Source organism: Melozone crissalis, unplaced genomic scaffold (assembly GCF_028551555.1).
Source record: "Melozone crissalis strain CALT ecotype California unplaced genomic scaffold, PUWL_Pcris_2 ptg000081l_1, whole genome shotgun sequence".
Lineage (NCBI taxonomy): Eukaryota > Metazoa > Chordata > Aves > Passeriformes > Passerellidae > Melozone > Melozone crissalis.
This window is the reverse complement of record NW_026535858.1, coordinates 16,730,461-17,018,818: the sequence shown is the minus strand read 5'-3', so window position 1 is coordinate 17,018,818 and position 288,358 is coordinate 16,730,461. Positions and strand designations below refer to the sequence as shown.

The 288,358-nt window shown below is 41.2% G+C and overlaps 3 long non-coding RNA genes across 3 annotated transcripts in view; all 3 read right to left on the bottom strand.

Annotated features, from left to right (window-relative positions):
* The window catches only part of LOC128946613 (uncharacterized), a 130,902-nt gene extending 101,323 nt beyond the window's left edge, over positions 1-29,579 (bottom strand). Inside the window, exon 1 of the long non-coding RNA XR_008483976.1 lies at positions 29,510-29,579. This is a non-coding gene — a long non-coding RNA (uncharacterized LOC128946613). The remainder of the gene's footprint in view (positions 1-29,509) is intronic.
* Positions 29,580-103,018: 73,439 nt separating this feature from the next.
* On the bottom strand, positions 103,019-158,734 carry LOC128946611 (uncharacterized). The gene is made up of 4 exons (XR_008483974.1): positions 158,683-158,734; positions 156,848-156,907; positions 104,946-105,476; positions 103,019-103,101 (listed from the first exon to the last, which is right to left on the bottom strand). It is a non-coding gene; the product is annotated as an uncharacterized LOC128946611 (long non-coding RNA).
* A 5,316-nt stretch (positions 158,735-164,050) lies between these two features.
* LOC128946612 (uncharacterized) lies at positions 164,051-261,217 on the bottom strand. Its single transcript, XR_008483975.1, has 3 exons — positions 260,979-261,217; positions 207,789-207,871; positions 164,051-164,111 (listed from the first exon to the last, which is right to left on the bottom strand). It is a non-coding gene; the product is annotated as an uncharacterized LOC128946612 (long non-coding RNA).
* Positions 261,218-288,358: the final 27,141 nt, after the last annotated feature.

Genomic DNA, 288,358 nt, shown 5'->3' with positions numbered 1-288,358 from the left:
AATAAGCTTTTTATTCTACTGTAATTAACAGCCAGGCACCAGCCACTCTGCTTAAAATCACAAACAGCCCTGCACTTACTATTTTGTGCTGCTTTTGCATTACCTGCTAATAACCCCTTCCCCTCCCTGAATTGCTTTCATATATTCACTGTCCAGTCACTACATGCTGAATTCGAACTCCCTAATTGCTCAGTTAAGTATTTTTTACTTATATGCTGTATATTTCATACCATAAGATTGATTCTACGCCTGTGAAATCAAGGAATACTTTCTGTAAACCAGATATACATATTCTGGGGAGATGGACCACTGGGGTAAATACAAACTCTTAGTCATATCCTCAAGTTGCTCCTGAATGTTTTGCAGGTCCTCTTATTTCATACTTCTAAATTTTATAGCAATATTTTGTCATGCAATGTCAACACATGCAATTTTATTCCTCCAGAAGACAGGTGATTTCCAGTGGTCCCAAATAAGCTAGACACTTATATGTTCCCTACTTGTATATGAAATTATGACTCTCAGCTTCATTGAAGAACTAATGAAAACAAGGTAAAATTAGGAATTTTAACCTGGTTCATGTAGACCATTTACAATATTTAATGGGGTTTATCATCAAATGTAGGTGGCACATAGGACACCCTTGCTTGAATTTATGTCAACTTAAACAGAAAATATGTTCAACAGCAACGGTTCAGGTTACTAATAATTATTGGCAATTTTAAAGGATAAAAAAATGTAGTGTTCACACAGGAATAGGATCCAAACCCCTCCTGCAGTTCGTGGACTTCCCATTTAATATGACAGGCATTAGATCAGGCTGATTATATCGACTGACGTGGGGACAGAAACCAACTCCTTTGGCTTCATAAAAGCAAATGTCTTTTTATCTGAATAATTATTATTATCATTGAAACAAAATGTATATTTTCTCAGCTTTTATTTACAATGTAAAGTGCTTTCCACAGTAAATCAACAAATATGAGTATTCATGTCACCAAAAGCTGATGATTAAAAATAATTACTTTAATGGTAGCTGGCCTGGTGCCAAACATGATTAGCTTTCACATTTCAAGCATGATAGTAGATAATTTACATCTCCTTTCACACCAATACCAAACTACTCCTAATGGATTCTATTTTAGTTTTTAGGAATTAATAGAAATTTAGTGTCCAATTCACTATGTTATAGACACCATTTGCTTTCAAAACCAAAGAATTGTTTCAAAAAAGGGCAGAAAGGAACCGAATCACAGGATAGGAAGCCAATAAAGTCGGCTTCCCTGCTGACAGCGTCCTTGCATGTGCCCTTAGAGCTGTCAGAGGCAGAGTGAGAAGAAAACTTTTTCCAACAGGCCAGAAAACCTTCTCAAGGGGGAAAATCCAAAGAAGTACTTAGACTGTCTCTAGCAGGACAGATGCAGATTGATGCCCTTCTCTCCTAAAGACCAAAGAAGACCTCCCACCCACCCCAGTGGACAGGATTTTGCTCTCGGGACAGTGAAGGAAATTGGACATTTGCCTTTTGAAAACATCGCAAGCTGCTCAAGGACCTGATGGGTCAAAACAGAAAATATATTTACATTCTTCTAAAGGACTTTTAAAACTAGTTGCCTTTTGCCTACCCATTAGACCTGAGAACAGAGCCCTGAGCATATCCTGTGGAGATAAACACTGACTTACACTCGCAGGATGGCCCTCACCCACCTAGGTTCAGGCTCAGGGTGTCAAAAGCACCCAAACGCTCTTTTTAGGAGGAAAAGGAAGAGCAAAGAAGTTCCACCTCCATCTGATTTGGAAGTTTGTTCCCATAGGAAATGTGGAAATTCAAAACACAGAGAGAAGACAGTGGGAAGGTCAAAAGGACAACCTTAGCTTTCAAATATGGGATTATTGCCTCTTGGCTGGAAAGACGCGTACAGGAACACCAAAGCAAAAAATATCAGGGGTATGGGGGCTCACTGGGCATATGAAGCAGGAATGATAGGTAAGCTAACGTCCTCCATACAGAAGATAATAACCTTTCATTAAGACAATAACCTTCAGCAGGCTGGACGAGGATGGTTTAAACTACCACAAAGAGTAGACCACCTTGGTGATTTGGTTTCCCTTTATTTTCAGACCTCCATCTCCAACAGGCTCAGCAAAGCTCCAGGCTTTGCCTGACTTCCACTAAGACCAGGGTCTGAAAACTGTAACTATTTTGGCAGCTACAGGAAGCCAGAACCACTGTTTTCAAAGAAAAAATTTGGTAACAGAATCAAAAAAACGCATAGCCATAAAGAAGCAAAGAGAAGCACCTTCCCTTCACCAGCCTATCCCACCTCCCTCAGTTCTACAGGAAAAAATTTCTGATGCCTGTGATTCCCTTACACTTCTCAGGGCTGCAATAATGAACCCAGCCCAAGCTAATGTGTTTCACAGGACCTGTAAACATCCATTTTCTTTTGCTGGTCACTGATTAAAAGAAAATACATTAGTCAGGTTTAAGCCTTCACCTTTCAGCCTACTGCTGGCACAGCACATAAACACTTCTTGTGAAACCCTTGTAATTTACATTTCAATGGACCACAGCCCTCATCTACACTGGCATTAAAATGTCCAGCACTGGCAGCCTCAAACATGCAGAATGGTGCATCCCCCCTGCTTCTTCTGACCTTTTATAGACTCCTATAGGGGGTGACAGGAAACCAGAGCTTCACATCACATCAATGCTTGCTTTCTGTGGAGAGTCTCAGCTCCAGCAGCAGTTAATGCTGCTGGTAAAGCTGTTTTTTGCTGGACAACCAGTGCAATTTTCCCACAAAGGTCACTCACATCAATTCCCAGAGGTTACAGAGCAAATCTACCTGGAGGAGAGAAGGTGCAGGGAAGAGCAGACAAAACTGGTGAGCTCTCCTAGTTGGAGCAAATTTGGAACTGCTTACTTAGAGATAAAATTCAGTATCACAACAGGAAATCCCAAGGCCTGTTCCTGTCCCCTAGGCTAATTGCTGTTGGTCTGGCAGTGCACCCCTGTTGCTGAGCCATCCCTTCTCACTAGAAAGAGCTCCCAACACCTCCCCCCTCCTTTTGCCTTGGCAGAAATCCGAGTGTATCCTCCGCACTCGGATCTAAAGTAAACCGCCATGTCATCGCCCTAGCAGAAAAACACACAAATACCCTCCCACCTTCGGAAAGCAGCAAAACATTAAGCTTTATGGGTACAACAACTAATATAAAAAAAAAGCCTGACTATTTAATGCAATGTTGTGGTTGAGAATTTAACCACACAAAAGGCAGAAAATTCAAACGTACAATTCCCACAGAAACCATAACTTGGCCACGTTTCACATACACACGTCAAGGCAGAAACTTTAACAGCGCATTCCCCCGTCTGAATTATTGCATTTGCAGAAGAGGTACAGCTCTCCTCCTCCTCCTCCCTTCGCTTTTTTCACCTCGTTTTTTTCTCATATACGAATCCCCAGTGGCAACATTTATGAAAAATTAGGGAAAGGGGACTCCAGTGGGGAGGAAGGGGGAGGGAAGCATGACTTTGGGTAAACACACATGCACTGGACAGGGTTGGAAAACAGACCTTAGTCTCCAAACTGCTTCCAGCTTCAGCTGGTTTGTGTCCAGGCCCCTGGGTTTAAGTTCTTTTCTGGGGCAATTGCTGAAGTCTGCACCATAACTTAGCCTGATCACACAGCACCCAACCCTATATACAATGCCCTGAGACTTGACCCTGGAGGGTGCTGCCCCACAGAAAACCTGCAGAATCTCAGCTCCTTTCTTAGCTCTTCAACATGAATTTCAATTCTTAAATCCACTTTGGCCAACACTCCTGTTTCCGAAGGCAATGTCACACAGGCAAATGAGGTGATTTTAACTCACCCCTTAGTGCAAACAAGCCCCATTACAAGGGCAGGCTGAGTGAGATCAGCTTTTGTACTAGTCTGGAGCAAGGACTTAAGTCACAGCTCTGGATCTACAGCTGATTACTTTCACTCCTCTACCACTCCAGATTAAACAATGCCAATACTGCACAAATCCCACCAATTCCAAGACTCTCTGCCCAGCTTTTAGAATAGTAACCACTCGTATTGTATATGCAGGCAGCAAACCTTCCTCCATCTGCCAACCCTGCTGCTTAATCCTTTCCTACCTGCTCCAGAGAAGGAAGTACAGCAAGCAATATGCTTTTTTCTTCCTCAGTTTCCATCCCCAAGTTTGTAGTCGACTTTGCTTGAGTATCTTTACTCATATAAGCAAATAGGCATTTGTACCCAGAGGGAAGATGTGGTTCTAGCCATTGATCTGGGATGCCTTCCTCACTTGGCCCCGGGCAGTCACAGAGGCCAGTATGGAATATGTTTTCCTTAATGTGCTGTGCTGCATCCTTTCTGGCTCTGAGGAGCCTGTCCTAAGTGGTCCAAGCAGTTGGAAATCTGAATTTCCTGGCACTAGTGAATTTCAGCTTGTAGAGAGGAGAAAAATGAGGTAACTTGCCTATTCATTTGACAACAATTAAGAACATAAAACTAGATGAGCCATTCTGAGTCACTGATGGCCCATCCAACCCAGTATCTCGCTTTCCCCAGCGGGGAGCGCTGGGTGCTTCAGAAGCAAATATAAGCAGCATGGCAATTACAGTGATCCCTCCTCTGGTATAACCTCTCAGATTCCAGCAATCAGCAGTCTGGGGACTTCCTGAGCCAGAGGTTGCATCTGGACCATCATGTTTAATAGCTCCCAGTAGACTTCTCCTCCATGAATTCGTCTAATCCCTTCTTGAACCCGTTTATACCATTGGCTTCTTACAACATCCTGTGACAAGGAGTTTCACACTACAATTGCACACTGAGGGTGTTGGGGAAGGGGGGGGAGGAAGACTTCCTTTTCATTGATTTCAACTTGCTGACTAATTATTTCAGGGAGTGCCCTCCAGATCCAGTAGTACGAACAGCAGTAAATCCATTGCTTGGGAACTTGCTTCCCACCATTCAGACCATTATCAGGTTCATCCAAGCTTCACTTTTATGGGCTAATCAGTATCTCATACAGTCTATTTACTGCTTCTCATAACAAAGTAATTCCACATTTTTGCCACCTTTCTCAGTGCTTTTGTTTTCACTGTAACCCTTCTGATACAAGAAATTTTTCTTTGGTAATGGATGGCCCTGATAACTAACATGAGTGTATTTACCAGAAGAGTTTTGAAACCAAATTATTTACCCTGAAAATGCAGACACAGTTATAGAAAAAGAAAAGAGAATATTAATTTTGTACTTTGCTGGCTTTATTGACTTCAATTCAGCAACTGAACTTTACTCACATTTATGTTTAACCTTCTCTCAGCCACACAAGATATCTCCTGAGCTCCTACATACACCTATATAAAATAATACAATCATATTATAGCTTAATGATATATTATTTTTTCAATAATTACTATAATTGAATTATGTAATAACTCATAATTATATAGTGAAATGCTATGATGATAGAAGCATAACACACATATATATATTTAACTTTTTATACTATGCATACGCTCCTGTTCTACATAACACATAAACAATACAAGTTATAACTAAACAGAACTTTCTTTCACTCATTTAATTAATTCATTCCCTAATTTAAGGGAATGTGTCTTAGTTAGGAGTTTACTGGCATATATCCCTTTCAGGATCAGAATGCAGGTTAGAGGGGGAAAAAGTCCCATAACATCACCCACACCGGCCTTGCACTCTGCTTCTCTGGTGGCTCCTTTTGCCTTTTCCCTCCTCCCTCTACTTCTGCCCCTCTTTGACCTGACTTCTGCTGTCCTTCAGATAAAGAAGGATTTCACTCTGTCAGGCATGATCCCATCTTTTGCAAGGCTTCTGTGACTACAAGCAAAACACAGACTAAGACACAATTCCTTTAGAGAGGAGAAAAACCCATCAGACCTGAGTGTGTCAGGTCTCAGGACAGGGAGTGTAGCAGCCAGTATGCAAAAAAACAGCTTCTGTCTCAGGTGCTGACTATTCCCTCCTCCTCTCTTTCCCCCTTCACATGCATTTGCTTGGTCCTGAGAGAAGCCTTGAACATCAGCTGCAGCAACGTAGCAACTCCAGACTCTCTCAACTGTGTTTGTTTTTCTCCCCCCAAAAAACATCAATCTTACTTATTTAAGGTAATTTTATGAGAATTTAAAGCTAAAATAGAATTTATAAAAATTTCTTGCAGTGAGAAAGAAAGAAAATCATATTAAATTGAAAGCAATACTTTATATTTACTACAGCTAATGCTTTAAGATCTCTTTTTCCCCATCCAGATTTTTAACAAATTTTAACAAATATAAATGAAAGTATGCCATGAAGCCAAAATCAGATACTTATTTTGGTAAAGAAGAGAAGGAGTAATAGTTCAATCTTGGCCAACAGAAGTTTTGAGAACCAGTTACTACCTGCCAGTAATTAAAGATATACTTAACCAAATACCACATCAAATGACAACCCCATACACCCATGTTACCATGGACATACCTTCATGCAAGTGTAGAAATAAACATTTAAGAGCAATTAAATCTTAGTCAGATGCCTAGGCATAAAGAAACGTGATTTGCTTTGCTGTTGCCATGGAAAGCATCTGACCAAAAGTTAGGGAGTCTGATGCCTGGTGAGGTTCTGAGGCTTGTTTCACTCTGTTGGTTTGTTACTCCTTTCTTTGGGGCAGATACATACATGTAGACCTCTCTAAATATATTGATGTGTGTGTATCAAATAAAAACATCCATTCTGCATGAAAAGATTTTATGAGGGCTATTTAATGTCTGCACGTCATAAAGAAGACTGAAAGGCAGTCTGCATACACGCTGTATCACTGTTACTGCACCTAAGAGTCACTCACAGGGTATCAGACCAGGGAGAAGTGAAAAGGGAAAACTCCACTTGGTGAAAGGTAAAAGCACAGAGGAAAAAACCTGTGCCAGGCAGCAAAGAACTTGTCTGCTGGCACCTGGCCCCTCGCTGTCCCCTTACAAACAAAGCAAAGCAGTGCTAAGAACATTATTAATCTGTGCCAAATACAAAAGTCAGCTTGTGTTCTTGCATGGGCTGCAAGATCTGGACATTCACAGGAAGAAATTCTGCCTGCTTTGCTCTGGGAGGGAAAACACTCCACAGAGAGGGTGCTGGGCAATGAAGCAGCACTACCTCGTCATGTGGATTTTTTTAAAAAGGGATTGCAAGCAAAACCTCAACACCTCTGTGGGGAGTTTTCCTGCTGGACCAGAAACACCTGTACATTTTAGAATCATAAAGTCATAAAGGTCAGAAAAGACCTTTAGGATCATCAAGTCCAACCATCAACCCAGCACCATTACCATGTTCACCACTAAACCGTGTCTTCAGACTCCATATTCACACGTTTTTAAGCACTTCCAAGGGTGGTGACTCCACCACTTCCCTGAGCAGTGTGTTCCAATGCTTTAAAACCCTTTCCATGCCTTGCATGTTCAGCTTATGGGCATTTCAACCTACATGGACAGCATCAAACTGACGGACTGAGGAAGGCAGCCTGTCCCATATCCCACGTCTTGGAGGGACTTCCAGTAACCACCAGACACACACACATGGTCCTTTCAGGCAGGACTAGCCACACGTCTGTCCTCCCTGGCACAGGTTTGTCTCTCCTGCTCCTCAGGATGCCCAGTAGCAGACACGTACTGGGCTGCCCAGGCAACCCAGTCCAGGGTTCCACCAAACTGCATCATTAAGTGGGTCCTTCCTAGTGTCTGACACCATCTTCTGTCACAGAGAAAGGGACAGGGAAGAAAAATGAAGAGAAAATAGTCTATCCAGCCTCCATTAGCAGAAACCTTCTGCAGTGTCTTCTTGGTTGACCTTGTCTACTCAGACATACTGAGAGATGATAATAATAATAATTAGCACTTACATAGCACTTAATCCTCAAAGCACTTTACAAACATTAGCTAATTAACTAAAAGGCAGATTATATATGTTTCTGTACACATAAATAAATAAATATAAAAGATCTGGGAAGCCTGCCACATTCACCCTTGCAGAAGAGAGGCCTTGCAAACTGCCTGCCCTGCACAAATCCCTCAGTAACACGTCATGCCAGCTTGGTTCAAAGCCCACAGATCAGCTTATGAGTGTGCACTCTGTCATCCATGTAGACCTGCAGGTAGGAAAATTTCTTCAGGACAACCATAAGATGGTATTAATTAAGTAGTCTGACTTAATTTAATACTCAATAAGCTTATTTTTCAACATGAGGAGTTGCTAATGACTGTAAATACTTGCATTATAGTTGCTAGCCACTTTAAATAATTGTTAGATACCAATTAAACTCACAGGAAAAGAAGCAAGGTCAGGAAAATGGCAGTATTTTAATCTCCCACTACCTTGCATAATCCCTGTGTATTTCTTTTCCTTTCAACTCAAATTACACACAATCTTATGGGAGAGCTCATTTTAGGAAAAGTTTCTCCTTAAACTAAGCTGCTTCACATGACAAGCAGGGGACTTTTTTATGACTTTTGTCATATCATGAAAATAGTGGTGATGGGTCCGTAGGTTGTGTCAAAGGTTGTGTCAAGACCCTGTGGGCTGATGTGGGGACAGGAAGGCTGGGATCTGCCTGAAGGACAGGGTGTATGGAATGCTCCATTCAGCTTCTCCTCATGTTCCATCCACTTAGCCGCATTTCTGTACTTTGGCACACTTGTGGGGCTGCTCTGGAGACATGAAAGTCAGCAGCAGTGGGCAATGTTCTCCTTGCTGGCACTTCTGGTTCTGGCTGCTCTCGCCTACCTCATGGAGTTTTTGTACTTGCCTCCACTCTTCCCTTCACCTCTCCCTGTTTTGCATCTTCCAACATTGTGACTGAGCTTGAAACTCTGATGCATTCCAGACTAGTAGCCTGTGGCTGCTGGTGATGAAACAAAAGCCAAAAAAAAGAAAAAAAAATAGCAGCAAATTAAAGAATGAGACTGTATGAAACGTAAAAGGAAAGCCACCCTGCCGATTTGTGGGCAAGGTGGTTGTCATAAAGTGAGATCAAATTCATGCTGCACATGCCTCCCTTAGAGAAAAAGAAAAAAAATCAAATTTCAATTGCTATTCTCCTTGCTGTTAAAATGTAACAAATGTTGCATTTGTTGGCTGTGAAATCCCTCCCTGCTCTCAGGTTTTGCTTTTCCCAGCACACGCATACATGGGTACATGCAGCAGACGCAAGGTGCCACACAAGATCCATATCAAATCAAGAGGATTTAAACATCTGTGAGAAGAAAAAAAATGTAGACATCTAACTCTACAGATCCTCTTGTGCAGTGGCATGGGCCAGGCCCAGTTTTCTTAGAGTTAGAGCAACATCTCTTTCAACATCCTGGATCCCTTCCTCAGACAGAAGATCTCTGCCTTACAAACCATTTCTTACTCTAAATTTTCTTAAAAGCTGTAAAAAACCCCCAAACAAACAAACAAAAAACAACCCCAAAAACACAAACAAAATAAAACAAAAAAAATCAAATCAAACCAAAACAAACAAACAAGAAGTCAAAGAGGGAAAAGCTGAACACTGCCTATTTTCAAGCAAACTACAGCTCCTTCTGCAATAGGGCATGGATAAGACAAGGTTGCACCACTGCCAAGCCATACTCACTCCCAGGTTCAGATCATTGTACTTGACAGCAGTAATAGGACTTGTTAAATTGAAAGGGGGAACAAGAACCTGTTTCCTGCTGCTCAGGTATAATGTCCACAGAAGGCAACAGGAATCATACCAGGCAGATGGGAAGAGAATTTAAAGCTTTAAATTATCATTTATTATCTTTTAAGAAAGAAATCAGACTTGAACACCAGCCTGAAATGTGCTTGCCTAACATCTTAAATATTCCCACCACAAAAAACAAAAGCAGCAGGTATGTTGCTTTTTATTTTATTGTATTTATTTTTCCTAGTTTCAGTGGAGTCCCTCCTTCTCTGGATACAGCTGGACCATCTCTGCCAGAGGACATCCCTGGGGCTCAGAAAAACACTTCTAAAGAGGCTTTCTTGGTTGTTTTTTTTTTTTTGCATTTGGAATGCAGTAGATTATATCAAGTGTCAGATATTTTCAAAACATTTCCCAAGGGACAGTACTCCTATAAATTCTTCACACATACACTTAACTTTCCACACTCTGAGTGCTGTGCTGTCCACAGACCTGCTGGTGTTGCCACAGGAATCAGGGTAAAGATTTGCACTGGCTGCAAATTGGACAAGGCTCCCAGTGCCTTTCAGGATTATGCACAAGAGAAGAGAAAGCAGGCTGTATTTAAATATACAAATCTATAGGATAGCAACTTTTTCACTTCTGTGAATGCATAAGATAAAAGAATTTTATAGTTGTTGAAATTACTAATTTAGAGGCTGACAGATCTTTAAAAAAAAAAAAAACTGAGAAAATCTGAGAAAGTAATAACTTTCCTTCTGGCTTGGTGATCACATAATATAGTTTTGATATCTGCACATTTTCTGAGAATTAACACACTCAACAGATGTCCAGACAGAAAAGAAATAATCTTGTTCACAAAGAGGCACACTGTACAAATGGTGAACCAACATTAGAAAACTAAATCCACCTACATGTACTCAATATGGTGTATGCACATATTTGAAAACATCTGTGTGTAAGTTTAATTGTATTACAGAAAACCCTGGAGAAGATTCTGGTATGTCCCCAGGGTCTTCAGATGAATTTTTTTCTATCCAGAAAGCCCATGAAATGAACTTGTAGATCCACTGGCCTTGTCAAGCAGCATTTCCTATATCTAAAGTGCCTCCATGGAATTGAGGCCAACATGGGACTTCAGCAGGCTGAGAAGAGCTGGAAAAGGAAGTGCTCAGAGCACACTTGTTTCGTCTTGTTTGGTTTTTCTCTCCAAGAGAGTGGAGTCATGCTCTCACTTTATGGGGCGCAAATAGTGACAGAATCACAGAAAATGCTGAGTTGGAAGGGACCCATGGGGATCATCAAGCCCAGCTCCTGGTCCTGCACAGGGCACCCCACGAGTGACACCCTGTGCCTGAGAGCACTGTCCAAACACTCCTTGAGCTCTGTCAGGCTTGGTGCTGTGACATCTTCCTGGGGATCCTGTTCCAGTGCCCAGCCGCCTTCTGGTGAAAAACCCTTTCCTAATATCCAACGTAAGCCTCCAGACCCAACTTTATGCCATTCCCTCAGGTCCTGTCACTGGTGACCACATCTTTCTCCATTAATCTGGAAATGAGGTGAAGAGGTAGTTGAGGAGAAAAGGAGAGTAAAGGGAAGGCAAAATGTTTGAAGACACTGCACAGATATGCCAACATCATATTGCTTACTTGCTCCGTGCCCTGTTGGAGGAGTGGCCCAGCCATGGCAGGGAGCCAGGAGGAGCCCTTCCTTGCCCTGGGGCAGTGCAGGAACAGGAACGGTGCAGACTCAGAGTCAGGGCAGGGAGGCACGGAGGGCTCACAATGGAGGGAGTCACTTCTGCAACCAGGAAGAGGAAGGAGAGCTGAAGAGGACTCACCATCGCCCTAAACTCCTGCTTTGCGTGTTCCCACAAGCCAGAGAAACACCCACCTGCCCCTGGCAGGGAGATGATGCGTTCAGAGAGAAATACTCACCCTGCCCACAGGCCTTCCAACACCCACAGCTACTGAGCTCTGCCCACATCTAATCCTCCCCTTCTGTAATTCCCTTGAAATCAGGCATTAACTAACTTTCTTTACACCTGTCGCAACCCACAGGGAAATCCCAGGCCAGATTCAGCCCACCCAGCCAGCTGTGACATGAAAAGGTTGCAAGTACACGGCAGCCTCATCAGAACCAGCCCTCATAAAATACTTGAAAAGGGAACATGCAGAAGGGCTTCTCCCAAAAGGTACAAGTCTTCCTTTACTGACTGTATGAACTACTCTATGAAACCAGTGCTATTTATGTCTAAAAATGTGCTATTTATGTCTAAAAATGAAAGGCAATAAAAAAAAAAGAACTGTTTTATGTTGCTCAGCAAGCAATAGCACTCCTACATAACCCAACTCTTTAGAGTAAGGGTCTTTGCACACCAATCTAACATTCCTTTGACTCCAACAAAGTGGAATAAAATCTATTTCAAATATATTATTTGATGAAAGCAGATGTCAGCAGATACTGCCTATGTAATTGATATTTGATTTATTCAAGATTTATGCATGCTGTGCCTTAGATTTATTAATGATAATCCCCTGCTCTTGTGTTTAATATAGTGGAACCAAAACATAATTTGCTGGGATCAGTCAGAAATGCATCAAAGTGATTAACTCTACATGCAAACCATTATCCAGTGACATCCCTACTGTGCATAGTGCAAAAGGAGGCAATAATACAGTAATTGGCTTCACTTAAGCAAGTCAGATATTTGCTGTGATTGCTGGTAAAACTTGGTCCCTTTAATCTCAATGGTGTTACTTCTTCACATCCATCCTTCATCTTCCCTTGATACATTCCTGTTTGCAAAAGAGTCAGAAACTTAAAACAATAATTTAAAAAATGAAAAAGCAGCACAGCCAAAATTCCTCCAAACACCTGGCAATTTAACATGAGGAAATCATCAGAATCACAGTCAGCACAGCAGTGAAACTCAGCTCGGCTCCTGAAAGCAACTAAGAGGGTCTCTCCCTCCTCCAGAGCCATGTTATTTGCAGGTTGTTCGTGGCATCCCTCTCACTGCAGGAATGGAGTAGGGAGTAGCACGGCAGGAATAGCTTGAAAAGACCTCAAAGGAGGGATTAAGTTCAATGGGGAGGTGAAACTGTGACTCTGTGAGTAATCACAGAGGTTGGAAAGGCCCGTCCTTGACTTCAGCTCCTCCTCACCACTGGGTGCTGGTCCTTTATCCAGGGAAGAGCAAATCCCTAGCTCTGGGGGCTGCAGGACAGAGGCTTGAATGAAGAGGCAGAGAGTAAAAAAGGCACAGAAAATTCCAGTCCACACAGGCAGAAGCAGAAAAGCTGTTGGAAAAAGGAAGCCTGTGAATTCTCTCACTGGAGTCATGACAGCCAAAGTCTCCATTTAGCCTAATTAATTTGTTCCACTCTTGAACAATACAATTTCAGTTACATGTCTTACGAGTTGTTACATTTCCAGGCAGATCCATTGCCATTGCAAGAGCAGCCATGTGTTTCCGTGTTGTGGAACTAATTTTTTATCTCCTGGACCTGCCCAGTCATTCTGCTCCCGATGACTGGCTGACCTACAGGACTGGCTGGATTCCTTTTCACAAAAGCCAGAAAGCACCTTTACCTCCGAGTCCCATAAGCACAACTCCTGAAGCTGTCTGGGGGTAGTACTGCCCTAACAAACAGTAAATGTGGTGTTCTGACATTCAGTCTAATCAGAAAGGAGGTGTCTTGAGAGAGAAGTTTTTAAATGAGATGTTAAAATCCACCATCATTATCACTTATGGAAAGAACATGTGCTTGGCATGATTTTCTTTCTTTCCACCTGAAATGACAAAATGTAACAAAAAACACAAAGTTTTGTTTCTCCTAGATACAAGGGTGATGTGCTATGACACAGAATTTCCTCACTAAACAAAGTTCATCTTGCATTGAGGGTGCTGGCTGAAGAGCACGGTGCATGCAAGCCCAGACAAATTTGACAGAAAATGCAGAATTGCAGCAGCTAGAAGAGGACACTGGGCCTGCCTTGCCACAGAGAAGCTTTGTGACCTGCCAGATTGAAAATAAGAACCCACTGGATAGCTTGTTAGAGCAGATGCTGAAGGAAGAACAAGAGAGAGCTGGGCAGTTCTTATTCCCTCATCTTCTCATCTCCCAAGACAGAGCTAGGAGGCACCAAAATCAAGCAAGTACCAGCCACATGAAAGAATAAGAAAGGGAAGTAAGAGATAGTCTATTTTATTAGAAGGGAAAAGGAATTCTAGATTTCAGGTAATCACCCTTGTTCTTTTTTTGTCCCCTCCTACCAAAACAGGCCAGCCTCCTTCCTGTGGCTTCCTCTGCCTTGATGCCAGGAGAGGAGAGTCTCTGCTTGTCCAGCATGTGCCTCAGTACACCAGTATTCATGGCTTTCACTTTCCTGCAACTATTTCTACACAGTACAAAAGAGTCTTCTTCTCATGGAAGACTGTCTGATTCTCCCAGCATGGAGTTTGTGCTCTGACCAACTTCAGCGAGTCTTTCTCTTTTCTACCTGGATATTTAAAGAAAAAAAATTGCCCTGCATTTCCAAATGAAGCAGCTAACAAGCTGAGATTATGACATCTATCCTCTCTGGTAGGAAGGGTCTACAATTCCCTAGTGAATTTATTGTTGAACAAAATGAAAAAAAAAGGATTGTTTCAATTATAAGAAAGTTCATATCACATGAAATTTAAAAACCCAAATTCTTCATTAATATACTTTTTCCAGATTGAGAATAATTACAGCCATCTGGAGATCAAATTATAAAATGGAGACTTGTGCTGTAAGAAGGAATCTTGTCACTCAAACCTTCTACAATTTTGTCTTTTAAAAAGATTGCTAACACTGATTTTATAATGTTCTGCTTCATCCTTCTTCCAGACTGCTTTATCCTTAAAGTTGTTCCAGAACACTCCTGGAGTATCCATGGAGTACCTGAGCTCATGATCAAGTCATTTCACTGCCGAGACACTAACGAAGGAAAGGAGAAGAATTACCAGGAGCAGAGGAAATATACATTAGGAAAGTGAATACCAAAAGCCAGACAAACAGCCTAATTGTCCCCACAGCTTCGGAGGAGTCCCAGAGACAGCCGCTGCTTTCCAAGCCCCACAAGCTCCAGATGGGGCCCCTCTCCTCCAGAAGGATAATTCCAGGGAAGAAACCTCAGACACCAACTGTAGACACTGCCAAGAGAGAGGCTTCTGGGCACAAGAAGCATCCTCTGAATACTCCTTACCCCTCCAGAGTTGTTTGACCGCAGCCTATCTTCACCTCCACCTTATGCCTTCATCTCTTCTGCCCTCTCCCCTGCTGTCTTTTCCTTTGTAGACAAACTGACCTCTTTTTCAAGAAATCCAGCACGTTCCCCCACAATGGGGAATTGAAAGGGCCTCACACAGCTCCTTGAGGGCATCTTCCACCCACTCTGACTATGCTCCCTTTCCTGTTTCCACTGGAATATCTCTGAAGGCAAGAGACACCTATGGCTCCAGTTCATGCAGTGAAGGAGGTTTGTGTGGACCTCAAATGCCCGACAGTAACAAACACAATTCATGACAGCTCCCACTTTCAAAGCTCAGTGAAACAACCCTTTGCATTTTAATGACACTGATTAAGCTCCTTTAGAATACAGAACTAGAAAACTTCAAACCATTTGTGCTTAAGCCCATTCAAAATAATCAGTACTTTAGGTTTCACTGTCCATTCCCTAATGCACACACACAAGAAACAAGCTTGCAGCCTCTTGCATCTCAGAATCATAGGACAGTCACCCAGAAGTCATAGGATAAGCTGAGAATGAGTGATATACTGAAAATATTCTACTTTAAAATTCATTTTTTATGCCTTCATGGATATGATACTCTCTAATGGCCACATCTTCATGGTCTTTTCCATAGACAGAAGGCCTGGGTATTTAAGGGAAAACTGAGGATTGCCTTTGAACGCATGCCTTCAGGAATTGCAAGATCAAGGGAAAAATGAAAGCAAATGCAAAACATCAAGTATCAGAAGAGTCATGGTTAGAGAAGAAGGATGAGCTGACAATGAGGACAGAAGGTCAGTTCATTAGGGAAGCTCTGATATAAAACACAGGAATTCCTTTCTCAAGAAAACCAGGAAAATAGCAGCTTCAATTGAACTACATATTATTTTGGGTGTTTAAAAAGATATGCCCATATTTAAGATGGTTAAAGTATATAAATGACTAATCACACAAGCAGCATTATTCCCTGCCACCTCTTCTGCTCTGTAATATTGTTGCTTTGCCAAATATCCCCCTAGTAAAAACTCTTTCCATCACTGCATACCACAAGAGGCTTGGACACACAGAAGTGTTTCTCGTCTCTGCTGCCACCCAGAACCCTGACCTTTGAAAAGCTCAGTGAAGACCCAAAGGTCTGGCAGAACTCGCACTCCACCACATAGCCAGCTTTGAAATCAGCTGAAATTTCCATGCCCTTCAAGCCTTTTAGATGAGCTGCTGGAGGACAGTGGCAGTGGGAAAGAATGACAAGTTGATAAATATTAATCTGTTTAAACTCACTGCTGAGCTAAAACTAAAATGCCTGGAAAGTTGTCCCATATTCTGTACACACAGGGAGGAAATATGAAACATTTTCAGCACTGACATAATTCAGCTTCAACAATCCTCTAAACAGGGTTTCCCAGGGAAAACCATTGCTCTGGCTCCCTCCTCTCGTGAGCTGTGTCTGTGTCCGTGTCATTTGCACCACTCATTTCCTTGGTGGTTTCCAAGTCACCACTACCCACATCCCTGAGCCCAAGAGGAGCTGGGCAGCTCTTCTCTTAGAGGGACACCCTGCAAACCCTTTGTACAGAACAGGAAGAAATGGTGGATCTGAAACCCTACTCGCATCTTTCCCTGTGAACAGTGCCCTAGGAAAAGGACTACTTGGCCTGACCATGAGCTACCTGGGGAAGGAAAAGGGCCACAAGGCACTGCATGGATTGGTGCTAATGAGCAGGACTAATCCCTGCAATAAATCCACATCTAAAGACTGCACCTCTGAATAAGGACATTTTAGGGATATGAGGATGTTAACAGGATATGGCACCAGTGATTTAAGACAGTGAGTGTCTCCTTTGAGCTAAGTGTCCCTGCCTTGGCAGAGAGATGATGGTATGCTGGAAATATTAAACTAGCAACCTCCGTGGAGATACATAGCTGCAAGTAAGAACAGAATTTGAAACCCTGTCGTCAGGATAAGTCATCAAACAGATCCTGCTAAACAGCAGCCAAATATATATCCGCATCTACTGTTGTAGGTGTTAATGGAACAGCTCCCAAATATGAATGCTGAAATAACATCCTGATCTCCTGTAACCAGAGCTAAGAGGATTTGCCATTGATATACCAGCTCTGAGCTGGATTTACTTCAAAATTTTCAAAAGCCCCTCCAACGGTATAAAGCACGTTTTTGTGTCAAAGGAATCTGGAGGAGTGCTTCACATGGAGCACTGGGCAATATGTAATGAATTCCACATTCTAGCTTTGTCCCCAGAGAAGGCTTGCACAGATTCCACAATGGAACAAGAGGTTTATTGAACGGGACAATGTGAGAGGAAATCTATTTTACAACTTCAAGCAAGCTTCTGTCCACAGAGGATGAACAAAATTTGTTGCTGAAAAGAAAACTAATACTAAGCAGAAGAGCCTAGATAAAAAAGCAACAAAATGTCACCTTTTGTAGTTCTTCACCCATGTATTTGTTGTATGTGTGCACCTTGCCCTACACGTCTCTATGTAGCATGAACACGCAGATGCTACACAGAAGCACTCTTCAAACACAAAGAAGCCAGAAACAGCATAATCCTGTCCTCTGGAAGTTCTTGGTACGGGAACAGTAATTAGATAATTCTACATTTGAATGTAGTACAGTTAATCAGAGCTTTCCCAGAGGCATTTTAGAATTAGGAGGAATGCTATTAAGGAATACAAATGTTTTATTTCCTAAACTGCCAATAAAAGGAGACAATCAGCCTAAAAAAAAAAAAAAGACAAAAATAGTAATGGAACTAGGTTGCTTTTAAAAAAAAAATCCGACCAATTCATTTCAATGTCATGAACCTAAACAGTATGTCATTATGCTAGGGAATTAATTGGATTGTAAATAAAAGTGAAACTGATCAGTAAGTTTCTATTGCTTGCGATGAGTGAAGTGCAAGGATTGTATGAAAAGCATAAATGATGAAAGTTGAATTTGTTCTGAAAAATTATTTCAGTTTGAATAATCTGCAGGGTATTAATGACACTGGTAAGAATTTTTATTATAAACATATGAGGACAGCGTGAATCAGGAATAAGTCTATTTAAACCAATAGATTGCACCGACGAAACATTTTTGAGGGCTGCAGAATGGAAACTAACTGAGATCAACATACCCTTTTGATGAGAGCAGAATGGGGACCACAGTTCTTTTTCTTTGTTGTTTTTTCTCCTTGCTCCACACTTGCTTATGTACTCTTATGGAAAACTCTTTTCTTGAACTGCCAGCCCTCCAGATAAGCGAGGTCTGGGTGCTCGTGTGGTGACAATATCCGACTCTGTGGTGACAACATCCCTCTGACCTAAAACAAAGACAGCTACCAGCAAAGCCAGCCGGCTGGAATGAAGGACCCACTGAAGTGAAGGCTGTCAAAAAATGCAAAATGCAAAAATGCAATCCCAAACCCTTCCAAGAGGCAACCTGGGTGAGACAGAGGCATTGAGATGGTGAGGAACTGGGGGCAATGGCTCGAAGAGGAAGACACATGAAGTCAAGGACCACAAAATAGGAGAATTAGAGTGAGAAGGCGTAGCCCCACTTTGCATTTTTGCTAGGATCTTGTGCCCATTTTTCAAGGAGCGGAAAAGAGTAGATGCTCAGGAGGTCTGTGCGAGCAGACTGCTTGTTGGAGGTCACACCTGATGAATGGAGGTGGAGAACAAGGACTGTCCTTACTGTGAGAGGGAGAAAGTCCTGCCAGCTTCAGATGCTAAAGAATGGAGGGAGAAGCCCTGAGGGATTACAGTCCTAACTGAGCCACACGAGTTAGAAGATGTAAATACAGATTCTCCTCTCATCTTGCATCTCCCCATTATCTAGAGACTTTAAAAGGCTCATGAAACCTGCATGTAATATTATTAATACCCAAGGCAGATCAATTTAAATTAACTCGAGTAGAGCTACATACTGTCATCACACAGTAGAAGTGTGATTGCTATCTGAAACCCATGGGGGTAGAAGCCTAAGGAAAGAGAACACCTTCTCATATTAACAGATAACCATGGCACAAAGCTATGAGTTTATTTAGGCTTAGAACAAGCACCAAACCCATAACTAGAAGAGCACTTAAATCTTGGGATTATCACCTTAGAGGAGCCACAGCAGTGCCCAATGGCTCAGGTCTCCTGAGGACTGCTTTCATGAAAAACTGCATTACTTGACTTTCTTGCTGCAGATCTGGGTTTCTGCATGGGACAGCTGCACACAGTATCTTATTAGTCTTTTCCTCACAGCCTTAAAGGGTTTTAGGAGATCTGTAATAAGGGTTTCAGGAACTAAAACTCAATTTGTTTATGCTATCTCTTAGGGAAACAGCTCAAGGAAAAGCAAAACAGGGACAGAGGAAGAGCACATGCGCAAAGGAGATGGACTCCCGTAGAACAACATAGCATATTAATTCATTCTGATCTTGCTATTTAGTACCTGCAAAGTCTACCATTATGCATTATTAAATTCATGTATTATTGAATCACAATCCTTGTTGCCTGGTAAGAAATGTGGATGATTTCTTAACTTAAATTAAAGCACTGCTTTCCTTATTTGAATAAAACTGCATTACTGGCTGCCTCTCATGGTAATCAGAAAACTGCATTAGGCAGGTAGTACTGTATGAATTAAAAAATAATGAAACAAGACTTTTCAGTCAGACATTGTTCCCTCGCCTGCTTTTCATGACAGCAGATTCCCTACTCTGAGTTGATAAGACAACAGCAAATGAAGATAACAACATGAGAGCAAAATCATTCACTCTAATAGGTTCCACCTGTGCAGGCTCCAGCTCATTTACATGACTGCAGAAAAATTAGAAATCATGCAGCAATTAGTCTCTTCTAGATTATGCACTGTGTCAACTGATACCACTCTGGAGAGCACTAGTGCTAAAATGGTTTCAAAAGATAAATCTACTAGCCTATGCAAACATTTTTAATTACCTGGAAAACTGGATTGCCTGTTTAGAAAACTGCTGTAAAGGAGGCTGCCCACACAGCCCTGGAATCAAATGTCACCAGCTTCAAATGTTTATATAAATGACTTTTATAATGTTTGATGGCTTGGTGAAACAGAACCACATATCTGCTTTTGCTGCTGTGTAGCTGAAGGAACATCTCTTTAGAGGGAGGTAATGGAATTGAGGTAAAAGGAATTTTTCTTTCTCTTTTTTGTGTTAGCAGGTATCGATTCCTTTAGTCTCAGATCTCATCATCCACTCTCATCCATTGCAAAACGATGATCATTCACAGCACTGAGCAAACCCAGCAGCTATTTATGGGATAAAAATTAAGGGCTGCATTGTGAACCCTGCACTCTCCCCAGTAAGGAGCTCTTCACTTAAGAGGCCCAGTGAAGTCAATTTAGCTGCTTACGAGTAGCTGTTCCTCCTTGTGAGGAAGCAGTTCACAATCTGGGCTTCAATTCTCTGCCAGGGTTAGCATATGTGCTGGTGGAAAGGCAAGTCTGCCTGTCCAGCTGGTGCAAATCTGCAGCGCTCCCAAGCTCACAGAAGCTCTGCAGATTTGCGCTGAGCAGCGATCCGCACCCCGCGCATGAAGCATGTGCTCTCCACATCCTGGCTGCTGCTAATGAGGTCTTGAAATCACCTATTGGAATTTGAAAATGGTGCTTCTTTGGTATATTTAAATCTTTCCCAAGGCAAAAAAAAAAAACCAACCCAAACTCTTACAGTAATTACAAAGGAAGAGAGAAATGAAAGCACCATAATTTTGAGAGCTGCAGAGTTTAATTCAGAGCCAGGTCCTTTCTGTTTATCTGACTCATTCTCTTAAGAATTCCAGAGCAAGGAAATACCTAACTGTGAAGACTGAAACCTCTAGGACTGGTCTTGAGTTTCTATTCTGTATCTGATATTTCCACAGAGTATAATAATGTGGCTTTATAATTAGTACTGGATGAACTCATGAGGGGCCACCTTAATGGCATAGTCACAGCTTTGGTTGTATAAACTGTTCCTGCAGGCTGAGTTTAAGTGCAGGCTCCAACCCTTGAAATTTTTCTTTGCCTCCTAAAAATACTGCCCATGTCTTTTTGTGTCACACAGAATAAATCCTACAGATCATACAAGCAGATTTGGTGAGGGACACCCCCATCCCCACAAGGAATTTACACAGCTCATTTCTGATGTAGCATCATGTTTGTATTACTCTCAATTCAGGACCACTGAATTATCCCTCTTTAGTTATCAAGACTTCTTGTCACAGATTTTTAGTTTTGAGACCCTTAGCTGAGCGTCTTCAGCACTTCTAGTTTCAAATTAAAGACCTTATCTTTTTCTCAAGGCTGGGTCCTTATAACTTGGGCCATTTCCCTTGGTCACACCTGGGAAATGTAGGTGTTCCAGAAGCACAGCCCTCCCAAAAAGCCAGAGATGTAGGTGACTAAAGCTGTCAGGTGTATCTGGAGCTGCAGTGCTGTGACAAGGCTTAGCTGAACTGGAGAATGCCTTACCACAGGAGAATTTGAAGATTAAAATGTTAGTGTGGAACCAAAAATGCAGACTGGAAAGGATGAGGGGGCTGAGTACAGATGTCCTGATATAAATCTTAAAAGATATCTTATTTTTCCCCTAAGCAGCCCACAAGCTGTGTGGGCTGATACCCGTGAGGGGGACATCACTCTCATTATCCTTGTACTTCTGTTTCCTTCTTGTTAAACATACTAGGATGTTTCTGTGCAATTTATAAACAATTGAGAGGTAAAAGAGAGGTTGAATTTGTCCTTCTATCCAACACACAGCTCATGCAGAGAAGGACCCATCATCCAGGTAAATGGCCTGCAGAACAGGGCAATTCTGCTCTGTTCATCTTTTATGCATGATTACGTGTCCTCATAGTTCTGTGATCACAACCTTCATGGAGGCAGCAGCCCAGGATCCTCTGGCACAAATCACATGGACAGCTTTTTCACCCCTGAAGCCTTTCCTCTGGTCTCTGCACTGGACAGACTCCCACTGGCTGCTCTCATGCTCTGGTTTTGGGTCGTCACTGGGTGCTCCTTCAGGAAGACTCATCACGCACAGCTCTGCTGCTGCTGTTTTTATTTTAACAGAAACCAAATGCAATTTAACCATTTTGAGGTTAATGCATACATGCTGTGGACAGCACTATAATCAGCCACACTATAGCATTGTACAGGAAAATGATGGGAGGACAGGGCCCTTCAAATGTGTGGAGACAGCTGGACCAACAGAATGCAACAAGCCCCCTTGAAATATGGCCAGAATGCAAGAGAGAGGTTCTGAACATACTGCACGGAGATGTGCATATGAGCACCTATCCTACTGCAAACCAGTTCATCTGAGCTTTAATAGGAAGCCCTGGCAAGGAGAGCCTTAATTTATTCCTTGATGATGCCACAGTTGGTGGTACTGACTAGGATTCAAATATAAAATGGAATTTATGGAGAAATTTATGAGTTTAATGGAGAAATCTGTTAAGAGCCTTGAAAGCCCTTGTATAGCTAACGAGGTGTTTCAAGTCCCCCAGCAAATTCTGTGCTTGCCTGATGAGGTTCAAGTTTCATAGTTTAACCAGACAGCAAGGGGAAAGAATGACAGTATATGTGGCAGAGCCATAACGCTGACATGGGGCTGCTCATTTGGAAGCATCTTGGAAGACAGGGTATGAGCAATGTTCATCTGTCATTATTAATGACTGAAGGTAAGTAATTAACTGGGTAAGCCTGATCTAAGATTGTTGTGTCTTATCTAAGAATTGTGGACATAGCAACGTGCACAGAAACTACAAAATAATGCATCAGATTTGCAAATATAGAGTATCTTAAAAGCATCAAGGATAAACAGTGAGAGAAACGGAGGGTTCATACTTGCCTCACTTATTGGGATTGCCTTAAAGATACATGGGCAAGTTGAACACTGTAGAATGCAGGAGTTGCCACAAGATGGGACATTCAGCTCACAAATGTGAAAGTTGCTGGCAGAATACTGAACTTTACATCTAATGAGTAAAGCTGGATTTATAAATTGTCACTTAAAGGAGATAATCCTTTGCTCTCTGTGAAACACCTGCCAACAGGCTCCCAATGAAAACCCTCTCCTTCTAGTGGGGGGAATTTTGACATTGGTGACAGAGTTACTGTTCAATTCTGGCTTATTTGTAAGCAACTGGTGAAAACTGAGAACTGGAAATTTCATCCTGCAGAAGGTGTCCTAAATATCTGTTGTCTGTATTCCTTCAATTACATTAATGGAGACATATCTATGGCTGCAAAGTAAACCAGCCAAGTGATGTCTTTACTGGGAAAACCTCACAACCTCTGCAGCTTCCTCCTTCAAAGGACTCCTCTCTTCTTCCACAAGTTAATATGTATTTTCAAATGCTGTGGCCATGCTTCCCACATTCAAGCCACGCAGTGAACAAACAAGCAAGCAGATTGAGCAAAATGAGTCTCTGCTGCAGACAGTAAGTAGACTCAGTGGTGGCAGAACAGAAAGAGTAAGGAGAGCAAACTTGGTTTTAGAAGTCAAAATAATAACATTCAAATAGTTGCTTTCCTCTCTGCTCTTTGGCCAGCTTTTGGGGAGTTTGGGGGTTTTTGTTTGATTGTTTTGTTTTGGTTTGGTTTTGCTTTCTTGGGGGGGTGTGGTTTGGGGTTTTAGGGGCTTTTTTTGTTGGGGTTTTGTTGCTTGGTTGTTTGGGTTTTCTGGTGGTGGTAGTTGGAGTTCAAGTCCTAAAGGCAATGCAAACTTCTGGATAAAAGGTGATGGATGGAAACATAGCTCCTATGATGTGTGCCACAATGAAGGGGAGAAAATTAGTTCAATAACTTGCCTAATGCACCACATGGAGATAGAAGCAAGAAAAGCGTGGCTGCTAGAGGTTAATGTAAAAAACACTAACCACAAATCTAGGATAGGGCCAGGCTCCAAAATGTAAGTGGAAGTGGCATAGAAAACCCACTAAGGCCAGTCATTTACAAGCAAAAGGTTCTGTGCTTCTGGAAAAAGAGGGCGAGAATAAAAACTGCCTGTGCTAGTAATCTAGGATCTGGAGCAGAGTAACTAAATCTATTGGGTTTAGACTGCCTGAAGGCATAACATTAAACTGGGGAGAGACTTTTAGTTTAATCTGCAGCATGACTGATGTCCTTAAGGGGATTCCATGTAAATATTCAGTGCATTGTTTTTCAGTGCCTTCTTAAAAAGCTGGAGGAGTTGAACCACCACTCTCCTATCTGATGGGATGGATATTTTTCCCTGACTTGAACAAGACATGGTTAAGTTTAAGAGCTTCCTCATGATTCCAGTTCACCTCTTCCCCTGGGCCAATGTAAATCAGCTGCATTACAGGGATGTTTTAAATAACCCTCAGCATGATGTGCTGAATGTATTCTGTCTATGCACATGCCTGCACCCCAGGAACAACTGATGTGGTCTTAACAGCAGCATCTCTGACTCCTCAGCTGCATATAGAAAAAAAAATAATGGTGGGTTATAACAGGCAAAGAGAGAGGAGAGAAAAGACAAAATATTGCCTTGGGATCACAGAATACAGGGGCCCATATTACATTCCCTGCACCAGATAATAAACCAATTTTTGAGGAGCTAATCTGGAGAAAAAATCTTATCTTTTGGAAGATTTCAAACTGCAGCATAACTAGACAACAGTATCCAATGTCTCACAATATTCATATTCCTACCTGATTTCACAGAATTAGACTTGAATGGCTTAAACTCAAGGACAGGCTATGGGGCCAAATGGGTCTGGTAAGAATTATTTTTAAAACCTCTGCTTTCAAAATAAATAATGCAGCAAATCACTTAGGGAGAAGTCTGAGAATTTTCCAAAGCAGCCACTGAAGCAGATGAACATACAGATTCACCTGAAAGACAGGAAAGAAATTTGCGTGTGTGCCTGCAACTTCACAAACATGTGGTGCATGCAACCTCCAGAGTGACTGAAATGCTGAAAGCTCCTCTAATCCAAAACTAAGCTGATTTTACACTACAACCACAATTATTTTCTTTCTTAAATCAAGCATGCCACTGCCAGCTCTGTAGCAGGTGCAAATCAGCACAGGCTTCAAGGGAGTAGTCTGATCTACAGCAGCTGAGGATCTGGTGTAAAATGAGATCATCTGCTGAAAAATTAAGAGAAAGGCATTTCTATTTGTCATCTGCCACCTCTTATAATTGCTCAGTAATTTCTATCTTGCCCCTCTAGAAATCCAAGTGATTGACTTGGTTAGTGCTCTGGTTGTTCCCCAACATCAGCAAGCTCAGAGTACTAATGCCTTGTGTCCAGGGATCAATCCCCATAAGACACTAATTCCCAAAGGCTTTTGGCTGGCTTTTTTTCCAGATAGAAACCATAAGACCATTTCCTAGCTTTACTTACTCTGAAAAAACCACTGCATAGCCTGCACCACCATATCCCAGACGGAAAACGGCTAAGAAAGATACTCCTTGTTTCACTAGCAAGGATCGCATCCTAAAAAAACAACCAGAGTAGCAGATCTGAGAGAAGCCCTTCCACTGAGGCAGGTTGTTACCCAGAGCAAAAACTGTACTCCAGACATAAAACTGGCCCTGTGATCTCCGCTGATCGCCTGGTGCTGCGCCGTCTGCCCGCGCTCCAATAAAGGCTTGGAGTTAGCACCGGGAGGAAATGGAGCACCAAGGCAACAACATCAACAAGAGTGTTTAAAACACCATGGAGGTTTAAACTGCTCTAACTGGGTGGATGCCCAGCATGAGGGAGCTTTATGGATTAGTTAATGCTGGCATCTTTCTTCTGTAGAAAAAAAGACTGGCAGGAACCATCTGTGTCACGGTGTATGGCCGACTGCCATGTGACACACGGCCCAGAGGGTTTACAGAGCATCTATTCTGAGCAGCTCTGTAAACCCTAAGCAAGATGATCCCAAGAGCATAGAACAAACCTAAATAGCATTAGTTTTTCCACATTTAATGCATCCAAGTGTGCCAAAGGAAGAGAGCAGAACAGAACAAGGGAATCACCAAAACCTAGTTAAGATAAAATGTCTAGATGGATGTGATAGTTGCCATTCCACAGCCCAAGAATGTATGGAGGATGTAAGAACACAGCTGCTGCTTTTCTTAGCTCCCTAATTTTGAGCTTATGAGTGAGACATATGAACGACCATTCTCAGTTCACTATCTGCATTAGAATTACTTGTGTCCATTCCTTTAGAAGAGAAGGAAACACCCCAGAGATCAAATTATATTTATAGGAGAGACAGAAAAAATATTTCCTAGCCTGCTCATTGCACACAGCGCAAAATCCCAATCCCAGCAGCAGTGATTAACCCTTTTGATCTCCATTTATCAAACTTGCCTTTCACAACACATCAGTTGTAACTCCTACCTTGCTTACAAAAACTATGACAGTCAGAAGTTCATTGGTTTCTACTACCAGCAGAAAAATTCTTGCCAAACTTTCTCAAGATCCACACAGTCCAAGATCTCCAGGACCTGCTGTGGCTGAATTTGACCTACCATCTTCCAGCAAAGACTTTATTCACTGTTGTAAGTGGCAGCTCATGTCACATTCAAAATGTCATTTTACAACCACCTTGTTATATACCATGCAACTGCTCCAGATTCTTAAAAGTGAATACAATGTTTGGGTCCAGTTGGCAAAGATGCCCCCTCTTCATTTGCATAATGATAGGCTGCATTTTAATACTACTTATGGTTAAGGGTGCCTGACACTTTCCATTAAGAAATTCAGCTTTCATTTACTAAAGACATTGCCAAACTCTCTGTGCTTGGTACTATATTTTCCTAGCCAATGTCTCTGTCTTGGGCTGAGTTATTTGGGAAAGTTTCAGTTAAAACAGTTTGGCTGTCTCCCAGAATGAAGTGAGGAGGGAAAACCAATTTGTCTGTATAGGAAAAAAAAGCAATAACCATTTAATGGAGAGGTTCTCATAACCATATGCTCTGAAGCAAGGACTTATAGCATTGGGGAAGGATTGTCTGTATCAAGCCTGTTGCTGCCCTCCCTTTCCCTTTTGGCCAGTTTTTCCTTTTGGTGGACTTCTAATTCTGTAGAAGATCCTCAGCTCAGGCATATTTTCCAGGCATATATTCGAGCAAAATTCTCTCAAGATAAGTCTGCTCAGAATATGCTCTAGATTCACAGAGCTCTCACAGATAACTTCCAGGACCATCTCTGCCAGGTAAGATGCTGCCTATCCCAGGGACAAGAGTCATTTTCCAGAAGTCCAATTTATTTCCTTTCTTCTTCACCAAATCATGCTAAAATCCAGGAGATCAGAAGAGAGGCAGAGACATGAGGACTCCTCCCCTTTCCTGCCATATAGTTTTTTCTATCTGTTCCTTGCCACTTCAGAGACAGAGAAGACTAGCTGACATGCTGAGTTTTGGGATGGCAAGATCGTAGCCTTCCCCTGGAGAGCAGAAACTGCTCTTCTCTTCGGCACAAGGACGTCCTAAACCAGGCTGGGCAGTTGCACTCTCTGGCTCGGAAGCCCTAAAGTCATCCATTAACTCAGCAAAAGGAGCTATGCTAGGGAGCTCTCTTCCAAAGGGCACTAACCAAGAAAGGGATGAATTGAGAAAATAAAACATTCCTTCTTCAACAGCAATCAAAAAGGTCCAATGCAAGAATCTCAAATTCCATATATTCTCATTCATCACTAAAAATCATTTTCCCTCTGGAAGTATCATGCTTGTTCTCCATATGAATAAGCACAGGATACAGTGTACTGAGAAGAAGAAATGCTGCCTAGGAGTTAAACCACAAAGTCAAAGGATTCCAATTCTATTCCTGGCAAATACCCAACACCAGCATTTGCAAACCAAGCGCCTGAAGCAAGGCACCAACATCCATATTCAGGCACTTAAACACAGAGTCTTGTATGCAACAGCCTTGCAAGGCCAGTATCAGTTACCCATGCTCCAAAAATCTCTGCCTTAACTGTTTGGTGTCTTGGTGTCTAGTCAACAGTGTTCAACTTGTGGAAATATGTAGGGAGGAAAAAACTGGACAAAACCACAATTAGTCTCTCCATGTCTTCCTACTGGCCAAAGGTTTCCTCCCCACTTTCCACTTGACCATGGAAAGAGCCAATTCCCTATTTAGCAGCTGTGGTGGGGCAGAAACCTGCCAGTGTGTAGCACATACACACTTAAGGGTTAAGAGTCCTCAGACACATATCCCCACCTTGATGGCACAGACAGTGATTGCTAGAGGAGGAATCAGATGTTTCAGGTGTTGTAAGGCTTGGTTAGACACAGCTCCACACAGATGCACTCCTCCTTCAGCATCGCACTGGGAGTCCCACCGATCACAGTGGGATTAAAAGCAGGAGAAATTACTATGTCATGATCTGGGAATCCTTGGCTGCTCTCTCCTATTTAATTATCAGATTGAAACTTCTTGTAGTTTTATGTTCCCAAAGGAAAGATTTCAGCAAAAATAATCTGCAATTAAACTCTTGTCCTAAATGTTCAGAAATAACTTCAGTCTTCTCAAAGAATCATAGCATCACGAAGATTGGAAAATACCTCCAAGGTCATCAAGTTCAATCTTTGTCTGATCACCGTGTCAACAAGACCATGACACTAATTCAAGTCATTGCTTCAACACTTCCAGGGATGGTGACTCCACTACCTCCCTGGGCAGTCTGATCCAATGCTTGACAAGAGTTTCAATGAAGAAACTCTTCCTGATATTCAACCTGAACCTTCCTTACTGCAGTTCCTTGAGGCCATTTCCTCTAGTCCCGTGGCTGTTTACCTAGGAGAAGAGGTCAATCTCCACTTGGCTCCACCATCCCACCAGAGAGTTGCAGAAAGTGAAAAGATCTCACCTGAGCCTCTTTTCTCCAGGCTGAGCCCCCCCAGCTCCCTCAGCTGCTCCTCATCAGACTTGTGCTCCAGACTCTTCCCCAGATTCTCTCTGTTGCCTTTCTCTGGACATGCTCCAGCACCTCAATGTCTTTCTGGAAGTAAAAGGCCCCAAACTGGACACCAGATATGAGGTGGTACAGTTTCACCACTGTTGAGTACAGGGGGACAATAATTTCCCTAAAGAAGGACAATCACTTCCCTAACTTTTCCCTTTTCTTAAAGCATTAGTGATTTCACCTGGGTTTAACAATGTATGTCAACTGTGAGCCTCTGCCTTGTGAGAAAAACAAGAAACAGATCCCCCAGGTAGAGCTTTTTCTAGATGCACAGAACTGTTCATAAGTATCAGATTTATATATTTATAATAAATATCTCAATATATAAATAAAGGCAGGTTATCTGCTGATAACAGAATAATGAACTCTGCTCTCAAATTCCTTTGAAACAAACAGATGCTGAAGTCAGCCAGTGCCTGACACTCATGAGGTGAGGGTTACCAGAAAACATAACCTTGCAATCCTTCCAGCAGATGCTGCTTCCCAAACAGGAGCTGAAGGGTTCCCTTCATAGTCTGGTGAGTACAGTACCTGTAAGAGGGGAGGAAGATAGGGGTCTGCTTTGGAAAAGCTATTACTTACCAAAATAGGCTGTGTCCTGACACAAAATTCTTCATTTTAATGCATTACTTGCCAGTCCCAACCACTGCTAGTACCACAGACCAAGGCTATTTCTCTATTTCTTCATTAAAGCTGTGCTATCACCCCAGTGAGAGCAGGAACCCAGCCCAGCTGGCAGCACCACCCCCACGCAGCAGGCAATGATGACTGAGGGAGGTCATGTTGCTAGGAAAGCTTGGAGCAAGGTGGCAAAAGACAAGCCCTAGTGAGTTATGCCCATATGTGAATACAGCTTTAAATTTTGACTTCTTTCATAAATGCTTGATCCTATTTGCTAACTCGTCGTTAGATGCAGCTTCATTCCTTTGCATCTTACCAGAGAGAATTCCTTTTTTTCCTGAAGAATTAAATAAAGTGAATGCATACCAAATGCCTAACAGATGAAGCCATAACAAGCTCTTGCAAAGCACATAACTTGTAGATATTGTTAAAACAATGTGTGTACCTGTTAAACACTGACATTTTTAGTGTTGTTATTATTAGGCATGTTTTAAAATCCACCTTAATTTAATAAATAATATTTAATTAAAGTATTTATAGATGGACCATTCTTTGCTAAGCAACTGGTTACTACTGTAACAAACATGCAATGCCAAATCTAGGCTTTTTAACTTCCCTGAAGTGTTTTTCCCCTCCTATGAAAAAGCAGATGTTCTAAAGCAACTGCAACTGTAAACTTTGAACATGCACTCAAAGGCTGAAATCTAATATTTAAAATGAGCTGTTCTGGTACAAAATGTCTCCATGGTGACCCTTGGTAGCTGCGTGGGAACTAGATTTGGCAGTGAGTCCAAGCGGATGCAGCTCCTGTTGGTGGTATGCACTGACCAAGGATCCATTTCATCTGGGCTCCAAACCATGCCAAGGTGTAAAGTACTGCTCCACACTCTCACCAAAAGGAGCCAAATAAGGTTTTCAGCAGACTGTTTCCACCAAGCAAACAGGTAACATGCTCAGCTAATTGTGAATTAGTAATTTATGTAATGAGGTCAGGCTTTATAACGAGATTTAACCCTAAGAGTAAATCTCCCAGCAACTAGTAAATAACCAGTTTTTCTAGTGAAGTGCCCACAGAGGTAAGAATATGAAATTCTTAATTGCTTAAATATCCATATACCTGTGCACTGTTAAAATGAAATTAAAGGTTTGCTTTGCTTTTAAATTAGGCACTTCAGATAACTCAAGCCTCAAAAAAGTACACAAGAGCTCACCAACTAAACACAGTACCAACAATTTTAACAAAATATTTAAGCTTCACATACTATGTTAGAATTGGAAGAAAACAAATTCTCTGCTTCATACAAAAAACCCAAATCCTATAGTTCTCCAAAACTGTCCTGTTTTTTAGTTTTAACTGTAGAGGAACAAAAGCACTAGGATACAAATTCAGTCCTCCTTCTCAATCCAGAATCTCTCTTCTGATGAAAGCTGGATTAATGCCAGCAGAGCTGACAGCAGTCCTGGCCTCCTGATGGGGAACACCAGAAAATTATTGTTACTGAAAATCCAAAACCCTACATAATCTGGTTAAGATTTAAGAACAAGTAATGTTTTCTCTAATAACAGTTTTCATAACAGAGCCTTTCTCTCATGATGTATTTCTCTTACAAGCAGGATGACATTGGCCAGGGACTGGGGATGGTTGCCAGTCAACTTGAAGTGCTTAACACCCTCCAGGAGATGGTGAGTGCACATGACTGATCCTTATATTTTATATAACCTAGAGAGAAACATGGAGCTTGAATGAAATTCAGCTGTGGGGCTGAACTCTAAAGCTGAAGGAGTTTATTAAAGCCCACCTGGGAGGGGAAGCAGGTTGTATAAAGCAAATTCTCAACCTTCTGAAGGTCCATAAGCCCAGGTGGTTTGAAGGAAGTAAACACAGTTTTAAAAGCAAGTCCTTTGTTCTGCTTCCTTTACAGACTTTAGCAAATCTCAGTAAGGTGAGAAGCCCTAAAGAATATACTGTATTTAGCCAAAAGAGTCAGGCAAAATCTTTCCTGGGACTATCTGCAACAATATTTTGATTTCAGATACAAGGCAACAGATCTGTACAAACCCTGCTGATTTCAGATGGGGGGTGTGATAGATTTATCCTCAGGGATCAGACCCAGGAAAGGAAAATTTCTGTTGCTGAAGTTTTACTTCTTTCTGGGACGTTCCCTCCTATTCCCTTGCAGCACACACACACACCAAGGAAAAAAAAAATCTTTTTTCAAGCAAGGCATGCTGTAGTGATCTCACCATGAGGTTTCATTTCAGCAGAAATTTTTTATTTCAGACTTCTGAAAAAAACCATGGTAATTGGGAGCAGTTGAATGTTTTAGTCACCAACATCCCAAGTCTTGGGACGTTGGTGACTAAAACATTCATGTAAAACTGAGAATATCTTCATGTGACTAAAACATTCATATAAAACTGAGAATATTTTCATGAGGGAGCCAAGGAGCTCAGTCCCACTACTGGTCAGGATGTGCACATCTCACACTACAGTTTGGACAGCAATGATCTTGGCCTGAGCAGACAAAGAGGCAGCTCCAAGACAACAATCTGCCAACTAAAACAGACATCCCAGGCTCAAATTCCTATCCCCACCATACACAAGTTCCGTCCTAGCCCCCATCCCTATCATCACCTTGAAAAGAGATGGCTCAGATCCAGAAACTATTCCAGGACCAGGGAGCAAATGAAAGCTGGAGCAGCAGCTCTTGCTTGTGAAGTCTCAAAGGACAAATGAGGCAGCATCTTTCAAAGCAGGAGGCAAGTCCTGTTCCATTTATGGCTAAGATTATGACTGGAAGAATTTAAAAGAAAAAAAAGTTTCGGAGATCAGCCAGTACAGGAGCTTTGGCTGCAAGCACTCAAGGAAGAGACCAGACCTAATAACAACCTGCCACATCCTGGACCAGATCCGCTTCCAAGTGGATTGTAAGACATAGCCCTGTATTTATTTCTGCCAAGATCAATCTTATGTGTATTTATATTGCCTGGACAAAGAAGGCTGACCAGAAATGAGCAAACAAAACCCACCTTCCTATGCTGCCTGTGGCTCCAGTGGTCCCATTGACACGACCATCTCTCAGCTGAAAGTGCAGACACAAGGTGCCAGGAGTTTGTCTGATACTCGTAAAGGACATTGCTCAGGCTTGCCTGGGCAAAAGCATTTGCTACCCCAGAGCTCTGTTAGGTGATCCCAGTCTATTCTTGTTTCTTTTTGCTACAGAACAGTAACGTTGGCCCAGTGAAACATGTACAGTGAAGGAAACACTGTACTGGACAGGCACAACCTCAGTGCTTCAGTCTGCACTGAGGCCACTTCAGGCCTCCCAAGGTGGGTTTTCTCCAGGTAACTCAAAAATACCTCCTGCATCCTCACGATGTCAGGAAGTACAGAGCCAGACACAGATGGCCAGCATGATGATATCTGGTGTAAGAGTGACAAGCAGAGAAGAGTGAGCTACAAAAAAAAGTTCTAAGACAAAACCAGTCTGTTTCAATAGACCAACACACACTTGGACAAGCACCCTGTCAGGTACACACATTCCTCTGCAGATTACAGAAAACACCTCTGGGTGCTGGTGGCTCAGAGATAAGTCTGTGCACCTGAAAGCTGAAAAGCTGATAAAGACATTATTGTTACCTACAAACTTTTGTCATGGATGCAAAAACATTTGCACTTCAGTATAAAGAAGAAGACTCTGGAAAGTATTTCATTATAAAGCTGAAGAGCTGCTTGAACTTGCTCTTCCAGTCCAGATAACTCGTGGTTGACTTTGCTCCTTGGCTCTTTTCACCCTTCCCAATGTAGAAGCTCTCCTGTCCTGCTGCTCCAGAACTGATCCCAGCACTTATCATTTCAGTCAGGTCAGTTCAGTTTGCTGCACCTTAGGTTTCAAACTTTGGTAATGAACTTTCCATGATTTCAGACTTCAAAAGGTCCCCAGCCTGCCAGAGTCGCAAGTCAGGACACCCTATTCTAGAGTAAACAAACATGCAGATCTTTATTTTTAGTCTTCATGAAAAAATATCTGAGAATAGATTCAATGTCAAAGAATTAATTAAATGCCAGAACACATTCCCCTCTCCAAGTCCTTCCTTCCTTCCTTCCTTCCTTCCTTCCTTCCTTCCTTCCTTCCTTCCTTCCTTCCTTCCCTCCCTCCCTCCCTTCCTTCCTTCCCTTCCTTCCTTCCCTCCCTCCCTCCCTGTTGGTTAATCTCCATAATATTTGGATATGTTAAACTGCACCCTCAGTAATAAGCATGAAAATGAAATGGTGCGATGCAATTCAGAAAAAGGGAAAAGGTGAACAGTGAGGGCTCAGACACAGCTGTGTCCGGGCAGCTTAAAAACTTATCCAAGATCCTTCACACACATACACGCACCACTGTGATGAAATGCTACTTTACCCCAAACTGGTGAAAAAGGAAGCTTCACTAGCAAAGTCTGCCCTGTAGCAGCCACTGAGAACAAAATTAACTCTATCCCAGCTGAAACCAGCACATGTGGCTTCAACTTCATGAGCCTTGCAAGGGATGAGTAGCACTTCCAGGAATGATAAAAATTTGTGCCTCTCTTGGTCTATTTTTCCTCTTTTTCTGAGACAAACAAATCCAGAAAAACAGGGAGAAGCCAAACAGGTAGTTAAGTATTCAGCAGTTCTAGATCTATCACAAAAGAAAGTAATATTTAGTGTATAGAGGAAAGTGATTAGAGCGCATTCATCATTTCAGAATAACAGTATCTGGAAAAAGTTAAAAATATGTGCTACACATTAACTTTTAGGATTGGTTTGGGTTATTTTTCCCTTGGGATATAATAAAGGAGGGGGGAAAAAGGAAAAGACAATATTGAAAAAACATCACTGATTTTGACATGTAAATCAAAATGAAATCTTCAGTATAAAATTTAGCTTATGAAGAAATAGTGACTATTTCAGATACAAAATAAAGTAGTGTTTCAGGAGAACAATTAACTTGCTATTTCTGTGTATATGCTAATTATAACTTCACTAACACAATATTAAGGACTAAAAATAAAGTTCGGCTTATAACAGATAGGAATTGTAATTGCCAAATGCTGTAAATTTTGACAAAATAGCTTCATTCAAAGTTTATTTGTAAGCTCAGACAGAAATACTGAAGTATGGCAGTAATAGTATCACCTTATATAATATTCTAAGGGGCTTTTTACTGTTCCCAGAGAATGAAAACCAGTTTGCATACAAGTTTTTCTTCCATATTTTTCCCATTTTTTTTCTCTTTAGGCTTCTGGAAAGAAAAAAAAAAAAAGGAAAAAGAAAAAGAAAACAGTACTACAAAGTTAAGAGAAAAAAACACACTGTTTTTGTGTTTGCCCACTGTTTTTGTGTTTGACTCATTGCTGTTGCCCAATGCAGTATCAAAGTCAGTGGAGAAAATACCCTTGAAATCAGTGCAACTACTTGTAAGGAGTCAAGACAAGCACAGGCTCAATTTTTGGAGATGCTATTCTGATTCAGTTATTGTAGCTAAATGAAAGGGCATGATTGGAAGGCATGAAAGGATTCAGTTTTGCTGCCTTATTCACATTCAGGGAACTGCTGAGCCTTTCATGTTAAACTGTATCCTCATAAGGGCAGGCTTTGGCCCAAAAAGACGTTTCAAAACAATTCTAACAGATGGTAGCACTTAATACATCCACGAGAAGTGTTTCGCACTCCCATGCAAGCTTTCTGAGCTCTCAGCTGGGCAAAATAGGGAAATCTCTCTTTCAAGTCATGTTTGTTTTTTTTCATCAGCATATAGAGTTCTATAATGGGGGGAAAATTGGTGAAAACTATCAGTATCACTCTGCAACAGGTCAAAGTGAAGAGAGAGAAGGAGTCGTGGAAGACTCTGAGTGCATGTCCATGTGCATGACTTTCCTTGAAGGCAATTTTAACTGTGCAGTTCCCATTAAGTCAAATCCTCATATTTTGCTGCAGCTATTTATTACACCGTGAAACAAATGTGCTTTGTTCAGGGAATTTAATTCCTAATGATGAATATGAAATAGTTTTGTCAAGTGACTCTTTTCTCAAATAACAATTTGTAATTGAATGTTAAAATCCCATTTTATCCTTATTCTCACACAGGCTACACATATGATGAACTTCAAAGTGAGTATTCCTTTAATCAACAATTCTGCAGGAGGATTTTCAAAGGGTTTTCTTTGTTTGAGGTCTCAAGGGAACTGCTATCTTTCTTAAAGCACAAAATCCCGGATTTATGCAGATTATGAGATTATTTAATCTGCAAGGCAGTTTCTAGTAAAAATGGCCATCAGAAAAATTAAGAAAATAAGATTTAAAGGTAACATGCACAACAAGAACTGAAACTCCTCTTCTGAAGCTCACTAGTAGCATGATATCTAGGGCCGGACTCCAAAGTAATGACTTTTTTGAATCATTAGCCTTTTACCTATAAACTATACAAATTAGACAATTTCTGCAACTTCACTGAAGTTCTTTTTTGTATAAAACACACTCCTGGCCTAAAACTCTTTCCCTAGGAAATGTTTTCCTCTGAAGCAAGAGACGGCTAAGGGACCCTTCAAAGCTTTAAAGAGATCCTTGCAGTTATAAAAAGACCAAAATAGAGTTTAAAGCCAAGAACCAGTTAACTTTTTTTAAGCAGTATAAAGATTTAATGTATGTGGAATCTGAAGAGGAAAGTGCATTAATATCCTTTGCAGTCGTTATCTCAATGGGTGCTCTGCCTTCATTCATGGAATGAAAGTCTCACTAGATACTGTCTCATTTCAGAAGATGGGCAGTTCTTCATATTTATTTCAGATTATTTATCAGATTATTTTACCTGGATAAATAAGAGAAAGGTCACCTGCTGCTGTGATATGTTTCTAGCCTCCTGGTTGTCTCCTTTTTTCACAGGTAATGCTTCAAAAGTTATTTTAATTGTTATCTTCTATCTTTTTTTTTGTAATAAAAACATTGCTTCTCAGGCTGAAATCTCAATTCCCTGAAGTCAGTGAGTTTTACCCCTAATTTAATAGAGGCAAGATTCTACCAATTGCCAGATTTCTCTTTTCCAGACTTCAAACAAACAGAGGAATTGGTTAGAATGTCTCCTCTAATTCTGACATTGGTAGGAGAAAATGAATTACTGAAATTAATGCAAAGCTACATGAATTTGTGTATTTATCATATATACCAATTACATATAATCCTGATTTTGTATATATTCCTTTCCACTTTGTGTTTAACAAGATTTTCCTTTAAGCCAGAGGGTTAAAAGGTACCTTTCTCTGAACCAAAATTATGAGATTATAAGTCTTGACTGTAAGAAAACAAAAAAAAAAAAAAAGGAAAACCTTAAGAAGTTAATCTCTTGTCCTTGACATAGCTCCTTTCCTGGGGAGAGTGAACCCACAGTCCTTCAAGGGCATAAGGACCACACACTATTTTCCCACTGCCCGATGGGTTTCTTTTGGCTATTTTTTTAATGTTTCCAGTCCTTCATCTCCATACACCACTAGACATCATGCCCCAAGCAGCCTGGGAACGTGGCCATTTGCTAAATCTCACTGGCGTCAGCTCCAAATTGCACCAGCTTGAGCCTTAATTTTTATTCAAGTGTAACTATTAGCTCTAATGCTAATAAAAAGTCTTTGAGGAACCACATCCTTTATTTGTATTCTCTGCTGAATTGAACAACAACAGCAATGTGCACCCAACCTCACACCTGGTGGAGACAGTCAACAAACCTGACTGTTGCGACACTTCTATTTCAGAGTTTGAACCATTTTCCTGAATTCTACTGTTGTAGAGAAAACTTAGTATTAAAAAACAAACAAACAAAACAAGCAGCTAAACTCACCTGCCTGGATTATATGAAGTTCATTAACTTCCCATCTCTAAATCAGATTTTGTATTGGGTCACAAGCCAGTCTGAAAGCAGTGCTTCGATCCAAGGGCCAAGGTTTAATCAGCTGTTTCATATCATCCATCTACACATTCCATATAGGAGAAAATATCCTTTCAACTAATTGCAGTCCTGAGGAAAAGCCAATGGCTACTTTCCCCTGTCCCCCTAGCACCTCCTTTTGGTTAATTTGAGTCTTCGGATCTGCTTCAGCATTCAGAGAGCTGCAATTATTAGGTTATTTGGCTGATGCTGAGAGGCTGGCTCTTTCTCCCCTACAAGATCAGAGCATTGTGCCCAGGGCTCCAGGCACAGACCTGAATACAGACAGATTTTCCAAACACAGAGTTAATGCAACCATGTCATCTCATAACCACTCAAGTGCTTATTTACCCCTTCAAGTGTTTCTCGCTCAGCTGCTAAGAATGAGTTCAAAAGGGAGGAAAAGTCCAAACTGAATATGAAAATTTTACCCACCTCTTTTTGGGGCATAGTCTAAACCACATTGATTTAATGGAAAGGCTCCAGCTGGCTGCAAATCAAATCCAGTATGGAGGTCCTTAAGTGTTACTGAGTTCTCGTACCATTAACTGTGGAACAATTATTATAATTTTCATATCAGTTCGTCAAAATATGAGAGGGCCTTTTGTATTATTTATGTCTTGTGCTAGGGGTTGGTAAAGTTTATTGTAGCAAGGATATTAGTCACTGATTTTAATCTTTGCCAGTTGTGATAGTGCTTGGGATTTCTTTATGCGGGTTGAAAGAACAATATAATGAATAAATAAAAACACAGAATAGAAGGGAGAAACGACAAGACTTTCCCTCCTTGCTCAAATATATAGGAAGCCAAATGAGCTCTTTACCCTGCCAAAACATATGTGGGAATAAAAGCAAAATGTGTATGTTTGGGATAGTTATCATCCGTGTATTTTGGACAAGCTGCATTTGTTTCTTGAGTGCTCTATAAGACAAGGGAGGAAACCAATGCCAACATTGCAAAAACACACACAAAAGCCTGGGGAAAGCCAGCCCCACTGTGCACTTTTGGTGCTAAATTAGGGATAAAATGTTGGAAACCAGCCCTAGCATAGCAAAAAAGAAACAAACTACCCAGTGATGGAGAAACTGCAAACAGCTTGGTTCAGAGACTCTCAACTTCTTCCCTGTTCAGGCCCCATAAGGTTCTCTCACTAAATAATTCTGTAAATTCTGAAAACATGAGAAAGCAAGGGTGCAAAAAAGAAATTAATTTCCCTTTCCTAACAGAGAAATTCCTCTTTTAGAATTCAGTAAATACATAAATACCTTCTCTAATGATTTGCTTATCATCACGAACCACTGGTTTTTTAAACATGGAATTAATTAGCCCATAGGAAGTACTACTAATAAATAGATAGAGATTAAGCCAGTGAGTGAAAATTCTTTACTGTGCAATAATGACAAACATATCAAGACATGAAGAAAGAAACATGAGGCCATGCACAAGGTCTTTCTTTTTTTTTTTTTTTGGCCAGCTGACAGCTCTCCAAAACAGGAGGGAAAAACAATGAAAAGAGAAACCATCAATAGCATTGATTTGTGAAGAGGTAAAAAAGCTTATAGTGTTATGTTTAGAAAGCGTACATAAACAGAGACACAGTAGTATGCAAACACAGAAGAAACTCATTATTCTAAAGAAAATGCTCAGAAAAATCAACCTGACATGCCTATATATTTTCAATACCATGTTGTTAATGGAGAACATGAGAATCAATCTGCCTTTGGCACGTGGTACACGGGAAGCTTCATTGCAGAATCCTGTAAGTTTGGGGGAAAAAAAATCCAGTGGAATATCTATCAGCTGGAGAAAGCAATGTGAAGGACTAAAAGCCAGCAGGAATGGTCTTAGTTTTAACACTGCTCTGAAATGTTTCACACCATTTCTTCCTTTTTCTCAGATTCCCCCCCACTACTATGTTGTTCTTGAAGTTTGTCATGGTGTTCTAGACTTCTGATTTCTTTATCCAGACCCTCAAAGCCCTTTTTAGAGGGACAAGTTAAGACCATCCATCAAATGTGTAGTTGCATATTTCCTTCCCTGAATTTAGCCATCAGACTTCCTCATCATCCTTATTCAGCTGAATTTATCTCATCCTGCATAGATGGGTACAATTGGTCCTTGGATCCCTTTCAGAATATCCTATATGTTAATTCTGTAATTCTGCCTCAAAAAGTACAGCTAAAGGTAAGTAACTGATGAGAGAAGCAGAAAAAGAGCATTAGGAGCCGTGAGGAAAGACACTGTGTTTCCAAATGGCATTTCTATTGGAGAAGGAGGTGAAGGACACAGACAAATACGTGAAAAATGCTTCAAATGACAAAATAAGAGAGATGATGCTTCTGTGTCAAGAATTGCTCTGAGGAGATAGAGTTTAGGCCAATACTGAAAATAAGATAGAATCTTATCTCTGTTGTTTGCATGTAAATCTACACTAGATAAATCAGTCTTACTTCAAATGTAACTCCATAAGCTAAGACCAGAATATAATACAATATGTTCAGGATTGTAAGGAAATTTCTCCACATAGGCAGTTTTCAGCCAGTATATAATGTCTGTATAATCAGACTTGAGCTGTCATTTAAAACTTTACTGACTATAAAACTTGATACGCAAACTGTTTCATTTATTTTGATCGTATCCAAACTCTTTGTTTGTTATAAATCCTGGTTTAATTCCAGCCCTAGATCTCACAGCTTTTTCTGCACATTAAAATTCAACTTAGATTGTTTGACTTTTTAATGCAAATCATTCCCAAAACAACCTTTATCAGCTCTGGGAAGACACACCTTCACCTATCCCTCCAGATGAAGGAGGAAAAGTGAGAAATGAAGACGCAGACCCACCCAACTCTGGCAGCAGTGCATGCTAAGTAGCTTTTATAAACTTGGTAAGTCCTATGAATTCTTGGATCTCTTCCAAAGTCTGGACCATTACTGAAAGACAGAGGACCACAAACACCTATAGTATCACCAGGTACAAATCAACTTACTTCAGTGACCACTTGTGGTCAATTCTGACAAAACTGTGTAGACTTCCACCTGGATTTCAAACAGGTACCATGGAATTCATTCAAACAGAATGAACTCAAGCGTTTTTTGTTGCCATTGCAGATAACAGGAAACTGATTGTTTTTCATACCTTTAACAATACCCATGCTACATTTCTATGAAATATTCTTCTTCTTCATTAAATAACTTATTTAGGATGGATGCCTCATTTAATCAAAGTTTTGAATCAACACCTCTATGAAATTGATTGATCCTTCCCAAATTCTCTGGTGTTTTTAATAAAGGGAAAGGAAACAATTTGTGCCTTTTCTAGTTTGTTATCCCCTCATTCAATTTCAAACTATAGCTGATGCCTTCCTGCTGTCTGCCTAACCCCACCAATACCTTCCAAATCTGTTGTCCAGCTTCAACCAGATTTGCTAGAGGGCTACAAACTTCAGGGATTAGGAAGTTCTTATAAATTTCATGAAAAAAAGTTGGATTGATAAGAAAGGTCTGAATCAGTGCCTGTCTCCTGAGAGAACAGCAGGCTCAGCTGCTGGGAGCAGCCACCCTCTCCTGCTGGTTTGTGTGTGTACAGAGCTCCAGGTAGACCACACACCCAACAGCAACCAGAGGTACAGCCACACAGGCTGGTGTCATTGCAGCATAACTGCATGGCAGATGTGGATAAAGAGAAAATCCAGTTTTATTCATTCTGCCACTCATGGCACAAAGCATCCCCTCCTAAAGGGCAAGCACAGCTTGGGCAGGTCATCCAAACTAAGAACACCAGACTAAATTATTTGTTTGTTTTAGCAGAATTTACTAATGACTAGATGAAAACAGAGACAAAATTTCTATTCTCCAGATAGTGGCTGGACATCTCCTTTAGCAAACAAGAGCCAGAGGCGCCCCTTCCCAGGCCCTGAAGTTGAAAACCTTTGCTTCATTTTAGCCAGGCACACCACTCCCACTGACTTCAAACAGACTAGGAATTCATTCCAAGCCTTTAGAGCTATTCAACTTGTGCTGACAGTTCAGGAGAATTACGGCTCTACAATTCAGAATAAAGGGATGTTTGAAATGTCTTACCCTTCACTAAGAAATAACCAAGATCAGGTGGCCATGTGATTCCATTATTTATGTAATGCCTCAAAATGTCATTTGTCTTTTAATAAGAGATGACAGGTTTTGCATGTACAAGTTTTCTATAAGAGTAGCGTGCTCATTTTGATCCACTCAATACACACACTGCTAATTTCAGATAAAAAATTAAACACACAGATCCTGTAGTTAATTTTCTGCAGTAGCCCCTTTTTTCTCATTACTATGTAGATTTATTTGGAATTTCTTTGTACATGTGCCAGTTTTCAAAACTGATGTGTTTGGACCACAAGCTTCTTTTGGGAAGGATTTTGTTTTCACTTTCTGTACCTCAGTACCTCACAGTATGTGCTCCTGATGCCTACTTGAGACTCCCATGTGTTCCTGCATGCTCACTCAAACAGAATAAAAGAGCATTTGATATAGAATTCATTGTTCTTTTTAAGCACCAATAGGAATTGGTGCTTAAAACCAATAAACCAAAAATAACCAATTGTTATTTTTAGTTATCAAATTACACTTGACATATAAAAAGCAGTCTGTGAATTACACTCTTGTACTGAAACAAAGATATATTTGATCTTTGAAATTACAAAACAGGACAATCTAACAGCAACACTTTTCTTCTTTCACCTCAAGGAAGCAGCATCCATCAATATTTGTCATTAACTTGATACTTGTCATTTGGTGCTTGATAGCAGGAGATAGTAGAAAAGAACTGTACCTGTGACATGGAAAATGTCTCCTCTCCTGAGAGCAAAGTCCCGGCTGAGCTTCACAGGAGTTTGGTTTCTCTTCTCTCTGGCACACGTGTGTTTGAAAGTCCTCTCCCTTCACCTGTTCTAGAAAACGCTGGGGTTTTAGTATGGTAGATTCTTCTTCTGTCCATGATTTCTAGAAGACCAGCTGTCACATTGGACAATCAAAATCTGTCCTCTCTGCAAAGGTGTTAGGTAGAAGGTCAAGGATATCACCTGACTGTAGTTTGTAAAAAGAGAAAGAGAAAATAAAAGTTCAACTCGCAAAATGTAAAAAAACACATGGTCAACTTAAACTGACCCTTTTACCAATTTCTTTACCTCAGAAGTAAAAGAAGTCAGGCACAGAGACAACACATTACTATGGTGCTGAACTGCCAGAGTTGTGTAGAAAATAATGTCCTTTAGGCACAACTGCAGAAGTTCCATCAACAACCAGAAAATAAATAGTTGGACCAAGGCCTGGTCCAACCTGAAGCAGCACTGCAGGTCATCGCTGACTTTGTTTTCTGACCTCAGACCTCAGGCTTTGAAAGGATAGAGACAATGGCAACACTTTCTTTCTGTCTTAGTGATACAGTCTCACTTTATTCAGGCCACACATGTGTGTTTCTTCACACCTGTGAAAAAACACACAGGTGTGGCCTGAATAAAGCCACCTGAAAAGTGCAATGACAAATAGCAGAAGCAGACTTCGAACGGCCACTGCCCTGACACCATGAACTGCTTTGTTTCCTGCGAGACTGTTTGCTTTCTATGGCCTTTATTAATGTCCTTCTCCAAATTCCTTCACCTCCTGCATTTGTCCTCACTCTCACAGATATGAAGCAAAGCCACAACATCATTTCAGATGGGAAGTCCTCCCTTCTTCCCAGACTGAGGGACAAGGAGGGTGGCTGACGCTGCATCCATTGGACTCCTTGGATCATCTATATATTGAGGAATCTCTAGCTGGATTCAACAAGAACCTCTCATTTGAGGTTTGGAGGGCTTGATTTGGGCTAGTTTTGGCTGAAAGTAATCTAGCACAGGCTATGCTTATTGGAACAATACTCCAATCTCAGTTCCAGAGTGGGTAAATCTCCTGTAGATGCACAGAAGAGAAAAAACTCAACATTGATATGAACAGAATGTCAGAGGTGATCCTACACAGAATCACTTTTCTAAGACTGAGTTTTCAAAATTTGGCAACTAGAGTGAAGTGAATATGACCTTTCCCCAGAGGGGCAGATACAAGAACGAAAATTGAGTCTTGGAAAAGACACAGACTCCTAACATTATGATAAAAAGAAGCCACCCTTCCTGGAAAAGAAACACCAAAGGGCCTGAGGCCAGCATTTGATCTGTGCTAGGAACATTTGGATATTTTTATGAGCAGCAAGTTCATCAAGAATCTTGCCTGAGGTTAAACCTCACAAAAAAGACAAAATAAGGTTAGTAAGGACTGTTCATGTGAGAAGAGATGTACAGGAAGAGGCCAATGTGTTGATCTTGCATTATGGAAATCAATTAAGCATTAATTATAAATGTTCCTGAAGGTTAAGTGAAGTGTGCCTTGAACAGAGCCAGCAGGCTGATGGACCCATTGGGCTTCCTGACGCAAGCAGCTGTGAGCTCCTTGGGCAGAGGGAAGTGCTGAGCTCCACTGGCCCTCCATGGCTGGGCACCCCATCCTGTAGGCATGGCAGGGATTTGCCACGGACAACAGAGGGGTCCTGAGGAACAGCTCTCTGAGACCTGCACCAAGCACTGGGGCAGCCTTGAACAGAGGGGAGACCAAGAGCAATCACCAATGCTCCTGGGCATTGCTCATTTCCTAAATACTCTCACTCCTAGTCATACTGGACTAAAATAGCAAGCCCCTTCCATCAGTGAAACTTTTGCCTCAGCAAGACCTCAGAGTGAAGACAACAAGCTTTGAAATATTCCCTCCCCTGACAGCATTCCCGGGAGGAAGGCTGCAAGAAAAGGCCCCAGTGGAGCTTTTGTTTGCTGAGGACATGGTGCAAATAATGTCGATCAAGCAGTTTCTGCCTTCCCTCCCTTCCTTGTCATGCAGTTGCTAAAAAAGAGCTTCTCCTGCTCTGCTACATCTGTGGAATAAGGTGGTTTGTCTCCACTACTCTGATTATGTACAGCTTAATTATCTACTGACTAATTGCACTTGCCTTCTTGAATGTCTCCAGGTAACAGGAGTACTGCTTTCTTTTTGCTCATTGGGCCATGAAGGCAACCAGTTTGTCTCATCTTTTCTGGTACTTCCAGACAAAGGGCCTTTCAAAAGAAAATATCCTGAACAGATAATCTAAGTAATCTCTCTTTCCACGCCCCAAATAAGACAAATATATGTGTGTGCATGTGTCCATCCAAGAGTCAACTCTCAATGCAGTAACTTGACTGTACCACCCTGAGAGCTTTACCTGTTCGCAGAGGGAGGAGCACCCTGCCCACAGCCACTTTCCAAGTGACTTATTTAAAGGAATTTTCTGGAATGCAGGGTTAATCCTGACAGCCATACCTGCTAACCGCTTGAAGCAGCAGCACAAACGAGGGTATTGTCACTGTTGCACTGGGACGCCCAGGTCAGCATTCCTGCCTCTTACCCAGGGATGGCCAGCTCTCATCCAGAAGAGGTGCCTGCCTATTCCCCTGTCACAAACCAAGCATAGCTAAGTGGATGACACTTAAACTAGAGCCAGAGATCTGTGCTGCAGTAAAACAAGAATGGGGGATAGATCAGTAAATGGTCCACAGCACACCTGTGTGATCAGCCCTTGTACAGGGGTCAGCACACATCCCTTGGGACATTCCCTTTTCAACACTCATCTAAAATGGGAACCAGTCAAGAAAATGAATTTCCAAGCAGAGGTAATGGAGCCAACAGCAGTGCAGGTCTCAGCTACACATCTTCATGTGGAATACTTGGAGAGCTGGGGCTCTTCCAAGTGCATCTGGCTTCAGCAGACTCCAATGTCTTCAGAGAGACTCTTCTTGAGTTCACTGCAGCTGGGAAGAACAAGTGGATAACAACAGGAAGAAAAATACCTGCTCCAAGGAGTCAAATGGATTGTGAACCCAAGAGAGACTCAAATCCTGCTGGGAAAATTGGCAGGAAAAACAGGCTGTATGTGTGTCAGTAAGTGAATGGGTAGATTGGCACTCTTGCATATTTTCTGTCACCATTAGGTATCAAAGCCTGGTGCAGAGGCTTTCATGCTGTGTCTATCCAACAAGAAACACATACAGCCAAAGCAACAGAAAAAGGCTGAGGCTGTGGTAGAGAACTTTGCCTTTTTGGAATACCAGCAGATAACACCTGCCTGCCACAGAAAATTTGCCTTTCTGAAACCTGCATTGACCAACTTCTTGAATGGTGCAGTATAGGCTGGTTCTGAAAACAAGCTTCTGACCAGGCATGCAGGGCATCAGACATTGATGTTTCTACTTTTACAGCTATTGCAGCTAAACACAGAGTTTTAGAATCTATGTAAAAAGAAGTGTTTTGGTCAGTAGATATGAAAGATGATACAAAGATTTTCTTCAACTGAAATGATATCATAATTGTGCTCCTAAAAATAGAAGAATACCCTCCAAATGATGCATATTCTCCCACTTCCCCTGCTCAAATCTCTTTTTGAAAATTGATTCTGGAAAACAAAAATTTGCATAAACCTGCACTAGAAAGTATCTGAGCATAATCCAAATCTGGACACCCTGGGATGGTGGGATGAGATGGTTATTGACTAAAATGTCAATAGAACTTTGATTTTATGGCAACTATCAGCCTGATACTCCCTGGAAGCCAATTTAACTGCAATTTAAATTTTGTAATTTTGGGGTTATCAGAGTTTCTCTTTCCTGTGCTGTTTTTTGGGGGATTCCTTCCAACCCCCACCAGTCAGATATATTAAGTTAATACATTTTAATCCCCTTGATTTCTGCCTCCTGAGAGCCTTCACCATCCTCCCTTTGCTACGAGTCAAACTCAGCCCATTACTAATAAATGAAAAATGTTGTCTTTTTCCACTCTCAGGATTTTATTAGCCCAAGAAGCACAAAGAAGACTCCTTCAAATTTTGTCAATCCCCACACCACTCTTACATCCTTTCATTGGGTCTTTTCTTGTGTTGCTTTGGGCCATGGAGCTCAATCCTGTTCAACACAAGTGAAATCTTCTGAGCACGTCTTTGAAACAGGATTCCTCCTTTGCTAAGAGAAGAGGGCACTACTGCCTGTCTGTGGTTCAGTTTTAGACCAAAACCCCCACAACTGAGGTTTTTTTAGGCCACCAAAGACAGTATGGAAAAAAATCGTACAAAAAGAATCAGCATGTTTTCCTGAGTCTCACCAACAATTATGGGGGAAGCAGGGAACAAACTGCTCGGTGTGGGGCAATAGTGGGCACAGAGACATCTCCAGGCTGCTGAGGAACACAGAGCCCAAAATAATGAGAACTGAAGACCATACACATTAAAAGAGTGGCTGCTGTTGCAGAGCCACCAATCTACCCAGAGAGGAAAAAGCCCCTCCATAGGTCTTCAGCACAAAACTGGGGCACCAAAATCTTTTCCTGCAGATTTCATCTGCAACAACACAAACAGAGAGCGAAAGCTTTTGATTAGACAGTACCTGCCAGGGAATTTACCCCTGTGAGGGATAAAAACTGAGCCGTAACATCTCTCTTTCATTTATACCATTGAAAGAGAAAACATTTAATTGAGCAACAAATGCCTTATTTGCTGTCATGTCTGGATTTGACCAGAGCTACTCTCAAGAACAGCCACCGCTGCAGATAATAGAAATTACCAGGGAAAAAATATTATGGCACACGTGAGAAAAATATGTGAAGTAGCCCAAAGAAATGGGTAAATAAAGGCAATTATCAAATGGCATATGAAAAGACAAAAATTTCCCTTTGATACTCTGCTTTTACATTAGTCTTATCTAGACACATCATATGTTGGCACTCAGTGAAGTTAGATAAGATGCTCAGCTCTACTCAGCACATGGGCACCGATATTTATTTCAGAAATAAAACGGCCTTGTAATTAATTGGTAAGCCTGTACATGGTTAATTTTTGATGCCTTGTAAATGCTAATTATGACAGCAGATGTTAAAGGGTTCCTTAGGAAATCAATACTTTATTATACAATAATTGCATCTGCAAGTTTAATGTTCTTCATAAGACCTTGAAAGAATGGAAGAGGTTGGGAGGCCAGATGATGCAAAGGTGGCTGCATGACCTGGAAAGTTATCAAGAATTTGAGGCCTAGTAAAATGCCCAGATGTCATTAAAATTTTTTTCAAAAATCCAACACTTATTATGGCAAGCAAACTGTGAATATATCTGTCTAGATGACACTTGGGCCCGATACAATCCTGGGCACATATAATTAAAATGGCTATTTCATTATCCATCGAAGAGGTTTGATTATGCCTTTGCCTTAATGATTTGTTTGTCTCAGGAGAAGCATCTCAGCCCTTCATCTTGCCCTGGCTCACTCCCCAGTTGTTCTAGCTTTCTACATAGGAGTCAGCAAGGAGCTCCTGTTAGGGTTGTTAGCCCTGGAGACAGGATACAGCTGAAAAATCATTCTTCCAAGAATTTCTGGGTCACTGTCTAATTGATACTAGCATTAGCATGCTTCGTATTCATGTTCCAAATCCACAGGCAGTGCTTACTCTGACCCAGCCATGTGGGACTGCTCTAGGCGGTGAGTGGGAACCCAAAACAATGCTGCTGTATCAGCCTAAGAACACACCAGCCCCGAGAGTTTTAGCACAACAAAACAGAGAAAAAGAGTCTTTCTTCCACTGTGGTCATCCGTGCAGCAGCACATTCCTCTGGTCTTTATTATACACTTTTAATAAGAAATATACAATGTTTCGTAGACCTTATTAATTTGTAAAGAAAACACCAGTTATTTCCTTACATCATAGGGCTTTAATTTTTTTAATCCTTACAGATTATGAAAATCCAGGGACTTCAAATGAAATGAGTTTAAGACTCAGTATTTTATAAAAGGAGTCCCGATCACATTAACAAATATTATACCTTTTGCTAAAAGCAAAGTGTTTCACGGGTTGTATTGCAGCTTATACTTTGCTGAGAAACTGAATGAGAAGTGAGTAGTGACTCATAAAACAATCTGTACATTTAACGCATGATAAAATAAGATAGTATCACACAGCTTTCTTAGAGAGGCAGAAGGCGGTGCCTTGTGATCAGCAAACTACTCAAATAAAAAACCCAGCAGGAGGGGATGTAATGCTGGCTTGCTGCAGCCACTCCTAGTGATTCATATATCTCCAGCAACTCACCCAGTCAGCACATCCAAAATGCAATAAGAGAATTTGATGCATGCCCCTGCCCACTCTCCCCAAAGGGATGAAAAAAGGACAATATGTGCATCTGCCCACAGGTGTGCTGCCCATGAGGCACTTTTCTGTGAAAGGATGTTCACTTCTGTGCTATGGGAAGAATTTCAGTTTGGCTGCCTACAGACAGGTTGGAGGCAATCTGCCTCAATACATCAGCTATATGGTGACAGAAGTTGTTCCAGGAATTTTGTTTTCCAGGAGAAAGCATGGTCTTTGCTGAACACAGCAAACACCCCAACAAATCTTCAAAAGTAGGAATCTTGACACGCTGAAATATCCTCTCTTCCCTTTTTGCCCAATGATATAATTTTGTGGCATTTGTCCATGACCAGCAAGATGTAATATACATTAATTTATGAAAGGAGTGACACATCACCGCTCAACATCCATAAGGAAAACATGCAAAAGAAGTAGCCTCGTGTATACTGGAGAACTGGCAACATCAAAAAGGAATTTCTTTTTCCAGCATGTCCAACATGACCTCACTCAAAACTATGAAGGATAAAGAGCTCTACCTGTATATTCCATAATCCCTAGCTCACCTGGTGATTTGCTCAGTGCTTTGTAACCTGCAGATGTAGTCAGCACAGGGAACACAAGTGAACCCATCAAGCTATTTCCAAACATTTCTGAGGGTATTACCAATATCTGGGACATGGTTTTTGGAGACAAATCAGCACCCAGATAGTCACCAAGCTAAGCATCCTGGTGGGCTGAGTCCTGTTGAAAACCCACCCATCAGTGCTTTGGAAATCTTGGTCTTGTTGTGAAACCTATTGAAAACCTATCCTGAAAAACTATGCAGGAACAGCTTCTTCAGATTTAAAAGCAACATAAATGTCACTTTACAAGTCCAGGCAAGGGAATGAAATGCTTAGTTCTAAATAGAAACTCAAACAAAAAACCAACACAACCACTCCCCCCAAAAAAGCCACCCAAAAGCAAAAACCAACAAAAACACTCCACCAAGACAAAAAACCAACCCATAACAGAGGGACAGCATCCACTGGCATTACCCAATATCTTCACAGCTGCCTGGAAGTCTGAGGACTCAGTCCAGACTCATCCATCCCTGTCACAGGCACAACTCTCCTGCTGAAAAGCCCCATTAGCTGGGGTGACCCAAAATTTAGGCCTGAAAATGGGTCCTTCTGACAGTATACACCTGTAGTTCAGTCAGGCACAGAACTATGTGTACACATTTGGTGGGGAGCACAAGAACTCTGCCATTCAGTCAGTTCCAGAGTAGAAAGAAAGCTTATCTCTGAACTGGTCTGTAATATGTAACCAGCATCCCTGCCTGAAGAAACGAAATGGCAAGGTAAACACCTGAATGGGCTTCTATTCTTCTGCACAACGAAAACCACAAAGGTATCTTATTGTCCGCACAAGGTGTGGAAGGAAATGAGATTAGCTTTATAAATACAGTGTCCATAGGGAAGACTTCACTAGGCACATTACTTCCTGCTCCCAAAACACTAGGCCAATTTCAGACTATGGAATAACTAGAGACATTTCAAGGATGCAGGCAAAATAGATTTGGCCATGAGGTGTTGTGTCTCAACAGCAAGATTAAGGTGGGAAGAGGATGGAGACAGCTGCTGCTGGAAGGGCTGCCCAAGCCCTACCAAAACCAGCCATGTCTTCACAAGCTGCTTGTTGAATAAATTCTACAGATGCAGCTTGAGATGCAGCCATCCTATGGATCAATTATAACAACAGTGTTGCTTCCCAAATGGTCTTATGGATTTCAGGATGTGATCTTTTACTATATTTCTCAGGCATGCACATTTTCACATCCCCAGACACTGAAGAAGTGTCTCCAGTCCCTTCCAGGAGGATGATGAAGCATCACCAGCTACCACCATAATCTTGGGCATGCTTTGGTTCTGGAAAAGCTGCTGTAAGGGCATCTACTGGACACAGCAGTTTGGCAAGGAGGGATGCTACAAGCAACAGGAGGAAGGAATAGAGCTGAAAGGAGACAGCCCCCAAAGATATTCTGACAGTATGTAGGATTTTATCCTGACATCCCCAGGCAAGGCAGCTCACATCATCTCCCTGAGACAATAAGAATCTCCCTAACAGACAACTATACTGCTCCTCAAGCTTTTGCCAAGAGTATTGTCTGAGAGAGTAACTCAGCAGTGCTTTCTCTAGGGGAGCTGACTATCTGCTGCGGGCAGCCTAGACATGCTGAAAGTCCAAATAGAAGAAACAGTCCAAATTGAAGAAATAGTTCACTGACTTTTATGTGGTTTCCCACAGCACCTGACATTGCCACTCTGGGATGGTGTTCCACAATAGTGATAGTGATCTTGCACTATGCCACCTCAAGGGGTACTTTGAAGTAGAAAAGCAGCAGAAGAGCAGTTCTCACTAGAGCCAAGTGCTAGTCAGCACTCGTAGGGATGAGTTACAGTTTTTCCAGAAGAAACAGAAGCTCCCCATGAGACTGAGTTGGAATGGGGATGCTGAGAGAGATCATTCCTGCTACTGACATGTGGAGACGCACATCTCAGTGAGAAAACACATACCCACCACCCTTAGCAGAGTAGGACATAGAGAAAAGTAAGGAGGGAAGAGAGAAAATAATTTATTTCAATGGGATGACACATACACACACACAAATTCCCAAACAGACTGCCTCGAGTGTTAAAAATAACCCTTTGGGATTCTTAATAGTTCAAAAAGTTCCTTATTAAAACATATCATTTAAATGAGGGGAAAAAAACCAATGTTTTTTCTGACTTTTTTGGTGGGGTTTTTGAATCTCTGGGCTTCATATTTTCAAGTCATCTCCAAAGTCCTAGGACCTCAGGATTTAATGAAAAATAAGATTTTCACACAACATCTTGGCTTAAAAAGCTTGAATTTTAAGAAAGCATAACCACAGCCAAGCTAATGAGAGGCTAATGATACTTGGCCCTTCTCAAGCACCACCTGTTGAGGCATCAGCAGATGCCTCAGATTGGAATTTGGGCAACATTACTTGGCTATGAAGTCTTTTATATGCCATTCTGAATAAGAGAATATCTACTTCAGCTTTGAATTGTCTGGTTTCTGTCGAGTTTTTTGTCACAGCTTTACCACCAGTGCTGTCATCTCAAGTTTGGCTGAAATTATAGATTTTTGCCAAATAAGCTTTCCCAGCATGCTGCAAGAGCCACCACATTCCTATGACTTTAAAACAAAAATTCCAGAGCAAAGAATAAATAGAGACTTCTGCAGTGCTGAGAACTTGGAGGTTGAACCGTTTATAGACAAAAGCAAAACCCACTTCAACACCATGTTGAAAATAAAACACCGGGGGGTGGGGGGAAGAAAAGAGGAGGAAAAAAAAGTTAAGAGCATTTTAATTTTTCCCTGTTGTCTCAATTTAAAGATTTTTATAAATAACACATTTTTGAAGATTCACTTTCCTCCACTGACTTTAGGTCTCCAGAAATTTTTCTGCTACACTAAAGATTTGTTCTTTGTATGAAAGCAGTAGTTCAACAATATCTTGCCCTGATGCAATTTTTTAAAGCAGATTTTAGAGTATCATTATCCTCATTCCATAGGTGAGGAAATAACTTATGTAAATTGCTGAAGGTCACTAACCAGTCAACAGTGCAGGCTCAAGGCTCTCTCCCCCCTCCACCACACTTTACAGGAAATGGAATTAAAGAAAATTTCCAAATGAAAAATGTTATTTTTTCTTTTAAGTCCTGTCCTTAATAATTGACACAGAGACCACCAATTCTATGGTCTGAGAAAGGGGAGAGATATCCAAACTGATTTAGCTAATAGGAGCTCATATCAGTAAATGAGTGAAAAAGAACATACAAACACACCTTCCTTCTGGAAGTGTGGGTGCTGAGGCCCTACTTGATTTTTTCTGCTTCATATAGTTGGGTATGCGTCAACCCATAAACATCCAGGCAGCCCCTGTGCATTTTTGCCAAGCAGAAATTTCCAGTCACCAGGTTTCCCCTTTGCAGAGCTGCAAAAAATCAGAGAGGGGATTCTCTGTTCTTTGTCTTCACCAGAGGTAAAAGGGATCTCACACCCAAGAGATTCTCCTGCTCCAGCATGCCCCTTTAGCTTGAGGATTAGCATAACAGGACACATTAAGTTCATGAAAACTTGACACCACATGTGTTTTGCAGAGTCTTCATCTACTCTCAGCAGCTTTCCAGCTCAAACACAATGAAAGACCAGGGTGAGTGGTAATAAGGAAAAGTTTGCTGCTACCAGTGATGCTACTGACCCGCTTGTGAATACTGCGTTCTTCCAGCAGCTTGGGTTTCCTTGCCAATTAGTTATTCTTCTTTCTCCAAAATATTTAGTCTTTTGCTCTTGTCTTTATAGATTTTTGCACCAGATGCTCCTCTATGCTTTTGAACAGTATGTGGAGAAACTCACAGTATTTACACAGCAGAGCTTGGTGGCATGAGGCAGTCACACTGGTTTGTGTCAAACCTATCTACTTAGGATATCACCTACTCCATGCAAAGCAAGTTATTGGATTCAAGTGTTACAGCTGGTCCCTAAAGAAAAGTGATTTTCATAAAGCTTGCTCTTCCCCTGAAAGGTGAAACACTTTAACCTGCCAACCACGTCTCATGCCAAATCTTGGCAAATACAGATTTATATGCCATTAGGTGTTGACTGGTCATCAGAAAAATGAATAAACAAATACATGTATAAATAAAATCACAGCTAGCAAGAGTCAGCTTAGCACTTACAGAACATAATTGTTGGTGTCCCTATGTCACGGTTTTGACCATCAACCTAGGACACCCTACCATCAAAAAAACCCTCACATATTTAAGGACATCCCAAAGCAGAATGCTGGAAACTCATACCAGTGAGATGAGACTGACTCAATTTGGTAAAAGTTCTAATGCTTTTTTTAGGCAAAAACCTATTGCCTTAGGCAGGATATAGGGATGCTTAGAATGTAAATTGACTCTATGATTTCATACCTTTTAATTCAAGTGGATGCCCCCAAAATTTTCTAGTCTTATTCTCATAGACTACATAGATCAGGTCAGTGTTCCCTGCATTAACCTTTATCTGTGCTTCAATATAGCAGGTTTTATGTTAGCAGCTTTTTCTACTTTCACTGCACTCTGACCACGGTTTTTATATCTAAAATACAGTCATTACACTTAAAAACATCACTTAATCTGCAGCCAACATTGCTGCACAGGGAGGAAGGGATACCCCTGTGCTTCACTGCAACCAGGAGCCAAGTAAATGTAGCAGTGCTCATGATCTCTGTCACTGGGAACATTCTCAGGAAAACACAGGGCACCTTACTTGGAAAGGAGAGGACTGGTGGTCTTTCCAATGTGTGGTTTTTAATTTACATACATCTATGTAGATATTGTAGGAAATGGATTTGTCTTCCCCAGTACAAGAAATACAGGAGAAAATCCAGTGAAGAGCAACAAAAGTGATTAAGGGACTGGAGCATCCATCATGGAAAGAGGCCAAGGCAGCTTGGGTTGCATGGGCTGGAGAAGACCCAGGACCTTATCCATGTGCATAAATATCTGATGGGGATTTTGGATGGCAGTAAAGAAGATGGAGCCAGGCTCTTCTCAGAGGTTCTCAAGAGGCAACTGGCCCAATTTGAATTGCAGAAAGCTCCCTTTAAACACAGTAAAAGTATTATTATTGTAATTGCGGTTAAACAGTAGCAAGTTGCCCAGAAATTTGCACCATCTCCACCCTTGGAGATATTTTTTAAAAACCCACTGCACATGGTCTTCAACTTTTTAAATTGAAATTAAAATATTAGTTATTAGCAATCATGATTGTGAACATCCCCAAAGTACAAATGTTTGCTTATTTAGATTGACAAATAAAACCTCTCTGGATAAAACTTCTTAGCTGTCCCATGAAGATCTGCCCCTCATCAGCAACTAGGGACGGTGAAGTACCTTAGCTTCCTTTGCTGTGTGTGCCTTAGCTGTGACCAAACAAGATGCCTCCTTCCAAAGGAAAGGTGGGAACTCTGACTCCAGCACAAGGAAAGAAAAACGGACCACGACATCCAAGTTCAAAAACAGGAAGGTTAGGGCACAGTGGCGTGAAATTCAGTGACACCCGTGTCCCATGTGGAGCCCAAACTACATCCAGAAGTCTGGGCTACAACACCTCCAGTGCTTTAGCAGCACAACAGCCAAATTAAACACAGCTCAGGAGAACTAATCTGTCCTATTGTAATAGCATTAAAATGAAATAGCTCCTGTGAGGGTTTTTTTAGGATTCCTCTACACATGCCCCTCCACCAAAAAAGCCCCTGGGCCTTAAAAGTCTCACCTAAAAAGCAAAACTGTCTTATTTTTTACTCCCCCCAAACAAAGCTATATTTGAAGTGCTGGAAAAACCAGGTTAGAGTATAAACTGACAAAGCAAGTAGGACTTTAAGGCATACAAGCCTTGCCTTGATGAAGGTAATTATTAGGTCAGCCCAAGAAAAATTGATGAGCCTAACATAACACTTCCAAACAGATCAACAGTCTTCATATAAATTTTGGTCCTGGCTCCTAATAAAACCATTAGCATTCCCTAGTATTGTAATTTACAGCCTGATGATGCACTGAATCATATTTTAATTTATCTGGAAGATATAAACAAACATTCTTGGGTGGAAATTAATACCTGATCTTTGGCTACCTCTTGTGGTATAAAAATCCAGAGAGAAATTACATTTAAAAAAAATAAACAACAACATTAAAGAAAATCATTGCACAACTTATGAGCTTGTCAAATAATTCTAAGGAGAAAATTGGTTCTTAGGGGTTTCGTGTATAAGAAGCCTAGAATATTTTGCTGTGAAAATGAATACTAGGGTATTAACAGGGTGAATATTTCTGTAAGTATATGCCATGGATGACATCTGTTTTCATACACAAGTGGAGGGCAAATAAAGAATTAAATCAAAGCCTCAACTCTTCAATTTTCCTAATGCCCACTGTTCTGCAAAACGTTTCATGCTCTTGTAGGAATTCTGTGTTTGGAGAGAAATCTCTGAAGCACTGCTAACCTGAGGAGAAAAACCCCAGGGAGCTGACATGAACCTCTGCTGCGCAACAGGAGCTCTCCCATATAAAACCAGGCTCAACAGCTACAAGTAATCTCAAGTATAGTAAAGGTGCAAGATATACAGTTATGGAGAGGAGAATCATAAGTGCAGCTGGCATGCTGAGAGAACATCTGTACACTTATTGTACCACAGTTCATCAACTGTTTATTCCAGCAAGTACCAGATGCAAAGGAGAAATGGGAAGAGCATGAACACAAATCAGGATTTGTTCAGTTTTAGAGAGTCAGATGTTCTGAGTCAAAGAAGAAAAGGTAAGAGATTCTCAAAATTAGACAGGTCTATCCAGCCTCCAACTGGAGGAAATCAGTGTAGCCCAAGCAAAGCTCACGGCTCTTGTTAGTTCTGGCCTACGTGTACAGGAACCCAAATCTTTCTTTCGTGGTTACAACAGTGGTTCAAAAAGCAAACACACTCCCTATTTAAGGAAGGAACAGAGACTTGCCCAAAGAAAAACAGTGTCTTATGGGTTTTTAAAAAGGCATGGCAATTTGGGTTCTAGAGTAGAAATTCGGATCTGGCTCAAGTAATCTCCCACCACCACCCAACCAACTGGAGAACCAGCAAGATCCCTGGATCACATTAAAGGGGGGAAAAAGACACATTTCAGTTAAATAGTTTTTCTTCTGAACAACCAATTCAGTATGGACAAGAGAGTTCTTTTTCCTGAAAATTTAACATTCGCTAGCACTCAGGAAATGTTCCTACCTGTATTGCCAAAATCTTGACTTGTGGAAACACTGTCCAACATGTCCTGCACATTGGGCCATGGAATTTAATCCAAATTCATAAGTATTACACTCCTCATCATGCTGTGGGTGGTAGGAAATAAACTCTTCTGAAAAGACTGGGAAATGTCCATTTGTATACAAGCAGGAGTGAATGACAGCGTTAACTGCACCACACCAGAGCCCCCAGGCAGATGGGAAAGGCAGTGTCAGGACTTCTGTGAAACAAGATGGGCAACACAAACACTACCACAAAGGAAATGGAATACTCTGCTGGATGATAAGGAACTAGAGGGAGTTCTGGACAACCAGAAGCACACAGAAAGGGAGACCTCCACGTGGGATTTTCCAAGGAAGTAAAGTGCAAAAGAGAAAGTTCTCCTAAGGAAGAATAGATCAGAAGAGTTCAAAAACATACCTATGTCCAGGTTGTCCTTTGTAGCCCCACGTGCTGCAGAAAGAGGCACGATCTCTCCTTAGCTGCTGATCTCTCCATGGCCAGCACTCACATTCAGATAGCTACAGAGAAAAATAAGATTTCATCACCAACTCAAAAAGCCATTATAAAATTTGCTGAGGAAATTGCAAACCCAAAATGGAAGCCAGCTGAGACCACAGCCTACAGGGTCATGTATCATTAGCGCCAAGTGAACCAAGTCCAAATGTCCAGCTTACTGTTCAGGAGGAAACAAAAGCACTACTATATATGTGGGCAACGCATCATCTTTTTCTAATCAAACCTGTCTTAGGCCTGGGTTCAGAAAAGCACTCAAGCATGTGTTTAAGGCTCTCTTTTTTTTTTATTTTCAGAAAACAGCTCAAAACACACATTTACTTGTAAGCACTTGCTAACAGCTGTGAATAACAGTGAAAATCGTAACTAAAATCTTCTGAGAAAAAGGTGTTATAAAAAAAAAAGCAAAATGTGATGTGATTGTCCATCACATTGCCTTATCTCTCTGCTAGGAATACTGTGGGGCAAACAATAAACAACACAAGATTGCTCCCGGACTAAGACAGCCACAGACAATAGACCCAATATCCGAGTAACAAAAAATATATAATCAGCACACAAACATATTCTTGGGTTCATTTATGGCATCACCAGAGCCAGTAAAAAAAGTAATTAGAACAGCTCCAAGTTTGAGACCATTCTCAGCCATACAACTTCCAAAACAGATCTTTTGCAAGAGTCTGAAGTGAAAGTTATGACCCCATTTAGTGCCATCCGCTAATGGCAGTAAACACGACACAGTTTTCACACCCTGGCTCAGCCCTGATGCCTGCTTGCAGTACATTAATAATCCTGTCAGAGCTGTCAGGGGGACACAACACTTGCTGTTCTGGTGATGCTCTTTCCCTGTCTCCATTCAAATAATTTGACTTTCATGACCATCAGAATTGTTTTCCAGCATTTCTGCTTGACTCAATGACTCTTGATCTCTGGCCCAATATTCCATTCACCCTTACCAAAAATCAAAACCCGCATAGATCTGAATAATTAGCTAGAAAGTTGCTGGGTAACATCTCCAAAAGCTTGCAAAGGCAAACTGTCACCAATCTTATAATGTGATGAATACAAGTTGACTCACATCCCGAGGAGGCTACGTTACCTCCCTGGGAAATACTCTTCTGCACCAGTTATTCTTAGGTGTTATTTCCGATTAATTATGCTCTCACTCCATTAGAAAACTGATGGCCAACTTTGCATCTGTCTCTTTGCTTTGTATCTTACAAAGACAAGCAGTTATAAAAAATTCATAGGAAGGAATGAATAGATGGTCAGTGTGTCCAGCTCAGGTTTTCTGTCCTGGGAGTATAAAAGTGAAGGTCATAAAAGCATCAACTGATACAGAACTGTATCTTCCCAGGTAGAGGTGTAGTTTTTCTCTCACAAAAATGCATCTGCAGTTTCACACAGTACAATTATTAACAATTCCATGAAAAAATACCAGATGCTCCTCAGTTTTATGAATGCAAATAGCCCTATTGGAGCCAAGGGGAATACTCACATGTGTTTAAGTTAGACACATGCATAAGCAAAGGCAGGATCACAGCCCCAGCTATAAATATTTATGTCTGCAATACAACACAGCCTCAAAAATGCATTCACAAAACAGACTATAATGCAAGATCCTGACAATACAGGTTACTCCATAGAATTTCAATGGGAGGCACTTCTTTCTTGTGTCCCTTTGAAAACTCCAGCCTCTATTATTTTAATAAAGCTACCACTGTCATTTCAGCAACCTTGGCCAATAGCACCCACAAGTAAAAAGAAATAAAATACAGTAAAAATATACTAAAAATAATTTGTTACTGCCAATGTAAAAATCTTTTCAAACTATGTTTTAGCTCATATATTGATTATTAAGCAGGGTACTAAAAGGATCTGACTTTGGAGCAGTAACATACGTCTTCAACTAAGATTAGCACAAATCAGGCGAACTCCCACCTCTCTCTTCCTTAGAGATATAAAATTAGATTCGGGTGACTAATGCAGATAAAAATATTCATTCACTTCAGCCATACAATCTGGTTTCCTGGCACAAGTGTTTGCAGAAAACAAATGTTAAAGCAAATGCCATTATTTACTTTGGAAGAATATTTCTACACAACCAATGACAGAATAGAAACACCAGCAGGTGACTTATGCAGCCAGTCAGAAAAAATATCCCTCATGTTTGAAACAGTCAATTCACAGAGGAAGAACATTTGCAAAAAAATTTTTCAGATCCATTCGAGCCCAGAATACGTAAAATAGAAACCAGAAAAGTACTGAAGGAGAAGATGGACCTAGTCAAAACAAATCCCTCAATCTAAATCCAAGCTGGTAGATTGCTTTTTCCCTTCAGTTCAAAAGATTTTGGATCAGGCTCCTCCAGCTCAATTCAGTTTCAAAGGCTCACACAAACCTGGAAGCATCACTCTGCAAGCAAATCTCAAGCACTTGGTCTGTATAGCATTGCAGGATCAAGTCTCGTAGAGCATCAAACACAAGTTGTAATTAAAATAATTTACATGCTGCTAGCAAGTCAGCTAAAGCAAGCACATCAGGTTCCCAGCATGGATTTCAATTTGCTTCAAAATTACTCAAGGATAGGAGCTCATATTTTCAACATCATCCTAGTTAGCCTAGAAAAAAATGCAAGACCCAAGTGACAGCTATTTGATTGGAAGAAGGTGGGGGTAGCTGTTACTTGGTAGGTGTTTACTCACTGCCTGGATTCATCATGAAAGCAAACATCCAGGCTCTGCATATGCTACCAACAAATGTGTCATCAGCTGCAAAAGGAACAGGCTGGGTTGCTTTCCCACACACAAGTGTGTGTGTGCACACTGCGGCACAGTCAGAAGAGCTCAGTAATTCCTGGAGGAATCTCACCTAATTGGAGTCAGTCCCAACACATGGCTCCTGTGCCCACCCTCCTTGTAATCCTCAGGAGACCCAGTCCTGAGCAGAACTGTCCTCTGCTGGCTTCTTTCTTCACCTTGGTGCTGCTTCTTCACAAGCTGCAATCACTTACCTGGCCATAAAATCCAGAATGAGCCACCTAGATGGATCTTTTACCTTTTGAAACACTGAGATTAGCTCCAGTGGGTCCTGGAGCAAGCAGCTATTCTTCTACAGGACCGTCTATATTTCCACAAGGACAGTGGAGGTGGAGAGAGTGTGTGAAAATGAACCAGCATGTCAGAAATCCAATTTCTCCCTCTGTGGGTAAAGCACCTCAGAGAAAATCAGCTGACGATGGAAAAGACCCCACATAACATCACCAACGTGACTGCAGCATTTTCTGATAGCCATGCATATGACCTAAAAAACTTAAAATATATATATACTGTTAGTATATTTGGTTCAAGTACTTATAAATCATCCATCTCAGCTGAAGTATGGGTTCTTGCTTTAAGGAGAACTGGAGACAACAGTTTTTCTTTTTTTTTTTTTTCTTTTACTTAGAAGCAGCACAGTTGCTGAAATCTCCTTGTGTTCTTTTTGATCTGTTTGGTTTTTCCATTGTGGAAATTATTATTTTAAGGTCAGAAAAAAATCCACTCCAATATTTATCCTTGCTAACATTACAGTGCAGGTGCTGGATATTCAGGGTGACCCCTACCCCCACAAGCCAACTACCTTGTCTCTGACATATAAATTGTGACATGTTTAATTGCAAACATTTGAGGAGTTACCCTACCCAGGAGCTCAGCCTCCAGAGGCAGCTGTGCTTGCTGCAGAATCATCAGATTGGAACATCTCTTCTGGTGCTTCTGAGACTCCAGGACAAAGCTTGGGGTTTCCTCCTACAAGGACAACAGCTAAATTTTAAAGCTGAAACCCAGTGCTGAGTGGCAGAGAGCAAAAATTTAATTTCCTAGATTCTTTTCTGGATCCTCTGCTTTTGGACATTTCTAAAGAGGCCATAAAGGTCTTGATAGCTCTCACACCTCATCTGCTGTGAAAATTCCTTTGCTTCTTGGATCAATAACATGAAACCTTGTATTTAAGGTTTTGCAGCAGAGTGGCATTAAGCCTCACTTGTGCTCTATCACCTACTGAACTGACAAGTCATTTAATTATTGAATTTAGGAAATAGCAAAGTTTATGTGTTGTCCTGGACTTATTAAGGATAACATCTAAGAAGCCTAATTCATAGGATGGCATCTGAAACCAGCAGATCAGGAGGGAAAGTTATTAGCCTGGATTCAAGGCTTTAACTGGAATAATGTGTGTTCTCGATCTCCACGGATTGCGTAGTCAGAAGGGAGATATCTGGCTAGATTGGATTTTGCACATCTGTCAGCTACATCAGAGATCCAAATGCAAAAGCCAGCATGTAAGAACATTATGTGGATTTGTGTCCCTCTCCTGAGGATCTGGGGTCCATAAACCAATGAATGGATTATAGAGAAACATAGTTACAGTATTTTCATCTGTGACAGATACTGCTGCAACTCCAGAGTGGCTCCCAATATTTAAAGGGAAACCATACCCATTCTCCACATAGCCCCTGAAAAAAATGCAAAAGACACTGCTCAGCATGAAGAAATTGGAAAATGTATGCTAAAACTGGTTTAGCATCTGACTTGAAAACTCCAGAACTGGTCAGAACCTGCACAATATAGGAGTGATTTTCTTCATTCATATGTGCTCTGAATATGAATCCATGTAGAAGAGTAAGGGGTTGTATACCCTGAACCACACATTAGACTCGTGTAAAGAGGCTCACCAGAGGGCCTGGAGCTCCCAGTAACCCAGAATCGGATGCCATTTAATAAGAAAACTCCATTATCCTGTTTGTGGATATTTCCTGTCAATCCACCCCATACCCCTCAGACTCTGCTTCAGGTGTCTTAGCATGAGAACTGCTGAACTTCACAGCCCTTTGAATGCGTTCAGGAAAACCTAGGAAACACCAAGAACAGATGAAACTGAATGACGAGATGTGTTACAGATCAGAATTTCAAAATGCCCATGCCCAAATTCAGCAAATTTCCCACCTTCACCTAGGGAAAAGCTGTGAAACTAAAATTCCAAGGGAATTTAAAACCCACAAGTGAGTACACGTGAAACCATAAATTTCTCTTTGAAAAGAAGCAACTAAAAGCTAAATCTGGTACAAAGAGGTGAGACAACAGAATTCCCCAGTTTATGGGACCCTGTTCATGCTCACACAGACGGCACTGGTGATGACATTTCCTCACAAAGGTGACAAATGTCTCAGAGCTTTGCACACCAGGTCTGCTTTCAGTACTCTGCACTTTGGAGAGGGAACTGCTGAGAAACACATCTTCTCTTGGCTTCTCCAGCATGAGAGAACCACTAATGCAGCTCTCCATAAACCTGCTGAAAGATCACATTCTCCCCACTGACCACTCTTTTTTTCTTTCCAAAGATGAAGTCTTTTACAGTCACAAAGGTTATATTCTGATATCTGATACTTTCCTCACTTTAATTTTCCTTTTCAAGCCCAATGGCACACACAGGCTCCTAACAAAGTACAGGCCATACCAGACAAACAGGAATTTGCAGGAGATCTCTGAGGGTTTTATTCCCCAGAGTGATAAGCACTTTACTGTACAGATGCTTCAGACTTGGAAAGCTAGGAAAGCAACATATGAACTTTTTTTATTTAACCACACAAGGTAAAAGTTTTTATTTGACCCACTGGTCTATACTGTTAACACCCTTAGTCAGAGGGTTCTTTGTTCCTGTGTTCTCATGAGGGTGGCACAATTAAAGGAGTCCTATTTGTTTCCTTTAGATCTTGTTTGAAAAGGCAGATTTTTTTAATTTGAAGCCAGGACTGACACTCTTTGCACCATGACAAGACATTATCTGTTGGGTTTTCTCCTGAGTTCACCTGTTTATGTTTAATAAAAATGCTCTTTTGTAACTCATGATGGGCTAGAGCATTCCCAAACCATTCAAAATACTTTAAAGTTCTTTTGGGACACAGCCAGATACTTAATATTGTATTACATTTTATAGTTGTCACTTAATCAAGCTATTTAATATTATAGTACATTTTAAAACTGTCACTTAATCACATTTTCTTGACCCTCTTATGTGAATTAAAGATCACTGTAGATAAAAAATGGCATGCTTTAGTTTAAATAGATTCAGTATGTCCAGTTTGACAGTTACTTCTGAGACATTAAAAGAATTTTCTGTGATTAATGTGACCCCCACACGTTAGGTAGTATAACGTTCCATTTCTTCAACCATTAGAGGAAACAGCATTAGACAGAAGGAGCCAAAACTTATCTGACTGTATGGAAAGCTAAGAAAACCTAAAGATAATGTACAGCTCTGTCTGGTGTACTGCGAGACCAAGTTAAACCAACTATTTTCTGTTTCCTTACAATTCAAATGGAAAAAAGTTCAGTAGTAACACAGTAAGCCTGCATTCCACAACGAAAGAAAGATCTTACTGCAGCTATTCAGAAAAGGAATAAATGCACTTTCTGCCATGACAGGTGAGCAGGACTGTCTGTGCTTGATATAAATGATTGATAGCCATGCATTCCAGTCTTGGAAGAATTTTTACCTATGCATTTACTCACAAGAGCAAAATAACAGTACATGAGATACGTCCATCCTAAGAACAATATATAATGGCAATTATCATCACTTTTTGTAGTTGATCCAGAACTGAGTCATTGAAAGGTTTTATGCTTTTAAGTCATACATAGTAAATTACCTTCTCGTATAGGCATGTTCAAAACTATTGTCTTTTACTGTAACCTTGGTCCTAAGAACCTATTTAATGTATTGAATTCTAATTGCTCTTCCTTTGTATCTTTATCTTGAATCAGATGTACCACATTTGTTAACAGCTGTGACTATAAGTGCTGCCCATTTTAGAACATTCTGTGTGCTATTCTTGATAGTTTAATTAGAATAAATACCCTTTTTAATCCATAAGTGGGGCATAGGAAAATAACATTGATCTTTCATTTCACAGCAAATTTGTTTGATAACAGAACAGGGTTTAGTGTAACCAAATCAGCAACAGTAATTCATTTGGATAGTCAATTAAAAATAGTGTGTATACAGTACCTCTGCAAACAATGAACAGTGGGCTAAAATAATCAAGACATGAAAAAAGCCTCCACAGAAATCAGGATGTTGATGGAGAAAAATAACTCAAACTTATTTACAAGAGCTGCCAGTAAGATGCATGTGGGTATAAAAGTGTCTCTAAAAATGTAGTCACACTGGGAAAAGAAGTCAATTAACAGGGTCTACTCAACAGAACTGCTCATTTTTTCCAGAAGGATATTTTCTTGACCTAAATTCTGCAGAGAGGACAGCCTTTGCCTTCTCCTGGGAGAAATTATGCATTGGGTTCCCAGCAGCTTGGGAAGAAGATGCCTCCCCCTCCATGTAAGCGCAGACATCACCTCAAGGAGCTCCTTCCACCAGCCACAGTAGCAATGGCCAAGGATCTGACAGCAGCAGAGCCTCAACACTTTGGGCTACAGCTCACCTACACCCTTCTCCTATGACACTGAATAAAGCATCTAAAACTAAGGTACAAGCACGAGGAGCAGCAGAAAGCTAGATACACACTGTTCCCTCAATCCAAAAGAAGTTCTAAGCCATCCAGACTAACTGAAGAGCTCAGTCAACTTAAGTTGCTGAGCTTCTGAATTGATACACGTTGTTGCTGCAGTAGGGATGTCACAGGCGTTGAACAGTGTTTGAATGGAAGCACAGCAGTAGAGAGGACAGGTACTGTTTCTATCAGTAGGTGAATGGATATTATCCTTTTCCCTTCATCTATTTTTTCCCTCCTTGTTTATCATCAGCATTCTTGGATCTTCAATTAGATTATAAGTTCCCTGGGATGTAAACCAGGTCATTATTGTGTCTTCAAAAAGGGATCATCACAAGGGTCCAAAACTCTGTCAATGCTGCTTGGAGCCTTTGGGCAAAATATTACTAAATTGCCCTTCAACTCCAACCCAAAATTATAGGCATGCTGTGTGCAGTGTTTTGTAAGCCATTGTTTTGCAACGTGGAAATATGCAAGTGAACATGATACTTGAACAACATAATTCATTTTCCATTCATGAGCCACAATGGGTATCTCATGGCACTGTTTGCTCTTCAGTTTCAAATGTGAACTTGCATACAAAGTCAAGCAAATGAGCTTTCTTTCACGTTGTTTTATTAAGCTCTTGGACTACACTCTAAGCCCTAGAAGAAGAAATTACAGTTGCTGTTGTCTCACAAAAGCGGTGAAATTCCCAAAGAACAGAAGAACTTGGCCCTAGGTTGTGTATGAAAGTGGCTGTAAGTCCTCTGCTGCTTTTCTTATCCTTCCTTGCGCCAGCTCTGCATTTGTGTTCAAAATTAAGTTTCTCAGCAGCATTCCATAAAAACCCTCATGTTAACTTTTGGCCAATATCCTTAATGACATTATTGGATTGAAAAGTTTAAAGATAGTTTTGTTTTAATTTCTCTTTAGCTTTTCACTCAAATACCCCATGTATGACATTACAATAATTCTTCTGCTGGCTTTATACCTGCAAACTCCTCTCCTATTCTTTTGTTCTTGGGCTAATCTTTCCTTTTATATTAATGAAGCCCTTTGAAGTATCTCTTCACATCTTCAGCTAGATTCCTTTGTGACTCTTTTCCTCCCCCTAAACCTGATAGGGTCTTTTTATCATGAAAATTATTAATACTTCCCCCATTTCTGGCATTGTACTGTCAGCTTTAAAATGTTCTATTATTATTTCTGATCTTAAGCTGCTTTCTCCTGACCCAGGAATATTGGCAAATTACCGACCTATAGCCAAGCTTTTATAGGGAAGGTCTTGCATCAAGTGGTAGCCTTTCAAGTGCTTAACCACCTAGTAATAATCTTTATGACAAATGGCCTCCAGGTTTGCAGTTATGCCTAGAGTGCTAAGAGTGTCCCTTAAAGTGGTCAATGACTTTTTATAAAACCAAACCCTGAGTATCATGTCAGCTCTTACCCACCTTGCTATTAGCACACCTCGAGACACTGCAGATCACAGTAACCCTTTCTGACCAGAGGCCAGCTTATAAAACACAGGGGGCTTTGTTCAATCTGAAGACATCAACTTGTCACTCAGGAACATCAGTCATCTGCATCGAGCAACATGCATAATTTTCTTGTAATCAATGCAGAGTCCACTGCTCCTGAGTGTTACTGCAGCTAATCATTAAGATAAATATAATTGTTAAGAGTACTGACACTCATTTCATCTGCTTTGTGCAAAGAATTGATTTCTACGCATACAGTTTGGCATTTTACTGTGAATCAGACTTTTTCTTTCCTTTTTTCTCTTTCTGCTCCTTTATCACATTCCCCTGGTTTAAAATCATGGGGTTTGCAACAGGAAGTGTTTTTTCCAGAATTTTGTTTTAGGTCATCTCCTGCAATCAAAAGCATTCCTAAAATTTACTGCAAACTAGAAATCAAGAGTATTAGCCATGAAGCAACATGAAATAAAATGTTCCTTAACAGGTTCTTAGGTTCTTTCCTGGTCACTCAGCTGAGTAGAAATTCTACAGGCAAACAACTTTTCACCTCCCAACCAATTCATTGCTTTTAAAAATTGCCTCATCATAATCAGAGGTTTTGTCATGGCTTTCATCAGAAAAACAAATCCAGAAACAAACACAGATGACAAGAACTGTGACAGACGCCTTTGTTTGATGCAGTGATCCTCCCTAGGTGGATAAAGAACCACAGTCAAGAGTGGTGAGTATCTTTTGACAAGTCTCATTTTGCTGAAATGGAAATATTCAGGGAGGAGGTGGCTGATGAAACTTGTTTTCTTAATTAGAAAATCTTCAGCTAGTTCACAGACAATGATACCCTTCTGATTTTCTCTAACCTGGTCTCCAATAATCAAAAATTTTTTTTACCAAAAATACAACAATTAAGCTTATAAAGTGATTTTTTAATGTTATATTTATCTCCATTTGGTCTATCTGTAATATTTGCTGTGCTTAATCTAAAAAATGAGACAAATATCACACATGAATGACAAGCATTTGGCAAATGCCCTGTTCAAATAGTCCTGTTCTCTCATATGCCTACCACCAGCATCTGCATATCCTCAGCATTCCCTAACACAATTCAAGTCTTTCTGCTCTCAAATTAACTCCTACCCTGATCTCACAAAAGAACAAATTAAAAGGCAGTCTGTAGACTTCTTGAGGCTTACACAAAGAGACTCAGGCAGATCCAAGAGTGGAACACAGAAATCTGCTGGCCCCAGCAAAACCAACCTGAGCCAGCTGAAAGCTCCTAAGGGACGATCAAGCTTCTAGGTCAGGTTGCTGGTCACTCCATTTTTTCAGCCCTTGATCACTGCGACACATCAGAGGTTCCATTTGCACACTCAACATTATTCTGAAAGTTCCGTCTTGAAGCTGGAGAGGGACTTCACAAGAGAAATACATTTGAAAACACACACACACACACACACACACACACACACAATTTGGATGCTACAAAGCTGAACCTGGAGCTTTAGATGAATACACCAAAGGACTCCAACACAAACCAACACTTGTCCCTGGCAAAAAACTATTCATTGCTGAACTGGGTATTTGCCTCTAAGCTTGTATACAGTCAATGTTGATGAGAGAGGAGAGCAAGCTGAATATTAAAAACTGCTGCCTCAAGAATAATATAATGTACAGATTTAATCATAGTAAAAAATGATCTGCAAGTAATTGTAGTCATTACTACATCTGCTCAGAGCTGTGGGTAATCATTATGTATGAGTGAATTAAATCAAATTCCATATCATGGGCCTGATCCTAGAATTTCTTCAGTAAATTCACCTCATATTAATAATCTCCCTGAATGCAGAGAGTCTATTTGCTTCTATGGATACATTTCTTACATGAGTAATCTTATGACCCTTCCACATTTTACCTTTAAATTTAATTAAAATTTAACCCCAAAAACTTAAGAATGTAGACTAAGACATAGATTTCCAAAGATGGGAAATGAATTTGTTTCACTCTGTTCTTCTCTCTGTAAAGGCACTAAAATGGGTAGAGAGAAAGAAGTTTCCATGTGGAGCCTGAGTAATGGAAAAGGCAAAGCCTTCCAAGATAAAAATTTGAGCTCAAATTCCTTTTGTCACTAAATCCAGGCATTAGCATGGTACTGAAGGCACAGGTGTAATTTATTGCACAGAGTGGGAATGTCAAACCCTGACTCATGAAGATAAGAAGAACCTGTTTACAAAAAAGCTGCTGAAGGGCAGAGCTAAAGCCAAACTCAACCTTGATCAATAGCCAGATGAATTATTAGTAAAAGAAATAAATTAATGGTGTAGTTTCTTTTCTGACACTTATGCCAAATGTTACAGACTGCATTTTAGTTTATTGTCTTGAAAATATATCCACACCAGAAAGTCTTTACTCTGGTAATCTTGTGCTGACCTCTGTGTGTGTGTTTGAAATGAGGAGCAAGAACTGACGCCCCAGACATGCCCGTTGTGGAGAGGACAAGTTTTAACCTTCCTAAGAGTGCCAGGCAGGCATCATGCTCTTCCAAAGATGCAGGAGAGAAACCAAACTAGGTCTGAATTCTTCCTCTCATGCCTGTGGTGAGGTCACAAAATACGTTATAAATCGAGTTTAGGTGACATTTTCAATAAGTGTCTTTCTCATGGAGCATATTCTGGCAAAAATAGTCTTGAGGGCAGCTGGTCCAGGGACACACTACAGTGATATGCTTCTGTACATCTCCCCATCACCTACAGCTAGACACGTATACTCCCACTACTAACATAGGTAATAGAGTGCAGCAACACAAAGGATCATTTTTTTTCTCCTGAAACAGAAATGAGCTGGCAAGCATAATCAAACAATGAGAATCATTTTTCCCAAGAGAAGCGAGAGCAACAACAACAAACAAATCCAGTGAGAATTATGACAACAATGTAAGAATGCAATCAGTAGAGAAATCCTGATAAATGAGGACCTTACATTTTTAAATGCCTTAAAACCAGTACAAATAAATATGAATTTGAACAGAATTCAATGCACAATTGAATTAGAAGGGGAAAATTCAACCAAATTACTAAAATTCCACTACAGAACTTGCAAGTAGTTTATCTAGATAAAGCTATAAAATGAATAAAACAGCAGCAAAAAGGATTGAACTTTTGCTGTCAGTAAGAAATCCAAATCATGGATGAGAATATTATGAATGCTGCATAAAGAGCTCTGCAAAATATCCTCCAGTGGAGAGGAACTAATGATAGATGAATGTGCACATGTAATTGAACATGCAGAAAAGAAAACCAACATTCTAAGAAGGAAAGCAGAAAAACTATCAGGAGTACTGGCTCATGTGAACAGCCGCAAGAATGAGATGCATACAAGGAGAAAAGGCAAATTACTGAAAATGCACTCTGCTCTGTAAAATAAGATATATATTTGGCTCTTCACATATTCTTCATCAGATTATCAAGGGAGCATGTGTCACACACAGTCGTGAAGAATGCTGGCAGGAACATTCAACCACATAAAACTTGCCCAGTTTTGGGTTTCAGTACTTATGTCAGGCCCCATGTTGTTCCCATGATGGGAAATTTGACTTAAGGAGAACAGAATCAGGCCCTTGCCCAGCAAAGGGTTAAAAAATAAAGTGTAGCAAAATGCTTGAACTGCACCTCAGCCCAAAAGCAAGCCACTCCAAAGAACTAATCCCTTTTGCATCCCGTACCATAGGAAATATGATTTTCCTACCTGTGTTTTGTGTTAAGTTGTTGGGCTCAGCTAAATCAAAATTCAAGCAAAGCAAACCCACACAAACTTAAAATCAAATGCAATTTCACACTCCCCCTGCACACTGAAGCAGCCCTATACAAAGGTACTTTCAGCAGACGAAGTCAGTGCACTCTTAAGAGTAAGCAGAAATAGAACACATTTGTAACAGACAAATTAGAAGTGCATCAAGGTACTGGATGAAAACATTTTTTGAACATAAGCCAAGTACACAGTAGGAACAGGTTATAAGGTTAAATCATTTCTAACCACAACTTAAAGAAGACTTCATAGTAAAAATATCCTTTTTTAACTCTTGTCTTCCACGCACACATCACAACTTTTGTTTCCGTTGGTTTTAGTCCCTATTTCAAAAGAAGCATTTGCTGTAACAGCTCATTTTTTCATGCAAAATACTGAATCTAATTGCGGAAATATGTCATTCCCTCCTCTCCGCCACATGGCATGAGTTAATGATGATGAATGAAAGTAATAAAACCCAAATCTTTTTCAAACTAAAGCTCCTGTTAAATTACTGGAAATTATATGCATGCGTCTACAATGAGGACACTGCAGAAGGTCAAAGATCTTGCTTCCTGCATTTGGCCAAACTATTCAACAGGCAGCTTGGCTGAACCCGCACAGACACGTTTTTACTGAGGTCTGGGGGAGCCACCTAAGAAAAGCAGCTTAGTTCAAGGCTGGTGATTTCATTAGAGCATTTCTCCCCATCCCCATGGAACACTAAATATTGCTCACCAGAGTCTATGACCTGCCTTATATGTCCATGGCAAGCTATTTTTGGATGTTCATGACCAGGGTTTGGACGAGTAATATATCACCTAACGTGATATACATTTTTAATGGAGGTCCCAATTTCCCTAATACAAAACTTTATTCTGTGGCATTGACATGAAGCAGAAGGAGTACAGCAAATTTAGAGCCAGATGCTGTCCCTCTCATTCAGTCTGCATCACACCCAATTTCTCCAGTTGGTCCACTAAGTCAGGTAAACCATTCAGAGATTAAGGTCTGTCATGGTTTAACCCCAGCCAGCAACTAAGTCCCAAAGCAGCTGCTTGCTCACTGCCTCCACCAGTGGGGCGGGGAGAATTAAGGAAAGAAAAAAAAGGAAAACTCATGCATTGAGATAAGAACAGTTTAATATTAAAACAGAGTTTAAAACTCCCCCAAACCTAATGCTACCACTAACAATAATAATAATGATATTGTGATAAACAATAACAATAATAATTATGATAATGTGATAAAAAAGGAGAGAGAGACTAAAAAAACCAAGATAGACAAGTGATGCACAGCACAATTTCTCACCATTCACTGACCAAAACCCAGGCAGTGGTCAGCCCTGTCCAGGCAGCTTCCCCCAGTTCATGTACTGGGCATGAAGCTCTGTTGTATGGAATATCCCTCTGGCCAGTTCTGGTCAGATGTCCTGCCGTGCTCCCTCATAGCTTCTTAGGCTGCTCCTTGCTGTCTGAGCAGAAGACACTGAGAAACCCTTGACTTAGGGCAAAACAACCAAAACATCAGTGCATTAACACTGTTCTCATCCCAAACCCAAAACATAGCTGTGTACCAGCTGCTAAGACAAAAATTACCTGTATCCCAGCTGAAAACAGGACAAGGCCCTACTCAATAAAAACGCAACAGGCAAAATGTATTCCTTTCCTGTCTACAAACTCTGTTTCTAATTCTGCATGCAGAAAACTGCATCAGCTTATTGCTGTTCTCCCCATTCATTCGTTCTTCATTTTTGCTTAACTGGCCAACAGTTCTGTGGCCCCTTCTTTTCCTCTGGGCATTCAGACACTATGTTCTCCTTTCTTTTCCCCCAGCTCACCCACAGCTCACTTTGGAGTCTTTTTGTCTCCCTTCCTTTCATCATCCATTCATTGAGGTTTCATTGTTTTTGTCTTCCCACTATGCTGATCTCCCACTCCCTATGCTTCCCTCTTATGGTCCATTTCACAGATGGACCACAGAAGACATGGAAAAGCCCATAAAGAGAGGAATTCCTAATAACCTCTCTATATTTCCTTCTGACAGATGAGTTTGAATGCTTTGAATCTTGGATGGGTATAAATCAAGGTGTTGCTTTGCACAAGTCAGCAGGGCTTATTTTTGCAATAAAAATGTATTTGTAGGAGCAGGTTTGACAGCAGCAAAGCAAAACTTACATCCTTGCAAGTTTAATTTCTTTAGCCATGATAAACAGTTTGCAGAATTGAAATGCATAGAATTAGAAACATTGATTTTCAGAAACAAAAGAGCTAAATTCTGCCACTTATGTTCACAGTGAGGGATAACATACTCTCTAAGCAGTACTCATTTGAAGTACTCATTTGGAGGGCTCATTGGAGCCATCAAGAAATCAAGTGGAATTCAAACCTTCAGTCCACTCATTGCTCATTATTTTGTCTTTTGCTGTATAGGCGAGAACAGAAATGTTATTAGCAGGTAAACAACATCAGGGTACATATTCCACATTTTCCATAAGACTCATGTAAATATGTGAGCAGAAAGCTAAAATCCTTCCATTTTTTTCAGTCCTAGTCAGAGCACACTTGGCTTTCAGAAACTGGCTTTGGGATGGTTACCCAGATCTGCCATGTCCCCACTACACCATTGGGAATAGCTACTTAAACAACTGTGAGGAAGTCACTTGATTTTGATCTTGGTCATGCACAAAAGTAGGAGGAAATCTCTTAGACCTACTCGAGGTGGTATTTCGCAAACAATATTTGAATTCAATGAACAACCAGAAGTTTCAACAACCTCCATCATCTGTGAAAAAGAAGATATCTAAGGGGTGAAAGAAAACTAACTACAAAACATGTCTGCAAACACAATCCTGATCTTAATTTTTGAAGACTAGGTTTTTGGTTCAGCAGTTTTGCATGCAGCTTATAAATATCATACAGAATATATTGTTATTTTCTAGCATCCTATGTCCACAAACAAAGCCATGTGTTGGAGTGGGATTAAATCCATTTGTAAGGCTGCATGTGCAGTTTAAAAGAAGCATACTCTAAGCATTGTCTCACTGCAGGCTGAGATAAATACCCTCATCCTACGACTAGAGGCACCACTTCTGAACACAGGTCTTCAAGGGGCAGAATGACACCAACTGCAAGAAGTAGGTTTCATAACCAAAGCTGGGCCATGTGAGCTTTTACATTTTAGCTCAATATTTATAAGAACATGTCCTCATTTACTAAGCTTCTGGGAACATTTTCACAATTAAAAACCAAAACAAAACAAATTGAAAATAATTGTCAACATACTGACAACAATTGGCAGCTTTCAGAGCAACTCACAATGCCATCTCCATGCCTTCAAAATCTCTCCCACAGTAAAACTTCATTACCATCCCATCCAGATGCTCATGTTAAGCTTTGGAGGTTTCCTTCATTCCCATGCCCCCACCTATGTAAATGAAATCCTAAGAGTGGAATCACAAATCCTATGCCATGTTTAAGAGTCTCACACCAAGGCAATTCTTTAGACTTGCTTCAGCCTCATATAATGGGTTATTAGCAATGTCATGGCCTGAGTAGATGCAACAATTCATGCTAAAGTGAAAAGCAGATTTATGGAGACATCATATTTGTGACCACTGCTGTCAAAAGGGAAGTGCAGTGAAGTTAAACTGTAAGCATTCCTGATGAAGTTGTAACTTACCATCACAAAGCTTCCAGGACTAACTCAGGAGAAAGCCAGCATGCAACACCAAATCATTTTGCGAATTTATCTCACCCACAGAGATACTGGCAACATCTGCTGAGAATAATCACAAAATCATCTCCTCTGGAATCTCAGAAAAATGAAGTGGAGAAGCTGCCACAGAACCATGATTCAGCCTTGGCAAATTCTACAGGACTCCGAAGAGCAGCACAGGGAAGCTGAGGTTACAGGGAAGCTCAGCACATATTTGAGGTGATATAAGAGGCAAACTGGATGAACCCTAAAGGTAAGTCCAGCAAATACTGCAGCTGTCTCAGAGCAGAGGCTACTCACACAAGAAAAGTAAAGCCAGAACACCTGGAATAGTGCCCTGCATAGACAAAAAAAAAGCCATTTCCAAAACCACACTATGCAAATTTCACCTAGTTGCACAACATTCACTCTTTGTGCAAACATTTTGCATAGCTGCAATTTCATGGCGTCCAGCGCATTTCAGGGGAGGAGGAGGGAGAAATGCGTTGGGCAGAAGGCTTACCTCTGGCTTCAGCAGAGCCAGCATCAGGGAACTCTGGAGGTATGAATCACCAGTCGACTCCAGGAGTGCTGAGTTTCTGTGACCAGCACCCACAGAGACACGATTTAGGAGGAATAGACGTCTCTGAGCAGGACTGCAGCGAACCATGTAACACTTTTACAGATGGCACAGTCATAACCATTAAACAGCTATGACCAGCTTCAGTGAGAGAGTGAAGAATGTGAGCACAGGGTGATAAAACACCCCCACTGAGTTGAGAAAAATACACATTTTCTGGTTTTAGACGCAAGGGTTATCAAAGGTAAGAGAGCCCTCACTACAATATGATCTCTTATCAGAAACCTAAGGCAGCTGATTGGATTCTGAACTGTGGCTCACAGATTCACATATGGTCACAGTTTTCTGAAGAGAGTTGTGGGGGGGAGGGTGTGGAAAAAAACAGCCAAGGTCTCTTTTAGCACACTGAGTATAGTACAGTCAAATGGTTTCTTTTTCTCTCCATTCCTGACCCCATTTAAGTGCTATCTTAAATATTCCTAGGGACCCACTGGCCTGTAAAGAAAAAACTCTAAAGAAAACATAATCTTTCAAGGGCTGACATTACCTAGTTCCCAGCACAGCTACAGACTAGTTGCTGTGAAATGCAACAACCTGGTGGGAATTGGAAAGCTCTCTTTTAACTGCTGTTATTATCTCTAAAGCCTCTCTAATAGCAATCCCAGAATATAGGTTTAAAGAAAAATCATTTTAATGGAGGTCCCAGTACTACATTTTTATATTGCACCAAGTCAAGCTATTGATTAGCTTTACATTAATTTTAAAAGCACAAAGAATTTGTCATGATTTTTCTCCCTTTGATATCAGTGTCCATCAGCAATTGCATCAGTTTTCTGCTGAGCTGCCAAGCAAAGTTAAATGATGTTGCGCTTCCTCTCCCTGACTTCTTATTCCAGCTTGGTTCAGCAATCTTGACCAGCCACTTCCTGTCTCCCCTATTGCACCGTCTGGCACTTACTTCAGACAAGTCAATATGTTTAAATTATACCTGTACCAGGCATAATTAATCATAAAGCTTTTTGCTTTGTAATGTTATTTGAAGTTCTGTATGGTGTTCATAAGCAGAAAGCAAAACAGAAGTTCAGTGGTGAAACCTGTGCCGTTCCCCTCCACCTCCTCATTGAGTTGGAACTCCTTGGATTTCAGAACAAGAGACGATTTCTCAGGAAGTCACTGCTCCCCAGAGGTTCAGAATTACATTGCTGAACTTCAGCAGACTGACAATACATATGGAGAAAACTCCAATAATTAGCGACATTTTGTATGGGACCAGCCTGGAAACAGAGGGAAGGTTTTTTTTATGTCAGTCATAGCTTGGTGCTCCATGTGTAGGGAAAGACGTTAGAGGTGGTGAGCATGGGACCCAGCTCTGAGTCACAGCTCTACCTTTATAGCTGCAATTCCCCAGGGCATGTAGTAATTTATAACCATTAGAGGCCAGCAGTAAATTACTCCCCCCAGTCTGGCTCCAAGTCAAGCTCTCCAACCAGCCACTGGAGACTCGGCAGGAGGGAAATGCAGAGAGCGAGAAGTGGTTGGCATCCATCCCTTGTCCATTCCAGCCTTGTCGACTTCTAAAAAAGAAATAAACAGACAACTTACAAGATTCAGCTGGACAGGGTTTTGGGCCACCTAGTCTAGACTGTGTTTTTGCCAGAAAGTTTTGGCCAGGTGATTCTCAAAGTACCCTTCCAACCTAGAACTCTGTGATCCTATGACAAGTGCTGCTTTCTCCCCCCCAGGCACTCAGCTCGGAAGTCTGGACTACGTTCCCATGGTGGGGAAACAGGAGCTCTGTCCAAATCCAAACACTCATCCCGTGAGGAGGGAGCCCTCAGCAAGAGCTTAGCTAGCCACTGAGGTATTTCTTCTAGGTGTTTCAGGAACAAAAACTTGTTTTCCAGCAGAAATTAATCTTCCATACAACCCACAGCACAGGCGCCTTTAAAACACTTCAAACAAAAAATAAAAGCAACAAACAAACCCTCTTTTCTTAAAGCATCCCAAGCAATTTTACAGGGATTAATTATCCTTATTCATTTTTGTCTTTCCATATATTTCAGCTCTCCCACAGAAAACTAATCCACTGGATTTCAAATTATGGTACAATTAGCATGAAATTAATTAGCATCTGACCTATCCCCTAGTTTTCCTCCAGCTGAGAAAGCCAACTTTTAATATAAGCCTAAAGCAAGAACTGTAAGACTAATACAGCAAATGGGACAAAGGCTTTTTAAATTAAAGAGAGTTTTAAAAAATGCAATTTACAGCCATAAGCATTTCCCTAACAACAACCCCAAAACTCCAGTCCTCCAACAAAGTGTAGAGGAATATTTCACCTCCCCCTGACACAAAGAGTTCATTTGCAAAGCCCACAATCATCCCTCCAATCATTTAAAATTCTCATGGCCTTTCAAAAGCAGAGTCTATCGTTATCAATTAGCAATGCCTTTTAGTCCCATCATGCAGATTTTCTTTTTCATATAACCTCTCCAGACACCTGTAAGAATTTTTAAGTCCATCACATATATATAATCAGTCCCCCAACTGTATCTTAGCCCTCACAATTTCCTGCATCATTTATAGACCTGCAGTGTCTCTTTTTGCCACTGTACATATCTTTCACATTCCTTCAGGCTCCTGTTCACTATCTAGTACTCAAATATGTTGCCCTTCTTCCTCTTCAGATTTCAGCTATCATTAACCAAATGCCCCAGTTATTCTTTCTCATAGTTGCTTTGATCACTGCCATCCCCCTCTTCCACCTGAAGCCTGTGAGTCACAGATATCCAATAACATTTTACTCTTTTGCATTGCCTGGCTGGAGTGGCACACAGCTGCCTGGCAGGAATCATTGCCTCCTGTGGAACACAAGTTTTAACTCAGGAAAAAAAAGACTGTGCTAAAAAATTAATCAAAAGGAACTTTCCCTCATGTCCTGCCATTGTTCATGTGTTGTTACAGTCTCTCATGTGTTGTAACAGGCTCTCCTCTAGCTTGGAAGCACAAGAGTTCCAGGTGCATATTCCACTTCCTGTGCACTGGAAAGAAATAGTATAGACACATCTTCAACAGGAGGATTTTACAGCCCCGAAAGTGAAACATTCAGGTGTCACCACCATCATGTCAGAGAAACTAACAGCTTTGGTAAAGCTTGCAGCAGAAATGGAACTAAATAAAAAAAAATTACATGTGTAGGAAAAACAATACAAAAAATTGTAAAGATAGAGAAGATACATGCAGCACATAGAAGACTCTTTGAGAATCTACACACACCCTTACAGATTCCATGTGTACAATGCAGAATACACTTCATTCTCTCATCAGTAGAGGCTACATTGAAATCTACATCTCGGTCAACAGAGCTGCAGAATTGTCAGTCTTTGACAACACTGCAGCTCACTCAGAAACCACAGAGAACAACAACCAGAAAGAGAGGGAAGAAAACATCTATACAAACACAATATATTTTCAATATTATATTTTCCTTTCACAGGTCTTTCATTCGCCTGGGCACTTACCGAGGTTGTGGTCTAACAACTCTGCTCTTACAGACTGCATGGGCTGTTCTTTCATTCCATGGTTGCTAACATTGTTTTTTCAGTGTTTTTGGTTTGTTTTTTTTTTCTCCCAAAGATGAAAAAAGAGTGCTCTAGGGCTTTTTTATGAGGTGGCAACAAAGAGTTCCCCAATCCACTGCACTCCAAGTGCTGCACTTCAGTTAAACAGCCCTGGACTCTCTGCTGCTGCTGCTCTTTTCCCTTTTGGCAATATAGAATCAAAAGAATCCTTCCAAACTCAGACAGATGAGGAGCCCAGTGAAAACTAGAAAAGGAAAATAGCATCAATTATCACAGCTAGTCCAAGACCAGGAGGAACCTGCCCCATGTCCAGGTGTATTTTGGTCCAAGGAGGTAGGAGTGAGGTGCAGTCCAGGTGCCCCTCTGCAGCTGCTGAGGTCACCTCCATGCACACAGATGTCATCTGCTCTTCTGGACCAGGCACAAAAAGAGGGCAAACAGCAGGTCCTGCCCCGAACAGGTACTGCAATCCCATCTGTTGGCCCACATGTCACATATCAATGAATTTCCAGACTGTTTGCCCAGTTCCCAGCAAAAGTAGGCAATTTCAGAGACTTCTTTTAGCAGGATGTCAAACTGATGAACCAAAATTAGGTGTTCTTTAACTGAATTTCTCTTCTGCTGCCCCTAAATAGCTCTTCCAGAATGGAACAGTTTCTGATAACCTGGCTCACACTAACCCTTCACCCCTCCAGAATCCACACTATTAATTCTCATAATAAAGCCTATTTTAAATATATCTTTAATCCTCCGAGAAAACCAATTTCATCCTTGAATGTTCCATTGATCTACAGTAAACAAATAGGCATTAGGGAGAAACATTGTTTATTTATTTGCTTGCCACTTAGAATTTAATCCTGGGATTCTAAAAGGACAATTATAAATTTCTCTAACAGTCCCTAGGGTATGTTCTGAATGTAGTCATCTAAGATAGGACTCTTGCACTCCAGGATGCCACTGCATTACAGCTTAGACAGATTATAGCCAAACAGCACTCATTTATTATAAGGAGGGATGAGTAGTAATTCCAGGACACACACACTAGATGAGATTTCAGCCCTGTCTATTCTGTGTACATTGTGGAATGTATCTGGAAGATTTCCAAAGCCTGCTTACATACAGCACCGTCTCACCAAGAGACTTCCTGGCAAAATCTTGTTGGTAAAGAGACGGGTCTGGAGCTTCTTCAGTGAAAGACAGTTTCTACCATTTATCAAGACAAGTTTGTACAGCTGCAGATTTATGGCCATGTGGAAGGACTGTGGATATCTGAGCTCTTATACTGGAAAATCTAAGGATAGTGGTTGCTTCACTCAGACTTTCATTCCTGAAAATCAAAGGATGGGGTTTTTTTGGAAGAGACAGGGATAGGAATACTGTGCTAGAAGTGACCAGAAAAGTCATTGCATCCAATCACATACAATTGGAAGAATCAAGTCCGCTTGACCATGAGCTCCTACAACCACAGGCCATAAAACCCTCTCCTGACTCCTGAAAGAAAAGCTTAAGTTCAAAAGACTGAAAATTATGAAGACCTTACCACATACCAGGAAAATTTAAGGGAGGAAAAAAGCAAACAAAACAAAATAGAAACAAAATTAAAATACCCAAACAAAATCCTCATTTCCTATTTTGTCCAGCCTTTTCCTAGGACAGGAAAAAACTATCCACTAATCAAAAAGCTCTTCATTCAAAGTACATCTAGGAATCATTAGGTCATGGTATTGGATAAACTAACTAGACTGAGCTTATGTGAGTAAAGTTTCCAGATCTCTGATCATTCTCCTAATGTCCTTTTCTAAGCCCTTCCTGGTCTGTCAGCACAACCAGACAGCAAGGAATAGTAACAAAATGAGTAAACTCATCAAGCAACATATTTCTACCATACTTTCAAGGAGTAGGAGGATGTTACTCAGTAGGGAGAGGTGAAAGAAATGGCTGCACCATGATACAATCTTGCTTAAACGCCTTGGAGACTCCAGCTCCCCAGTGTGTGTCAACACGCAGCCTGAAGGAGCAGCTGAGCCAGAGCCCTAGGTTGCACACAGCCAAACTAAATGCTCAACACAGCGAGGGTGAAGTCTGCTTTGTGTCACTGGAGAAAATTAGGCTGATATCTAACAGACGACATTTGCCAGTAAAAAGGATTGTTCACATTGTGTTTGTCTTTTGGGAGAACATTCCACATCTGACATGCATCCACAATCCACTCAGGTACTGAGTGTAACCTTGCTGTAGATGGCTTCCAAATTGCCACACAGGTCCTACCAGGATACAAATTCTCAAGACAACAGTCTTTTCCATTTAATTTATGAATCTCCTTCATGCTCATGCATGCTTCATGCTTTAATTAATATTAATTAAAGACTAATCACATTCATTGCAGCCAGGTGCTGAACAAATTTGTCATTTGTCTTTGCAACGCGGAGCACCATGGACCCTGGCCATGTGGGGAGAAGGCAAGAATGGAGACCACCTCTGTTCCTGCCTTGTGTTATCTCAGGGCTCCTGTTGCTCACTTTGGTGCTGAGTTACAGACTGCAGCCTCATTGCATACAGAGTTCTGTGAGAGGACACTAAGTGGTCTCTGCCTCAGAAATATCTATTGTACCCTGGCATGAAGGCAAAATGCAGACAACCTGTCTGCACCACCACTCTTATTTCCTTCTATCATTACAGACTGCAAATGGAGCTGCAGCACCATAATGCTTAACATGTAAACCAGTCAGTGTTATCCCTTCTGACAAGATTTGGGGGCAATGAAGTACAGAAAGGCCAGTGACTCGCCCCAAATTGCAGTGAAAATTGGCAATGTAATTGGAAATAGAGTCCTAATCTGCAGAGACCTGCATGGTATCTTCACTGTATGGTCAAAATTCACCAAATGAGGTATGTTGCCACTGAAAACTGATTACATACAAGACCACAAGGGCTCGGTTTCCTTCTTGCAAACCAGAATCTGGAGAATAAATTCCTGTTTCTATGTTAACAGAGACTTGGTTGACACTATGAATCACATAGTATGGAGTGAGACATTCCTGTCTCTTCTAGTTCTTATTTAAGTCAGACACAAAGAGTTTAGCCTGGCAGATCATGCACACAACAATTACTTGAAGCCTATGAGAAAACCCTCCAAGGGCTCATCTTGCTTCTTGAAGAGCCAACACACAGAGGAGTTCCCTGCGATGCCTTTCATGATCTCTATTGTTCACAGGGTACTAAAGTAATGAATAGCCTTTATTTTTCCAAGATTCAGCCACAGAATGTGCATGCTACCATTAAAAGGAAAACAAAAGTGCAGAAATGCCAAGATACTATGTAACACACAGCCCTTCATCACTTGCCTTGATGCACAGTGTTACAAATTTTATCTAATCAACTGACATTTTAAGTAGTGGAGAATTTAACAAGAATAACAATGTGGTGACAATTTAGTCTTTCTTACCCCTCCATAAAAACACTGTCTTCTGTTTGGTCTAGATTTAGGTCAAGACATTTCACTAATTTGCTAGTCATTAAAAAGATATTTTTATACCCAGCCTGTAATATTATACTCTTCAGTGATTATGATAGTTCCCAACAGAATTCCAGACTTGAAAATGAAGGCTGGGAAGCTGAGCTGCAATTATGATACTTTAAATAATTCCACAAAAGTAGAACCACTGTTAAATAATTTATAGTCTTTGATCTTGTCACAGATCTACTGAAATCTTCACATCACTCAAGCTAAATATTTTCAAACAGAAATGGGATAGGTTACTTCCCTCCACCCCTTTCTGTCACTGTGGGAGCCGAGGAAAATAACGGTGACAGGGGCCAAACTCTTCATTACTTTGGTGTAAGCTCCTTCTCACATGAAAATTCTTCCTCTGGGGTTCAAGCACATCCAGAGATACGTCTTTCATCACAGCATCCTGCAAGGTTAAGAAAGTAGTGCTTATTTTTGAATCATAGAATAATTACAGTTGGAAAAGACCTTTAAGATCCTCACGTCCAACCATCAACACAGCAGCACCAGCATTTTCACTCTTTAACCATGCCCTCAAAATAGATTTACCACCAAAATTACATAATTCCCAACATTTTACAAAACAGAAAATGTAACATTTCAACTCTGCACTTTGCACAGCTATAGAAAAATAGATTTGGAAGGCATCATCATGACCCTCACATTCCAGCTCCTGGCCCTGCACAGGTCACCCCAGGAACCACATCATGTGCTCAAGAGCATTGTCCAAATGATTCTTGAACTCTGTCTGGCTTGGGGTTACAACAACTTCTCTGGGGAGCCTGTTCCAGAGAACCAACCACCCTCTGGATGAAAAACCTCTCCCTAATATCCAACCTAAACCTCCCCTGACTAACCTTCAGGCCATTTCCTCTGGGTCCTGTCACTGGTCACCAGAGAGAAGAGATCAGTGCCTGCCTCTGCCTCTTTCCCTCATGAGGAAGTTGTGAGCTGCTGTGAGGTCCCCCCTCAGTCTCCTCTTCTTCAGGCTGAACAGACCAAGTGACATCAGCTGCTCCTCATGTGGCTTCCCCTGCAGACCACCACCTAACAAGCAGGAAGAGAAAAGAGAAGCTCCAGGCAGGACATCAGTCCCAACAAAGTTCTTTGGATCTGTGCCAGGAAGGTGATGGAACCCATGAGGCTCAGACACACTGCCAAACCTCAGCAGGTGCCCTCATGCCTACAGAGGCATGGAACACGGCCGCTTTACTCAAGTGTCAGCTCCTAAATGCTGGTAAACAGGGACACACAGGAAAGTGCGGACTGTGATAAACTGCATGATTAAAACAGAAAAAAAACCACCTCTGTAATTTGTGGCCTGTTCAGTTGCAATCCACCTCAGTGTGGTCCTTAACTGGGTCCTGAGCACAAGAAAGGTGTGGACCTGGCTGGATCAGGTCCAGGGGAGATCACTGAAGACAATTAGAGGTATAGAACACATCTCTTATGGAGGCAGACTGAGAGAGTTGGGGTTGTTCAGCCTGGAAAAGAGGAGGCTCCAAGGAGACCTGATTGCAGCCTTCTAATACCTATAGGGGGGCTTATGAAAGGAAGGGAAACGGATATTTTTTATGGGAAAAAAGTGACAGGACAAGGGAAAGTGGTTTTAAAGTGGAAGTGGGCAGGTTTAAATTAGATGTTAGGAAGAAACACCATTATTCAGAGAGTGGTGAAGGAGAAGAACAGGTTGCCCAGAGAGTTTGATGGATACCCTATCCCTGGAAGTGTTCAAGGCCAGGTTGAATGGGGCTTTGAACAATCCAGTCTAGTGGATGGCATCCTTGTCCATGGCAGGAATATTAGAATCAGATAACCTTTAAGGTCCCTACCAACCCAAACCATCCTATGATTCTTATGTCCTGCTACTCAGGGACACAAAACTGCTCATTTACTACCAAGTGCAGTGGCCAAATAACCAACTCTAGCAAAAACTGAGCTTCTCAGTTAAAAACATCTTACAAAGTTGAATTCAGAAGCACTGGAAATTTTTTTGGAAAAAATTTACCTCTAATTAGCTGAGCCCAGTAGCTAAGACAAGACAAGATAACATATCTTAAGCACCTTTCTCTGGAGGCAAACCCAAGTCTGCATCCCGTTGCAGCCCTCAAATGCCTACATGCATGTGTGTGTACAATTACAGCAGCTCTGCTGACTGATAACTTGTTAAATTGACATAACTTGACTGTCAGGGTCCTAAGACTAATGAAACATGTAAAGTATGCCAGAAGTAAACAGCAGCTTTCCAGGAAACACTTAATTTACATTCTAATTAATGCAATGTGGGGTAGAAGTCATAAATAAAGGCTTCAATCACAGTTCACTGTGTAATAGGCAGACTAGTTTTACACACCTGATATGACAGACAAGTACTAATGTAGGGTTATGGAAGATGCCAGATGGAAACCAGCTCTTCACATCTACAAGAGACAAAGAGGTGCAGCACCTAAAAAAACAAAGGTTTAATGCTGCAAATATATTTTTTCAAAGTTTCCCTCCCTAGGAATAAATCACTTTTTTTCTTTTCTTAGAAGATGACAAGTGTAAAGAAAATTTCATCTAGAGGAGTCCTTGAAGGTTTGACAAACAGGATTTGAACACCACACTTTCAGGCTCATTAGCACTGGTGATGAGTACTGCTCATACCCTGAGTGCCCTGGTAGAGATTGGAGTCTCACTTTTCAAACAGCTTGCAGAAGTCTTCCCAAAATAGCTGCCACCACCACCAAGGAACTCTGTTCATGCTCCTTGAAATGGATGATCACCAGGTCTGAATCTTGCTATTCCATTTTTCAGACCTGTCACATATAGCATATTGCCTGCAATAGGCATTTTTTGGACTAGGTACAGTTTGAGGATGGATTCCTGCTGCAGTCACACCTACAGCCTCACCCTATCACAGTTATGGTGCTCCAGCCACTCCCTTCTAGGGACCATACTATGCAGTTAATTCCAGCTGGTGAGCTCTGAACACAATGGGGGACCAGAAAAGGAGGCTGGTTGCATTTAGCCACAATAAATTCATCTACATAAAACCATTCAGAAATTCAATTTTGATGTCCTTTTTTTTGTGGGATGGTCCATGTGGTTTACATTACTTTGAGAACACTTTGGTAAGCTCTCTGTTTTATTTATTAAATGCAATCAATTCAATTTAAGAAAAAGAAATTAGTTACTTGCTTTCTAATTGCAAACAAACAAAATTATTTTAAATATCGTGCTTCTCTTCCCTGCTGAAACTACAGTAGAAAAACTAGCCTATGTAAGTGACAGAAGGTTATTGCAAACCAAGCTGATGAAATGAAAGGGAACAGTAAACATCAGCACCATAATAAAAGTAAAGTCCCTTTTTGCTTTTAACTGCCTCTCCTCACTTGCTTCACATTTCCCCACTACTCCACCACAAGCAGCAACTCTTTCCATGGAACCCTCTATGCTCATTCATTTTTGTGAAAAATACTTCCTCAGGAGCTATTTGTTTTTTTGCAACCATAGTGATAAAAAATATTACTGGCAGGACTCTCAGGATTATAAATAGGTATCATTCTTTGTTTAATTTCAGTAAGCCAGGACAAAATCACTGAGGTTTTTGCACACATGACTTTCATTAGGAGCAATGTACAACTGAAAACACATTAGGCTCTTGTCTTTTATTTTTCCTTATTTCTATTTGTTTATACCTTCATGTAATTAGAAGGTTGGAAAATTTGAGGGTGTAATAGCAAAGGTCCTGGGGAAAAAACACTGACAACTGAGGAAGGGGCAAAGTCACTCACACTAGGACAGTTACTAGCAATCTGTCAGAGAAGTGTTTGTTTTGAGGTTTTTGCTTGTTTCCATTTTTGTTAAATTGTTTAAGATGTGTTACTTTGGTAAATATCCATCTAACTCCAAGTGCTACAAGTTGAGCATGCCGTCAACACTGTACTTGAGGAAAGCCTAGTCTGAAAATCTAATACATTATTCCAGCTGAAACCTAAGAGACAGTTACTTTCTTCCCAAATGTCCTCAGTCCCTCACTGAAGCCATGAGAGATCAAAGCTGACATTTCATATACCTCGAAGTCAGACAAGCAGTGCCAAAAATAACCATAAAAAATGAGTGCAAGCTTTTCTTTGGGTCAAATCTTTCAAGGATTTTCCTTAGAATTCCTATCAATGATCCTTAGGTAGGACTTGCAGGTTTTTTCAGGGCTTGCAAGCGCTCTGTATTGTGAGCAAAGACCCAATAGGACAACACAGAATTGATGTGATAAAGAGGAAGTGCTCAACACTTCACATTTGGTACTGAACTCGGCAGCAATCCCCATCTTGGCCCCTCGGCCATGGGAAGAGGACGCACTGCCAGGACTCGCAGATCTCCAAGGGTTAAGCAGCGATGGGCGAGGGCGGGATCGTGTTCCAGACCAGCAGTGGAGCTGAGCCACAGCATTCACAGGAAGGGAGCTGGAAGGATTCGCTGTTTGGGAGCCTTTTCATGCCACCCTCAGGCAAGTCTCCCGTAGAAGTCAGCAGGGCGCTCCTCTGGTTATGGGCTGCAGCAGGATTTGGCTTCGGCTCTGAAGAAAAGGGATTCATAGGGGGAGCTTCTGGTAGCAGCATGTACACAAGGGAAGTTGGGCACAGCAGCATATTTCTTTCAAAATCTCCCTGCTCCTGAAAGGCCACCCATGGGACACAGCCATCTCTCATGTAGCTATTGTTTTCCGTGGACATGAGCCATGTATTAACAGCCTCTCAGGCCTTGTGCTGAGCAGACAAAGACTGCCCTCTGCCTTCCTGCCTTCAGAGGCCACTCGCAGCACAAACAAGGCCAGGCCAGAAATACAGCTACCCTCTCAAAATAGGCTCCAGCAGCACCCAAGATAATTCCTAGAGCCAGCATGGCAGCAACAGAAGGAGCCTTCCTGGAAGAGCTGGAGGGCACCTGGAGCAGATGAGCAGATGACCCCCAATCACTGCTTTAGTAAGCACATACTCCAATTCAAGAGCCAGGGGCTATATGGTAGTGAATCAGGAGGAAAAAAAGGAACAGTTTCACACAAAGGTTTTACTAATTTCACCACTGTCAGGTTGAGCTTCTCTAGTACAGAGAAAATGCAAAGGGTGGGGGCTAGAATGAGAAGGCTTCAAAGCCCTTTCTCAAAGCAGTATTTTAAGGAGTGCAAGTAGATTTCCTTGCAATCTTCCCCTTCATTCCTTCCTTAGTTTATTCTGTTTGGGTTTTTTTTTGTTTGTTTTTTTGTTTTTGTTTTTTTTTTGGGGGGGGGGGGAGGGCAAGCATTCCCTGCAAAAGCAGGATGAAATTTAACAACAGCAGAGTTATCAGAAACCTCACGTGTCAAATAAACACTACATTTCTCACAAATAGAAAACACACAAGCCATAAATCAAGGGTCCAGCAGAGAGAGGCTTGTCGCTGGGAAGGTGTCAGTGCACATGGATTTGGATGGCTTCTGCCCTCAGGCAGCCTGAAGGAAGTTTTGACCCAGGATATTAATACAGCTTATTTGATACAGAGTGAGCCGGGCTGGGGCTCCAAGGTCTGTTTACATTACAAGACTGTGTGCCTTTGGGAGATTAACACCTAGAGAAAATGCATCTGTGTTTGTTCTGGGTGAGGCTACAATTTAAATTCTTATGTTATCACACAAACTAGACATGATAGATAATCAATGCCCTGTGATAGTTAGTACTGAGGAACTGAGCTAGTTTTTTTTTTGCAGGGTCATTATTCAACATATCATTCCTGCCATTTTCATTTCTATTTAAAGACAAATCAGGCATTTATTTTCCTGAGACTTTTATGAATGCATATGCACATTTTCATCTCTCAACATAAAGCACAACTGCCTGGATTATGTCAGTTCTGTGCTTTTTTTGCAGGGATATAAAATATATTATATAGTTGCAAAACATTACATCACAGAAATCACACAGACATCAGACTAAAAGTGATCTTAAGAGGGCTTCCAGTCTACCTTGTTACCTAGAAGCAGTAGCAAGTTTAATTGCAGCCATGACATATGTCCCTCAAATTTATCAAAACCTTTAGAAGAGAGTCTGCAACATTCCTGGGTAACCTATTCCAGTGATTAACAATCCTAGCCATGCAGATATTTTTTAAGCAACCAAAAGCTTTGTTTTGCTACTGATGAAGCCAATCTATGGATTTTTCTCACATCTTTAATCTACACCTTAGATTAATCTACCCTTTAGTAACTCCACCCCTTTGAAAGCACTGACAGCTGAATGCAAGGCTATAGATACGCTGCCCCTACAGATATCAAATGAAATACAGGGACACAATGGCACTCTGGGCAGAGAGAGCAACAAGCACAGATCAGGGTCAGTAGCACTGTTGAGAGCTAAGTGTGTGATACACTTTTCACATGCCTGAGCAAGAAAAGCACTGATCTGATAAATCTAAGTTCAGTTTAGTTTTTACAGAGAGCCTTCTATTAAACATGTGTGAAAATGTAGTGTTTGCAGTCCTACACTCTACAGCCATGATGGCTGATAGATCTGCATCCCCTTTTTAACAGCAGCTGCCTGCAAGCCTTGTACCCTTCCTCAGACCTACCTTTTCTAGACAAACACAAATCTTTCAACCTTTCAGCACAGATCATATTTTCTAAGTCTCAAATAATTTGGATCATTCTTCTAGAATACACCCCACTTTTCTGTATCACTTTTAAAAGAAATGAAAAAACACAGGTCCAAAAATCCAGCTGCTGACTGCTTGCCACTGGACAGAGATGTCTTGTACACTAAGAAGTGCTCCCTAAATACCACATCTTTTATTCCTGTTCCACTTTCCAGGCACTAAAGCTCCCCTTTCTCTCCTGATGCCAGGTCCCTGTGTGGTTGCAGATTCTCTGACACATTCTATTTTGCAGTTCTCTAATCTGAGTGCCTTCATACTGATATATTTTTCCCAATGTATCATGTCCATTGTTCTTCTAATCCTGTGCGTTAAAGCACTTCTGTACCCTCAGACTAAAATTTTACATGTTCACTTTCTATCTCATCATTCAAGCTACTAATGAAAATATTGATGGGAACCAGGCCCAAAATTAAGCCTTTTCAAGAGCAAAAATGAATTCTTCTGTTAGCAGGGTATGACTGCTAACTGCCTTCTCAGCATGGGGTTTTTACAGAATGAGGCCATCCCCTGTCATCCAGGCAAAATTTCTGGATTTTTCTCCAGTTTACATGAGAGCATATAATCTCCCATAGTGTCAAAAATCCTGGCTTAAGTCAAGATGTATCACATTTACCACTTTTGCCTTATTCACTAAGCCAGTTTCCCTGGGAAGGAAGGAAATTAGATTGGTTTAACATTATTTGTTCTTGACAAATACATGTTGACTCTATTTTATCACCTTTTTATCTCCATGGTGCTTACACATGGACTGCTTAATAATTTGTTCTAGTATCTAATACCTTTTAAGATATCAAGATTACACTGACCATTGCATAACTCCCAAGACCCTCTCCCTTCTCCCTTTTTTATTCATACTACAGTCTGTTAAGAATTCAGTAGAAAAACATGTAGGTCTCCAGGAGAAGCAAAACTTTGTGCATGGTGAGAGTGCCATGTGCAAACTTAGGCAAGAAACACTGAACAGTTTTCGAGAACACTTTGGCAAAAATGAAAGTTGGATTTATCTTCTTATCATTTTGAGATGAGACAAAAATAAACAAAGTGTAGGGTAATGCATGACCAGCAATGAATATTGTATAAACAGAATCGTTCATTGTCACAGAAATACGATCCCTATTATGTAACCTATTCCAGCTTCCTGCCAATGGGTGATTATTTCCTACAAAGTATTTTCCACTGCTTTGTTCAACAGAGATTTAAGCAAATCAGTAAATAGCTTCCCCATACTTCCTTTGGGAAATTGTTGCACAGCTATATAATAGTCAGTTTGGTCTCACTGAAAACAATAATACAATACTGAAACATATTTAATAGCAGCTAATTGCAACAATAAATATGTAGTAGTAATACTACCCCTCCTGGCTTTGTCCCATAGAGACAACTGTTTCCATTCACAGACATTATACCTACTTATTCTTCTGTTTCCCCTCTGATTTCCGAATACTTACACTTTTTGTGTTTTCCACTGTACACAATCACAATGCACTTCAGCATCTGCAGAGGTGCCTGGAGCATCCAGGCACACCTGACCTTCTATTTTTTGGGTGCAGTTATACCGCACTCCCATTGGTCTCTGCTATGGTTCTGAGTGCACAGGAAAGCTTATGTCAAGGAGATGATCTTGCAAACAGGAAGAACAAGAGAGAACACTGCATCAATTCAGTTACAATGCCATATATAGTGCCTCCTATAAAATGCCTTATCACGACTGCTGAGATTTATTTCTTTGTACCAACACTTACATTTATTGAAATGAAGTGGGATTAGATTTGATGTTGATTTTTGGATGCCCAGCATACTGCTCTCCCTTTTGGGTAGTGGCTGGGAACTGAAGAATACCTGCAGTGCCATATGATTTACCCTCTGCATGAATAAATGCTATTTCCCATTCTCTATGTGTTTAAATCAGAGGCAGTTGACCTGTTTAGGATATGATCTATTCAGATAATAAAACCCACATGGCACATAGTAAAATGTTTTAATCCATGATCCATGCATATACTTCTCTAGAAACAAAGATGGTTACAGACTGTAGCATATAAAATTTGCCCTGAGCTAGAAAGCCAAAGCCCTTTAGCACAGAGACATTTTTGAATTGTGAACTTTATAAAACCCAACTCATAAGTTCTGCAGATGTAGCTTATTGCTGAGAAAAATCTAAGATGTTAAGCGCCAGTGTTAGCTCATATAAGCTGGTATTTGTAAGTGTGCTGTTTAACTTGTATTGTTTTTCTCACCTTTTCTATATAGCAAAACCAAGATATTTTAAATTAAGGCTTTGGAGGTGTGTAATGTGGCTGGGGTGTTCAAGAGTTTAATGGGGGTAAGGATGTGGTTTTGTCCTCTGCCATTTCTAAAAATTGTACAAATCGAAGCATATTTTTAAAGGGGATTTTACAACCTGTTTAATAACTTTTTAAAAGGTTCTAGTATTGCATCATGGGACTATGGGTACGGTAGGTCTTTTCCTGCACAAATGAGCAAGGAACACACCCAAGCAATGCTTAGTAATTTTAATAGCGGTTGCCATACAAAAATTCCATCTGATTTTTAAGCAAAGGAATCCAGAAAAGCTAGTTGGCTTGAAATGTTATTTAAAGACATGGGGTTTGGACACAGACCCACACAAGCTGTTCAGCAGCAGATTATCCAGACTGTATCAGTTTTCCTCAACGTTATGGCTGCCTACTACTATAATTTTAAGTTGCTCTTGTCCAACAGCAAAAAGGCATAGAAAGTTATTCAAGGTCCTGCACAGAGAGACATCTTAGACTGATGACAATTGGCTCTTTCTTTTACCTGGCTGCAGACAGACAGCAATGAATTCTGTGCATCCACAGTAGAACTTAGCCAGAGGTTTTTCCTTTTGGCATTTCATGCTTTGGAGAAGCTTCTTTGCAAGCTAATAAAAATGCCAGGAAGACCAGCTGCTCTTAAACTGTTTGCACAAAGGCAGATATAATTAATTCACAAGTTGGAAGCACATTTGACAGAAAGAATTGTTTTGTTACCCCCAAATAATTGAGAAGCTCATATGTGAAATGTACATGCAAATATATCTCTCTCACTTAAATCCATACATTTACACCACCCTAACTAAAGACACTGTAGCCATCTCTCTCAGCGAGCCATGAAGATGATTTGCAGAATAATCTAAATACTGCTGTGCAAGGAAAAGCTTGATCAATAGGCCTCATAACTTAGAAGGAATGAATTTATGTTACTTTAATGGTATGTCCAAGAACATTAGGACCAATCAAAGTCTATCCAGCTGGCCACATTTACCAGAGCTTTGTGTTTCTTTGGGTCATCACAATCGTGATTTCCACCAAACCCAATGTCCAAGACTTACAGCAATGAGAACAGGATTATTTAAGCAGTTCCCCCTTGCTTTTTCTTTTTTCAACCATATTCACATAAACTTGTCACCCATTTGCATACATTTGAGCAGTCTGCCTGCCTATAAGGCATCTGCACTTTTATGTTCATTTCTCTGACATCTGGAGTGCTATAAATTCAATATTTTCCTTCATTTTTTCCTTTTCTCTTTCCCCCTATCCACTAAAGAAGTACTGGCACTAGCACGGATCAATCCAGTCACATCCAGATCCAAACTCACTGGAGAGTTCCAAGCTTGAATGACTCAACTGGACCAAGAAGTTAAGAGTAGTGGGGGAAAAAACCATCAATGGTGCCTCTGTAAGGAAAAAGCAGCATTGTCATCCACTGCAACACGATTCAAAGGAAAATACTAACAGTGAACAACTAAAACAGTTGAAGTTCCTTTGGGCATTTTGGAAGAGAACACTGAGGCAGGTATGACAAGCTGCCACCCACTTCTGCTACATCCCTGTTGGGAAAGCAGGAGTTGATGCCAACACCCTGGGGAAAAACAAGCCTCAGAACAGCTCCAGGCTGACCAAGTGAGCAACTCAGCCTCCCTCTGTGCTTCCCTTGGGATGACTAGACAGGTAAAGGACCACCACAGCACTGGGTGTGGGGACATTGTACCATGAGCATGGAAGCTGTGCACGTGTTTAGTGGGAATGTCTGGAGAAGCCAAGCACCCGAAAGGGATTCACGAGAACCACTTTGCAAACCTCTGAGATATTGCAACACACAATACAAACATAAAATTAAGTTTTGTAAATCTGGCCAGACACCAAAGGCTTTGGAATTTGGCTGAACACGGAGTTCCCTGATTCTTCCCCTGACTCTCAGCTTTCCCTGCAGACTGAATCAAAAAGCACAGATAATACCAGGCTGCTCATTCTCCTGCTGCCCATACAGTGATATATTTTTCTTGCTCCGTTGGGACAGATCAAATAAGAGAAACGAAAGCAGGGTCAGCCTGGTGTCTGTTGAGGGATCATCTCTTACTAACCAAGAAATGGCAAAATCCTCCTAAAGGTTCTTTGGGGAATATTTATTTTGTCCCACGCTTTTACTGTAATTGTGTTAATCCGATAGATTTGCTAAGCAGTAAAGCGTTGACTGGCATGTCTGAGGAATGCCTGTTGGGGAATGTGTCTGCACGGGCAGAGGACTGAAAATGCAGTTTACATAAGGGTGCAGACTGTATCTGACAAAGAATACATTATAGTATATGTTTCCTTCATGGTAAAATATGATGAGGTAATGGGGAGCAGGGTTAAAAGCTGAAGTGACTATATTTATGTGTCAGGTTCAAGGGGTTGTTTCAATTTCTAGACCCAATCAATGACAAATTTCAGCTCTTCTTCTGTCCATGCTTCAATCGCCAGTGAGGGGTGGCTACTGTGTGTCCAGCTAGCAAACACTTCTGTGCTGGACTACTTCTATTCTCTTAAACTGGCATTTTGAGTGGAAAGTGTGGTGCCAAGCATGACAGAAAAGGCATGTAGAGCAGGGAAAGAGTGAAGTTAAATTATGTGGAATTGTCCATAATGAAAAATCAGGGGAATAAATCAAACTTGCAGCTATTTTGTCTATCACTCACCTACAGATCTTCCTTCCAACAAAGAAATCACCCCTTTGAACAGGTGATTGTCCTTACAAGCTGCAGGGCACATCAGGGGAACATTTTAACAGTTTCATTTTCTCTCCTACTGAGTTATGCTGCCCACATTCTCTGGGATCACATATGATCCAAGAGCCCACAGCTTTTTTTTGCTGTTGTTGGCTGCTCTCATTGCTAGAGCTCAAGTCCTGTCAGCAGAAGCTTCACAGCGGATGCACAGGGAACCTGCCTAACATGTTATAAACTGACACAATTCCAGCAGTAGCCAGTGGTCTCACATAATGCAGTTATTTTTTCCAGGCCTGTTTTCTTCTTCCAGCTGAGTTCCCAAAAGGCAGCAATGCTTTAATGGACCCACACAGTGAAAAAATGAGCAACAGCAGCATCCAAAAAGCTTTTGTTCATTATTGCATCCAGCCCTTCTGGAGTTCTCAGATGAACTGGAGGGCGAGCTTGGCTAACATTTCCTGACTGAAGTACTGAGAGGGACTGTCCCAAAATTTCACATGTCAGAGCCACTCCACGGTCCCCTATGCTAGTTCACTAATGAGAAATGAGTGTATCAAAGTATGTCATATCTTTCAGGCACCTGCCTTCTTCCTCGCCCTGCATTTGCCTGAGGACAGCTGGTCATCTCCAGAGATGAGTGGGCATCATGCTTCTCTAGACTGACACACAAAAAGGGCTTTTGTAAAGCATGAGGAGTACTTGGGCCACTAATAAAACATGATGTAGCTTTGCCACTCTGAACAGACGAGATATCCCAGGGCTCAGGACTGATTGTTTGTTGGTTTGGGTATTTTTTAAGCAACAACTAAGTATTGTCATTTTCAGTAGACTCTAAGCTGCTGAAAGTCCCAGCTGCCTCTGGAAATCTTTGCCATGAAGCTTTCAAATCCACATTGACCAATGTTACAATAAGCCATTTCCACCATCCTTCAAGCTCTGGCTTACACCAGACCTAGCAGCTCAGGACAAAGGCTTGTCCACGATAGATGCAAGAGACAAACTGACACCAGCCCAGGTGAGACCTTGCTTGATCCATGCAAAGCCTTGTCAAATGCAAAGCCAATAATGGGAATTGCAGAAGTCCACACTGGCACATATATGCTGAAAAGTTGCCTACTCCATGCCCTTTTCCTTCTTGCCATAAGAACAAAAGTGAAAAATATCCCTTAATTCCTTTGAGGCTTCATCCACACAGTTACCTACAGGCCATGCATGCGGTCGCTCTCCCGCATCATCCCTTCTGCCTCCCCCCACTTTGACACAAAGCACCAGATGAACAGCTTCAATTGCTTGAACAATGATCTTGGAAGTAAAGTATTTCCCTCCTTGCCACAAATCTTTATAAGTAGTGAAATAAACACCACAATGTGCCTTCTTCCAACAGCTGGAAAATTATGGTCTGACTGAAATGACATCATTGTGTTTTCCTATGGAATTTCTGTGCTGTGAAATTTCAGGGAGAAGCTGTGTGGTGGCTTGAGGTAGGATGAGAGAATGCTGTGGTGAAGTGGACAAATAAAAAAGGTGAAACTGTCTTAAAGAGGCTCTACTGTGAAATAAATGTTTATACAAAAACTGGAAAGGTTCCTTAAAAACAGGCTGTTCCTTGGCTTATAGTCATTCCTTGATTCCAGCCTTCAACAGCCCTAGCCTACTCTAGTATACAATATGAAGTTTCTCAACATCCTATATGGTTCTTGCCCCTTGCCTCATTACACTAAAAAAAATATGTGGAAGACATACCCCAGTAAGGCAGTAAGGGACTATCTCTGTCAAAGAGACGTTGCAATTCTAGCAGCTTTTCAAATGAGACAGCACTAAATCTACACCCTTAATTACATGCTTAGTTGTGGATGTCAACAGAAAGTGTGTGACCACACTGGGGGTACTGCAATTCCCTTTATTGCACAGAGGTCATGTGGAAAAGGAAAATTACTTCCTAGTAAGACAGAATCAAGTCCCAAAATATACCTCTGGACCAGAATAGACAGAGTGCAAAATGTTTGATAGTAACTAAGTTTAAAACTGAATATGACCATTTGGTGAGAGTAGAAACAATTGCCCACTCCTGCCAAGAAATGGCAAGTTCAGTTTTTCATTGTCATCACATTTTTTTCTAAATTTCTTTTCAATACCTTACCATGCCGGAGCCGCCCGATTTGCACTCCCTGGTCCAGGAAGCCTCAGAATCATTAAAAGGTTTGGTCACCTTCACTGAAACTCCTCTGGGCACAAGTCTCAGTAGCACTCACGGTAACTCAGTAGTGCAGTTTGACACACTTGATACAGGGACTCAAAAAAAAAGCCACTGAAACCTAAGAGAAATTCTGAATTGTCTTTAGTAATCAGTGTTTCACTATAAACTCCCCACTTACACCAAATCATAGCTGTGGGAAACCATCAGCAGCACTGAGGCTGACTACAGGCAGTAATCAGGCTGAATATGAAAATCAGAAATGAAACAGAGCACGCAAATAAGAAAAAGATAAAACACATCTTAGCTGAAATTCCCTTTCCATTTCAACATGTATAGGAGGCCTCAAAACAACACTTTCTCGGTGCTTTGGAAAAAAATAAAAGCAAAGATTTTCAATAGCTCTGGTTTCTATACACTTCCTCTTATTTTCACCCTGTCCCTCCCAAATAACTACATAAACAACCAGGATGGCATTGCTAAAAAGTCAATGTGTATGCTAAAACTTTCCCCAAAACAGGGATAAAACTCAATCACCTTGCAAAGTTTTTCTACATTCCTTTTTGTTATGCAAATGAGTGAACATCATATATTCACACCTGGAATTCCATGCTTCATTTGTTAACTTTCAATTGCTCAATTTTGTGGTCAAGAATGAAGAGCAATGAGGGTCTATCTTCAATACTTTGACAAAGAATGAAATTGATGTATAACTGTGCATATGATTTTAATGTATCCAGCCCTATATATAAACTTAATTTTGTGTGATTTATATCCCTAATTAGATTCCCATGGCAACATTCTTCAGCTAACAATGTGTATCATAATCACCTTTTCTTCATACAAATTATTTCCTTAACTTCGCATGCATATCTTAGCAGGTTTTATTTTTAAAACTCATGTTAACAGTTTCTCTCTTGTTACCAGTAGGGGTGCTACAATAAGAAACTAATTTGCTGTAAAAATTACTCATTTGTCAAATAAGCATTAAAATAATTGTTCCCCTTTTGACTGTTACCCTGCTGTTTCCAGTCATTTTCAAAAACTAAATTATTTACTCATTTGAAAGTTCAGCTGTGCATATTTTAATTGATATTCCCTCATAGGACTCATATTGTTAATGACAATAATTAACCCGAAATGGCTGCTAAATAATTATGCTGAAAAGATACAAAGTATTTGTGCAGAAAGTAAAATCAGCATTTGAGAAACCATCAAAATGTACAACTTTCCTATTTTATGGCAAAGCATGGTAATAGTTCATAATCAAATTAAGGATGAAAAGGAAAGATGTAGATTACATGCTTTGATGCAGAATACTTTATGTTTCCAATATAGCACAGTATCCTAGCTAACAATGTGTACTCAGTCATTTCAATAAATCCCTAGTATTGCTATTCCAGATAGTAATATAATGTATTCTCATGAAGCCAGTGCAGTTAGGAACGTAGTAAACCATCCATTAATAATACTTCTCTGCCATCTATCTATTGCATTTCATTCCAAGGAATCAGAGCCCTGTAATAATTTATAGCTTATGGAATTAATGCTGAAGGCTTTCTTCTGGCAAGCATTGTTGATTTCAATGATGAGAGCTAAAAGCTATTCAGGCCCAGCTTCTTTCTCTGGACACATCCCAGGCCAGATGCATTACCGACCTATTGTTTGTGGAACCATTTATACCAGCACAAAATCATTTTTGATTTATCTCCTCTGCCTGTCGATAGTGCAAGTTATGGATGAAGCAAGCTCTGCATGTCCTGCTAAACAGACACAGGATGGGTTTGTCTGCACGAGAAACAATCTGAGTTAACTAAGGATGTGATTTTAATGTGGGTTTCTATATACAACTATATTAAGCCCATGTGGACTCACTCATTCAGAATTAAAATAGCTCTAATTCACTTTAATCTAATTCACTTCCAAATACCACAGAGGGGTTTAAAGTTGTTTAATCTATTTGAACAGCTCATTTGAATCCACATGCCCGAGTGTCCCCACAGACACTCACATAAGCAAACAAAAACCCAATAAAGCAATAGAGAGGTTAAGAGAGGTTGGTTGGCAGAAAGTTTTACTCCATGGTTTTTTGGTGGAAAATTTGGTTTTCAACTACATAGTCTCTTTGAAAAAGGTGTTGACATTGAGTCTTCCTAAATTTCAGCTGGAAACCAAATTCCCTTTCTTTTAGAAATTAGAGTTTCTATTGCAGTATTATTTGGCTGACTATCACATATCCCCAGAGTCTGCAGTCCAAGTAGTTATCCCAGCACACTGTGGTCAGGGACAACCAGGGTGACAGATAAAGCAAGGTTCATCAGAGAAATTGATTTGGAGTCAGCATACATGTTTACTGTCTTAGACCAAACCACATTGGGCCTTTGATTTGTTATTAATATTCAAGACTTTGAATGTAGAAATAACTCTCTCCCCTTACCCCCTACACACCCAATCAGTCCTACCAGAAAAAGCTTTTCCAGTAGCCCACACTAACAGAGCATCCTCAAACTGAAAGGTTAGGTGGTGCTTGCAATAAAACCAAAAACTATTTGGAGACCATGCACTCTATGATCTTGTGCTAAGCTCTTGGAGGAATACGGATGCAGCTGAAGTCTCAGTTTAAAAGTCACCAAGTCCTGGGATTTTGCTCTTGTTAGAGGAAAGGCAAGGTTTGAAGGGGCAACAGGGTCTCTGTTCATCAGCTTAGGTGGGTGCTGGCAACAGGCATGTTTTAAAAAGAAAAATGCTGGTACTTTTGAAGAAGTAATTCCTAATTTTTGAATTTTTTAATTTTGTCATTTAGTAAAATGCTTCATTACAGTAATTTAAGTATTCCTGGCCAGAGAACATTAATATGAATGCATCTGTCTTATACACTTGAATTACCTCTGCAATTCCTGTATGTTTTCACATGCAGCTCTGGGGGTTTGCCTGTGTAGCCAGCAGCATTCACAACTCAAGCATGCCTCTGTGAAAGTTTGGCTCCTTTAGAGCTACCTTCCACATGCTCTAAGTTATATTTTGGATTTTGACATATTAGACAAATAGCCAACAGACAAAGAGCATATTTATTAAAAAATAAAATTATTTTAATTGCTCAACCTACTCCTGCCTGAAAAATACGTGCAAGCTATTACTGGCACCAGACAACTCCCAGTTTTCACTGGCCAGCAAAGCTGCATCTGCAAGTTCAATGAGATCAGTAAACAGTGTAGGTTAAGTAACTGATTACTAACATTTTCCTTGAGCTACAGAACTTTTAAATAAACAACAACAACTGTGATCACAGTAACCTTCCAGAGGTTAACAGCATGCAGGTGGTCAATTGGAATTAAATGCAAACCAGACGGCTGTGGCATTATAAACTGAACATCTCCGTTCAGTTTGCTTCAGGAATTGTGTCTTCTTTTTCAAAAGCCTCAATGATACAACACATAAATGTCAAAATGACAAAAATAAGGAAGTATGTAATAGACTAAGCATTTTAATGCCTTTTCTGGCTCACTTTTGCAGGCTGAACTGTCTGTGTTGACCACATTTGATGGCATCAGTACTTAGTATGTCTGTGTGCATGAGTTTTTAGCAGCTAACATAAACAGAGATGGCCCATCAACCAACTGAGCTGTGCTGTGGGCTTGTTGTAAACCACTGGTATGATACATTTTATACTTCATTTATGATGCCACTTCACTGACCTTGAAAGACTGCTCAGAGTATTGGCAAATCAGATGTTGAACTGGGAATAGTTTCAACTCCAGCTAGTGATGGTATAAACACTGATAAGAATGGATTATTTATGACTGTAGACCTTTTTTAAAGCAGGTCTCTCAGTCTATTCCTAAGCCAAGAGAAATAGCTAATACAATTGTTGACCACTGAGAAACTTATTTGAAAGGTCCCCCAGAATAAGCACAGATTTGAGTTACAGGAGCTGAGAACCATCTTGTCCAGGACAAATGCTTTCTCCAACATCATCAACAGAGGCTGTGAAGGAAACACAGATACATCATCACTGATAGGGACTCCTCTTAGAGGACTGAACAAAAATTACCTGTGTGGTTCCCAAACACACAAACTGAGGACCTGAGAAACGCAACACAAGTTTGGCTCACAGTGGATATACCCAGGCATAAAAGTTCCTACTGGAGGGGAAAATAAAAAAAGAGGCGAAACCTTGAAAAGGCCGTCATCCCACATCAAGCTTTTGGTAAGGGCAGTGCACAAAGCATTTGCTTTAACAGCTTCTAGAAAAGGGCTTTTCAAAGATGGAAACTCCTGCTTCCACACTAGCCTATCCCAGGAAATGAATGCCCCAAACCCACAGGCCCTGCAAAGAGCAAGGGACAGAAGTGTAAAACACAGAACCATGCCCATGTCCACATGCACCAGTCAGCACTTGGATTCTATGGAAAAGTGCCAGCCCTTCTGAAACTTGACACTGCTCAGAGATACACATTCAATTTGAGTGGGTGCCAGTAAATAAATACAAATCTGTTGTCATGGTGTTTTGTAATACTGGCTTCTTACAGCTAGTAACACTCACCCCCTAGTGAAGCAATTTGCCTCCAGGTACAATTGTTTCCCCGGCCGCCATATCACCTCCCAATCTACTGTCCTGTACCTTAACCCAGGCTGTGAGTCACAGGCAGCTCCAATGTGCTTGTGTGCAGCAGTGTGATGCCAGTGAGGTCAGGGCAAATGTCCCCAGCCATCCTCCAGCAGCTGCTTCAAACCAGGCAGTGGAAATAGTGGAGTTACAGAGATCTCTAAAGCGTATCATCACATTGTCATTTGTGTAAGGTTGACACAGAATCATGGAAACTTTAAAGTGGGAAAAGACCTCTTAAATCATCGAGTCCAACCATTAACCCAGCACCACCACCACGTTCACCATCAAACCATGTCATCAAGTGCCATATCCAGTAATTTTCTTAATATTTCCAGGGATGGCCACCACTTCCCTGGGAAGCCTGCTGCAGTGCTTTATAACTCTTCCCATGAGAATTTTTTTTCCTAATGTTCTATCTCAACTTCCCCTGGCACAACTTGAGGCCATTTCCTCTCATCCTACCACTAACTATCTTGGAGAAAAGACTGACACCTGACTACAACCTCCTTTCAGGGTTGTAGAGAGTGATAAGGTCTCCCCTGAGCCTCCTTTCTTCTAGGCTAAACACCCCCAGCTCCCTCAGCTGCTCCTCATCAGAACTGTGTTCCAGACCTTTTCACAGCTTAGTTGCCCTCCTCTGGATGCTCTCCAGTACCTTTGTTCCTTTGTTGCGCTGCTTATGGAGGACACATTTCCTCTGCAGACACATCTACCTGCTCACAGCTGATGCCTCCTGCACAGGTAGGTATCTGCTGGCCCTAGATCAGAGCTGCACACATGCACCATACCCCAGTGTTTCTCCCAGCCAGCCAAGCTGGGTGGCCAAACCTAAGAAGAGAGCAATTGAGCTCCAGCTGCAGCCTTTCCATTACTGGTAGCACCAGTTGTTCCCTCTTCTTTCTGCTCAGCCAAAAATTTTTTCAGAAAATTTATAGGAATTTCATAACCTCCATAAAATCTGGTTTAAATAAGCCAGTTCAGAAGTTATTAGGGAAAGCAAACACTCTGGCAAGCTTTTAACACACTAACAAGGTCTTCAGCCTCAGCAAACACTTAGAAAGTTGAGTGAACAATTGAACACTGAATATTTTGAACCTCTTAAAATGCAGGTTAACCTGTGCTGCAATGAATGTCCAACGTTATCCCTTTCCAAAAACAGCTCTGTTCTGCTTGCCATGTATTTGTTCTGTGTACACTTATATCAGCTGAACTAAGATGTTCCTCCAAAAACCAAGGAAAACTTCTATTACTAAGAAATTCAAGGAACACGGTTTTGCATCTACCTAAAGCAATAGAGCCTCAATTCCTTAATGATACAATGATTCTGTTACAAACAGAAACTTTGACTTCAACACTGCAGCAATGGACTGCATGATGCAGAGAATTTTTCAGCCTCTTCAACTTCAACCAGCATTACCTGTGAGTGATACATTACAGAATTGAATGCCAGAAAAGTGGATTTTAGAATAAAAAGTATAGTGTTTCATAATTTGATTTAAATAAATTATACCATCTCTCACTGGAATGCTCATGAGCTTCAGAAATAAAATATATAAATGAAACCAGCTGCTCTGGATACTCTTTCCTTGGGATAGATTTCACTTGAACTCCACCAGCTTTCTTCTGCTGCAAGTTATTGTAATGCAGCATCAGAGAGGAGAGCTGTACAAGTTACTGCAAGGTAAACAGTTTCCATTAAAAAATGCAGAAGATTAAAATAATTTCCTGCAATGACTGACTAAAATCTGAGGAATTATTCATTCCTCTGGGGCTGACAGGGAAACCAAGGTAGTTACTGGCACCTCAGCAAGATCCATTAATTTATAGCTATTTACTGTATCACATAATCTTTCTGATTTGTCTCAGTCTGGAGCCCCTCTGTGCCCAACAGCACGGAGGTCTGCAGTGTTTAGAATGAAGAATAATTACAACTGGAGAAGCACATGCAACCAAAGCTCCATGTTCTTTAATCTCCAAGTCTAATGCATGTGTAGATTTTGGCATCACTCTTAAAATGATTGTTTGTAACTAAATACCGTATCTCAGTGCTTAGATACCGCGATGACTGAGCTTTTCATAAATCAGAATAAATATATAAAGGCAAAATCCTTTGGCTGTACTGAATTCAATGGGAGCACTGCCAGCTACTTTAAGGGAGCCAGGGCTTCATGCAAAAGGTTTTCAGCAGCCCAAGCTGTCCAGTTTTGGTTGCAGTATTTTCAACTCCATTTGAAGGCCTCTTTTTCCCATCCAGCATCTGCAGTAGCGTGACACTGAGATAAAATTGCACGCTCAATTCCCAGCCAAAGTAACAGGAAAATATCCTTTGTTAAAATGAGGGGCAATTCCAGCTTCAGTTCACAAATGCAAGGTACAAAATCCTCTGAATTTGTGTAGATTCCCCTGGGTTTTTTCTGTTCCTTATAGCAGACAGGGTCCTGCCCAGAGCAGAAGGCAGTATCCTCACTGGATGTTCATTTTGATAACATGCAGAAATGAAACAAAGGAGAGCTCCACCTCTCCCCTTTTTTGATCTTTCCTTAAAGAAACAATCATATTCTCATATAGATGCTTATGTATCTTTTCTTAGCATGTTATTCAAGTGTCTTAAATTCTTCTGTAGTGTAACACCAGTTCCCTTCAAAGTGAAAAAATGTCTCATTCTACAGTCAGAGTACTCAAAGAGAGGCAAAAAGCCAGCTTGTAGTTGAAAACAAGATTATTTTCATAGCCACTGTGTGCTTAACTTTCCCCAGCTCAAATAACTTAGAACACAAAAGCAGGTGTCACATGCAATAAGTGGTGATTTAATCAAGTGATGTGTGCACTACGGTATCAGTCTAACAAACTCTGTTTACACTGATATATTTAAAATACTTGCATTCCTAAGAAGTCAGTAGCAGAAATGTGTTTGTATAGGATCAACAGTGTCAAATTAATATGCATGACAAGACAGCAGCTTCTATAATAATAAAAAACAAAATTATTTTGAAATGACTTTTCTCTGTAAGTCCAAATGTTCTTGTGAATGAAGAGACAAAAGGAGGAGGAGACAGAAAAAGACAGAATGAAATGGACTTTTTCATAACAAGGCAAAACAAGCTAAAAAATGTGATTCCCTTCCTTTTCCTAAAAAGATTCAAAATGCAGATCCTATTCCTAGAATGATTCAAAGTAATCACTAATAAACACAATTATTTTGGGTAAGAACAGGTTATTACTATAAATTCCAACTAAAGAATAATTTTTAAAGACCTAAAAGATGTTTAAGGAATGGAAGGATAACTGTAAATGGCAAAAATTTCAACACCAGGAAACAACTCACTTGTGAGAAGACTCATGTTCACAATCTTTGGCACATTCAGTTGTCCCACATGGCACAGTGACCTCAGGATCCCTCATCTCTTTACCACTATGAAAAAAAAAAAGGAATCTTATAAAAAAGGCCTTAAGGCAAAGTGGGTCAAGGAAGCAGGTGTTGTGGCATATTTTAAGTAACAATTTCTTCAATGAGAAATGGAAGCATGAGGTTTGACCCCTAACAACAACATCACAGAGAGGGGATGGGAAGGTTTTAAATTTGAATGATGACTCCCCTGAAATGCGCATGTGACCTGGTAACCCCTGTGAGACAAGGCAGAGCTGAGCTAAGGAGGAGAGGGGGCTCCAAGAAACAAGCTTAAGGTTTTTGGAAACAGAGAGACCTCTCAAATAGGTCCTGGAAACTACCTTAATGAAAACTGCGAGGATCTACAAACTCTCTCTACAAAAAATACTTTCAACAGCTGGGATAACTACCTCATCTAAAGCATACTTTAAAAACATATGTCTGTGGATAGATGGGAATGTCTCCCTCCAAAATCACATTTTATTTCAAATTTCAGCATGGACACTCAGCTTTCCACAGTATCTAAGTTAAATTCTTATCCTTCTGGCTTGACTGAGCTGTCTTTTAGAAGACATCCTAACCTCCAGTGATGGAGATGGCAATTCAAGGACCACATAGCAGTAGATAATGGCCATTGAAAATATTTTATCTCCTTAAAAAACACAAGTAGAAGACTGGGGAATATGGTCAAGAACCAACTTGCAGAGGAATAACCCCTAGTAAAACCACCACATGGATTTCATATCCTCACAGTTTCCTTAAGTGTAATATGAGATATTAAACTTCTATTTCTTCTGGTCTGAGGCATAATAGGAATTAAGCTTTCCCTCATTTTGCCAAAGGACCTGCAATTCTGTTTACCTGGCTATAAAAACAAGCCTACTCTCTCGAAAGACAGAGCTGCATAGAAATTAAATAAGACCAAGACAGCATTCAGCATGACACCTAGAAATATACTGTAGATGTAACAGGAGAAGATTGGCCAGATTAGGCACAAATGAAGTAATGCTGATGAGACTGCTCTCTTGTATTACCAAAGAAAGGGCTCAAACTAATGCTTAAAGTGACCTGAGACCTATGGGAAAGGCCATGAAAAAATAACACAGATTTAAGGATCCTGCATTCACCCCTTCTTCTTTCTTTTTTTTTTTTTAATTTATTTACTCTTTCTTTTTCTGTGCCTACAATTTACAGAGAAGCAGATGGGCTCCTCTGACCCCCACATTTCAATATTCACCAACCATCATGGAAAGCTGTGCAAAACATTTCTTGTGCCCTCAGGAAGCTGCTGAAATTTGGAAAGAGAAAAAGCACACAACTTTATTGAGGTCGGTGCAAGCCTAGAGATTTCCAAGTTGCATGTCTCTGTTAATCAAAGTGACTGTGCCAACATGATTAGGATACCCACAAAGCCAAGCCAATCAAGCAGCTAACTGAGGGAGACCACAGAGCAGATAGCAAATACCACTGGAGTTGTACATTGTCTCAAAAGATTATCACTGCAGTTGTTCAAACTCTTGTGACCAACAAGGGATTTCAGTGACTCATTGCTATTGTGTTTCTGCAGCTCAACATTATGTCCCATGCATATTCTGGAGCTTCGTAGCACCACATGTGTATAACAATGTGCCACTCTTAATAAAATATCTTTGTGGTAAAAGAAGTACCAAAAATATTCGCACAATAGCAGAATGCCAACCAAGCACTGAACTACATTAAACAACTCATTGGGTGCCATTCCAAAACAGCATCTGCCATGGCCCCAGGAAGTAGCTTCAAAAAAAAAAATAAAATAAGAGATTTTTCTGAAAGATCACAGCTTTTAACATACCAAGGAAACGTCAAGAACAAATTAACATATGACTCACCTCCCTGAGGTCTAACCCATGGTTTCATTATCAGTCAAGCAGAATCCATTGTTGCAAAAGCAGTTCAAAGCATCCTCTCCATCCATGTGCCACACTGAATACACAGCAAGTCTTCATGTATATACAGCATTGTTAAAAGAGGAGGATGGCAGGATAACATTTAAAAGGAAAACAAACAACCCCTCCCACACTGGAGTTGGAAAGGCCAGCAAAGCCCATACACGTCAATAAGGGCTAGGAAAGAAGATGTTCATTTTTCTGACAGTCTTAAAACTTTCCCAAGAAAATGATGGCATGCAGCTGGGGCACACCAATCAGCTGCTCTGGCAAAGTTCACTGAAGGAAAGATCCCCTGCTAGTTCAACAGCGGTGGCTTCTTAAACAATCTCGAAACAACGAATAGCATGTGAACGTGAATGCTTCTTCCTCCACAGGAAGGAAAACAGGGCCCACATAACTCCTGGTGTCCTCTGAAAGTACTGCTTCCAAGCAGAGCAGAGTGCGTCCTTCTGATCAGAGCAACCAGGCATGCTGAAACGAAAACAACAGACTCGACTGACAGCCTGGAAAGGAATCATGGAGGAGTGAGTCCCCTCCAAGAGACAGGGTTTGGGCTCCTGCCACAACTGAAGAGGCAGATGTAGCTTCTGACACTGACAAGCTCTGAGTGCCATATCAGATGAAGGTAGGAGGTAACAGGGAAACCCTCAATACATCAATCATGTCACAGAGAGGTGTCAGGCATAGTAAGAATCTGGCTGAGTTAAGGTTAAAAAAAAAAGAATCATGATATTGGGCTTTTAGTTGGATAACTAGGGGAAGGGGGGAGGACTGTATTTTCTAATTAAGGTCCTGATTTAAAAAATGCATGTGCAGAAGGTGCTCTAATGGCAGATTTTGGCTGCTGAAGAGTGGATGAGCAGTGGGGGGAGTCCTGCAGAGGGACAAGTTTCTAGGGATGCTGCTCCTTCCTCTCCTTTCTCACAGCTGATGGCATGACACAGGAGCCTCTCCATGTCAGGTAGTGACTGGAACTGAAAATATTCACACTCTTCTCTCCCCATTTTCTTATTTCCTTTTCAGTGTCCTGCACTAGGTTAGCAACAACACATGAGGAGCCTTATGGATATGATGGACAACCCACACCGGCACCAGGCCATGGAATGCCATCAGACCTTCCCCTCAAGAAACAGTCCTTCTTCTGCTTGCATTCCAAGCACAAACAGAAGACAGTGGTTTAGGACTCCACTCTCCTAGGGACTCACATCCCTGGTGTATTAACTGCTTGCCATCACTGCACTTTAGGAAAGCCTAAAATTTGGCAAACCTCTTAAAGTGAGAATCTGTTCTCCATGACAGGTCTTGAAAAAAATTATGCAGCTGAAAGGATGGCTATAATAGATTGGAACTTCACAGCCTCTTTGTGGTCACTACCACAGAGCCAGAGGATCCCACTCACAATAGCCCACAAAACCAACCAAAATATAAAAAGCTTAAAATGAACTCAAACTTGAAAGCATTACTGAAGTTTACCATGAAAGGTGCACTGTGCATATATATAGAACAGGAACCCTGCAACACACAAAGCTTTCTACAGATATTCAAGACACCCTTTCAACTTTGATTCGCTTAAGCAAAACATCACTGAAGCAATGTTAATCCTCTTGTTTACAGTTACACCCACGAAAGAATGGGAATTCACAGCTCAAGATCAAACAGATACACTAAAGGGAGCTATTTAACATCACTAAGGATAGCACCCTGTAATTACTGTATCAGGGAGGTTGCATCTTTCAACACAGATTTTGCTTTAAGAAGAAAAAAAGAAATAGGGAGCTTTACTCAGCTCTGTTCTTGCCTCATCCTGATATCTACTTCAAGTTAAAACTAAACTAAATACCAATTTATTGACCATTGTTTCAGGACCCCAGATCATCAGAAAACTATATGAAAGAAACTATATGAAAGAGGCAACACAGCTAAAGAAGCAATAAAGGCACGGAGCAACCAAATGCAGCTGTGTACCCAAATATAAATATTTTCACCTTTGCACCTGCAAAGCACATCTGCTACCAAGGTCAGGTTGAAAACTGGAGAATCTTGAAGAGCTCAAGGCAAACATAACCTTTGATGGTAAGACCCTAAACATCCTACAGTCCATGTGTGAGGTCTTATTAACTTTCACAGAGTATTTTTTGGGCAATGTGGGTGCCTGCTTTTCTGATCCTGTATTCACATTACTGACAGGAGTTGGCTTTTCCAAGCAGCCTCAGCCTTAGGAGGTGGAGTGCCTTAGTTATATGAAGTAGATGTCCCAAAATGCAAATTTGGGCCTTTTATCACATTGGCAGCATTTCAATAGAATCTAGGCTTGGTGCTTCAGTTCTAGTAGCAGCTACAGCAACTGCCTCAGTTCAACATGAATGCCAGACTACAGAAAATCCCCTAAACTATTTAGAAAGGAATTTATTTAGCTGATATTCCTACTGAAGTTTGCAGTTAATCAATTATCCACAAGAATTCACCATGAAGTCCACAAGATTTTATGAACCCGTTCAATGAGAACAGTTTAAATACAAGTGCAGAATTCCTGGTAGCAGAGAATTTATTCATATCTTGATATTTTCCATAAGGAAGAAGAAAAATAGAAGGAAGCCTATTCCTGTGAAAACAAATGGTTTTTGCTAGCAACTTCACTCAAATGGTCCCTGTTGCATTACAATCCTACTAATGCAACTCCTCTGTGCCTTGAGAAACCCCATCCACTTTTAGCAGCTGAAGCATTCAATATCTACAACATAAAGCAATTGGATTTTGAATGCAGGTTGCTTCATTTTAAAACATTACTGCTCTTTGATGTTTATCTGTTTAAGAGAGTTTATTGCAGCTAATTCACAGCAGGAGTGCCCTGTGGCATCCTCAAAAATTATGTTAAAAATATAAAAGATAAGAAAGGAAAACATAATAATTATATAATCTAATTTTTTATGGCTACACAACAAAAATTAAATCCTAATTTTGTAATGTATATGCATAGAACTATTTCTGACACATACCAAAAGCATGAAGCCATCATACACAGGCCTTTTATTGGAAAGTCTGACAAACTGTAACAGCAAGGGACTCAATACCATATTAGTTAGGTTTCAACTTTATTTAGAAAATGAGTTGCAAGGATAAGCCAGAAACATATGGATGGCAGGTTGTTACTCAGGAACAGAGTTAATGCACGAATGGTATTTTTTGATGAACTACTAGTCCTACAACTGCTGCAGTCACTCCCCTGCACCACTTTCATTAATTAATGCCCAAAAATTGACCACTCTGGTGCATGGCCTGGTTTGCTCAAGGTGTTACTGAACATGCCCACAACACACTAGCAAATGTAGTCAGAATACAGCAAAGCCATTAAGATCTGAAAACTGCATTGTGCCAAGACCAAGGAAATGTATAATCAGCAAAACACGATCATTATCATGCTTTTATCTTTAGCTATATCTTTTGAAGGCAGAAACTTTCAGGCTGCATCTTGAGTTGCTTCCTGAGTAGCAAATTTGGTCCAGCTGCAGTATAGATCAATTATTATGGATCAGCTTATCTGTAATTTCACACACAAGAATGAAAGAGTGTTATTCTATACTAACACTGCAAGTAGAAATATCATTTGTGGAATCACATTGCAAAGGAGTTTTTACAAAGGAAAGCCTCAACTGAGAGATCTTCCACTGAGCCATCCCTTTAAAAAATCCCTTCAAAAGAGTCCTTCTGAGATGCTTTCCACAGGTCATATGATTACACTGAATTTTCTTAAAGCCTAAAGGTTCTTTTGGTGTTGCTGCCTTCTCAACACAGCTCCAACTCAGTCCACATATAACTAGAAGATCTGCAATTCATGTTATTCCACAGGACTGGTAAACGTAGAAAGTTTTTCAGAAAACGGAAGAGTTTAAAGATTATCTGTCCCAGATGCAGTGGCTGGAGAAAAATGGGTGATTCCAAAGGAAAAAGAGAATAGATATCCAGGTCCCTGTTTCTGCTAAAACAAATGAGGATGGATTCACCAGACATTCAAAGGTCAGCTCTGAGCTCCTAAGTTTCATAGTCTGAGACCACACGTTGGGATCAATACAAATGCCTTTCCAGGTCAAGGAGGTTTAAGAATAAAGACTAACTCTGAAGAAATACAAAAAAAATTAAAGATAGTCCTCCACAGTGACTGAAATTTCAGATAGAAATGTGGTTCAACAGAAAAAGGGGTGTATTTCAACACACCTGAATGGGCTCATGAAGATTCCCTAGGAACCAAGTTCTTTGAAAACAGACAAAGGAGTCTTGATTTAAACAACTTGGGAATGCTGGAATCCACCTGAAAGTCTTACATGTGATAAACAGCCTAAACAAAACAAACAAAAAAACCCAAAAGAGTATTTCTTCATTTTAAGAGAAACTGCGCCACAGACTTCATTACATTCTCAGTTTGTCCTTTTATTCCAGTGTTGAAGACTGCTGATGCAGTAAATCCTGTCTAGTAAATAAAAAAAGCAACACAGAGAAGTACCTTTCAAAAGAGACATGCACAGGCAGAGACTCTGAGGAAAGAGCCCTTGTTCCAACTATTGCACTCAATCCATGTGCCTCCTTTTTCCCTTAATATCCAGTCTATCTCAAGACCAAGCAAAACTGAAGTATTTAATGAACTCCCAGATAAAAATCCTGTTCATTTTCATGGCCATCAACCAAAAATGAGATGCTCCACTTTGCCAGACACACTGAAAACATTGCTTTCAGACAAAAAATTATTCTTTGAATATAAAAATTCTAGGCTTAAATATTTCCTTTTCCTAAATTATACCTTTATGGGGAAAAACCACAAGAGACTATATTCTGTCTAAAACTGAGTAACATTTCCTCCCAGACAGGCACTTCTGAGAGCTTAGAGCCAGCAAAAGGCAGGTGGGAGGATCTAAGCCATCTAGATCTAAGGATCTAGAGCTGACTACAGCTCTAAGTTTATCTTTAGCTCAACAAACTGACCAAAAGACACACTTGTTCTGCAGAGGGGATCTGCAAAGGCAATTCAATTCCATTCTGCCCCTTGTAGCTGAGATACAGAGGCCTTTACTTGTCCTCTATCACTGTTTTACTAACACCATACATATATACTGGCTTACTAGTGAAGGCTACCTCTGCACAGAGCTGCTGCTGACCAGAAATTTCTGAAAAAAAAATTAGAATTTAGGGAATTTACACAAGTCCAATTTAAATGTACATATTTCCTCTGCTAGAATCCAACTCAGATTTGAAAAGAGAAACAAATAAAACTGGAGATCTGCTACACTTAATATTGTCTCCATAAACAAAGTTGGGAAGGAAAGACTCCAAACATGAATTCACTATTTTTATGTAGCTTCTATTTCATGACCATCACCAAGGTACTCCTCATACATGAGAGAGGGAGGGAGAGAGGAAGAAAAAGATTTAATAAATAACAGAGAGGAAAATCCTGATGACGTTAATCTCAACCACAGTGAAACAATAGCTTGAAAGCACGCCAGGTCTCTCTCAAGTCCCAGGCTGAAGCCCAGCATCCAGCTCATTAAAGTAAATAAAATATAATGGTGAATTAAAAAGAAAAATAATAAGAAAGATCACATGAATAATAGAGATAATCTGAGCACAAGTCCAACCAAATGATGTCAACTATTATTTAATTTTTACTTTGCTCTCTCAGAGACAACACCAGAGAGAGCAGGGGGAGGGGGGAAGTAGTGTGTTAAGGAGAGAAAGGCAAGGATATCCCAGAGGGGTTTTGATAACATAATCACTAAAATAATATATATACATTTTAAAGCCTTTTGACATTATTCCCTTCCAAAGATAATACAATGGCAAGTCAGGAGGAAAAAAAAGGTCATATTCAGAACTGCAGGAATATTTACACTGAACAGCTCTGGGCCATTGTATCCCAAATGCACCTTCAGTCAGGATAGAATTTGACCCAGTGTGGACAGTTGTTTATATAATTATTGTGTGGGTTAAATCTGTTCTTGACAAAATAAAGATTGACATTAGTTGGTTAAGTCATTCTTATTTAATATTATTAGTATTCAACTAGGGATGAAAATTTGGATGTAGAAAAGATGCTACATCTTTTCTTCTAGTTTTGTGGGAAGCTAATCATAACTGTTTTGAGAAGCCTTTTACGCCCAAATTCATGGAGATTTTTTTCCAAACACCTAAGGACAAATTTTAATACAATCTTCTTCACACCAAATCTCAGGAAAGCATTCTGGCTTCTGATCAACAGCACCAGAACTGAGATCTTTTAGGGGTACATTCAAAGACCCAGGAGATTTGATCTGTCAGAGACAAAAGAACTCCTACTGCATAAGCTCCCATTGGCAAAGTTTTACCAGGCACTGGCATTAAGCATATATTTTTAAAAAATTATTAATCAGTATTTGAGTTTAAAACTTTGGATTCTCAGAACCCCTGTTGTGCTGGTTACATAGATTTAACTTTTGCACTACCTTGATAATCAGTCCTTACTCTTAAACCCAGAAGGATACCAAAAATCATGATGATTGCTGTTATCTTCAGTGATGCCAGATTTTCATCTCCAGTCTCAGAAAAGTCACAGAAAAATAAAAGTGTTACCAAGTACATTTTCATTTCTAAGCATTGAGCAAAACCTCAGTCACCTTTATAATCAACCTGTGAATTAATGACAATGAAGACTTTTATGCTAATCTGAATATAATTCTTGTAGAGCTGAAAGGACAGTGGCAGGTGGGGGGAACCTGCATGACTATGCATTTCAGTACAGCAAAGCAGATTTACTAATTTTTTTGGCTGCCTTTGCTGTCATTTTGGGTTTTGACTTGACTGACCTTTTGTATCACCCTTCCTCAGTGTAATATACGCATGGAAATTGAGTGTATGAGTAGGCAATCAAATCCAAACTTTGATTCTTGGACATGAATAGCACAAGTGACCAAATATTAAAACTACCATATTTTAAGTAAAAAAAACAAACAAACAAAACTATAAAAAAATCATCTCTGCTTCTACCTCAATACAGAATTGCAACATTCACAAGCTACATATATTAATCAGGAAAGCTGATTGTCCAACCAGACAGCAGGCTAAAAAATATTAACAATTAAAAAATATGAATTGCAAATCACAAGTGCAAAAACCTAAGTATTTATGAACAATCTTCAAACAATGAATTATTAATTGAAGAACTTTGTGAGCAACTTCCTACAGCAAATAAATCAGAGAATTCTCCAATCTGCACAAACAATTTATTGAATAAATTATTAATTGTGATTCAAGTATTCACTCAGATCTGAATCTTTCTTTTTTAGTTAATCACTATGAAGATTAACCAAAAATCTGCCTAATTCTATTGCCATGATGTAAATTAAAATGTATCCACTACCTATAGTTTTATTGGAAGTAGTCAAGCATGTGGCAGAAAGATATTGAGGTCATTCAAACTGTAGTCTAATAATCTAACAATCTATTTCACCATAAAGTGAAATTTTGGATGTGTTAGAAGCACAGTGATATACGAGAGGAATTTCAGATACCTGCAATTAATGGACTTCCTGAGAAAATCTGACTGTAACTGCATATATTTATAGCCTTACTTGTAGAAACAAATGCAAAACAGATTTGGGAATAAGATCAGATCTCTGTTCTCTTTAAATCTGGGATAGGAGAGAGGTGTTTTGCATGGATTTGCTCAGCATGCCCTCCAAGTCATCCCCTGCCCTTCTGGGTGAACTTGGCAACTTTGAGCTCATTAGTTCTCATTTTGCCTCAGTTGCCCAAGTCTGTAAAGAAGAAACTTCTCTGGGCTGGAGAATAAACACACTGGGCTGATCAGGGCTTAAGATGAACAGCAAATCATAAGACTGAAAGCCAAAGTAAGGGACTTTGACTTCCAGGAATGAGCCTCATGTTTACAAAACAGGATCACAAACAGCAGCTTTTAATTTCCTTTCTTGATTACCCTACACCTTCTGCCTTTGCAGCTAACATTTATGATTACTACACTGGTTTAGAAATAACCACTCTAAGCTATGGTGAACTCTCAATGTATTGGGTAATACCATAGTAGGAAATAATCAAGAAAAAGAACAGTGTTAACTGCATGGTCCATTATTTGGGACGTACAATAAGCACTCTGCAGAGAAAGAACATCTGTGATGCTGACTGTGGAACATGGGGATCCCTGAACACATCCCAAAGCCACACCAGGCAGCACAGCAACCCATAAAACGTGGCTCTGCAGCTCCCAGACCACAGGCAGGGAAAGAATCTATGGCTGTGCTCATAACATATCTGGCATTCTCAACAATCAAGGACTGACAGTCAATTTATTATTATTATTATTATTATTATTATTATTATTATTGCCCTTAAGGTTTTCAAACACTGTGGGATTTCATAGCATAGTTCTTCATGAGCAGCACAGGCAAGCACATCCAGAAGGGGTTTGGGGAAAACAGGAAACTCGGCAGGCACAGGCAGCTTTTGTTTCACAGAGCAGACAAAACTTTTCTGAATCATCCTCTTTAACACAAAAGAGCATCTTGAGGTAGAGATGTGAGAAAGGCACATAGATAATGAAGCAACAAGAAATCTCCAGCAAATTATTTCTTAATCTCAATTTATTAAAAAAAAATCTAATGAGCACAAGTGTCTATTTCCAACAAAATCTATCTTCACCAACCTAGGAATAGGAAATTGCCCATTGAAATGGAATTTGCCCAAGTTAGCTTAAAAACATTGTAGAACAAGTGAAAAGCAAACTTTAATCTCAGTTTGATAGCAAAAATTAGAAAACAGAGTTTTAGGTATATTGTTGCCAATTATCTCTGGCCCTTAGAACATACTACTCAGTAACCCATGGCTTTTAACTAAGGCTTTTAAAAGTGGTATTAACATTAGATCACATTAGGATCTTGCTACAAGTTTCCCCAATAATTTGCAATTTCACTGAAGTCAGCAGAGGTAACTCTGGATTTATACAAGTAGAGTAGTGGTATGATCCACTCACTGGCTCTGAGGGTTTAGGTTTGGTTTAAACAGTAGGGCATTAATATTATCATTAGTCACCACCAGAGAATGAGCTGACATAAGTGGGTTCCAAGAGTGAATACACACAGAAATAACTGGGTGCTGTATCAGGAGGAACCACTTTAATTTTTTTTAATAAAACCCAGAAATTTATATTTTATTCACCTCTAATTTACATATCCTACACAAAAAAAACTTCATCTCAGAGCCCTGAGATGCAGAATCTCAGTTCCTACAACTCACCTTCACACCTGTCTTATGTTTGATCAGAAGGGCTAAGCAGTAACAAGGAAAGGATGACCCATTTAGAGTCACATTCCTCCAAATTCTAATGCCCTGTTGGATGTTCTCTCACCTCACATCTCTGTTGCAGCTGGAAATGGTTTTCATGCTTATGTTGCTCCCAGAACAGCAAGAAGGATACTTGCTACAGTTACAGTGAATGCATTCCTTTTTTCACTTCAACAATTTTTTTAAAATATCTGTTTTGCACTTTCAGTATTCCACAGGAATTTAAAAATGGTAAAGCCATGCATAGAATAAATAGCTTGAGTTCGCTACCTAGATTTAATTTCTGCTTGTTTCATAGGATGAGTTAATTTGCCATAAAACTTTAACCACTGCTGATCCTGGATTCCAGCATCCATATCTCCCTACAGAATTTTATTGCCCCTAATATAATAAAATGTAGTTTAACCTTCACTACTAATTTCAGAATTAACTACTACAAACCTGACTAAACGGCCTTTTTTATCCCATGCACATTATCTGCTCATCATTCACCTGAACCTGCCTTCTTTCCACAGCTTAAAGTTCAGTAAGGGGTTCAACAGAAGATTTAGAGTCACAAAGAATTTCTAAGCACAGAAAAGCTTTCAGAGGAAGGATATCTAAAATATTACTGCAGGAGAAGTCTTCCAAATCTCACACCTCTACAATGCAAAATAATTACAAATTGTTGCTAATTAGTGATCAGGTGAACTGTGCAGATTAAGTGTAATCTTGCTAATAAATAGATTTGAGTTATAGTAACACAAAAAATGATGCTGTGAACTAAACCTCTGTAAGAGGTAGAAAACAACCAAGTTGTAGCACTGATGGCCCTTAAGGAGGAGATACTCACTAGTCTGAAAATAGGCCTTTTGAAAGCCAGGTAAGACACAGCCACAAACCCTTTCATGCCCTTCCATGCATTTCCTTTTGGCAGCACCAAAACCAAACAATCCAGCAGTATTCTCTTCATTTGGATAGGCACATGAAAAGGAATATGCTGTTTACTGAAAAGGGAATATTGCAATATTACAGTAAGTGTATTTGCTTGCAGGATTAAATAAACAAAAAATTAATTAAAAACAGGAAAACATTTTTGGTCTCCAAACCTGCCTCAGTCAGACTTAAAAATCCCATTAATTCACACTTCCTACTGCCAGTGCCCTGTTGCATGGAATGCCATAGGCACTGTAATGGGCACTCACAGTGTGGGTAAAGTGATGAATAAAACCCAGTTTCATCTCAGTCTAAATCTTGGGCCAGCTATTCAGCAATGAAAGCACCTAAGAATTAGCTGATATTCTTAAAACCAAGCAGCTTTAGGGATCCACTATGCCTATTATTGCAGGTTCTCTGCTGTAGCAAGACTACATCACAAAGCTGAAGTAGGAATTAAATGACACAAATCTTAATGCAACCTTAAACCTCACACCTCTCATTGCAAGTCCCACAGTTGTGTTCAGAGAATCACTGAGTATACGGGAAACGAAGTTGGACTGGTGGGCAATTCCAGCATCACCCAGTATATTTCGTTCCACAGACATGCCAAATAGCTCCCTTTGGAGGCCGTGGCTGGCTTGTGCCAGCAGCTCACGCTGAAGGCCTGAGCCGACCCCCACAGGAAGAAAGTTGCTTTGACACGAGACATCTTCTCTGACCTCAGTTTGCCTGTGTTTCCCACCATAAAACATTTCAAGCCTGCCTTGACTCCCTAAAGCACATCTGTCTCCCACTCCTAATCTGGATAACACCCTCAAGTTGTCTGAACAACCCTCCACCGACACTCTTTTGTTTTCCCCTTCCCTTATTCTGCTCAATAAAGCTGGCTTTTGGCATATTAAAGCTTAATTTGTTTAAGAACAAACAGTTGGGGGCCTGCATCTCACAGACAAAAGTGACAGATCACACGAGGAAACCAAAGACTTCAGGGGCAGAAGATTTGGCAGGTTTGTGTCTCAGCGGAGATGCAGAGCTCATTGTCATGTTTCCAAAAGGCATTACACAGGGCTCCAAGGTGGAGCTGTTTACCAATACCGTGATCTCTCCCCAGATGCAGTTGCTACTGCAGCTAATTAAGAGAACAATTAAGACTAAGGCAATCAGTCAAGTACACAGATTCGACTCATTTTCTCCACTCTCTGATGCTGTGCTGGCTCCCAGAGGGCTAAACCTTATTCACTCATTCAGAAAATGACAGGAAGAAGCTATTAAATATCTGAAAACCATAAAAATGCAATCATACTGTTCCTGAGCTAAGCCACTCACCAGAGACCAATGCCAGGCAACTTAAGAAACTTGCTGGCCCCCAGAATTCACATACTTACAAATAAGAAAATTAATCAAAAGCAGTTCAGATCAAAATTTAATTAAAAAGAAAAGGATTGCAGAAGACTTCCTGAGATTTCTCTGTTTTATGTTTATGACTGATCAATATTACGTGTTATCAGCTCAGTGTATGACAAATTCCACTGGGCATCTTTAAAGAGGAAGTAACAGATTAAATATTGAGCTAAACAATTTAATCTCTGCTTTAAAAGGTTTTCAGATATTTGTAAAGGTAAATCCTATTAGAGTATAAATGTCTCCATGTGCTAGTGCTGTAGTCTCGTCACAGAGGAATTTGTAAACACCAGGAGACAGGCTCTCATTAAATATAAATTTCCTTCTTTTGTAGAACTATTGATGAAAAAAGAGAAAGCATTTATGTCTTCAACGCAGCAGGGGAAAGGGTCGTAGGAGTGAGATTTAAATGTATCTATGGATATAAGTAAATATTTATCACACTTCTAGAACAGTCAATGCCAACTGGCTCCCTAAATCCATTTAAACCCAACTGAGAGCACTGATCCTTCACGCCTCAGAGTGATGGTGGAAAAGACTCATCTCCTGGAAATAAAAACATAGTCAACTGTGCCAAGCACTTACAAGAACAGAGAGCTACATGTGATAAAGGAACAAATTAAGGGAAAGGCTAAATCCGAAAATGTACTGCATGCCTATTATATATAGACACTATATGCTATATACACATGCAGGTATACAATAAATATGGTATGTCATGCACACAAAGGTCAGACTGACAATGTAGCTGTTAAAACCATGCAATACCAAGGAAAAAGCACAATGCAGGTGCCCTCTCAGCTGCAGGGCAGAAATGTAGAAGGTGCACAAGGCCTTCAGAAGTACTGCAGCACTCACCCTCTCTTCACGGGGGAATGCCTTACCCCACTGACCAACATCTGTTCTGCAACATCTGCACACGTGTATCATCACTGGGACTTGGAGCACACACACCCACACAGGAGGCATTGTTGGCATTGTCTAACCCTTGCTGCAGTCCAGAACCTGCACTTAACCTTGAACATGGAATGCAGTCCAGAACCTGTGCTCACCTACCTGTATTGCCCTGCCCCAAGGACCAAACCCATCTCTAACAAACCAGTAAGTGACCAGCAGGAACACCACCAGTTCCACAAAAACACTTGCTCAAGCGTTTTGCCACCCAGGCCCACCCCACCACAAGACTGGTGGAGCACCAGGCTCCTGCATCCACTCACCCAGAGCCCCACAGGCAGCTTTTCTGTTTCTGAGCTAGTGGGCTTTCTTCATTTTGCATTTGGGAATTGTTCTATTTTTTTTTTTCCAAATTTTATGTGAAAAGGGACTAAAGTAATTAGAGGTTTCACACGGTCTTTTCTCCTATCCCACTCGCCCCCACAACCATTAATCAGCTCTATTCAGTTTCAACCCAAGACAGATAAAGGAGAGGAGGAGAAGAAATGTTTTGAACATTTGTTGTGGAAGGCTGGGTGACTTAAGAAGCAGAAGTACAAAACATATACAAACAAATCTATTGTATATGATGTCGCTGTGGCAAATAAGAACATTAATAAAATGGAACAATTTTTCTGTCAAATGGGAACAAAATGACAGTAATAAGGAATTTAACAGTTTCTCAGTCAAAACTAAATAAACTCCCAAGAGGTAATTTCAAAAACCAATGTGTTTTAAGTTACAGGAAACTTCTTTGGTACAAAAGTTAATAATGCATAGTTACTGCAGATTTCTGCAAATAAAATCACTAATATTTCAAAATAATGTCTTTGTTTCAGAACAAGCCTACATATAAGTGTTAAACTTGGTCCTTCCAATTCCCACTCTCCTGACATTTGCATTTGTCATGAAGATGATGACCAGGATGGTCCATCTTTTCCAACCCTGAATTGAGGAATGCCAAATGAACTTCAAAGGAAGTGGTATAAGATGAAAGGGAGACTCTCCCTTCGGTGGTCCTGCCCCAGGACACCAACAACTCTAACAACCAAAGAAGGAATGGAAAAGTTATGGGGGTGGAGACAAAGGGACAAAAGCTCCCCACTGGTGAGTTTTAAATAACAGCAAGCACTTCAGAAAACCCCATCACAACAATCTGGGGTAGGCTAGCAGAACCTGTCCAGGAAATGCCTGCTCACAGATTATCCCCTGCTGCCCAAGGCAAGCAGCTGCACCAGGTGGAACTGAACTGTGTCTGACTATTATGTTTTATATAATTGATTTTGAGAAGAATATCACCATTAAGTATTTGCCTTCTAACTCCTTAAAGTTTAGCCTTAGATTCCTATATCACCCTAACATCACGGTCCAGATGCTTGGGGGCCACAGTTACATAGTTTTGTGAATAGTGGAAAAGGGAAAAGATCCATGGCCCTGTGTGATTATGTCTCAGTAGAAAACAAGTGGTGCAAAGAAAAACAAGGGGGTTTTCCACCCTGTGTTGGATGGAATCACCACAGTGTATGACTAATTATGGTTTTAATATCAATGGCACCCCAGCCAAACTGTTCGTTTAACACCTGGGATAAAAGTATCAATTTCTACAAAGAGATCCTCCATCCTCTACCCTCAACTACTTACCTGGTGCTGAACCTGAGCAGCACCTACTAGTCAAAAATCCACAGGACTCCTCGTGGGCACAGAGATCTGGCCGTGCACAGCTGGTAAAACTCTGCATCCAGCAGCTCCATGCAAACTCTTACACAGGTTTGCTTTACTGGAGCATGTGTGGGAGCTGCCATGAACTGAATGACCCTGACTTTCAAGATTACCATTGGACCTGAATTAGGATTTTTACCTTAATCTACTCTAACAGTACACATGCATTACCTGCCCATATGAATCTCCCTCCACTAACACACTTAAGCAACCACTGAACAGATAAGCAGTGATGTGGGTGTGAAAATAGAGCTGCAGAGGATGCTCACACCACTAGACAGTGGGAAAATATAGAACTGGAAGAAGCAGATACTGTACAGGTTCATCACCTTCTTCAGTTTGCTTCCCTATGGACTATCCTGTTTCTGATTTTTGCCAGAGTCTCTCACTCACAAGATACTGAGCAGCTTTACAAAGCAAACAAGAAGGTGCAACTTTACCAGAACATTTAGAAAGGCAAGTATTCCATATGCTGCTTCTACAAAGAGAGCAGAAAGCATCATGAATATGTTCAGTACAGCATTTGAGGACATACCAGGGCTAATCTGCCTGGAATCCTAAGAATAAAGGGGAGTTTGCCCTTTAAATGAAAACCATCTCATCTCCTTTGTTGTTTTAAAAGTGTTTGTTAAAAAGCCAATTCCTTGATATAGTCTCATATTGTGCTATTGATTATTATGTGGAACCTCCCACTCCCTTCCAGCTGAAATTTTGCAGGAGTTATGCTTTATAATCAATAGCATGCTTCACACTGAATGGACTTGCCAGAGCAGCAGCTCTCTTCCAACACCCCCAAGGACAGCTGCAAAAAATGAGCAGCCTACCTCCCGGAGCTATCTAAGGACCAGATCCAAACTTCATTGAATTCTATGGAAAAATTCCCACTGACTTCAATGGGCTTTGGATCAACCCCCTGCAGAGGAACACTTTTTAAAATAAACATTAGGGAAAAAAAATCATTAGGACTGTAAAGCCTTTCATATTATCTCCTGCATACATTTTAAAGTGAGAGGGTGGGAACGTGCTCTTTTCTCCTTATTAATGTGTAACTCCCGTTAATGTCAGGAAGAAGTCATTCAATTGTGAGATTGCAAAGGGGGAAAAAGAAATATGGCCTGACTTCTACAAAATCAACCTCTGTCTAGACCTAGACTTCATTAGGAAGTGTTAAAAAATATCAGTTAGCCATACAAAATATCAAAAATCCCTTTAGAAAAAATTAATTTAAAACCCCTTAGATTTGTAAAGCACTTTGACAGAGTATACTATTGGAACTGTCTAAAATACAAAGAAGAAAAGGAAAAAGAATAAATTACATTCCACATGAGCTTTTGATGAAACATAATATTATGCAGGTTTAAATATTATTAGAAGAAACATTCAGTTTGTTTCCTATTCTCTGTGCATATCATACTTAGTAGTGTAGGAATAATTCCTGGGGTTTTGCCTCTCCAAATGTGCTTTTACCTGGGACCTGTTCAGGCTGAGCTCACAGGCAGGTACATATACTACACCCATCCAAAGTGTGCAACCAGAATCATTCCAAAATGCAAACTTTCCTCCTGCTCTCAGAGGAATGACATCCAGGGCTGAGTCTGAAACCAGTAGGTTCTGACAGACCAGTAAGCTGTGAAACCAGTAAGGTCTGATCATTTCTGGGATCATGATCTGAGATTTACCATCCATCTTTGCTAGTTCCTAGCAAGACCAGTCTCCTGTTGGCAATCCCTCTACAAAAGTCTCATTCTACTCAAGAGCTGCAGATGCATTTGCTGGCCTCAGTCATCCTTTTAACCTCAGCTTTTAAGTTGCCCCTGCAGACTGCACACAGAAAAAAAAAAGCTCGAGCTTCGTCATGAGTGCTGACTCCAGTTTGAAGAGGTCACCCACAAAGGAGTGACACTGTCAGGACCACGGGGTGGATGGGCTCCAAGGTAGATTTGGCTCAAGGTTCAGCTGCTTGCAGGCATGAACTAACAAACTGCTTTATCTGAAGGAAGCTCCATGCTGTGAGAAGCTTCTGCAGAGGCAACGTCCTCCGACTCTTCCTTTCATTCAATTATCCCCATGATCTAACCTTGCAGATTTAACTATGGCTACATGAATATGAAAGAAAGTTTTTAAATGGGTAGGCTCAGGATGACCAGAAACCAAATTTTTCTCAGCAAAAATGAATAAATCAGAATATCTTTCTCAGGGTAGAATGAAAGTGTCATATTGCACCAAAAGTATTTTTTAAAAATATAAATTCTTTAAGAATGAAAAATATTATTAACAGAAAGGAAAATTTCCTTTAGATCAATATTAAAACATTTTCGTTACACTTTCCTAAGATTTTGTCTTTTTACTCAGCCCAAACTAACATTTGAATTTCATCCAGACTTGCAAATAATTTCAATAACCACAAAACTGAATTTCCATTTCTCTTTTGGGATAGCAGAGAATAATCTTGCCTGAAAAATAAAATAATTCTAACTGAAACACCAAGAAAGAATAAGTCATGCTCAAGACTGAAGTCACTGCAAGGGACATTTCAAATGCCTCCACAAATCTGCATTTGAACACACACACAGTTTTGGTTCTAGGAATTCAGACAGAATCCTTTCAGCTCTCCAGTTTCCAACAATTTGTGACAAACATAGCATATTTAAGGACAGGACTATTTCTTTTACTATAATTACTTAATGACACTAGTGAAATGATCAAAGAAGTTTCAGAAGCTTAAAATTCATTCCAATGCAGACATAAAAATAATTGGGCTAAAGACTCATATTTTAGCACTTTCTTCTCAGTTATGCCCCAGAGATTTGCTCAGAGCCCACAACAATTTCAAACTCATACTTCTGGGGAATAGTACAATATAACCATAAAATCACACTTGAGATAAGATTTAATTGTCATTCTCACCTTTCCAACACCTTCCAAGAAGTAATCCTTAAAAGCCTCACAAGAAAGAATATTGCAGTTAAAATTATAGCTTGCAACAATGATATAAAAAGAAAGACAAACTGCTTTATAGATTTTACAGGAGCTTAAGTTCAACAGCTTTATTCAAAGATATTACAAGTGGTCCTGTCTGATGGATTTTAGATATTCACTTTGGGCCCAAGGATGCTGGAGCTGAATAAAACAAACTGACATTACACTCCAAGAGATCTTTTCATTTGCCTTAGCCATGAGGCTGGAAAAAGCCAGTGGAACTGCAGCAGGTGAACCATCACAGAGGAAGAATCATGTTCTCCTGTGGCTTCTTTTCAGTGCTGTTGGATTCACAATAAAAGCAAATGCTGCTGTGGAACTGCACTGCTCCGTGGTACTAACCTCTACCTTCTTCCATTCCTTCTCCTGCTACACCCCCTACTCCACGTTCACTATCACTCTCTATCAGCAGTACAACAGAAAAAAAGAGACTGAGCCACTCTGGACTGCAAGGTGAGGTTCAGCAGCAGCTAACGTGGCCTTACAGTCTTACCCATGGCAGTAGTTGTCACACCTGAAAGATGTGACTTTGTAACTCGTATCTGGAGCAGAGCCCAAGCAATTTGTGCTTGGGAGATTTCAGGCGCAAAGGGAGAAAGCTTGGGAGCACAGCCAGTTTCCATGAGGCTGCCAGCATCTTGGGAGAGTCGAAACCTTATGCTGTAGCTGCCATTTTGGTCTCCTATGCTCTCAGGGGATGAATAAATCATTCTCCAACTGTGCACACAGTAGGCAAGACACACCTCAGCAGAAGGGAAAGGGAAGCACAGCCTGCAGCCCACCTTACTTCCCCAGTAAATAAAAATGCTGGGGTCAGCTGGACCTTCCAGATAAAGGGGAGGTGTGTCCTGTTGACACACAGCTACCTCGAAAACTGAAATTATTTTAATTGCTGCAGCGGGAAGCTCTAATTTATGTTCCTAGGAAGGTAGCTCTTCTTAGGGTGGGGAGTGTACTTGTGGCAGTTCACTGCCTGAAGCATCAGAGAAGATGAAAGACAAAACTCAGAAGTTGCAAGTGAATCCCTTAAAACAAGTATCTTCAGGCTCCCTGAACCAAAGGCTAAATGGCAACTCTCATTCAACTAACCTGGAAATTAACAGGGGGCAGGGGGAGAGAAAGGAGTGGTCTGATCTTACTTTTTAACCAAAGCATGCAATCTCTTCATAAATATTCCCAAAAATGCTCCCAAATAGAAAGGCTGAGCCTTCACTAGCGATTATGTATGGAAGGGAAGCATTCTACTTGTTACCTAGACCTTGAGCAGAGGAGAAGGATCATCTTCCAATTAGATGAATATCTGTGAAAAGATGGACCTAATTTTACACTCCAGATGAATTAATTGAGGTCTGTCAAACCAATATTTCTTCCTCTCTTTCCAGAGCAAAGAAACACCAAACCAAAACTGTTACGTTTTTTTATATGCTTGCAAATAGAAACTTTCCTTTTATTCTTTCTCAAGCCCAAATCCAGCTATTAGTACTGTTTTTAAAACTCCTACAAAGAAGGTAAGACTATTGAATTCAGAAGTAAAATCATTGCAAAGAATATTTTACATTAAAGCCAAACACCACATCCTCCTGAAGCAGCATGAATGCCTTCAAGGGAAGATGGAAAATGTAAATCACTGGAAACCCTGAATACCCAATAAATCACTGGCAAGCTGGCCTGGGTTTCAGTGCTGAACAGAAGGAAAGCAAAAGAGTTCCAGAGTCCAGTAAAGATGGAAAGAAAGCGTTCATTGTATTGGGTGTGTTACACGATCCGTATCGGACCTTTGTGCACCATGCTGGGGCAAAGAATTTACACGGATGCAAGGAAGTGGGAGGTGTTAAGAAGGGAACAGCACTGGAGTTTATACAAGTGTTACCAATGTTAGAATAATGTTTATCAGCTTACAGTATTTGAATTAGCATAGCTCAAGGGAGAAGGGAGAGATAACAACCATCCAAAACACGTTGCTTTACCTGAAAAGCCGGAAGGAGGTCTAAATTCTCCATTTGAAAGGGAGCCCAATTAACTTTATCTTGTATATCTGAGCTCCTGCTGGGGAGACAAGTTCACTGGGGGTTATAATAATAATAACCCATGTGCAAACATTTTGACTACTGCATATACTGAAACATCAGAGGAGGGATATAGAATCACAGAGAAGGTTTATTGCATCAACTTCTTTTCAGCACCGTTCTTTGGAAGATGCTTGAAGTCAGGCACACACTTAACCACTTTTATGATAGGAAACTAAGCAGTTCCCATACATATCAAAAGACTTGGCTAACCCAGCTGAACTGCTTTTCTGAAATCAACAGGGCCGTGCTGATTTATATCAGCCCAAGAGCTGACTGTCCATAATTCATTCCTCTATGCCAGCTCAGAGCAGGAACACAACCAAAACAAAATACTCAGCTTCTCTGCTGGAGAACTGGTCAACAACAAACCCTATGATGATGTTGAGAGAAAGCAAAAGAAACACTTCACTAATTCCAGAAATTAGTTGCTTGGAGTGGACACGCATGAGAATGAATGAAACTTGGATTCAGCCACCTCCTCTGCAACAGCCTTTTTACATAGTTCAGTCATCTGCCCTCCATCACAGGCAGAAAGTTCAGTTTCATCCATACACACTTGCACATTGAACAATATTTCTATGCAGAACAAAACAGGCTGCTGACACTTCAATCTGGCATGATAAATTATTTTGGGTGTGGTAAGAAGCGAAACAACTGCACATAACCTCAAGAGGACAGAATCTTCCAATAATAGAGAAAAGGATCATCAAATAAAGCTTGTGGAAATGAAATTCAAAACACACCAAAGGAGGTCTAACAACTCTCTTGTATGAAGAGCTACCTGGAGAACTCCTTCACAAAGGATGGTGGGACTACATTACATTTTCAGAGGTTCAAGATGGAAACTCTGGGTGTACAGACCACACATTGATCAGGAAATCCTTAAATTGGAAAGTACTAGAGGATTAGGAAAGTATTGGTAAGGACACATTCATCTTAACACTTTCACATTTAATCTTCTCCAAGTATCCATTTACAGCTATCAACAGGAACAGGATGCTGGATTTGCTGAACCTTTGGTCTGAAGAAGTACAGTGGGTTTTTATTTTGTTGGTATGTCGGTCAAGATTCTTATAGTTACTTTGTTTATCTTTAAATATACAAAAATGCAAAATACAGGGACAGAAAGCTTAAAGCTGGAGAAAGATAATAGATGGTGAACAATACCCAGTAAAAAGGATCAGAGGACATTAACATTTAATAAAGAGCCATTACACAGAACCACAGAGTCATTTAGGTTGGAAAAGACCCCTGAGATCATCAAGTTCAACCTCTGATCACCACCTTATCAACTAGACCATGGCACTGTCACATACAGTCATTTCTTGAACACCTCCAGGGACAGTGATTCCATGAATTCCCTAGGCAGCCCATTCCTATGTTTAAAAACCCTTTCTTGTAAAGAAATTTGTCCTGATGTCCAGCTTGAACCCCACCTTGAAGCAGCTTGAGACTATGTCCTCTTGTCCTGTCACTGGTTGCCTGGGAGAAGAGCCCGACCTCTGCCTGGCTACAATCTCCTTTCAGGACTCTCTTTGTAGAGAGTCACACCTGGGTCACCTTTTCCCCAGACTAAACACCCCCAGCTCCCTCAGCTGTTCCTTCACCAGCCTTGTTGCCCTACTCTGGCCTCACTCCAGCACTTCCTACCTGAATTGGGGGACCCAGAACTGGACACAGCACTCGAGGTGTGACCTCAGTGCCCATACAGGGGACAATCCCTGCCCTGCTCCTGCTGGCCACATTATCCCAGATCCAGGCCAGGTGCCATTGGCCTTCCTGGCCCCCTGGGCACACCTGGCTCACGTTCAGTGCTGCCATCCAACTCCCCCAGCTCCTCTTTCCTGGGCCCCTGCCCAGGCACTGCCCCAGCCTGTGCTGCTGCAGGGCTGCTGAGGCCAAAGTGCCTGAGCTGGCACTTGGCCATGCTGAACCCCATCAATTGGCTCAGCCCATGGATCCAGCCTGCCCAGGTGCCTCTGCAGAGCCTTCCTGCCCTCCAGCAACCAGCACTGCCACCAAACGGGGTGTCATCCACACATTTACTGAGGCTGCTCTCAGTCCCCTCATCCAGATCAGTGATAAAAGATATTAAACAGGACTGGGCCCAATACTGAGCGCTGGGGACACCTCTGGTGACCAGACTATAGGTAAGCAATTTAACAGGAAATATGGTGAAGATCCCAGAAGTAATTTTAATGTGTGCTACACACTGCTGAGGTTAACAGGAATTGCAAATATTCACATAGGACTTTTGGACCTGAGCCTATTTTCATCATGGAAAGTTAGGACCAAGTCCACAGCAATCAGAATTTACATCTGGTCATCAGAGCTGCTGCAGAGAGATGTGGGAGATACTAAACATAAAAATAAAGGAAAAGCAATAATGAGAATTACCATATTTTCATGCACTCCAAATCATCCTCTCATTTAAAAGCACTATTCCACAAAAATAATTCCTCACCTTTGGGTTAAACCATCTATGGAGAAAGAGATACAGTAGGATTAAACATCTCTATGCCAGATAGGTCATTTGTAAGGTCCACACAATTTCAGAAACAAAGTTTAAAAGTTTCATTTTCAGACAGATAATCTTTGGATTATTCACGTGAAAATGTGGTGTAATATCTACCTGTCTGGTAAATTCATCCTTGCTGTAAATCTTTGAATCAAGGAATATTTTCCACCCTGCTACAGACACAGCTTTATGTCCAGAAAACAAATCTGGCAGAGGTGCACTTGCCAACAGATCTTAAAAAGTTCCAGTTCTTTGATTAAACACATCTATTTCTGCAGAGTTCAGTAAATGCGTGAATGGAGCATGTGACAAGCTGTTGGCAGTGTATTTATTTCTACAACACTCTGTAAATCTTGTCTAGGCTGCCTGTATCCTCTCATTTTCTTGTCTCTATTACTGTTCTTCAGCACAGCAAGTCTGTGCCCTTCTTGGGAACAGAGATGTTTGGGGTCTGCTGCCCTTAACTTCTAAGTGAGGTGTGCAATGATTCCTCTGAAATGCACTGGCTCTTGTGTCATATCACTTAAATATTTTTCAGTGCTCAACCAGAAGCACTGAAACTTGCAAGGAGTACCTCTGCCATGCAGATGTCTCAGAAAGTATTGACATTGCTAGAAAGGAGGACAGGAGGGGAGTGGAGGTGAAGTAAATCTCTGAACTCAAAAATGTCTGAGAAAGACAGCCAAGGGTGTGGATGAAGTTTTCGAGGGGGTCACTTTTCACTGTCCTATGAATTTTCTGACAGGAACATACTCTTAATGAAAAATGCCACAGTGTCATTATGATCTGACTTAGAAATAAATAAAACAGCAAATTAAGCAAGACAGCTTAAATGTGAAAAATTGCCCTCTGGCCCTGAAATTCCAGGTTTATTTCCCACAGGAAGAGGTAAAGCCACCAACAAAGGAACAAAAATTTTCCTTTAAGGTTACATGGGCAATAGGACCTACTGAACAATGTATGTCAGCTGTTCATGGTATAAGAATAATTATGATTTAACAGCACTGTTAAAAATCAAGGAAGAGCGAAACATCATTTGTACAAAGTTTAGCACATTTCACAGTAGCAGAGAGCTGAACAAAGAGGGTGCAAATGCTTTGGACAAATCACAGGGACAGACAGGAAAAAATAGTGCAAAATGAAATCAGGACCAGTAAAAAGAGATGTCGGAGTTTTAACTGCTCAAACACAGGAAGCACGTGGCTAAATAGTAGTTCTTCAGAAACATGTTTAGGGGTTACTGGATGGGAGTCAACATGGCTCTGCTGGCAAGGAAAGAGAAAACAGAATGCTAGAAGAGATAAACAGGGTCTGCAGCCTGCAAAACACACAGAACAACTCCCCTGCTCTCTGCAGTATCAGCAGGGCTTCACAGAAACACTGCATTCTCTTCAAGAGTGGATGGAGCTGAGCAGCAATAGGATGAAGTTTCTGGGGGTCAAGACACATCTATTAAAGGTAAGGACTACAGCAAGCACCACAAGGCACCATAAAGAACTGCCACAAAAAAAGAGCAGCAACATAACCTCTATCACTAATTGCCCCTCAGAATAGGTTGGGCAAACAGGCCACAGGAAAGCATCCAACCATTCTAGCCAGATTGCTGTAACTCCACACACACATGAGGGACACCTTCCAGCCCAATTTTTAATGGATTCTGTATTCCATGGAGTTGGAGGAGAACACCCTGGAAATGAGCTAGGGGGATTCACCGCTTTCTCTGCAACATTACTCATATTTCCCCCTCTTTTAAGTCATCCTTACCTCCACATTCAGAGCACTTTTGAGTTGGAAAAGATCACTGACAGTCATTTTCAGTGATCAGTTTGGCTTGGCATACCTGTAGAATAGGTATACACATTCAGACCTGAATGTTTTTAGCATTCTGGGGTTGCACCCCATTTGCTCTATCAGCAGTACAGTTCCGAGGCCTTTCCTTTATTCAGGACTGATCAAGCTTTGTGCTGGCTTGGCTTCACAGGTACACATGAGCATCTCTGCCTCGTGCTTCCTCACTTGGAATTCCACTGGCATCATCCTCAGCTCTGCACCAGGCTGCTACAAACACTTCTGTGCTCTAGGAGCTCTCCTTTCCATAGCTGAGGCAGATACACTATTAAAAAGGATCTCTGCTGCCCTCTCTCACCACTTTTAGTCCAGCTGAATACAGCAGAGCAGACATAGAGAGAAACCAGTACTTCAGGGAGAGGAGAGAGGCACTAGTAACACTGGAGAGACATCAGGCACTCAAAAGGAGATGGCTGGAGAGGATCGAGCAGAGAACTTAAGAGGTTTATCCCTGCTGGAGAAATAAACTTGAAGTGAAAAAAAGCTCAGACCAATATTTCATCTATTCTACAGATCTGGATCATAGTAAGAATCTTACTGAATTCATACTGAAGCAAAGACAGCTTCAGTCACAGCTAGACTCAACCCCCAAAAAAGAGCAAGAGAATTACTGCTTCATTTCTTTGATATTTGATTTCCTTGATGTGTAAGGTGAGTGCTAGAGATGAACCTAGAAGTAGGATCTCAGCTGGAAAACAGAGAAGTCAGGAGAATTATGATTTCCATTGCCAAATAAAAGGAAAAGAAAAGAAAAAATGGCCACCACACCTAGTATGGCACTGATGTCAGTAACTCACTCACTGACATGATTGTGCCTGAGGCTTAAGCTAAGACCCTTACTAGGACAATCTTAGCATCAGTTAACAGGAGTGACAAACACTCACATAAAGGAACTTTTTACCTTTTGCCTTCACTGTCAACGTAGAAGGATTAACAGAAATATCATTGTCTGCACATGAGGGCAAATACCCCACCCAAAGCCCACAAGCACTCGTTCAGCACTAGGTGACTGGACAATAAAATGCCAATAAACTGAAGAAAAATGTGATTATGACAAAAACCCAACACATCTGTGTCAGGAGGACTGCAGATAGTTCTGACTACTGCACCTGGAAAAGAGCCCAACAGAATGGGGAAGGAGCAAAGAAGGAAAACCAGCTCCTGACCACAGGAGGAGACACTCAGAGTAGGAAGGCAGTAATCTTCAGGGTGGAAAATAGCTATCTAAAGGAGACATAGCAAATTTAAAATCATGAAGGGAACACAGGAGGCAAGTATGCGAGACATTATTTTTCACAACAGAGCTCCAAAACACCCAATTAACACTAGGAAGGTCAAAATCCTAGCAAAGGGGGTAAAATTTCAACAGCTCTCTACTAAATTGAGGATGGCACTGAAAAAGGAGGCTATGAAGACAAGAAAGTGGTTTGGGAAGAAAAAGAACAGCTTATTCAAGAATAGCCTGTTAGTTAGAAAATGAGAGAACAGAAAGGTCAAATTGTCCATTACTATGAGTTTTTGAGTACTGCAGAGAACACACAGGTGAGAAAGAAACAAAAATTTTAAAAATCAAGAATTACGCTCTTCTGCAGGGACCACCGTAACTACTCAGTGTTCCTAGTCCCAACTCTAGCATTTGGGGATAGTCAAAACTCCTCTGTATACACCATATCCTGGTGGTTGTGCTACAGGCTAAGAGGTAGCAGTGTGGTTCCACAGTGAATTGTTTGATGGGCATCTCCAGCAGTTTCAGTAGGCAGCACAAAGTGGACTAAGCAGACCAGAGAATTCAGATCCAGTCACCCAACTAAGCCACCTTTGTTCTTTCCATCACTAGCTCCAAGCACAAAACACCAGTTGGACGCAGCTGCTGGTTTTAATTTAAAACACATACAGATTTTGCTGAATATTATCAAGAGGAGCTTTGAAAAGGGAGATGAAAAAACACCTTATATTAGTCACATGTTAAAAGTTGGTTTTTTTCTCTTAGAATAGGTCTGAAACACTGTCAGCTCCAGCACCTAATCTACTCTATTGGGCTAGGGGAGGTTATCAGACAGGCCTCAAGAAAGCACAGTAACTCCTAGAGTTACAGAGGCCCTCTAACATTGTGTGCAACTAAATATCATTTACCACTACAGATAGTGTACTGCAATGCATGAAGTAGCTTAGCAGATGCAATCCAACAGTGCTTTTAGCATAAAGAATTTTTTTTTTTTTAATGCCTAAAGGTCTCAAGACAACCTAAAACATACCATCAGTCTATCTGAACTGGAGATTTGTGTTCCGTTTGGCATGGAATAGCCAAAGATGTTCTGACCAGAGCCTAGTAAAGGCAAGGCAGCTCTGCTTCTGCTGGGCAGTGATGCCAGGTCACTGCCTCCCTAACCTTGGGAGGAGGAGCCTGGCTCGATGGCTCAGAGCCAGCTTTGTGCCCCCCAGGACTTCCCTGACATTGAGGCACACTGGTGCAGTCTTTAACCCTGACAACTGCAGCCTAAAGTTTGGGCAAGAGGGGGCTTGGCTGGGCTGGAAGGCAGAAGGACATGATCATCTCAGTTAGGAAAATCGAACATACCCGGCAAGAAAGAACAACGCTGCAGTGCAGCCTCCAAGACAGATTTTTCAAGGGAGGAGAAGGAAAACAGCCATGAATCAGTAGGAGAAATATGACTTTAAAGCCCTAACAAAGGGGAACAGATGGGAGCATAGCAAAGTGCTCACAAACTTGAACTGGAATAGCTGTCTCTTAATAAAACCTCTCCAAATATGAAAGCTCCTCAGACATCTGCAATTAAATCCCCTATTAATCCCAACTATATTTTAAAGGCAGTTGAACCGGGCTACCAATAGTGCTATCGACAGGCTGAAAACTATACCAGGAGGACAGAGATGGTGAAACAGAAATGAGAAGAGCCAAAATTCAAACCCCAGGATGATAGGGCAGGTTTTTCCACCTCTGTCTCCACATAATTAAGATACTCCTGTAGGTTTTATCTCTAAGTGCTGGAGGGGGTTAGGACTTCAGTATTTCTGACTCACCCTGATTTCTTACATGCTCACAAGAATGAAGATAGGGAAAGTATCACCACTTCTGTATTATGGAAACCGTGCAATTAATAATTGAGAATCTTTTTATCTCTCTCTCCCTTTTTCTTTCAGAACTAGAGTGCTCTCTTCAGCTTGTTAAGCTTAGTTCACTCCCACTGATAATTCACTAGAGATCATAATTTATGGACAATTGAAGCTGCAGAAACATCTCTTAGAAGGAATAGAGCAGATCCATAGCAACAATTCTTCAGGGGAATATTAATCCCCAGCTTTATGTAGTGCTAAGTGTACAATAGTAATCAGAACTTGAGTAGAAGCTGCTAATCATTGAGGGAAAAGGCTGTATAAAGAATTCATAATGGAATTAGCCTGCGGCAAACAAAGAAAGACAAAATTAAATCAGCCATCAAATTGCACCAAGGAATTTTAATTTACAGGTTAATGTAGGATTATGTAACTAATCACAGCTAACATTTTCAATGAACAACCAATAAAATTCTGCTCTTTTTTTATTCCTGCTAATGGTATTCCAATAACACACTTTTATCACCATATAATGTGTTAAGAATGATTTTCAAAAATTCTAAAAATCTCCAAAAAGCATTATGACTGAGCAATCGATGCAAAATGCTAGCTTTAAGTTAATTAGCATAAATATACCTCTAGATGATCTACTGTTTGTTTCAGTCCAATACAATAAAGTTCCTTGGAGTCTGCATGGGAAAGATTTACATAACCAAATGTGCATAACTGTAGCCTTAAAATATATGCATGACTTCCAAAGAGGGAGATACAGCAATACAGAAAGCCTCCAAATTAAATAAGTCAAACAACTTCTGAGTACTAAAGTGCACCAGCTAATTCTAAATAAAACCCTTATTATAGTTTTTTCTATCAATACAGTATATATATCCTATGACATACGCACAAAGGATTGCTCTAACAGAGTTTGTGCTGTTTATAATATGAACATCATAAAAAAGAATAAGGTTTCTGAGATAAAAAGTTGATTTGCTTCCCCTAGAGAAAAAAAAGAAAGGCCTTGTATTTGACCCAGTTATATTTTGATATTGGCCAATGCAAGGAGATTTTTAAAAAGACAGAAAGAAAGGAAAATCTCTCTGTTCAAAAACATGTATTAAAAAACCACCAGTTACTGTATACCAATACGTAGAAAAGACTCGCATAACTCTGTGCACGTTTTTAAAGGGAAACACCGAAATTATACCGTATGCTTCAAAACACATCAGCTTAATCAAAAAGATCTTTTTTGCAACATATGGCAGCATGAAAATTTTTATAAATGGAGTAAAAAGCACTTTCATAAGCTTTACTTCACTTAAGAGGAATGCTGGGAAGAAAGGCAACAGCATTCTTCCTGCATATGTTTTTCTTGTTCCGAACAATGTGGGAAAACCTCATTTTACTTTAATCTAACAGTTCATTTTATGGAAGCAGCAACATTCTGCCCATTTATTAGCACAGAAGGTTTGGGGTTGTGGGTTGTTTTTTTTTCCCCCTTCCTTTTATAAAGTCTAATTTTAAGATGCACACTTCCAAAAAACATTATGGTGTCAATTGCACTACCCTTCAGCAATCCTGTAATAACTTTATTCAACCATTTCTAATTATAATTATATTTTCAATTCCTTTTAGCTATAGAAACTCTTTATCAATCAGAGCACAAGACAGAAAATTACTTTATTACAGCTACAGCTCGTTAGTCTGAGTGCTCTTAATGAAGCAGCCTCATAATCAGATGAAAATCATGCTGAAGAAAACTTGCATCATTAGTCTGGGCCTTAATTACCAAGAAATATAGTCACTAACAATGATACTCCATTTCATGATACGGTGCATGCACCTTCTACAGTACTTGCAATTAATAATTCCGCAGACTGCTACAGAATCTTTCTATTTATTCATAACAATGGAGGGGAAAAAATTCTAAATTTAATTGAGCGGCTCCAAATGCACTCTCTCACTCTCTCCTGCTCAGATTAAAATGTCAAAAGGCTAATATTCTATCTTACAATAATTCATCATTTTAATTACATATTTTATGTGTGTGGAATGTCCTTTTTATTTTTTTCTCCTCTTGATCATTTAGGGCGACATTTTGGGGGTACATGTGTATGGAAAAAATCTCTCTTTGTATGTTGGTGGACCACGCCACACGGAGTTGGAATAAAGAGAAGGAAAAATCATTTCTTTTCCTTGCCAGTGAACAAGGATAAGCTGCAGACATAAGCACAAGACATTCATTTAAATTAATGATGTCCTTCATCCAGTATACTTATCAGTGAGGATGGAAAGATTCTCAAGTGAAGAATATGTTGATCCCTAAAATCCTTTATGAATATGATCCATCGTAGGGTTAGTAACTTTTATACATAAGCCTCTTCTAATCCACTGCATTTTCTGTTTTCTTTCTCACTGAATGCTGGTCTGAAGTCTCCAGTAAGCTCCTAGCTCATGATAGCATCAGGAAATGCCGTAAGAGTCCCCTTCGTCCAGCTAATGAACCCGCTAAAAGATCAGATCACAATCCTCGACACCGAACACCTGGAGGATATTTCACTCTAATTTGCAGCATGGAAAATGATTCCACAGACATCAGCGGGAGCGTTCACACCTCACAGTAGCGTCCCTGAGATTTGTGCCTGCTCCAGCTCTCTCCCTCCCGTGCCTCGTCACCACTGAAGCCGGGCAGGCTCCGGGGGTGACAAGGAACACTTTTCCAGCGCCTTAACTGAGGCGGGGAGCAGATCCTGCTGCTCTGCCGGCTGCAAAGCTGCGCTTCGCAAACTGGGGGTTCCGCTCCACATCAAAAATATCTGACATTGTGATTTTTGCAAAGTGCCCAGCCCTTGGCTCTTCAGCTGCTATCTGAGTAAGTCACATTAGAGCAGAAGAGATTGCTCTGGAGTTAAGTTACCGAGCCTGTGATTAATCTCAAGGGCGTAAGCTAAATAACTCCCTTGTACCATTGAATTTTCTAGCACTCACACGGTGCTGTGCTTTCATGCAAGCACTTCAAACAACAACTAGCCATTAGACAGGCTAGATGAACTTGCTGTAAATACATTCAGCACATCCTGCTTCCCGGCACTGTGCTCCACAAGGCATCCTCGCTGCTGCCTCTGCTAAATGATTTGCTGCATCTTCCGATGGTCTTTGACAAATCATTGGCATCTTTTGAAGCCTTTCATGTGCCCTCCCAACAGAGAAAGTGAGCTCCCTCCTCCTGAAACAGAAAGTAAGAAGCTCCCTGTTCTGTTTTTGCTACCTCTCATATGTGGCACAGTTGAGGGCTAGTAAGCAAAAGAAGGAAAAATGAAAATCAGCTTAAAATCCTGTGAAACAAATCTGTAAGTAGATGGAATGAATAAATAAAATAAATAAAAAGGCTTTCTACCCAGTCTCTCCTGCAAATTTTATTTTCTTACCCTCCCACCACACCTCAGTATTTTTTATTTTAGGACAACTTCTTTTACGTAATTCCTTCAAGAATTTGCATCTGGCACCAGCAGCCGACAGAGACAGGAGACTGACAAGATGGACTGTTGTGGCAATTCCTATGTTCCTACTACATTCCTAAGCTGTGCTTTTTGGCATTGAATATGGCAAAAATAAAAGACAGCATATTTAGAAACGTGACAACTGGAAAAAATATTCTTAAACCTACAGTGCCTTCTAAAATGGCAGAATAAAATTAATTTATAGTATGACTATAGCTGGCCAAGAACCAGGGGCTCACAGTAAACCAAATGGGGTAAAAAACTGGCTCTGAAAGCAGTTCTGAGGTTTTGGCTCTGTCCAACAACTACACTTATAAACTTATTGTATAACTTACTGGCAAGAGAGGAGCATCACACTGACCTCCACTTGCATCACAGAAACTACACATTCATTGTCTTTGAGGCAAAATGTTCCTATGGTACCATATTAATATCCTTTGTGGGTTGGGTCATGAATCAGCATTGGCAGCCACCTCCAAAGCCGTCTGCCTGCCAGCCTTCCCAGCTGGAAAACTGGTAAGGCAGGAGAGATGTATGCATAAGGGAAGTGATGGTTTCCCAATTCCGAATTGATTTGTACATGAATCCGCTCAAGTTTAAAGCGCCCCAACGTGCCAAAAACCTGGTCCAACGAATATATAGGATGGTGAGCGCTCCCTGCGTGGGCTCGTAGAGAACGTCAGCGAGGATGGGTTTGTGCACATGCAGGCAGCCCTGCAGCCCCACGGCCTCGGGCTGGAGCACTCCCCGCACCGCTCCTCGCGGGGGGCGACCCTTCCACGGGGGAAGAAGTTTGGTCTGGCTAAAACTGGGAATTTTTTTTTTTCTAGATTTTTTTATATTTTATTTTATTCTCCCCACAGCACCCGTCCCCTCCCCTCGCTTTTCCTGCGCCGTGCCCGTGCGGAGGGGCAGAAGGAGGCGGTGTCCGAGGCGCTCGGGCCGCAGCGGGGCAGGCCCGCCGCGCTCCCCCCGTGCCTTGGGGCCCGGCGCCCTCTGCCGGCCACCCGCCGCAGCGGCACGCAGCGGGGCCGCGGGTTCGAGCCCCGGCTCCGCCGCGCCCGCCGCTCTCCGCCGCGGGGATCATAGTGCAAGCCGAAGCAACGCTTCCCCAATAATTAATAACAAGGAGTAATAAACCACCGCGCCGTCACTCGGCGTACAGCCCTCAACCCCCACCTAAAAGCATCGAGCAACTGGGACAAGAGATAATTTATATCTATCAATTATTAAACACTAAGAAACCACTTTGGTACATGCAAGCCAGCCACTGTGCCCAGCCCACCTTCCCTGGCAGGAGGAGCACCACGACTGGGTTTCAGCACGAGTGGCAGAGCTGGACCCTGAAAACTCCCCCAGACCATCAGAGGCTTGGAGCAGTGGTACACAGCTGTTGAGCACTATTGTAACCACGTCACAAGATGTCGACTATCAGACCTTCCAGCCTTAAACCAGGAGGAGGACATGCACTGACCAGCACAGAGAGGAACCATTGTATTTTACCTGTCCAGGTGTTTTCTGTAGTCCAAGCCTCTGCTTCATAGCTCACATCCCTGAACTACAGTTTAGCAATTAGATCAGTCTATGTCAGCATTTCTTCACATTTCACCTTCTTAATTCATGTTCCAAATGACAGTTGTGTTTGCTTACTCCTCCTCTTCTTCCCCCAGAAAGATTTGTCCCAGTCTTATAAACTAATCCGTCAAGGAGAAAACAGGATTAGACTGGCAATGCCATGGTTTTGGTAGTAGAATAACTGTGTTTTCCCAAACGCTCATAAATCCAACCTGCAGGTACGAGCCATAGGTCTGAGCTGCTACCCAGCTGTTCCAAATGAGCACCATGCTGCCCAGGTTCCTTGGCCATGCACTCTCCTCAGCTGCACTCCCTGCAAGCAGCCGGGGAGAAGCTCCAGCAAAATACAAGGAAGCTCCAGACATGGAGCCAGACTGCTGCAGCAGGAGGAAAGACAATTTTTCCTCAAGTAAAGACATGCCAAGTCTCTTGGTTCTTATGCCTCTCACTGAAGTTGCCTGCTATAAAATCCAGGTGGAATGTAAAATGCAGTTAAAAAAAACAACTAAACCAAGACAAACAGGATTTCCTGACTTTTCCTTGAGAAAGTAGGTTAGGCTGCACACAGGGTCCTTTTCTAGACAGAGATTACAGCTGAAGGGCATGGTCCACCTAGATGGAGAGCAATAGGCAGCAGTGACAGTTTGATTGGAAAAGAGGCCAAACATGAGACATCTTGAGGAAATTAGAGTACAGCTATACTGTGTGACAGTCTTCAGTCACTGTGTAGGTACAATCTACTTCCACACAACCCATTGCACATTTAATGAAAGTATAGCAGTAGACCACTGTGAGATCCTGCAATTCCCACAGGAAGACCGTTCTTATCCCCATCCTGGTTTTGCACTTAACCTCAAGGCACCCCTGCCTGCTCTAAGACTGCAAGACCTCACAGAGACCAGAGCAGGGGAGGGACAGGTCTGGAGGGTTCCCTGGGTCTGCCCAGCTCTGAACAAACTCCCTGCCTTCTCAAGGCAGAGGGCATGGCCGCTCTCCTCTGCCTCCTCCCAGCTGGTGGCCACAGTCACTCAGGCCATGAGCACAAGAGGGAAGTGCAAAACCCAATTCACCTACGCTGATCCCCAACACAGCAAGGCACCCAAACCTCTCCCTCTCTCCAGCCTGCAAGAAGCATTGCACAGAGGTGTTCCAACTGGCTACAAGGAGCAGTCAACCACCACTGAGGTACACAATGTCTTTTCCTCCTACACCACCATTCCCCCACCTCCTCTCTTCCTGCATTCAGGCCAGAGTCGCTATTAATTTTCCTCACATGCTCTGGGAAAGGGGAACCATTGTAGGATTTTTTTGGTTGTGGTGAGGTATTATTTTGTTTGTATGTTTTCCAAAGCCAGTGGGCACAGGGTGAGGCAAGCCTGTGCAAGTGTGCAGCAGCACTGCTGTGAGCTCCCATCAGCCCAAGTGGCACATTGCCTGGGGACACTGACGAAATACTTGGGCTTCTGCTTGATTGCACAAAATGCCCCTGAAATTGCCAGGTCAGGAGGAAAGGTGCAGTGCAGGAGGTGACAAACAGATAGCAAAACCCTAAGAGACCAGCCAAAATCCCTGAGCCCTTCTCTACCTATACCGGTGCCCATGAGCCAGGAAAATCACTCCATACCCTTCAACAACAAGAGATGAGTGCACAGATATTGTAGCAGCTCTCCCTCCACAAGCATTGACATAATCACCCCCAAACTCTGTCTTCCAAGCACTTTTAAGACTCTTGCCATATGAAAAATATTTGGTAGGTTTTTGCCGCTATTGAATGATTGTCTTTTTTCCCTTCTTATTCGATGACGTGGTTTATCTTATTTGCTCAATGGGATCACTGCCTTTACACTGAAGAGCCTATTTTAAATATCAACACAGGTTGGTATTTTAAGAGTTATTTAAAATGTCACCAGTCACAGAATGTTTAATTATGGCAAACATCTTTCAAAAAATTCCACCGTGGGTTTCTTGCGCCAAGTGATTTATTTCGGATATAATTTCTGTTTAATTAATAGGGGATTTAGCTCTGACCTGGAGGGTGTGAGAACCAGCAGAGGAGCTGGAGTTGAGTCGAGTTAACATTAAACCTGCTTGTGCCTGTTGGAGGCTGAGAAGGGAAAAAAAAACAACAAATCAGGCTGGCACTTATTCAGGTGCTGCTGCTACCCAGCAATATTCTCATGTTGATTGCAATGGAAAAATTGTAAAGGCAAACAGAACTTGGGGGGAAAAGAATTAATCACCAGAATATGAACACTGTGCTTTGTTATTTATTTTAACTACGTATATAATTTGCTACAGAGTATAATTATCCCTAATTTCAGCTGAGATAATATCTGGGCCACTCTTTGTTATTCATATAAGCTCAGAGAGCAGTTTCTCAATCAGTCTGGCCTGAATTTCCTTACACCTTGAGAACAATTGGAATCAAGGACTAAAAGGCTATTTTGGGAGGGGAAAAAAAAAATGGGCGCACCTACTTAAAATTACAAAATTGGAAAATGCCTAATCTATGCTGCTCAAAACACCAGGTTACATCAGAACCAACTTTAATAACCTGTAAAAATCTCTTAGTATGACGCACATACAGCTGTCTAATATTGCTGCTTAAAATGCCTTCGTGTTAAATAAGATTCTATGCTGTAAAATTTTGCAAGGTGATAAAACAAAAAAATGATATAATAAATATAAACCATCTGCATTTTTTAACAAGCCATTTGGAAATGGATTTAATTTATATTTAGAATTGTTTTGAAGTGTTCTCTTTTCTGAAAATGTCCCAGTTACAGTATATTAGGTTTTCAGTAGAAAGATTAAAAGAGCTGACGCACAAATAAACATGCATGCACACCCAGAGCAATTTCCAGAGCTATGAGAGCATTTGATTCTTCAAGGATACTACAGCTGGCTTTTAGTCACATAAAAAGGGTTAGTGTGTGCAATCGGCAGCTCTGGAAAATGGATTCATGAACACAAAAATGCATTAAAACAACATTAAGATTTTGGCAACAACCAACATAAGCCAGGAAACCGAGCTTCAGGCTGAACTCGCATCCTTAACTCCTTCCACGGTGCTTGCTGAAAGGGTCGGTCAGATCCTGCAGGAGGGGAAAGCCCATCCTGGGGCTTCTGAACATCACAGCAGAGGCACCGAGGGGAGCCAGGACTCAGCGTGGTCAGGGCAAAAGAGAGAATGATGCTTTTTGTACGACCCAGCTCCCGTGGCATTATCTCCTCTAACAGGCTCACATCTTGTGTCACAGCTCCGTTCAGCCCGGCATCTCCACTGAAAAGCTTTTCACTTAACTCCTTCGTATTACTTCTGCTGCCTTGCACTCCTACCTCTGCTACACAGGACACTCCCGAGTGCTTCCTGAGCATTTGTTTCCAGCAAACCTCCAATGCCAGCCAGGCAGGGATGAGCCAGCACTGTTCAAGGATCCCAACACTGCAAAGAGCTTTGTATGCCCTGGAATCACTGCCCAGCACCCTGGGCCCCCTCCCCTCTCAGCCCGCCATCAGCTGCACATTAACCCCCCGAAGCTTAACTCAGCCCGTGGGAGACTGGTATTTGCCTTTTTGAACTCACTTCAGTTCAGCAATCCCCAAAACCACAGAGTGTTTTTATTCTGAGGAATCCCACTCCTAGAAGAACTGATGGTTTTGGCTGGTTTTACCTTCTATTAGTTTCCTTTCTACAAATCCCTTCTTAATATTAAAAAGCAGGATTTTCCCCCCAATACATGGATGGTGGTATAGTACAAAAAAAATGTAAAAAAAAAAGGGGGCATTTTGTGTCTGTCTGAACAGGCAATGTATAAAAAGGATGGGGCTGTAACCGCTTTACTTCTTTTGCTATTCCTTCTCCCAGTAGGGCAACATCTACCAGGAAGCATTACAAAGTATGAGAAAGTTAGTTTTAAAATAAATTAAGCACTGTATTGGTACTACAGCCATTATCATGCCTACTAATAAATATCTGAATGGTCATTTGTTTAATTTTAAATCATTCACTCTATTAATAAGCAAATGCACTATTGACCAGATATCAAATGTAATTCTTCTCCCTGAAAACAGCTTCTGAGAATGTTAAGTTCATCCTCATTAAGAAAAAGAAGGCTTTCATTGGACTTTCTCTTTCTATTTTATCATTTAATTACCTGGTGCTAATATCTGATTGATGACATCAAAGTTTGAACAAGCCAGGGATTTTTCAAAGACGCACCTCTGGACAGAAAGCTGCATTTACAAGCCCAGCATTTTGCCTTTCTTGGCACCTAATTGCCTTCCTGTCCCAATTATGTACAGCTAACAGAGATCTACTCTCTTTGCTGTAGTATACACAAACCCAATTCTCTGTGTCCTCTCTTGTGTGCTCCTTCTCAGCTTCTCTGTTAGCATCATCTCAGCTCACTGTCTGCTTGAGTATTCGAGTTGCTCACTCACTTTGGTTTTTTCTTTCCTTCCCAGAAACCCTTCACTGCTCATGCAGCCTCAGGAATGTCAGGACTCAGAAGGAAATTTTTTAAATCTAATTATAAACTTGTATTTATATTTTCACCTTGCAGTTTTCAAGCTGTGAGGGAGAGGGAGAAATCAGGAAGTTCTGCCAAAAAGATTTACACAGCTGGTATCTCACCCTCAACACAGAAGTGGAGCAGTCATCTCCAAGCAATTCCTTTTTCCCTTCCTATGTAATTCCTCTGTTCCCTTTCCTTATTTCTGGGGACTTTGAGTTTGTGGTTTCTGTCTCCCCCAAAAAAAACCCAAAAACCTTAGAAACAAATGAAGAAAAACATTAGAAACAGAGGAACTTCATATCTCATTTGTATCTACTACTTCTCTCCATTTTCACTCACTCAACCAAGGAGAAAGGAAGCTGTATTTCCAGAAGAGAGGAAGGATTTAGAGAGTAAAACATCATCCTTTGGCTATTTTCTGGATTACTTGTTTCCAGATAAGAATGCATGCCAAAGAAAGGGTAGCTGCCCAGAGAGCTGGAGCTCTTCAAGCAGAAAAGACACTGGAATGGCAAGATGGCAAGATTTTTTCAGCAGGAAGTTAACCTTACAAATAACAGTTTCTCATGTATTCCCTAGCCACCTATTTTCAGCATCAAAATTCCCCAGAAGCAGTGATCTTACAGCACCAACAATATCAGAATAAGAATTTTAGACAAGAAAAAAAAGAGAAAGTTAAAGTGGTAAAAGTCTGAGAGGAATGTTAAACTGCTTTGAGAGTGACTGTTTTCCCCTCTGGGTTTCCCACTTCCTCCTAACAAGGACTGGAGAAGCGAGAAACTCCTATGCTAGGAAACTATTTTGTCCTTTTTTTTTCAGATCTTCAGATGCACACAGAGAGCATGTTCCAAATAACAAACAAAACCACAGATCTTTAAAAAAATATATATACAACCACCACCATCAGGGCATGAAGCAGGTTTGGAGGTGTGCAACACCAGTGGAAATCACTGAACAGGAGAACTTAAACCTACTCTGAATAATGGACCAAGATAAGGCACAATGCTGTTTTCAAAGCAGGAATTTTTCCTTTCTCATCAAAAAATAACAAAAAAAAAAAAAAAAGAGCCAAACAAAACATCAGTTACAGAATTTGACCTGAGTTCAGCACAGAACCATTCAGCACAAGATAGCAACCCTCAGTGCAGAAAAACAAAACCCCAAGTAATTCTCCTGTTGCCTGATGTTTCTCCAGCACCCTAGATCTCCTCACCCAAGAGCACACAGAGACAGACAGACAGACAGACATACAGACACACACACACACACACACACACACACTCTCACTCTCACCACCCTACCAACATTCCCTACCCTAAGGAGGCTTCAGGCACCACCTTGAAAACTGCAAGGTGAATATATAAATACAAGTTTACAATTAGATTTTTAAAATTTTCTTCTGAGTCCTGACATTCCTGAGGCTGCATGAGCAGCGAAGGTTTCTGGGAAGAAAAGAAAAAAATAAAGCAAGCAAGAAACTTGAAAACTCAAGCAGACAGTGAGCTGAGATGATGCTGACAGAGAAGCTGTGAAGGAGCTCCTGTGAATGTGGGCTAAGCAAAGATCTGGGTCTCCTTCAAAGGCCCTGGAGGGACTCCAGCTGGGCTTTCTTCAGGGGGCACATCTGCAAATCCACATTGCCCATCAGAGAAATGCTGTTCAGGGGAACACACATGACTGCTTTGCTCACACAGGTTGCAGTGTTTGCATGCCCAGCTCTGCAGGTGTTTTATGTCGGGACACAGGAAAAATCCTATGCCTGCATCCACCAGTGACAATACCTCAACAATAAGGAAACTGATGCTCCTCCATTGCTTTCTGAAAATCTCGACCCTAGAACACACACTGTGTGTCAGTTAAGCTCAGACAAGACTGAAGTGCAGCCTTTTGTGGCCCAGCTCTAGCTCAATCCTAATTCAGTGGGGCTGCTGATATTCCCCTGGAGAGTCACCCACAACTGAGACAGTCACCCAAATTCTCACAGAGTCAGGCTCTGCTCAGGGACAAGTGGGGTAACTGCAGTCCACTGCAAAAGAAAACAAAATGGGGAAAAGCAAAAAGAAGAAAAAAGGTATTTCAAGGCTTCCTCCTTTCTTGGCCAGGACCAACACATGAAAGAAGGATGCTCCTTTACTTTTTCCCACCCTGGGCTCAGCTCCAATAATGTACTATTTCTCTTCTTCTACCCCTACATCTTCTACTGATGTTTTTCTCCTTCATGCTGCAGTATAGGCAGTGGATGTTGATGAGGTGATAGCTGGAGCAATTCTAGAAAAGCAGCTTTTTAGATAATTTCTCATGACCTTGATATTCAAACTGTTCCTTTTCACACAGAATACAGATCTACTTGCCCATATATCAGCATGTAGTAGTCACTGGAAAAGTCTGAGAGGTAGGAATATTTAACAGGAGCCCTGATTTCACTCTCTCTCACCCTTTCTCTCAAGAAAAGTTACTTGCAATCATTATTTTTGCTCTAAGGCTGCACATATCTTAAGGGCAGCCAAGACTGCAGCCAGAAAAACAAAAGGTAAATTTCAGTAAAAGCATTATTACAAAATCTAGTCAAGCATTGTAAATAGAACTGCCATATTATTATTGAGAAAAGGTGTAGTGCCCATGCAAACTACATATTTGATTAGGATCTGAACTCTTTGCTGAACCATGAATCTGAAATAATTTAGGTGATACATATAAATTTAATTTCTTTGTTCAACATTCCACATCTGAAACGATGCACTGCAAATGTGCAGCTCTCACTGAAGTCTGCAAAATGAGTCTTCTTATAACTCGCCTATACTGTGTGGAAATAATCTGAAATAATCTTAAAGGAAAAGGAATAAACCTATTTTAAAAACAGCTGAGTCCTTTAGATTGTATACCGTAACCAATTTATGGAGATAAATGGAATTCAATATTAAAGAAATACTGGGTTTTTCCCCTCCTGTGGAAAATTTAAATGCAGAAACAAAAGAGAAAAAAAAAAGAAAGAAAAAAAAGAGAAAGAAAAAGAAGGAAAGAAAGAAGTGGTAAGATACAAGTAACACTTGGCTATTGTTTCTATATCAGTGCCTGCTAGAGGCATTGCACCTTGTTTTTCCTGGCCCAAGCTAAAGGCTAGCTGATTGTGGAAATGACTCATTCCATCTCTATAATGGAGATACACCAGCTATTGGACGTCTTTATTTCTCATTCATTAAATGAATCCAGTGTCTACTGCTGTGATAGCCATCAACAGACACAGACAAGGAAATAAAAAAAAAAAGGGGAAAGAGCAAGAGGGAGAATACAAATGAATATTATAGACTACTGTATGGGCCCTATTACTAAAAATGAATACAAAATACTCTAAAAAAATACATTAAGCCAGTATTGGCTTACAATGAGGTCAATATTGTGATTCATTTAACTCAGGGGACAATAAATCTTGATATTGACTGAAAACATAAGTCAATATGCGTACTGTTGTGTGCATTCCATTATAAAAACGAGGTGGGTAAGTGTAATGGAGAACACTTTCAGAAGAAAATTAGTTTTGCCAAAAGATTTTGTCTGGTTTTTAAATTCACTGCTGCAGACCACGACAGCTGAATCCTTGTCCCTCACCTGTGGGGCTGTAGGTTGGGCTGGGGCTGGAGACCATCTCATCCCAGATACACTGGAAAGCTCCAGCACAAATGGGAGCCTTAGAGGCCCAGAAAAGGTGCCAGGCTGTAGAAGACAGTGACCTTTATATGGCTGATCTGGTAACATTTAAGGCTATTTGTGCCATCTCCAGGGATGACTTCAATAAGAAGAAGTCAAATATAACCAAACCTTTCAAACTGATATGGAAGAAAGGAGTCAGAGGATCTGTCTAGATTTCTTCAGCTTTAACTTGTGTTGAGCTGTAAGATTCTCCTTCTCTAATGATCTTGAAAAAAATTTTTTTAAAAACAAAACAAAACCCCCTCAAAAAAAGCAAAGAAACTCACATACATGCAAAAAGAAAACTCTCATATTTTTAAAAACATCAGTTAAAAGCAGAGGCTGTGGCTATCCAAGCTCTCAGGGCAGCTCAGCTCCCACTCTGAACTCTACCAATGCAGCCTGGCACTAATATAAGACCAGGCAGAAAAACCAAGAAGGCCTCACAGTGCTCATAGCTCTGGGAGATTGTAATAAAAAGCCCCATTTTTGCAGAAACATTTTGATGTCAGCAGACTGTCTATCCCCAGCATTATTCTGCTGGAAATCTCCCACCTACACCTAAACTGTAGACACTGGGCTTACCTGCCCATGCTGTCTAAGCACAGTTATCATTCTTCCTTGCTGCAAGGTCTTCCAGAACATCTCTTAAAGACCAGCTGGGCCAAGTGACACAGGGAACACGCGTGAAGCTCCAGCTGATTCCATTAGCACCTGAGCTCCTGCATCCATGTACAGGCCAACCTGCTCTACAAACACTGAGCCTGCACAGTGGGCACTTCCTAAAAGTCAAAGAAAAAGCTGCATTGCTTTAAAAAGCCCTGCTCTTGTAAAAGCATCCTGTTTAACTGAAAAAAAAGTTGTGCTACTATCAATGAAATGTTTCAACAGTAAAATTAAATTTTCAACAAGCTACAGGAACAGCATGTGACAAGGCAATCATCTGGCCCCAAGTTACTGACCTCTGAAGTCAGCCAAGGTGAAGAGCAAAACTCACTGGCTCAGCATGTGACCAGCTCCAGCAAGTCAGCAATGGAGGAGGATTCCCTTTCTGATCCTACATCCAGAGATGCTGAACCCCCACCACCACTGCCCAATTCCCCAGGAAAAGGGATGGGCAGCATATGCAGATAAGAGGAGAAAACGATCCCACCCATCAGTAATAGTGCAAAAGGAAAATCACATGACCAGTACAGAAGCCTGCAGGAATCCAGCTCTTATGCAAGCCAGGATGACACACCCCTACATGGGTACATGTACACATGAATACACACACATTTCTGTGACAGTACTTTAGCACACAGTCAATCACACGGAGAAGGGAACATGACTAGGGGTACCTTGGTCAGTGTTTCCTGCATAAAACTAGCATGGCAACGTGCTACAAAATAATATAAAAGAGCAGAAGACCACTTCTTACAGGACAAGCTTGATGTCACAGAGGCAGAATGTCACCCAGGCTGGTTCACAAGAGCACTGCCCTCTTCAACCTGCTTTCATCCACGCTGGCTCGGGGACAGGCGGCAGCGATCAATAGCCACATGCTGAGCTGTAACGACTGAGAGCACTCCTGGGTTAATGCACCTCGGAGAGGAGCCAGGAAGTTCCATGCCACTGCATGCACAAAATTCAGAGGTTACAGAAACAGGCACCCTACACAAGTGAAAGATGCCTGCAGTTGTTTAGCAAAGCATATATCCCAACAGAGCACTGAGGCTGGGTACCACAAGCCATCATCTCACTTAAATGTTTAGGAAAGAGTGGCAGACAGCAACTGTCCTACCACTTCTATTTGGGTATGGGTTAATAATGCCTGCCTCTCTCCTAATCCTACATATTGTCCTGTTTCCAGCCAGGACAGGGTTAATTTTTGCAGTAACCTGGAGAGGGTAAGCCAAGTTTGGCCAGGACCCAGAGGTTATTCTATACCACCTCATGTCACTGCCAGGGCTGAGGGAAAGGGAGTCTCTTCCAGGGAGAAGGGGCCTCTTCCAGTTGGCATAGCATTGAGAGGGAGCAATTGGGTGTTGTCTGCTGTCAGAGGGTTTCCTTGGCAATTGTTCACCTCTTTCTTGTACCCTCTGTCATTATTACTGTTGCTATTTATTTTCTTATCTCAGTGTTGTTTCCAATAAATTGTTCTTATCTCGATATGTGAGCTTTACCTTTTGAGCCTCCAATTCTCCTTTCCATCCCACTGTAGAGGGAAGTTAAATAGGAGGGAGCAAGAGGCTCATGATTTGAAGATTCTCAGTGGGACCACTAAACTGGGGAGTACCATTCCTAGACCATGATGCTGTATGCTTAAAAGAAAGCAAAAGAGTGCATAGGCAATGACCTCGTAAGATTTCTTGCTTTATGTGACATCCTTCTTAATATGCAGCACTGATTTGCCTATCCCTATGGTGCTCCTGACAAAGACAGCTCACAAGGATCAGGCCAGCAGCAGAAGCAGAGGGAAGGACATCTCGCTAATTTTAATGGACATGTCAGCACTCTGTTGTCCTGCCAACCTTGTTGAACAAGCTTTCTCTCAGCAGAGAGCACATCCTTGCTGGGAAGGACTAGTCAGAGCCTTGATCAAGGCCCATTTCAAACCTCAAGTCTGGCTATAAGCACTGCTGGACTCCAACAAGCCTAGAGGCAGGTCTTGGTTACATTACTGCATGTCAGCAGTTTACAGACATGCTCCTGCAACCAAAGCTTTGCCTGAAACCCCCCCCCCCAAGAAGAAAATCAGCACCTGCCTGTGTTTGTGTCTGGACAGATATTACCTGGCTTGGCAGCTAGCAAACAGAGTCCCGCATCCCCTTTCCTACTGAGAGTCAAGAGCCTGGTGTCTGGCACAGACAGTGACTTCCAGCTGAGAAGAGTTCCAGCTGCCCTGGGCAGCAGCCAGGTGCCCTCTGGCAGTGGGGCACTGCATCAGGTGGAGCTGGGATGCAGCTCCATTGCGACAGCGTGCCCACACATCCAGGTAGGGGCAGGAGCTCTCCTCGTTGCATATGGACCTGCTGACAGTTGGAAAGGAGGCTGGGGTCCTGGCTCAGCTACATCCCAGCCAAAGGACAGCAGTGGGATAGGGAGGAGGAAGATAGCCACTTCCAGCTAAAAACAGACACTTCACAAACTTTGGGCAAAGTTTGCTGGTTTGAGCCGGCGGTAGGTCGGAGAAAGCTGGTCACTCCCCTTCACCTAAGAAAAACAACAAACAAAAAACCTCCAAAGATCCTTAAAATTGTACAAAGGCATAACATGCCACTGCTTTACAAATTAAAAATACTAGAATTTGTTCCCATGGAAATCTTCAGGAGCCTTTGTTCTTTTTCTGAGTTAGAAGAAATCTGTTTTCTATTTTTAAAAGGCACTAATTCTTTTGGACCCAAAACCACAGAGAGACTCTGCTCAGTGTGTTCAGATTTTCTCTCCCTCAGCCCAGTCTGCCCCCACTGTGAGTGCTGAGGCAGAGCCCCAGTCCCTGCAGCCTGGCTTGGAAGTCACTCCCAGTTGGTGCCAAGGTAGGTTAATTATGAGAACAACTCTTCCTGCTGCCCAGGTGTAAATCCACTTGTGCACCCAGCTGCTTCCATGCAGCAGGGGGACACAGAAAACCCAGACAGCACTGGGAAGCCAAAGGTGAGTTCAGAGCTTGCAGGCAGAGCCTTTAACAGATTATTGTGGGGACACACACACACACACAGAGCTATTAACAGATTATTGTGGGGACACACACACACACCTTCCTTCACACCCATGTCCAGGCTGGAACTTTAATTCCTCTCCCGGGTTTGGCCTCCCTGCTCATACTTCCATCTCATATCACACTGCCCCCATAAGAAACCAGGCACCCTGGCACATAGCAGTGTGTTCAGCTCCCAGACTGTGGGAGGTTTGGGACTGTTACATGTACTTCACAGCTCAGACCCAGCTCAACATAAAACATTCTGTTATTCTCTCTCTCTTTTTTCCTTTCCCCTTTTCTGAAAGATTCCTCCAGAGATAGACAAGGAGGAAGCATTTTTGCCTCCAAGAAAGAACGAAAATTACAACCCTATCTACATAGCAAAGGATACTTTACCCCTGGGTGCAGAACAAGAAGGCTGAAAGAAATGTAAGCTAACACAAAAATTATGAGCAACTTTGGATGTGGGTAGGTCTCTGGTGTGAGACTGGTATGCAATCCTTTCTTATTTCTTCCTCCTTTCTGTTTCTAAGATGCAGATAGATATTCAGATCATATAGTGGGCAAGACAGATAAATAAATAAAGTTTTCAAGATTGCAGAATATGTACAGCTCTGTGGTTGGGACTCTAATCACCCAGGCAAGGATGAAGAAGTCCTGAAGAACTAGTAAGAACAGGAAGATGAAATACATTCAGTGCTGTGATAATTAATTAAACTACCTCAGTTAGGGACACAGGTTGGTGCCATTTCTTGTGCAATGTATTTATAGGCATATCAGTCCAACAATGATGGAGAGTGAAACCTCGTCTGAAATACTGCTCTTCAGCAGCCGGATAAGCACACTAGAACAGCTCTCAAATGTGTAAGCCAGCTCTTTTCCAGCCCTCAGTTATTCTCTGCCAGCTGTTTAGTCTTCCATAAAGAATACCTACATTTTTCCCGCATTCAAACATTTTATCAAACTGCCATATAAAAGTCGATGGATATTAAAACACAGTAGTGCTGTATATTCTTGCTACAGCCTCAAATTCAATTATAATCCTTCAAGACCCCAGGGAAAAGTTACAAGTGGAAACACTATGTGCTAAAAAAATGAGAAATGATGACATTCAGCATTTGTAAGTTTATTTCTTCTGCCTTTCCTTAGGAAAGCAGGTACAAATAATTTGCAGTCATCATATTGTTTTTATTTGGAATCCCTCCTTTGCTTTGCTGCTAACTGCAGGTAATCTTTAGTTTAAGTTGTCTTGCTTATGAGGATACCAAAAGATTCCCCTCTCTACCTAGATGCTTCCAAAGCATTAAGCTTGTGACTAAACAAGGGAGGAGATTCAAAAGCCATAATGCTCCCCATACCAGTCACCAGCAACTGCATCAGAAAAACAAATAAACAAAAAAAAAAGGCTTTTTTACTTCTCCCCTCGCCTTTTTTTTTTTTCATAGATACCTTTAAAGACTTTTACTTTGAGCGAATATGAGACTCGTCACTTGATGATTAATTTGCATGTTGATAGGCAGTCAGTGTAGCAGCTTTCAGATTAGGGACATTCCGCTGCACACTAAAAGGCACAAAGAACAAAAAGTGAATTTCAATCTTGCCCTTCTTTTCCAGTCAGTGCATTCCCAGCCCATGTCTATTGATGAGCAGTTGGAACAATACCAAAATGCAGTGTAAGATCAATCCTGCTGTTTACTTCGCTGAGCTGAAGGAACAAAGGACAGAAGAAAGGACTTAAACCCAGCTATAGTAAAAGAGTGGGGATGAAGGATGAAAAATGTGCCTGATGGGCAGTAGCACAGAGTAAACTCATTTAGAAAATAGGCAGCTCCAGCTGAGATAAAACCAATGATGATTTGTATTTTGTACTGTATCTTCAGGGGATAAAAGCACTTCTATCAGATACCATTGGAGGCAAACTTGAAACACTGCAGTAAAATGCTATGTTCCCTACCAGGGAGAGAATAAAAATTCCCATAATTGCAAAGGAGTGTTAAATATCTGATTGTGCATGCCTTTTTCCTCCCATGGTGAGATAACTCAACCCGGTCCTCTTTTTAACTTCACAGGGCCTGTCTAATAGAATATTCAGCTGGATGTTTTTGTATCAAATGCAGCATTACACCATGTTTTACTTTGATAAATACTGATAATTGTAATTTGGGGGATTATTAGCCTTTAAGACCTTTTTTTTTTAAAAAAAAAAGGAAGCTATTTCAAATGAGAAGGAACTCAAGTTCCTGAACAGGCAGGAGGATGTGAAGAGAGAGGACAAAGTTCTTCTTCAAATGCAAATGCCTTAACAAACTGTAACTAATGAGAAGAAGAAAATAAAACACTCCCTTCTATTGCTAAACATAAATTATTCTAAATCAAAAATCTATTTACTTTTACTGAAAAGCAAGAATATCTGACACAATGAACTACTACCATCTCAGGCAAGGACAGCACAATACAGAATAATAGAGATGGTAAAAATGAACCGCAGGAGAATTGATGGTATCCTTGTTGATATTGAAGTACAGGGGAATTTTGCTGTTTACTGATCACCATTTGCAGGGTTTGTTCACCTCTAGCTTAAAAAATTACTTCCCAGAGGCTGTTACTTGCTGACAGGGATGTGTTGGCTCCTCACACTGATCAATGTACATTCTTCCAGTAAGGATAAAATTTGAAGTAATTTATTTGATTTTCTATGATGCTTCAGAAGAATCTCTGACTGTCACCAAGCAGCAGATAAACAATGTTCCTGTATGCAGGAGTAAGCACTTTGAGACAATTATAAATTGACCTGCCTAAACACCAGCACACCAGAGTGTGAACACTGTCTTTGCACATAGGGAGGTGGTGTAGATACATATATACACACATATGTATATGCATTGTGGGGTAGGGAAGCTTATTGTTTAAGGGAATAAGAGGCAGCAATAGCAGAACGTACACAGAAAAATCTGAGAGACTTGCACAAACCTTACATTTGAGAAAAACCTCTGTGGTACATCCAAATGCAGCTGAGCCAGCACGGCAGGAAAGATAAAAGGGCTAAAGTTAGGTACAAATATCTCTACTGCTGACTCAACAGCTGAGATTTTTCTGTGGGTTGATGAAGATCCAAAACATTTTCTCCATTTCACCTCACTTTCCAACCCCACTGTTTACTCTGAAGTGACCTGACGTGTCTCCTTTGTCCCAAGATACAATAGCTAAGAAACTTAGGCTCTGATTCTGCAACTCTCTTTTTTCACTGTTATTCAGCAGCAGACGTCAAAGCACTGCTGATTAAAAGCCAGCATATTAGAATTAGAAAGGAGGTACATTGTGTCTTGTGTTAACATCGCTGCTACCAGCCCATTTCTCTGCTAGAAATTTAAACCCTCTTTCTTACTAAAATATTGCACCTATGGGTGCTCTCCTGCAGTCTAACAGCCTGCCAAAAATTAGCCCAGCGGGGCAATAACATCCACCTTGCCCTGGTGAGAGAGAATAGCACTGTGTATGGATCAGTTCCCAGAAGAAGGAATGGGTTTGGGTCTATTTACGGCAACTTTCTCTGAATTTAGAAATATTTCTGTTTAGTTCTGAGTGCACCCTCTCTCTCCTTACATAACAAACAACAGAATCAGACAAACCGCTGTTAATTTTAACTCTCTCTTCAGAACATTCGTACGAGCACATGCACCCATGTTTGGAAAGAATCCTCTATATTTATCCATAAGCATAAATATTTGGTACACTGATGGATCTTAAATTTTTAACTATGTTCTTCCAAGCTTGAGAGTTCATGTTTCTTCAGAGACAACACGAGCCAGTTTATAACCCTCTAGAAACTCACAGACTCTGATAAAGGTTCACAGCTGAAATAACCCTTACTATAGTGGTGAAAATACAACACCATCAGTATAAAATAAGGCAGCATTATTCTAAGCAATCCTGTGTCCATAAATAGTGCAAGATTAAAGTGCCTATAAATTGCAGAGTCTTATTTACTTCTAGATACAATTACATTTACAATAGATAAATGTCCAAAGTCTTTGAAATCTTAAGTCCCTGGTGTGAATTTCTGGATGCAAACCTATGCTGCATGTATGCGTAATGCACATTCCTGTCAAGAATATAATTCATAGGGAGTCTAGTGAGAAAAACCTACCTCGTTCTTCTAGCTTTTTTCCCTACTGTCATTTGCCCTCTGATGGAATCCTTGACTGTTGCCTCGAGTTTCTACAGTGCTGCAACTAATAAAAGAAACAAACAACCCAGTCACATTCTTTTCCCTTCTAATTAAAGAGCATCAGCAGGTGATACTCAGGTCTGTAAAGCTGTATATGGCCACACCTCCCCAGCCCTTTTCAAGGAGAGAAGAAGTTCTGTTCACCTTTTGGGAATGGCCTGCTTGCATCCCCAGCAGGGTGAGCTCAGCAGCTCTCAGGAGACCCACAGCTCAGAGCCAACAACACAAACACAAAGCTAAATTTTCAATAGCTGCCAGGCATTTGAGGTTCCCTGACACATCAGCTGGATTCCTAAGGTCAAGGAAGTTGAGCCTTTCTGCTTTTGAAAGAAATTGTCCTTTTGCAATAGAAGGGCAGGAAAGGAACGTTTGAATGCTTTACCCTTGCTACTAAATGAAAGAAGAGCCTTAAAAGGATTGAGAGTTGCAAAAGGAAGCACATAATGTGAAACACGGGCACACAGACCAGCCAGCACTGATAGGGAACATGCTCAGCACACCAAGGACAAACCCTCTGTCCCCCACCCAAGGTTCATGCCTAAACAGGCACAACTAATATTTGACCTACACACTGCAAAACAGGACTATAACAAACCAAATACACCAAGAAACATCATACAGTCTCCCCAAAGAGTTTTTGAAATCTCAGTGTTATTTAATTCCTTAATTACTAATCACTTAATTACTTTAATCCCACAAACAAGATTTTTTTATGTAACTGACACATTTTTAGAGATTATCCAAAATTTCACAGACCTTGCCAATTCACAAAAAAAAAGCCAACCAGACCTCAAAATTGCACTAATGTCTTCAGAATTTCCTCCTCTTCCTCAGCTCACCTCTTTTTTCAGTTCGGTGCAAACATAAGAATACAAATATAATGTAGACTAACTTATCATTCTGAGGCTGGGCATGCTGGTATCCTTGTTTTAAAGGGAGGAATAGTTCCCAAGACTTTAGAGACATTATGGACCTACAGATGGGCTGGTGGCAAGAAATCAAGCACAAACTCTAGGCTAGGTGGCTTATCTTGACAGCTGAACTATCAGCTCAGTTTATCCCTGAATTTAAGTACAGTAAGGGGCATTTACTGGAAGAAGCACTCCAACAGCCTCTGCATAGATCTTGGTGATGCCAACAACAGAGTGTTGGATGCCAGTTCTTGGCATCTTTCCAAGCAGCTGGTGGGCACAAAGCTAATGCCCAGATATCAGAGGAGATGCTCCATGAAATCTTACCTTTCTTGCCCAGTTCTAGCAAAGATTTTCTGAACTTTCCTTTACAGTTCAACTGGCTTGGACCAAAGCCAGTTTATTCCTAAAGATTTCCACTAACATTATTCTATCACTGCCTCCCTCCAAAGAGCTCAAATCTTGGAGCAGACACAGCTGGCTTATCCAGAACATCCTGTCCTGAAGCATTTTGCTGTCAAAATGCAACATCCTCTTCATCTCAGTGGCCTCTGTTCTTCAAGCCAGAGTAGTAGACAGACATACCCTAAGCAGGCACTAATATGTTTTAAAAGGCAAGTCATGAAAGAAAACAAAATATCCAGTGCAAAGACAGAGAAATGAAGAAGAAGGAGGACTAAGAGTCTCTCTAATAGATTTCTGTAATTTGCTTCTTAAAAAAAAAAAAAAGTTTCACAACTTGAGCTTGGACAAGAAACCAACTCCACAGCTCTGTGAGGTAATTACAGCAGTTTCCAAAAGAGGTTCTGGAGCACACAGATGACAGGCAGAACAGAGGCTAAGAATGGGAACAGCAAGTAACAACAGGTCAGAGTGCAAGGCTTGAAACTGTGCTTTTAAGGGGTTAGCTTGGAAATAAATAAATAAATAAATAAATAAATAAATAAAAGAACACTGAAAGTCAGTTCTGACTTTTATCAGGGACCAGGGTCAGTGCTGTGAATGGCTGCTCCAAAAGGCTGGACTCCATCAGCCTTTGAATGCTGGCATCTGTGGGATTTACCGATGGCAGCAGTAGACCTCAGGCTGATGTCTATGGCTCTGACCTGCAGGCACCAGCATTTCCAGGGCTTTTCATAGGACCAGCTGCCTTCCCCAAGACAAAACCATAGGCTCCAAGCATAGCCCATGAACCCTCTCTGCTCCATACCACAGCAAATCACTTGGATGAGCAGCAGTGGATTTCAGAGCTAAAACCAATGCAGTGGGGCACATCCCCAACAGCTGCTGTTTGAGGCTGACTGCAAACTCCAACATCCATTGCATTTGGGTGACATGCAGAGTGTCCTGTAGCTATAAAGGCTAGAAACTTCCCCAAACACACATTTCAACACCACCACCAAATGTTACTCTGATTCCTATATCTTGATTTCCTTCCCTTGTTTTCTCAGCTTTCCCAAGCTTCTGTGTCATATGCTCCTTCCCAGCCCAGCCTTCCCCAGAATTATGGGGAGGAGAACAGGACAGAGATGTTAAAAAGTAGCAATTTTCTAAAAGGCTAAATCATACAATGGATTAAAATCAGATGTTCAGGCTCTGCACAGGCAGTTCTCATGGAATGTCTGCTGTGCAGGAATCAAACGTTATCACTCTCTGGCTGATGTGATTAAATGAAACACGTCAGTGGTGAGTCTGGCTCCACATGTTCAGATGTCAAAATCTCTTTCCACCCTCCTGAAAAACCAAACCAAGAAACTTGTCTCCAATTACCCCACCTTCCACTTTTCCCAGCAGTGAGGTCAGGAGCTCCCTAGATAAGAAAGAATTATTCCTTATGCTACAAGAGGTCTAGTGAGTCTGATTCTGTATTTTCTAAATGAGTAAAAACTCATACAGATCCCAAAAATAAGGTCTTCATCTAAGGATGTCAAGGAGGATCAGCTCAGGTCCCTAAGAGGGAATAGCATGGAGAAGTCTGCTCAGATGATCCATATACAGGCAGCAGCATTAGGAAGACCAAAATAGTCTCTATGACATCCTGCACACCTCCAGATATTTACACATTTTGCTGTAGAAAAATGGTGCAAATGACTGAAGTACAGAGAAGAATTTAATTTTCTCAGAGAAACTGTCTCTCTCCTCAGCCCTCACGCCACAAGCAGAAAGGGGGCTTGTTCTCAGATACATTTGCTCCATTTGGAAACCTTCACAAAAAGTTCCACCATCATCAAGAAACAAAACCCCTGGAAAATTAAAAACATGCACCTATTGTAAGAGCAAATTTATACCAAACTATCCCTCCACCCTGTAATGAGAGCAGTCAGGGTCAAGGGGAGATAATTAGCAAAAGGGGTTTAAAAAAAAAAAAAAAAAGAAGAAGAAAAAAGGGAGCGAAAAGGAAAGGGGAGAAGAGAAGAGAAGAGAAGAGAAGAGAAGATAAAAGAAAAGAAAAGAAAAGAAAAGAAAAGAAAAGAAAAGAAAAGAAAAGATCAAGCAGCAGGGAAGAATGGATGTCTGAGCTCTTCCCCTTTTGTACTTAGGGTCAGTAGCTTAATTTTCTCTTACATTTGAGTTGTTTTTAATTTCCAGGAAGTCTTCCCAGATATCTTGAAACTTTGCCAAATTATCATTAAGCCAATATTTTACCTCCTCATAAAAATGCTACAGTATCTCCCCCACTCAATACATACTGCAGGAATAGATCTTAAATCAGGGAGGATGGGAATTTGTTTTTAAAATGACTTAACTATTTCAACCATCCCAGGGAGAAGGAAAAGCTTTAAGGGAAAAAAAGATCCCTTTAGTGCTGTCCTCCCCAAATATAATAATTATTTTCCTGTGGCTCTGTTTAAAATATCAGCACCACATATCAACATTATGTTTGCTCTTCACCTTGCACAGCTGACCACAAATGAAGTATCACAAGAAAAATAGCTATTAAACTTCCATGTGTGAGGCACTTACAGACATGGGATCTACATGGAAGCTTCACAAATCCATCATTAGTCATGGTCTCCAGAAGCCCTGCAGGGAGGAAGCAAGAAAACCAAAAGCACACTGAAGTACAAACACTCCTTTGTGGATCATAATAACTTGAGAGAGAAAAGGGATGCTCATACAGTTAACAAGTATGAGTCCAGCCCAAAATGGATGTTTGACAGCCCTTCCCTTTATTAAAACAGTGCATTTTCAGAGCAGAGATTTTTTCCTCCTGTTGTCACTACTTCAAACAAACAAACAAACAAAAGACAAACCCACTAAATAAGCCCAAATTTGGCCCAGCAGAATAGCTGCACCATTCTGTAAATATGGCAGTTTGGTGAGGTCTGTTGTTATGTGGAAAAGCCTAGTAAAGAGCACAATTCCAGGTAAATGAGGTATAGGAAATGCAGGGGACTTATCTAGCCCATCATTAACCTCATTCTGAGACAGCCCCAGAGGCAGTTCTTTAGCCACCAGCACAGCCAGCTGTCAACTGTGTCAAACCAGTAACGGGTTCGTTAGCTGGGGAGCAATCTGAAAACCCAGCCATAGATCCAAATGCCTAAAAAATATTCTCAAATGTGGTAATTATGTCCTGCAGCTGCCAAGAATGTCCTCAGAGAGTTCACAGATATTGGTTGTACCAGCGAATCACAGCAGATAACCACTGTAGTCTCAGCAGGAGGATTAACAACAGGCAAAAATCTGAAACTTGGAAGGAGAGATTTTGAACCATCAGCAACAATTGGCATGGTAATTGCCATGCTTCTTTAAAAACAGTCTGCTTTTATTTTTTAAAAGCATGCCAACCTAGCATCTTCATTGCTTAATACAAAATTATTTTAAAACACAGTGTAAGACATGACATTATAACAGGGATGAGCTTCAGAGAGGGATCCACAGAGATCCTGGAAAATGAGGTTGTCTTTGCAGTCCCATAAGCTGGGCAACTGAGTGTGGATGCAGCTGATTTCAGGGAAATCAACATCAGCTTTTGAAAACGCTCACAAAATATCATAAAAAATAATTTTGTATTAAGCAATGAAGATGCTAGGTTGGCATGCTTTTAAAAAATAAAAGCAGGCTGTTTTTAAAGTAGCATGGCAATTAGCATGCCAATTGTTGCTGATGGTTCAAAATCTCTCCTTCCAAGTTTTGAATGGTGACCAAAGGAACAGCCTGTGTGCAGCCTCCTGTGAAGGCTCTAGAGGGATTTACCAACCAGCCTGAAATTAGCAGGTGTTTCATGTCCATCTTGCAGTAGAAAAAATTGCTTGTGAATGATATTTGGCAGTTAGTAGATGACAGAGCAAACTTTTGCTTATTTCAGTGATAAGCAGCCAGCTAGCAGGACTCATAAGGTCTGGCAATAGTGACAGGAAAAGTAACTATTAGCTCTGAGCAAGTTCCAAAGGCAGAGATCAGAATAATCAGGGCAGAAGGAGCCATACCTCAGAGCAGCCCCAAGAAAACCAAATCCCAGATTCCAGAACCCACTGAAAAAAACGCAACTTTTTAAACACTATTGTGCAAAGCTGTTGACTTCATGTTTTCAGTGGGGAAAAAAAATAATGGGATGGTTTGGGGTTTGGTGGTTTTTTAGCTTTTCTGTGGTATCAAAATGCTGGATTTTGCAAATCTGAAAAGTTTTGATTCAACTTTTCATTTTAAGAAATAATTCAAAACAAAATAGCTCAAGGTTTTTCCTATAAATCTCCTTTCTCTTTCTGTCTGTTTTCATTTACATGCAAAATAAAAATGATTGTTTCTAAGAATTTGATTATTTTTAAAGAGCTCTTAATTATAATTTCACTTACCACAAACCAAAGAGAAAAATCATCCAGATTTTGCCCAGAGCCTTCACATTCCTGAAGTCAGAAGAGCCAGTATAATCATATGCAAAGTTTGCCTAGCATACCACAAACCAGCTTTCTTTTAAAAAGCTACTGCAATAGAATAGAGGAACGGAATGCAGACACATCTCACATATTACCCAAAGTACATCCTAAAGCATTAGGAAATAAGGGATTATGAAAACTAGAACTTCTAGGGAATGCTCAAGATAAGATAAAGTCTGTTCTGAGCATTTCAGAGACAGAGCCTGGAACAGTATCAAGATTTGATGGTCTCTGCTGACACACGGTTGCAACAGAAAACCAGCAGTTTTAAAAGACAGGATACAGGAAAATCAACTACAAGCAATTAACACAATCTGGAAAAGAAAGAGCCTGTCATTTAACATCAGCTAGATCAGGTTTGCTTTCCAAGATTTGTTGGTATTTTAGCTTTCAGCACTGGTTTATTCAGAAGACCTGGAATGAAGACTCAAGAAAAACACTCACAAAGTATTTCTTGATGGCCAAATGCCAACGTTACGGCATTCTCAGAATGCAGTGACCAACATTTGTCCAACTTCAACTCTGAGAGGCAAAAAACTCAACACAAAAACCCTACAGGCACAGCAACTTAAAATCAGGCGTCTTCAGAAAGAAGTTTATTTTCCATAGAATTTTCAAAACACATGGGACACTTGAAGTCTCCACCAGAGGAAAAAAAAAAGTAGAAAAAAACGGCAGCAATTTTAAACCAGATCTCAAAGTTTGTCAGTGTGACCACCAGAAATAAGTGAGGAGCAGCATCCACATACAGAGGCTAAGAATGCCCAGCACCAGCTCTGACCTTTGGTGGAGGCAGGTGCCTTTGAGGCATTTCTTCCTGCAACCATTTCTTTTCCATATCTTAATATAGCAGAAATTAGGCAGGGTGCTAATCCAGGAAAGAAAGGATGGACTGAGCATGATGAACTCAAGTAGAAGAGACCCTTAACTTTCAGTCCCTTTCCTCACATTTCTTTCCAGAAGCTCTCCTTCCTCTGTAGTCACTAACATCCTTTCCTCAAATTTTGTCTCAGTTCCATCACCATTACAACAGCCAAAATATCTACAAACCTCTGGACATTTGCCAACACTGGAATAGCACTTCCAAAGTGTAATGCAGAAATGTTTAATTGAAATTAAATAACAAAAGGATGGCATTCCCGATGGTCAAAAATAAATTGTTCATTAGGCTGTGGCTGTTGCACAATGGAAACAATTGATAACATTCATCTGTTTAAAAATTCTGAGCACTTTTGTTAGGTCAAAGAGATCAGCGATTACTCCTGTTCCATTCTTAACAACATGCACAACTAAAATGTTCTTGTCAATAGACAAGATCTTCTTGTCAATATTATTTGAAAAGACAAGGCGACATTTTCAAGTCCACCCAGGCCACATTAGATTTTCAACACCTGTATTCATAAGTGACTTGAAACTTTTTTGCTTATCCAAACTAAAACAGTGAAAACTATGTAATTTTAATTTTCTTCTGTCCAGCTTTCATCAAGTTGAATAGTTAAACAGAACTTCTGAATCTACTGTAACAGGAAAGCTTACTTTATTTAAATACAGAAAATATCTACCACTCTCATTGTGACAAGGTCACTAAAAAAGAGCATATATGGCTCTGGCTTTCCGTTCCAGACACTTAGAAACTTGAAGATGACAATATGCTTTTTAAAATCTTAACTGCTCCATTCCTCATTATTTTAGCAGAAATGTCCTGCTACCAATAAGCCTCTTGCGTGCTTTCTGCTCACAGAGATGGGATATCAGCTGGATCATCTAACCTTTGAACACTTCACATTCTCCCTCAACAAATGTCAAAAAAATATGGCTCTGTGCTATCCAGAGAAAAATAATCAACACACACACCAAGTCAGGTGGCACAAAATGGAATGCTCAAGAGAAACAAATAACAAATTCCACACTTCAGTTCTCTAACCAGAATCGATGCCCTAGGCTGATTTGTTTCCTGGGAAGTGCTCATTTTGTGTGATTTCTTACATCTTAATGTAATGTTCTTTAAACAAACTTTGTCATTAGAAAAATTTAAATAGTTTAAGTCATGAGAAGTCCTCTGATTACTTCAAAGCCCTCAGGTTCATGTAATCTCATTGCAGGGATACAAAACAGGTTACAAAACAAGGATTTTTCTGTGTATGAAGTCCACATGAACCTCAAAGCACAGCGAACAGTGCAAAAGCAACTTGTTTAGATCAAATCTTTCTGAACACTAACAAGGCCTAGAGCATTGTGATGAGGCATTGCTGATGATAAACAGATCAGCAGCACGACAAAAGGGCACCACCAACCCTTGCACCTCTCTCAGGAACCCCTTTCCCAACATTTACTAACTTATCATTTTCAAGACTCACTCCATTTCCTGGGTCAGCATTTCTTCTGTCTCCCCAGTAACACTCAGGAAGGCCAGGCTGCCCAGGGCTCCCTCAGGGGACACAGCAAGCACACAACTTTTGTCTTGTTTATCAGGATGCCAAAGGTTTGAGTTTGGCACTTGCCTGCATCACTTATATAAAGATGATCTATTCTACAAAACCACCATCAATTTGCTTTTCACCAGCAGCAGGCACCTCTCTTTGACTCTTTAATACCAGACACTAATCCAAGGCACAAGTTTGGCTTCTGCAACTGTTCCCACTCCTCCCTCCTCCCACATCCCCTCTGCTGGACTTCTTGATCATGGATAAGAGACAGACACTAGTGGGTTATCATAACTTTTTTTCAATTTATTTACCCTGAAAATCTGCCAAAAAATAATCAACCAAAAAAAGGTCTCCTCACCCATGCCTTAGCCATGACATGCAACATCTCACATCACATATAACTTGATGGTGACCTGCTTTGGGTCTGTAATTAAACAGTCTGCTTGCAGGAGGTATCCATGCTTTTTAGCAGCTGCTGAGTTTGGGGCTTTGTGCTAAAAGGGCACACACTGAATTCCTGCTGGCTGGACCTGCCAGGCTGACTTACCCCATTTGCAAATGGGGGAAAACTGTTCTTAAATAACAGACAAACTTAATAAAATTGCTGACAAACACAAAGACCTTCCTAAGTCCAAAATGTTTCATCATTTACTATCATTCACCAGCAAAGTACTTTGCAGCTGCCACTGCCATCACCCTCACCAGGGCCAGTGCTGGATTCTGCCCCAGGTGCTCTCCTCAGACCAGATCTGCTGTCCTGCTTGGGTGGAGGGGGCTGTGCCCACGTTGACAAATCCCCACCTGTCTCCCAGCCCTCACTAGTTCCCTGCCAGCAGGTAACAGCCTATTCACACCATGTAGAGCACAGGCTTCCCTGGAAAGGGAGGAGTCACATGCTTGAAAGTGTGCTTTAGCATTCTACTCAATTTACTTTTAAAAATAAAGTGCCAAGAGAGTGAGGACTCCACCAAAGCCAGTGCGAAGCCAAAACAAAGCTATTCTTTCACCAACAGCTTTGAATGTACATCTAATAGATATTCCACATACAGGTGAAAGTGGTCAGTGCAAAGCTGTAACACTGCTGGAAATACTTTCTTTTACAGGCTTGGCTCTCACAGCCAAATATTTAAGATGATAAAATAACTAGCTAAACACTGGATTTGGCTGTGGCTGCAATAAACATTTTTCTTTTCAGTTGTAGTTCCCTTTCCCAAATGCTGTTAGAAGTCATTATTTATGTCTACAAACTCCATCCATCTCTCTCTATTTTTTCCCTAGGTTTCCTACATCATTCCAACTATTGATTGTGGGAATTCATTTTCCAAGAAAAGGTAAACTCCGATACATCAAACCAGATTTTGCATCTGGCACTCACTATGAAAGCAACTGGCACTTATTCAAGTGTTCTGAACTGAAATCTTTGAAACTATTGAAATCTTTCACCAGGTGCAAGCACCAAATCCCAGTTTCTACCCCAAGCTCCAATGTAGAAATGGAGCTCTGTGTATTGAGTGGCCACTGCAGCTTCTGCAGTGTTGTTTCCTACCTTCTTTTCCCAAAGAGATGGAATAATTTCCTTAAACACTCACTCTGATTGTGCAAACCAGCATTCACCTTGAGACTGAAGCAGATGACACCATGTAGGTGAAAGGAAACATGACAGAGGCCACTGCTACTCAGCACTTCACAAAGACAGAAGCGGCCTCAGGGTACACAACAGAACGAGAAACTTTTTTTTCTCCCCTTACCACTGATGTTTATTGATTTGTCCAGTTCATAGGGAGCATCCCTTAATGTTCTGCTTTCATGTTTCTGCTTTGTTGCATGGGTACAGAAAAGAATATTGCAAATTGATCTTTCTTCCCTGCCTTTGTTGGGAAGGCACTCCTATTACGTTAGCTCCCCTGGCCTGTCAGCTCCTGCTCACTTTGCCAGTATATAATCAGCATGGCTAAACACCGAGGGCTGAGCTGATTAATTTCCAGCCTTGGCCACTGAGCCCATTGATGCACTCCCTGTTTGATGATCTGTGCAAGAGAGGACCACTTTTGATTGCTTGACCCTTGCCCTTAAACCTCGAGCTGTCGGCTCTAGCACCTGTCTAAGTTAACAGAACACACATTGTGTTTATTTTCAGTTTAAAAGGAAACCCTAACAATGGATTAGCATTCTCAAAGCACAAAGAGCCTGATTTTCTGCTCAGCACTGAACTCTTGCAACTCCCACAGATGCCAGATGATTTCGGGGTACTTGGTACCACCACAGACATGCCTGGAATACAAGTTTAAACAAAATAGATCTCACTCCATATCCGGATACAAATTTATAAGCCATATGCATTAAGTAAACTCAAGAAGGAGAAAAAAACCCTACCAATTAATTTACATCCTCATGCCTAAATTATTCACCTGAACTGGTTCAGTAAGCACCAACAGTAAAATTTCCACTCACTACATTTAAAATAAAGTGCACAGCATTCATTTTTTCAATGGTGCCAGAGATGTTCCTGCTGTTTATTTCAGATTAATAAACAGAGTTAGTTTATATTCCAGGAAGGAGCAGTGAGTGATTAGTGTTAAGGCTGTAAGAGTCACAATACCTTTCCTTTCACAGAAAGGGAGTTTTACTTAAAGGCCCAACATTTATTTTAAGAATGTTGTCTTGGAGTCCTAGGGATGTTTGGAATGAAAGAAAGGAAAAGAGAGGACAACGGCAAAACATTTAAAGGACAGTTGGTTAGCCTGATTTTTTAATGTAAATACATGTGTATAATTCTGTACATAATTATAAGTGAATATCTGCAGATATGAGCATTATGGATCTTGTAAAATATAGATATACAATTTAACTGTAACAGCTTACCCTGGCAGCCACACTTTCACAGCAGCGTAGAATAATATGCCTGGTGCAGCAGGGGTGCACCTGTGAAGCAAGAAGAAGAAAAAAATCTGTATTCATGAGTGCAAATTGGCTAAAATTGACAGACTAGCAGTAGTGAGGTTTCGCTTCCCTTAACCCCCATCTTTTCTGCTCATCCTGCAAGTGCTGCAGGTAATGGCTCTCTGGGAGGAGAACTTCTGCTGCTGTTCTGGAGGTCATCCCAGTGACCAGGTCAGACCCTGCTGTCCTTGTGCCAGCTGGCAGATCAGCCTGGGAGAACAACACTTCTCTGTTGGAATGCCAAATGCACTCCAGGTGCTGCTTTCAGTTTTATGTGTGACTTAATCCCTTTGTGGGTGTCTGTAGAGAGGGTAATGGGCTCCAAGGGCACAACCCCATCCACAAGCCTAGTCCCTAGAAGTGGATGGAGAAGACTGCTGACTCCTCACAGCAGCCTCAGAGAAATTTCAGAAGGTATTTCACCTGCCAGAGCCCCATGGTAAGCAAAGGTTTCATGAAGACTTCATGGAGGATCACAGAGGTAAAAACTGTACTCCCAGCCTATTAGTAGCTGTTTACTCTTAATAATTATTATCCTTTATCATAAATAGTTCCTCCCTATCCTGAATCTTTTCTTAATTTGTTATGAAAAGGTCAGATGTATTTGATTTTAAATGGACTATGTAGGCCATTGTTGCCTTCCCTTATAAAAGGAAACTTCTTCACCAGCCTGCATATGTTCCTGACGGAAATCTTCCTTCTTAAACGTGCATGGCCAAAATGGTGAACAGTATTTAGACAAATTTCCACCTGTGTTTTCCCACTGCAAAAATTCCACATGACATATCTGATGCTGGTGTTACCCACATTAATTAATAATGGCCAGAAATTTGTGATCAGGTTAACTCTTAACACAGGTAGGCCTGGTTCCACCATTATGTCCAAATGCAGAATTTTCCTGCTTGTGGCAGAAATTATTTCTACTTCTTACACTTGTGACTTAAAATTTAATGTAGAAATCTTATCCCATTTGTTTCGCTCCTCAATGACAACAGTTGTTCAGTTCTTTATGATGAAATGTTCATATTCTAACATTGCATCATTTGCAAATTTCGAGAATAAGTTTCAATGGTTTGGGCCCTATGAATTCTGAAGAAACCTTAAATATGACTATGGGGATTTTTAAAGGAATTTTGAATGCGTTAGAGATGGGACTTCTGAGTTTTTAGATGACGCTGTTTATTTTTTATTTTTTACATAGGCAGGAAGGGGGAGTTCAGTTTACATCTTCACCTTATGGCTCAAGAAGGTCACAAGATTCCTAGTTATAAGACTTTTTAAGTATTTATTGACCAATAAAACATCCCTAACAAGAATACTTTTGGTTTTGACTTAATCTTTAAATATTTCATCTTATGGATTCATGCTATAGTGTAAGCTTTCTTTGCTAATCATGTAATGACACACAAACTTACAGTACTGCATTCTAAACTCCTTGTTTACTTTTGTAATTACTTTTAATTTTTTTACATCTTAAACTCTAAAATTCTGAACTTTCTTCTACTTAATGTGACTCTGCTTTAAACTATAAATCTACAGTCTCACTTCTAGCACCTAAGTTTGGAAGCCTTTTCTAATGTCTCAAATCCTGCGTTTAATTCTAAGCTTTGGCTTACAGGCCCAAAGTTCAGAGAATTCCCTGAATTTTGGATTCCAACACATGACCAGGTTTAAAATTCCATTCCTGAGGATGACCTCTCACAGACTCCCTCCAGTCAAGCAGCTCCTTACAAGCCTGCATTTTCAGCCTTCAGTTTGGCCAGGTTACTGTTGTTCTAATCCCCCTTTCACTTCACTTTGCAGCCACAACGCCATGATAGATGGAAATTTGCCAACTCAGAAATTTGCCCACTGCTTCCTTCTTCAAAGTTACCAACCCAAGATATGACGTTAGTCCTGTGCAAATATGAGCAAAATTTATTTATGTGGTCTAATTGTCCAAAGGAAGGATAATACAAGATTTCACAAGCAATGCCTACAGCTGAAAAGCTGATTCTGAAGGAATCATCTCTTCTCCAGAGCTGCAGGTCTCAGGACACAGAAAGAGCAGTCTTATATTAGACATAGAAACTTACAATGGTATTGGGAATTGGAGTGGAACAGACAGATTGGGAAGCTCATTTTCATGCTGTCATACAGTTGAAGACCATGGATTTGACAGATCCTTGGAAAGCCAAAATTGACCTGATTTCTTGTCAATTTTCTCTTTGTTCCCTCACCTTCTATTGCCACACTGCTGAAGTCTATGCTGAATAGTGTTTCTACCCACATATGTGTGCTTTCTTGTTTTTTCTCTTATTCTTCCTAATCTTTTGGACATGCCAAGGTAGCCATTTTCTACCCTTCACTCTCTGAAAGGTGGATATATCTTCTACTTCTTTTTCAGTTCATCTTAGTTCTTACATTTGGAGAAAGCCAAAATACAGACTTCAAGGACACACTGAGACAAAAATCATATCACTGGCATCAAAATTACACTCAACCTTCCCAGCACCTACAAAAATTCTAGGATTCTTAAAGTTAAGACCAAGTTCACCCTTCCCTTAATGAGGAAGAGAGTCAGACCGAAACATGAGCAGAGTCCAGAGGCATGTGGTTCAGGATTCCTATTTACCAGAATTCTTGATTTGAATAATCATAAATTTTTCTTTCCTTCTTCCCCTTCCACTACTACTGTACTGCAGACTAGCTGTGTTACTTCAGAATTTCAATAGTTATGTCAAATTACCATACCTTAATCGTACTTACCCCTGCTTCCTAATTAAAACATAATAAATAGGAAATTATATCACTGTCAAAACTAAAACTACATTGTTTTTTAAAAATCAGTAGATACTTACAATACAGTAATTGTCTTAATGCAGCTTAATTACATCCTTACAAGAAGACAATTTTAAGAGTGACCTATTTTATTCTCTAGATTTACATAATACAGCAAGCAATCAACGGTGTCCTGGATACATGAAGCAAATATTTTAAAGATTAAAATGACTGATAAAATAGCTATTTTTCACAGGGTTTGTTTTAATGCATTGTTGGGTTTTAACCTGAAAAATATTCAGGATGAATAATGCTCTATAATGGTAATGTTTCCAAGGAAAACTGAATTAAAAGCTCTGGAGGAAAAGTCAACAAGACTTGGTGGAACACATAGTGAGAGACACAGCACTGTCCACAGTCCTGTTTGAGACACTGAACCAAGAGTTTGTGAATGTGGGGAGAATGCTGGGGGGGGAAAGCACCACAACACTTTATCATATTCCCCTCACAAGACTGTTGTGATGCAAAAGCAGCCTTGACTTAAGGATATATTATTTCCATGAACCACATTCCTCGGCAGTCCTCAAAACAAGTCTTTAACTGCTTCTCTGGATGGGGTCCTTATTCCCAAGCAACATAGCATCCCACTGCCAAAGCCATCAGGAGCTCAATGTTCATCTCCTCTTTGATCCCCAAATTCCAGTTCAGGAAGAAGTCCCTTCCCCAGAGCACTTGTGCGTGTGGTCAATTCCTTTGGGTGGGATGGCACTCACAGCGTGCTGACTAAAGCTCATTGCCCTGCAAGGATGGCCTTGGATGCAACAACTGCCATGGTGAGTTTGGGTACCAGTGAACACAGTCAGGCAAAACTGAGCTCTAAATTCACCTCCTTCCATTAGAGAAACGCTTCAGATAAACCAAACTCTCAAAGTAGCTCTGCTTTCTGGACAGTTCAGCCCTCAAGTGTTTTCTCAGGATTGTTTATATATTTGTATTGGAACAGGACAAATGTCCAGTTTTATCTACATTGATATGAAACATGGAGATTTGAAGTGGATTTTAATATAGCAAATGGAACAAGCACCAAAGCTTCCACCCTGCAAAAATCAACAGGCAAGAGCAGGCAATATGACCATAGCTACTATCCAACAACATCCTGGAGAATTGCTTGTATTTTTCCCAGAAGATTAAGGGTTAGGCAAAGTTACATTTAGGTAGCACACCAGAAAAAGAACATGTGTTGCTCAAAGAGAATTTGCATCCCACACCAAAAGAAATTACTGAGGCAGGTTTACTGCAGTTTTGACACATCAGAGGAGTAACCTCATTCAGCCAAAATCTGAACTCCACAGTGCCCCTGGAAGCAGTAGTATAAAACATGAAGAAATTATTGAGTATTCCTTATGCATTGAAAATGAGTCATATTTCTTCCCAAGAAAATCCATAAAAACAAAAGAACTGATGCTGATACCCAATCTTTGAACTGATCACTGGACCAAGGTCTATATTCTATCTGGTTGCAGAAAATTGCTTTCTAGACTGACAACTGATTAGTATACAAGGATGATTATATGCAAATCTCCAATTTCTATTGACTTAATTGTGATCTGATGTAACATGTATAATTAACACATGCATTTAAAATAAATGTATATTTAATTAACATGCATATTTATAAAATGAATATTTATATTTAGCATATAATTTTGGGTGAATTTAGGTGGCACAAAATTGAGGGGTTATCATTACTGATGAGAGCTAGTCACAGCAGAACAGCTTTCACACCTCAGGCTCTCCCTGGGGATTTCAGTCCCAATTTATCTCACCTCTGGCAGGCCAGCCTTGGGCCTTCCTCCACTAAACAAAGTCTGCAAGTCACACCAGACAGATGCGACTCTGGTAAACATCTTCATTAGGGCTGGGGGAGGGGAGTCACTCAAATCATAGTTTGAATAGGAAACTACAACAGTATGACAAGCAGAGTCCAAATATATCTGAAGCCAAAGGTCAGGAAGCTGGGCATCAGATTTCCCAAAACTGTTTAGTATTTCCATTATAGATACAAGCTGTTGTGTGACTCCAGCAATTCAGGGAAGTTTAATCCCATGAAACTCTCTTCTGCAAAACAGAAAATGTAAAAATAAATTTGAGACACTACTTTCATAGCGATGCGAAGACATGATGCCTTAAACACACTGGGAAGACCAGAGCACCAAACTCCAGCTTGTCAATCAGAAATGCTGATCTGGAGAGTCCATCCAAGCAGCCTTGCCCCTCACTACACTCATCAACAACTGGGTCATGGTGCTTATCACCAGGGCACCAAAAGCATGGGGCATGACAAAATATTTATGTGGGACAAAATATCAACGATGATCTCTTTAGTTTAGAATGTCTCTGGTGCAAGCAAGACTTCCTACAATCAATACAAATCTCTCATTCTCAGGCGTTCCCCAGGAAATAAGCAGCCTCAAAAAGCAAGAGAAAGCCCACTGCTTTCCACAAACAAACAAAAAAAAACCCAAATGGAAAATGAATGACACTCCCATGGCTCTGTGTATATATTTCATACCATCTCTTCTCTACTTGAGGAAGAAATATTGAAAAAGTACCTTAATCACTGCTGAGTGGTGCTTAGTTGCGCTAGATCAGCATCAAAGAGAAACTTATGTGAAACCCAACCCAGAAATTCAGTCTTGGGCTTGAGTAGCATTCTGATGTCAAGCAATTATTTGTTTCCTATCAGCCAACATCAATATTTGTATGAAGACAATTATTAAATACCTAGTTTCCTTGGGAAGAATCAGGGGGAGACTAATAGCACATCTCCAATGGAGTAGTCATCTGTTTCTCCCCAGGGAGAACAGAAGTACATTTTCTTCTTCACTTCCTAGGAAAAGTAGAAATCCTGACAGCTCTTGCAAGGTTCAAAAATACCTCAGTGTGCCCCCCTTCTACAATATGGAGCATATCCTCTTTATAAAGGCCTAGAATATAAACAGTTCTACCATGCTATTCCTGCAGTATTTTGATCAAATGTCATCTAATTCTAGGCAAATACTTCTCCCTGATATATTTAAAAATCAGGTTTAATGGTTCATATACAGTGGATGCAATCACATTAGTTTCAAAAATGTACTGACAGAAGGAAATATTCTGACTAGAAAGACATTGTGCCTTCCAGCACTTTGTAATGGCAAAGGTTACACAGCCAAAGTGTCCTAGTGCTGCAAACACCAGCTTTGGCAGTGATGTAGTTAGACAAAAATCAAAACTTACAAAGGAAAAACAGGATTAATCAAACGATGCATTTCATCATTAGCAGGATGTGATCTTTCTTCTATTGCACCAGATCTATCAAATCACAGATTTTGTAGTTAATCATTTGGATTGCACATCTCCAGGAAGCCAAGGAATCAATTTACAGTCACCTTTGTCCATTTCTTCTTCTGCCTCAGTCCCCACACTCTTCTTGTGTGGTTTTATTGCCTGTCCCCTCAGACAAATCTCTTCCCTTCTGCCATGAGTCTCCCATTCTGTAGCTTCTGTTCGCCAGAATGGTTTTTATTTCTCTTCCTGAATGCTCAACTTTCCCTTCCATTCTTTTCATCTTTGCCTATGTCTCTTAACTCAAAGCAATAAAGAAGAGCAGATTTAACAACTGTCAGGATGCCTTTGATAGGGGAGCATGTACACAAAATGAGTCTGCATTGTGCTAAGGAAGGAAGAGCCACAATAGAGTGTTAATATTTCTATTGGTATCAACAGGTGGATCAAAGCTTTGTAACATGGAAGGCAATATCATTCCATCATTGCCATGGTTAGTAAATAAAGCTTGTATCCACAATGGAACTGAACTTGGATGGTTTAGGAATAAGCCTTTTTACTGGCCTGGATATAATTTCAAAGTGATGGTCAAGGCCATTTTTATTCTCAAAGATTTTCTGAATGTTCATTAAAAATGTGCACTTCCAATGCACGTGTTAGTTTACAACATACATAAATAGAACTAAGTTTGTAAAATGGCTCTTCAGTCACAGTGACAAAGAACACAAATTCTGTGCAAAAAACAAAGTTGCTCCAGGGCAAATTCTCTATTAATACATATATATTGTTCACCATGGGAACAACTACACATTGAAATATGGTTGCCCCGAGAGGAGGTGGAATCTCCCTTGCTGGAAACATTCAAGACTCAGTTTGATGTGGTCCTGGAAAAAGTTTTCAGAAGGAAGTCAGACTAAGTGTTCAACAGAATTCCCTTTCAAATCTTTTTCATACAGTTTTCTACTTCTGCTACAGAGTTGAGGTACACCTTCTGAGGCACCCATAGATGGGCACTAATTTACTGGAGGCAAATATCATAGAAAAGGCAGGGCTTAAACTGACAAGGAGAGAGGCTCTGAATCTCCATTCATGCCTCCTGCACAGCCCAGCTGCTTGCTACATCCTAACACCCTCTTTCACTTATGTTTTTGTAATAAAATTATTTTTGGGGAACCATCTGGGAAAGGAAAAAACCCACAACAAATTTGCATGCACTGAACGTCTCTCCAACAAGAATATCTTCTGTCCTATATAACACTTAGAAAGAAGGTGTATTTACACAAAATCACTGTTTACTAGTTTATATGCATCCCAGAAGGATCCCAGAAAACACCTACAAAGGCTTCAAAGGATCATAGCAAGACATGTCCAGTGGTGTACTGTGTTGAAGATGGGGGGGGGGGGGGGGGGGGGGGGGGGCTGAAGATGCAGAGCTTTTCCTTTTGTATATCAGACTCCTCAGAACATCTGCTGATCCAGCAGGTATTATTTTAGTATTTCAGGTAGGTTTTATGGTGGTTATAATAGCTGTTCCTTAAAAAAAAAAAAAAAATCACTACTTGTTCATGTGAAATTACAGGTTACAAATTCCCGTGATTCATTTTGTAATTAATGAAGTCCTCCCCTTCTTGTCTCTCCTCCCTGCCTCCCTCCAAAACAAAACAAAAAACAAACAAAAAACCCAAACAAACAAACAAAAAAAAAACCAAAAAAACTCTTACATCTGATACACTAAATAACTTAAGATCACCAGCACTAACATCATTTTATTTCAGATTAGTTGGTCCCTCTCCCCATATTCAATATTGCATGGAAAAACTGTTAACTTTGCCAATGCCCCAGTGGAATTGCCTCTGCTCTGTCAGGAGGGCTGGTAGCATACACAGCCTCTGACACACAGTGTATCTGTGCTTGGATCATTTGTACATAGGATTACTGGATTTTACTGCAGTTTGTTACTTTTAGAGCACAAGAAATACTTTTTATGTGCAGGATGAGTAAATGAAACTACACAATGTGATAATTAGTTCTCCTACTAGGAAAACAGAGTTATAAATAAAGGCAAGAAGAGAATTTATAAATAAAGGGAAGAGTGGGGGGAAAAGCCATTTGCTTTCAGATACAGCACAGTGTTCAGGGCTATCATTTGTGTCAATACCCTGTAAACCATTTTCCTCTCTCCCTACTTCATTGGTATCACTGCTGGTGGTGAATACAGCAGGAACCTTGCCTCGTTTGTCACTTGTGAGAAGAAATGGACAGGACAAGTGACCCAACAATGATTGTGAAGGCTCATCTAATGAGACAAGACAGAAGATGGATGTTCTTGGGCATTTCTTTAGTGAGGAAATCACAAAGTAGGGAGGAGGAGGAAAGTGAAAATACAGACCAACACCTTCTAAAGTAATTGTCCAAGAGCCTGCAAGTGAGTTTAGGAAGCTGAGTAACTGATGCAGTGTTCAGGAGAGTGTGGACACAGCAATCTTCCACCAAGTCCCTTTGACTTGTTCAGAGTGCCCACACCCACAAGACAAGCCTGCACTCTGAGAACAATGCTGTACATTTGCTTAAAAATGAGCACAAGCATTTTTACACAACAGGAAGATTAAAGCCAGCATGACCTTACTGAGGAAAAAATTCCAAGGCAACCTCATATGGTAATTTGTATTGAACAAAATGTGATTTTATGATTTCTAATGTAAAACAAGTTTTTAAACACCACAAGCAGAACTCCACTGCAGCACCCTAAGCCCAGGTTGCTAGTCCATGGGAACAAGGCCCTGAGCAGCCTGCAGGGCAAGAGGTGACTGAGAAGAGCCTTTAAGCATGTCAGCTCTGCCTTGGGAATCTCCAGTGTTGGCACAAGAGTCCTTAGCTACAGATACACACTTGCATTAAGTGTCAGAAAAACCCAAATTCAGCCCAAATGGTATGAAGTACAAAAATTCCTTCTATAATAAGTTGGCAGCAGAAAAATTCATTAATAATTAAATAGGAGGCACAGAACTACGGCCTGATCTTGCAACACCAATTCCAGATTGTAATGCTGATTTGGACACTAAAACCAAGGAGGGTATTTTTTCATACAGTTCTGTTTTACTTATTTATTTTTTCTGCTACTGTGCTGCTGACCCTATTTTCTGCTGGTGTTACTTCCTTGGTGGAGATACTAAATCCATATTAAAATAACATCAGGGCTTTTTAGGCATTAGGGATATTTAGTCCAAATACAAATCTATTAGTATATGTAAGAATCCCCTGCTTCTAGAAACATCTTGTTTCATTATGAAATGTAAGCCTAGCCTAGACTGAAATTTGGGTTTAAGGAGACCAAAAAAACCAGCAGCTGTTATTGCTACCCTCAGTGAAACACAAGAGGGGAAATCCACCCCATGCTACCAGCTTGATCTCTGCTGTTTGAAGATGATTTGCAGCTTTACCCATCTGGATGGCTTTTCAGAGAAAGTAACACGTTATTGCTTTTATCTGCATTCCAATCCTGTAGTCGGGTCTAATTACAGGGAATATGGACAAGCAATAAGCAATGAACACGTGGTCTCTGGGGAAAGCATTAACAGCAGCAAGATCACATCACCAGTGACTCGGGAGGCGCGACAAGAGCCAATCAATGAGGGATCGTGCAACTGGAAGCCCCTTCTTCAGACAACCTTCTCCCTTGCTATCAGTCATTACCCGAGCCAAAGGTCAGCAGCTTGGTGCTTGTTGGAGGCAGACTTCAAACAGCACATGAAACAGCCCAGAGCTGGGAGCAGGACTAGTGCAAAATGAACACTGTGGAGACGCAGCAGCTCCAACCACCCCAAGGCTCCCACATCTGAATTCCAGCAGCTGATGCCTTCCCCCAAGGCAAGATACTGCTCAGAGGCCCAGGGTACAGCAAAATGCTCTTGGTGAAGGACCATCTCCTGGCCTGCCCTGGGGTCCCAAATTCAAGCTGCATCTCAAAACAGAGAAAAGCACAACCTGTCACAGTTCCCTTCCAAAGACTGCACGTCTCCGGGCTATGGGACCTCACAATACATCATCAGTACAGGACATTTCTGAGCCATCCCTGTCCCAGACTGAAACAGGACATCAAGGCTGAACAAATGCAGTAACTGAACCTAAACAGGAAAATTTAATTTACAAAGGTTATTTTCCCCCACTTCTGAGAGTATCACGTCTTCTTCTGATTAGTATCCAGAATCACAGGTTACATACATCCTTTGCAGGCTGGGAAAAGCAGCCAGCTAGGCTTGTTCAACATTACAAAGCTGATTCAATTTTGCACATGCCATTTGAAACTCTTACTTTTTTCTTTAAAAAAAAAAAGACATGTTAGACTATCAGTCCTGTATTACACTGATTGGATGGGTCTGGCAACCTATTCTGGGCTAAAAAGGACATATTTTACAATGTGCACAAAGGGAAACTTCAGATTTACAAAAGTCAGCAGCAAAATTCCCATTGACTACCCAAAGGATAGAATGTCAGCCAGCTTCTCTTCCATAACAAAATTTTTATTACATCAATTGTTTTCTACTATTTGTTTTCAGTCCAAATTTATAGACAGTCTTCTATTCCAAACTACGCAAATTTTCAGTGCTGAATTCCATCTTTTATCTAATAAGAGCCACCATATTTTAAATAATAGGAAATTGTCTGAGAGAAACACCTGCCCCAGGCTCTACTCTGCTTCAAGAAATTCAACCAAAAATTGTGTTCCTCTATTTTTTGATGTTTTTGCCTCAGTCTAAAGCCGTACAGCAGGACTGTTAATAATCATTCCTTCTCTCACACACCCACCATTTGACCAGCTGGCTGCACAATCTTCTTTCATCATTTTTCTCCAGGGTAGTTGCAGGAATCAGACCATATGTAATAGCTGCCAGTGTTCCCTTATAAGCATAGGTATAGGTATATTGGATCTGCTAGTGTTCTGGACAGGAACAAATACGATCCTTTCTTTTAAAATACTTTGGAAAACTGGAAAGAAAGTATCTTAAAATGCTTAGGAATCATGGAGATTCTCTAATGTTTATACCATAAACAGTGGTTTTCCAACAACTACATCCGGTTTATAAATGTTGTTTTCAGAGATAAGCATGTGACAAATCTTTTCAGTATTCTTAGTGCAATGCTTACTGCAACATTTCTTCAGCTAGGATGTTTTTTAAGTAATTTGGAGATCACTGTTCCCTGATCAGAATTTCCCCCTCTGCTTTTACGTGAACAAATTAGATGAAAACTGAAGCCTGAAGATCTAGCAAAGCTCAAGCATACAATAGAGAGAAAAATATTTCCTAAAACTGTGATTTCCAGTGAGACTGCTCATGGATCTAACCTTTGTTTTTTCTGTTTTTTTATCTGAACAGGTCAGGTTTTGGGCACACAGCTCCATGGCTAAGGTGGTTTCAGGACTCTCTGAGGCCAACAGGTTGGGACCAGCCTCTACATAACCTGATCAATTTAAGATCTGCTTTCAGCAGGAGCTGCAGCATACAAGGCAGGAATTCACCCAGACACTTGGAACACACAGACCATCTTCTCCAGCAGCATGACTCGTCTGTCCTTCTTGTTGCTCTGCATCCAAAATTTCTGCTCAGCTTTTTTTCTTCCCAGAGAAAATGATGCCACAACACAGTTCCAATCGATATTTGACACAGTATCAGATTCCTTGCAGTAAAAAATACTGGCTGAAAGTCTCATACATGCTTTCTCCAAGAAGCCTATGGTAGCACGCCTTGCCTCAGCAAACCATCAATTTAAATGATTGGGAAAAAAACAACACATAATAAGTGACAGATTTTTCAAATCAGATAAAGATGGGAACCAGATTATCTGTCTGTGGGTGATAGATTGCAGCAATAATAAATTCACTTTAAGACACTGGATCAATTTTTAATCAAGCCAAGAATTATTATTGCAGAAAGATAAAATGACCCATGAGGAGATGCCTTAATTTTCCACCAATCAAATTATAGCCTTTCTAAATAAGATGTAATGAGATCCATGGAATATCCAGGTTACACAGCCTACCTAATTACCCATGTTCCCTGTCATGTTGTGATATAGTAGTGGTAAACTGACCTCTGAATTTACCAAGATGAAAAGGTAATTAGTTTTTCCACAAGGCTGTAGTGAAAACAACAGCAATGACACATGTCACCTCCTTCCACCAAGTCACAATCACAGAGGTGTTTGTTCTTAAAATATATACAGGATATGACCTGCTGGGTAATAAACTACAGTCATTAAGTGAAGCATACATCTGACAGAAAAACAACCACTATCTCCAAGTTGAGAATACAAGGTCTGAAGGTAAAGCAAATCAACCCATATTCCACATGAAATTCTATCAGTGTATTACCACAGATGGTCTCAGGAGATAACAGGTTGTTTTCTAATTAAAGAGGTCACAATGACATATTCAAAGGAAGTTTTCCTGAGACACAGGCACCACAAGTATAATTTTCCTTCCAATTGCCCTTAACCACATAGGCACTTGTTTCTGCAAATTGCAGTACAGCATCACTGGAAAGCATTCCTGAACACATTCTGAGAATGTGAAGGCTCATCAAGATCAAACTCGAAAATTTTAATCATCATCATGAATTGATAATTATTTCAGACAGAAGATTCCAGTTTTGTGCACACAGAACAAGACTAATGATCTCTTTACCAAGATTTTGGAGGTAGGATTAAGAACCACATTTGCAACAGCTTCTGGGGCCTGATATCTTCACCAAAGCTATTAGTAAGAATAGAGACTGAATTTTCTCTGGCAACCTCAGAAAGTAGGAAATCCCCTCAATGATTTGTCCCTGTCTATGTGCCCTTTCCTTTGGGCACCACTGCAGTTTAGAGATACAATGGCAGACATAATTGGTTCATGCAAAGAAAGCCATCATAAAATTAATGAACTACAACAATTCATTCCATCTGCTGCCTCTTTCTTGCTAATTTATTAATAACACTTACACAAAAAAGGGGTATGGATTATAAATTTCAATTTCTCCTCTTTACCTGAAAATTCAGTCTGAGAGTCTTAAAAAATGATTTCATATTATACCAAATAGATTTATGGCTTATTACTAGTAATGTGGCAGCACCCAATTGACCATAAAAGCTAACTATTTAAAAGTAACTCAAATTACCCCTTCTGAGCAAATTGGATATTTGGTTTACATTTCTTGCACTGCTTTTACAAGTGCCCTGCTTCAGTCACCAACCCATCATACTGCTCTGCTTGGATCTTCTTCAGCTTGTCACAGACATCACACCATGCAACAGCTTTGCAAGCCACAAGCCCAACAGTACACAAGTTTTCCTTCAATGGCAAAAATGTAATGATACATGCAGAACAGGGAACGTGGAATGGGTTTTGCAGGAGTTCAGATCAATTCCACCTCTTTTTAAGACTGTCAGGCATGGACTTCAGAGGAAAAAATTACATGAAGGCCAAGCACTGCAGAATGGTTCTTTTGTCAGTGAGCATAGAGGTAGAAGTCCATGAACAGATGCCATTGGTGTTACTGAGACAGGAAGCATGAACTTCACAAAAACCTGTGGAATTCTCCTGCAAGGCATCCCCCAAGTGTGAGTGTGCATGTGCTAAGCAGGCATCCACCACTGCTGCCTCTCCATTTTGTACTGAAGCATGTGAAAATCCCTCAGGCTGGATTAGGACGTGCAGGAAAGCCCAACTCCCTTGTATCAGGGCAAAACTGATATTTCATTCAGCTGGATTAAAGCTTCCCCTGAGGTCTGACCCCCACACCAATACTGCAGGAATATAACTGCTTAGACAGTAAGGGTTTTTTTTACTTATTTTTCCAGTGTATCTCCTGCAATTAATGCAGTTCAATTGATACAAAAACCATGCTAAGTAGAAATGTCACCCCCTCTACTGCAGAGAAACGGCGCTATCAATACAACATATCTCTGCAACAATGTAAAGATCTGTGCAATAGGCAAATTCCATGGTTTTTGTGGGACCAGGCAGCAGAGCAGCCAAACTTGAAGGGAATTACACATCCTAGACTGATTTGCAAGCACTACGGAAAGTTTGTTTTGAGTGGGATCACTGTGTATTACCTAATACATGATGAGGTAATGCTAAAATACTAAAAACCCTCAACACTTTTTCCAGTAGAGATTACAGCTGCTGTGGGGGGAACCTATTACTCAGAAGGAGTTCAACAGCATCTGAATGCTTGCTATCTGTTAGGATAGTCTCACTTTGCATCAATGTTCCTATTTAGATATTTTGACCAAAACACTTCAGTAAATTAAATGCAAAGGGTATTTGTTGATTAGAACAAAAGATACATTACACTAAGATTAAAGTCTTGGTATTAAGTAAAATATCTGAGCACTAATTCCTAGTCCTGTAATATTTCCATCAATACTATTATCTCCACTTAATTAGGACATAAAAGTAAGTAAAGTTAATTTAAAAGGAAATTTCAAACAGCATTCTCATTTGATTTCCTAGCAAATTAACACTTTAAAACCTCTAATGGGCATCTTCAAAAGAAAATGTTATTAACAAAATATGTGATAATTAACATAATTAAAACTCTCTAAAGTATACATTTTTAAATGGCAATTGTTTTGTTAAAAAATATGCAAGAGTAGTGAATCCCACTCCCCTCATAACATAGATGTGCATTAGATAGCATAAATATTGGACAATTCCTTATGGATATCCATTAACCTAGAAATTGCTAGTATTAACTCATAACAAGATTACCTTTTGTGGAACTGGATTAACTTTTACACACTCCCTTACTCCCAGAAGAAGCTCAGCAAATGGCTGCGAGTGCTCCAATATTTCAAATTATGCAGTTATTAATTTAAAGTAGGAGTATTTTCTCTGATCTTATCCCAAACATTTTAATCCCCTCTTATTCCTCCTGTTTTCTAACACCTGTTCTGGCACACCAAAAATTATTAGTTACCTCACACATAAGATCAAACTGGCAAAATAAGACAATTTTTACCCTGTCAAAGTGTCTGAATTAGAAGACTTTGTGATTTTCAACAGTTATGACATCAAGCTCTATAAGGAGCAAATATTTGTTCATCCTTGGTCTGTGTGGATGCATCTCTCACCTAGGAAAACCATCACATCTTTTGGGGAACAAACTCAAGGACCTCAAGTAAATCTTTTATGCCTTCTGCACACTCAGGGATTTATAAGTTGCAACCAGTTGGGATAAAAGCATGAAACACTTTAGTGGCTTATCTGAGCTGTTCAAACCTCTAGAGCCTGCCCAGGGAGTGAGATATCTGAGGAGAGGGGCCGTGCTTCCTGCTCCCAATCCGCTCAGAATTACCTCATGAGCTGGCACTCACGTCACTTCACACAGGATGCAGCAATGTCCTTTCATGTGGGTAAGCTCAGCACCAGGTGCAGCAGCACTGCTGATAAGACAGAATAAAGGCAACTTTCTTCATGTTTGGCTTCCTCCCACATGTCTTGGGAGGAGAAAAGAAAAAGATGGAGGAAAACATGTGAACCTATCCCATTAATATTTCCCAGCTTACACTCACTGCCCAGATGCAGAAGGGCTCAGACATACCTGACACTTTTAATGAACAGGACTAGTGGGGCCCACCCCAGAGCACCACAAGGGTCAGCTTCCCCCTGAGGGACAGGGAGCCAGGACCTGAGGGGAATCCCATGGCTGAGGCCTTACCAGTAAAACCCCTGTCCCACCACTCCAGTGCGAAAGGCAGTCCCAGGAAGGCGCCCAGGGTCATCTCAGAGCTCAGGGAGAAGAGGCAGGACCAAAGTCAGGCAGGGAGCACAAGCCAGAGCCAGGATTAGACCTGTTGAGGGCAAACAAGTCAGACACAGCCCAAGGATGACCAGAGGCATCCATGGTGACAAGACAGGCCCAAGAGAAGAAGTGAGATTAAGGCTATTCAGAGCCAGAGAGGGGCACAGCTGCAGCTGAGCGGGAGACTAAAGCTCCTGTAACAAAGCTCAGCTCAGGCAGGGACAGAGCTCAAATAAGGCATGTAGGAAGAGGGTGTGGCAGATATTCCTGGTGATGTTGACCATTAAGGCCTGCTGGTGTACTTGGGACACTGGCAAAAAAAAAAATGCAATTTCTTCTGAGACTGTAGAGATAGGTCTCCCACAAACCCATCCCCCTCTTGATCCCAGGGGACAAGGTCACATCCCTGCACCTCTATGTCAAATCCATTTATATCAAGCTCTTATATTCAGGCTCCTGTATCCACCATCACACTACTGCTCAAGAGTAAAGTTCAGCTCTATTGAGCTCTTGAGGAAAAAAAATGTCTTGTGTTGCCCAGCTTCTGGAGCAGGCTCTGTGCTCCTGCCCTGGACAAAGCCATTCAGATGACAGTCAGGAGCAGAAGGCAGCACTGGATTCAGCAAGGCCCCTGTTAAACATCACCCCTTAGACTCCCCCCTGCGATGGGGAGCCCCAATGAGGGCACATCAGCAGCCCTGCTCATGCTGAGGCCTTGCTTCTGGGCAGGTGGGAGTCCTGCAGGGCTACACACAACCAATTATCACAACCAAGTAGGAAAGAGGGATATGAGAGAGTTAATAACAAAAAAAAAACCAAAAAAATCTTGTTTCTCCAAAGAGAAAACATTTGCTCCAAGAGCAAGAACTGGCCGAATATTTGGTTTATTTTTGATTTCACTTGAGCCTTGCCAGCTACAGCTAATAGATATTACCACCTGAATCATGAGCTGATTTACTAAACAACAGCCATGACACTCTACTAGTGTAACCTCATAATAAGGCAAATATTTGCCACCATCTGCAGTAAATTCAAAGCATCTGCTGTAACTTTTTTTGATGAAAGTAAACTAGTACACCCCACTGTAAATTCTTTTGATATTGTTATTACAATATTCTGTGATAAATAAAAGAAATGGTCAAATACAGCTCAGGCTAACAAAATAAATCAGCAAGGCTTAGCAACTGCTTTAATTATTATTAGAAACAATTTGGTATTTTTCTTACCTGTCACCTTACAGAACTATTTTACTAACTACTTAAAGAAAAGCTTTATCTATTCTTTTAATACCCAAGAAAAAAGTTTTGAACAAAATCTGTGTTTGTTTCAACCTTGACTGAAATTTTTCAAAATAACTCAGAAGTTACTCAATCTCTGCTTCCACTGAAATCTACACAGCTTTCCCCATTGCATGTATAGGTAGAAGCCAGAATGACGTGCTTCACAAAAATTCCAGCCTTAGGTATCAATGCTGTGTTTATCACCACATTATCCAGGAAACTATCTCTCTTGCACTATGTATAAGAGATTCTCTCTGTCCACCCACTAATGGCAGCTTGGCTGATTGTGGGAAAGCCAGCAAATCTTGCTTTTTTGCTCTGTGGATGGATGAATTCCCGGGCACTTTTATCTCCTGTGGAAGGGGTTCAGTTACAGCCGACTGGCCTTCATCCAGGTACTGATCTTTCCCAGGCAAGGCAGAAAGCTGGAGAGGGAGTCATTTGCCTCTGGTATAAAGATGATGTGCAACAGCATGTTTCTGGGGGTCCAGTTATCACACAAACTCCACCACACATTTAAGAAAGATGCTGAGTAAGATGACATGAGATTGGGGAAAAAAAAATAAAATTAAAACAGAGCACTGTTGGAAAGATGAATGAAATTAAATTGCCCATTACAAATCTTCCAGCTTTCTTGGAATTTTTTGAAAGGAATAAAAAGCACCATCTCAAAAATCTTCATACAAATTTATAGTAAAAAATGCAGCTTCAAAACCAGTAGTGGTAACAGGAACAGTTGACGCAGCCACAGGACCATAAATGACCATAAAATGTCAGCCAATAGCCAAAAAAATACTTGACCACTCACGAACATAAATGTCATCATTTTGGATTACATCATAGCAGAAGAAGGATTCAAGACACCTGCAATAACCAGATGGAGTCAGAGTTAGCCATTTATTAGCTTTTTAGCTAAAAAAGATGAAAGCACTACACTTTTTTCAAAGCTTGGGATACACAGACATAGGAATTTCATCCTTAAAGATGATATTGGAGGCCCTGAAGCAGGCACAGAGCCAAGAAAGAACATTCTGCTTTTGCTAAAGCTGCTTCAGCCTTTTTCCATGCCTACTAACCACCTTCTACTTTTCAGACTAAATGCATTCTATATCTGCTCACCTTCTATTCAGTAAACCCATATTTTTAAGTTCTTCCAGGTTTGTTTCATGGTGGTGTTTTTTAATTCTCATTTCATACATAGCATTTTCCTACCTTTTATTTGTGATTTTACAACAATATTATTCTCTTTCAGCCTTGTTTCCTCTAGGCTAAACAAATTGTACTCCCACAGGAAATAAACCCAGAGTACCCTAGGAACTCCTCTCCAAATTCCTCTTCTTGAACATGGTTTGCTCACATTAGCACATGGGAATATTTACACAAGGTAGATATTTTTCTCATCTGAGAGCACCGTTTATGGAGATACTTCACATATTTCAATCATCTCAAAACAAATACTACATTCCAGTCTCCCTCCTACTTACATACTTCTAAATTATGAGTTTTCAATGGAAATAGGATATTTATGAGTGTGGCTTTACATTTTTCACTAGTGCATTTAATGCCTTTTCTTTCACTTGCTTTCTCAGAGTTATCTTTATTTTCCCATGGGAGATTTAAGGTCTCCTCTGTATTGCCAGTGCATCTCATTTTTCCCTATGAATGCAAGCATGCTCCAATTTTCATGCCAGCCTCATTAAAGAAAAATCTTCAACCAAATCCAGTGCCAAAACTCACTCAGGAGACCTTCCTTTTGTAACTTGCTTTCAGCATAGCAATATTTCTTTTAGTACAACTCCTTTGTGTCTTACCAGTTCCACTCACATTACAGTTCTAGTAGCTGCCTTCCTAACATTTTAAATTAAGAATTGCCCGTGTAACATCAGAGACTTTAAAGATGCTATACAGCAGATCAAGCTAATTTCTTATGCTTAAGAAATTATTATAAAGAGGAATTAATCGAAAGACACTTAGATAAAATACTTTTGGTAAAGTTATTTTTCTCTTTTACTGATCCTTCCTTCTGAATATTCTTTCTTTGTTTATTGCTGTCCTGGTTTCTTAAAACCATGACAATACCTGAGTCTGGAAATTGGGATACTCAGAACCTTCTCTGAGCCATTAAATTAAAAAAAAAAAAAAAAAAAAAAAAAAAAAAAAAAAAAAAAAAAAAAAAAACCTACATAGATACTGTTATCACTCCAACTTGATCTCAAGCTGCTCATCTTCAGTCACTACACTTCAGCCTACTGACTGTTTTTGAGGCAGTCTGACACTGAAATTCCTTGAGTCTAGAACATGCTTCAGCAGCAAAAAGCTCTCCCAGAAATGATTTGCCATTACTAGTCAGGATTTAAAGAAAAGCATTCTGGGTTGCCAGCAAGATTTTCAGCTTGGACTACTATGGAGGGATGTGATTTAATGGCTCACATGCAGACAATGATACAAAGTGGTCAGGTCCAAAAACGGGCTTATATGATTTTTTCCCTAAAAACCTTTTTATTCATATTTCTTCACTTCTAATGTTACTGTTGCCCTTGTTTTTTCCTCAGATCACAATGACAACTAAAAGCTGGGGCAAGAGCTTCCAAGTACTCTGTGTGTCTACAGGGACCATAGCTAAAATTACCCTTGGCATTTGTTAAATTATTAAGAATTAACACTAACAAAAGTGATAGGTCCTCAGCTTCTGGAAGCATTAGACTTTACATCTATGTAAAAGAAAAACCAATGATTCCAAACAAAAAGCTTCCTAAACAGAAAAACAAACATGGAGCTGTATTATTCTCTCTTCCAAATTTCATCTGTCTCTAAAGCCCAAACTTCTTCAAACTGTTTTCATTACACTGTTATCTTTAGATACTTAATTAATTTGCACCAAAGTCCCCAGTATTTTCATTCCTTAACATCATGCTCAGAGTGGCCCCAGAGTAAAGAATGCATATTCACTCTGTTAGAAGCTAGAGATCTTACCATATTTAACAAGAAGCATCTCTGACAGTAATTGGAGTTTTGTATCAAGGTAAATAAATGGTAAGATCATAAGAACATACTCTAGTGGCCACATGCATCCGGCAAACAGTAACATCAGAGAGCAAATTTAACATACAGTCTCAGTGGATATGAATTTTCTGTAAACAAACAATCTGAAGAAAGCCTCACTTTTGTCATCTGTTATTCCCATTGAAGAAAAATGAATATTCTGTTTCATACTTTTCCTATCAGGTGGCTTCATTATTTACCACTAGTCTTTTTTCCCTCAACATGTGTGCAACACCGTAATTTCCTCAATGACAACAGATTAACTTTTGTTCCTCAACAGTAGCATTCAATACAAATTACCTAAATTATCCAATATGCTGGAATGATGGTACTTCACAAGGGCATGTTGGAAAGCCAGTTTCTCATACTGCTGGGAAAAGAAGCTCACTTCTATCAAGATACAAAGGTCCCCTCCTCACAGAATATATTCCAAGTACAGGGCATGGAGTGAACAGGGGCCCGTCACAGAGGTTCCAATATTGTGAGGAGCGTTGGGCAACTCACTTACTCTCCCTGTACACTGGCTATTCCTGTGCAATCCAGAGATAACACTGCTTCCTCCCTTCAAACAAAGTGCTGGAGGCATAAAAATTCCTAGACTGAGAGGTGTAAAATCCCTTGATGGTGAGGTAAGTGCCTTGAGCAAATAGTGGCTGGATAACTCAGACTGAAGTTTGAGCACTGTGTTTAAAGAGTTAAGTTCAATGCAGAGGCAGGCATGAAGGGCTCCCTTCTACATACCTAGAAATCTGTGGCTTCAGCAAGCACAGGACTGGCCTGTAAATGCTGAAGCTGTGCTAAGATGCTTGCTATAGAGAAAGAAATACTTATTCTGACCTGGGAGGGAAAAAAAAAGAAAAAAGGCAAATGCCATGGCTTTGAAATAAAAGAGCAAAAAGAAAGAATAGGCTCAGGAGGGTTTATAAATCCTCTTAGGCAGCCTCTCAATATTCCCTTCCCTACAACTTTAGAGCAGAGCTTTAGAAAATTTCAAGGAGGATGGTCAGACACTATGATTATAGCCATTTCTGGCTTCACCCTGATTAGAATGGCAGTCAAGTTTGATGGGTGTTAACTCATCAGGTCCCAACAAACCTCAATATAAATATAGCTTATTATAATACCTCTGCTTTGGAATAGCCTTAGTTTGCCTTAAACTTATTCAGTTATAGCATTCCAGAGTATCTGCAAAAACAAAAATAAATTTATAGTGACACCAAGAAACAGTCAGGGGCAGTATTCAGATGAATGTCATAATCAAGGTGAAACCTCTAAAATATTTTAAAAAGAAATTGTTGCTACCAAATATTCTAGTACAAGACAAAGAAATTAAAACTTCTGGAAGGATTTTGAAGTGTTGAACTAGCAGGACAAAACTGGGGATATCCCCTTTGTACAGCTCTGGGTTATGAAAGGGTCAAAAGCTCTCTTTCAAGGAAAAGAACAATTGTGAAGGAAAGAACAGGCTAGAATTGTTCGAGCTGCCCCACCTTGTTGTAGGGGGCTGACACGATCCCCAGGCAGCTGTCAGGAATAAAACAGGGCAGTGACAAATCACAACTACATTTGCCCCCTTCCTCCCTCAGACCTTTAACACTGCATGCCTAACCCCAAGCACTCTCCCCAGCACTGCTGCTAGCTTGCAGCAAAGCATCCTCCGGTTATAAGATTCCAACAGCTTCCCAGCTGGGGAGTGCTCTTTCCCCCCAAACCACACAGCCTAGTTTGCAGTAGCTGCATTATCAATGGCTTTACCCTCGTCAAAGCCCACTCAACCTTTTCACAGCCGGATCACAAAGGCGGGAGATGCTCTTGTATGACCGGACCTGACAATGCCCCAGGCTGTATTTCCCCCTTCAAACACCCACCGCAGACCGATGGCCAGCCCTTGTAGCCTCCAGGTATTCCCGGCAGGGCGGCATTTCTCTTAACTCAACATTCAAGAGGTGTGTGACTGAGAATCCGGGAGAGCAGTCAAAGCATTTGAAATGCCAGAGCCCTGCCAAGCTCCCTGTGCTGGGCTGGACCCTGCTACATTAGTTATAACTGCAAGTAGCCATTCTCAGCAGCTGATCGAGCAAAAAGCTACTTTGGAGCTTTAGAAAATTCAAACATTCTCAGCATGCAGATAGAATTTGAGCGTGAAACCCTGTCCCTGTCTGCTCCTCTCCATTTTAAGATCTTAGCTCCTTAAAATCCCGATAGGAAGCTGGAGTCTCTAAACTATAGTTTATGCAGAGTGAAAAATAAGCGTCACAAATCCCTAGCTCCTTCTGCAATATTCCTAGGAAGCTAACAAAAACTTCTGTTTAGGTAAATAATAACAAGCCCATTGCTTATTTTGTCACTTAGATTGCCTTTTTTCACTGGTGATGTCCAAAGGCTTTCCATGTAGAGCCACGAGAGAAGCCATTGCTGAACATCTCCACATCTTGGGCCGTGACAGGAGTGTGCCAGATGCACATTTTAAAAAGCAGAGTGTGTAACAGCCTCCTCATAGAGCCCTGTCAGAAAATTTGATTAATGGTAACGTGCTGCAAATCCTAAGCAAAAAACACAGCCCCTCATAAGCGTTCTACCCAGATCAAAGCCATGTGGCCACGGACACTCAGCACCAAATGTAGTTTCTGAGGCTCTTTTCCCACTTGGAATGTTTCAAACCAAAAAAGATTTCAGGCTAACAGAAGGTTTGGGAATGTTTTCATAGCCTCTGAAGTTTCAGAGTAAAATGGACCACACTAGACTCCAGTGGTTTGAAAAACCTGAAACCTTCAGTGAACACTATATTTAAATTATTTGGGATAGAAGGAAGAACAGGCTTTCCACTTCTGCTCCATGACCCACAGGTTAATGGACTAATGTGATAGAACAATAGGTTATAATAGGAGTCCCAATACAATTAAAATCATATAACTAATGGCGATCTGTTTCAGATGAAGCCACTGATGAAAAGAAAGGATTAAATATTTTCCTCCATTTGTTAACCACATTGAAGATTTCAGCCATGCAAAAGTGGTATTTACATGTATGTACTTGCACAAACACAGGCAAATCTATGTAAAGAGATCCATTTAGTCATTAAACCTTGTACTACCACATTTCACTTACTCATACCAAGGAATTCTACTAATTTCTACAGTAAAAGGATTATTTTAGAAGCAGCTTAATATAGGTGTCTAACACAAGAAACTATCTGCTGACATAGACTGTCCTATGCTAGAAAGAGTGCAAGAAGAATAAAGACTGAATAAATGACAGACTACATGAAATTTGTCTCAGCAGATTTCACTAAGGGCAGCAACACAACTGCATGCAGTTGGTCATTTCAACTAGGTTTCCTACTTCTTGAAATAAGCTTTCATTAAAATGTGGGAAGTTGGTGGTGTTACCACTCACGGATCCTCAGGATCCTCATGAGTCTCATTTTATCTCTAAAATGAAATTATATGAAGGATTTTCCCACGACAAGATTGTGTTCACAGCAAAACCTCATTTGCTGTTTCTTGAAACAGTGATCTAAACAGATTTGAAAAGAGAGAAAGGAGACCAAGTGTCAGCTGGAATTCATATTTAGGAAGACACCTGCTGTTGAGGAGAAACAAACACAAGAAGTCAAGCATTTCAAAGGTCTTTATCATTCTGTCAATTAATTTTCAAATTCTTTCCTGTAAAGAGTCTACCCCTATGCAAGAAGAGCAGGCAACCCGCAATCACAGTCGATCCTTCTCCTTTTCCAGTATGTTGGACCAGCATTGAGGGTGCCGTAAATCAGTTCAGGATTAGAAAGATTGCAAGGCAGGTCCAGCACAGAAGTACCTGTTCCAAAGGCTTATTCCCTGCAGTTGACATTACAGCTGACCCTCAATAATCACTATTAATGATTTGTATGACAGTAAAACTGAGGGATCAGCTGAGGAGCCATGGGACCTAACACCCATTGTGAAGGGGGAAAAAAAGCTTGCAACCTAGGTAACAGAACAAGTGAAAAGGATTTACCTTCAGGCTGCCGATTGAGAAGCATGCCACAGCCAGAATGGAATGACTTGTTGAAAAGGAACTAAACCAGGAACTGGTTTAAACTAAACACAGATTTCTCACATCTTTGTCCATTCCCTGAACCATAGCTGATCATTTCCCACACAGCCTCGGAAGACTTTCACTTCTAAGTTCCTTTGAGGCTGCTGCACTTTGGCCCCATCCCACACAGCCCAGCGTGCTTTTCACTTCCCTTCATCTGAGCTGGCTGCAACAAATGTTCCTTCTGTGGCCTCTCTGAAGCACTTTGTGGACAGGCATCTGTTATCCTGTCAAAGACACAGGGCACTGGGAAGTGCAGCTACTTTCTGCTCCTCACAGCAGTGCTGACACCCCTGGTGTCCCATTAGAAGAGGCACACTGTTTTCCAGCCTCACAGGTGCTCCAGCTGAACAGCTGTCCTCCCAAGGAATGGCAGCCCAGGCGAGTTTGACACGCTCATTTGTAATGGCTGCAAGAGCCACGTGCCTCTCCACTTTATCTGGAGACTCTGGCAAAACAATTCACACCTATACCTATTCCTGTGCCTCTTACTGTTCAGACATAGCTCACAAAGTCATCTCACTTCAAGAACCTCCTCCCTTATGCATGTTCGCTTCCCTGACTCCCACAGTCTCTCTCCCTCTCCAGACAGTTCCCTTCCTGCTTAGCCAGTCTTAGAGTGACACCAAAAATGTCACCAAAGCCCACCCCTCCACTCCTCCTTCCTGCTTACAATCTCTTCATCTCTGCATGTGCCTCCGAGATCCCTTCCCCTTCATCTCACAACCTCTGAAGCTCAAAATGCACCATTAGTACCCAATGTCTTTGCCTCTGCTTCTGGGGAAGTTTCACTGCTCTGAACTCCTTTTCTGCCAGCAGATTCAGCTGGATTGATTTTCCCTGCCTTCAGCTCTCCCACTGTCCGCAAGGGATCCCACTTGAATGCATGCCAGACCCCCTGCTTGGGGAGCTGCATTGGCCATATGCTGTTCAGCCTGTGCACCATGCTCAAAGTGTGATATTTAGCCACGCACCCAGACTTCAGAGTCACAGTCAGAATTAATAAAGTACATAGGGACACCTTCTCCCTCCACACCTTTGATTATCCCACCTGCATATTGTGTGGTTATGCAGCTATTTTCTTGATGCTGACTGAGATATAAGCAGCCTAATAATACTGCAGTATATTTTTTTCAACATTTGCTTCCATTCTGGAAAAAAAGCCATAAAAACTGTGAGTAAAATTGAGAACAGATCTTTTCAGCTGGTGTAAATCTAAATATTTCCATTGACTTTTGGTGGATTTATGCCAGTTTCAAAGTGAAGATTCAACCCTTAAAATAACAAGTCACATGTTTTACACATCTTCCATATTCTCAATAAATTATCTAACAGGCTTTCATTTCATTAAAACTTGACAGAGATAATTTTGTATGGAAGGACATAACGGAGATCCTACTAATCCTGGACAGGTTGCTTTGCATTTGACACTGATGCAATACTTGGAAATTAGAGTGGAAGAATAGTATGGTCCCACTCTAGTAAATGCCCCATGAACTTGAGCTTTACCCCAAAAATGAGAAAATGAGGTCACACACTAAGAGTTTCACTCTATTAAATTACTGTGTGCTGATTCTCTGCCTTGGTTTTTAAAAGTAAGGTGACAAAGATCACTGTAATCTACATTTAATGAAACATCATATCTCCTGTGTATTCTCATTGATCATATCTTTTTTTTATCATTCTTAAGAGAATGTTGGGCTTTTGAAATGACAGAAGCTTCTTTCCATAAAGAAACCCTTGCTGCCTGCCAGTGATCTTGTTATATGCTTTGAGAGTCTACTCCATTTGTAATTAGAGTCAAACTATCAGGGTGTTTTTGAACCACAGAATGCCCTTCCAGCAGCAAACTCTAGTCAACATAATGCAACTAGCACTGCTTTCTATAAGTGTCAGACTGCTGGGATAGTTGTTTCGCCTGAGGTGGACTCTGAAAATAGGAACAATTTTGCCCAAGACATTTTCTGAACAGAATATCCCAGAGCCCTCTTCTGTAAAGATTCTCCTGCATCAGGAGAATGCTGAATTCTTCATCTTCTGATTTAGAAATCTGTTCAGAATCTTCTGATTTAGAATTGTCGATTTTGTAACTCTTCTGTATGCCACCATTTCTGCTTTTGCAAACACAATGATTGTATTTGGTTGCTTGTTTCAGAAATATATTGGTACTTCTTCCAAGTTATGGAATTGGGAAGAAATACTGCAAACTGCCTAACATACTTTGCATGTCAGAATTTAGGCTGCCCCCAGTGAATCTGCTGAATTGTGCTTTGACAAGTGTTATTTAATGCTGTGGTCAGAGGATGTTTGCAATGTTATCCTGGAGGAAGTCAGGTTCTAAGAGGATTGACAGTTCTTAATTTGCTTTCCATTTTTTAATGCTTGCTAGTAAACCACTATTTTTCTTCAAGTTTTCTGCACCTCACCCCTAAATCAATGGAAGCCAAAGAATCTTCACCCTTCTTTGGAATAAATGGGGTATCCAAAACAAAACACCTCAGTACCTGACTCAGGAGCTGAGGCTTTATGGAAAAGACCAAACATCAGATTTCTCAGCCCTTTTTATCATTAGCTAAACACAACCAACCGAAAAAGTGACCTTAGCAGTCATATCTCAACAATAGGAGGTCTTCTTTTCTACACATATTCAAAGAGGGACTAAGGACCATTGAAATAAAGTCACTCATGTAAGTAAAGAATCATTGACCTTGTTCACTGCTTTTGGGAGGAGGCAAATACAGCAAGAATAAAGTGTTCAGTTATGTCAGTTCTGGTATTTGCCAAGCACTTGGGATCAGGTGAATCCAATGAGGCACAGATTAGAGTAGCTAAACATTAATTTCACTCATACAATCATAGAATATCCCCAGTTAGCAAAGACCCATCAGATCATCCATTCAGCTACTGGCCCTACACAGGACAGTCCCAAGAGTCACATCCTGTGCTTGAGAGCATTGTCCAAACATTTCTTGAACTAAGGCATGCTCAGCGCTGTGACCACTTCTTGGGGAGCCTGTTCAGTGCCCAACCCCCTCTGGATGAAGAAACTCTTGTAATAGTCAACCTAACCCTCCTTTAACTCTGTTTCTTGCTGTTCCCTGGAGTCCTATTAATGGTCCCCAGAGAAAAGAGATCAGTGTCTGCCCCTCCTCTTCCCCTCACAAGGAAGTTGTAACTGCAATGAGGTCCCCCCTCAGTCTCCTCTTGTCCAGGCTGAACAGACCAAGTGACCTCAGCCACCCCTCACATGGTTTCCCCTCAAGGCCCTTCACCATCTCCTACTCCTTTGGGTCGTCACTAACAGCTTTATATCTTTCTTATATTGTGGTGCCCAAAACTGCCCCTAGGACCTGAGGTGAGGCTGCCCTAGTGCAGAGCAGACCAGGACAATCCCCATCCCTGAGCAGCCAACAATGCTGTGCCTGATGCCCCCCAGGCACTCTATGCTGTTGTTTCAGGCTTTGAGGAACAAGTAACAAGATAAAAGGGTCTGAGTGTAAAAACAGAAATGCATTCTAAGCCTCTGAAATTTCATCTGGTTGGAAATCAAATTTGATGCCTACCCAATTCTCTCCATAAAGTTCCCTAAGGCTCTAAACCAGCGAATGCCTGCACACCAGGCATCTCAGACCAGACATTTGGGGCCAAGCTCTTCCCTTGAAAGTCATTTTGACCACTGCTCTCACCTGTCTTCCCTCACCTGGCGAGAGAACAGCAGCAACCATCAGTCTGTTTTCTACACTTTATTTCTGGTTTGTAGGCTGGTTTCCTCTGAAATAAGCGTTTCCAGGAGTTTGAGCATTCAGTCTCTCTAGACCAAGACCTACAGAGACAGAAAAGGATTAGCCCCAGGGCTGGCTGGACAGGAGAGATCTTTCATTCTCTGAAACAAGCCTCAGGCAAACAATCACTGCTTCTGGATGGAGCAATTGAGTCTTTCCCCAAAGCACATTATGGTCCTCCCATCCCATGACCCCCTATAATGGGGGTAAAAGAAACAGCAACCTTTTACTTCTCTTTTCCTAGGAGTACCAGACACTACAAAGGCCTTTTCCTCTGTGCTGTACTTACACCTACCTGATCTTTCAGAAAGGATCCAGTGCTACTCTTGACAAGCAAAGTTATTCATCTTAATGAAAAATCTGCACAGGGATTCTCAAATAATTTAAAAATTGCACATACACACAAAACCAGTAACATCTAAACATTGGCACCTAAGCCTTCACCCAAAAGGCTCCTGAAGTATTTTCCCAAGGTATTTGTTTTTCTTTTCTTGGTAACTACATCTTGTCATAAATATGAAATGGAATATTGGTAACTTCCATTTATTAATTCATTATGGCATCAAAATCGTAGGGATTTTTCTTCTTTTTTACTTCATATTATCCGATCACAGACTGCAACAGCACAAAATACAGCCTTTATTCTTTATTTCATTCAATATAGTAAGTATTCTGAGTAGTCCTTACTGACAATCTGATTTCTCACAAAGGAGTATTTGCAAAGTGAAAGATGGATATTCTGTGAAATATTTTACTTGTCATCAGTTTTGTGTTCTTATATCTCAGACTGAGACACCCTCTGACAGATAGGTTCAGTCGCCAGAGGAAAGACTAGCAGTTCCTTTCTCAAAGGCTGGACCACACTGCTCCCGTGTGGTTCCTGAGGAAAACAGAACAGGCTGTTCAACAGAGAAACTCCTCATCCCCTGATTCTGTAAATCAGGCCCTTCATATGTTTCTTAGATGGCACTATGCATTCTCTTGACACCTGACAAAATAAAAATGACAGTGGCAAATTTCAAGCAGAGGGTTTCTGTGGTTTTTTTAAGTCCATTGTAATATTAGTGCTAGTACATAGTTCCTTTGAGTAGCTCAACTCATGATTATTAGCACACGGCTAAACGTTTCACACCAAAAGTAAAGGAAGAACTCTGCACCTGCTGTGAAGATCTCTACAGATGGCAAAATCAGCTATTCTGGAATCAGAACCATTAATACTAACCACAACAGAAAAATTGCCTGAATAATAATTGTATGCTGACTAGACTTGTTCTTCAAATATGTGTTAAGACCAGTAGCATTTCCTGTAAAGAGATGACATTTTCCTTTGATTATTACACAGCTGATTTTACATTAATTCAGTGGATTCTTTTCCCATTGATCTAAATTGTTCCTTCATACCCAAACAATATCTGCAAACAGACAGTGAAAACAGCTGTTACTTTTCAGAGTAAAAGTACTTTTGACCTGTTTCATCAGAAAGGCTTGCCTTCCTCAAAGCCAAACTCAAAAGCTATTTACCCTTATCTGGGGGGCATGCAGACAGAAGAGGTGGGAGGTGCGGAGTGAAAGAGACCTAAAAGAAATAATTCCATATAAAAACAAACCTTACAGAAGAAACCTCAAAGAAACCCCAAAAGCTACTTCTACCCAACTCCCCCTTTCCCCTTTCTATGGAAAACCAGCAGACTGACAGCTGATATAAATAGAGCAGACAAGTTCAGCATGAAGCAAAGAAGGAACAGAAATTCCTATTGAATTGTGGAAGCAACAGCTATCCCAGAGACTGTTACTGCATCATCTCAGATTGCTTGCAGGCCCTGTTTCAATTAAAAAAGATATTTGTGAATCAGACAGAAATGTGGTATCTTAGAATGGAATCAGAGGATCTGTCAGCATTCTGGAGAGTTTACTTTTAACGTGTACCAGGCCCTAACCACATGCACACAGAGAACAGAGCATAATGAACACAGACTTAAAAGTTCCAATGGTTCACAGGCCCTCAAAAGGGATGAACAGCTCTGTAGAAGATGTTATGTTGCATCAAGCAAATCCTCCTTAGTTCACACAGTTATTGACCCAAGACATCACAATTATTCCTTCAGAGCCATTAAGGGTCAAATGTGTTAATCCCACTGCCAGCACAGATTATTTGTTACACATTTTAGTGAGTAGGATAAGGAGGATGTTATATGGGAACTGCGCGCACTCATCATTTGGAGACTACCTCTCGCCAGCCTTGATACCCAGGGCCTTACATTACTGACAAGACACAAGGAGTGGAACAGGAAATCAGGGCAGCAGGGAGAGGTACAAAGCCACCAGAAGGCAACATGTCCTGTTGGGACAACCCAGCTGCTCTCCTCCCCAGGCTGAACTGGCACAGAGCTGGAGAAGAGACATTTTCATTTTAAGTGCAATATGCCCACAAAGCACACAGAAACAGCTGCATCCCTTCATTCCCTCTGCTACAGGGAATCACCCTCACCAAACTTTCCACTGGATTGCGAGGAAGTGTTTTTGTATTATTTTACCTCTGCAAAAGCCAGTGGCAAGTGGAGGCTTAAGCAGAGACAAACCTAGAGCTGGACCAGCTGAGGGAAGGAGGTGACTGCAACACTCAGCAGCCCTTGGTGCAGCACTGCCAAATAGCCAAATCCACAAAAGCTAGCATTTAACTGCAGGACATTTCCATGTGCCTTTCAGACCTCTTGGATGAGCACACAAATCTCTTGGCCCATTCTAAAAGGTTTGTGCACATTTTTCATGAAGAGGCATACTTGCACCCACCTTTGTGGGCAGCACCTTAAGGAAGCAGATCATTCCAACTCCAGGAGCAAAACCCACAGTAAAGAAATCAAGTCTTCATCAGCCTCTGACAGAAAAATGCTGATGTGTAGTAGCTGTGACACAGATCACATAAATCAGCATTTCTGAAGTGACTCCTTTCTTTCCAGTGCCAAAGTTGTCATAACTATCTATTTCAGACTTCTTAAATCTCCATATTGGAGCTCTTTGCCTTTTCTTACAAAAAACAAAACAAAACAAACAAACAAAAAAAACACACACAAGAGCAAGGACAGTCAAGGTAGGAATTGCTTGAAATGCCTAAAAATATTTTATAACTATTGTTTAGGTCTCTCAAATTTACCCATGATTAATAATCTCCTGAAAAAAAGCTATGCTAAACAAATTTAGGCTTCATTGGGATGATGATTTTCTACTGAACTTGCCATGGTATTCTTTGAGAAAGCAAGGACACAAAGGGAGCTATGCAGCAGTGGAGGTACCTCAGTGGAGGTACATGGAAACTGTGCCTAACTCCACAGCCCACCAGCTGTGGAACTCTGCCCTTGGAGGCAATATGCAAAATATTGGAGGCAGTAAAGGAAAGGATCCCCTTAACACCACAACAATATTCTCGTAACACAACGTAACCCAATCTAGCACAGCTGCAGTCTTCTGCATCATTCCTGTGGCATACAGATGCCCTTTAATCATGGAATAAGCAAAGAGTATATATATAAAAGAAGCACACAACACGAAGATGAATGTAAACCATTTACTGCATCATCTCTCAGAAGATGCAGTAAAGAAGTGCAGAAGACTACCCTGAAGTTCCTGCTTTGCTTTGCTACTTGTAAGCTGCTATTCCTCATTCCCCAGCAATGCCATTTGTTACCTCCACTCATGTTGTACATTACTCTGTCCTGTAGGATATACACTTATATGCTAATATATCATTAATATGATAACACAGGGCCTCATTTCCTTGCAATTTCTTAATACTCTGTTGGAAACAGCTGCGCTGCAGCTTCTGTTGAATTGTTTTCCAGTAGCAGAATACTTCCACAGAACAGGATAAAGAAAAAATAGTGTCTTCATTTGGGGCTTAAACTGGCCTCGAAAATGTCATCAAAATATTGCTTAAAAAGTGCATTTTTGCAAAATGTAGGAAAACTCTTCAGTCTTTGGATTATTCATTTGGGGGAAGGAGAACAGATTTTGGCTATGTACAACCTCAAATTGCATGCAAGCCAAACATTTATCATTTCCTTCAGAGATAACTGAGTATTACAGAGACTGTGAGGGAGATGGGAGGCAAAGGAGGAGAGAAATACAAGAAGACAATATTTTTAGTGTACACCAAACAAAATTTTACATTTACTTAGTTTTGCATATCATTAAGGAAAAGGTAAATGAGTACTGCAAACCTCTAAGTAGGCTATCAACCTGTAAAGTCAAATTTTATAGCAGCACCAAAACATTTCACAGCTCCTCAGTAGTGTCAGTGGAGAAACTGGATTCTCCATTTCCAGCTCCCTTTGTAAAGACAGTGAAGCTCAGATTCAGCAAACTATTTAAACTACTTAAGCATTAAGCAAGAGCATTATGTCAACTAATATGTATGCAAGATGTCAGAAGATTTGAGTTAGGCATGCCTTGAAAATATTTTTTTTTAATAATTATCACTGAATTGACTGAGAACAGATGTGAAGAAAGAATAAATACTAATATGGGGGCTATCATCAATTTTCCCCTCAAATCCACAAATCCATAACTGTACCCAGCCACACAGGGCAAACAAAGATTTTCTACTTGTTATGAACAAGAAATTCAAAGCCATCTTTTTTGTGTAACTGCTCTCCTGTGATGGGAGGAAAATTCTTTTATGCTTTTATCTTGAATTCAGTAAGTCCTGTGAGAGGGGATTGTTTACATTTGGCCAAATGTTTTCATATTTGTGCCAATTTTAAAACCATGGATTTGTTCTTTGCAGTGATTATCAATGCTGAGATGATGGCCATGTTTTGTGTTATTCTCATCTACTTACAAGTATAACTAATGTTTCCACCAAAAAATTTCCTTTAAAAGCTGCAAGACAACATCTTTTACATACAATCCAAACTGAATCTAAACAGAGGTACTTGGAAAAGACCTTCCTCTGTGGCTACCATTATTCACAATAAATGTTTAGTTACCCTAGATGGCAAAACTAGAAACCAGATTGCAGCTTTATATTCAAAAGCCAGTCAAGCTCATGTCGCTATTCATAAAGTAATATGAACATCAGTCCCAGGTACATGCTGTTGGGAATGCTCAATAAAGACTGACACTTCAGATGCATTTTTAGTTGGTGAAATTAAAATAGGGGAAGGACACTCAAAAAGGGCTGCTCTATGCCTGCCATTCCCTATTTCCTCTTGGAAAACTGAGTAATCACAACATTTTTCCCTTCCCTTCACTTTCTAACTATCTCAGGTTCCTGGGCACAGACTGATTCACACTGATGCCCAGGTCTAATCTCAGCACCACAGTACCAGCTAGAGGAGCACATACAAACGTGCCAGGGCAGCAGACACTTCAGCATGAGCAGAAGCCAAAGCCTGTGAGCAGCCCCCTTGACTTCACAGGCAAGTGGCCTGAAGTAGCAGGGCTACAATGGCCATAGCTGTCTTCAGGATACAGATACAACTATGACACAGATGTGTAAAAATTAATGAGTGTAACAGCTCCCTCAGATGTCACTCAGTCACTTTCATTACTGGAAGGAGTCCCTTGCTGCTCTTATCTACAGAACTGTTTCCTGGTCATGAACTTTTATCATGATATAGCTACCTTAATGCTGTTGGTCACAGAAATCATCTGTTGGGTGTTTCTTTATGAAAAAATGCTGGTCAGCAAGTTCTATTTTCAGACACTAACATCTGACCATGTCATTAGCATTATATTCCCTCAGCTCCCTCTTGGTAAGCACAGGACACATTAAGCTGGTGCCACAATGACAGAGCAAGTTGGAAGATCCCATTCTTCAGAGCTTCTATATGACTAGAAGTGTCTTCCTTGGTTTTGTCAGATGCTAGGGGCAGGCTGGTAAAACTGTTTCCCCAGGACACTCACTTCTCTGGGCTGAGCACAAAAAATGGCTTGATTTGAGGGCTTTTCCTGCTTTCTCAGTTGATCAGAAATTCTAAACAATGCATGTTGTTTCAATAACCTTCATCTTCCCTTTTAGTCTTCAAGAAGCCCCAGCATAGAAAGCAAAAAAGGACAAGAGGGAACAAGGACAAGAAAGCAGAAATTGCACCTCCTCTCTAGAAAGCCACTTCAATAGAAAGATTTCTGGTACACACCAATGTCTGCACAGCAAGCCCCACTGGCTAGAAAGCATTGTGTGCATAAGGCCTCAGAATAAATGTTTCTTTATAAAATGTCCCCAAAGAAAGTAGACTACTGAAGTAATCACTGCATCAAGAGATTTTCTGCAGGATTTTCTGCTTATCACTCCTTTTGCCAACCAGCCCAAGTGGTTTTAATCTCCCTTTTTTCCCTGTCACAGGACATAAATGTTTCCACCACAAGTTCTGAGACTTGAGTGCCACTCTGAGCTGCACAAACCAGATGCTGAACTGACAAGTTCACTGAAATTTCTACCAAATTTCTGTGAAATGCACCCATAAATAAAGTCTGTCAACACTTGCTGTTCTACACTGATTGCCAACATCTCACTATTCTCAAAATAAATACCTCCTACAGATACTTCTAGTTGCCTGGAGTACTAGATATTTAAATAGAAGTTAAAAAATACAATCTCAAACATGGATTGATGATCTTTACTCAGTCCTAAAGAACCAAAATCCATCAAACAGGTATGAAAGATCAAATCAAAGCCAGTTTCTATCTGTTTCCACTGCTGGCCTCAGTGGCCTTCAAACAGCCACCCATTCTGCCTCAAGTTATTTATGACAGCTGCTTTATCATGCAGTAGTGCCTTTCCAGGTTTTCTTAAATTCCAGGCAGAGGATAACTCTTCCATTATTTCTTGTTTCTAAATGTCTGAAAATCAGAAGCATTCAAAAACTAACTCAAGTTACATAAAAGCACTGCTTTGAGTAAAATTCAAGCAGAATAGAATATATATATTCCATTTCAAAGCAATTTTTTTACAGGTTTTAATTATTTTTTTAAGATAATAAGGAAGAGTTTTAAGGAACAGCAGCATTCTCTGTTGGTTATAAACCATCTGGGCAGGTTATGAAATAGACAGGGAAAGCACACATTCCCCCCCCAACACCAGTTCATGTCTCAAACCAGGTATCAAGTGTCCTGACACTGTTACAGACAGGCACACTGACACGGAGTTATCACTCTGAGGAGCAGTATTTACTAAAGGTGAGTAACTCTACAGTGCAGGACTGCTTTTACCCAAGTATCACTCATTCAATTGTACTTGCATTACTAATCACCTGAAGAACCCACACAAGCTTTGAAATGAAGGAGAAAGGCAACAGAACAGTCAAGAGTTTGCATTTTCTCTGTCTAGGGGCTCATCATACATAGTATAGTCTATTATTATAGACTATTACCTCCCTATTACCAAAGCTGTAGAGTTAAGTGCTTGCAAAGTCATCTACGACAGTAGGTCTGTATAGAAAGAGGTGATTTCCGCCTGCCAGCTTTTTAATTTAAGGTATTGCAGACTTTAAACTGGGCTCAGGCCATGCCTCTGTTGGCCAGACACTGACTATCAAACAGTCTGAGCAGCCACATAACCATTTCAGAGAGACTCCTCAGCACACGTGGAAAGACTTTTACAGTACAATCCACATTCTAAACTCAACCATAAAAGTTCAAAAACACAGTTCCAGTTCAGCTGCTGATAGACAAATAGGTCCTCTCAGATTAATCGGTCGCACTCAACTGCCCCAGTGTTACTTCTAAAGCCAAACTGAGCACTAGCACAAGCCAAAGAGACTGTGCTACAGATTGTGCCATTCCCAGCCCTTAACCAAAAGCTCAGAGGCCAAAATCCCATCTCCAGCAAGAAAGGCACAAATATTCAGATTCCAATTCTTATCCTTCCACTCTTATCCTCCCATTTGATAAAGCACAGAACACCATTACAGTCGTCTTTTCAATGAAAGGGAACATTTATTTCAGACATGCAAAACAAGGCAACTTAATTATGACCCTTCTGATGAGACAGTTCCTAGATTTTCTATCAACATGTTCCCAAGCCCATTCCCAGGGGAACTCAGTGGTAACACGAAGAGCGTGACCGTTTATTTGGCTTAAGGAACACATTAATTTATCTGGCTTATAGAATTTAAACATCTGACGAATGACAGTGTGGTTGATTTTATTCATCAGCTAATTGCTTTGCCACCTGGAGCTGCAGCTTTATATATTCAGCTTATAAAAGATCTGAAAAGGATCTCAATTATTCTTTAATTTGTTCCTTGAATTTAAAGTAGGAAAATCTGGCTTAATCAAACATTGTCTCAATTCTATTGGGATATGTCTAGTTACCTTATAACAAGGTAAGCTTTCATTTAATCATATGATATGATAATTCCCCACTTTCAAGCCAAGTATCCTCTTAGTTACAATCAATTTTCCACTGAAAAAATAAACATTGTCTCTTTACTGAAATCCCTGCAGAGGAAAATAGTCCTTTCAAAGCAACTTGCTGTTAGTACAACCACCCTAGGAATTTTTGTGTTGGAATTCATTAAACCCCCTCATTTAGCCCTGACGGGTAAATTGTGATATCCTGATTTTTCAGAAATGACTTTTCACACACAGGATGGTTTTTGGCATAGTTGAAAAAGTCTGATAATGAGCATTTGGGCAGAATGGTGGGATAAGCAGAATCTGGGGGTTAGCTTTTATTTTGCTGTATAAAACAATTTTGTGTACCATCCTCTGAAAATTGACTGTCCAATAGTCCTTGTACTTATTTTGACAGCAAGTAACAAAGGGGTAAGAAGACATATCAAGCACAATGTAGCTTTTCTCCAAAATACAGTAAAAATTCCACGTTTCCATAAGAAGATAGCACTAAAAATTATATAACTGGGTCAGAGCCCTGCATAGTCAATTAACATTCTCCCATAACTGCACACCCCAACAAAACACTTGCCAACACTAGTCCCTTTCCACACTTTCCCAGAGAAGCCTAGATCTACAATGAGTTTTAGAAAGACTGCAGGAGAGATCACTGGCAGCCTGAATGCCTGGGTGAGGGCAGTACTATGGAGTTTGCTACTTGGAAATAGCAGCTTCATTTAGGAGGCTTAAGATGCCATCATGTGGAATGTGTAACAAACCTAAGTGTGTGTTTGCATAGGAATAACTGAAAAAGAATAAATAAATAAAGAATAAATAATAAAGAAAAGAAAGTGAATAAAGAAAAAAGAAAATTAGGAAAAGGAAAAAAGGAAAACTTGCAGAGGAATTGCAATGAATTTGAATGGATGGAGTGCTGGTAGATACCAGACTTAAGGAGGACAACAAAAATGGAGTCCAAAGGTTAGTCTTGCTGGAAGAAACATCCTTCTGATGAACACAGTGTGACAGGCACTGGAGAAATAATTAGACAAGGAGATGATAAGAGGACAAACACTGAAATGACTTAAAAGCAAATTATTTGTACCAAATCCCAAAATACTCTGGAGCCAGAGGCAAGAAGGGATAAACTGGCCCTGCTAGTGCTTATACAGGCACTGAGAGCAACTCATGCTGTAGGCAGAGCACTGAGAACTTGTAACACTGGGCCACAGAAGGGTCAGTAGCAACAGCAGCAGGAGGAGATTGAATGAGGAAACAAAGCAGTTGACACAGCCTCATCAGGGTGGTGGAATGCTTTGGCCAGGTAAACATGCTTAGGAAAGTTCTCTGATGAGGAAGACAATAAAAGAGTGACCCAAGAGAGGAAGAAATGGAAGATTTACCTAATATGATACCTATTTTGCACCTCTGGCTTTGATAACATATGGCCCTGCTCCAATTGTCTTTCATTTGCATAGGAAGCTCCTGATTTTGCATATCTGGAATTTCATAGTTCTTTAATACACACTACTGGCATTAACAAGAGTGATTTATAGTATTAACAATAGACTATATATTAATTGCTCTCACCCATTCTTTTTATTTTCAAGTTTGTTCTTAGATTTGATCAATTTGAGCAACTGAGATGCACTCAATGTGAGCAGACACTGATAAAGTATTTGGAGGGCAGGATTTACTTTTGCAGAAAGTAATTTCTCCAGAAATTCAGATTCTCACTCTCTCTGGAAGACTTTGCAAGCAGATGGAGATCTGCAGGACACAGCATGAATATAAATACACAATGATACTTGGAATTCAAAGGCCATCGACTTGAGTAAATACTCTAGAAGAAACTTGGGATTTTTGTCATGAGACAAGTGTTTCTGTATCCAAATGTTTTGCTCTGGAATCATGAGGCAGAGTGGAAGTATTCAGTGAAGGAGCCTGGTATTTGGCAACATTTCCTTGAGATCTCCCTGGAGCTCTATTCTGTGGAATGTCAACTTTGTTCTCCTCTAGCATCTGACACACATATGAGGTTGAAGCAACAGCTGACTTCTCAATCAGCTTTGTTCAGTGAATTCAAACAACATTTTTAGCACTGAAAAAGTCTTTTAATCAGGCTTATTATGGCTTCAAACAAAGCTGAGTCTTGGATGTTCTTAAGCTACTGTGAATTCCCAGTCTGTTTACTCAGAATTTTGAGAGAGGGGCATATTTCTAAAAAGAGGAAAAAAAACATTTCCAAGGCATCCAGACATATTTTTTGCCTTACAAATTTCAAAGACTGAAATGTTTCCTCAATGCAACATGTGATTTATGTGTCATGCAACCCATAAACCAAACCATAAAATAGCAAACTCTGAATTCTAACAGGTGGAAAACTCACAAGAAGAATTTAGACTTAGGCAGTCTTCAAAAACTACATTTCAAGGCAATATCTGAACAATTTAAAAAATGCAACATGAGTATACTACCAGCTAAATATTCATTCTTGCTTCCCACTGAATGTGCCTTTTCTGCCAAGCAGAGTAATGCAATTTGACCTACAAAGCATCACAGAGAACAGAAAGTGATAAGGTTGGCCCTGGCTTTTACACAGTGCCAGCATAAGAACAAGAAGGTTTTTTAAGGGTTTTGTAAGAGTATAAAAGTACTATATCCAACAAAATTACTCCTGGCACGTATCAGAAATACCTACCAGATACTTACAACTGTATAGCACTATAAAGAACAGAAATTAAGTATCCTTTGCTACAGCTTTATCATCTACCAGTGCTCCACCCACATTTTGAAAAACTGCCAGGAGCCAATCCTGAGAGGCACATCTATGTCATGAGGATTCATATGTTTGCATACGCTCACCAAACACAGATATCACATTTGGAACTCAAGTGTGCTCCTCTGGCCTATTCCTATTCTCTGATTATGAAAATAGCACGGGACAACAGTAGCCCCATTAGGTTTTGGCTAACATCAGAGAGGCAGTCTTGGCCAGCAAGGAGCATGTACCTCATTCTCCCAAACATATGTCAGCAATCAAGCAGAGCACTCAATTAGAGCTATTCAGTGCTCTCCCAACTTTTCAACAAATATTTTTTTCTTTTCTTAAAAAATACCTGCCCATGGAAAACACATGTTTAATGGGGATTTGGGACAGCACTTCCCTTATTAAAAATATATTTTTTTTCATCTTCTAGCTTGTGTTCCTCTTTTTTTTCTCCTCCTTTATCTCTTGCCTCCAACACCTAATAAAAGTAAATAAGTTCACCCTCCCCAATTTTTAGAAATTGAAAAGCCTTGAAAGAGTTTCATTAAAGAAAAGAAAAAAGATTAAGGGTGGGGGGAAGAGGTAGAGAATTAAAATCAAAATAACTCGTGGAACAGATCTTTTTCCCAAGTTTCCAAGCACCGCCGGAGCAAGCAATACTTTCAGGCTCAAATGAAACACCACTGCCAGTGGCAACCTCCTCTCCCACTGCTCTGCCAGCCAGGGTGCAGCCAGCTCAGCCTTAGAGATCCTGACAGTGCTGGCAGGAGATGCTGGGAGCTGAAGGCCCATGGAGCTTGAACATTGTTTTTAAAAAACGATCATTCCACATAAAAGTAGAGACTTAGTAGTGGGATGCAACTGTATCCCTCTGTTCTCTGAACTGGCTGCTCTCTGATTGAACAGACTTCTCTTAATCTTAGTATATAGCCCAATAACATCAATAATGTAACTGTGAGGGGTAATAACAAACTAATGGTATAAGAACAACCTCATCAGTTTCTGTTTAAGCTCAGCGTTCCTGTCTGCTCTACTGCTTCTCACACAGAAGACATGAGAAAAGATAAGGAGAAAGGAAGAAAAAAACAACTGGGAAAAAATATCCAAATTTTTTCTGCCAACCTCCTATTGCAGCACATGCAGACAGCTTTCCTACCAGCACAGACACAACTTTAATTCTTTGCACAGCAGTCTCATTAAAATGGACACTACAGCTAGAATTTCACTCATGAATTCAGGTATACAGAGCTCAGCACCAGATTCTGCTGGGCTGATCAGAGGAATTGATAATTCTTCCACCATTCCTCTTTTGAGAGATACTATTATTTCAAGCTTAACAAACCTGTCTTTCACAAGAATTTAGTACCTTCCCACTCTTACAGAGGAATGGATTTATCCCTAAAATAAAGCAGCACAGGAAAAAAAATATATTATCAAATGCGTTATTTCCAGTAGAGGAACACAGTTCAATGAATTCAAAAATCTCTTGAAAAAGCAAATGTATATTTTATGTCTACCTTACTGTGGATCTTTATCAGAAACCTTGTAAACTCTTGACAAGGTGAGGCTGAAGACTGTGGAGGGAACATAATCTAAAAAATTACCTCTATCCTAGAGAGAAGAACCCAAGAAAGACTAATAACACCATCTCAGCTAAAGCAATAGAAAGCAGAGAGTTGGAAAGGCAATGTTAGTGCATGCACACAAGTCAGGCCAGTATTTTGTAGCAGACAATATCCCAGCAGAGAGCACAAAACTCATAATTCTCATACTATACAGCTCAGATACATTACATTCCTTTGTGGGTGTGATATTATTAATTAAGTGGAACAGAGAAGTGGTCAGGGAACAAAGAAGTTAAAATAATGAGACTAGAACCTGCACAACCTACAAATGGATAAAAATTAATCTATGCCTGATTTATTCTCAACAACAAGCTTCAGTTTAAAGACAACTGAAATGAGGCAAATCCTACCCTAAGATAAAATGTAAAAAGAGTTTTTGTCTTTGTTGTTGGATGCTTGCAATATAAGCCAAGGAAAGTAAAAGTTGTGACCAACTCTTGGACGATAACCTCGAAGACAGGATACTGCCACATGCTGGAAGCATTCAAATAGCTACTTTTACATGAGGTGATCCAAAGTTCAGTCTCCCACCTCCCAAAGCAAAGGCATCTGTCCTCTGGGGTAATTTCATCTCTCTCTATTGACTACGTTCCATTGTGCAAGACCTGCTTGACTACTCCGAGATTTAAAATAATAATAATAATAATAATAATAATAATAATAATAATAATAATATCAGCACTTAGAGAAGGCATGGAATGGCTGAGTACCTGGTTTCATCTTTTTTTCAGTCCTCTCAGAGAAGACATCTCAATAAAAAATTCCAACTCATTTCCACTGCAATCTAAACTCACTTGGATTTCACCCCACAAACAGGGGAAACTAAGCTATCATTTCAGCAGTCCACGCAAGCCTAATCTTGCAAAATAGAGTTCCCTGAGATTTGTCTTGCCCTAGCTTTACTCAGAGCAGTACTCACACTGTCTTTAACCTTGATATGCTTTCTATCACTGCAATCCCCTTCCCAAAGAGTCAGATTCAAATACTCCCAGGCATGGGATTGGTCAATTGTAGAGTTCTCTCTCATGGTAAGCAACAACAGTGATACTGCTTCAAGGCTTTAATCCAAAACTGGAAAGATACTGTAGGGAAAAAATCTCACCTCTAGGAAAGGAAAGTATGTCAGAGAGCCCTCAAATACACTGCTGAAAATGATTGTGGCATTCTGTAACATTAAGATTTAATTTCACACAAGCCCATTGGTTTTCTCTGATGTGGATCTACTCTTCAAACTATCTGTTGATTAAGTTAGTAAGAAAACCATTATTTCTTCTTAATTTCCATATACATGGAGAACATAAAGACAAATGTCATGTTTCAGCCCTTTCCTTAATTTCCATACATTGTAACCTAAGCCTGAGAACCTAATTTTCCTCCAGCACATTGGGGTAAAAAAAAATAAAAATCTAAGGTGGTCACACTTAAGTTAATGGAATTGTACCCATATAAAACTGGTTAAAATAAAATGAGCCCTGAATCAGATTTTCAAGCTTAAACAGACTAGCAAAAAGCTCATGCAAATCACAGTCCATGGAATGTATGCAATAGCTGCCTCATCAAACCAGGACGCTGTGTAGAGATAACATGACACTACAACCATGTACTCGGTTACAACAATATAGGCAGCACTGTAATTATAATAATGACCTCCCAGAGCTATTGTGTCTTTTAATTAAGCCTTTAAGAGTAGGCATTTGCCACTTAATCCTAACTCACTGTATCTACTGCAGCATATCATCTACATTTTCACAAAGAATTACTGTGTCATATTTCTGTCAGAAAGATGAAAGGGAATATTTTAGTTCAAGTGGCATTTACAAAATGAAACCATATGAAATAAGTGGCCCATAGATGTCCTTTTAACAGCACTTCAGACCAAGTAACTGCTTCTGCTCCCTTTCTTTCTCCTACTACTCTGCTTCTTCCCAGAGTAAACTGGGAGAAAGCAGGCAGAAGGGGCTACACAGAGCCAATATCACACCTGATTACATGGATGATAAAGCTGTGACAACAGATTTTAACCAGAATACAGCACACAGCAGCAATGCCACAAACTTACTGTTTTCCAGTTGCATTTAACTCTTCACCACTCTTCAAATACAAACCAGCACATAGCTCTTACTGGTGCCCACCAACTGTGTCTCTGCTTTCTCTGACTGGAGAAGCTTTCCTGAGATCCCTTTCTGTTCAAAAATATTCTCAGCTAAAGAAACATACAGCACAAAGGAGTGCCGTTATGTTATTTTCAACACCATTAACAAATTGTTAGGGGTATTTTCTAATAATGGCTCTACTAATAAGAAATTCTTTCCAAAAACATGCAAGTATGCAGAAGAGTTTGAAGAGTTTCTGTCTGTTGTTTGAATGGAACCACTGTTAACACCAACATAGGGACACTGAGCAGCTCTGTCGGTTCTACATGACTTTAACAGACTCAAAGGCACCGCAATGAGAACAATTTTCTGCTTGTTTATTTGAGGGATTCTTATTCTAACTATGGAAACCCGACTCAGCCCAATTTCAACATCTTTTCAGGGTCTTCTTTGATATGAGTATTTTCATGCCACTATACTATTTGCCTCCATCAACTCAAATATCACATGCAAACAGTTTGATGAATGAGAAGAATTAAATCAAAACCTATGGAAGTAGTAGGGGAAGTTAAAATTGATCATTAGCCCCTTGTGTATTTCTGTATCATCACAAAATACTTTCAACACTGCCTTGCCATTGCACACCAGAGAAGAAACAAAACCAAGATTATTTTAAATTTTCTCCACAAACAAGGCAGGGTCTTTTAATCAACAGCGCCGGCTTAAACCATGCACTCTGATAACAGCAGCCTTTCCAAAAATCTCCCACAGCCCAGTATCTTACCAGACTTGGACATCTTCTCTGAGCCTTCAATTCTTTCTCCAAGCAAGTATATTCAGTTACTTTCTTGGCTGGCCTGTAAAATACTGAAAACAAAGCATTGTTTATATTAATATATAAAGCATTGTTAATATTAATAATTGTTTAATATAATATATTATATTAAACAAAACAAAACAAATCTTTTTTATCTCCAGGAACATGAATTTCTCTTCTGCAAAATTCTACTGTGCTATTGTCTTTCAGAGTTTTGTCATGCTTGTTCTACCCCTTTACAAGATCTTTCACGAGCCTGAAAAATACTCACTGTTCACATCACAGGATAGATGTCAACTGCTGCCTTAAGTTTCTTTCTTTCTCCTTTCCTACCCTTTGCTGGAGTGTTAAAATCGTATTACCTTCCCAAGCTGATCTCGCTATTAATCCCCAATGGATTACTAGAGCATGAGAGAAACTGATGCCGAGTGGCTCTTTTCTGCCACTTCAGGTGTAAGTAATACCACTATATCAGGTACACAGAGGCAACCTCTTAGCAAATTCTAATCTCCTGCCCACACACCATGCAAGTCTAGTGAAGTAATCAAGGCTGACACTGACTGGTAAAAACTTGAACAAAATAACTTTGCATTATAGCACCCAATGCTTTATTCATATTACAAACAAAATTTTGCACACGCAAGTGGAAAGACTTGCTGATAAACATCTGTTGGCATGGACAAACTACCTGTAGAAAAATAGGTGTTTGAATGGCTAAAGGTGTTTGAAATGGTTGATGAGCATGTGTGGTTCTTTTCTGCCACTTCAAGAGGAATTGCTGTATCAGGTACACAAATGCAACTTCTTCTCTTTGTAAGTAATTCAAGCTGTTCTAAGGCATTCAGAACGGTCTACAAGTTGGCCTATAGACAGCATTGTCTGGTGGGGCATCATTCAAAAACGTTTATAGAAAGCTGGCTTCTTCACTAGCAATAGCATAAACAAGATATTTTCTTTTGTGACTGGATTAAGGATCGGAAAGGAAATGACAATACCTTTTTCATTCTTTGGCATCTAACAAAAGGAAAACAAAGATTAAAAAAAAACTTCCAATATTTCTGCTCAGTACAAGATTTTGTAGTACTCTGAAACTGTTTGGTTTCATTTTTTTATTAACTCCTTCTTATGGGCAGATAATTTTAAAATTAAAACACTTTAAAATATCCGAAAGCTCAAAAGAAAAATACTCTGCATTTCTCTAAATAAAAGGCATTACTTCAACATTTCAGAGAGCTTCTCTTTGTGTTTCTGCTTTTAAAGAACGATCCACCACCTTGTGAGGATACAGCAACGTGAGAGACACATCTCAAATTACTTCCCTAAGGTGAGAGAAAGGAGGTTCAGCCTTAATGAACGAGCCCTCTTGCCAACACTTTTGTATATCACCCTTAACCAGACCCTTCTCTCCAGGCTTGATGTGAAAAGGTCACTGGCCTTTTATCTAGAGAAGATAGACCCTTCAAAGTCCAACCAGCTCTTCATTTCATCTGACACCAAAGCAACAACCTCTGCTTCACTGCTACAAGGCAGGCACCTCCAAATGCCTGATCACACATCTTTCTACTACAGCTTGACAGGCTTACAGTGTGAAGGATGTGTTAGAGCTCATTCCATTTGGAAAAGAAAATCTTTGACTGATGAAATTGTATCTCTCTCTTTAAATAATTGAAAGCTCTTCATGACAATTAGAATCATATCACAAAACTCGTCATGGATTTCAGCAAGCTTTGGATCAAGCTCATATCTACCAAATGAGACTGTTTGGATTTGATTTCTTTAAGGAATTTAGGTTGAGAGTGCAAATGTTAAAATAGGTTCAGGCAGCATGACTGACATGCTCTCATACTTCCATATCTTCAGCAGTATGGATTTCCTTCCCCACACAGACAATTACACCCCTTTTTAGAACTTGTTTACAAAATATAATAGTACCTAATTAATAAAAATCTAATTTCTATGCCGGATAGATTTATATTTAACACCACTAGGCCGAATCAATCTTTCACATACTATTTCTGATCAAGCTCAGAGACAGTTTATTTGAAAGACATCCCTGAAATGTGAAATGGGTATCTTTACAAAGATGTCTGAAATTCTATTCTCTCATTGTAAATAACCTTATCACAACAAATAACCTTATATTCCCTAGAAGCAGAAGGATTCCATGATTTCTTTGTTTTTAAAGATCTTTTTCCTACTATTTTGGGAAAAATAGCACGAGGAATTCAGTTGGTCAAACCTTTCTGACCACAGAAGTATCTAGCTCCTAAAGACAAAAGGAAAGAAAAAATCCAAACTAAGCATATGACTAGTAGCAAGAAATTGAAAGATATATTCAAATCCAAACTCAGCATCAACTTCAAGCCATCATGGATGGGTAGAAAAGGTGGTGCACTTTTGCTGAGGAGAACATAAAACCTGTGCCTTGTGAAAGATGTGCAGCTCACCGGTGACAGCAGAAAAGGTGGGGAATGCTTCTTCACCCCCAGTATTCAATAGCACACATTGTTATACACAGAACTGCTCTTGTTGAGTCTGCAGTGAGCCAACGTGAAAGCAGACAGAAGCAGGTACTGATATTACACCAGAGCATATTGTCACTGCTAGAGCCAACACACCGTCACTGAAGCTGCCAATTATCCCCAAGTCACTGATACATTATTTTTTTTAATCCCAAAGAATGATCTTTTGCTGGAGGCTTTTTCACACCCATGACTGAAGTATCCCTGGTGGCATGTTGACTAATTAAGAGCAAAATCCATCTCTTGATGAAATAACACTGCCATTGAAAGAGATTTCTACAGTTAGGGAAAAAATGTTTAATCAGGCTAGGAGGAGCAGCATCCTAACACTTGCACTAAGCACAGGAAAGAGGTCTACAGCTAGCAATTAACAATGATGAAAAGGACAGTGATTTAAAGCATATTGCCATGACATTTTTATCAAAGTAAATGAGTTTGCTAGGCCCAGCGGCTGCATATGCTTATTGTCATTTAATGTTTGGATAGCAACACATCAGGCACCGGGTATCAGGAGGTGCCGAATTTAATAAGTCATTTTGACACTGGCGTGAAACGAACAAATCAGCATTCTGAGGAATGTGTTCACACTCTGAGCAGACAGGCAGACATCCTAAGCATGTGAGGTGACACCAATCAACAAAAAAAATGGGAGGTGGGAAAGAAAGGGAGTGAGAGATGAAAGCCAGGAGAAGAAACAGGCAGCGATACTCCGATGAAAAACTAGTTCTGTCCTGTCTGCTGGTCTGCCTGGTTGCTGTCAACAAGGCAAATTTCTTTTCACTAAGGCTGAGACACACTGCATATCATGGATGGCATAAATCTCATGTATTATTTAAGCCCTACATGGATTATCTCAAATGAACTAAAATTAATGTCATGGAAATCTTTCAGGACTTTTCATTGCTTTAGCGGCAATGCAAAATTCCTGCCACGTGCACAGTTAATCAGAGCTTGTTTTTTAGCACAACAAGGCTGGCTCGGCACATGTACTTTGAGAGCCTCTCAGACACTTTCTCCCTGAAGCCCAGAGGAGTTGTGCCTGTGTGAGCAAACTAAGGCTCTGGCTTTTCATGACTTTCAAAGGACCTGCAGCAGTTTTGATCCCAGCTCCTCCACCCTCTGCAGATTGGCTGCTCATTCTGTCCCTCGCCTTCCAACCCTATTTATATTCTCTTTACCTCAGGGTATGTCTGCAGTACAGAGGTACCTGAGTAGCTATAGAACTCCCCAGCTCAAGTGCTGCTGTAGATATGGTTGTGTGGAGCTCAGCACAGACTAATTTACCTCCACTGTCCCTAATTCATTTAAAGTTACTTTAACTAGGCCTACCTGACAGACTCACTCCCCACCATGTCCCTGTCCTCACCTCTTCACTTGCAAACACTCAATATTTCACCACCAGTCTTTTTATTAGGTTTGTCTACTTCTAAATTAAGATTCAAAACTCAAAAGAATTGTTGGTACAAATTCAATAATCCATTTGCAATTTGAGATTTATCTCAAACTGTGCCTTAACAGGGCTGACAAATTTCCTTTTCAGCCAGTCCTGAATGCCTAAAAATGCACATTAAAAAAGTCTTGGAAGACAAATGTCATCTCCTTGTCTTTCAGAGCATCAGAAAATACATTAGGATATGATAAAACAACTGTTATGATTAAGAAAAATGAGGCATTAAGGAATATAACCTAGAGTAGGAGCAGCATTAAGGAGATGTGGTGGAAAGAGAAGAAAGGAGAGAGATGAAAGCATCCTATTCCTGTCCTGTCAATTTCCAATCCACGTAAGTAAGAATAAATCTACTTTCTTCACATATACTATTTAGACTTAGTCCCCTTCCCAATTTGAACTTGTGCTCTTCCCCACAAAAGATAAAAAGCTTGAGTTGACTGTCAGGTAAATACATCAACAAAGCAAGAAAGGAAAAATAAGGTATCATTGATACTGGAACCAAGTAATTCTATCAATCTGCATAACCCACATTTGATAGGGTATCCACTGAAAAATAAGGACAGTTCCTATTTTTCTGATGGGAGGTTTCAAGAGATTCGTGTCAGGTTTGCAACATCAAGTAAAAAACAGGCTGAGGTGATCTCCTTACTTGTTAGAGGAACTCCACATCCCCAGATACTGCTGCACCTAATCCAGTCACAGATTATATCAAAAAGCTGGTGGTTATCCAGCTTTTATCCCTTTCCTCCCTCCTCAAAAAACAGTGAACAAAAACTATCTTCAGCACACCTTCAGCACTGAAGCAGAAGATAAACATTTCAGCCATGAGCCTCCTCCAAGAGATGGTGCTTTGTGCCCTAGGGAGATGGAGGGCACAGCACTTCCCACTTCAGTGGGGTCATGCTCACCAAATTACACATGAGTGGGGCACAGGCTAGGAGGCATTTCACAGGCCTGAGGGTCTGGAATTCACTAGGCTCTCTCTGGCAGCACATGACGACTCTGGGTTAATAAAGTTAAAAGTGTGTTATATTGCTTGTTAAACTTTTCAATAAGCACTGAAACAAGAGCAAGAGGGGCCCTGGGACCACAGAAATCCGAGTAACAGGAAGAACTGTACACAATGCTGGATAGGGAGCAAGGAACGTGCAGCTGTGAAAGACCAGGGGAGCAGGATTATTGAACAGGCAGTCTTTCAAGTGTATCTGAGCCATCCAGCCACAAAGTGCTACAGAAGACAGAGGGGAGCACTGGTGATCAGCCGGGTATGAGAATCTTCTCATGGCCCAGAATACATCCCCCTCCCAGGATTTAGTTGGCTAAGCAAGCCATTTAGCTGGCTGAGTTCAAGATCAGCTCCGTCACTGATAAGAGCTGCTGTGAAGAAAGCCAGAAGCAAGGACCTGCCCCTCATTTCCCTTGGGAACCATTTTTAAGCTGAAGCTTTACCACAGGTCCCCACCTTTGCTAACTGTCAGGGAGCAGCGAGGGCCAGAGGCTCTGCAAGACACAAGAAGCTGGGAACAAAGAGGGCTAATAAAGAAGGTTCCAGCACTCTGTGTTTGCACCAGCACAGAGTTGAGGCAAAAATTGGCAGGTCCAGGTCAAGATGAGGGCAAGAGGCAGTGATCAGTCAGACATAGTCCAGTGATCACACAGCAAATCTGCAGTGCTGGGGCACATCTGATGTCAAGGCAGGAATGCCAGTCAGCAGGCCCAGGTCAGAGTTGTGTCAGTTCAAGACCATTGCTTCCTGGAGCATGGGTAGGGCCAGCAGTAAAGCCCCAGCTGTGAGCAGCTCCCAAAGCAAAGGAGGGGCAGGCCATCACTTCTAGCTTTCTTCACAAGAGGTCTTACCAGTGAAGGAGCTGACCTTGGACTGTGCCAGCTAAACTCTGACCTAGCCAGATGAACTCCTACCAGAGGCCAGTGCCCAGGTCGACAGCTTCGATGGCTCAGGCCCTGCATCAGTTGTCTCTCACCACTACTCACAGGAAAGAACATGAGACAGAAAGGTGGACCAGCCTGTCTGTTCACTACTATTCAGTGTAAACTCCAGCAAGACTGAGGCAAAAGAGAATAAAAATTGCTGAAGGCAAAACAAATGTCTGTTACAGCTAAGTTTAAAGGTCACGTATCAGCTGAGGAAAATAAGTTCTCAAACCTCTGAAATGCAGTCTCTTTGCTGCAACTGCAGATTGCAAATATTTTCTCATTTTCTTTAATGTCTGGAAGCCAGCTCATCTACATCCTAAGTCACTGCAGGAAGAGGAGCTAGAGCAAAAGGCAGAGGGAAGGCTTCTAAGACCTACATGTCCTCCATTCTTGTTTAACTTTAGGGGGCAGGGAGAGAACTAACTATGGATCCAAACTGAACATCAGTTTGTTCTTTCATCCTACATGGAGAAGGTATATCCAAACATCACACCAACACCACACCTGTCTTCAGGAGGCAGCAGTTTACACAGTCCAATTTAAAATTACTTGCATCCCGTGGAATGTGTAAAAGGTACAATAAAATTTTTACTGTCTGAAACCATAATAGACTTTTCCCTCTTGTTTTTTTCTTCTCACACTCTCTCCTTAGACCTTCAATGTGTGGGCAGCAGAGCATTTTGCCACCCAGTCACATTGCCACATTGCAAATTAATATCAGGCAGCAAAAGCATATCAGCCCAAGATTAAAAGATGCCTTGGAATCCTTCATATTTAGTTAATATATTTTCCTTCCATTTAGTTATGCTGGCACTAACTGCATGCCCAAGAGGGCAGTGCAACTCTGGCAGTCTGGTCTGATGGGAAGCTTCTTGGTTATCTGCCAGACACAGCATGAACACTGCACAGAGCCCTCATGGCCCTGCAGAAGAGTTTTTCCTCCCTGTTCTGTGAGCTGATGCTGCCGAGCTTTAAATTCAACTCTGTGCCCTGAGCCTGCATCACCAGAGCTACAATTAGGTCATGCTGGGAATAAATGCTTCAAAAGAGACCTATGACAGTTTAAGTAGGTACCTTTCAGTTGGGAAGGAACACAAATGCACAGATATATCCTTTTGCTTCCAAATTAAAATTAAAGAGAAGCGATACCAGAAACATTTTCCAAAAGACTTGTGGAGTCTGCAAATGCCTCTACTTTGTTCTGTGTGCACTAACCCATTTCGTGCCTCCTTTTTAAAACGCTGGCTCTTCTGTACTCCTACATACTTTGTTGTTATGTTGCTTCATTCCAGTCGTGTTGCACCTGCTAAGTATGCTCTAAATCAGGGACACCACCCAGAGAGTTCAAGCTAAATAGGAACAGGAGAACTAGGCCTCAAGGGAGATTTATCCTCTGCGTCTTCAAGCCCAAACAGCTCTATCTTGTCATTCTTTCATTTTGAGGTGGAGAAACCAGAATATTAAATCACATCAGGAGATGCCCAAACGTGTCTGATATTTTTGCCTTCTTTTTCCCCTTGGCCTACCATAAAAAGAAAAAAAAAAAATCAATAACAGTTTCTATGTCATTGATACAAAAAATCTTATATGATCCAAACGTTGAAACCAGTGACAAGTGAGCCATGTCAAGTAGTTTGTTTTACTTAAACAGGTACCAAAGACAGAACAGAGAGTAGCTTCCACTTTAAAAAGGAACAATTCAAAATCCATAACAAAGCTACTGAATTATTAACCCCAAATACATAATTCTTTGCTTGTATCAGGTATTATATTGTAAAGAGCAAGTAAAAAAATGGCAACTGACAACTTTATGGTCTCCTGTTCATTTTCCAGTCAAATTAGAAGGAAAGCTGCTTGGTTTCTGTCCCAGGCTTGCAGGTTTTGGAGTCCCAAGCTACAGTGTGGCCATATATGACACAACAAGGTTTGGCCCACTTCTAAGGAGCAATAGATTCAAAAGGTGTGAGCTGGTAAAACACTTTCACTTTACCGCTACAAGCAACCTGCAGATATTAGTTAAAACTAGCTAAACTTATTTCTGTAAGGACACTGCCAAGATAAGAAAGGTCAGTTTAGAAGCATCTACAGGTTAAGTCTAAAAACAGAAGACAGACCCTCTTTAGTGCTCCCATCTCCCAAAGCAAACATCTGCTGAGGGGACTGGGACTGTTATCAGCTGCCACTCTGACCTCCACAGACAATTTCCCTGCTCTGACATTAGCTGAGGAACTGCACCACCCAGTAGGGAGAAGACGATGATGGGAGAACAGAGCTCACCAAGAAGTGGAGATTGGTGATGAAACTGTTATCATCACAAAAGTAATGAAAAATGAAAAGCAAAAGGATAATGCAGCCTAAGTAATAATACAAAAAGACCTTTGTCTTCTCTTCCTCTAGGTCTTCTCTAACAAAAATAATTTAGTTTTCTAAAAACCATGTCCAGGTATTGCTAATGCACAGCCTTTTGCAGTATCCATTGGAGGTAAGAATGCATCACTTCTCCTTTCTACTGAAATAGGCTGGGAACTGCCCTGTGTTCTTGAATTTTTCTGCTGGTTTAACTTTGCTCTTTCATTTAAAATATTTTTGTTTTCATGGATATTTCATGCTGGCTGAAAAAGCTATAGGATGGGAAATTACATTTTAATGATGAGTGCACAAAACAAAACAAAAACCTCATATGGCAACAGAAAGGCCAGAACTGAGTGGAGAAAGCCAGCATCCCACACAGCTGCTTTCCGAGTTCTAAAAAAGGATTCAAGTTAATGTTGTACTAATTATATCCAGGTGTAGAACAAGAGCTGGTTTTCATTTCTTTTCAATTCAAACCACTGGACTGGTTTCCCAGCCTAGATTAATTTGTCCAGGGGTCCTTTAAGGGGTGTGGTTTAATTTGCATCTGGCTTCAGTCTCAGGGTTCCCAGCAGTGGCACTTCTCTGAACTCTTATCAAATTAATTGGGCACTCATGCATAACTTGATTGGGCACTCATGCAAAAATTAATTGGGCGTGCAAGCGTGAAGAAATTGGGCTCTCATGCATGAATCGATCGGGCAGCGATGCATGAATTAACTGGGCGTGCAAGCGAGAGCAAATTCTGTGCTCAAGCATGAGCTGATGGGGCACTCAGGCGTGATCTCACCGGGCACTCATGCGTGAACAAGCTGGGCGTGCACGTGTGAGCACAGAAAAGCCTGCGATTTCTGCCCTATACATTCTACCCTTCGCCCCTGGGAAAAGCACATAGGAGCTGTTTCAACATCTGTCCATTTTAAATTCTTTCAACATCATCACAATCTTAATATACACTAATTACAAACTCTACTCTTAGCCCCATGGACCAGTCAGTAGGGATAAGCCCTGTGTGGTGCACACTTTGCCCAGCACAGCATTCCCAGCACTGCTCATAATGAACAAGGGCCTCCCTTCTGCGCTGAGCGCTTGTTAACACTTCTTGTAGCAGGCTTCTTTCATTTTAAAATAAGAGACCTTCAGCTCAACTATCCACATCCGCCATGTGCTTCTGGGGTCTCTGGAGATCTGTTTAGAGGACACAAGTCAGTCCCTCCACACCCCACAGCACAGCAGCTTTCCTGGAGTTTCCCAGGCACACAGACTCTCCATGAATGGCACTCCTGAATCCCTGGCTGTAAGCCACTGGGGCAGGGGCTCAAAGCTGACCTCATCCTATCCTGTCCCAGTCACCTTCCCATCCCTCAGTACCTTGTTCCTTGTGGCCTTGAACTCTCCATTTCCTACCTGCTTACACACTGTTTGCACCTACCCCACTAGACATGAAGGACATACAGCACAGCACACCAAGTTTCCAATATAATAATCAATATTCCTTCCCAGGTCTCAAAGTCACTTAAATTATTGCAATCCCAGACTATGTCAGACTTGGGTGCTGCCTGAATTCTCCACTAACCTCTGTAGTGCATGAAACATCCTCTACTAAGAAAATATTTTTTTAGGAAATAGACACAAATTACTTTCTAATCAGGCTAAAGCATTGAGAGAGAATAAAATGCAAGAAATTAAGTACTTAAGAAAACACCTTTTCTTCCCCCCTTCCTAGACTGCACTTAAGCTAAACATACCTTCCTAAACTCAGCTCCTCTTATTTGCACCACAAAATGTACTTGGTTTGCACCAAACATCTCATTGATCCAGTGGGCAATGCAAGAAGCTGGGGTTGTGTACACAAAAGTTTCCTCTTCTGACACTCCTTCATGTGTCTTGTTAGGTGTTTTCCATCCCTCTGGCTTTCTGGTGTCACTCTGCTGGCTTAGGGCACCCATGGCCACATTCAAAGTCTCCTTGCCCTGCTGTACATCATCTTTGGGCTGCAGTGAGGCAGGCGTCCTATGGGTATGGAGCATCCTCCTCGTACATGTCTTCTCTGCCATTCTCCTGATCGTACATCTCCCCCAGCACATCCACACACTGTCTGCACTGCGGGGTCCTCTGAGAGCCTGGCCTTTTGGGACAGCATTTCAACTTCAGGGCCAGCTGCCACCTGCACAGGGCAGTTCATGGCCCCCTCCCGCGCTGACTGTGCTGGAACCCCTGGATGCCAAACCCCAACAGGTGTGGCCAGTGCAGCACTGGGGAGAGCTCATGGTGCACTTGGGGGATGAACTCACCGGCTGCTCATACATGCACTAATTGAGCATTCATGCATGAGTAAATTGGGTGCTCATCCAGATCTAATTGGACTCTCAAGCGTGACTTGATTGGGCTCTCAAGCATGAAATAATTGAGCGCTCATGCGCGAACTATTTGAGCAATAAATTTTGCACTAATTGGGCACCCATGCGTGACGTAATTGTGTGATCAGATGTGAACAAATGGGTGATCATGCATGAGTTAATTAGGCACCCATACCATGCATGGACTAAATTGGCACCCATGCAGGAGCTCGTTAGGAGCACAAACAATGTAAATCCTACAGTTTAACCTTCATACCTTCCACCCCTTGCCTCCACAACACACATATTTAAGAGATGTTTCATCACACAAACATTACTATCTCTACTTTCAACATTTTCACAATCTTAATATACAGCAATTATGAACTTCATCCTTCCTCCTTGCAGAACAGACAGTAAGGATTAGCATTGCAGCAATGCTCTTTAAAAGTCTTGTTCCTTGCCCCACAAATCATATCACAGAAACATTTAGGTTGAAAAAGATGCTTAAAATCATTGAGTCCAACCATTTACCTAACACTACTAAGTTCACCACTAATCCATTGTCCTTAAGTGCCATTCCCACACAGCCAGACCACCTTATCCTTCACATATTCTACCCTTTATGCTGGTGAACCAGACTGTAATGGATTAATATCATAACCAAGTGCATATGCACTTAGTAAAATTCTAGCCCCATCCCAGGGAGCCAAACTACAAGGATTATCATCATCATCATCACAGTGTGAATTTTCATTCAGAAGCTATTCCAAGCTCTACCCCTTGAGTTGGTAGAGTAGATTATCGGGGTCAATCTTCTCACAGTCTGGCTACATCTACTCTTCACAAATTTCAAGCCCCATCCCTATGGGATGTGGGGATTATACTCAGCCTGAACATGTATTACTATGCCCCTCAGGGCATACATTGCAGGGCACTGCATTCATGCATGAGCATCCCATGAAGTCACACTGGGATGCCCAGCTAGTCCCTGCTTGAGTGTTCAATAAGCTCGTGCATGAGTACCCAATCAATACATGCATGTGTGCTCATCCAGTTTATGCATGGGCACTCAAATAACTCACACCTGAGCGATCTATCAGTTCATGCATGAGGGCCCAGTCAGTTCATCCTCAAGTGCCCAATGACTCAAACATAGGTGAACAATTAATTCACATCCAAGTGCCAAATTAATTTATGCCACACCGCCCAAGTAGTTCATGCATGAGCGCCTAGTTAGTTCTTGCATGGGTGTCCTACGAGCTGATGCTTGATAATCCAATTAATCCCTGCATGGAAGCACAATTAATTCATGCTTGAGCGCCCAATTAGCTCACACATGGGCATCCAATCCGCTCAAGATGCCCCATTCACTCACACAAGACTGCACATTCAGGTCACACATGCTCTCTGAATTCATGCATGAGAACCTGACCATTTCATGCATGATGGCACAGCTCGCAAGCACCCGATTTACTCCTGCATGAGCACTAAGCTGGCACTTGCAGGAATGCCTGATGATCTCATGAGTGACACACTGGACACACATGGCAGACTTCAGCAGGGCCATGAACTGCTCTATGCAGGTGGCAGCTGGCTCTAAAGCTGATGTAATTGTCCATGGCATCCCAAAAGGAGCACACAGTGCCCCATCAGTTATTTACCAGCAAGCAGCAGAACCAAGAGAAAGAGACACATGGAGAGAGAGATTCCAGAGAAATCACATGGAGGGAAACACCCCAGACAAGGATGAAGTGGGGCAGAAAGCCCATCAAAACTGAGAGTCAGGGAGTTGCAGACACAGGGAAAATAGAAGGCTCAGTTAATGCTGTTCAGGTGTGGAGCAATGTCCAGAACAGTTGAGCCATTTTGTACAGTATTTTATTGCTTAGGTTGAGAAATACCTGTGTTACATCAAGTGAACACTTTGCCACACATTTTACATCTGGAAAAAGCCCTGCAGCTATTTGAGTCATGAACCTACTGATACCTCCAACAGTGGTGGTGATCTTTACTTCTACTGTTGTCATCATCTGCTTTGTATGCTATAGTAAATAAATGAAAAAATCTATTATATTCTTACCTTTGTGTTTTGCAAGAAAAAGGCATAAAATTTGTAGCAAGTGTTCAGCATACGTTAACCCAAATAACCCCGCAGTCCACAGGGGCAAGGGGTGGCATATGTAATACATATATATTCAAAATGTTGAAGCTTGGTTACATTTGTTGCAGGAGCAGGGAATGAAGTTTTTAAAAGCATTAATTCAGATTGCTATAAAATTAATCCATACAGTCTAGCCCACTGGGATGAAGATTGAAATTTGTGAAGAGTACATATATTTAGACCATGATAAAGTTGACACACATCCTTTCTTATTCATCTTCCCAACCCTAAGGATCTTGTTCAGGTACTTCAAACACTATTTCCAATGCACTTACTCATTGTTCATACCTACTACCCCTCCAAGATATAACAGCTGAAGCACTACAGCCCAAATGTCCAATAACACATTTCCGGCTGCTAGCTAGCCTTCACTAGGGAGATTTTTACTTAAGTTACTGCAAATTAATTCACATTTCTAATCACTGACTTAAGTAATGAGAAGGAAGAAAGAAAGCTATTAAACCCTTAACAACCTTAAGCTTTCCTCCTAACTTCCCAGTTTAGGCTTCCTTAGCTTTCACCACAGTTTACACACAGCCCATCACAACCCCTCTGGTGATGGGCAGTGCAGGAGGGCTGTGTTTTGTGGCAAAATAACATTTTGCCATTGCTCTCTGCCTTTCACAGGGGTTTCTTCCACACCTTGTGAACCCCAGGCTTCCAGCCCTAGCATGGACTGGATGAAGGGCAACATACCATTCCTGCTCTAAGGACACAACTAAGCGGTTATTTATTTCTTTTAACCAGTGAAATCTGCACTTAATATCATTAAGTCTCTTTTTGTAGCAATTATACAGAAAGCCTTGCAAATATTCACAGCAATATAAAAGGTCAAGGCCTCAAGAACATGTATAATGGTAAAGAATAATGTTCTATTCTTAAGAAACAGTGCAAAACCAAAACTGGTCTGGTGCAATATTCATCACACTGCATGAAACAAAAAAAAAAAAAAAAAAAAAAAAAAGCAAAAGGAAATACTGAGATTGTCAAGCAGATCCCAGTACCTGCAAGACTACTCTTATGCCACCCTTGCTGCACAAAGCATTCAGCAATGCAATCTGACTGCCTGTACCAGAATGATAATTCCTTTGCAACAAGCAGTCTGGATTGTATTCGAAGGATTGGCCCATTTACTGCATGCTTCTGCCAAAAGATATCTTAACTTGCAGCTGACTTTGAAACACAAACCACTTAGCAACTCATATTATGATTTCTAATCTCCAAAATCCCACACTACTGACTAAAGGCAGGAGGCCTAGGCCTTGAAATGCCAAAGTGTTAAAGAGTTGCATTGACAGAAACAGCATTTGTTTTGAAAAGTCTTCAAGAGTATTGATACCAGATCAGGGCCCATCAGAGCCTGTCAGCTGAAAGTCACTTCTCATGTTCCTCTCTGTGTTGACTGGTATACTTGCTAAGATGTCTCTCGAGCTATGCAAAGTCAGGAGGGAAAAAGCTGTAAACTGATCAGAGTGAGAACTAAGCCTGCTTTGTGGCTATCTCTTACCAACACAGAACTTCTGGAATTTGTGGCCATGGTGGTTATAAAAGTACTACTGTGTGAGCTCAGGACTGTCACACTCCTAGAGCCCTCTCCATCAGGAAAAGGAGTACTTCCTTACAAGCAGGAGAATATCTACCAGTCAAGGGTTTGCCAAAAAGCATCTGAGTCAGAAAGGAATGACACTTCATTGTTGAGATTTAAACCCTGTAAGTACCATTTCCTGTCCAAATATGTACAAATTAGTTTAACACAGCTGTCTACAATGGCAAATAATTATAATTTCATTTCTCTCAGCTGACATCCCTGTGTTTAAGGGAGCCTCCAGAAGCTATCTGCCAGTAAGAACCAAAAATGACAGGCTGAAAAATGGGAACTGTTCCTCATATACTATTGTATCCTTTTCACCTTGCAACATAACAAGGACTGACAGAGAAGACAGATGGTCAGTGTGGGCATACACTTAGTGGCATGCTGCCTCAATGGTCCCATGAAGAAGAGACTGCCCCTTCTTCCACCAGGCAAAAACATGATGCCATCCTCCCCTCTCATGGTTGTCAAACTACCTGAAAATGCCGGTAGGGGCCACTCCATTCCATGCAGTGCAGGAAGTCTCTCCCCACACTGCAGCAATCCGTAGGTACATGGAGGCCAATGAATCTCCTGTGCTCTGAGCAACCACCCTGGGCCACTTAGCTTAACCACACACATCTACCTCATTACCCAGTCCCAAAATCAGTGTGGAAAGTAAATGAACACCATATCACAGGAGCCTGGTGTTTAGATGCACTCTCATTCCCTACCTCAATCCAAATTTTGCATTCTGCTACAAGCTGACAAGATAATTGTTAGGTAATTACACTGTCTTCATTTCCAAGTGCAGCAAAGATACAGCAGCAAGAGAATGTACTAGCATGATAAAAATTGCATGCTTGTCTGCTTTTCAAAAATTATCCAGCTGGCCTGTATATTACCAAATAAGTAGTGGGCTTAAAAGAAGCACTGGCTGGAGAATGCTTCAAAGCTCTGAAGAATATCTGAATCTGCCATGAGGACCTAACAATATATGTGCAATGCTACAACTTACAGGCCTAAATAGATGAAAATAATAGGGTAATGCATGTGTGCTTATACTCTTTGGGGCAAGTTTTGGATAATCTCAGTTTATGAGCCTTACCAGCAATATCCAGAATATCTGGAGAATGCTCCAGCTCCATCAATTGAGATGTACCAAAGTCTTTTATTTTGCACCAGGGTGTCTGCAGCTTCTCACCAATCTTCAGATATTTCCTTCATCAGATATAAAGTACCAGAAGAGAGATATCTGGAGAATCTTATCAGCTGTAGGGCTGAAAAGAGCATTGTAAGTAGACCAGACAATTTCAGAATGCCTTTATTTCAAACAAAGGACTGTTGATACAGGACTTTAACCAAAACCCAGTCAAGGAAGAAAGTTAAACTAAAAAGCCTGGCTGTATATTGCAGCACCATAATTTGCAGTTCAATAGCTTTGAAAAATAAACTAAGATTCTTGGAGGAAATAGATGAAAAGTTGCAGCAGTGGATGATTTGAACAGTAACAGGATCTTTTTACTGACAGAGGAAGGATTCTTGGGACATCTCCCTAAAATCAGGAGGACTATAGCAAGGCACCACAGCATGCTAAAGCCAAAAAACCTCACCTCATCTGCATAACACTGGCGCCATTTTGTCAGCCTGCTTGGTACCACAGCTCAAGAGCACTCTGAATATCGGTGACTCAGGTAAATTGCTGCCATGTTCAGAAAACCCAAGGAAAGGCAAGGCAAAAGGAGGTCCAAACCCATGGCTGACACCATCGAGCCAGCTCCCTTAGAGCTAGAAGAGTTCATCCAGCTTAAGACTGAGCCCTGTTTATATACTGCTTTCCTCTTCAGAGGAGTAAGTGAAGCTGCCATCACAAAAATGCTCTTGAGGTTGCCTTGCTAAAGCAACCTTGATGAACCTTGCTATTCATCACAACAAGAACATTTGAGCACTGCAGTCCCTAATAAATCAAAACATGCCAGGATGTCTGTAATTCTTAATCAGCACTCTTGAATTTACACTCTCCTCAAACACCCTTAGAAAAAAAACCGGAGTGGACGCCAATTTCCCTACTGGTGCAAATGAGTGAATTTCCACTGAAATCGAGAGGCTTGAGCCAATTTAAACAAGCTAAAAATTCAGATCTTGTCCTGTTTCTGCTCCTGGTTTTGAGATCAAGCAGAGCTCTTGCAGGATGAGTAACAATGAAGCAGTGATCTCCTAAAGTAGCTTTCATGCAGAGGTTTGCAGTCCTTGGCAAAGGAGATCTCAATACCCACAGGTTTTAATTCAGTCGAAGGAAAAAGTGACTTGTTCAAGTCTCTTAGTAAAACAACAGCCAAACAAGGATATGCCCAAGCCCTGGAGACCAGGCTTCAAGGTGCCTGTTTCTCAATTATGTTTAACCAAATAGCTTTTCAATAAGGGACTTGAAAATGAGGAACCTTTTCATTTTTTATATATTGCTGAAAACCACAGCTACCACACTGAGACACATTTCTGAGCTTTAAAAAAAGTCTGCTTTCAACATTGCTAATTTTCACTGCTTATAAGCCATGACTTTACAGAATGATTTTATTTTTTTTCCTGTGTAGTTGAATATGCCCTGTATCTAGAGGGTAATTTTGGCTTTAATCTGCTCTAAACGCTAGAATGTCGGACAAGTGAAGCATTTGATGGTGATGATAATGAGTAGCCCATTAAAGGTAATTTTTAAAAAGTTAATGAGCTCTCACCAAGGGACCGACACGTACTGTAATGAAAAATGTTTGCATAAAGAATATAGCTTTCTTGCTATTTATTTTACTTTATAGAGAGCCTATAAAACTTTTTAATATGCCCTCAATTAATTCAGCAGTTTAGATGATGCTTGAGTTTTATTTTCATTCTTGCTTTGCCATAGTAGGTTACAGAAATTTAGTTTCCTAAGGAAAGCAACTGATATCTCAATTAATCACTCTCTTTTACCACCATATTCACTATTGAATGTCCAGGGATTCAAATTTTTTTTCCCCACTGCTTAATTAAGGGAACTCAGCAACAAAGTGATTTAGTGATAATGACTCTTGCCATTTCTTTAGCTGTGTGGTCACTGTTAGCCACTATTTGAATTTACCAGCATAAATAAAGCCCTTCAGTGGCTAAACAAAGTTAAAGTAGCAATAAATTAAGCTTGCCATGTACACTTGGTTAAACCTTCAGCCAACATAAATACAAGCAGTCTTTTGCTGTGATTTGCTTGGTACAATGACATCATACATTTCCAAACAGAACATGAAGACCACAGCCAAAAAGCTAACACAATTCCCTTACGTGAATCAAATTACAACAATCTAGAGTTTGTTGCACTGACTGTTCAGTTTCTGGCTTCTACACCATGTGCTCTCATATGACCACATTATAAAATAATCTATATGGTGATCTCAATTTTGCATTTTCTGCATGATTACATTTTGGCAAGGGGACTCCTCATGTCATCGCTCTCTGCAGGAATGCTTTGAAAGTTACTGAAAAGTCAGAATTTGCCAGCTCAGAGTCAAATCAAACCTTCCTGAACCAGATCTTAAGAAGAATAAAGGCTACAAAGGGCTGCGTCCAGAAACAGACAGAAGGGCAAAAGTCAGGGGTGGAGCTAACCAGAGCTGAACTAGCTAGGGCTGGTAAAAAGGGGCTCCACCTCTAGATGACAAAGATTTTAGGTGGTGAAGAGATCAGCAAGGGGATGCAAGAGGACAAAATTGCTGTGTTATCTTAGATTTCCTCAAAGCAGGCCATTGACCATGATTCTGCTCACCTCTGATCCATTGGAGCTTCTCCCAGGGAACGTGTCTGCACTGCAGGACAAGCCAGAGCTCAGAGGCAGCTGAGCTGCCTTTACACAGCAGTTGCATTGTCGAGTACAGTCCCACAACAGCGCAGCCATCCCAGGAGGGGCGCACCCAGTCCATCAGCACCACAGCGAGCCCGGGTCAAAAGCACAAACCTCCACAGCAAGGGCAGGACCTGAAACCTTCTTCCAGAAACAAGGCTGCTCCTCCTGAGGGTTTTTTTGCCCTGCAGGGTGGACTCTGGCCAGCTGGGACTGGCCAGGTGCAGCGATGACGAGCAAAACACTGGGCTCCTATTTGCGTAAGAAAGGGAGATGCTCAGCTGGCTCCCACGGGCAGTGCTGCTCATCCTGCTCCCAGCAGAGGAAGCCTCACTCTTGGTACACCTGCAAACGGCCCTTCCAGAAGCACAGCAGGCAGCTTTGCTGGACGGCAGCACAGATAATTTTATATTACAGCTGGTTAAAAAAAAAAAATAAAATAAAATAAAAAGGCCAGAAGTGTTGGTGGATGCTGACTAGGTTTAAACCAGAACACAAATTACCTGTGAAGGGTCATGCTCTTGTATTTGTTCTTTATTACAACTTCTTCACTAAATAGAGCATAACTATTAAACTTCTTAATGTAAGAAAGAATCAAGTAGAATACAGCATCACAGACATATTAGTGCACCATAAATTAACAAAGTATAAGAGGGAACACCTCTCTGAGCCCGTGTGCATGACAAAGGATTAAAACCGGAAAAAACTTAATAACTAATTGGTTATAACTTTATAGTGTAGCCATGAAAATGGCAATAAGAACATTTTGCCTCAACCAATCTTGTGCTGAGCTGTATCATTTTTTGTCACTTTTTATTTATATTTTCATCATGAAAGTCTTGTTGAAAGAGAAGCACTAGAAAAACTGGGTGAGCCTAGTCTTCACAACAGATAATACTTTTACAGTATTTTAAAAATTAAGAGATAGAGCAAAGTCACTCATATATCAGCTTTTTTCTACTCCTCCTTTATTCTCCAAAGCCTACATTGAGTAATAATTCTTGCCTACTAAATAGTGACATATTAAGGATGAAAACGATTTCACATTGGTTTTCTTCCCTCCCTTTCTTTTTATTATTCCTTTTGAAAGATATGTAAGGGTTGAAATATCATCCAGGCCTCTATGAAGCCAATCAGCACAATGCTTATTAGGCACAAAAGAGAAGATGTGATCTATTTTTAATTAAGCCATCTTTGAACAATGCAACATAAAGAACCTGGCTTTTGAATTACAAGGCAATCAGTGAATAGTTGGAGAGTGAATTAAAAGTAAACAGGAGGAAGAATTCCTAATACAGGGAAGGCTCAGAGAAGATGTTAAAAAAAAAAAAAAAAAAAAAAAAACCACAACTTTTCTCAAGTAAAGAAAAAATTGAAGGTTTTTCTTATTATAATTTTGAGGGTATTTTTCATTCCCTATTTTGACTCACTTTTCAAAGCCACATCAGGTTGTTTGTAAAAACAATTTGTTAGCAAATACATGGTTTGCCTCTGCCTGGAACATTAGAAACTGCAACATATATACAACACTTACTGATGTTTAAGTATCAATCAGATTGTGTATTATTTGAGCAGAGTACACATTCAAGTCCACTTTACACCATTATGGAACAGACTAAACAAACCTGACCTCAGGGGTGACCTTTATAGGATCCCTAAAGATTGCAAATGTATAGTAGGCAGTCACCATGAGACTTTTACAGCCTGGTAATGGCATGCAAATGACACTCTGTCTCTGTAAGGCAGCCAAATTCTGGGGTTGTATATGAGACTAATTTCCTGAAGAATTTGGGGAAAATGTGATACTTTTCCTTTTATGTATGAAATTCACATCTCTTCCTTTTACCAGAGGACTACAGGGGAAGCACTCACAAAGGTCTCGCCGAGCCGTACTGTTCCCTGTAGCAGCACCTCTCCAAAACCTGCCCTCTGTAAGCAGGGTGATCCTGTGCCCCAGGACACAGAGAGCCCAAGCCCCATTTCCATACCCAAGGACACCAGCTGAGCACCTCACTGAGCTCTCTGCGTCAAGCATTCTCCTCCAGAGCCCAGCTTCAGGCAGGAGACAAGGAGAGATGCTCTGAATTGCCCTGTGGAGGATCCATTCTCCCTCTCCTTTATACAGGATACATGGAAACCAGATATGGTTGGCTTCTTAAAATCAGTAAATAGGAATCCTACTTATAGCCTTCAGGGCTGATTTTTCTTCTTTTATTTTTTTTTCTCTAATTGAATGTACAGAAGGGAATGTCTTGAGCTGGAGGGGACTTTTAGAGGTCACCTAGTCCAAACTCCCTGCCATCTTTGAGTGAATCAGGTTGCAGATGGTTCACCTCAAATGAAGTTGTCTAGTGGGTCTCATGCCAGTGCAATAGGTGAAGGCTTAGCTATGGTTGCAGCACCACTGGGGATTAAGACAATTTTCACAACAGCAGCCACACCTACATGTCACAGATGTAAGTTCCTTGTCCACACAGTTCATACCTTTCTTGGCACTTTCAGCTCTATAGCTGTGTTATTCCAGTTTTGCTTCAAGGCTTCCACTGCAGCTGTGTACACACTTGCCATAAATCAGCTTATCTGTTCCCACTGAAGCTCTTAGCAGAGGAAAAGAGACAAGAAGGGAAAGGTAAATGTGTCTTCCATAAGCCTTTGTACTTCCATGTACACTGGCTAGCAAAGGACCAGGATCATCCTGGCGTAACACAGAGGAACCCACTTGTGGTTCCACCCTGGGCTTGGAAGAAACAATCCACTCCAGTCATGTTGAGTAGCAGCTCCCAAAGGATAGCCTGCCATGGCCACACTCCCTCATTCTGTTTTTATGAGAGCTCACAGATGGACATCTGTTTTAAGATATTCTTGTGACCACAGGGACTCAGGAGGGCTTTTTTTCTCCCTGCCTGGCCATAAGACTTCTCCTGTCCTTAGGGGTCCTCCCTAATATCACCTGTGCTTTCACCAGGTTGCTGGTGTGTTGCCACAGCTTACTCCATGCACAGACACATCATGGATTGCTAAAAGCAAAATCTGAATCACTGAATCACAATAAGCTGAGTTGCAAGGGACCCAAACAGAAGTGCAGCAGCCCCAGTTTTTTGCACCAGTTTTCAAGGAGTGTATTTGTACTCACACAATTGTTTTCACCTGGTTTCCCCTGTCATGAGACCCAGGTACTACCTGGAGGCAGAACTGTACAAAGACTCAGACCAATTCATTATTTGTCCCAATAGGTGAAGATTCCTCCGTTTGCAGTGATGGTATTAAATGGAGACACTCAGCAACATTGCCAAGTGTAACAAAGCAGTGTTAATTTAACGTATCTGCTCTGTGGGGTGCTTAGGCAGACACGGCGCTTCATTTGGGGTGTGCAACTATCTTCTGTGCTGCTGTTTAAGCTTAACCTTACATGAGGACTACACAAGGAGTAGGGAGTTGCGTAGGAGCTGGGTAGAGACTACACAAGGCTGCAGGGAGGAAATGTGTCGGGCACCTATGCTTTTTAACAGAATAGATTGAGGGAGATTTCATCGCTTTGAAGACTCACACTAGTAATTTCTTCCTCTTCCCGGTGCCCCTCTTTCTTTCCTCTTCCCAGAATCACACTGTTAGTAAATGGTTTTCTTCCAATATATAACATTACAAATCTATGTGTATTTTCCTTTCCTCTGCAGTTCCGGCCTCTTCTGGGGAATTAAGTTATGCATACTGCATGAAAATAGGACCACAGGCTGGGCCCCTACAAGCTGCTAATTGAAAACCTTGTCAGAAGTAGGAGGAAGTGGCAAGAAACTTGGCAAGCCCTCCTGCTTTTCATGCTGTACTTAGCTCTTGGTACTTATGAATGGCAGCTCTGCAGTACTTTGCAGAGGTTTACAAGTTGTGCCAGTGCTGTCTCTGCAATTATAGAATAACACGTTCTTCTCTATGAGCTGAGAAAGAGAAAAGAGCATTTATATTCAGAAAGCCACATCCGATGTTTTTCATCCAGGTAATACTGCTGTTGAAATGGAAGTGAAGAAGACAGCAGACAAGACTTCACATCAAACTTATTAAACATGCGTGGTTACCGGCTACAGAAAAAGCTGGTGGGGCAATATTATGCTTTGCAATTAAAAAAATATATGTGCTAGATTCCTGGCAAACATGACCTTATTATGGAGTAGGTAAGAAAGTGCAAGAAGGCACAGGAAAGATGTCTGGACCTGATCTTCCAATTCTCAGTTGAATCTTGCTTCAAAACACCAACTCACATGGGAGCTGAAGGATTCAGCCCCATAAAAAATTACTACAAATTACCTGATATGAAATGCTTGCATTATGAAAACAAGGATGATTTTGCATCTGTTAATGAGGATAATGACTAATATATTCAGGCACTAGACATGACAGCTGTCTGTATGTTTTTAGGGGCATGTATTTTTAGATGCCATTTATCTCCAAACATATTAGCTACTACATTCTTCCCAAGTGCTCCAAATCTCCAAAGCTTAAGAATGCAGGTTAAATTTCTTTCTGCTTCTGTATCACTTGGTTACATCACTGTCTCATTATTTAAAAGCTCTCACAAATCTGCTACTCAGATCCTCAGCTAAGTGCCATGGTAAAGGGAAATGGCTAATGCCAATGTGAAGCAAAACAAATTTTAAATCACACTCCACTGAAACACTGCTTAAAAGTAACTGCACTGCCTGCTGCTCCATTTTAACTAGTTTAATCGCTTGCTGACCAAGCAGGCTTATAACTGCTAAGGAATATATGCTTGTACTTTTCTCCTGTTTTTCAAAACCAGAGATTTGCAACACAAACTCCAAATCTAAGACAAAAGTCACCCCATTAAATGTTAACAGATGTTTCTCAAGTTTAGAAGATTAAGAAAGATTTCAGCATCAAAAATCAAAGAAAATATTCTATGACCTTAAAAAAGGATAAATCTCAAAGCTCTAAACAAACCAAAAGTCCACTTTGACAGCTGCATCTGACTGAATTGATGAGATGCTATTGATGTTTGGATTAAACTATGCCTCTGTGATCAAGTACTCAAACATGGGATAAAAGAGGAATATATTCTTTAATCCCACCAACTAATTTTGTGTAGGCAGCAGTTGCAGAAAGCAATGGTTACAGAACAAACGTTGGAAGTGGCTTCACTTTTGCTTATTGACAAAGCTATTTTTATTTCATTAATTCACCAAGTATACTACCAGCGTTTAAACTAACACGGGGAAATCTATATCAGGCACAGTATTCTCCACAAACAAATCACTGAAAATTTCAAAGTCATTAAAGGTAGAATCAATAGGATATGATTCTGAAGGGCTAGGAAGATGCAGTGCTAAAGTATAATAGAAAAATTAGATATTGATTTTTTAATATAATCTTTGTAAACAAAGTAAACAACACAGGAGATTCCAGTTCTGGTTTTATAGCATGTCTTCTCCAAAAAGAGGAAGGGTTAGAATATGCTAAAGTCATTTGTTAATTACTGTCTTTATCTATCACTCTGTAACCCTGATCTCTAGAGGAAGACTAACTGCTGTGTGCTTTCCAAAACTCCTAGCAAGAGGAAGTGAAGCAAAGCTATGCTCCAGATGCCACATTACTAGGAATCCAGATGGGAGAAAGTCTAAGACAAAACCTGCCACCTGGATACCTGGATCCTCTTCTGGCTACAACTGGGAAAGAGCTCTGGGGTAAACAAGAATCTGACCTGTATTGTATAAACAGTGGCATTACATCCACTGCTGTGCACTAAGTTGCTTCCTGGGGTTCAGTCCCATTGTGAGAAGGATAATAGCTGAAGGAATGGAAATTATTTTGGCTACTTGCAGAAAGTCCAGTCCCACTGTGACACCAGATTGCACCATGAACTATCAACATATGAAGCCCTGCAACCTGAGCAAACAGCTGGGTACATCATTTTCTGGAGTAGAAAGGCCAGTGTTGAACAAAATACTCTCAGGACATAGGGATCCCAGATCTGCAGAAGGCAGTCACAGAAGGAGAAAAAATTCAAGGACAGTAAATTTATGTTCCAAATAAAACTTCTTGTGCCCACAAAACAATATCGGAACATTTTTTTTTCACTTGAGGTGCTCAAGAATGTGAGTCTGAAGTAATTTACCAGAGAATTATGTCATTTTAGGGGAATTCTCATCCGTACACATTTACTGTGAGAATACTTTCACTAAAGTAAAGGGCAGAAACACACCCTGATCAAAGGGATACAGTAAAGGTAAGCAGCTATTCCCAGAGCAGACTCTGTGGTGAGGTGTGAGTCCACTGAAGTGAGTGACAAACTTCCCATTGGTTTCAAAAAGGATCAGACATCACCTCTAATTATTTATTCTTCTACCTCTTTTTTGTTACTTCTGTTTCTCTTAGCAGCTTCTCCTTCCATACATGTAAGGAGCATCTTCTTTCAGATTCAGATTTGCATGCACTGTTATTTTATTGGGCAAGCAGAAGAAGTAATGTTATAGTTCTGAGAACTACTTCTGAGAAGAGCTAAGTACCCCCAAGCTGAACCAAACTAACCCATACATTTGGCAGGAATAAGCCCAAATTAACCAATAGCAGCTGCCTTGCACTCAAGAGATGTGGCAAAAGTGACAAATGATAACATGAACCATAAAAGTGAAGAATGAAAATAACAGATGGTCTCTTTGCCTGACTTAGAAACCTAAAAAACGTGTATTCTCACTTTGGGGTAGTCTAGACTCTCTACCATTTCTTCAAGCACAGTTAGATGTACATTTGCAGGAAGAGATTGCATGTAAACAAAACTTTATATTGTTATCAGTTTCGTATGTCTTTCCAGTCACATGATCCTTAAGGGATGCAAAACCACACAATAATACAACTGGAAAACACCAGATGAAAAAAATGTTTGCGGTAATATGCTATTTATATAAAGGTATTATGTTTCTATGTTGGAGAAAAATACATAGAGTATTAGCAAAAAGTTTGAGCCCATTTCTGGTTTTGGATTTTTTTTATTCTTTTCAGTTGGGTAAAATAAATATTTGCAATTTTTCTTCAAAGTCTTTAAAACTCACTGGTTATGATTTAAATAGCTGGTCTGTGACTATTATGCAAAGACAGGTTTTACCATGACAATTATACTTAGGTAAGTCTGACAGTTTTCTTTGTGTTGCAAAGGAATTCTGTAAACAAACCAAATAAAACCACAGAGTACTTCAATAGCAGTGACAAAATTTTGTAGCCACAATACTGGGAATATGGTCTAATTATTCTATAAACACACTTTGATTTGTTTACTTCAGTGTCAAATTAACTTCAAATATGTACCAACAGTCACTGATTTGATACGGTATACAATGCTGCCAGTGACTGCTTTCATTGTGGTGTGTGTAAATCTATCTCTTTTTAAAATGAGTTCATTTCTGAAAGCGTCTCTGCTGTACATTGTGAATACTAAACAGGGAAACACATATGCAACTTATTTAAAAGAAAATTATTTCCAATTAATTTTGCTCTGATCCAGCATATTTTGACTTCATTTTATTTTTCCTTTTGAACAGTAGAAGGAATATTTTTTAGAAAGATTAATAAGTCATGGCGTGGAGAAACAAATTATAATCTTACTGGGGAAAAATGAGCTGAACTAACCTCATCTCTATCCATGCAGTTTCCCTGAACAAGTAGATTGTGCTGCTTTAAAAGAAAGACAGAACTTTGACTGTTATAACCAATCTATGAAACTGGGAGAAGATCAAGTTTTTTGAGCAGTTGCAATGAAGACAGATCCTGAAGAGATGCACTAAAAAGCAAATTATTGCACTGTGGTTTTCATCCTTTTACAGTATCTACCTAAACTCTACTCCAAAGAAAACATCAATGGCTTACAATAATACTCTGATGTGGGATTTTTTGTCCTTTTTAGGGAGTTCTTTTCAGTGTTTGCTGTATACCACGACTGTCAGTGGTGGCAAGTAACAAATTCAGTAATGGCAGCTGCTACTCTGCATGAATGACTTTGTGCACACCACATCTTAGAAAACCCTGGCTTGTATCATAAAGTGCCTTTCACAGAGAAGGATCTCCAAATGCTTTGTAAGCTCTGCACCATATAGAGAGGTCAGAAACCCTCCCACTAAAACAAGGCCAGCTCGGGAGAGAATGAGGCTGCCAAATGGCATCTGTGAAAGTAAATAAGATAATTAAGCATAAAAAAGAAAGCTTGTTAGTCCCACATTCTGCCCATGTCAGAATGTAAATGGGCAGCTGTTTCTGTCCATTTACCCAAGTAGTATGGGAGGTGTGACATTATCCAGTGGACCAATACTGCTCAGGTTGCTCCAGCCCTCTGGTCCTTACATAAACACTTGCTGAGCTGTCTTGCTCCTGTTCTGCCATGAAACACTTAAGGACCTCACAGAGACCCCAGTGACTGGGTGTTGTGGGAAGGATTAGGTCCCAGGGTGCTAACATGTGTGCAGTATGATCATCAAGGCTCCATAGCGGGCTCCAGAGTTCCCAGCAATGCATCTCAAATGGCACTGAGCAAGGAAACAAGGACTTATGCCTTTTAAAGGACTAAAATCACCAGGAAGAAAATACTGGATTTACTGTCATTAAGCTGCAACAATCTAGGGTCTTGTGGAAAACTTGGAGTTTTAATACTTGTGAAGTAGAAATTGTGGAAATTAACAGTGAAGTTGTGGAAATTAGAGGTTATTATTACAAAACCTCTATTTAAGGGATAATGTTCTTGGCAGAGAAATATACAAGGCAATAAATTGCCTTAGTAGGTGATTATATTCCCAAAGCAAAAACTGCAGTAGTGGCCGAATAAGTAACCACAAACACCATTATACAACAAGGGAAAGAATAAAAGCCACAACACTGTGCCTTCTAAAAATATTTAGAAGCATTATTTCCATCCATTACTAGTGCATTTAGGAGTATTGTGTTTCACTGTTCTGACTCTTTCCATATTTACCTGAGTAGAACAGATAAAGTCAAAAGGAGTCTAAAGCTCATATGTGGGCCTTGGACACTTGACCCATCTGATGTGCATTGGTAAGGATATTACAGTTTGTAGATCAAGTTATGGGCAGGGAAACATTTTCAGCTTCTCCACAAGCACAAGCATATAATAAGAAATCAAGGGGAAAGGACCATCTTCCCAGAGATCTGTGGTCCAACCCTCTGCAGGTGCAAATAATCCCTCTAGGACTAAGCCCTAAGTCAGCCCCTCAGGCTGCCTGTGGTGGGGAGAGCAAATCCTCCCTCCTCATCCTTAGATCTCATTTCTCAAAAAAACCCCCCTCCCTCCTCCCATTTACTCAGGGCAAATTTCATGCAAGAGAAATAACTCTCCCAGCACACAGCCCACATGGTCAGCTGAAGCAAAGCAAACTAAGAAAATACAGCAAGAGCCGTATCTTCATCTTTCCTGTACTTCATACGCTGCAGCTCAGGGCTCTGATGGCTCCTCAGCTATTCCAAGACTGCTAAGAAGGATTCGCTTTTCTCCCTCATTATGTATGGCTGAACATTTGTAACACTTTTACTAGCCATGAGCCTCACTGCCATTATTCCTGCCACTGTCACATCACTATAAACCTGCTTTCTGTGTATGGAGGACACACTAAGCCCAGGCTACACTTCAGCTCACTTGGAAATTGGGAGAGGGATGCAACACGCCATCGCTGTGTGCAAATTCACAAGAGAATTCTTCCTCTCCTACAATTTGCACAGACTGCCAGTAGGTTTCCACGAGGGGGAGGTGTAATGGAGCTGGTTTTGCCCTATAAATCTCTGCTTAGCTTGCAGTCTTTCTACCTGGCAGTCTATCTACCTACACCATTTCCAGAAAAACAGTGTAGGTAGATAGACTGCCAGGTAGAAAGTGGAGCTGGTAAAAAACGTGGAGCTGGTCTTTCCTCTGCAAAGACCAGCTCCACGTTCAGGAAGACAAAGTTCTCTGGCCAACTTCTACAGCCAGTACAGGGATACTGATTCCTCCAAGGAACAGGTGAAAACTGTTATGTTCTGGAGTCAGGTGCCTGGAATGAGGATTTATCCCTGTTTCCAGAGTTTGGGTTCCCTGCAGTACGGTTATCCTCTGTCAACATGCATCTGAAAACAGTGACAAAGTTGTGCGCATGAAAATTCCCAGGCTCCACCTCCACCATTAGCTTCTCTCTAGCTGATCTCTCAATTTCAGGGCAATACTCCAAAGTATCTTCTGATATGGTTTTATGGATGCAAAAAAAAGTGAAGAACAGATGTGCTGGGGGTCTGGAACATTTTACCTCAGCTGGCTTGGCTGAGGGGAGAACTGAAAGATCTATTAGAAAGAAAGAAGTCTTCAGACTCAGCCTATCAAGGAGACCAGAGCTGATCCCCAGCTTCAGTAAGTGGCAGCTGCAACACTTCCTGAAGGAACAGCAGAAATACACTGCACCAGGTGATGTGGTCACCTGCACCAAGTAACACAGGATTTGAGAGCTTAGACTTTCCTCTTCATACTCTTTCAAATTTGTCAGGTTTGCAGGTGATCTGAAATGTGTGTTAGAGTGCAATTTAGCTAGAGTACAGTGAATTTTAAAGAGCCTGGGTCTTCAGATTTCTATTGACTCTGCTGTAAACATTCTGGTACTTGTTTGAATGTTTCCAGGATTGGGGCATCTATGACCTGCCTTGACAACCTGCCTCAGTGTTTCACTTGCCTCATCATAAAAAATTACTTCCTTGTATCCAGTCTAAATCTACCTTTTTTTAAATCACTACTGGTTGTCCTATCATAACAGGGCCTACTGAGAAGTTTGTCTCCATCTTTCTCATAAGCCCCCCTTTAAGTATTGAAAGGACATAATAAGGTCCACAGAGCCTTCTCTTCCCAGGGTGAACAGCCCCAAATTTCTCATCCTGTTCTCAATGGAGAGGTGTCCAGTCCTTTGATTAACAGAGGCATTGATCTGCACTTCTGCAAACAAGCCCATCAAAAGCCCAATTTTTCATCTTTTATTTATGTGGCTGATTTCTTATTTCTCAAGGTGAAACAGAAACAACTCTGTCCTTCCCTTAGCAGACCAGAAGACTTCTTTGTACCTAGGCTCCCCACAGTAACTGTTGTACAAGAACAACAGGCTCTGCTAGTTTGGGCTTTATAACTTATAGTAGTACCTTCAAAACATCTACACCGAAACAACAAAGCTATTGCTGCCAAAGTAAATTGAAACTTTATTATTTGTTCCTCTAGGAGCCTTTCTGAGAAGTCTGGTTGATTTTCAAGTATGATTTGCTGGTCATTGGTTGACAAACTCATCTGGCTTTACCTTTAGAGGTTTAGGGACAATGTATATGATTCCTTTTGCAGGCAGAGTTCTAACACTGGGACAAAACATCTGGATAGTTTTCAGGTCTTGCAGCTGCTTGCAAAGCTTTGGACACAACAGCAGCAGTAGTAAGTGAGCAACAGTTATACAAGAGCTGGAGTTGGTCCCTTGTCAATACGGATGTGTTTTCACCTGCGAATGGGTTTCAGGCCTTAAAATCGGAATCTGATGTGCCTCTGTTACCTGGGAACTGGAGAGAAGCAAAGCCAGATCTAGAATAAGGCTGTTTGGAGGAAGATCAACAGAGGTACCTGCAAGCAATGTGTTTAGAATGGTTTTTAAATAAATTTATATTTTTTTACTTATCATAAAAACCTACAAAAAGAAATATGCACTTTTGAGTGAGTCTAACTTAAGACATTTTTGCCTTTTTAATACCTACGTCAAGGATAATTGTAACATTTTTTTCCAAAGCTATGGACCTACAAGTGTCAGACAAGTACCAGAAGCAGTGACAGCTATCCTGCCAGGATTGTGTGCAAGAACAAAAGGCTGGGGATTTCTAGCACATGCATTTGGTATGTCAGACACTGCATGGAGTGCTGTAAACCTTCAGTGTAGGCTTTGAATTTGTGTGTGTTGGCCATAAGTAAAGACATTTCTGGTGAGCTCCTCTGCTCACAGGGGCTTTGTGTCACTCATGTCCCCATGCAGGCTGACCAAACTGGCTTTATGCAAATGCTGCATCAGGTTATATATCTGCTGAAAGTCATGCCAAGGAAAAATAAATAAGTAGGTATCACAATTCTTTCTGTTCTTTTATCCTTAGACCAGATACACTTGGGACACACAAAATAGGCAAAAAAGAAAAAAAAAAAAAGAAAAAAAAAGAGTCAAATCCTGTTTAAAATATTAACCCCCTTACAATGATAATGAAGCTTCTGTGTCTTTCTCCTCACTTAACTCTGATGTCTAGCACTTTAAAGAGCACATTCCATTGCTATCAATGCACTAGACAGTAGCACACCTTCCAAATCACCTGATGCCAGCTGATGGTGCAGATAAAAGACCTAAAAAACACCCAGTATGTTAAATTGCACTGGGAGTTGTGGGGAGAATTGCTGCAGATTATTGTCCTGAGATTCAGAAAGGGAAAAAAACCACCACCACAAGTAACAGGTAAGGATTTCTATTTCTGCACCTTCAGTAGAGCAATTTGTAGCTGACAGGATCTGACAAGCATCCCACTAGAAAAAATTACTTCCACAGATGAGCTTCAAACCCATGGGATCATCAAGGCAGGGGATGAGGAGAAGTGTGTGGGGGTAGGGGGACAGCAGGAAGTTCTCTGCTCATTGAAGTACAGTCAGATGCAATAAATATCAGCAATTGGGCATTGACAAATCATCCTACCAAAGTCTGCAGCTAAAATGAAACCAGGAATAATGTTCACAATTCAGCATATTCTTAATTCCTTGAAGAGCACTGTGGACTGTCCTGTTCCTGTCCTGTTGCTGTCCTGTCCTGTCCTGCTGATATGCTCTGGGCATACATCAGCGCTACCAGATCCTTCCATCTGTGCAAACTGAGATCTGGTGTAAAACTTATTCCTGATCTCCTCCTAACAGGAGAGAAAAAGTCTTTCTGAAATCAAGAATATCCTGACTCAGTTCTGGACAGTTGACTTCCTAGAATTTCCCCGAGACCTTCTTCTCTGCCTGCTCCTGTGTGTGAACCAAAGCTTGGGAGGGTGTGGTGCTCATAGCCAAGGGCTAGGAAAGCAGCCATTCAGTAGGAAGGAAGGCAAAAAACATAAGGGATAATTGAGAAAATATGGTGGGTATATGGTAATGAAAGATCCCCATTTTGATGTCTGATATAAGGCTCACAAAACTATCCATAAGACTACAAAACTACCCCAACATTTTAAGGATCCACTTGCACCATCTTGGATCACTGCAGGAAACATGGCAGGAGACAGCTTTCCACGTTGGCTCAGGAGTAATTCTTTAGGTGTAGAGCATTTGTGGGATGAGCTCTCCCCGAGAAGACACTGAGATACAAATCCAAGCCCAAAGAACAGAAGAAACAAAACCTAATCTTGCCAGAAAATCCTGCTATATGGCGTTGCTAGCAGAGGCTGAGGACAGCAAGCTGACCTTCTGCGTAACCCACGTCCGTGCTCAGGCTCAATGGATCACTCAATCACTGCCACTCTCTCACTCACTACTAAATCTCACTACAACCAGTTCAACAGCTCACCACCAAAACAATGCATAGCACATCCCAAGTCAAATACCCTCAAACTACTGCAGAGAGGGACAGCAGCAAAGAAAAAAGATGTTCATTAATTCCAGTATCCTAAGCTCATGGGGAACCCATCTTTCTCCTATTCCCTCCATTTCTGCCTGCATATGAACTCAGCCTTTCAGAACAGAGATTGAAGAAAAGGTCTTCTGGTACCATCTCCGTGAGAGGCTTGGTGGGAAATAAAATATCAAGTATAACAGCAGAGAAGGGCTGGGGGGAAATGGGCATAAGCAAAACAGGGGGTAAAGACCAGGGAGAAAATGAACAGAAGAATCTTTCTGTCCTTCAGATACAAGGAAGGAGCAGCTCGGTTTCAATGTTCTTCTACAATAATGTTTACATAGATTCCTTCAAGGCAGATATGGAAATATCAAAAAGGTAGCTCAGGGGTGTGGTGCCTTGTTTCAATCAGTGCCTTGATAGCCAGGGGATGTGTAAGATAGGAGTTGGCTCCACTGCCTACACTAGAGACATTGATGGTTTTGCAACACAGTGAAACACGAACAGAGGTGAATTAGAAGACAGAAATGAAAACTGGGGTCAGAAAATCAAATGGCCTCTGTACCTGGAAGGATGAAGGGTGCATTGAACCCGGCCAAAATCCTGGAGTCACCACAAGAGCCCACGCTCGAAAGAGGCTGCTTTGCTGGTGAAATTCTCTCAGTTGAGTCTACCTGCCGACTCCACAAATGCATTAATAAAAGCAGACCGAGACAATTTAATAAGCTCACTCCTGCTGCCAATTCCTTTTCCTCCATTAAAAGAAATAACCCATCCCTCTGGTTCCAGTCTGCTAACCAGCTGGCATAAAGCCCAAGTGGGGCTCGGCTCTCCAGCCCTGAAAGGCTAGAGGTGAAATCCAGTCCTTGCTTAATACCAACAGTGTAAAGCCAATTTAAAAGTCTTTAAAAATCTATCTTTGATCGAAAAGAAGATGTTGTTTAATTGAAAAGTCTCCTTTTCTGGAACAGATGGATTTTCCTCAAGCTGCAGGCACTTCAAAAGGATTCCCAGTAATGTCAGAGCTTCTTAGGTTTAAACTGTCAGCATCGGAAGGGCTGCTATGGGCTTTCGTCTCCTGCCGGCTCCTAAAGACCTCTAGTGTATAAAGATCCATTTTAAGTAATATAAATGCTTTAAAAATACAGTAGGAAGGGAAAACACTAAGAAAAAAATTCCATCCAAATAAAAAGTGATCATGGTTTCTTCTGAGGACTAATTTCCACAGCAGTTAGGTATTTTTGTCATATTAATACTTTTGTTTCTTGTTCCTTCATTTGCGTAATGTAAACAGTAATGAGGTACCCATTGCTGTAGACACAAAAACCCGTGTTTTGGAATTGCTACTTTACTTCAAATGCATTGCATTTAAATGAAGATGGAAAATGCACTTAGGCAGGCATTATTATTCAATAAAGTGTGCCCTGTCATGTCTCATCATGCTTGACTAAAACTTTGTAACTCTGGCATAGCTGGCATAAAAATAGGGATATGCCAGTATCTGGATGGAGACATAACATTCTCCTCCAGGGAGTGCAGACAAGCAGTTAACTGAATTGATGCCATACCCAAACTCCACTGAGCCCTCAAAATAAGATAGACTGGGGTTTTTTAAATTTCAGAACTGCCCTCTGCACCTTAACTGTCATTGTCCATATGAGGATTTACATTTTCTGTATATATAGCTTTAAATTCCTGGCACACACTCTTTACAGATCGGCAAAAAACATAGGCAATTTGCTTTAAAAACAATTCCTCCACACAGACAATGGTGAAGTCTATTCAAAATTAAAGTAGATGAACAGACACACCTGATTCTCAAATCCATAGTCTGCTTAGGTTTAAGGACAACAGATCTGAGAACATTTCACTGTTGGACTGGAGAGAGATGTGCTCTAGAGTCTGACAAGCACCAGGCAAGCTCAGTCCCCCTGTTCTCTCAACTCTCTGCTGGGACTCACACAAACCCCATCCAGCTGACATGGATTCTACCACATGTCCATGTCCTGCTTTGCCTGCACATGGGCTCTAAGAGACTTTCTGTTCAGCAGTTCACGTAAGCTTTGGGACTTTCCCTCCCTGGACTTAGCATCTTTAAGGTGAGGCCCTCTGTGAACCTCATCATCATGTTTCATCATGCTTAAATTTCTCACTTGCATGATAAGAGCCACAGGACTTTAAGGGGTAATTTGTGAGAGAAAACAGAGCTGCACAGAGTCTGTAGGAATGGAAGTGGGACACCACAAAACATATGACAGGGAAATATTCTAAAACATATACACATATACAACAAACTTTTGGGTTCCCTGTGCATCAAGATCCATAAGGAATCTTCTGTCATGTCACATCATATTAGACATAGCAGCATATTCCCTTCTCAGCAACAGGATTGGCTGGTTTGCTGAACACTCCTGTTTGCTATCAGTAAATTTGGGAGTGAAGGGCAAGGGGTTAGGTTAGGGTGATTAAAAGATTATTTTGTTACTAATTACTGCTATTGCTATTGTTCTCCTGTGCTATCCCTGGTGTAATTCTATTAAGTTTTTGGAGTGGCAACAGGGACAAATTTGGTTCTCTGTACTTAAATATTTTTTTTGTATTTGATACTCATGGCTGTATTTATATCCAAAGCAATATGTCTCTTATTACAAACATAAGTCTTTGTAATGGCATAAGCACTGAATGCGTAGGACATTTAGCCCATAAAAATAACGAAGGTCTGATTCAGTCTTCATTGAAATCATCTACAAAACTCTCAGAATTTCTAGTGGAAACAGAATCAGGCCCCAGCTTTTCTGCCCTTTAGAGGGGAGAGTTGCATTAAGAGTTAGTGGTAATATCCCCATATTGATGAGTCACTCACTTTGCAGTACATAACATTTTATGAAGTAGAGAATCACTTTCCCTAAGCAATTACAATTCTGAGACAGGATCTCGGGCACTGGCAAATTCCTTTGTTTCACAGCCCACTCCTGTGTGATGCTACAGTCATTATTAGCATGCCTGCCTGGCTATTTGCTAGAGTAAATAATTTGTAAAATGTGGTTTCTGTGATAAGAAGAAATCCCAGCTGGGTATTAAAGTGTGGGTTAAGATTTCAATGAGTGATGGTTTCCCTTAAACTTCTCACCCCATTTCTTCAGCTTCTCATTTAGGAGCCTGCCAGTAAGAACAAGAACATCCACCTCTGAAGCATATCAGCCCTCCTGAAAGGAATCCCCTTTAACCCTTGTCCAGTGTTGGTGTGAACAAAAATAGCTCATCACATATGTAATAACACAAGCAAATGCAACTACTGCCGAAATCTTAAAAAAACTTACGCATGTTACCTCAGCACTGGCAGAAATATAGACATTCCTTCCACCACATTTTGGAAAAAATTGCAGACTACTAGCAAAATCCTCACATCTCTCCAGCAAGACTGCTAAGAGCTCCTGTGAGCAAAGCTCACAGGAACAATGGGCTGTACTAAGAGCATTGCAACAACTGAAATGTATGGCTCCAACAGTGGCAAAAGTATGTATTGATACCAATAGCTTAACTTCCATCACTGAAATAGGAAGATTTAGCTATTTAGGATGAAGGATCCAAGCCACACTTCTGCATTAAGAAAGAGAAAAGATGTAAAAATGGACAGACCATCTAACGATGCTCGATAGGCTGCTCCGGGGGGTGGCTGTGTTCTTTTCAACTCAGAAACATTTTGCAGTACTTAAGCAAAGCATTACCTTGGCCACTCGCTCTCTCTAGTGGCCACTGTGGAGAATAACGCGAGCCGCCAGCTGCATGTACAAACGCCTCCAATGTTTCTGAAGGAGAAGCACTTCCAGGAAAGAAAGGCAAACTACTGGCTTTAAACGGAGAGCGTGACACACTTGATCTGCCACTCAAGCCTTTGTCATCTCACCATCACGCTGGGGAGGATGTAGGAAACAGGGCTGATTCTCTTCTAACAAACCTCCTTGAACTGCTCACTGAACTGCCTGCTTCAGTTTCTGACATGGTCAAGGTGTCCTTGAGATGCACTGCCAATGCACGTGCAGAGAATTACTTTTGATGGGAGAGAGGTATGATTCACACAGGGGAGATACCAGTTCTGGTGAGCTTTACATGGTTTCTTAGAATATGGAATGGAATCTGCTCAAAGTCCAAGAGCAGCAAAAATGTTGTTCCTATAAATTAAATTGCTATAGGCTCTGCAAAAATCTAAACGTGTCCTTTTGTTTGTTTGTTTTGAAAGGTGAAGGCAACTATTATAACCCAACACAGTCTTTTCAGACAGGCTTTCTGATACAAAGTATCTTCCTCTTCCACTACAGCTTCTGCTCTTACAAATTTCAGATTGCCCAGAAGCAGCGTACATTTACTTCTAACATTTTCCAGGGAAGGGCTGTGTTAGCCTTTGGATTATATTTCTCAAAAACTGGAAAAGAAGAGTTTTTCAATGTAAAGAAAAAAAATAGAATTTATAGATTAGAATTTCAAACAAATGGAAAATCGATGCAAATTAAATGACTTACTGCATAACAGTTATGGAAAAGACAGTGCCAAGGTTTTGGTTTTAAGTAGAATACTTTCATTCCATGTAATTTTCTTAATCCGGAGATTGAAGTTACAAGGCACTACTTCAGTCTATTGTTTAATGACATTTATAACTCTATAATAGTATTTTGTTCAGGTTTAACATTTGTGACTATGGAACAGACAATACAGTGATGTCACGAATACCAAGTTAGTAAATTATAATCTGTCACTTGGCTTTAAGTAAGTGTATTTCTTCAGACAATAGGTATGATGAATATAAGTGCAAATGAACCATGAATCTCTTCAATTATTCTTATTTAGATTCATTTTCCTATGAGTTTTCATTTAATTTCTATCACAATCTCTTAACCATAAATCAAAGGCAGCCTGGTCTTGTAGCAACATGTCTACTTAATATAATGAAGAAACACCTACAGTCATTAAAAATAGTATTTCGATGATCCAAGGTTCTTTTATAGCATTAGCATCTTGTGTTTGAGGCCATATTCTGGAGTTTGCAATATTGTCGCTTCTTCTCTACCATCAGATTGTTACTATCAACCACAGAAACTACATTTAAAGCCTTTTACCTTTAACGCTAAACCCACGTGACCTGGAGCAATAAGGATATGATTCTCCTAGTGCTAGAACCTCAGCTGATCTACCTACCAGCACCCACCTCTTGCCCTGACAGCATGGAAATTACTTGGTTTTATCAAAATAGCCTGTTCTGACTCTTGGGATCAAGCCTAAGGCTTGTGAGATTCCAGACCCAGGTTTTCAGCTCAGGCAGATCCTCAGGGGACAACTTGGGCCCTTTATTGCATCAGTACTAATAAAGATAATTAGTTTTTAGCTGTTCCACTCGAGTCCACAGTCCCCTTGATCATGGCAAGCAGCTGGTCCAAAGTTTCCCAGCCAGAATCCTTGTGCTCCATCTGGCTCATGCAGTCCTTTGAGTTCCAAACTGCAAATCTGCAGCAGGATTCCCATGCTGCTCATGGCACCCTAAAACCCTACTTCTGGATGTCATGGTCTCAGCTGATTTTTTGACCCCTTGTGAGATTAGGTAAATGCATCCAAAATACTCTTGTCATGCCCTCTGTTGGGAACTGATTTAAAGCCCCACACAAAGCCCCAGGGTTGCAGGGTGCAAAAACTGTGCCACAGCTCCTTTATGTTGCTTCTCCCTCACCTGTTTGCCTCCCAATACCATATCAGGTTTTAATCTTCTGTTTTCCTAACATTTGTGACACACAGTTGATCAACCCACTTCCCAAGGTGATCCTGGTTCATCCGTGGAGCCTCCTGCGCCTGTCTGCTGACACTCTCCTATTGGAAACCAGCAGAATAGGCAGAAGGCAAGGAGATAATCAGGCAGCCGATGTGGTCTAAATATGAGTTTCTTTATCTCTTTATGCATTCTCTCCTCAAATTGTATGACCTGCATTTCAGGCACCCTTGGGCTTGGGATTTACATTTTTAATATCAGGGGCTTGTGACGCTGTCCTCTTGTTGGTTAATTGGTATCAGAGAGCAAGTGTTTTCCCTTCCACTGAAATAAATCTCCCCTAAAGCTGCAATTGCTCATTCTTTTGTTCCATCCTCATTTGAAATGGGTTCTGCAAAGCCTCCACACCATGCTAAATAATCTTCAACTCTCACTTTTTAAAATCTGTTGGTTTATGCCTTAATGGCTTTGATGGGCTTTGCTATTCAGTCTTGTTACTTAAACCACTTTCCTCATATTCCTAAACTCTGTGTTTTCATTCATCCTTACCACAGTGGACTCTTTGAAGCTGAAAGGATTTATTTATCATCCAGAATACTTTTTCCCCCTGATTTTGGAAACATACCTTTTTAAGGGACAATGTGACACAGTTCAGAGTGTTTTCTTGGTCTAGAATATTGAGTCTAAAACAAATGCATTTTGTCTTCTGATTTGCTGAAAAATCCATCTGTATCTCTCAGGGAATAATTTTTCCACTGGATCTGTGTCAGCTCCAAACAATAGAAATGTTGCACTCATCATCAGTTTAATGTGATCTGAAATAACATTCTCTCTGAATTCAGTAGTTAGTAGTGTTAATAAAAGCTAATCAGTAGCAATGGTGAATTTCTGGAAGATTACTGCACATGAGCTGTAATTCTCTGTCTTCAATATGCATTGCAATTTTAAATTAAACTAATTTGGACACACATAGGAAATGTCAGTCTGGGTAACACTGTGTAAACAGACTGAAGTATCGAAGAGGAGGATCAAGAACAAATAAAATCGTCTGTGTGACTTTGTTCTTAAATCAATGTTGACACTTTTGCTGCTCCTACAATGATAATGTAACTTTCAGCTCTTTCTTCATGTGCTGTCCTTATTGTGCAACCATGGAAATACTGAAAAGAGTAATCATCATTTTGTCAGCCATTTATTTTAATATTCTTCTCCAAATATTTGAAAATAACTAAAAACAAGAGGAGAATTTCCGGAGCTCATCTATCAGTCGGAGGCAGTCTGCTCTCCTTCCAACCCACACACAGCTTCTTCGAAAACTGGAAAGACGTCCGTGTATTTGAAAACGTGCCAGCTGCTTCCAGGCCAGACAGCTGATGTGCCCAGATTCCTCCATTCTCTGGGGGGGGGAAAATTAATCAGGAGCCAAAGTTGTTTTGTTTTCTCTTATATTTTACACTGATTACAGAAAGAAATAGTGTCACCGAAAAAATTCAGTCAAAAAGGGTTTTTCTAATGACTGAAATTGGGATTCAGCCCCAAAAGACATAGACATTGAGCCAGCCTGAAATCAGAGATGTCACTTCATCCAGCTTCTATGGGAAAAGAACTGAATCCACACTGAGCCCAAATTTCTGGGCTGATATGTAATAGCATTTGCCTAATTAGAGTCCAGCTGGAGGCTTATTATATAGCAGGATACAGTAGGCTTTTGCTTCTTCAAATCAGTCATGGACACAGGCTTGGCTGAAGAACTTGGCTTCCTGTCATCTAACCAGGTCACGATGGTATTTAATGGGACTGTGACTGGTTTTTTTATTACAAACTGGCCCCTGCAGAACTTTGATTTTCCCTGCAGCCATGGTCTCTCACCTGCAGTCCTGACATGCTTCAAGCTGCAGGCTGAAATACCAGTTTTAAGGGTGTGGTTAAACACAGAAGCAAGAACCAAGGTTTGTATCTGCATTGTGTGGCCTGGAGTTAACCCACTCAACTACATGAAGGTCATCTTCCTAGTTTTATGTGTGGAATTATACCACCTACTTTAGTATCTCAGAGCAGAAGGGAGCACTTCCAGGTTTAGTCGATGCTTGCAAAGTGCTCTTGAGGTTGTAAAGAATTTTAAGTGCTATTTTGGAAAGTTGTGTGCAGAACATGGCAGCACAGGCCACTCCTTACCTGGTCAAGATGGATTTATCCAGCATCACATTTCCAAGTGGTAAAATTCTCTACTCATACTGTGGCTGAAGTTTCACCAGTGAAGAATTTGAAGGGATTCTGCTCTTGGGCAAATAGGAAATTTGAAATCCCATGAAAGGAACTCTTTCAGCAGTCCTTCCAGATTAGACACAGTTTTCTGCATTCTTGGATAGGCTGGGGGAGAGTTGTCACCAGAACTTGTCTCCTTGCATGGTGAAACATTCCACAAAAATCAGAAGTAAATCCTTCTGCAAAATGCACCAGGGACTTGATGGCTTTGATGGCCATGGTTCTCTATGCTTCCAGGAGAACAATAACCAGAATTCCAAAATGCTGTCTCTGAGCTCCAATGATACCAATCAGTATCCATTAGGACCAAGGACTTAATATTTGCTATTAAGTACAGCAAAAAGATAGCTTGCCTGCCACAGATTTTTTCCAATTTTTGTATGATGAGTGAGTCTCAGACATCAGACACACTTTCCAGACCCTGAGCATCAGCTTGGCTGTGGTAATTACCCATGCACAGATACTGAGTCTGAGGCAGGACTTCAACTCATCTGAATTAGATCCACTACCATCAGCAGAAATTAGCTGTGTTTCAAGTACAGCTCAGGGACTAAGTGCTTGTACTATGCAATATTCACCACAGGTCAGACAACATGATTTAATGTATTATTCCCAAACCCAGTTGACACCCTTTGTGTTAATTTCTTTAGATATGGGCTTTATTTCATAAATTAACAAAAGTGAAATCTACACACACCCTTAATGCTGACACTTTTATAGAGGAGCAATGGATATAACTGCTACTGCTTTCATATACCCTCTTCTGATCACAGAAGGCCAACCCCCAGTTACTGCCCACCTTTCTGCCTCTGACAGAAGACAGTAAGAGCAAGCAGGTCATGCCACAGTCAAGTTCTATTCTAAACAAGTCAGGCTAAATAATCCAACAGCAAACCCTGGTAAAAAATTATGCAAGTTAGAGGGATGAGCCTTGTTAACAATCACTTAACTGAACAGGGAAGATTAAATCTAAGTGGGCTTGCTCAGACTTACACCAGTTCAGGCAGTGACCACACATACACTCCAGGCAGCAGATGGGATGGAAAGGAAAGGAGTTAGACCCCTATCATTGTGCCCACAGGTATCACACTGGTGGGAAGCTGAGACAGGAGACTCCTTCAGGCAGCACAGCTCTGTACCTTGCAAAGGGACACCTGGGATAGCACATTTCTTAACTGGGAATGTCAGCAGCTCTACCTGGAATCGGCACAGGTCACACACCTCACTCCATGACTCCTGCAGCCACATCCTCCCAGTACCCAGAGCCCAGGTACAGGGCACTGACTCCTGGCTATGCTACTTCAGCTGCTGACTCTGTTTCCTTGCATATCTCTTCTGTCCCAGCACTATAAGCCCAGAATTCAATTCAGGAAGTCTGAATTCAGAAAGAAAACAAGACTATACCACCTAAGAGAGACAATATCTCTCTCCCTTTGTGTAATGATTAGTACTTTTTAGCTGCTATTCCTCCTAAAACTTGCAATTCAAGAAGTGGTGAAAATAACTCTTCTCATTAGCAATAACAGTCATGTGAAAAGAAGAAATAACTTGTCTCACCAATTATGGGCATTGTGTTCACAGTCCATTTGCTCCTGATCACTTATTTTCAGTTACTCCTTGTAGTCTGCCTCATCTTGCTTGGAAAGACAGCAGCACAAGGGGAACATAGTACCTCTTACTGCTCAACTTCTTCATTTTTGCAAACCTTAGGAACGCCTTTTCATCTCTCTCTCAGAGGATAATGAGGTACAGTGAGGGTTAATACCAGAAGTCCAGTAACAGGAAGTCCTGTATAATATTATTATTTATAGACGTAGCATCATAAACGAATGAGCCAGCAGTACTTTTTCTAGTACTACAGTCCACTCCACTTCCCATGGAGTTTTCTTTGTCCCAAAATAAAAAGAAATGAATAAGCTAAATCTAACAAGCACCTTAAACAGATATTACTTCCCTGGTCATCCACAGGAGCGAATGAAGACAAGATACCTCTATGCTTAAGAAATTAAGTTAGAATAAGAGATGACCTCAGCATCCCAAATTGGAAAGACAAAAAAAAAAAAGAAAAAAAAAAAAAAGAAGACAATTCTAAACTGCTTTATGTTGTTCATGTTGTTTGTAGCCATACAAACCTCATTAGAGCTGAATTTCTGCAGAGCATCATCGTGACATTCAATGGACCACTTGCAAAGTATGCATTTCCTTTAAGTGTCCAGAACAAACTATCTGGGTCTGGAGCTGGGGCCAGATGTTTGTTAGAAAGCCAAGCTCCGGGCAAAACAACCATCCAAGCTTCCACACTTGCTCCAATTTGCCAATTAAACATACAAAACAAATAATGCGAAAGGGGAGGAAGGAGGAGCAACACCCTGCTGCTTTGCCAGAAAATGTCAAAATAAGCCGGAGATAGGAGCCAGTAGAGCTACTTACACCACACTATAAATGCAGAGCATTGCCTGCCTCCTGATCCTGATAATAATTTGTGATTGTACTGAAGCCTCATTGTGTTTGTTTCCTTTAAGTGAGACAGAAGTCTCATATGAAATCTTTGAGGCAATGTGGTCAGGCTGCCCAGTAAGACATTTCAAGGGAAGACCATTATCCCCACCTTGGAAATCCTGCAGTTCTTCTGTGTATGTGAAAACCTAACCAACACCATAATGTGGAACAGTGTGCCCCAGCAAAGGGCTCAACTACTAATCCTCTCTGGTACTCAACTCAAAGCAGCAAATGCTCCTGCCCTGGAAGCACAGTGAGGAATAGCTCTCAGACAGCTCTCACAAGCAGTAAACACTGCAAAGGATGCCTTGGGATGCCTCTCCCAGTTTGAGTATATGCCTTCTTCCTGCACCCAGAGGCAGGTAGCTACCCACCAGGCAGACTAAAGACAGGCTTGCATAAGATCTTCTATATTACACTCCTCTTGAAACTTGCGCAAGTTTCATTTGCGCACCAAGAACACAGAAACTGGACACCACCCACAAAAGAGCAATGCTGAAATCCTCTCATTGTGTCCATCTTTCTAGCACTCTCTAGGATGTTTTTGGCTGGAAACTGTCTCCTGCACGGAGTCACTGCACATAAACAGAAAAGGAAGGAAATATCATTGGGTGGGTGGAACCTGATGAGATGTCTTCCAAAGTCCTGAAGGAATTGACCTGTGTAGTTGCCAAGCCACTCTCCATGTTATTTGAAAAGCCATGGCTGACAGGTGAAATCCCTGGTGATTGGAAAAGGGGAAAATTGTACCTATCTTTATAAAGGAGGACCCTGGAGGAGCCTGGGAAATACCAATCTGCCAGCCTCACCTCTGTGCCTGGGAAGATCATGGAACAGATCCTCTGAGAAACCCTGCTAAGGAACATGGAGAACAGGGAGGTGATTCAGAAGAGATAGAACGGCTTCACCAAGGGCAAGTCTTGCCTGACCAACCCAGTGGCCTACTATGATGAAGTGACAACATCAATGGACAAGGGAACCATTAGAGGTGTCATTTATCTGGATTTCGGTAATGCCCTTGACACGATCTCCCACAGCACCCTTCTCTCTAAATCAGAGAGAGGTGGATTTGAGGAGTGGACTGTTGGATGGATGAGTAAGTGGTTGGGTGTTCACATACAGAGGGTCAATGTCTCGGAGTCCTGATGGACATCAGTGACAAGTGGTGTCTCTCAGGGGTCCATATTGGGACCAATATCTGCATTAATGACATGGACAAAGGGATCAGGTGCGCCTTCAGCAGATGACACTAAGCTGAGTGGTGACACCCAGAGGAAGCTGGACAAGCTTGAGAATTGGGCCCACTGGAATCTCATGAGATTCAGTAAGAGCAAGTGCAAGGTGCTGTATCTGGGTCAGGGCAGCCCAGGCTGGGGGCTAGATAGAAGGAAAGCAGCCTTGGGAAGACGGACTTGGGGGTGCTGGTGGGTAGGAGGCTGGATATGCCCCAGCCATGTGCACTGAGAGCCCAGAAAGCCAAATGTGCCCTGGGCTGCATCCAAGGCAGTGTGGGGGGCAGGTGAGGAGGAATTCTGCTGCTCCTGCTTCACTCTGGTGAGACCCCACCTGCAGTGCTGCACTCAGATCTGGGGTCCCCAGCATAGGAAGGACATGGACCTGTTGGAACCAGTTCAGAGCAGGACACCAAGATGATTATAGGGATGGAGCAACTCTGCTATGAAGAAAGGCTGAGAGAACTGGAATTGGAATTGGGATTGTACAGCCTGGAAAAGTGGCTGTTCTGGCTTTGGAGTGACCTAAATGTGGCCTTCCAATATCTGAAGGGAGTCCACAAGAAAGATGGAGAGAGACTATTTAAAAGAGCATGTAATGACGGGACAAAGAAAAATGGCATAAAACTGAGAGTAGGTTTAGATATTAGGAAGAAATTCTTTACTATGAGAGTGGTGAGGCACTGGAAGAAGTTGCCCAGAGCAGTTATGGATGACTCCTCCCTGGATACGTTCAAGGCCAGGCTGGATGGAGCTCTGAGCAACCGGTCTGGTGGAAAGTATCCCTGTCCATGGTAGTTGGGTTGGAACAAGATGATCTTTAAGGTCTCTCCCAAACCTAACCATTCCATGATTATGATTCTAAAATTCTATGATTTTTTTTCCATGGGAAAGATGTAAAAAAGAAGTCTGGAGCTAGTACAGGAGAACAGGCAGTGGCCAGGTGAGAAGTGAAGCTGATACTTGCTAATCCCAGGAAGTATAACTGTGTCAGGTGATGGGTCACAGCTTAACAAGAGAGGAGATGGACAGTAGGGAGGAGAGGTTCAGGGAGACTCCAGCAAGATGTGTGTACCTCTGAGCTCTGCAGTACACTGTATCTCTGCAGTACAGACATACATATTCACGGATCTCAGGGATGACAGGAAAAACTATCAGCAACTGTGATTCATCTGTAATTTCTAGCTCCAAATGTGCCCTGAGAAACTGCTTGGGAGTCTTTCTTTGTATGAATTAAGAATTGCACATACTTCGCTTCATTAATGTATTTCTTTAATTATCAGGTGCCCATCTTGTTCTTAGAAAGCTTCCAACTGTCCTTAAAATATAGTTCATATCCATCCTTTATTACAAGGAAAGCTGCAATTCTTAAAAAAGACAAATTATTCCAACCCACCATCCTATCATTGAAAAAATATCATTGGTAATTTGGACTGCTGTTGAATTTGCCAATAGTTTCATTTTGTACTCTAAAAGGGAAATCAGATAATTTCTTTGGCAAGACTGCACATTTCTTATTGCACATAGTTATTGCACAACCTTCAGCAAAAATGTATTTAAAAAAAAAAGTTTTCAGAGACTCTTAAGCCTATCCTCTTGCCACCAGCACCCTCTTTTTCCTACTTCAAAATCTCACAGCTTTATTTTATCCTTGACTGCAAAATCAGCATAAAAAGTGAAACTTGACATGAATTGGGGAGCAGTTTTTAAGTAAAGATGAAACAAATCTTAAAAGTATTTTAGTAGTTTTTAAATATTTAAAGACTGTAACCACAAAATCAAAGTTTTGTGTTTCAGATACTTTTATGTACTGGTCTAACCAAAACCAGCTTGGTATAAAAATACAGTTTTGCAAGTCAGCTCTCTTCCATAATGAGAACTATCCCCTTAAACTACTGCTGTAAGGTCATCTGGCCTGCAGAGTCTTGCCCTCTTCCCTAGCACACTCCTGTTAGCAGAATGGGAATGACCCAGCATCCCATAAACCTCTAAGCCCCTGAAATACCAGAGGCACCCAAGTCAAAAGCCATTAATTTGGCATTCCTTTCCCTTCTTAGGTGCTTGGTGTAAGATGGACCTGGATCCTGAAGAGGCTGGAACACAGGTCTAAGCTTACACACTGCAAGAGGTTCCATTTACTTCAACAATTGCAAACACTGGGAGGCTTAGGGACTTACAAACAGAAAACTGAGCTCCACTATCTCTTCAAAAAGGAACCTGCCTATCTGGAAAGCCCATTTGTGGGGGGAGGGGGGCATGGGGCGAAGAGTGGGTGTTGGGGTTGTTAACTATTACAGTTACATTACAGCATGATTAGCCCACTGAAAGAAAACAGCAGGAATTAAAAAAAAAAAAAAAAAAAAAAAAAAAAAAAAACCCCAAAAAACCCCACCAAAAGCTCCTACTTCCTCTCCACTCCCAAGCTAGTTTGTTTTGTGTATTTGATGGCCCTTCATGAAGACACAGTAAGACCCTGAACCTGCAATGACCCCTGTTTCCACACAGAACATATGGACTGCAGTGCAGGGCTTTGCCTGGACAGGGCTCATTGTCAACTGAGACTCAAACATCCCTGAGCAAGCAGAAAAGCTAAACCATATTTTAATATTAAAAAAAAAAAAAAGGCCATCAGGTTTTTACTCTTCTTCTTCTGATTCTATGAGACACTTCCTCCACTTCCTATCGTGTTGTTTTACAACTGAATGCATCCCTGTAGGTGTTGGATGCTCAGAAGGGACTGCACTATTTATATGTAAGGCACCATTCTGCACCTTGAGCTGTGTTATTCAGCACCTTCAACGCTTTCTGAACTCTGCTTGAGCTGGGGGGCACTCAGCCCCTCTCCGGATGGCACACAAAACTAGTTTACTTCAATCTTAAGTGCTGGAATTATTTGTGATTAAATCTAATTTCATTAAATCCTTGAATTTGCTCATTCCCCTAATATTTGCAACTTCACTGAAAACTATACATGTACAAATCACTAGCATCACACATCCTAGTGAAGATGAAGTTAATTTACAGGATCTAGCCTTTAAAATACAAGGACTTCACAACAAATCTGTTGCTATGGTAACAGAGTAAGCTTATGTGAACTTCAGGCATTCATATTCATAGAAACTCCTCAAGCAAGACTGACTGTTGGCCATAACATCCCTACTCTTGCCAAGTTTCAAATAGTGCATGAATTATGCCAAAAATAAATGGGTGTGACTAATACAAGCACACAGAACACCAAGGGGAAAAGAAACACCCAAGCTTTTGCCTCTAAGGCAACATCTGTTGATTGAAAAGATGGGCATTTGGAGAGTATGCCTTTTCCTTCCCTCTATCTTCTTGCTTTACTTGCACATCATAAAAGCCCCACATGCACATTTGCCTGCCATAAATTGTACGACTGCTAGTAATCACACATCTTTTCAGTCTATAGAACAAATCTTTTTTTAAAGACTTGTTCCCTTTGTACTCCCCTGGTATTTAGAGAGCACGTGTGTGCTGGAGGAGGAAAGTCAATCTGTTTTAACTCATACCTTTCTCTGTCACATAGTTGCAAGCAATTCTTTTTGCAGCCTCTGAAAAAAGTATGTCCAGCCTTAGCCTGTGACAAGATCTGTGATTAGATTCATCTCTCTCACATCCTCTCCTGCCCGTCTCATCTCTGCACCCCAACCCAGCCTTCCCACTCTCATTTAGCAAGGTCAGATTTTTCCAAGGGCCAGACTGCATTTAATGTGCTGCATCCAGATCCAGAGACTTCCTGCTAATTACTGTGGTCACACTTCCTAATCCAACAAGCATCAAACTGCACAGCAGCCTCTGAAGTGGAATAGGTCACCTGGCAATGTGCTGCAGGTCGTTCAGTTGGCAGATTTTTCTTGGTGAAAGACTGTTGTGTAAGGTAGCTGCCCCAACATGAACAGCAAGGTAGACTAATTACATGTGATACACCCACTCTGACTCATGAGATAGCACTGAAGTAAGGGACAGAAGAAGGGGAAGAAGATGAAGAGAAAAAGGAAGAATCAGTACAGTAATAAGCCCTTAACTCACCTAAGGAACAAATGGAAGTTTCACACTTTGCACTTTTCCCTATGGAATAGAAACCTTCTGCAAATTTTGGATTCCAAGAATTTGTTCAAATCAAGAACAAAAAACTCTCTTTTTCTGTCCCAGCTCCTCTGCTGTACAGCAGCTCCATTTCCCAATGCAATTCAGCCCAAATCAACATTTACTTCTCAGAACTCAGTAACTTCTTTTGGGTCTGATGGACTCTATAAAGGCTAAACCCATTAAAAACAAGCAATAAATAAGTAGAAACATCTCTCTGGCTGTCATTTCAGCCCTTGTTTCCACAGACAACTTTACAGACTCTCACTTTGCCCGAATCCTGATTTTTGCTTAATGATGGAATTAGCCCAAACACATGTTAAGAGAAATATGTGAAGACATGGGAAGGCTCAGGAGACCAAGGCAGACCACCACAGACCAGGGGTTTTGCAGTAGTAAAACATAAATCCCTCTAAAAACTCATCTTGAAATTCAATGTCGAGGATACAGAATAAGGGTCAGTCTACCTTTTCAGATCAAGTGTTAAGCCCTGACCCCATGATCTTTCCCAGTGTGTTTTTGACAGAATGGTAGCCTCGAATCTATTTTGATACTCCACCTGTGCATAATCAAGAAGGCTGCTTTCAGTTTCCAGGACTTAGGCCTGGGAGCTGGGAGATCTTGAATGAACACAACAGAAAAACAGAGGGAGGGGAAGAAGGTGAGAAATCACAAAAGCTACTTTTGGTCCATGGATAATTTAAGAACACCTGTGTTACCTGAACATTTGACCTTGCTTTGCCCTGGATTATTCACAATGTTGGCATCGAGTTGCCACTTGCCAGAAAATCATATTGGGTTACTCACCATCACATGAGACGGGCCTGCCTCCAAACTGAGCAGATTCAATCAATGCTAAAAATTGCACGTACTCATAGGCCTTTGCCAGCTGACTGCCTATTTCCCAGCCATAAGGGTTTTGGTAGTTTGGCCTCCAGCCTTGTTGCTAACAGCACTCAACTGAACAAAACAACATCTATTTGAGCATGCTGGGGCACTAGCAGACACCACAAAGCCAAGTATGTCCCTGAGGACTTGCTCAGAGCTCTCAGAAAGGCTTACCTTGACTAAAATATGCCTTGGGTGAAACTCGGCTGCCTCACCTCAGGATACAACAGCTAGCTGAGGAAGCAAGAAGTGAAATCACCCATTAGATTTTACACCACCAGTCACCACCCTCAATTTGTGTTGGAGGTCACTGAAATCTAACTCAGACCACCCTGTCATCTCATTCTGAAATGATGGCTATGGACTTGGTACTCTTATTTCTTAACTACATTTTGGACTCACTAGATGGCTTCTTGAACTCTCATGCAGCACTTTGACTTCGTCACAGCACAGTACTGTAACACATGAATACATTTTCCTCTTAGAGTTTTTAGTAAAAGACTTCTGGAAGATGCAAGCCTGCTCTCCCTTAGGCTTTAAACCATCCATTCTTCCAGGACTGTAATGCTAGCACCCTGGGGCAGTACAGACGGTCCCTGGAAAGGACTAGCAAGAAGATCTGAAACGTGCTTTCAGTTCTACCCATTAGAAATTTTTGGTCCCCAATACCCTTTGAGAGTGGAAAGCAGAAGCAAATTCCTTTACCTTCATTCTAACAGTAGCCTAGACTGTGTTGGCAGGCCAAGTAGTGGCCACTGCCTTTAAATGTATTAATTCTCCTTTTTAGAGAAACATGTGAGTCCTGACAGAACAGGTGGTAAGATTTCAGAGTGGTTGTGTTACAATTCTATAAGCTTAGCTTATAGCATTACAGCTGTTCCAGATGTGGGACACCATGTTCAAACTGGTATTTTTAATACCAGTTCCCAGAACCACTCAGGACTTGGTGCTTAATTTTCTTCAAGCGTTGTGGTTGGTTGACTCAAGTGGAAACCTTAGTTTTTGTCCCAGTCAAGCCCTCATTTCCATTTTGGTCCTCTAGGACAGTTAAATTTATTTCACTCTGTTTGAACCTATTTCACTTCTTACTTCTTACTCTTTCCTTCCTGAAAAATGTTGGTTGACTATAGCCTGCAGTTTTTTGGAGGAAGAGGTTTCAGGAAAAAAAAAAGCATATAAGTGAAATGGTGGCAATTATAGCCAGGAAGACACTGTTCTGTGAACAATGAAAGGGCAGCCTCTACAAAAAAGCAGGATGTTCTGGGCACCCCTACCAAACTGCCCACCATCTACACGGCCATGTCAGAGACTGCCTATCCAAGCCAGCCAGGAGCACCAGCAGGCCTAACTACCCCTAGAAGAGACAGGTTTGCTCTTAAATGCCTCAAGGCTGTCCTTTCCTTGCCATACAGGCAATATTCAAAGGTCCTTTGATACTTTGCTCCCTGGTAAATGCCCAAATTCTTCTGGGAACTGAGAAATCCTCTGCAAATTTACAGTGTCAGAAGTCTGAGTGACACAGGCCATGCTATGTCTTAGGGCTTCTTATTTTCCAGCTCAGAGGAATGAAAAGCCCATGTACTATAATTTAGTAAAGACCACACTGACTTCAAAATGAACTATTAAGAGGACAATGGAAAAGACTGCCACAAATAGTCCTGGATGTGAAATGGAGACAGTGATAAGGTTTTGATGATGAGTTCTATTACTTGCCATAAAGGACCTTAACTACATCTAGAAGACAGGAAAGCAACTGCATTCCTAAGCACTCTTTTTAAAAAACTCTCGTGTTTTAAGTAAGAACACTAAATATCTATTGAAGTTTCAAATTCAGAATGACTCCGCTCTTGGTAAATGAAGGCTTCCGTTTTCCTGGTAGCAAGATGGAGATCTGGTGGATAGAGATGAGAAACATTTCCCTCATTAATCTCTATGGGTCTGCCTGGAGACCCAATGTACTTGATTGAACACAGAAAAAACTTAAGCACACATTTAAGTGTTTTGATGAGTGTTGCCATATGAATTTCAACATGGATTTACAGATCCATGGTTTGACTGACAGACTCAACCCTTTCAAACATATATTATCTAATTAGTGCCTGAAGGGAAAGGCCTAGATATAGAACATTTGTCTTTTAGCACACAACTCACACAGCATTTCATGATGCCTTGACACTTATTAATTGCATTCAGTTTGAATAAAAACACTGTCACATGATCCTTAATCGAGAATTGGCTGAAATACCATAAACAAAGGATTACAAGCACAGAGCAGGGAGGATATGTCTCCGGGGATGCCACGGGGAATTTTGGTTGTGTCCAGTCTTGTTCTCAAACACTAAGGAAAATAGAATTATAAACAAGCCAGACTTCATAGACAGTAGAAAACAGACATGAGAAAAGCCAGAAAAACAGAAAAAGAAAGAAAGAAAGAAAGAAAGAAAGAAAGAAAGAAAGAAAGAAAGAAAGAGTAGTAAAGGAAGTAAAAAATTTCTATCTTCTTCTCAGCTGGAACAGAGACAATATTCTTAACACCTTCTGTCCAAAGAGTTAAAGTAAACTCCAAGGATCATCCAAAGTATGTACAGAACTGTAGTAGAAACAGTATCCCAATATCATACAGATCAGTAAAAACTTTACTCTCTCCAGGGAGAAAGGCAGAAGTAGAAAGGTTCTGTAAAACTACCATGTCTTCTAAACTAACTCCAGCAGCAGCAATCGCACCAGTATAAACTCCCTTCCTGCCTCCCCTCCGTCTGCCAACATTCTTCCCTGAGGCTGTTCCATGTTTGCCATCTCCAATTCTATGGACTACAGACTTCAGTCATCCCAGCTCCTGTTACAGGTTGGGACTTGTTACAGAGGCAAGATTAACTTACTTTCTTGGCTTGGTCATGACATCTGGGAAATTCCTTCCTTGCTCAAGCAATCAGAGCCTGGGACCCCAGGATGTGACTGCCACCAACAGGCAGTGGAAGAAGTGGATGACACAGAAGCAGTCTAGGGTTTTAAGGTCTCCTACAAGTATGACTTTGAAGGTGTTCACAAGAACATGGAAAATCCTATGTGATTGAAGGACAAGAGCCTAAACTTGCGATGAAAACTAGAAGGACTGCAAACTTTGGCAACCTCTTTCTGAATATAATACACTCTACCCTTCAGCTAAGAAGAAGCCAAGTGCTGGAGCATTGTGTGTTTGTAGAGCTGCAAGAAGTGAGTCCAAATACATTTTTTCACATTAGTCTGGCATTTGCTAAAAGCCACTACAGCTGTATTTGTAGCAGATAATTTTTTCAGATGACCAGAAGACTTATTTTCATCTACCTGTCAATTCATTCATTTATCATTTCAACCTTTTCTTTAAGTAGAATTGTTCTCTCATAACTTTCATACCATTGCAAATGTTTACCATGTGGGGGAGTCAAGTAAAATTCACCAGAGCTTTCAATCAGTGTTAGAGAGAAAGAGATGAAGAAAAGTGCAGCAACAGTATATTTGAGAGCAACATCATTTATTCTGCCTAACAATGAATCTGCTATCTAGAAACAAGACTGATTATTCATAATGCTACCCTCTGCTATTACCAGAACTCTCTACAGCCCCGATCAGCTTTTATCCAACATGTTTAACTTGTCAAAGTCAATTAGCCTTTCCACGCGTTTATTTCACAGCATTACTTCAGTACACAACCAGACACCCAAGTATCAAATTGAGTACACATTTGTTTGCATGTATTTTATATTACCCTAGCTCTTGACAGCTTTAAAAGAACACACATCTTAGAAATAATTGAGCTTTCTTTAGGAAAAGATCTGCCATGCAAAGTTGATTTTTCTGTAAGCAGCTTCATGGTGGAGGGTTACTATTTTAAAGTAGGAAGACAGATTGTGTAATAGTATATCTTTATAGTTACATACTGCAATAAAGAGTATAATTTATAACAAGAGTAACAAAGGACAGGGATATCGCCCCTAACAAAACCCCTGCAACAGCATACTCCAGATAACATGAAAAATAAGGGCTACACCAGGGAGCACACAGCAAGCAAACCGACCACTCAGATTTGGCTCAGATCCATCAGGCCTCCTAATCCTTGTAACAACGCCCACCCCAAGCCATATACTGGAATCACTGATAGCTCAGGTAAAGCAACATTACATAGACATAGATCAGGTCCAGTACAGTCAGAATCAGAATTTTCAGCCCCAGTGACACAGGATCAGGCTGTCTCTCCTGTTGTCCCACTTCTAGAAGCACCAGCTCTTCCAGCTAACTGCTCAAGAGCTGTTTAACAGCAATGCCAGCACTTTTGGCATTGAGCTGCTCTTGAAAGATATGTAACTATTCTTACCCCTGCATCTGAGCCAACACACTCCATGTCTCTGCTCAGTTTGCCCCATGTCCAGACAGCCACTCACAGAACTCTGACAACGTCCTGCAAATAGTTTCATCTACCCAAGAAGCACCACAGCTTCACTTGGAGTACCTGAGAGCATAAAATCCACCATGTCCTCCTCAGCCCCACCACTGCCCACCACCAAACCCATCTCCATCAGCTCCCACACAACCAGTGGAATTAACAACAGTTTGCTCACCCTTCAGAGAACAGCTTCTTCTGCCTGGTAATCTCAGGACTGCATCTCAAATACAGGGCCCAATCTCCAGAACCCTCACTGCTCTCCCACTCTACTCCACTCCAACTGAACATCTTTTTATAGCCCAGCCTCCTCACACTGCACAGGACTCCTAGGCTGACTGAGAGCCTCTTAATGGTCCTCTGCGTGGCAGAGGGTGGGAATGTGCCTCCCCACATGGCTTTACAAATACTGAACAACTTCACATAGTCTCTGCAAAGACAGAGGAACTGTCGTGTCCCCAGTCAGGGAAAGCAAGGCAGCAGCTTCAGCATCATTCCCTGCTGCCTGTCAGCACCAAACCTGTGCCCCTCTTACACGAGCACAGGGAGTGGGGAGCAGCTGTGCAGGCCATAAGCAGATCAGCTCCTCACACACAAAAAGCTTGTCTGAAGTGCCCAGTGCCAGTGAGCTCTGAAGCTGATTTCCACACAGTACCAGCAGGGCTCCCTTTTGGATGAATCACCTTCACAGCCAAAAAATGAAAGCCTGAGGAAAGCTTATTATCCATGAAATGCAGAATTGCCAAAAAATACAAAGCCTCCAGCATTTTGAAATTAGCTTACCTTGGAGCATCCCTGCTATTTTAATGGAAAGACACCTAAGCATGCAAACACTGAAGTACAGGTTAAGAAAAGCCAGCTGAAACCTCTGGCCCAATTTTCTTCCTGTTCACATTTCTGAAACAAGCTCATTTGGTGCCAGGATGTTCCTCATATCACCAAAATCAGCACAATCTAAACTATCCCTGGACATTCAGCTTTAAATACATGTATCTCTCCTTCACACTGTACACTGCATGTACCTGATACCAAAAGAGAATAACACAAATCAATGGGGTTTTGTGCTCACTTGTGTTCTTCTGAATAAATACACAAAATACTGAAGATTTTCCCCTAGGATACTTTGGGAAAGCTCCTGCAGTCATTTTTTCTGTCTAGTGAGCATTTCCTCTAATAAATGCAACACCCAGAAATATTGAGTTTGTGTCACAGAGACACTTCCTTACAGCTGAGAATCATCAGGCTTTGAATCCAGCTAAAAAGAGATGAATTAGCAAATAGAGATGACATGTTAGCATTTCCTGTAAGAGAAGGCCTCACCAGCACACATGATGAATTCTGAGACCCATATATGAATAAATAGCCCCGATTTTTAAAAATTATTATTTAGAGCACCAGACAAGCTTTGTCAGTTTGGGATTTGAACCAAAAGTATCACACTTTTTTCCATTTACAGCATATAGCTGGGACAGCACTGACAACAATTAAGATGAGGTAAAAAAGCTTCCCAAATAGTTTGGCATTGTCTGGATGACCACTGAACTTTAATAACAATTTCAATTAATTAAGACAGGAAAACACCAGAATCATAACAACAGTGTTATTTTATTGGCAGGCTGTTGTGGGAAAGAGTATTCATCTGTTGGCCAGCAATAAAAATCAAAATAACTGCAAGTAGCCTTGAGGCTAGAATCTGCTCTTATTTACACCATCCAGGTAATTCCATTTATTGCAGTGGGATTTCTCCAGGCAGATATTGTGGTTGTGCAGCTGTTTAACACCTCGTGCAGAATAGAGCCCTCCAAGGAAAATCTGGCTCTGTGCATTTATGCTTTCTATCAGGCATATACTCATATGGGGCTATAATGAAATGCTAAAAAATAAAGTAAAATAAAATTGGGGACTTCTGAATCAGGTTTTAACTCTGCCCTTCTGCACAAGGTTCCAACTGAATTACCAAGTTTGTATTGTGCCTGGGAGGCACAAGAAAGTATAAGGGGTAAAGAGCTCATTTCTCCATTACTAATTCCTATTATTGTTAACTGGAGTGAAAAATAAGGTGGATCAGAGTGAAGATGTCAGAAGAAAAAAAGATCAAATAACTTGAACAGGCAATAATAGTATATTGACTAGCTACAGCAGCTGGACTACAGGTGGTAATTTTTCCTCCCAAAGAATGGCTGGTATAGGAAACCATTTCTAAGGTGAAACAGAGGACACTGGTCAGGAGAGCAAGAGCACTACAGTCTTTGAATGAATCCACCACTGCAGCAACACTGAAGTAAGAAATCCTTCTGGAAGGAGGAAGGTAGACTTGGCACTTCACATGCCCTTATGTTTCCTCCTGCTCCCTTGTGTTTCTCAGCAGCTGTGGCAGAAGTCTCAGTTGAGGATGAATGCATCACTGGAAGAGAGCGAGTGAGATGGCTGGGGATCTGTGGGGGTCTGTCCCCAGCAAAGAGCCCTTCTGTAAGGCTGCACATGAAGATGATACCTTTGGTTGAGACCAGTGCACCAGGAAATGTTGGCTTGCAAGATTTCTCACATACCTGGAATGATGCACCTGCTTAAGTTTGCAAGCAGTAACTGTTTTGTACCTACAGTACCTATGAAGGCCAGGCAGACAAGTTTGTCTTTTGTGGACATGGAAGGTGCAGAAAGGTCTTGGGTAAACAGCTTAGCAGAGAGAAAACACTGTGTTCATTGCACAATTCAGATGACATTTTTCTTTACAAAATACTTCAGATTGATGGCAGCGTATTGGCACAGAGAAGTTATCTGTACTTGGTGACTAATTCACCTTCGCAAGATACTGCTTCTACAGCTGGGAACAGACCCAGACAGGAGTGCTGCCCCTGAAATCATCTCCCATTAACTTCAATCACTCTGAAAGGTTCAGCCACCAAAAGTTTCCAATTCAGCTGGCACACAAATGTCTAGGCCCTGCCAATATTTTGTGATCCACTTACTGTAAACACAGATCTAATGAATGTTCATTCCCTTGATGATTATTTCGGAAAGTGGAGACATGTCTAAGAGTATTTACAAGGTATGTAGTCCTCCAAAAAATTGATAAATATTCTGACACGTCTTAAAACAGAGGCACCAATGCCTTCAGCCAAAGAAATAATGTTAATCATGTAAAAAGACATGAGTTATCCCAGTAGCCTCAATGTATTAATTTCATTACCTCTGAACATTGCAGTTGTTAAATATGCTGACCCCACAGCTTGGGAAAGGACAGGAACAAGATTAATGCAGATGAAAATTTTTTGCTGTTGTAGAAACCTCTGCATAATTGTGATGGCATTTTGTGTCAGTCTGTGCATTCATACTTCTTCCACCAGCAATGGCCATTGCTAACTCATAATGTTCCCTTAGCGGGACTTGAGACTGCAGCTCTTCCAGCAAACAGGATGCTCCAACTCTGGAAGAAAAGCAGAGTTGCAAGTGAAAATGAGATGTGCCAGGGTTGCTGTCCGCCTTTCCACTGAGCTAAGCTAGAATTCAGCAACGCACTATCAACAGCTTAGAAGAAAACTTGAATCCAAAGGGGCTGATCTTCTAAATATCTAGGCACAAGATAAAAATTGTGTTATAAACGCACTCCTGTGCAAACAGACATGTAGACTTAACAGACTTAAACAGAAAGTTGAAAGTTATGTTTTAACGATATTGTGTTAAGAATCACCAAGAAAAATAAAATTGAATTTTTTTCACTCCAACTCTCTAAAGGCAGATGATGAGACCCTTTGAAGACACTGAGAATTTAGCAATATGAAGTAATTTGCAGATGCTGTGTCTGACACAGCACCTCTCCTGTAAGGCTGTACTCACCGACTGCCATCTTAGAAAGCTTTGAGGCGTCAAGGAAGTTGAATGCAATCTTCCGGTCTTGGGTCCTTCCACAAGACAGTGTGTCTTCCAAGGAAGAGAGCAGGAAACGTGCCTCTGTGTGTGATCATGTTGCCATCTAGTGACCGCAGCCCAGAGACCGCTCAAGCCCTGACACTGTTCCACAGGCACAGGCAATGCTGTGAGTGAAGCAACAGGGTCTTGTATAACTGAGACCTCGGGGGAAGCCAGAGCTGTTGCCAAGATATACAGGATTATTCCTCCTAAAGCTGCAAGTCTCACTTAGGCAGAAACAGCAAGTTCCTTGAGTAGCGTGATAAGGAACTAAGAGCTCATAAAGATTATTGGATCATTTTTGTACCACCCTTGAGCTCCAGAGCCAACAGGGCAGTTCCCTTTCCTGAATTCACACCAAGAGTTGGCAGGACCAGCCAAAAAAATCAGTCATGGGCAGCTGGTCTCTGCCATTCCTATGAGATTCGCTCAACTTTCCCAGTTAAGGGCAAAGAAGAACAAAACATCCCAGCCTGGGTATTAAGAGTGCAAGGCCTCCTCTACTGCTCTTGCACCTGGATTCAATGGCAGATTTTCTGGGACAAGAGAAAATAAAGTTATTTTCTACAGCCCAAAGGATGTAGGTCCCCAGTATTCTTTTAAATTACCAAAATATATAGGCAAATATAATCGTACACACAGGCACTTTTGAAATCCAACTCTCACATGTTCTTTAGGCACTTTTTACTGATCCTGGCCCAAAACACTCCATTTCCATCAATTATGGTGACAAACTTCTTTTTTGGCAGTTTGAGAATGCCAACTTGCTTTCATAAACATGTCCATTCATATGTCAGTAAGTGTATGGATATGTGTGTGTGCATTTGTGAGTTTATATATATATATACAAACAAAACACCTTCCCCAGTGTTCCCCAGGGCCCAATACTTAATCTTTTTATTCTTTTCCCTATAAACACATTGCCACAAAATCAGTTGTAAACAACTGAAAAAAGATGTTGAGATGCCCTTATATGGGACTTCTGCAGTATCTTTTGAAAGTTTTCCACCCTGCCTAATCACTAAACATTACCACCCCAAAGGCTCTGGATCCTGAAAATTTCTTCTCCCCACAGTATCAGGGTTTGTGGAATTTATCCTTGTTTTTCCTACTGATGAAAGAAGACCTTCTGTTTCCACCTTAACAGTCACACATCAATATGGATCAGTATCATCTGGATGGTTCTGTCTATAAACATACAGACAGCTACAAAAATAGCTCAAGTGTCTTCTTCCTGTAATTCTCTGAATTATCTCTTTTTCTTTTATCTGAAAAGCCACCAATTTGGCTTTGCTAAAATATAAATAATTTTTTTTAGGTTGTGTTTCCTGGTCAAATACAGACAATGAAAGGCTAATTTCAGCATACTTTTCTCCTTAAATTGTTATAGAAGTTTCAGTGTGTTTTCCTGAGAGATGTGATACACTCAAGAATAGCTAGCAGATATTATTTACTGACTCAAATTCATTAGAGATCAAAGAGCAGGGGAAATAAGCCTCATCTTTCTTGTTCTTCTTGGCAGTGGAACTTTTGTATCACTTAGAAAACCAAAAGGCAAGAGGGAAAGAAAAAACATGAGGATATACAATTGCACTGGGGAGAAAAACACGAAATACCTAAGGGATCTAAGGACAGCTTCCAAAAGCTATCATAATAATTAAATTAATAAACCAAGTCAGAGGCTGATTACCAAGCACAGAGGCCCTAATCAATTGCCATAAAAGAATCTTGATGTACCAACACCAGTGTGAAATAGCTGAAGGTCTTCTTGCACTATGACAATGCCCTATGATTTTGGATGGGATAGTTTCTACAGAAAATGGAGGACAGAATGCAGCCCCATAGATCCCTCCCTGGGAATTAAGGGAATCACATTTCTTAAAATGCACTCAGTGATGAAACTAAGCTCTGCCACTCCTGTTAGACTGGCTCAAGGCTTCCTGTTAAGCACAAAGGAAAAAAACGCGTAAGGTAGAATGAAGAATAGCCATGTGCAGGATTCCTATTTTTATGACTATTCATGTTGTCAATTAATTTTCCCCAAAATAACAAACTAGCTGAGACTAGAGACTGAAATTTTGTTCTGCTTTTTCCTATGGGAATTTATATTCCTCAGGCAATTCCTTAAAATCAGGTTTTCTTTTAGTCTTTAGCAAAGTGCTTCCTTTCCAGAGAGACCACCCAGAAGAAAACAGGAAGTCCCATGGTTTCATATTCTTTAAAGAGCAGAATGTTGAGTTCCAGCCCCACACTTACCCAGTCACCAAGGAGTTAATGTGTTGAGCAGCTACTTCATGTTCTGCAGATATGTATGCACTGATTAGCAGTGGTTGGAATAAAAGACTACAGCCCAAGGAAGGCGGAGCATTCTCAGAAACAGCAGTCTGGCAAGAAGCTGTCAAGGGAATAGATCCAGAACCCCCAAGAAGAATGAGACAGACTGACTGGGAGCAATTAAGGAAAATCATTTCATTCTCTATAAAGGAGAGAAAAGAGCAACTTTCTGAAGCTGAAAAGTGGAGTCCCTGGAAATTCCTATTAACATAGGATGCAGAAGGAGTCAAAGACCAACAGACTGCACCACTCGTGAGCTCTTGGAGGATACCAGTAAAACCTCTCACGAGGAGAGTGGAAAGTCTTGCTCCCTATCAAAAGGAGAAGGCATTCTCTCCCTATCAAACACACTAATGATGGCAGCGCTTCTTTTAGAGCAGTTTTCATTCCAGTGCAAACCACGCAGCTGCTGGCTGCTTGTCTTGGGGGTCACTCACACTTTATCACCTGGCTATGCAGCGTTTCACAGGGCAAAGCTGAATGCTCCAATGCCCACTTTCTCCTCTCAAACCCTTACCTGACCAGAAGCTGCACCATGCTGCTAGAGAAAGCCACTCAAAAGGCAAAGGGTCCATCCCCAAGCCCATTAGTCCTTTGATTACTGACAGTGTTAATGATCAGCAGTATCTATAGAGAGGTATAGGATTGAACTGGCAGATTGACTGACAGTACCATCTCCTTTTTGCAGACACTGGAACAACCAAACACCAGTCCCACCTAAGAACTTTATTACCAAATCTTACCTAATTCCAACTAGGGAAGCAGACAGTAGTAGCCATCTTGGACAAGGATACAAGGATGCAATACTCTGTTCCCCATCCCTGTGTTTGGACTTGACCTTCATTCCATCAGGTTTTCTATATTAAAAAAAAAAATGTTATGTATAATTTATTATGAAACTGGTTATCCTAAATAAGCAGAAAAAGAGGATTTCTTCTCTCTGTCTCTTGCAAAGTTCTGGTCCCAATGTAGTCTAGCAGCAATGAGTTCCATAGACTAATTCCACAGTATGAGGAGATGGATTCCCATGGGGCAGCTGTGATCCTTTATATGAATCAGCAGCTTTGAATTTTTTTGTTAAAGTGAGCACCACCTCTGTGGTCCTCCCTGCTTCTTTCTTCCTCCTGTGTGACCTCAGAGGGCATGGGCATGTTCCTGGATGGAACATGTTCCTGGATTGTCACAGGGTGGCAATCACAATACAAAAATAGCCCCCTTGCAAATCTATGGATTAAAGCTCATAAACTGCCCAGAAGGAACCTTAAAGATCAGAGACCCAGCTGGACCCATATTTCCAGCTGGAATGATGGCAGGTTTACAGATCCATCTGATCAGCACTGTCTCTCACAAAACAGGGGTGAATGGGGGGCTGAGTCATGGGAGTGTGAGGCAGAGACATGTGAAAGGAGAGCACAGGCTCAAAGGTTTGAGTCCCACTGCTCCTGCAAAGATGTGCCAGCAGGTTGTATTCCACAGAAGGTGGAAAGAGAAAATTCCTTTCACCACTCCTACACTATTCCTTCTTTGGAGAGCTTTATCACATGCCATCTCCTTGATCTTCCTAAGGCAAATTAATCCATTCTATGGCAGTGACTCCCTCGTGATCCACAGGGCCTGGACAAGATGAATGCTTTACATGACCTCAGCACTTTTGTCAAATCCTCGTGTGCCTCTGTGGCTCTTTGAGGAGGAGACAGGAGCAAAGCTTGTGACTTGCATCCTGTCAATCACAGATATTCTCAAATTCCCCTGAGGGTCACATGCCTGGGGAGAGCACAAACATAGCCATGTTCTCCCAAACTAACACTCTCAGCCCAGAGTGGAAAAGGCAAAATCCATGGCCTGACTGTCAGAGTTGTCAAAGAATCACACAATGGTTGAGGTGGCAAGGGACCAATGGAGGTCAACTTGTCCAACCCCTCTGTTCAAGTAGGGCCACCTAGAGCAGGCTGCCCATGACCATCAGCCTTGCTTTCACTGGTTTTGGTGGGAAGTTCTGATGCCTAGAGCACCTTGCAGGACAGATCTCTTGCCTTAGGCATTCATTTTATTATATAAAAATAAACAGATGGGAAAAGCAAGTGATAATATTTCACAGGAAGCAGTGCTGTTTGGAATGGGGCTGAACTCTGATACAAAAGACGTCATAAAGCAACTATTTCTACGTACACAAAAACAAAACCCAGAAATGTTTAAAATGTTCAGGATTAATTCATAGCCACTAAAACTCTGCCTGCAATCCTATATCAGAATAAGCCATCTTCCTATTTATCCATCTTAGTAAATGGAAAAAATATAAAATAGCAAACTCCTCCTTTGAAAGAAAATAGATGCTACTATCTCAGCATTGAAACTAAAAGAAAAGCAACCATTTTTGCAAAATAATTAATTAATCATTTGAATTCTTTAAAAGCCAGTAGGAAACAGTTGTTTTCAAATGAGGCTTCTTAGGCCATGGAACAATTTAGTAAAGAGAAATCCTATTACTCTCTTTGAAAGGTCTTGAAGTGCCTTTCAAGGGAGTGTTATTAAAGTTATAGATGGGAAAGCCAAGACCTTATATGGTTGTAGGATTTATCCAAGGTCATTTTACAACCAAGTAGTGGAAAGAGGAATATAAACAAAATTTCTTAATCCTCAGGCCATGGCCAGTTTCCCTTAGCCTTATGTCTATCACATACACAAATGGAACAGCAGTCAATAACTAATCTGTTTGCTCATGGGCCCTTCCCCTGTGGCTTTGTGAGAATCCATGTGGAAACCTTGTTGCATGCACCAACACCTAACATTGCTCAGCCACAAATCACTCTCCTTTATCCAGCTAAAGGCAGTAAGATGCAACAGGGGCCCACTCCTGAAAAGCTAGGGCGATTTCATACTAGACTTGGGTGAAATGACTCCCAGGATTCAGTATTGCTGTTCCTCGGTGCCCAGTATTGTGAATGGTCCTGTTTAACATCTTTGTCAATGATTTGGGTTGAATACATCCTGAGTAAGTTTGCAGAGGACACATGTTGGTTGGGAGTGTTGATCTGCTGGAGGGCAGGAAGGCTCTGCAGAGGCTGGATAGACAGACTGAAAATGGCTGGAGGAGCTTCAGCAAGGCCATGTGCCAGGCCCTGCATTTGGGTTGCAACAACCCCACCCAGTGAGACAGGCTGGCGAAAGAGCAGCTTGGGAACTGCTCAGGGGAAAGGGACTTGGGGGTGCTGTTTGACAGGTGGCTGAATATGAGCCAGAAATATGCTCAGGTGGCCAAGAAGGCCAATAGCATCCTGAGCTGTATTGGGAATGGTGTGACCAGCAGGACCAGGGCAGTGATCGCCCTGCTGTACTTGGCACTGGTGAGGCCACATGTCAAGCCCTGTGTCCAGTTCTGGGCCCGTCAATTCAGGAAGGACACTGAGGTGCTGGAAAGAAATCAGAAAAGGGCAAAGGACCTGGTGAAGTATCTAGGGGGAAAAAAAAAGTTCTAAGAGGATCAGCTGAAGGAACAGCATTTGTTTAACCTGGAAAAAAGGAGGTTCAGGGGTGACCTTAACCCCCTCTAACTCCCTGAAGGGAGACTCTAGTGAGGTGGGGGCTCATCTTTTCTGTCATGTCTCAGAATGAGAGAAAATGGCCTTAAATTATGCCAGGGGAGGGTCAGATTAGGTAGGGGGGGGGGGGGGGGGGGGGAAATCACTGGAAGAGTGACTTGGCATTGGAATAAGTTCTCTGGGGAGGTGCTGGAGTCGCCGTCTCTGGAAATGTTCAAGAGGCACCCGGACGTGGCACTCACGCAATCCAGTTTAGAGGTGATTATGGTGGTGCTGCGTTGATAATAGGACTTGATGATCTTGAAGGTCTCTTCCAACCTTGCAACTCTGTGATTTCCACCAGTGGCTCGGAGATACCTGCAGGGAGTCACCGCAGGAAGCCCCCAGTCAGAGGCGGGGCGAGGGGGGGAGCCAGGATCGCGGCCGGGCCCTCGAGGGGGGGAGCCACGATGGCGGCCGGGCCCTCGGCCCCAGCCTTGAGCCCTCCGCCCTCGGCCCAGGGGGGGAGCCACGATGGCGGCCGGGCCCTCGGCCCTCGGCCCTCGGCCCGCCCCGGGGCCGCCCCGACGGCCGCGCCACACGCCACAAGATGTCGCCCTCCCCTCAGGCAGGCCGGGGCCGCGGCCGCCGGAGACCCCCGCGGGGCCGGGGCCGTCACCGCGCCCGAGGCGAGAGCCGGGAGGTCCGAGAGCAGAGAGCCGGGAGCGGCGGGGCGCGGCTCTCCGAGGCCCTGGAGGTGCTGGGTCCCGCCTGCCGGCGGCTGACGCGGGAAGACGCCGCAGCGCCGCGACCGCCATGTCGCGGAGCAGCTCGAGGGCCGCGGCCGGCCGTGGCTGAGGCGGAGGCGGCGGCCGCTTCTGCGCCCCGTAGATCCATGACCTCATGGAACCATAGAGTCGTTTAGGTTGGAAAAGACCTCTAAGATCATCAAGTCGAACCATTAATAGTGTCAAGTCCACCACTAAAGCATGTCCCCAAGTGTCACCTCTACAGTACTCCCAGGGATGGTGACTCTGCTACGTCCTTGGGCAGCCTGTACAAGTCTTTGACAACTGTTTTGGTGAAGAAATGTTTTCTAATATCCAGCCTAAACCTCCAGTGGCGCAACTTGAGGTCATCTCCTCTCAAGTAACAACTTGTTAGGTGGGAGAAGAGGCCAACCCCCACCTTGCCAGAGCCTGCTTTCAGGTTGTCTATAAAGATACTAGCTAAACAGGACTGGCCCCAGGACTGAGCTGTGGGAAACACGAACACCTCAATCTTTCTGCTCTATTCCTGTGACACCAGTATCCTTTAGCCCAACTTATTTTGCACCACGTCCTCTGTGCAGTGAAAAACTCCGAAATCCAGCAGCCTAAGAGGATTCCTGATGTTTCCTATTGCTAGCAAAGTGCAGCAGCATCTTATGGGGACTCTAGGTAAAGTTGCTATCTCTGCTGAATCTCCCATATGGGCCAAGCAACCCTCCAAAAGTGACTATATCACAGAAATCACAAAGTATTGGAGTTGGAAAGGACCCAGAAGGATCACCAAGTCCAACTCTTAAGTGAATGGTCCATAAGGACATCAAACTCGTGACCTTGGCATTGTTAGCACCATGCTCCAACCAACTGAGAATACAAACATTTCATCCTAAAACAGGTGTCTTGCAAGGCTCAGCAGCCCCTGCTCCTTTTCAATTGACCCTTGGATGACAGTTGCAAGTCAGGACTAAAAGACCTGGCTGGGAAGGCAACAACTGCTCTGCTGGGAGATGTGCCCACTCCCACTTACTTGTCAGCTCCCATTTGCTGGAGGTTTATCAGCTTCCCAACTCTCTAGGTGGGATCACCTTATCTGAGTACTGCCTACACCACTTCAGGCACAATCAGACAGCCCAGCCCAAGCAGTCTGAATTAGTGGGCTGAGCCCAGTCAGTGGATGTTCCTTGAAGCCCTTTAATTGACAACTCCATTAAAGTAACAGCAGTATTATCTTTCCATAGATCCAACTGAGTGGATAAAAGAATGAGTGTTCTTTTAGGCTGTCATTCTCCCAAACTTCCGAGTTACTTCCAAGTTTCTTCCTACTTGGGTAGCTTCTCAAACTGAATGACCCTTTTCAAATGCACCACTAACCTTTCTCTAAAGATGTTTTGGTGATCCTGGAGGACATCTCCTGTCCCAGCCACACATAACATCTAGATCCAGCCCAGACCACACACGCTGGTATTCAGGTTCTGAGGCTGAGCTTACACACACGTGACCATTAGTGTGCGGGAGATGGGAAGGAGGAGGTCACCCACAGCAGCCTCTGAGCAATCCTGAAATGATGGCATGTATGTAAAGGACATAGGAGGGTTCAGTGCAGGAATCTGCTCTCACAAAAATATTTGCCCTCTGTGACATGAGGAGTCTTGCTGATGTCAATGAAACAGGAGTGGCAAGCCCTGGTCCTTAGTAAGGAGTCAGATTTCTCTATTTTTTTTATACTCACAGGATTATTATGAACATCTGGTAAACAAATTCTTTCTTAATGGTTGACAAGACTTTGACCATTTCCTTTTAGACAGCTGGTTTAGAGTAGGAAGACACAGACTCTAGGGTTTAGATTCACTCTTTTTTTCATGAGTAGCTTCTTCCACACAAGATACAAGCAAAGACTCTGCTTGCACATGATTGTATTCAACAGCAAATCATAACTGCTGAGGGGGGAAGTTTTCTCTAAGGATCTATTTAAATCCATGAATTCCCCATCCTTTACAAGACAAACACAGTGATACTGGCTTTGTATGTTCCAGTATTTGTTTGACACCTCTGTAAAATAAGGTTTAATAATCCTAAACTCTGTGCAGGAAGTTAAAGAGTAGAGTTACATAGTGATTCAATGCACAACAACGAGATAATTAAACCTGGCACACAGGAGAATTCTTTCTAATTGACTTCCTGGATCAGATTTTGCTGGCAAACATTGGAAGTGAAGATTAAAAGAGTTTAACAGCTTCCATCTTCAAAAGGTGATTTTTAAGGGGAAAATATCATACTTCATTAAGAGTTTCATTGAAGCTGCCATGAATTATGTTCTAAACAAAACATACTTCAATGCTATCTTTGCTTACATTGGTTCTGTTGGTCCAAGTGCATCCTTAGGGGAGCTTATTTTTTGTTACCATGGTGAAAATTATTTTCACTGTATGTGATCACCATTGCCCCCTCTGTTTGCTCATAATCTTTTCTACTCCTCCACTTTCCACTTCCAAATATATAAGTATCAAGATTTTTCCTTCTTCCTTTCACTCACAGGTAACCAGAAAAACCATCCCTCAAGTAGTGATGACAACTGTTTATTTACTGGTTTGGATAAAAATCATCTCTCTTTGCATTCAAGCATTGAAGACAAATCAAAGACATGTAATAACTAGAAGCTAAACTCTATTTTTTCTTAGCCTGCTGAAATGAGGCTTATGTGATCCTTCTGTCTGTTTTCTTCTCCTTTCCCACCCTCCTCCTCCATTCAAATGCTTTTAAACCTGTTGGCCAATTCCAGCTAAATTTGGCAGACAGGGAGGAAAATAATATCTTTGCAGCCTCACCAAACCTAATGAAAATCAGAACTGAGCTGAGAAGAGACACCCAAATTATTGCCCTTGTTTCAGGAAAGGCTCTGTACCTCCAGAGTCACCCATTTTGGCTGATGGGGTAACCCAGCAGCAAGCACACACCAGCCTGCCTCCACACTGGTTACTGGAGCTTTCCCACTGCCAGCATCTGCTGCCTGGCCAGCTGGCACTGTGGCACAGGAAAGCAGGTGGGACTCATATGATGAGGGAACAGAAGGTGCTGTGGGGCTGTGCAAGTCACTGCAGGAAGCTGTATTTAAAGGGTTGTGTGTACAGAGGCATGGGATAAAGATGCATAGGAAGCAGCTTTCACTGCATCATCTGCTCCCAGAACAGCTACTCACAGTGACTGATACTACCCACTTGGTAATAGCCACCTTCAAATAGCACAGCAATCCAAACAGGCATGATTCTTTCCCCGTGATACATTTTGCTGTTCTACATAAGCACTTTGGGTAGGATACATACAAGAAGCCTTCCTTATCATTCATAGCCACTGCCTCCAGACAACCTATATTATGCCCTTTGCATCCTGGGTGGGAGCCAGGATTGCTAGAGTGATGAATCAGTTACATCCATAAGGAAAATGAAATGGAGGAAGCTCTTATTTAGTAGATTTTGCTTTTGTTAATTGTTGCTATATTTCATTCCAGCCCCACATCCTTTCAAATGGCTGGGACTGTGACTCAACTTCAGCGATGTACATCCTCAGAAGAGAGAGGAGTCACCCTCTTGGGGCTAATTTCACTGTTGCTTCATGGCTCCATTGCTTGGCAAGTTTGTCCATCATGCAGATCCTTTTGTAGATTAAACACATCCCACAGCCCACATCCCTGTCTTGTCCCAGGCAGCTGACCACAATGAGCAAGGACCAGGACAGCTACAGCATCAGGGGCCAGCAAGATAATCCTGCTAGCAAGACGGCTGCAAAGGGAAATGCTGGCTTTGCTCACTTGGTATGGTTGTCCTACCCTCGGCAGATACATCATCCAAATGGCAGAGCTTGAATTTGGCCTAAAGAGAGAGGAGCAAGAGCAACTCTCCAACCCTGCCAGTGCCTGATGGACAGGCAATCCAAATTAACAAGGGCAATTATTTCTTTGGCTGTGGCACTTAAATCCAGTAGATTTGGTTTGTCAGTGATGAGTCAGCTCCAAAGTAAGCTTGTGCCTTCAAGGTATGGTATAGATGCTTCAGAGTTGACACCTCGTAAGTCCCTTTATGTATGTGGAGAGCTTAACATTGCTATTCCAAGGTAGCAATGACACTAGACAGCAGGTTGAGAGGAGGGGTTCACATAACTGGCAACCAGAAAGAAGGAGTGAAAATAAAGTTAATGAGACTTCTTTTTAAGATAACTACTGTGTCCTCTTTAAAATAGATCAAGGCCCCTCAGGTGGAAACTGAGGGAAAAGCAAAATGAAAGCAAACCGAAGAAGCAATTAATAGCAACAGGAAAATAAACTAGAAACATATGTTAAACAAAGACAGAGGCAAAATCAACAGGCCTTTCCAAGCCTCACCCTTTAAGCCCCAGGTACTGGAACCAGGAGATTGCATGCGGTCCCCAGTGTCATTAAAGAAAGTTATTTTCTTCTTCTTGCCATCCACTCCAAAGACTTCAAAAACCTGGCATAGATATGCTTTAAAGGAAAATCCAGACAAGGCACCCAGATTTAGCCAGCAAGCATGAGGTCTTTGAAACCAGATAAATCTCATAATTCTTTGAGATTCACCCCAACACTTTTAAACAACAAGGAAGTGTTCAAAATGCTGGTAATACTGCACAGGTAGGATTAATTAATAGTTTGGGTCTTGGAAACACTAAACAATTATGCTGCTTTCTAGATATAATGAGACTTTTATTTTTTTTAAGTGTTTATAGAAAGTGTTTATGTGCAAACATGTAGCTTTCAGGTCAAATTGAAATCTAATCCTGGACGGTAAACCACGAAGACTGAGATGTGGATAGACACACTAAAGCTTGTAAGCTCTGTATTGTAAGCCCAATGTTTCCCAGTACTTCTGGAGACAGTTGGTAAAGGACCCAGCTCACACCACAATGACAATGGGACACTATAATGAGATTGGTGGGACACAATAATGATATTGGCAGCTGCCTGCAAGTCTTCTACTGCTAATGTTTTAGGATAGGTCAGACACCACAACCCATTTTTAGAGCATGCTTTTCAGAGACATTGGCCACCCACAATTCCTGCAGGGCTGGACACAGACACCAAGCCAGCAGCTGTAAAGTTCTTATTTCAAGTGTTGTGTTTCCAGTCAACACAGCTTAGGTAGGGAACATACTGTCAGGAATGCCTTCTGGGTTTGTCTTTTTTTTCTTTTTTCAGCCTGTTTCCCACATAGTTTTACTGAGGAACAAGAAAATCAAATGACTTGCAGGGAGGTCACAGAGTGAGTCATCAGCTCAGCCCAGTGACGGTCAAATAATGCTTATTTGTAAAACTATAATTTTATAGTGCTCTACTGCATAACTTTAAAAATGAATGTATGGGAAAAATACACCCACGTATGACAAACGTACTTATACTCTCTCTGCTTTGGGTGGACGTTCTGTTAGTCACAGGGAAGCATCTGTGTAAAGCTTTTTTTGTTGCTGCTTTTTGCTTCTCTAGACATTTCATCAAATGGTCCCTGAGTCAGAAGAAGTGGGTTTTGCTATTAAAGTCTGTGTGGAGGCTACATTCCAAAGCTGTTGGAGGGTTCAAAGATAAATATTCCTACTTTGGGAAAAAAATAAAAAATAAAAAACCTAACATCTTTGATTTAAAAACAACAACAACAATCTAAACTGAATGTAATGTTTACAAGGACAGCAAAAAACCAATGATCCTTCCTGATCATTGGCAGTCTCTGGAACCAAAATGGGAGAGGAGTTTCATTAAAGCACAAATTCCTTTAAAATTGCTTTCAATTGTATAACATATGTGCCTGCTGCACTAAAAAAATAGTATTGATTCATATTGAAACTAATTCCAACAGCAACAAAGTATTAGCCAGCAACCTCACACAGCCACTGTGCAATGAACAAAGCTCTTTGGAGCAGGGGCCTTCTCTGTTCTGTGATTTGTATTTTGTGTGGTGAGGGTGGAAATGCAAGCCTGTAATAATCTGTCTCAAGAAAATATTTGGGGGTGAGCATGTATGCTATGGCTCCTTTGGACAGCTACTTTGGAACCCTCGTGTACCCTTGCAGATACACATCAAGAAAGTGTGGGAGAACTGTGCAGTGGAAGACGGTGGAATCACCCCATCCTGTTGAAAGTGTTTCCCATATACATATACAACCAGCAGCTGCACAACACACTGGAGGTATAACAAGGATGTCAGACTTCAGCCTAAATTGAGGTGTGCTGCTCACAGTAGCACGCCTGCCTTAGTTCAGAGCAGCTGCTGAGCAGCACCTTCAAACCCACAGATCTCCCTGCTCTGGTCTCCCATGAAGGGCAGAAATTACAAGGAAAGTCTGTGCTCTCTCTACATAATATCTGTTATCATCCTTCCCATGTGGCACCTAAGCCTAGATGGGCTTGGAAAGGTTTTTCCCTCCCACTTGAACATGTAGAAAGTGTTTTCTCTTTTGCCTGGGGTGTGCTGATGTGCAGGATGGAGGGACTGACTTGTTCAAGGGCAGAGGACCCCACAGCAAAGCTGGGCACAAAGACTGAGTGCAGACTTGTCTTCTTACCCCATCCCACTTTGCCCATGTCCAGCAATATCTGGTGGATATCTAATATCTGCTTCATAGTAAATGAATGTTCTGGATGAAGGGAGGGAGTTTAAGGAATTCATCCAGCCTCCCTCACTCGTGTAGATTTAACTCTTTCTTGCCTGGCTCAGTAGTGACTGACTGCAGAGCTTTGCCTCAGTAGCTGCTCAGGGTCCATCTGGACACAAGGGCAAGACACAAGTCTTTAAAAGTGGAGCTCTGCTGAAGGAAAGATGTTGAGCAAGACTGCACAAGAAAAGGGGACAATTTTGTTTGAGCTGGCCTGGTCCCAGCTTCACATTGCCACTGTGATCACAAGCTAGGGAAAAACAGTCCTAAAGCCACACTGATCACAAAATCAAAGAATCACAGAATATCCTGAGTTGGAAGGGACCCACAAAAATCATCAAATTTTGACTCCTTGCCCTGCACAGGACAGTCTCAAGAATCATACAACATGCCTGAAAGAATCATCCAAATGCTTCTTGAATTCAGACGGGGTCAATGCTTTGACCACTTCCCCAGAGAGCCTGTTCCAATGCTCAACCCTTTGGGTGAAGAACCTTTTTCTAATATCCAACCTAAACTTTGCCCAGCTCAGTTTCATGCTGTTCCCTGGGGTCCTATCATTGGCACTGTCCCTCTGCTGCCCCCCACAAGGAATTTGTGCATTGCAATGAGATCTCCTTTCAGTCTTCTCCAGGCAGAACAGACCAAGTGACCTCAGCCACTCCTCATATGGCTTCCCCTCCAGACTCTCTTTTAGTAGCCCTCCTTTGGACCCTCTTTTTTATACCATGGCACCCAAAGCTGCCCCCAGCACTCGAGGTGAGGCTGCCCCAGTGCAGAGCAGAGCAGGACAATCCCCTCCCTTGCCTGGCTGGGGATGCTGTCCCTGATGTCCCCCAGGACACAGGTCACCCTCCTGGCTGCCAGGGCACTGCTGGCTCATGTTCACCTTGCCATGGACCAGGATCCCCAGGTCCCTTTCCATGGCACTGCTCTCCAGCCTCCCATTCCCCAGGCTGTACATCCAGGGCTGCTCCATCCCAGGTGCAGAATCTGGCACTTGCCCTTGTTAAACTTCACATGGTTGGTGATTTCCCAGTCCTCTCATTTGCTGAGCTCTCTCTGCAGCATCTCCCTGACTTGGAGGGAGCCAACAGCTCCTCTCCCTTGTGTATTGTCTGTGAACTGGCTCAGTGCCCCCCCAGTCCTGTGTCCAGGCCATTTATGGAGATGTTGAGGAGCACAGGGCCAAGGATGGAGCCCTGCAGAGCCCCAGTAGTGACAGGTCCCCAGTCTGGTGTCACCCCATTCACTGTAACCCTTTGTGCCCCAGCTGTGAGCTCACCCATCCCAGGATGTGTTTATCCAGCTGAGGGATGAACATTTTGTCCAGAAGGATCCCATGAGAGACAGTATCAGAAGCTTTACTGGAATCCAAAAGCACAACAACAACTGGCTTCTCTTGAACAGCTGGGTGGAAATCAGGTTTGATAAGCAGGACGAAGCTGTGCTGGCTGTCACCAGTGACTGTCTTGTCCTTCAGGTGCTTTTCAATACCTCCCTCAATAATCTTTTCCATAATTTACCAGTCACTGAAGTGAGTCTGACAGGCTTACAATTTCCAGGGTCATCCTAATTGCACTTTTTTTGAAAATTGGGACAACATTAGCCAGCTTCCAGTCAACCAGGACCTCTCCAGCCTGGTGCATCTCATCTCCAATGGCCAGATCACCAAGGCAATTATAGCTCACATCCAAGAAAGAAGATGAATGAATAAAAATGTTGAAATATTAGACCATCAACAGAACAATGAAAACCCCAAACAGATACAAGCAATATTATTGCACTTTTTTTTTTCCCCCAACTTCAAGCTGAAAACCTGTTTGGGCCAGAATTCTTTGGAATCGTGCTTCTGAATGTGCCTATAGTTAGGAGATAAAAAAAGAGGCATTAAAGCTGTTAGGAGATGTGATCATCACAATGAGGGACTGGTTGCAGCCTGCAGGAACCTGAAAAGAAACTGGTGAGTGCAGGAGTCAGAAGGCATTGCTATGACAACAAAGCAAACCACCCCTGAAGAGAATAGAAAATATGTACAGCCATGCCAAGATTATAAGCAAAGAAAAGTATATTCTAAGAGGAGGCAAATGAAACATTAACTTGGAAAACAAAATTGTGCCTTTAGCATGATTTCTTCTTTATGCATGGCATCTCTTCAGGAAAAGCATGCTTTTAGCAGAGGGAAAGAAACTTTGGTTAGAGCACCTTTTTCTGCAGTCCTTGTGCTTTGAGGAGGTAGCAGAAAGATCTATGCTTTATGTTTGCGCTCTTACATTTTGGTTATCTATGGTTGTTTAAGTTATCGATAACCAGGCCTCTATGCTTTTTTCCAACCAACACTTATTGTACTTTTGAATAAATTTAATGCTAACTTTCTTACCTTTTTCCTCCTAATAAAATTAATCACATTTACCAGAACTCCCTTTTTTATTCACATTCAAAGCTCAGGGTACTCCATGGAGGGTTAAACTAGAAATTCCTCTAGCATTCTGGCAGAGAAGGTTTCCATGTTCTTCTACAGCTGCACATAAGTCATTAGCAAGATCAGTCCAAGCAGTTTTCTGGACCATACCTAGCAGAAAGCTCCCTGGTGACACTGATGCTTGATGACAGTCAACTCTTGAAATCAGAGCCAGCATGATCTTGACAAAATGGTCCACATTTTGTGTGCTCAGCCAGGAGGGGGAAAATCCTGTTTCCCAAAGTGAAGGAGCAAATGAGCAAGCCAGAGGAATTCACTACAGCAAGAGCCTGCTGAAGAGGTGATGAGCACCATCCAGGGTTTGTGGCAGGGAGCAGAGCTGGGCAGCTTTGTGCACAGAATTCTTCGGCAGAGGGGATGTCCTATACTGAAGAACTGAACAGATACTGCTTGAAACAGGGCAGTATCAGGCCCTACCTGGACAGTCTTATGGTGACTTTTGAGACTTATGTTCTAATTTGGCTCTGAAGTGATAGGACAGAGAGTGTCTTATACACATGCTCAAGTGAGCTGTCCTCTCTCTCTACAAGAGCTTCACGGTGCAGCCCCCTGCCCCCCTCCTGTGCAGTTCTGCATCACTTTCTGGCATAAATACTTTCCTGCTTCAGCCTCAGAGGCTTCATTCCCTAGCCAGAGCCTGAAACACAGAGCTCTACTGTTCAAAACATGTGCTGTACCCCATAATACACCTAGAACATCAGCAAACCAACGCATGAAAAACATTGTCCTGGGCTAGGAGGTATCTTGCACTAACAACAACAAAATAAGTGAAACTTATTTGTCCTTGCCTGTACTACTGCTGTAGAGGGGTATGGGCTGAATCCCCTTAACAGAGACATGGCCTGTGCCACCAAAGGGAGTTTCAGCCTACAGCAACGCCACCAACATACCCACACATGCTAAACTGTCAGAAACACTCATCTGTCAGCACAGCTCTGTCTACACCAGCACCTTGCCAGCAGTGGGGGAGTTCGTTTCTTTCCACACCCTAGAATTACACTGGCAAACTTTGTAGGTTACACTAAGCCACAGAGTGCAGGCCACGTGTACATACACTTTATTGGCCTTCATTTGATCCTGTGCATTAAGGGCAGCTGGGCTTCCTCTCTTTCCCACTAAATAATAATTATACCCATTGTTCCCAGTGGGCAAAGGGACCCTGTTCACACATATCCTGAAAGACAAGACCTATAATTAACACCTTGCTGGGATAGAGAGCTTTTGTTCAGATTAGTCATTACACATCTTGCAGCCTGAAAACAGTGCTTCTTACATTCATTTCAACTCATTCCTCCCTCCCTCAGGGTTTACTGCTTGCTTCTTCCCAGGTCATTGTGCATGTGTGTGTCCAGCAGCAGTGCTTAGTAAGCTGAGGGAAACAGCTTCATCCCAGTATCCAGAGCAGAGGATCCTGAATTGCCACGTGCGTCCCACATTCTGCACATTGGTGGGTGCTCTGGCTGTTGCTGCTGCTACCAAACCCATTTGCAAAAACAATGGTTAAGACTTCTGCCAAAGATACAACACAGAGAACAGGTCTCCTGCCTTGAGACTTGGGCTACAGGAAGAAAGTGAAATTACATGCAGTGGATGGGCTTAAATAACAGTTCAATGCCCTCCTCTTCCTCCTTCCTCTTGTTTTTTTTTCCTTATCCTATTTCCATTCTCACTGAACATCCCATTTTCACTCTGCCTTCTGTCCCATCCCCTGTACTAGACTCCACTCTCTTCTGTCCAGTCCAAAAATCTCCTTTTTGTGGCTGTGTGGATTTAGTTTTTTCTTTTTCACTTTAGTTTTCGTTTTTATCAAGACCTTGGTTCAGTGCTTTCAACTGAAGGATCCCAAACAGGCTGAGGACTGGCACAAAGGGAGGAGGAGAACAGTCACAGTTTAGGGCAGAACGGGGGCGCGCAGAGCAAGAGGGGATATGCTCCCCTCTTCTAGCAGCAATCTGCCATTAGTTCAGCTCAAGCTCTCTTCCATAACTTTGCCATTTGTTTTACTAACACAGTGATTTGTGTGGCAGTGCCATGAGGAGGTAGGGAAGGCTGAGCTACAACATTTTGTCAGTTGCATAGGTACAATTACAGCAGCAGAGAATCACTTCATTTTGGGGCCAAAATTGCATAGCTGAAAGCCAGAGCAGTGTCTGTCTTTATGACATGATCTTCTCAGAAAGAAAGCAGGAGCTGAAGAGCAGAAGCTGCATTGAGGAAACAGAGCAAGAGCAGAAACCAACAAATTTGTCACAATCAATACAGGTTTGGGCCGCTGAATGCTGAAGCAGCAGCTGTGGCTACTGCCTTCCAGCAATAGGTTCCAGCAGCAGAGCTACTGACACCCAACCCACAGGTATTTGCATGTAGCCAGCATTTCATCATTTCTCTGCAAGCTCGGTCCAGCTGGTACTACCTGATTTGGCAAGGTCTTTGCAAGCCCAGGGTGATGTTTTGCCCAATGACAGCTTTAACTGTAAATACCCAAAGCACCATACCAGAACAACCTGTGTGAGAAGGAGCACTTAGATCAGCTTAAAGACACCTAAGTACTAGGTTCCTTTGAGGGTGCCAGTGTCTGCTGCCTGTCATCAACATGAAGCTAGAGGTCAGCTCTGTATCAGAGCACTCCAAAATCAGTTGGATTAACTTAAAACCCTTTTGTCAGCTCCATAAACTAACATGGTGCGCAGCTGGGTTGGTAGCATATAACACTTTCACTGCCTCAACATAGATAAAGCAGCATTGCTTCTTTGAGGAGAAAAGGTCTAAAAGAGACCATTTCACATCTGTACTAACTTATTAATACCAAAAATAGCTGTGTTTTGTAAGTGAAAAGTGCAGCCACACTCATGCGAGCCTGGGAAACAAAAAGCTCCTGTAGCACACAGTTCCATCTTTTTTGCATCCTCTAAATCCAATGGGATCTGGTTACCTTGAGGTTTCAGCCCTTCAGTTAACTAACAAGTTTTATCTCCTGCTGGTGTAATTGAAAAGTGACTCTGTGATCACATGAAACATTAATTGCTCTTTCCCCCTTCCCCCCAATTTAAATAACATCCAGTCCCACCCTACCAAGGAGCCAGTGTAAGGAGCTTTACAGAGGTCTGCACTTAGCACAAGGATATTGCAGCAAACAGGTGAGCAATCAGGCAAAATAAGCAGCAAGTTCTTCTAATACAACAGCCGTGCAAAGATAGTGTTCACTTTATATTACAATTGCTGTATATAGATGGTGTCAGATGTTTAAATGGATTTGACGTGTAACACTTTGTTAATGATCCCTGGTTGCAGACCTCAGGTGCTGTGGAGTAATATGAAGGCCCTTTGCGTAATATGAATACCCCACCAGTATTGGTAGGACCTAGACAAGCATCTAAAACCACCATGACATCAACATCCCTAAAACACATAGTGGTATTATTGAACTATGATTTGAAATGTTATTGTTAGAACTAACAGCTTAAAGCCTGATGTAGCAAAAAACCCAAACCATAACAAACCAAACAAACAAAAAACCCCCAGCTTCAGCTCTCCTTATTTTCCAATGCTATGCTCAACAGTATTTCAGCAGCTGCCTCTGGAGAGGCTAAAATATCGCTGCAGAAGTCAGACGCTGCCAGGAGAAGGACGCAGAGTACTGAAGATGCACATTACTTCCCTCATTTCATGAAGAGATCCAGGGCAGCAGCCAAAGGAGTGTTATTTTAGATTCTTCTGTAGCAGCAAGTAAAGAAAGCTCAGCAGTGCCCAATGGGACAGGCAGAGGCAGAAAGAATTTGTCCCAACTGCTCTGGCCACTTCTTTCCCACTTTCTGAGGGAAGCATGGAAGGCCCCTGATCTCCTCTTGCTGCTAATGGCTGGAGATAACAGTGGCTCTACTGCCTCAGGCATTTTTCTCCAGGATCTCATCTGCTCCCTTGAGTGGGGACAGTAGGTGCACTTCCCTAGGTCTTCAGTCCATTCCCTGTCTCAGTTAACTCAAAAGGACAGCTCTGGGAAGTGTGGTTTAATCCTGGAAAAGGCCCTGCTGTGAGGAGGCAGGGAAAGTAAGATTAAGACAAAAGCAACAGCAAAGCTGGACTGTAACATCTGACCGAAATCTCAGGTTTTACTCACAGTTTACTGAAACTTTCCCCCACTTCCAAATTTTCACATGACAGAATGAATTGCTCTATCAACAAGTGTAAAAGGAAATGATTAATTTACCCCTCCCATCCCAGCTGATTAGCAAGACTTCCATATCTTCAGGACATGCATAATGAACGAGCTTCCTGTGATTATAGCCAGGCACACCGAGAGGACTCTGATGTTGGCATTCACACTGGATCAAGAGCTGTGAGGACCACACAGAGTATCTGTGCTCATCAGAGACAGCAGCAACTTCTTAGCGTGGTGAATGGTAACTCCTGAAGTGTTGGACCTTGTAGACATTAGGAATCTGGACTAAAATCAACTTTTAAAAGGCTGTTTCACACCACATGATGCCCTAGACTAATAGGAAAATGCTGGAGTCCTGGATTCCCTCATGCCGACCAAGGCAAGGGGAGCAATGCCAGCTTGGTCTTCCTTGACAAAAAGTGAGGCACAGCTTGCTGGGAGAAACACAAGAGGAATCAGAAGTTTCTATCTCTCAAAAAGACAAAATGCTGCCAGCAATTAATGGATGGTATCTTGCTTTCTTACACAACAAGCCTCACTCTCAGTGAGATGGGAATTCAGCGTGAGCTGGAAGCTGCAATTTCTGACAGCTCCTTCTCTTGTGGTGGCATGGTTCCCAGTTGTTGATCTTACCATGTGCCAGGCAAAAATCTGTCCTCCTGCTATCTTTGGCCTCCATGCTATCAAATGCTGACCTTGATTCAGAGCTGCTCTGGTCTGAGTTAAGTAGCATCACTGCCAGACAGCACAGCTTTCCTGCAATAATGTACTCCCTGTTGCTACCAAGAATGGGAAAACCAGGCTGGAGATCCAAGCAGGGACATGATGGTCACCCTTCTCTGTTCTGTCCTTCAGATCAGCAGTTGAGCCAAAGCCTCTTCTCCAGCTGCTTTCAAGGGAGAAAATACAAACTGTCACTGTCACTCTTAAAAGAATAAAAAATTAAGCTTAGCCTTAGCACACAGGCCAGCATCCCCCTTCCCCCTGGAGGAAAATGGTTTCTGTGTTAAACTTTCACAACTAAACCCAAAACCCAGAGATGTTTGTTTTAGGTTTTGTTACAAAGCTAGAACACAGGCCAAGTTTGGGAAAAAGAAAAAGAAAAAAAAATCTGGGCAAAGTTTCAAGCATATCAAGACCAATTTATGGTTTGAGTGGAAACCCTACTCAATTCACTACTTTCACAGAGGTTTGATCTGAAACCAGGCATAATCTGGCAGCCTCAAGCTGACTTTTGCTTCAGGTTATGCTGAAAATCAAACCCAGCACATCTTCCCAAGTATCCAAGCCCATAGAGTCCTTATAAGAAAGAACAGCTCACAACCATCAGTGCTCTAGAGATCCCAGAATTGCACAGCAGTACCTACAGACTGGTGTCACTCCAGTCTCACATGAGCAATGGATCTGCTATCAAAACAATACTGGAATATATGGTGAGGGTTTTTAGTATAAAATGTGTTATGCAGTTAAAATTCTAGTTTGCAATTTTTAATTTGTTGGAGTTTTTCCCCTCCATTTCCTTTGTTTGTTTTGCTTTTAATCTCTTTGCTGCTTTGGTACAGTTGGCTTTTTATCAGATTGCAGACCAAAATTCTGGTGGTCTTGTATCAAAGATGGTAAGTTCTTGGAGCAATTGAGAACACTGTTAGCAATTCACTGATAGCAATTCACCAATTTTACTGAGTGATAAGGTGCATGCTTTACTACATGCACATACTGCATTATCTCTGAGCTTTCTCTTCTTCTGCCTAACACTGATACTTGTGGATTTGTCAGACCTGCTTTCAAAATATTAAACAAATACATCCATTTGGAAAAAGTGATGGCAACTGTGCCATTTTTAGATGGCCAGCACAGGAGTCAGCATTTCACGGGGGCAGAAGGAAGGCTGAAGTAAATAATGAACAACCAAATCCATTATTTAATGGTCCTGTGCCTGGCTTCTACCGTTATTTCACATCATTAAATGTGACTTCTTGCCTATCTGTTCCAGCCCTCCATTTTCCAAATCCTACTTAACACCTTGTAGATCCAGACAGTGAGGGCTCAGGCATCCCTGAGTCTGAGGATATGCTCCAGACATGGGAACATTCACAACTGACAGCTCTAAGTCAGCACATCGGGGTTAGGGCCGTGCAGTCCGTGCCGTATGCGGATGTTCCTGTGTGCTTGAATACACACTGGGAGTAGACTTTCATGGGATTAGCCACTGGGAACACTAAGTGCATGCTTAAGTTTTTGTGGGACTGGCAGGCCTATCTATTAACAAAAGAAAGAGATACATAAATACTACTTTGCACATATCCAGTCCCCCATCCTAATTCTTTGTATTTTAATCAGATTAAATTTTGCAGAAACATATTATTTCATGACAAAAACACCATAAGGAACAATCCTTTGTACAGGGTATCAAAGAACCATCTTGAGACATGGGTCCAGTATAGTTGGCATGGAAAAGGTAAAGCATCCCAGCCACGAATCCTCCCCAAGCTGACAGGAAGCCACAGGAAGGTTTGCTTGCTGGAGCCAGGCTCCTGGAAATGTGCTGCTCTCTGTAGTGGTTTCAACAATGAAAAAAACCAACAAAAAAATATGACAGCAAGTATGATGGGCTTAGCATATGAGTCGTTCTCCATGCCGTCTGCTTGCTTTGCTTCAATAGATGGAGGCAAATTGTTTCATAGCCCTCTTTTTCCCAGGTCCCTGCTGAGCTGGGCTTTGCCTCCCAAGCAGCCCTTTCCCAGCAGGAGCATAGGGGTGGAGCTGCACATCCTCCTCCTGCTGCAGCTGTGCTGCTCAAGTCACTCCCACCACAAGGCCCCGCAGATCCCTTGACCTGCTCTCTTCAAAATCTACTCTTTAAGCCACTTGTTGTGACCATTTTCACCTTACTGTGACAAGGAACGGGAGAGAAGCTGTGAGCAGCAAACATCTGCCTGCACTGTCACAGGCACGTCTCCCACTGGCCAGGGGAGCCAGATACTTAGGCTTCCTTCTCCAGGACACCTTGAGCCATGACAGACACCTCCAGGCAGTCTTCTGAGCTGGGGGTCCAGCCAGTGGATTTTGCCTGCAATTCTTCACCTCTACATGGACTTTGTAGGGGGTTAAACTGAATTAATGAATAGTCCTGCACTGCCAAGAAATCTGAGTAACCCCAGCCCTCACCAGCCAGAAGGCAGTTCGTGTTGCTAGTCCTTTATGTATCCTTCCCAAATTTACCAGTCTGTGTGATCTTTTCAAGTGCAAATCACCTGAGGTGACTAAGGTTAGGAATGAGTTTCTAGATTTTAATAACAACGGCCAGCTTGTGCACGGAGCTGCCAAGGAGCAGACCAAATTCCTCCCTAATATAATCCCAATGAAAGGAAGGTTATTCCAGCAGGGGTAATTCTTACTTCTTCATGCTAGGCACATGCCATTTCTTAAAACAAGTTTTCTATTTACATTTTAAGTATCCTCCTCAGAAGACAAGTGAGTCAGACAGCCACGCTGTCTACTAAGACTGATTGAAAAAATGAAAAGAGAAAAGTAGTCCAGCTGAAGCACAGCTGGACAACTTTTCTTGTTCCTATTATTTGATGCCTTCCAGGATATAAAGAAAGTCTGCGCTCCATTGTTCAGTGACAGCATAAGGCCTGCTGAGACCCCACCACTCATTACAAAGCATCTCATGATGCAGCAAACACAGAAGGCCACAGCTGGCCAGCTCTGGGAAAATCAGAAAAAGGAGTT